Genomic DNA, 222,907 nt, shown 5'->3' on the forward strand with positions numbered 1-222,907 from the left:
TCAACCATCTGAGGGGCCTGTGGTCTGTCTGAACCCGGAAGTGAGTGCCAAACAGGTAGGGCCACAGCTTCTTCAGTGCCCAGACCACAGCAAAAGCTTCCCTTTCTATGGCACTCCACTTCTGTTCCCTCCGGAGTAGTCTCATGCTAAGGAAGACTACAGGCTGGTCTAGGCCCTCTTCGTTCAGTTGTGAGAGCACTGCTCCCACACCATGCTCTGAAGCGTCAGTCTGGACGACAATTTCCTTGGAGAAGTCGGGTGCCTTGAGCACGGGCGCCGTGCACATGGCAGCCTTCAGGGCATCAATAGCCTTCTGGCAGGACTCAGTCCAGATCACCTTCTTGGGCAGCTTCCTGGAAGTCAGCTCTGTTAAGGGGGCAACAATGGTGCCATGCCTCTTAACAAACCTCCTGTAGTACCCGGTTGAGACCTAAAAAGGCTCTCACCTCTGTCTGGGTCTTGGGGGCTCCCAAGCAAGAATGGTGTCAATCTTGGGTTGTAGGGGCGCCACAGAACCCTGCCCAATCTGGCACTTACTGGCCTTGATCGTGAGGCCTGCCCTCTGCAGCACCCTCAACACTTCCCCGAGGTGCTGCAAGTGTTCTTCCCAGCTGGAACTGAACTCTGCGATGTCATTCAGGTAGGCGGCACTGAAATCCTATAGTCGAGCCAACACCTGGTTGACCAACCCCTGAAAGGTGACAGGGGCATTCTTCAACCCAAAGGGCATCACCCAGAACTGGTAATGTCCTTCTGGGGTTGAGAATGCTGACCTCTCCTTGGTCCCATCACTTAAGGCAATCTACCAGTACCCAGATGTTAAATCAAACCTGCTGCGGAACTTGGCAGCTCCCAACCGATCAGTGAGCTCATCAGCTCTGGGGATGGGGTGCATGTCTGTCCTTGTGACGGCATTGAGCCCACGGTAGTCCACAGAAAACTGCAGTTCTGGAGTGGCACCGGGTACAGCAGCCTTTGGGACCAAGAACACTGGGTTGGCCCAAGGACTGTTGGAGGGCTCGATCACCCCCAACACCAACATCTTAGAGACCGCCTCTTTGATGCTGGGCCTGACCCGGTCAGTCAACCTGTAAATCTTGTGCTTCACAGAAGGGCTGTCACCGGTGTCCACGTCATGGGTACACCAGTGAGTAACACCTGGGGTTAGAGAAAACAGTGGGGCAAACTGTCCCAACAACTGGTGACAGTCACTCTGCTGCTCTGGGGTCAGTGTAGGGGAGAGCATCACCACTTCCACTGACCCATTGTGCTCCTTGGTAGACAGGAGGTCTGGGAGAGGTTCAGTCTCCTCTTCCACCCCATCATCTGTCGCCAAAAGCATGCTCACTTCGGACCTCTCAAAGTGGGGCTTGAGGCGGTTCACGTGTAGGACCCTCAAAGGGTTCCTTGGAGCCAGCAAATCCACCAGGTAGGTGACATCACTTTTGCGCTCCACCATCTCAAACGGCCCAGTCCACTTGTCTTTCAACGCCCAAGGTTCCACTGGGGCCATGACCCACACTTTTTGACCAGGTTATAATTCGACCAGAGTGGCATTCTGGTCACATCACCTCTTCATTTCTTCCTGGGCTGCGTCTAGGTTTGCCTGAGCGAGTTTCCTGAAGCGGGCAGTTTGGTTCCTGAAGGCCAGCATGTAACTAAACACATCCTGGGGAGTCTTCCTGGGAGCTGCCTCCCAGCTTTCCTTCACCAGACTCAGAGGTCCTCTCGCAGGATGACCATACAGAAGCTCAAAGGGACTGAATCCAAGAGACTTCTGTGGTACCTCCCTGCACGCAAAGAGAAGGCATGGCAAGAGGACGTCCCACTTACACCTCATGGGTTCTGTTAGACCCTTAATCATACCCTTTAAGGTCTGGTTGAATCTTCCCACCAGACCGTTACCTTGTGGGTGGTAAGGAGTGGTGAACTTGTAGGTTACACCACACTCCCTCTACAGGGATGTCATATACTTGGATATGAAATTGGTGCCTCTGTCAGAAACTATCTCTCTGGGGAACCCCACGCTAGAAAAGATCCCCATTAATGCCCGGGCCACCACTGGCGCCGTCGTTGTCCTGAGAGGGATTGCCTCTGGGTGGCATGGTCCACCAAGACCAGTGTAGTGTAGTTCCTATATCCCCGATAGGCTCTGCGCATTGGAATAACATACACTATAGATTTGACATAGGACTATGGAGTATGTCTCTATCGAGTATATTAAACTTAATTACTTGTGTGTGCCAGCTAACTCAGAGGTCACTAGAAACTTCTTGAATATACAAGAAGGGATTAGTCTCTGACAACCGCATAAACATGACAACTTGGTTTCCTTTTAGAATTGGAACAGTCTCAGAATTGTGGAAACAATAAATAACAGTTTCACTCAGTCAATCGTGCATGCTTCGTTTCTACAGAGTTGCACAGAAATAGAGAGACGGGCGTTTCAATAAAAGGGTTTATTGAACAGTCTTATTTCTCATGCAAGAGATATGAATTGCTACAATCATAAGAAAGACTGCGAAGTACAATATGTACGAGGTTAGCAGTAAGATAAAATAATACTGCAATAGCATGGTTTGTAGCTACGACATATATTAATCAAAATACATACATAAATAACATAAGCTAAAATGTTATACTCATCTGATGCTTCTAAATTGTTCTACCCCAGTGTACCTATTTTTCTACCCCAGTGTACCTAACCTAAGTGCAGTACGAGGTTTGAAGTAGATGCCATTTCTAAAGTATAGCTAGCTATATTTTAGTTTAGCCAAGAGTTGCCAAACGTTTCTCTAAGTTCTAGTCAGCTCCATACCTTAGAATGAGAGAGGTTGGAATCTCTTTTCTGGACTCGATAGTCTAACCCCCCGCAAGGGAAATCAGAGAGCACTGGAGCTGGATTCTCTGCAAGGAGGATGGCAGCGTCAGGTCAGTGCATCAGGCTGGAACTCGATCTCCTTTCGAACTTGCCGTGGCGAACCGCGTGGTCTGGGTTGGATCGAATCCTCCGGGAACCGCAATTTGCTAGGGCAAGTGCTGGTATATTTATTCCTTGAAGGTGTCTAGGAATGCCAGTATTGACAAAAAAGTCGGGCAGAGGAACATCATGAATGAACCCCTAAGGAATTGATGTCCATGCATACTTAATGAGTGCTTGGAGAAATCAATATTCAAGCTGAGGGAAATTCCTAAAGGCTTAAGGGTCTGGTTTTCCAAGAATTTGTAGTGACGTGGATGGACGGATGTAGGTGGCCATGCCTATATTTGGTTTGTACGGACAATGTCTAAATAAGGGCCGGATTACTATGTCCAAATAAGGGCAATGTGAATTGTACCTATATAAGGGAATAAATCGGGAAACCTATATACGGAATCTAAATCTGCACACAACACCCACTCCAGTTTCGTATGAACGACGTTACTAAATCCTAAACGTTCTAAACATATCTTAAAACAGAGTATCACATGGGTTTGCTAAAATAAGCTAAAACATATCTAGAACACATGTTCTAAAAATACATTACAAAACCATTGCTATGCATAAAGTGTTGTACATATTAAAGGCAATGTTCCATTCTAAGCATAGGATCACACTGGAATGCTAAATAAATGAACCAAAATATATACATGTGATGAAATGGCTCGTAAATATAGAAGAAAAAGGGGCCGAAACCATTTCATATCAGGTTATACAAGTCAAAGTGTTATTCATGACAAGGTGACATACTGTCCCTGGAAGTGTTATCAAAGAATTCTGTTCTCTATGAATAGTTCTATTATAAGCAGATTACTGTGCCAAAAAATGAAAAATAAAATTTTGGGACAGGGAAGAGAGAGAAAAATAATATAATCATAGAAAAATTTCCAAAGTCACTATTACGTTTGAAAAAGAATGAAGGACACTGTGTGCTTGAATCAAAAGTCAGTGTGTGGGGATGAAGAAAACATAACATTTTCTAATCCTGTAGACAACAAGTAGTCTACCGTTGTGGGTGAGAGTTGGAATACCTCGTGTAGAAGATCAACAGCACATAGATGCGAACTATCGCCTTCAGCATGGGGAACATCAGCAATGTCCAGATTGGATGTTACCTGTGTGGCTGGTGTTTCCTCTCGTACCTCAGAAGTAGAATGTTGCGTCTGTGAGATCTCAATGAATGCCGCCATCAGGATTGGTAGCCGCTGGGGACAACACATAGCATGGGCCGTTATCTGGTCCAGCAGATTATCGATATCCATAGGCATGACTGATGGGAGGGTCAGGCAAATGTTCAGCACGCATTCTTCACTGCATAGCAGGCAGCGTAGAACAGGTAAGATGAAATCTTGCCAGATTGGTCTGAATGACAGAAACCAAGTGGTGTTTAATTCTCGCAGACGAGGTAAACCCAGAATTTGGACGATGCGCTCATGACACTTCATCTCCAATAGAGTTCTTTCCATGGTCAACTGGGTGTCGCTGGTGATTTGGCTTGCCATATCGTAGCAGTAGGAGCAAAAAATCGTATGCCTGCATCGAGTGCTAAAAGGAGCAGTAGTCCGCCAAACACAGAGTGCACGAAGTTTGGAAAAATTCTGAGGACTGCTTGAAAAGGTGCTAACAGTCCTGCACACACATTCTTAAATACATGTACAATACAGCTCGTATCAGACATGTTTAAGATACAACCTAACATTTCTGAGAAATGCACAGGGCAGTTTGTATACAAAAGGGTATGTATCTCCGCAGAAGTCCTTGCAACTTGGAGATCATAGGTTTCTTTCGCAGAGGTCAAAGGCACAATTTTTTGTAAAAGAATGGCTTTCATTCTGCTTAGAGTATCAATTCGTATAGCAGAGATATTCAGTGAAGGCCATAAAGGCGACTCCCTGACTATGTCTATTTGGGGAAAAAAGATTTGCATACAGCAAGTGACCCTGGATGTAACCGTTACTAGATATGGGATACCTGGCAGCATGCCACAGCGGCTGTGATCATTCAACATAATGTAACTCCCATTTGAAAGTTGACCTAAGATTGGATTAATCACTGCTGCCGGTGGAACCGTCACAGGCCCCGTGTAAGTTAATACCCTGACAAAGGAGAGAACCGCTTAGTGCGTGTTCACAGTTTTCACCGCTAAGAAACACTTCACGTCCTCCACTCCAACATCTATGTGTGTAAGGTAAATCCCAGGATGTCTTGATGTATTCTTTACCCAACCTTTAATATTTGCCTGCTGGTATATTTTTCAGGCAATACTGAAAATGGAAAGTGGTAACAGGCAGATTAATCTTACCATGTATGATCCACTCAGTAGCTGTTTTTCTGCCACTTCTAATGCTCTGCCACTTTTAATGCTCAGCACCGTATAGTCTGCTCCCCTTTGTGCCAGTTTGATCTGTCTATCAGTGAGATTGAATTCTGCAAACAGTGATGTAGTATTGATTAAACGCCAAGGCACATAGCCAGAACGCAGGTTTTGAAGCGGCCCGCCTAATAGCATGATAGAACGTAGCTGTGACTGACCATGATGCAACATGACCAAGTCTTGTTCCATGATGTCTACTACAGAGGATAAAATGCTGTCCAAGGAATATATCCTGGACGACAGAGTCGTTAACCCATTGTCTACTACAGAGAGAGCTTTCTCTAAATTAATACGATCAATTTCTCGTATTTGTTCTGCAGTCTCTGCTTGGGTGACCTTCCATGCTTCATTATAAGCAGCGTAGATACCGACATATATGAAACCCGATCCTACAAGCTGGTCGAGACGCCTTCTCCCGGGCTATTTGGGATTTTCACATGCATAGCAGAAGGTGGTGCCGGAACCGGGCCGATTTTGGTAGCTCTTCCATCGCACTCGTGTGCACGATTGGAGATTAACCCTTAAAGGCCCAGGAGTGGCATATAATAATTTTTGGAGGCCCTGAGTCCGACTAGGCAGCAGGGTCCACACCCTCCATTAGTCCTATTGGCCAGGAGCTTATTTGGTACCCTTTTTTGGCCCCCTCTGCTCCAGCTTTGCTCCCACCTGACGCCCCTGGTCTTTTGAACTGGCTGTGCTGTACAATTAAGCTTCCCTCTGGGGACCTGAAATCTCTTTTTTCTAAAGAGCTGATATGTCGGACTGTGAAGTCTATGAAGAGGAGGTGCTCGCGTTTGATGACCCTGATGAGGCAGGGTATTACTATGATGAGCCTATGGAGGAGATTATTGATAAAAAGCTGGACGCTAAACTGGACAAGGTCCTATCCACTGCCCTCTTACCTATAAACCAACGTTTAGAGCAACTGGTTACAGGTAAACCTACCCCCTCTGGTAGCCCCACTCCTGCCCCCCTCCCAACTCCAGAACCAGCCGGACGGCCCTGGCCTCACATCAAATGTATACCTCTCTCTGTAAGTCCAAAGAACAGGACACGGATGATACCCTGATACCCCCCTTGCCCCCCCAGCACTATTCCTGACACCACCACTGACGCCAGCACAGACACTGACTCCTCTCAGGACTACAAGCCTCGTAAGCGCGCCAAGAAGCGCAAACACGCTTCCTAGCCCACCCATCCCTCCTCCTTTTCCTTTGACCCTTCTGACATAGTCCACCCCCCCTCTGCAGACTGGATTCCGCCCCCGGCTGTGGCAGAGTACATGTAAACTCACCTTAGGAAAAGTTTTGAGAAGGATGGTAGGGCCCAATTGAAATTGGAATGTCCCCGTCCAGACCTGGTGCATAAAGCGGCGGTTACCCCCGACATAGATTCCTCAATGACCACTTTTTTGAAAAAATACAAAAAAGATCCCAAGAAAGGTATAGACCGTGCCCTTCGGGCATGCCAGGACAAGGTATTGGATATCACAGGTCTTCTTGCAAAGATCCTTGAATTGGCATTGCAGGCTCAAGAAACGGGTGCAGCCATTCACCCAGAGGTCCTAGCACGGTGGACCCAGAGAACTATTTGCCTCCTTGGTAATGCCAACTGCGCCCTCGCTTCTGAGCGACGTAAATCCGTCCTGTTGTGCATTGATCCACAGCTTGTAGAGTTGGCGACGGCTGAGCCGGGTCCGTTAGCTGAAGGGCAGCTGTTTGGCGAACGATTCGTCAAGGACATTGCCAAGTTTGTGAGTACTTTTGCCTCTCTGGATAAATCCCAATCTTCTCTTAAGAAGGTGTTCCATCAGGTCTCTGGTAGGGCCGGGCGTGGCAGAGGATGCTCGACCGGCCGCTACGTCAATCCCAGTCCTCAACGAGGTTTCGCCCCTCGACACAGAGGGTACACACAAGAGCCTGATCAGGCAGGCTTCTACCCATCGAGATCCCATGGATTCCGGGGACTCTTTAACAGAGGTGTCAACAGAGGCTACAAAAATGTCGATGCCCAGTCATCTGGAAAGTCCCCAATTGTTGCCAATGATTCCCCTCGGGGGCAGATTGTTTCATTTTCTAGTGAATTGGACACGTCTGACCTCAGATGCGTAGGTTCTTCACACAGTTCAGGGCTATCAGATAGAACTCTTAGACTTCCCGTGTCAGATGACCCCTCCTCGCCCTCTCCTTTTTTCCCTACGAGAGCAAGCTTTTATAGATGCCGAGCTGAAAGAGCTTTTGATCAAGCAAGCCATTGCCGTAGGACCCTTCTTTCCCGGAGGTTTCTGCAGCAACATTTTCCTGGTACAAAAGAAGGGAAGAGGTCAGAGATTGGTGTTAAATCTTAGATAGTTTAACCCCTGTGTAGTATGCAGGCATTTCAAGATGGAAGGGATCCATCTGTTGAGAGCTCTTCTGTTGGAACAGGATTGGATGGTCAGATTAGACCTGAAAGACGCCTACCTCATGGTTCCCATCTGCCCTTCCCATCAGAAATTCCTTCAATTCTCCTGGAAAGGGCAGTGGTACCATTATCGCTCACTTCCCTTCAGCCTGTCCTCAGCACCTTGGGTGTTCACCAAACTGCTGAAACCAGTGGCAACGCGCTTGCGAGAGATGGGAGTAAGGTTGATAGTCTATCTAGACGATATGTTGATACTGGCCCAGGATCAGGACCTTCTCCTCCTCCACTTGGAGTGGACAATGTCCTTGCTGCAAGAAATAGGTTTTGTGATAAATCTGAAAAAGTCAATGATTATCCCGAATCAGCAGATAGAATTCTAGGGGTTTCAAATAAATTCGATCTCAGCTCAGCCTCTTCTGCCCATGACAAAGATCAGGTCTATCAAGAGAGAGATAACTTCAACTCTATCCAAATAGATGATCTCGTTGAGAGCACTGGCGAGGATTGTGGGCCTTCTGGCGTCATCTATCCAAGCCATCTTTCCAGGCCCCCTCTATTACAGGGCCCTGCAACGACTAAAGATCTATTATCTGCAAAAAAGGTTTTCTTACGATCATCTGATTCCACTGACACCAGACGCTCGAGAAGAGCTTCAGTGGAGGTTGGAACACATGACGGCGTGGAACGGAAGAGCTCTTTTTGGCACCTCTCCGGATGTCATAATAGAGTCCGATGCCAGCGGATGGGGTTGGGGCGCTTGATGTGGGGACTTTGCCACCGGCGGACGTTGGTCTGCCAATAAGTTAAAGTTGCACATCAACTGCCTAGAGTTACTGGCGGGCTCATTCGCCATAAAGTCGATTTCCCCAATGAAAAGCGATTGCTGTATCCTCCTTCGGATGGACAATGTGTCGGCGGTGAGATACATCAACCGACTTGGCGGGACAAAATCCCGAATGTTAGCCAACATTGTGAAAGAATTTTGGCATTTTTGCCTGGATCACAAGATCAGTGTGGTGGCGGAGTATTTGCCAGGCAAACTCAACCAGGTAGCGGATTGGAACTCCAGGTTCCTGAGAGACTACAGCGATTGGAGGCTTCACCCCTCCTTGTTTGCAGAGATCATGGTAATGCGAGGCCCGTGTCTGAAAGACCTATTTGCATCTTGCCTCAACACCCAACTGCCCATCTTCTTCAGTTGGAGACTGGACCCGATGCCGAGAGGAACGGATGCGTTCCTTCAACATTGCGGACCGCAGAGGAATTATGCCTTTCCACCATTTGCTCTGATCCCAAGAGTGGCGGAGCACTTTCGCCGACAGGTAGCGTCAGTAGTGTTGATTACACCCTTGTGGAAGACTCAGTCTTGGTTTCCGACACTATTGGAGTTATCGGTGAATTTACTGTTTCAGCTCCTCATCCGCTGGTCTTGCAGAACCAGCTGTCCCTCATGGTCTGGACGCTCTCAGGCGACACGAGCGAATTGAGGGCCTTTCAACGGCGACTGCCAAGTTTATGCACCAAGCTTGGACTCCATCCACCCGCAAGCGGTATTCAGCTTCATGGAAACAATGGATTGGTTGGTGCCTTCAACGGCAGGTGGATCCCGTGGGATCAGACATTAAGGAAGTATTAAATTTTTTGTCAGAATGTGCGGAATCTGGTCTGTCCTACAGGTCTGTGAATAATTTTAGGTCTGCCCTTTTAGCTAGACATAAATCATATTGACGGTAAGCCAGTGGGGATGCACCGTCTAGTGTGTAAGTTACTCAAAGGCATTAGAGTGGCTAGACCGCCACTACCTCACTATACCACGTTGTGGGATGTTTCTAAGGTGTTATCGTTGTTGGAATCTTGGCCTGATAATAAGGAATTATCTTTAAAACAATTATCGGCCAAGCTCACAATGCTCTTGTGTCTGATCTCCTGTCGCAGGGTTTCAGATGTGCATGCACTAGATCTGGCTGGAAGAATTTTTTCCCCACAGGGTGTCTCTTTCCTCATCTCGAGATGTATAAAGACAATGTCATGTTCGGTTGAGTATCCGGCTTTTACACACAATGCTAAATTATGTTTTACAATGTTTAAAGACTTATGAAGAGCGTACTATAGCCCATAAAACTGACCCATTGGGTCAATTATTGTTAGCGATACAGAAACCATTCCGACCTGTTTCCACAGCCACGTTAGCACGCTGGGTAAGATGGGTTATGGCTGAATCTGGCATTGATGTTTCGGTGTATGGTGCTCATTCAGCCAGAGGTGCTATGGCCTCTAAAGCTTATATTTTGGGATCTAGATTGGAAGACATCCTTAAGGCAGTGGATTGGTCTTCAGATTCTATGTTTAAAATGTTTTATTACAAACCTATTTCGCATGTTTCTTCAGTTGCTGTTGGTGAGCTTTGAACCAGCATAATCTGAAGCCTCCGGTCCTGCTGTAGAATACAAAATTTTCCAGCTATCACGACAAGAATTTTTGATTCTATTAAGGACACGGAGGCGAGGATTATCCCACCCGATGGGACATGTATGATGTAAATTGTCATAATGCATGACATATAATTGAACATGTTTGCCCTCCCTGTCATGTTGAACCTTTTATGGGTTCCAAATGTTTATGGCTGTTTCTGTTTTCAGGAACCAATCCTAAACAAGCTTAATATCCTGTGCTTTCCGGACATGTTGTCAGATGATGTCTTCTGTTTCCAGGATCCTGGATCGTGTTCTCCGTTGAGAACGAACCCTGGTGTTACTACTCTTCGTTGAGAGTCTGGACTGTTATTTGGTTTTCGGACATTTAAAGACTGGTTTGCAAAGAAAGAGGAAGCCAAGATGGTGCCTCACTATTTTGTAGAATGTAATGTGTGATTATTGGTTGTTACTGGAGGCGTGGTTCAAAGCCTCATGGGAAATTACGTTTTTTACTAATGTTACTGTTTTTTCATTGGCTGCTGTGAGTCAGTAAAGAAATTGACACAGCATAATCCTCGCCTCCGTGTCCTCAATAGAATCAAAAATTCTTGTCTCGATAGCTGGAAAATGTTGTACTCTCCACTAGATGTCGCAGTCTGGCAAAAGATGTGTCAAAGGATCCTTGGTGGTGGAAAGCGAGACATACTGATTCCTTATTAATCTTTAGTTGGTCAGGGAAAGGCCAAAAGCTGGATCTGTGATGCCGTATCTCTAGAAAGAGTACTGTTTTCAAGTCCTGATGATGATCCGCTCATCCTTCAAATGGATCGAAACGCCGTCGACACCCTAAAACACCTTATACGCAAAAAACCTTTAGTTCATTCCGCTGTAAAGGTGTTTTGTAGTGATTTGTTCTTGTAACACTGTATATCCTCCTTGTGTAACAAACCGGAAAAGCTTTGCCGGAGCCCCCTGTTGTTCGTTTTTTCCCTTGTTTATGTACTCTACTGGCGAAGTAGTACACAGGATTGTGTCCCATTTTATGTATTGTTTTGTATGATTATATCCTAAACCTACAAGTAAATATCAGACCTCTGTCCGGCTGGACAAGTCCACTAAATATGGATACGATTGAGTCTAAATTAATTCCTTTGGTTTCCATTTCACTTTCTGGGGACCACTGTTGTTGAAAACAATTGTCTCCCAAGGTCCCTGGTCGACTTCTCTTGGGTTCCCTTGTTGTTGCAGAATATATCTAGAAAGAGTACAGCACTGCACGGCCTGACCTCCACATACTTCTAATTTTGTTTTGCAATCTATAAAAGTGCAGAATTTCAGGAGGAAGGCAGCCTTTGTAAATTGGTCACTATATTCAGTTTTACTGCAGCGGTGGTATATCTGATGGACCATTGTTGTTAGGCTTCCTTGCCCAAGCAAATGTGGTTTTCATGTCAAGTCGAGGATCTGTAAGCCAAATTTCACTGGTCCATCCTTGTTGTTGCAGACAGGTCGATTCCTCTACCCTGCTTCTATAGCAGTGCTGTCTGAAAAAAGAGTGATAGTTGGATGACAATTTCATCCCGGAAATCCCAACTTCCAGGAGAATCGTCCATCAAATGTAAATAGTGGTTGGGAGCATTCAACACTTATTATCTCACCATACCCACGTCACAGAAAGTGCGTTTCCATGTATTTACGGTACCCTTTCCACTATTCAGACCCCAGCCTCGCAGGTTCCTGGAGCTAGCCTTGTTACTGTAAAAGTTAATGCCGTTCTTGAAGTCAGGGACCCGAATCCTTTGTCCACTTTCATTGCATTTGCCCTGCATTGATCGAATATAGAAAATATTATTCAAAATGTATGTTTTGATCATTACTCAATATGTACTATTGAGACAGCACATTTTAACTCTTTCTAAAAAGTACTGTAGTAGGCTTGTGGTATTTTAACTAGGTTATTTAATATTTTGACATCATACTGCAATGGGCAAGTTAAATTATTATATCTTTGTTATAGTTAATGAATTCAATGTTATACTTAACGTTGCATTGTCAGTCTGAAATGCATTTTGCTTGTCAATGATTGTTTTCATATACATTACTATCAATCAGTCAGGATTTTTAAATTGTGGCTAATCACCCAATAGGGTATCCAGTTGCTGCAGGGCCCAGAGGCTTATTCGAACAGCCAGGTCTTGAGGGCTCTTTGCAATTCCGGAAGTGAGGAATGGTCTGGTCTGGAGTTGCATGGTGAGGCTGTTCCAGGTCTTTGCTGCGATGTGGGAGAAGGCATGTCCTCCACTTCTGCTTTGGTGCAGGGAGTAAATGTAAATGTTGGTAGAGGTTGAGAGAAGTCTTGAAGGATACCATGTTGGAGGGGTCTTTGTTGGTGCACCATCTCCTCTCCAGCTGTTTGTTGTCTCGTTTTGCTGTTCTGAATTCTTGGGTATACCTGCTACACTTATTGGTGGATTTTCGCAGGATGTTGCTCTTGATGGGGACGATGCTGTTGGCAAAATAGGTGGTGCAGGCATGGATAATACCTGTTGCTCCTCCTGGCTTGTTGGTGCGGTCTTGGTGAGTAGTTTTACATTTGTGAGGGATCGCTGTGGCAATGTCTGCGGCTGATGTGGGGTTAAGCCAGGTCTCGTGAGGAAGACCATGTTGGGTGCAAGGATGGCGATGAGGTCCAATAATTCGGTGAAATGCTTGTATAGTGAGCATATATTGGGAAGGGCGCATGCAAGTGGGTGTTTTTTGTTCAGGTGGTGTCTGTGATGTTTTCAGGGTGGAGCTGGTCAGTGGGATGGTGCGCGTGCTGTGCCAGGTGAAGTGGCATGGAGTGCAGGTGAAAGGTCCTAATGTGGCGTGTGGGTCGGTAAAAAACAATGTTTTAAATGATTATTAGGTATGTACTATACAGCAACAACAATTAGGACTGTGCTTGCATTGCGGTGTTTTTAATTTGTGATCGTATATTTCGAATTCTTGTAGTAATAGATCATTTAAATGAAATTATATAAAACTGCCATTGTTAATGTACTTATCAACTCTACTTGCTGTATATTTTAATGTTGCAATGTCCATTTTATTTTGTACACATTGTGATACATTTGATCGAATATGCAATACATTAATGAACCTGAAGTTATTTAGGTTCTCTTAACAGCCGTATGTTTAAACCAGAGAGAAAAATATCGTTATGGAGCATTCAGAGTATGGGGGGGACAGAATATCTGGGTATATCAGGCCATATACAACCAATCAGGTTGTGCAAAATTAATTAGGAAGCTGTAACCAGGTGTACAATCTGTTCTGGTAGTGAAATGAAATACCACTGTTTCGGGTGAACACAGGCAAAATAATATATCAATATTTATGTTGGATCTCTGCTATTACTCTCTGCCACATGGTAGTTAGGAATTTTCATCGAACGTCTCATTAGAAACCAAATATTTGTAGTTTTGCAAACTAAAAAAAGATACAAGAAAGGCTTCTGGCTTACAAAAATCTCCACTCATTAGATAAAGTTACTGTCACCAGTAACATACACAAGGTTACATAAATCAACAAAGGTCATGAATAAGACTAATGACACATCGATATGTGGCTACACCCTTTACATTATTCTTTTTAAATGACGAAAGAGACAAAATGAAATTTGTTCAAACACAAAATACAGGAGACTTGTGTTAAATGTGGTTCTAAATTGCTTTGGGCTACATAAGCAATGTCCTGAACTGAAATGGGAATGCAGAAAGTGTGGAGTCCTAGGCCATTCTGCCCGAGTACGTAAAAAATATACGATTAAAGAAGAAGTGAATGCAGTGACTGAAGGCGCAGGGTTACTCAAACGTGGACAATATGGTTCTTCCTGCTCACATGCACAAGGATAAGATAACTTAGTGCACCTTACACACAGTGTACCGTGCTGTCCATGTAGCCATTGATGATTTAGTCATTCATGGCATTATTCTTCCAATATTGATAGACTTGGAATCAAGAATAAATGTCATCTGTCAAAAAAAACTGCTTCATGGTTTGAGGCTTTGGAGAGCTAGAACCATCAGATAGGAGTCTATACGGAAATGACCCGACATAGGACAAGCGGAAAATGATCTATGATGTCATGCTAACGTTGTGAAGATGTCCTTTGTAAACTCAGGTGCTTTAACTGCATTACACATGTAAATAAGGGTACTATATCAATTCAACACAAATTGAGGTGTCCAACTGATTATCAGGAAGGAGCAAGTTTTGTAAAGTATGTGCAAACAATCTGATCACGACATTAGTGATCTATATGGTTACTCCCAATAGTTGTGGTACATACACAGAACAATGAAATGCATGTATGCATTGACTTGAGGAATGTAGATGAAACAATGCAAATAGACCTACCACCTTTGTTAAGAACACATGAGAAGGTACGTATGCTAGGCTGAACAAGCTCTCCTTCTGAACTAAATTTAATGCCAGAATATCTTGGCCAAATAGGCAAAAAACCTAACCACATTTGTCACACCAGATGGTGTTTTCTAGTTCATAAGCATGTTGTTTAGTCTAGCGTTTACAGCAGCAGGCAGCCAACAAAGTACTTAACACATTCAAAGATTTGGGTGGTGTCCTGGCGTTTAGTGAGAAGGCAAACAAGCTAGAACTTGACATGAGCCTTGGCGTTATATTCACTGTACATGAGTAAAGATGCTGCATGCTAAGGAAGGAACAATGTGGGTACAACAAATCTGATATTGAATACTTGGGGTATGTTGTATCAGGTGATGTTATAAGATCAAGGCCAGGTCTTTTAAAGGAAACTGAAGAGTTACATACACCAGGAAGGGAACAATTATTGTCCTTCATGGGGATTTGAAACATTTTCCCAGTTTAGCAAATGGGTTACTTCAAAAGCAGAGCCAATGAACATACTTTATAAGAAGGTACAACATTTGAATAAGATAAAGATAAGAATATGTTTACAAACCATTAAAAAGAATGTGATCAGAGCCTCATTGTTGCATTGATATATCCCAGGTATACTGCCTTTGCAGGAGTTTGGATATTTTTCAGAAAAAATGTGGCAAAGATTAGGAATTGATTTTCTTGGTCCGACCAGGAGCTACCTGTTCAAAGCAAATTTGCTGTTAAATTGGTTGATCACTGTTCCAAATAGGTTGAGAAGTGCTTTGTGTAAAGTTCTGATAACTTAAACTGCTGGATTATGTATTAATGGATATTGTTTCATGAGGTTACCCAAAGGACTTAGTACAAAAACGTTTGAAGCATCCTGGAATGAAATACAAAAGGTTAAGGGTCACATCTATCAAGAGTTTTTGCATTCACAAACAGGCCGATTCTCAGCAACGTGCTTTTGACATGTATCAAACCCTATTTTGTGATTTGGTAACCTGTTACCGAATCACAAAATGGGTTTGTGACTCTGTATTTGGAAGGGGCATGTTTAGGGCATCCCTTCCAAATACCGAATCGCAACGGTATGTATGAATGTTTTGTGACTGTGAATGAGGTTGCAAAACATTAGCATTTTACCACCTACTTCAAGTAGGTGGTAACCAATTTGCAAATGGGAAGGGGTTCCCAAGGGACCCCTTCCCCTTCGGGAATGGCAGCGGAAACGTTTTTTCAGAGCAGGCAGTGGTCCCACAGACCACTACCTGCTCTTAAAAAAGGAAAAAACTTTTCATTCTTTTTTTAAATGCAACCCGTTTTTCTTTAAGGACAACAGCTACATTTCATAAAAAAATTGCTTTACTTAAAAGCAATCATGGACATGGTGGTCTGCTGACCCTAGCAGGCACCATCCCCGTGATATTAGCGATTCCTAGGGGGCCACAAATTGGGACCTACCTCATTTAATATTGATGAAGTAGGTCATTTACGACCCCCTAGGAATCGCAGAGAGTGTTCAACACACTTTCATAATGCCATTTTGCTACTTCCTTATTGCGAATAGCAAGGGTTGGCAAATATGCAATTGCAAAAGTTACCCGATACATCTGGCCCTTAGTCTGTATGACACCCAGGGGAATATTAAAGCAGAAAGGACTATCAAATTAGGTTGGTTGGCGATATCGTTAGGTGTGCAGTAGCCAGTGGTGTCCTTTTGCAGGATGCCATGTGAGATACTGCTGTACAAGAACAATTCTCACAACTTCAGAGATGCAACACCATTCAGAGCGCAGAGCGGAAGCCAGTCCCCTTTAAGTGCTTGATGGTTTAGTAGATAGAAGATAGAGAATATGAATGACTCCAAGAGATGGTAAATAAAGGACAAGCTACATCAGGCAGCTCACTCCAGGAATCTGTTTGACCTCATGATCACATGTTCTAATTCTGACGGGTTCACTCAGCTTTTCACTCTTTTGAAGTTGATAAAAGGAGTACCACTGAGTTTATTAACAGTCAACATCTCTTATGCAGTACAAAGATGCCCAAAAGGGGTATTTGTGCTTTATGAATACAAAAGTATATTACAAATACACATTATGTAAAGTCTTCTCAGGCGGTTGCTTAATGAGATATGGTGGTTGAAATGTGTGCAGGTGTGTACCATATGGAAGGGAAATGTATTAAGTTTGCATTATCAGGTGGGATAAAAAAAAAAAGAAATGTCTGAAGTAAGGTCAAAAGCTGTTTGTGAAAGATGCAAGAAGTAATGTTATTCAACTGTAAATAAGGCAGCGGTGGATGAGTGATTAAAGCCACACAGGTCAATGGTGAGGAGGAATGCGACAGTCACGAGAGACACAGTAAGGGTGTGTTGGAGTAGTCAGCTGAAAAGAGGCATACTGGTACTTTTGTATCAATCACTTCTGCTAAATAAAATGATTTTGTGTTCTTTGGAGAACAAGCTGTTTATAGTTATAACGTGTGAACTTCCCTGAGGCCCCTGCTCCAGCATTATTGATATTCTGGGTCCTTTATGTTCTTGTTGTATGTCCCTGTGTTTGAGTGTAGTTTGTGTCCATCCATTAAAACAGCATTGGCATAGCCAATTGGTCTCGCTTTTGGGACCTTCTAAGTATTTAGTTATGCAGCACAATATCTTTGGTGCAACCACATCAACTGTTGCATGGCTAAACACTTTTAAGGTCCCAAAGGCGAGACCTATTGGCTATGCCAATGCTTGGTGTGGTTGTGTGTGTGGTTGTGTGTGAGTGTATGTGTGGTTGTGTGTGTGGTTGTGTGTGGGTGTGGTTGTGTGTGGGGGTGTGGTTGTGTGTGGGGGTGTGGTTGCATGTGTGTGGTTGGGTGTGGTGGTGTGTGTGTGGTTATGTACATGGTTGTGGTTGTGTGTGTGGTTGTATGTGGGGTTGTGTGTGTGGTTGTGAGTGGGTGCAGTTGTGGGTGCGGGTGTGGTTGTGTGTGGATGTGTGGTTGGGTGTGGTTGTGTGTGTGGTTATGCGTGTGGTGTTGTGTGTGTGTGGTGTTGTGTGTGTGTGGTTGTGTGTGTGGTTGTGTGTGTGTGGTTGGTTGTGTGTGTGGTTGTGTGTCTGCGGTTTGGTGTGGTTGTGTGTATGGTTGCGTTTGTGTGTGGCTGTGTGTGTGCTTGTGTGTGAGATTGTGTGTGTGCTTGAGTGTGTGGTTGTGTGGTTAGGTGGTTTTGTGTGTGGTTGTGGGTGTGATTGTGTGTGTGTGTGGTTCTGTGTGTGTGGCTGTGTGTGGTTGTGTGTGGCTGTGGTTGTGTGTGTGGTTGTGTGTGTGTGTGGTTGTGGTTGTGTGTGGGTGTGGTTGGGTATGGTTGTGGTTGGGTGTGTGGTGGTTGTGTGTGTGTGGTTGTGTGCATTTGGGTTTGTGATTGTGTGTGTGTGGTTGTGTGTGTGTGTGGTTGTGTGTGTTTGTGGGTGTGGTTGTGTGTGTTTGTGGCTGTGTGTGGTTGTGTGTGTGTGGTGGGTGTGGTTGCATGTGTGGTTGGGTGTGTGTGTGTGGTTGTGTGTGTGGTTGTGGGTGTGTGGTTGTGTGTGGTTGTGGGTGTGTGGTTGTGTGTGTGTGGTTGTGTGTGTGTGGTTGTGTATGTGTGGTTATGGGTGTGGTTGGTTGTGTGGTTGTGGGAGTGGTTGGGTGTAGGTGTGGTTGGGTGTGGGTGTGGTTGTGTGTGTGGTTGTGTGTGTGTGGTTGTGTGTGTGTGGTTGTGGGTGTGGTTGGGTGTGGTTGGGCGTGTGGTTGTTTGTGTGGTTGTGTGTATGGTTGTGTGGGGTTGTGTGTGTTTGTGGTTGTGTTTGTAGGTGTGGTTGTAGGTGTGGTTGTGTGTGGTTGTGTGTGTGGTTGTGTGTGTGGTTGTGTGTGTGGTTGTTTGTGTGGTTGTTTGTGTGGTTGTGTGTTTGGGTGTGGTTGGGTGTGTGATTGTGTGTGTGTGGTTGTGTGTGGGGTTGTGGGTGTGGTTGAGCATGTGGTTGTGTGTGGGGTGTGTGGTTGTGTGTGTGGTTGTGTATATGTGTGGTTGTATGTGTGTGTGTGTGTGGTTGTGTGTGTGGTTGTGGGTGTGTGTGGTTGTGGGTGTGGTTGTGTGTGTGTGGTTGTGTGTGTGTGTTTGTGGGTGTGGTTGTGGGTGTGGTTGTGGTTGGGTGTGGTTGTGTGTGTGGGTGTGGTTGTGTAGTTGTGCATGTGGTTGTGTGTGTGGCTGTGTGTGTGTGGTTGTGTGTAGTTGTGTGAGTGTGGTTGTGTTTGGTTGTGTGTGCGGTTGTGTGTCGTGTGTGTGGTTGTGTGTATGGTTGTGTGTGTGGTTGTGTGTGGTTGTTTGTGTGGTTGTTTGTGTGGTTGTTTGTGTGCGGGTGTGTGTGGTTGTGTGTGTTTGTGAGTGGTTGTGTGTGTGGTTGTGTGTGGTTGTGTGTGGGGTTGTGTGTGGTTGTGTGTGTGTGGTTGTGTGTGGTAGTGGGTGTGGTTGTGTGTGGGTGTGGTTGTGGTTGTATGTGTGGTTGTGTGTGTGTGTTTGTGTGTGTGTTTGTGTGTGTGGTTGTGGGTGTGGTTGTGGGTGTGGTTGGGTGTGGTTGTGTGTGTGGGTGTGGTTGTATAGTTGTGCATGTGGTTGTGTGTGTGGCTGTGTGTGTGTGGTTGTGTGTAGTTGTGTGAGTGTGGTTGTGTTTGGTTGTGTGTGCGGTTGTGTGTTGTGTGTGTGGTTGTGTGTATGGTTGTGTGTGTGGTTGTGTGTGGTTGTTTGTGTGGTTGTTTGTGTGTGGGTGTGTGTGGTTGTGTGTGTTTGTGAGTGGTTGTGTGTGTGGTTGTGTGTGGTTGTGTGTGGTTGTGTGTGTGTGGTTGTGTGTGGTAGTGTGTGTGGTTGTGTGTGGGTGTGGTTGTGGTTGTATGTGTGGTTGTGCGTGTGGTTGTGTGTGTGGTTGTGTGTGTGTGACAGTAATACTAAAAGCATCTCAAAATAAAAGAACACAAACATCGAGTTTGTGGAAAGAGAAAGCACGTTGTAAGACAAACAGGCGCAGCAAAGCATTAACACAACAACAAAACAAACAAGATCACTTAGCGAAGAGTGAGTGCTGATAATGGATACACACAGCCCATCATCTTAAGAGTTTGATTGCAGCCAATGTGCACCCAAACCTGCCTCCTCCTTGTGAGTTGTACCCCATATTTCATGAGTTGTAACTGCTGCACCCACCATAGTGCTTCGAGATCTAAAGCGCTACATAGGTCTAATCGATTAACCAGTCGCCAACATGCTGTGCTTTTAAAGAGAAAGTGCCAAAAGCTTCCAACTTCCTCATCATGTCCTCATGAAAGCGCCAACGAAAGGACTCCCTGAATGGTGCAACGGACATGAAGCTGCCGCTGCGATCAGAAATAAACACTGTGAACGTTGTCCAGTTTCACAGTAACATTTCCTTAATGTTCTTTAAGTCACAAAACAGTAATACTAAAAGCATCTCAAAATAAAGGAACACAAACATCGAGTTTGTGGAAAGGGAAATCACATTGTAAGTCAAACGGGCGCAGCAAAGCATTAACACAACAACATGTTCTTTGATGTTTCATGTTCTTTGAACGAGAACAGCAAAGGGGCGCCGCGAAAGTGATCACAGGCGAAAGTGAAATTGATCACGGGCGCTTAATGAGCATGACGAGGTTTGTCAGCCTCTCCTCCTAAGCGCGCGCCCGCGCACATGCACTGTAGCTCTAGACTGGCCATGGTAGCATTTTTTTGAGGCCTCACAAAAATTCTCTCCAGACCAGCGCATGCGCTGGGTCAGGCGAGACCTAAAAAGAGACAGTACGTCCTGATGGGAAGGGTTCCATTACTCTATTGTTATTTTAAAGTGCAAATGTTTGTCTTTGAAATGTATTGAGAGTTGGAATCAAACAGTGAAGGAATGCACCTTCTAGCTGGTTCATGTGTGGCTCATACAGAGTTTTTTTGTGTTACTAATTTCAGGGGCACTTATTAGTGTTTCTGGTAATGCAGAAAAAATAATTTATGTCAGAGCAGTTTTCCATCAAGCGAAGAGACAGCCATGCTGATGCTGCAGTGCAGACAACAGTTAGAACACTTCTAAGCTGCATGCCTTTTTCTTTGTAGACTTCAGACTGCCTCTTTGGCACCCCATAGGCAAACCGGAGTCTAAACAAGACAAAACGTGAATATTGGCGTTAATGTATAGTGTGGACATGTGTGTGTGAAAAATTCATCCACCTTGTCTGGCGATACCACCTCCAGCAGCAAGACTTAGCACCTAGAATTATTTAATCAGCTCTGCTTCATTATTGTTTGACAGTCGAGATACATTAATATTACACTGGGTGAATATAAGGCTTTTTGCAATCAATGTCTACAATAAAATAAATGTATAACGGTTCTAATGTGTGGCTAGTGGGTGAGGGGTCGGCGGTTCTATATAAACTGCACCACTAAAGAAAATATGAAGATAAATGACTTGTTAGGGCTGCAACCCAGCCTTTTCCAAATTGTGGGTGGTGACCCGAGACGATTTATGGCAGGTCTGAAAGTCCAAGCAATAAACAAAGACGCCTTTAAATTCTGTATTTATCTGGTCACATTTGCTGCCACAGAGGTTAAATGTCAGGCAGTGTCTTCTGACAAATTACTGCTTATGTTTTTTAACATGGGGATTGGTGTTTACAAACTCCTCTCACTTTGCAGTCAGAGAAGGAAAAGTGACTTTTAGTGAAAATCTTGCTCAGTATGGGAAATGTGAAAGGAAAGGGTGTAGGATGACATTTTTGTAGCACACAACAAAATGGTAATACCTGTAAATTAACTGCACACATTCAGCAGTTAGGAAAGCAAAAATGAAGCAAATTTTTGGTAATTCTGAACTGTGATAGAGAAAAAAGATTTTAAAAGGATCAAAACAAATCAAGACAATTTAATTGGTGATGCACAAATGATAAACATTCACTGCACCCCGATTTACACACAGTGTCATGTGTGCAATATAATTTTATCAGTAAAATGGTATGTCTGCAAATTTAGTTAGTTACATTAAAATATTACCCACCTCATGTCTATCAAAACAAGATGGATGGCAAAAGTTTGGCATTGAAAAAATTGGGTTGTGGTTATAAAACGTTTGGGAAGCACTGCTGTACTCATGTTCATGTCTTGATTATGCTGCTGAACATAATACTGGAATTCTACTGAAAGGTATTGCTCCTGATCCCAGGGTTAGTAATCTGACTACCATATTGGACTTGGGTTTGGTGGGAATGGATAAGGAAGTTTGTATTTAGACCAAGAATCAGACAGAAAGGAGGTGGCCGCTAGCTGAGCGCACCGCTTGCTACCGAAAGTACTCCCGTCCCGATTTCTGGATGTAGGCGACGTTTGAGATCCGCGGTGTTTTCTTTTTGCTTCTTCTTTTGTCCGGCTGCAGTTTTTTTGCCTTTTCTTTTCCTTTCCGAAATTCTCTCCCACTGTGTGGTGTAGTGGGATGTGCGTTGCTCCGCTCTGGGATTTCCCGCGCTGGTCTGCCGCAGTCCTGGAGCTGAGGAGGAGCCGCAGAGCAGCGGCTCGCGGGCTCCTCCGGGTTGACACAGGAAGAGGCAGCACAGTGCGCCTTTCGACAGCGTTGCAGGAGAATTCCCTGAAATCAGGGGCGTAACAAACGCCCCCGCGGTGCGGGGGGGCCCCCAGTCTTCGGTAGGTGAAGGGGGCCCCCTCAGCTCTTCGGTAAAGAGCTGGGAGAGAAATGCTTGCTCTAGAAAGCAGGTGCAGTCTGCAGCCTGCTCAGAGCTCCTCGCGCTGACCCAGGGCAGGACTGAAGAGAAACAAAGTAACAAGTTACATTGTTTCTCTTCAGTCAGAGCCCGGCCGGAAAAGGGATAGGGCCCTGCACTCTTCAGAAACTCCGGGGCTTTCAGGGAGAGAGGTTAGACTTGTAAAGAGCAGGACAGATAACATTCTGCAGCGTTGTCGGTAAGTCTAGCAGTTTTAATTGTGAGTTTTCATTGTGAGCTCCTTCAAAAAACATGCTATGTTGTGGGTTGATAACAAATGCCTGATATGTTTTAAAATGCAGCATTTATATTTCTACAGATAGGTTATCTGGGACTTTAATTAGTCCCAGCTGTAAATATCCTCCTGTCGCTGACCTTTTCTTTGTCTCACACCACTAACAAGTGCAGGATATGTTACCTCCTGCCAAGCCCGGTTCTAGAAGGTGGGGTGGGCCGGGTGGGCCAGGCCCACCCAAACATGAGCCTGGCCCACCCAAACATGAGCCATGGCCCTCCCAGTGAATCTGCCACCGATGTACAACTACAATAAAAACTGTGCAGATAACTGGTGATTTACGATCCTGCTGCAGAGTAACCATTTGTCTGTTGGTAGTTTTTAAGTGCTGATAAACTGAATTTTATGGGAATAGCTCAGTGGGTTACTACCTCTGTCACAGATATCCTTGTGTTACTTGCAGTTCAGAAGTTACTATCCTAACATAGGACAGTGACCTATGAACTGTCTTTAAAGAGCTGCATACAAACTTCGCTTTTTTGTATTGTGATATAGTTAGAACTTCTCCATTCCTTCATTATTCTAATGTTGCCAAAAAGAGTTTGTTTGGGCAGTTATACATTTTAATCAGTAAAGCTGACCCCCAACCACTGGAGTACTCTTTAAATCCTGAGTTTGTGCTTCTCCAGTCCAAACCCCCGTAAAATATATTGCCCACCAGTATGGATGACGTGATTTCTACACCTTGTAATCCTCATTGGCTTATGTGACATTCCCCATAGACTGATTTATTGTCTCTGTATAATGCGTGCTGTTATGTAAAGTACTGTGACACCCTACACTCATATGAGTAGCGCTGTACAACAAATGGAATGGATATGAGAGAGGGGCAATGGAGAGATGAGGGGCACAAGTGGAGGGTGGCAGTGAGGGAATCCGAGGAAGAGATCATGGGGTGGGGAGCTACGGAGAGATGAGGGGCGCTGGTGGAGGGTGGCAGTGAGGGGAGTCAGAGGAGGAGGTCAACGGGGTGGGTGGAACTACAGAGAGATGAGGGGCACTAGTGGAGAGTGGCAGTGAGGGAAGCCGAGGAGGAGGTCCTGGAGTGGGGGTGGAGCTGCGGAAAGATGAGGGGCACTAGTGGAGGGTGGCATTGAGGGAAAACGAGGAAGAGGTAATGGGGTGGGGAGCTACAGTGAGATGAGGAGCACTGGTGGAGGGTGGCAGTGAGGGAGTCAGAGGAGGTGGTCACGGGGTGGGGGGGAACAGCAGAGAGATGAGGGGCACTAGTGGAGGGTGGCAGTGAGGGAATCCGAGGAGGAGGTCACAGGGTGGAGGGGAACTACAGAGAGATGAGGGGTACTGGTGGAGGGCGGCAGTGAAGAAATCTGAGGAGGAGGTCATGGGGTGGGGGGAACTACAGAGAGATGAGGGGCGCTGGTGGAGGGAGCAGTGAGGGAATCTGAGGAGGAGGTCATGGGGTGGGGGGGCTATGTAGAAATGAGGGGCACTAGTGGAGGTTGGCAGTGAGGGAAGCGGAGGAGGAGGTCATGAGGTGGGGGAACTACAGAGAGCTGAGGGGCACTAGTGGGGGGTGGCAGTGAGGGAATCCAAAGAGGTCATGGGTGGGGGGATCTACGGAGAGATGAGGGGTGCTGGTGGAGGGTGGCAGTGAAGGAATCTGAGGAGGAGGTTATGGGGGTGGGGGGAATTATGGAGAAATGAGGGGCACTGGTGGAGGGTGGCAGTAAGGGAATCTGAGAAGGAGGTCAGGAGTGGGGGGGAACTACAGAGAGATGAGGGGCACTGGTGGAGGGTGGCAGTGAGGTAATCCGAGGAGGAGGTCATGGGGCTCGGGGGGAATTACAGAGAGATGAGGGGCGCTGGTTGAGGGAGCAGTGAGGGAATCTGAGGAGGAGGTCATGGGGTGGGGGGGCTACAGAGAAATGAGAGGCACTAGTGAAGGATGGCAGTGAGGGAAGCCAAGGAGGAGGTCATGGAGTGGGGGAACTATAGAGAGATGAGGGGCACTAGTGGAGGGTGGCAGTGAAGGAATCTGATGAGGGGGTCATGGGGGGGGGACTAGAGAGAGATGAGGGGCACTGGTGGAGGGTGGCAGGGAATCCGAGGAGGAGGTCATGGAGTGGGGGGAAATACGAAGCTATGAGGGGCGCTGGTGGAGGGTGGCAGTGAGGGAATCTGAGGAGGAGGTCATGGGGTGTGGGGGAGCTACAGAAAGATGGGGGACACTGGTGGAGGGTGGTAGTTAGGGAGTCTGAGGAGGAGGCCATGAGGGGGAGTGGCTATGGCGAGATGAAGGGTACTTTTGGAGGGTGGTAGTTAAGCTATCTACAGAGAAAGAGGTCAAAAAAGAGGTCAAAAAGACGTTTGCACCAGCAATAAAGCCGGCCCTGTCATGGCCTTTCTGTTTTCATTTATTTAATTAACAGTCAGGTGATTAGGACAACTGTGGAGCATACTTTAACATGCATGCTAATTATTTTTACTGCTATATTCAATGTTTCAAGTTTGAAGGTGATTTTACTATTGTTTTTTACTGGGAATAGTGAAAGTGGAACTGAATGGTGGCTGATATGGGGCTAGGGCCCAAGGTCAGGTGTGAGATAAGGTGTGATGGAGAAGGGTGGTAGAAAAGTGGATAATCAAGCCTGCAGAGTCAGAGGTCAGGTGGAGGTAGTAATGAAGAGGGTTTCTTCCTGAAGGCTCGCACAGAGGGAGCCCGAGTAGAGTCACTTGCTAGATACTCCCACCTTAGAAACTTCCTCTTCCCATCAAAGGGACATTGCATGGAAGAAAAGCACTTTTTGAGAGTGATAACATTTAGAAAGAGACTTTGAAAAGAGTGTGTTTTACTGTGCCTTGTAAGAGTAAGGAGAGATAAAGGAGGGCCCAGAAGCAGGCCTGGCTAGATATATAAGCGATAAATTGGGCCAGCAGTGGCCCACCCGAATGTACCCTTGGCCCACCCAAATAAAAATTCCTGGAGCCGGGCCTGCCTCCTGCCCCCAATTTTACCATTCCCCGTCCCACCCTTCGTGTTAGTTGGCACTAGCTTGGTTTTATTTTACCTTTGCCAATGCTTGATTACTTGCTTCACAAGCATTGGCTGCCGCTGCATGGCTCCCACGTGCTGGCCTCACACTTCGGAACTGAGGAGACCCGTCCCCTGTTGCTGTAGACGCCTCGGTGCTGTTGCTCCACCCTGGTGTAGGCTGCCAGCTCCTCACCCTGCTCCTAAACCTCTTACTCATCAGCTCACAGCCTCACATCTACCGGGGCACATGAGCTGAGCTACCGGGAGACATTTGTGTTGGTCTTGGCGCTGTTCTGTGGTATTGCTTGCTGTGCTGGAAGGAGAGAGGGCTCCTTCCTGTCCACCTCTAAACAGGTGCCGGGGACTACAGAGAAAGGTGGCCGGGATTGACAATCCTTGTTGCATGTGACAATAAATGACCTAGTATTACATTCTCTCTATAATGGTGAGTTCAAATCAGAACATGCCAAATGTGGCCCTCGGGGTAAACGCACTGCTACTGGGCACCAGAGACACACAAAAATCACTATTCGGCTCCCGGGCATCGGCTAAGCTTTATCCAAACACTTCTGAAGTGCTGCTCACGTGGTATTAAGAAGTCTTTTCTTGCACTTTTTCGTTGAACAGCACGTCACAGAGACCGGACTGTGTGCAACCCATTAATAAAACAAATTGCACCTCTGCCAGTGGCATAGTGTTAACTTTTGTTGAAATAGTGCCAAGAAACACGCTTATGCTGTTTGTGAGCGCTATAAAACACATAAATTGTACCTATTTCAGCTGCTCGCAAGTTACCAACTGAAGCGTGTTACAATAGCGCTTAATGGAAGGTCCTTGCTCTTCATCTGATGTGTACATAAAATGAAAAGCATGTCATGCTTTGTTAGCACTGGAGTCGTAGAAGAATATGGAAGGATTTGCTGTCTTCGTCTTTCTTTTCTCATCTTGGTCTCTTTCAATCTTACTTTCATTAATCTTGCACTTAAGTTACTAACTTTTCCTACTGCTTATTTTTGTTTCTACTCATATGTTGCATACTTCCTCTTACTGTGCTACGTAACCTCTTAATTTTACCTTTCTCTTACACCTCATATTTGTTCCCACTCTTACGTTTTATTATTCCAACATACTCTTGCTTCCACTTACAATTTATTACGCCTATTTCCTCCTCTTACTCCTATTACGTCTTCTAACTGCTATTCTTACTTTTGCTACCGTATTTACCAATGCCCTTATTACCATTAACGTAGTCCTACCTACTCCTACTTGCACTCTTACTCCTGCATACTCCTACTTGAACCTACCTTCCACTACTTTTACATCTAAATACTTCAGCTCTTCTGCTTAGCCCTTCTTATGCCTATTCTTACTCATACTTGGGAGAGGAGTTGGCCTAACGGCTAGGGCGGTCGACCTCGAATCTGGGGAACTGGGTTCGAGTTTCAACAATGACGCTGAACACCCTGTGATTCTGGGCAAATCACTTAATCTACCTGTGCCTAACAAATATGAATGTGTCCTCATGTAACGCAACTGGTGCTCATGTAAAGCGCTATGATACCCGATACGGGTCAAGTTCGAGCTATATAAAACTCCATAAAATAAATAAAAATAAAAAAAATGAACAGGATCTGCTCGGTCGCATTGGAAGGTAAACAAGCATTTGCAATGCAATTGGTCTCGCATTTGTGAGAGTTAGAACTATTGACATTGTAAAGGACAGTGTATTTTACCTATGTGTTTTCTGCTTGGAGTGGAGTGAATGTGTGTGGTGTCAAGTGGACATATGGGGTTTGGATTGGAATTGTTAGCTGTGGAATTGTATTGTGTGGATTGGATCTGTGTAGCGAAATAATGTAATTATGTGGATAGTAATTGTGTGGTATTGAGTGTACTGGAATTATGTGGAGTGGGATTGTGTGTCATGGAGTGGGATTGTGTGTCTTGGAATGAGATTATCTGGAATGGTATTTTGCGTTGTGGAGTAGTATGTAGTGGAGTTTACTTACGTGGTGTGCTGTTAAATATTATAGCATGATGTGGAATTTTGTGGTGTAGATTGGATGTATGTGGTGTGTTATGTAATTCTGTTGTTGGTTTGAATTATGTAGTTTGTTGTTGAATTATGTGGTGTGGAATGGAAATGTGTAGAGTTGAAATGTGTGACGTGGAAGTGTTCGCTGCTGGGTGAAAATTATGTTGAGTGGTATTAGGAGGCATGGTGTGAAGTGTAGTTATGTGGAATGTTGCTACGTGACAGACTGGATTTATGTGGAGTGTATTTATGCAATATGGATGAGAGCATAATTATGTGGAGGTTAATTATGTGGTGCTGAGTGGTATTATGTGGAGTAATTATGTGTGATGAATTGTGTGGGGATGAATTGTGGAATTGTGACGTGTGGAATTATGTGGCATGGTGTGGTGTATAATTGTGCGGAGTGGCATTATGTAGCATTTTGCAGAGTTGTATTTTGTGGAGGGTAATTCTGTGTTTTAGAGTTGCGTGTAAATATGTTGTGTGACGTATAATTATATAGGTTGAAGTGGAATTATGTGTACTTGAATTGTGTAGTGTGGAGTGTAATTATGTGGTTTGGAGTGCTATTAAGTTGTGTGTAATGTTATTATGTGATGTGGAATTATGAGGTATGGAGTGAAGTAGAAATATATGTTTTTTCATATTTAGGATTGTAATTATGTGGTATGGAATGTAGGGTTAAATTATTTATAGTTGAATAGTGTGGCATGGAATTATGAGAGGTTCAAATGTGCTGAGTTTGGTAGAATTAGGTAGCGTGGATTTGAGCAAGCTGTGCACGCTAAGGCTTTTATGTCATGGGGTATAAAGTTGACGATTGTCTATTTTTCTTTGTAAAAATAATTTGGGCTGTTTCTTTACCTTCCGGTACATTTCTGAACAATTTGTTAAGCTAAATTGTGATGTTTCTTTTTGTGCGTATGCAGGAAAGAACGAGTGTATGTGGAATGTTGCTACGTGGTATAGACTAGATTTATGTGGAGTGTATTTATGCACTATGGATGAGAGCATAATTATGTGGAGGTTAATTATGTGGTGCTGAGTGGTATTATGTGGAGTAATTATGTGTGATGAATTGTGTGGGGATGAATTGTGGAATTGTGAGACGTGTGGAATTATGTGGCATGGTGTGGTGTATAATTGTGTGGAGTGGAATTATGTAGCATGTTGCAGAGTTGTATTTTGTGGAGGGTAATTCTGGGTTTTAAAGTTGAGTGTAAATATGTTGTTTGACGTATAATTATATAGGTTGAAGTGGAATTATGTATACTTAAATTTTGTTGTGTGGAGTGTAATTATGTGGTTTGGAGTGCTATTAAGTTGTGTGGAATGTTATTATGTGATGTGGACTTATGTGGTATGGAGTGAAGTAGAAATATATGTTTTTTCATTTTTAGGATTGTAATTATGTGGTATGGAATGTAGGGTTAAATTATTTATAGTTGAATTGTGTGGCATGGAATTATGAGATGTTCAAATGTGCTGAGTTTGGTAGAATTAGGTAGCGTGGATTTGAGCAAGCTGTGCACGCTAAGGCTTTTATGTCATGGTGTATAAAGTTGACGATTGTCTATTTTTCTTTGTAAAAATTATTTGGGCTGTTTCTTTACCTTCCGGTACATTTCTGAACAATTTGTTTAGCTAAATTGTAATGTTGCTTTGTGTGCGCATGCAGGGAAGAACGAGTGTATGCAAAAAATCATCCTATGTCTCAGTATTAACTTCCACACCTCTAAACAATAATCCCAATCCTAGAATGAGTTATCCGTTTGCTTTACAACAGTTAGTAAAACAAGGAAGTGCTTTGCGAGTCTGTAAGTAGCAAAGGAAGTTCAAGGAAGGGATAAAAAAAATATCTTCAGATAATAATAGGGGTGACAGGATGGTGCGATAGCAGAATATTGATTTGGGTGGATCTGGCGAGGACTGCGGGCAGCAAGTGCTTGATACGCTATTTGCATAAGAAAATACTATATTTTTTTTCGTTATCCTCCATTAGTTATTAGTAAGGAAGGGGGAAGAGAAGCGTTCACCGACAGCATTCGGTTAGTCTTAGGGACACAAAGAATGCTGTGGTCTGTGGTAGATGGCGCCCAGAAGGCATACGTATATGTATCAGGAGCTGCCAAAGAAAGGAAGTGGAAATGCGCTTTAGACGTTGCTGGTATTGATGGCTACTGTGCGGTTGCAGACTTCGCTGGGCTGACAGTTGGTGGGGAAATGCTACGTTGTCATTGTAGGTTTAATTCATGAATCGCTCATTCTCTCTGGTGTTTGTCCTTGGGGTACTTGTTGACTGGTGCTACATATGGGATTTGGTTTGCCTTTGACAGCAGGTATGGTTTAGTGGGGTACATAGTGTACATTAATGTTGGCGTGAGGAAACAAAAATCTGACCCTTTGTACATTTGATATTATTGTGTGCATCATGCAGAGGATGAAAAGTAGCAGGAACGGCTTTGATGCCGTATAGGCTAGCAGGAAGAAATGTTTTGAGGTGGTCAGTTGCAGAGATTTTTCAACATTTTTAAAACTTCCATAGTGGCATTGGGGAGGCCAGCAGCTGAAAGGCTCTGTCTTTACTGGTAGGCAGTGGTTAGATGGTGACCGGTCATCAGTCTTTCTGTGGGTGATGGACAGGGGAGCAGTAGGCGGCGGTCACAGGTTTGCAGTGACATCCGAGGGGTGGTTTTAAAGGTGGGCAGAAAAGCATAATTGCGGGTTTCATAGGGGTGAGGGTAGAGTGTAATGGATGAGTTAGTAGCAGGCACGACGGCAGTGATCTGAGTTTGGAGGTGGTTAACTGAGCGGGCTTCGCTTGAAGGTGGCTCATCAAGTAGGAGGATGTCTTTGGTGGGCCGGCTGGAGGCAGTGTTATGTAACTTTGCTGGAGGGCGCAGCAGCATTTACTGATGTATGTAAATCGCTCGATGAGAGGGCGGATGTGACCAATAGAGGAACCAGAATCCTTTTTTTATGGCTGGGGTGAGCCCCTGCAGTATGGCGGGTCGCTGGCCTGAGGGCTCTTGACTGGCGAGGAGAATGGGGGGCCCCCTCCATGTACTTTGCAGGGGGGCCCCCTCAAGTTTCGTTACGCCACTGCCTGAAATGGCTGTGGGCGCTTCCAAAAGACAAAGGATTCCAACTCCTGCCGCAAACAGCTTTGTCGCTGCTGAAACAGAAGCCTCAGCAACAACAAAATCAGGTGCTGGAAGGGCAGGAAGGGGGGACGGCAGGCACGATAAGTGCTATTTTGGCAGCGGAGGGGGGCAGACTTGAAATTACACCTGCACGACCTCAGTTATTGCCACAAAAAACGGCTGACTGTCCAGAACAAGAGATACGGAGAGGGGGAGAAAATTCCACAAACTCCAATAGTGCAGGAACTGATACGGCCTCTATGGCACCCCAAATAACAGGAGGAAAAAAGGGGCAGAAGAGAGGCAGCAGGGTAACAAAAGCAAAACAGGCCAATAAAACAACAAAGTTTAGCCTAGAAGAGAGTCAGAGAGTAAGTAAAAATCAAAATCAGGGGGAGGAGAAAAAGATTGGTGAATCTACTGAGTTGACTGCCACTAGCTCTTCTACCTTTCAATATCGTGAGGTGAAAGATAGAAGAATCAAGCTAGATAGAGCTAAAAGGCATTCCTTGGATTCCAAAATCAAGGCTAAAATCACGCCATCGCTACGGTCCTATTTTAAAGTTCAGCCTTTGGTGTTGAACGCAGCTGAACAGGGGGCGAATTTAAGAAAGTGTGCTAAGCAGCAAACACATACTCAAGACACTCAAGACAGAATGGAAGCACTAGACAGCTCTCACCTTATGTCGCAGGCTTCCCCCAAAAAAGTTCTGACAGGTTCGGAGTCTAAACTCCGGCAAGAAGTAGATCAAGTCAGAACAGGAGTTGACAAAGAGCAAATTGAAGCTGAAGCCTCTGAGGAGCAAGTAAATGCAGGACCCTCAGTGTCATCTATGGAGGCTCTCTTCTCTATCTGTAGATATCAAGAACGGGTTTTCTGTCTTCGAAGCAAATCAAGGAGAGATTCGGCAATTCTGTGAATCACTAGAGAAAAAGGTCGATCTCTTAAATTCCAGAACTGTAGTTTTAGAAAGCTCGGTGGAGGAAATAAGAGAGGACCTGGGAGCTGCCAAATCAGAAATTGCTCAACTCAAGAAGGATGAGGTATCGTTACGAGACAGACTCGAGTTATTAGAGAACAACTCACGAAGAAACAACCTCCGTCTCCTAAATGTTCCAGAAGGTAGAGAAGGAGATGATATTAAGTCCTTTATAGTGACCCTTATAAAGGAGTCAATACAGATAGAAGAAACAGAGGAAGATTTAAAAAGAGACATACAGAGGATCCATAGAGATCCTTTCAGGAAACACCCAAATCGTCCTCATAAACTTTCTGACATTCTCTTTAAAGGAAAAAATCTTAAATTACGCCCTGGAGCAAAGATCACTAAAATCCAGGGATTTTCCCTACGAAATTTGCTCTGATTTGTCTCGGGCCACGTTGGATAGACAATGGGAGCTGGGGAGCAGAATGGACAAATTTAAAAAGCTGGGTGCAACCGTACATCTAAAGTTTCCTACACTCCTGAAGATCATGTATAACAATAAGATGTATAGTTTAAAGTCAGTTCAGGAGGCAGATGAACTTTTGGAATGCTTAGGCAAAACCGCGAAATACTTCAGTAGTGAGTTTAATATTACAATAATATTTTTCTTCTTCACTTTAGATTGATTAATAGCTACAGTTATAGTCAAGCCCAAGACCCCAATCTTAAGCTTAATCTTAAAAAAAAAAAAAAAAAAAAAAAAAAAGGAAGGGGGAAGGAACGGAGAAGAAGAGAGAAGAATAGATAAGTAGGAAAATAGAAGGGATAAGGGAAAGAAACAAAAAACCCAAAACATTTAAAAGAAAACTGGAGAAAGCGTTCCTTAAATGGGGTTATTCGTATATTGTCAACATCACATACATGAAGCATCACGTGTATAGAGGGACTCTATGGGTACCCCGGTAGCAGAATCTGGACTATCAGTCCAGGTAAAATGAGGGTAGGGTTCTCCAGGGAGGGAAACAGGGGAGGGGTTCCCGTAGGGCTTGTGAAGGAGCACGGGGTGGGGAGCATGAGCGGGGGGGGGGAGGGGGGAGGGAAAGAAAAAAATAATCCTCATTTGTCATATGGTCTGATGATCTATATTTATCATGCAGGATAGATTGGTTGTTTTTATCTTGGGAGCAGAGTGGTAGGATATGTATCATCTTAAAACCCCTAGCCTTTAAACCATCATGAAGAACATACATTTTTTATCCTGGAATGTAAACGGCTTGAGAGTAAAGTCAGGAAGGGCAAAAATCATACAATACTTGAAAGATTCCTCGGCTGAGATTATTATTCTGCAGGAGACTCATCTTCCGAAGGAAGAATTGCTGGAAATCTTCAGGAAAGCTAAATGGATTGAACATCTCATTTGTTCAAATCAGAGTACTAATATTAGAGGCGTAGCCATTTTAATAAAGAATCAAGCTAAGGTTAGAGTGTTCAAATCCCTGACAGAGCCAGGTGGCAGGTGGGTTATTGTCAGACTATCTATCCAAGGCTTTCTGACGACAGTAGCTGGCTATTATGGCCCGAACCAGGATGATCCTTCTGTGTTAACAACTATTTTCTCACATCTTTAAGAATTTCCAGAGCCTATTATCATGGCGGGTGATTTTAATATTGTTTTAAATCCTTTATTGGATAAATCTCCAAATAGTAGAGCGAATACAACATCAAAATCCCGGGCATATTTACAAACAATGATGGTGCAGATGGGATTATGCGATGTGTGGAGGGAGAGATCGGGCTCTCAGCTAGGTGTTTCTTTTTATAACAATAAGTATCATCATAAGTCCAGAATAGACTACATACTGGTTGGCCATGACCTGAGGGGTAAAATCAAGGATCTAGGCTACCTGACACCACATTTGTCCGATCATGCTGCTGTATACATGGGTTTGGTTCTAGAAGGGAGAGAATGCCCAAGGATATGGACTTTTGATCGCTCCTTATTGCTAGATGAGCCTGAAGTAGAGTATTTATCTCAAGAAATAGAGTTTTTCTTGAACACAAATGTGGGTTCAGCTGATATCTCTGTAGTCTGGGATGCCTGGAAGGCGTTTTTACGAGGCATAGTTATGAGCAGGGTTAGCTACAAAAATAGGAAGTATAGAGAAGAGGTGACGCAAATAGAGTCTGAGATGAAGGCAGTGGAGATGATCTTAAACAATGAAACTGACTCTGAACCTTCAAGAACATTTAGCGAATCTTTCAAGCTTGAAAGATCAGTTAGATAATAAAATTCAGTCAAGGCTTACCAAAAAATGGGAGGCTAGTAAGCTTGCTCATTTTGAATATGGTGAGGGGCCAGTAAATTACTAGCGTAGAAAGTTAAAGCCGATAGAGCGCGTAATATAATAAAGCGGATAGAAAATGAAGATTGTAGTGTTTCGGTCTTCGCGGATGAAGAGATTGGGGACGCCTTTTTTCAGGACCTTTATAATGAGGATAATATAGTTGACACTATTAGCGCTAATGAGTGGTTAATGGGAAGTGAGCTTGTCTCCTTAAGCCTCCTACAACGAGAGAACTTAGACCGAGACATAACACAGTTGGAGGTTAGTAAGGCGATTTCTGCATGTAAGAGAGGGAAGGCCACAGGTCCTGATGGGTTGCCCGCAGAATTATATAGATCTTTAGGAGAGGCAATTATTCCAATCATGACAATGCTTTTTAATAAAATCCTCGCAGAAGGTGCCAGGCTTCCCATTTCATGGGGAGACGCCACCATTTCACTGATTCTGAAGCCAGGAAAAAATCCAGTGAGATGTGGATCTTACAGACCCATTTCACTTTTAAACACAGACTATAAAGTCTTCACAAGGATTTTAGCAGATAGGCTGGAAACAGTGGCTGGTGGATATCCTGACCAGAAGGCTTTTGTGAAAGGTTGGAATCTTTCAAGTCTTACATATGACCTCATAGGCGCCACTGATATGGCTTCAACCTTCTCGCTACCTCTGGCAGCCATAACACTCGACGCCACTAAGGCATTTGATAGAGTAAACTGGGTCTATCTTGCCGCAGTATTGAATAGGTTCGGGTTTGGAGCAAAGTTCAGTCGGGCCACTCAGCTCATTTGTGATCCCCTTGGCTAGACTCTTAGTCAACGGTAAATTGACAAACCCTTTTAAAATTACTAGGGGAACTAGGCAGGGCGGTCCCCTTTCCCCGCTTCTTTTTGATTTATATATTGAACCCTTTGCTCAACGTCTGAGATAGTGTAGGCATTCCACCTTTTAGATTCGGAGAACGGGAAAGGAAGATAGCTCTCTATTCGGACGATGTTATAATTCTTTCGCCCAACCTGGAGACGTCTTTTCCCCCGATCATTAAGCTGGCACAAACTTTTGGACAGCTTTCTGGTTATGAGGTCAATGCGACCAAGACAGACATCATGGCTTGGAACCTCCCAGATGGTCAGCTCCCGATTAAGCGTGAAATAAGATATTTGGGGGTCAGGATTGTTCAAAACATTGACAAGATAGCAGAGACCAACTTAGTTAAGGTATCTAAAGAATGCCAGCGGCTTATGAAGTCATGGGCTCATCTTCCATTGTCTATCTTAGGTAGGATAAATTTAATTAAGATGGTTATACTTGCCAAAATAACTTTTATTTTTGACACCATTCCCCTGCATTTCGATAAAAGAGAGATCGATAAACTCCAGCAAGCAATAAATTCATTTGCATGGGCCTACAAGGCTACAAGGATAGCTTGGAGAAAGCTTAGGCGTAGGAGGGAGAAGGGAGGCCTAACATTACCAGATCTACAGTATTATGCCTGGGCTTTCCAGATGTCACATTCAAGAATGCTATTAAAAACACCAGACCACCCAGGGATAGGGGTCATGTTCTCCGCTATGTTAAAAGGAGGGGACCTTTCTCAGGAGGGATTTCTGTTCAAATTTGGGGATCAAAAATTCTTCAAGAAGATCAGGTTGAAAGTCCTATTGGGGATGGCTCGTATTTGGACTAGAATTAAACAATGTACAGGCCTAAATTACTTTTCGAGTATGGCCCCTCTTTGGGACTCTACAGGGGCTCCGGTTTGCCTGAAAGGTAAATTGGCTATACCATTAAAGAACGCGGGAATGAAAATGTGGAAGGACCTGTCCTTTGATGGTTCTCTTAAACCATGGCTATTACTACATAACACATTAGAAGGAGGCCTGTCTAGTTTGAAATATCTCCAGCTTCAGAGTTGGTCTCAGGGTCTTAAAAAGCCAATAGGCATCGGAAATACTTTAGAAGAACAGTTAGTCTCTAGGACACCAGGAAGGAAGGAAGTTTCTTTTTTTTTTTATTGGGCTATAGAAAGCACTATTGATGGAGATTTCAAACTATCCGAAGAACAATGGGGAATCCATATGCCAAATATACAACTGGAAGATCTGTGGCAAACTTCCTTCAATATCCTGTATAAGACTGTGAAACCAGCCTGGCTCAAAAGGAATCATTATTTTACTACCCATAGAGCTTATTTATACCCAGCACGACTATCAAAAATAGCTAAGGATCCTGAGGTCAGTTGCAAGAAATGTGGATTGGTGAATGCTTCAGACATCCACATGTTCAAGGACTGCCCAGTGATAAATGAATTTTGGGGGAAAGTGGGTGCTATTATAACAGACATTCTAGGATTCCCTGTTCAAATCTCTCTCCCTTTGGTTATTTTTGGTATAGACAGCGAAATAACAGGGCCCCTCTAGGGGTTTTCTATTCTATGCAATATTGTAGGGCAGGGAAATTTGTTGGAAATGGGTAGAGGTCATGCCCCCCACCCACGTAGAACGGTTGTCTTCTTTATACAAAACCTCAAAGATTGATTTGGCTAGACTACAAAGTAGCCAAAAAAAGGTAATATGGGAATGTTAGGTAAAGTGGTCTTAGACACACTAAGTGTTTTTTCCCTCCTTTCTATAACAATCTTATGAATCCTATGATTAAGCCTCATGGATGCTCTTTGACTGTGTTGGAAAAGAGTGAGACCATCCCCCTTTTTCTAAAGGGGATACAGTGACCTCAGGTGGGATTGTTGGTAGCCGGTAGGTGCCTTCCCCGATTCGATTTTGAAGCCTACGTCTCCCTAAACCGAGAAACGGCTGTAGACATCCTACTCTTGCGTCAACTGAGGTCTGAGGCAAATGAGAGAAAGAAAGAAAAAAAAAAAAGGAAGTTTGTATTGAGCAAACACTGAGCAGCCATGGGGATACCTCCGTGGGTGAGCTGGTTACTTCTACAAACAACAAGCAGCCTTAACGGCACAGGTCAAATGTCCAACAGGGCTGGTACACTGTTTCCTTCTGTCGAAGGCTACGAACGAGTTTTGAAGTAATAACACCTTCTTAAACAGTAAGTGAGCCACGGATATGAAAGGCCACACCAATGACCTTACATTTCATTTGAATGGGGAGTTCCAAGTTGAGGCATCTAAAGTAAGCTAGTCTCAGGTTTGATCACATAGCTATTCTATTGAATTTAAAATGTTTAAACAAGACCACTGTCTGGTTTTTGAAGACTTTTCTCAAGGGAAGCCTTGCTTGCTACATTTTGAGGACAATATCCGACTAATGTAAAATCTTGTAAGTGCCACAGTATGCCTGGATTGATTTATTGCTTGTACTTGTGGCTTCTAATGTGGAGCTCCAGAAGGCAGAATAACTGTGGCGTTGTCACAAATTTTTCTTTCTCCAATATCATCTTTTTATATCTTCCTCTCTCTCTCTCTCTCATCTGCTTATTTTAGTGTCCATGTTTTCTTTGACACTCAAGGGATTTCTGCATAACCTCTGCACTTAATAGGCTCCTCTCACTAATTCTTAATGTGACATTATTCATCACTTCCAATGTCCTGTGCCTTGCAATTTCCCAGACCGTTCTTGGGTCCCTCTTAGGTTTTCTAATTACGCTTTCTAGCACCCGTGGAGAATCATCTCCTATTGTACTACACCCCAATGATTTCAAATGCATCTTGACTGTGGTGCCACTTTTAAGGCTTTCAGCTCTTCCAAACCCCTACCTGACCTCTGGCAGCAGACCTCTGTAAAACAACCTGGGCAGAACGTTATTTAGAGTGGTACCACAACTTGAATTCAGCTCACTCCAATGTGGGAGTCCCTTTCCCCTCAGTGTAGAGGTTACAAGAGAGGAGTTGTCATCATCAAGGGTCAGTGTTCATCTGTGAACTTGGAGGACCAATTAGGTTAAGGGATGGAAAATGACCCTTGATGAATGAGTGAGTGAGTGAAGGGTCAGCTTGCCTCTAAACACCTTATGAGGCATTGAGCGCCTAAGGTTTAGAGCTTATGAATTGGCCAATGGTCCCTGTTGGACTGTAACTTTGGCATGCATAAATGTAGATGGTGTCCACCACATTGTACTTAATAAGGAAGGGGAAATACTCTGAGAAGAAATAGGAGATCTGACATTTTGGTCCTGAGTAAAGCCACACGTGAAAGGGGGCTGAAAAAAGAAGACCGACTTTTGATGCAAAGGATCATCATTTTTTACTACGCACATCACCAATGTATTTCAATCTTGCCCGGGCACTCTGCACCATACTAAATTGGGAGCACAAGACAATTTTAATCAGATTTCTTTAGAGCCCACCATCAACAACCATAGATAAGCACCCTTGATTAGAAGGTTGAGCCACCCAGACACAGTAGGTGCCTGGGTGAGGACCCGATGATGAAGCATGCCACTGGAGACTTCTAGTGGGTAGAGTCCTTTTTCTAATTAAAAAGACTCCGGTCGCCTCTTTCTTGAAAAAGCCAACTGTGGTGGATTTGGAATATGCCAATTATAGACGTGTTTCAGGGGTAGAACGGTCAGATAAGCATGTTCATTTCCCACCATGGGCTCAAGCAGCTTTTGGACCCACAAGGACAACCGCATCACTGAAAGTGTTAATTCTGGATGATGTTAGAATTGTGTCTTTGCCGCCTCAATCGCTTGCTTGCCTTAACCACAACCTACCATTTAATCCTTAAAAATCTTTCAAATGTGTGCCTCCTTGGTATATCTTAAATGTTCTGCTCCTGTCTTGCAGGGCTGCGAAGGCTGTACCTGTTGTAGTAAGAAGTTAATAACAGTGGCTTCCACAATGGTCTTTTATTCTTCATCCAATACATTCACTGCATGTTCCACATTAAGGCAAAAACAAATCCTCAATCAGCATTGCGTGTTGTAGTTTGGCTAAAGGTGTTAAAAGGCCACAGATTGTTTATTGTGATCCAAAAAGATCATTAGGATAACATTTACTAAGTTGGAACAGAATGGACAAAGCAAGGCTTTTGGTAAATATTTCTAGCCACTTGTATATGATAATACATATTTAAGTAACAGACACCACGTTCTTGTGTGTAAACATGTATGAGTTGGACTGTGAAAATCATGAGCATGCAATTGCATTGAAATATTGTAATATCTGATGAAGACAACTATCCGGGAGCTGGGTTTAGTGCAATCAAAATACCCAGAGCCACTGACGTCATATGCTTTTTTTCTGAAGGCATCCTTAGTTGGGAAAAATCAAAAATGAAAAAATGATGGGGAGAAAGTATAAACATACGACATAATTATTCTGTTAAAAGATGTACCAGTTCTGATGTGAGCTTCAAAAATTCCTCTTTAGCTAGCAGATACTTTTGGATAATGGTGACTGCAGATGCTTCGGATATATTGTTGAAATCGTCCCAATTTTTAATGGGCAAGTGGCCCGCCAACTCGCACAGTGCAACATTAAAAGCAGTTTCTTCTTTGGCCCCAAATCCTGACGTCCGAGGCCAGATGATGATCCGGGTTCCAACCTCGGACACGGGATTAACTGGATTTCCCGGTTCACCCCCCCGGGTAAGAAAGAGATTGTGTGCAATGTTTTGTTCCACCAGATAGTTTGTGACCTTATGGATATTATGTGCCAGCTCCTCCAAGTCTTTTCCATCTGTGTAAAAGAGGAATCCTGGAGCAGGGAAATTTGAGAGTATGTGAAAGCCCTTTCCAGGACACAATGGTTCAGTACAAGCAGTTTCAATGAAGAGTTTGTGGTTCAAATAAAACCCGTGCAAGTGCAGGTGGTTGACAGAGGCAAATCCTCCAAGGCTATTAAATCCAACCCGGAAGCCTTGATGGGCACTGAGGAAAATGGATTCTATACCAAACTGTATGAGATCTGCTGTTAAGATCTGGGGCAGACAAAGGGTTGGTTCAGGGATGAACAAAACATGTCCGAACTCCAAGGGGCTCACATTGATTACTGCCAGGATGCAAACTGGCTTGTCTTTGTTCGTAGCCACACAGTTCTTTTCGGTGATATTGGAGCTGCTCTGCAAAGAAGTGATGCTTTTTGTTGGATATCTTATATCCAATTTAGATTTCTGGATTTGAAATTCTGCATTTAAACCTGGTTTCTTGTGGACAAACTGTTTTCTTATCTGAAACAAAATTTCTTCTGGTTTGATTTTATTAAAGTTAAATTGTTGTGGGTCAAAGCGTTGTTGGACACTTTGAATGTCCTGAGGTTTCCTCCTCTCCAGTCCTCTCTCGATGTTGAGCTGGGCAACAAACTGGAACTCACCAGGGACGATCCGGGTCTTTAAGTTGCCCAAGTTATAGCGAAACAAACCAAGCTTCATCTTCTCTACCCACCCGGATTGTAGGGCGATGTCAAACCTAGACAAATGTGTTTTCTCATTTTCAATGCACTTGCTTCCTTCCCAAAGAGGTCCTGTAAGAATTAAGTCTTCATCACAATACAAAAATTCTTCCATTTTAGATTTGTTCAGAATTTATTCCCATTTTCATTTTGGATTAAAAACAAATATACTGAATCAGGAGACGGCAGGTCTGAAGGACTCCCAGGTCCTTTTTAATGTTAATTGGTAATGACACTGTAGAAAATAACTTGAATCTTGGCTTGTACCTTCACCCACCGTCGGCACTGCTGACCTAGAATACAGCAAACACAGACAATTAAATTATTTAGAATCCTCATCCTGCAAGGCTTGCTAGTTGTTTTTTATAAAACATTCACAGGTCAATCATGCATTATTCAAGGCTATTCTAGTGCCAGTGCTCACACAAATGGCAATGACCTCATACCATGGAATGATATAAGGTGATATAAGGTGAAAAGGGTGTTCTATTTCTAAGACTAGAATATTTATATATGTTAATAACACGCATGTTAAAATGAAACTATAGTAAAGGTGAGCCAAGCATTACTTGCACACATATGTAATAATAAAGTATGAGAAGGGCACCTACTCAGGATGATGGGAGTATGTGAGTGTAGGAGAAGGGGTGTTGTGAGATTTATAAACTGCTATACTACGGTTTTAATCCATGACCAGCTTTTAATATAGAGTTTAATATCAGCTGTATGTCAATTTCGGCGCTCTCACAGTTTTGGCTGTTATGGGAAGTGACTCGCCCTGGATTACATTGTGATTAGGGGAGCATTATAAGTTGGGTCACCTAGTTCTACATTTAACAATTTACTTCCTAGAATACCATTCAACAGCAGTGCTCAGAATGCAATGTAGATTATATTCCAAATTAAAGCAATGTGCACACCATAAATGCAATCCTTTCATCCAGGTTTAAAAAAAATCCCTTTTGCATTAAATGTAACTTACCCTGGGGATAAAACAAATTGCAACTTTTATGTGCATATTTTGCAGATCAGGTCTAATGGTCATTTTTTCTGCCAATCCAGGATTTGGATTTTTTTTTTTAATGTCTGTATCCCAAAGATGTGATAGTTCAGAAAGCTACAGAGACAGTAAATCAAATCACTTGTCCCACTTAGTGCCAAGCAGTGAGGAGACAAATTATGGCAGGCCCGACAAGCCTGAAACCAGTCTTACCTGCACGGTAAGGCAGGAAGCTTCTGGAGTGCCTGAAAGAGCCCTGTAAGTGGGCACTCGCATCAGTTACAGCTAGGTTCAGGTGAATCGGTCACACTCAGCCCAGGCAATTACACTCTGCAGGTGCAGAGTCTCTCACTTGGGGTCGTAATCCTGTCTTGGGTCCCTCGCCTGGTTGATTGTACACAGATGATCCCATGGTATCCTCACTTTTCTGGCAGGAGTCAGTAGATCTGGTCATAGTATACTTAATGGTCCTGGTGACCCGTATGGCATACGGAGACACCTAAACTCACAGCACATGGGTGCCTGCATTCACGATCGCCACTTCCTGCATGTGGGGTCCCAACCCAGTACCACACAAGGCTACGGCCCATAATGCGTGACAGTCTTCTTTCATGTCATGTGCTCACATTTAGGCCGGGGCAGGAACACCACCATTTTACGCGCTCTCGTTAAAACTTGACATCTTTTCTTCAACGTTGACATTTGACACACTTTTGCTTTTGTGGTTGCATGGATACTGTTCCAAGAAAGAACTTTGCTTACATTTGTACACCTCCGAGGCAAATAATCAGAAGCCTTGAACCTTCTGTATGAAAGCTAAAGTTCACTGTGCAAATGATGTTATTATTGTGCGCTTGGGCACAGCTTTGCCACGGTAGAATCAATATTGGCAGCCTTAACTGGGACTTCTGCAAAGCAACAAGGGTGATGTTTATTATATAAACAACATCACTCCCTTGTTTAGTTAAAGAAGCATTTCACTGGTACTGCAAGGTCGACCCATTCTGGAATTCTGGCCCAGCTGAGTCCTGTTTACCTCCTGAGAGGGATGAAGCCCAGCTCTCCACAAAGACATGCTTCCTGACGACACTTACCCACAGGTAATGGGGACTTGGATCACCCTACAGGGATTCTGGTAGATTCACCCACTCTAGGTACATTAGGATAGGTTGCGCTAGGTAGGAGCCAAATAGAACAGTATTTATATGCTTGCATATATTCTCTGTAAACAGCACAATGGTTGAATCATTAATTCGCTTCACCGTTCTTGTATTGTGGATCACACTATTATATTTCCTTCTATTAACCATAGCAGCACACATATTTTACGCAAGAATCATAATGCTTCAATAAATATTGAAATGCCACAATGTGTATTTCTTGAGTATCTCTTTGGGTATACATGAGTTGCCAAACAAAAAGTTCTATATCTGTTACCACGATTTTCTTGGGGAGTCAGGATTGTCAAGTTCTGAGGTTGCATATTCCACCTCTTACCTTTCCTAGTATGGGGTAGAGCAGGTGCACTGTGAGCTAGCAGGACTAAGGCCAGCATATCCTGATCGTGCACATAGAATCAGTCTAGAACAGTTTTGATGTCTATGTTACAATGTATGAATGGTGGCTGGGAATGTGGATGCACACAACTTACTCTGTATGAGAAGTGGATGCACAATTCAGTCCGTACAACAAAAGTCCAAATCTCATTTGGTGCTCCGGAGGAGGAAGAGCCAACTAATCTTCCTCTACCGGGTGAAATCTGAACTGAATTATAATATTCTCCGAGCATACAAAAAATGTAGGCGTCATGGTATCAACATTCCAATATTCGGTTCCGCCCTTATACTTGGACTTTCCACTGGTTTCGTTTGTATGCTGTAGGCATAACAGCAGACTTCATCTGGACTAAAATAAAATATAAAACCATTATAGAGATGAAACTCTGGCTTGTTATAGTCCTGCCACCAGGGTTGGAGACCCCAAAGGCACCGGACGTGATTGAGGTACGAGCCTCATGTGCATGGCCAAGAGTTGGCCTAATAGTTATAGCAGGAAAAATTAAAGTAGCGTTTTGAGTGCCACAGGTTAGGTGGGATCTTACAAAGGTAATCTGAGAGTGTGAAAAGCGAAGGGTGAACGAAATCTATAGTATAAGCAGTAGAATCATCATTGTAGAGCAATCATCTCAGCGGATGTTTCAGGTACATGCTTGGTTAGTTGCCCCAAGCCACCACCTGATAGAATATCGGCGGGTAGTAGGTCACCAAGACATATATGTGTAATGCTTCATCTAATAGTGCGTGTGAGCAAAGTGTGTACCATGTACACCTTGCAATGATTAGGAGCAAGAATATATTTGATTAATACCTTAAGCAAATAACATACAGAGCACTTATATGTAAGAAACTGGCTCTATTTATACTACATCAAAATTAGGTATAGTGTGTATAGAGTCTAAGTGTCTCCTGAGGTAGGCAGAGGTTAAAGTTAGATAGAACCTTACTCTCTTTTTGTGGTAAAGTGGTCAAGCAGTAAGACAGTATCAGAGGACAGTGTTAAGCATTTGATGTACACACTCAGTCAGCAAATGAATTCACACACTCAATAACTGAACTCTAGGCCAATTGTATTTGTATAAAAATATATACTGTTGTTTATTTTTAGAACCAAGCATGCCTGGCACAGGTAAGCATTAAATACTTTTGAGTAATAAGTTACTGGATATAGGACAGTTTGAAAATGCAATAGAAAGTGTACTTTGTTTGATTTACAGGGGAGCAGCAGTATGCAACACTTAGCAAATACAGTACATTGAAATGAATTGGCTTTTCTAGTAAATTGCAGGTAAGTTACTTTTCACGTTACTTTTCTAACTCAGTGCTGGATACCTAGATTCAGCTCTGGGACATTTCCTGCAAACAGGCGAGTAAACACGTTTTGGTTATGTGTGCGATTTTAAAGAATATTTTGAGATTCCAAAAGTCAACACAGAAACTTTTTGGAGAAAAAGTGTCAATGTTAACGGTTCACAGGTAAGTAATCGACTGTGGTAGTTAAGATTCTGGGGTTAGACTCAGGGGTCCTCCAGGGTCAGTGATGTACTGTTGTTGCACACTAAGCGGCACTAGGGCGGCCGGGTGCAGAGTGTTGAGGCCCAATTTTATCAAATGGCGGATAGGGGGCCTCCGGTTGGTGGCTGCTGGGTTGTGGGAGCCAAGCTCCTAGGGTTAAGGTCAGGGTAAATGGGGAAACAAAGTAGCACAAAAGGTGCACTCTCAGCGGCACTGGGGCGGCTGGGTGCAGAGTGCTGCTTCGACGTCGGGGCCCTGTTTCTCATGGAGAACCTCCGGTTTGCAAAAGCACTGCATGCAGGAATATGAAGGCCTTCTGAGTGCGACCACCACATGGAGAGGAATGTTGAGAAGTTAAGGGTTGGTTAGGCACCGTCAGTTTGAGTACACAAGGCTGTGGGGCAACGGGTGCAGGGGTGCCTTTTGGGGTCGGATCTTCTTACCAACTCCTGACCGCGGTTAGGGGGGCCTTCTGGATTTAGGATGCAGGCGTCGACTGGAGGCTTGAGGCAGGTCAGGGGTCGCCGGATCTCGGATCAGGATCGCCAGGGTAACTACGTCGTGATGTTTTTCCACTCGAGATGAGGCCGGGTTCAGCGGGTGCAGAGTGGGCTGGATTAGCGATCTCTGGCTGGTGCCAGAAGCTGCAGTTTGAACAAGTCCGGTGTTCACGGGAGATTCAGTATTTGAAGTGAAGGCAGGCAGGTCCTCCGGGGTTTTTGAGGTTGCTGGCTGCAGGACACACCGGGATTTCGCAGGAGCAGGTTCGAGGGGAGACAGGCCTGTAGGGCTGGGGCCAAGTCAGTGGGCGTTGTCCTCTTGTTAGCTCTGCACAGCTATTTGGTTCTTCTTTTCTTGTCGTTTCTGGATCTGAGGAAGCAAGGTTCAGGGTACCCCCTAAATACTACATTTATGGGTGTCAACGGTAGGTAAAGGGCAGGAACCAATGGGTCCCTTCCCTGGGGTGGGTACACCCCCTATTCTGACACTCTCCAGTGGGAGGGGGGCAGGAGCCTGTCCCTGATTGGCTGGGTCCCCCCATCCTCAAGATGGCAGGGACTCGAGGATGTGCTTCTCCTCGCCTCCCCCTACCTGAGGGTTGGAGTTGGCAGAGGTGAGCACACCTCTCTTCCTCACTTGTTTTTCCAGCCGGTTCTCCGACACAAAGTGGGGGGTAGAACCAGTGGGGACCAGTTGCTGAAAGCAGCAAATGGTCTGGAGAGGCTCAGAAAGGCGGCATGCAATTGAAGCTTCTCCTTCGTGGACCCTGCTCATCCTGGCGGAGGAGGCTTGGCATCTCGTCCTAGGATGTTCATTGTTTCAGGCCCCAGAGAGCAGCAGCTCTCGACCCAGGGGTCCAGAAACATGTCTCGTGGTGGCAGCCTAGGCAGCCACTCAGTCAGGTCACTAGAAGTTGGTCGAGTTTCAGGGGGCATGTCCAAGATGTCCTCTGTTGTGCATTTTACATTAAATCCCACACTGGCATCAATGTGGGTTTAATGTGCTGAGACGTTTGGTACCAATGGTGTTGTGGAGTTCGTAATGACAAACCCCCAGCACCATATACTCTTAATGGCAGCACTGCACTTACAGTGCCCAGGAATGGACTTGGGCATTGTAGGGGTACAGGGCTCATACACCTGTACCCTCACCACTGGCATAGAGCACCCGGCTAGAGAGGTGACTGATGTATGCCAGGGCAGTGGTTTGTGGGCATGGCACACAGGGATGTGTGCCATGTCGACTCTTCACTTTGTTCTGCACCAAGACACGCAGCCTGCAAAGGCAGTGTGTGAGTGTCAGGGTACAGGGCCTCTGAGGGTGGCACAATAAGTGCTGCAGCCCTTAGAGGCCTTCTCTGGAGGGCTTTGTAGGCATGAGTGAAGAGCTTGACGAGGCACCTTTTCTGGACAGGCAGCCAGTGGAGATCTCTGAGGTGAGGGGTGAGGCTAGTCCTTCTGGGGAGGTCGAGGAAGAGTCATGCCACCGAGTTCTGGCTTGTCTGGAGGCGGTTCAGGAGTTTTTTGGTAGTTCTGTCATAGACTGCATTACCGTAGTCGAGTCAGCTGGTGATGAGGACCTGAGTGATTGTCTTCCTCGAAGAGACGGGGGATCCATGGGAAAATCTTGCGGAGCATGCAGAGGGTGAGTTAGAAGGAGGAGGAGGAGACAGCATTAATCTGTTGTTTCATGGTCAGGTGGGAGTCCAGGATAGGATGATTCAGAGGTTGTGTGCTTGGCTGGGGGGGTAGGGGCAGAGTGTGGCGGGCCGCCATGTGTCGTCTCATGCGGGGGACTTCTTTCCGAAGATGATGGCCCCTGTCTTATCCGATTTGAGATAGAGGCAGTTGGTCTTCATCCAGGTGGCAATGTTTGTCATGGTGTGTTTGAAGCTGGCCTTTGTGGAGCCGGCGTCTTCTGTGAGGGATAGGATGAACTGGATGTCGTTGGCGTAGGAGATGATGTTGAGTCCGTGGGTGCGGGCGATGTTTGCCAGATGAGTAATGTATGTGTTGAAGAGGGTGGGGCTGAGGGAGGATCCTTCTGGTATGCTGCAGAGGAGGTCTTTGGGTTCAGAGGAGAAGGGTGGTAAGTAGATCCTCTGGGTTTGAACGTAGAGAAAGGAAGAGATCCCGTTGAGTGCGTAGCCCTGGATGCCGATGTGGTGGAGTCTAGTGATAAAAGTGTGGTGGGAGATGGTGTCGAAGGCTGCTAACAGGTCGAGAAGGATGAGGGCTGCTGTTCTGCCTTGGTCGAGAAGGCGTCTGATTTCATCAGTTGTTGCGATCAGGGTGGTCTCAGTGCTGTGGTTTGGTTGGAAGCTGGATTGGGAAGGGTCGAACAGGTTGTTGGTCACGAGGTAGTCCATGACTTTGGCGGGGAAGGTAAGGAGAAAGAGCAAGCAGTAGTTTTTGAGTTTGCTGGGGTTGGCAGAGGGTTTCTTCAGGAAGGGCTTGAACTCTTAGAACTGCCAGATGTTTGATACAGTGGGTGTGGAGATGGAAGTGTTGAGGAACTCGGTGATGGGCATGCAATGACTTCTCTTCCTAGTTTGTAGTTGTGGTGCGGGCAGGGGTTGGTGGGGGAGCCAGCGTGTATGGAGTTCATGATTGAGATGGTGTCGCCCGTGGTGAGAGGATTCCAGCCGGTGGTTCTTGGGTGGTGGGAGGGGCAGGCAGGGTGTGCAAGTGGTTGAGGTTGTTGGATTGGGGGTCAGAGTTGCAGTAGATATTAGCGATTTTGCAGAGAAATTAATCTGCCAGGTCGTCGCAGAGGGCTTGGGAGGGGCAGATCGTGTTCTCAGTGGAGGAGGGGCAGGAGAATTGTCTGACTATGCTGAACAGTTCCTTGGTGCGGTTGGCGCTTTCCTTGATGCGGGTGTTGAGGGTATCTTTCTCGATCTCTCTGAGATGGTAATTGTGGAGGGCGGATCAAGAGGAGTACAGGTTGGTGGAAGTCTTGTTGGAACACCAATGTCTCTCTAGTTTGTTGCAGTGTCGCTTGAGAGTCAGCAGCTTCGGGGTGAACCAGCTGGCCGGTTTGAGGAGTCTATTGTTGATGGTGTTCTTCAGGGGGGCAATGGTGTTGGTAGCCGAGGAGATCCAGTTGGAGAAGTTCTGGAAGTCATGTCCGAAGGAATCCGAGGGGGCAGGATTTGTTACTTTTAGGGCGGTGGTTCAGAGGGGTTCTGTGGCCTTGCCCCAATTCCAACGAGGGTTGGTCAGCTGTATCGTAGGAGGATCTCGTGGACTGTCGATAGTGAAGTGGATGATGTGGTCTGTCCAGCTCAATTTAGTGGTGTGGGAGAATTTAGCTGTGTCGAATGTGGAGAAGATGTGGTCAAGGATGTGACTGACCGTGCTTGGGGATGAGGATCAGTTGAGAAAGGCCAATGATATTCTCATTTTCGAGGAGTGTGGTGGAGTTGTAATCATTGGGGTCTTCTAGAAGGAAGTTCAAGTCGCCCAGGAAGAAATAGTGGTCAATTGCCAGGGGTCTAGGAAGTCCAGGATGGAGTTGCAAAAGCTGGGGTGGGGCCGGGAGGTCTGTAGGCAAGGATTCCTCTGTTGGTGGTGTTGACGTCGTGTTTGATCTGGAAGTTGAGGTGTTCCATGATGTGTGTCGTCGGCAGTGCAGTTGAGGGAGTCCTTGTGGATGATGAGGGCGATGCCTCTGCCGGGTCTGTCACGGTGGTCGTGGTGGATCATTAAGTATCCGGGGGGAGCTGTGGTGGCGATGTCCGGTGCTGAGGCAGGGGTGAGCCAGATTTCGGTTATGAACATGACATCGGGGCGAGGGAGGTTATGGTCCCAGATTTCCGTGGCATGCTTGCAGAGTGATCTGATGTTGATCAGAGTGCACTGGAGTGGAGGCATGTGGCTAGGTGTCTGCTGGGTGGTGGTCATGGGGATACTCGCATCGCAGGAGAAGCAGCAGTGGCGGCAGATGAAGGGTCCTTTAGTGGAGCGGGTTGAGGCGATTTGGCAGTTTGGGTACGGGAGGATTGTGTACGAGGTTGCGGATTTCATCGGAGGAGTATCGGCGGGCTGTAGAGGCAGGCTTTAGATTCATGGGTCCTGGTGCTGTGCGTGGTCTAGGCACAGACGGGCACGGACAGGCTTGCTTTTGGTAAGCCAATGGGTGTTCATGCTGCGACCTGTATTAAAAAGCCCTGGGAGGTGGGCAGGTCAGTCAGGGTGGCGGGAGGGCAGGCGGGAGCGAGGAACCAAAAAGAGCCAGTTGGCCACAGAGAGGGGGTGCGGCTGACCGGAGTGGGGGAATAAGTTTAAAACTGGGTAAAAAAGAAACTGGTGAGGAAGGGAAAAGAGGAAAAAGAATACAGAAGATCAGGGCAAATCAGGATACAGCGGAGGAAAAGATGCCTTGGCCAGCGAGGGACAAAGGCAGCAGGAGGCTGACACGAGGCTCAAACCTCTGTGCAGTGAGGTAGTAGGACCGTTGGCAGTTCCTCTGTACCACTGCAGCGGAGAGGGAGTGGCGACCTCTACCAAGGAGGTAAAGGTCAGATGAATTTTCTACTGCAGCTTAGCATACTGAAACTGCTCCTCCAAAAATTAAAGTTACCACATGCACCTGAGCAGAGGATCAATGCCTTAATAAACCTGGTTTGTTTTTTGATCAAAATGATTTGAGCCTTCTCCTGACAAATTAGGAAGTGATGATAATAAAAATAACAGAACTAAAATCGATTTTGTGTGGGTGTTCTAAATAAACATCAGTAAATCTGATGCAAGCCATGACTCCGTTTAGAAATAAATTGGTGAAAAGCATTAAGTCAGACACTCTGGACTTCCCTTGTTCCAAGATTACTTCCCATCAGGGGAACCTCCCATACAATCTGTCTACCCCCAAGAGTGCCACTAAATCCTATAAAGGCCAGTGCAGGAGTCACTCCTTGCCCATGCAGGCTACCTGTTTTAGCCGTGTTCTTTTTCTTTTCACTTAGCTGGCATATTCATGGCTCAGATGATGAGGGACAGAGTTCACTCATGTGGCCATAAAAGGACCCTGCAAGAGATCTACATGAAATTTCCTAATTTCCAACATTACTAGAGCACACATGCTGCTTCATTTTCTTCAGTTCCTGCATTTTTCCAAGGGCATCAATCTCCATCTTTCCCTACTCCTGGAAATCCTCCCTCAACCTGAATTGATAAGAGCCATTGTGATATCACACCTGAGCTAACAGATATCATCTATACTAGTCTCCATCAGAAAAGTATTGGCAAGTTACAAAAGGTAAATAGCCAGACAGCCAAAATGTCCCTAGTCCACCATAAATGTGAATTCTTCAAATGAAACCTGAAGCACTTCGGGCCTACCAGTAGAAGTTATGATTAAATTTAATGTTATCTCCACCATCCACAAAAGTTACTGCGCAAGGACTGAGAATAACCACAGAATCTGGGACCACTTTACACCCCAGCCTGAAACCTCAGCTGAGCATCCACCTGTCTAATCAAGCCACAATCATTCAAGACGATGAAACACTGAGGGAGATTCCTGGAAGTAGAAGCACAAGACTGTGGAACACCTGCAGGCCTTCCTTGAGATCCGAACCCAACTACAGCTCATTGTGGAAACACTTGGAAACAGAATTATTGATCAGCAGTGCTCAATTCTAGCTAGGCTGATGTAATCTTTAATGTACAGCACTAATAAATTGCAGGACTGTTGTGTCTAACACTATATCAAAAACAAGTTATCCATACAAGGCTAAAGTCAAATGAAACCGCATGGTTTGTGAAAGGGTAAGTTCTGTGAGAGAAATCTTACTTAATACCTTGTTAAACTGGTCCTACTGAACAAGTGACAGTGGGGATTTCAAGGCGTTTGCACAATTGTTAATGGATTTATGTTGACTTTCATTTCAGAATCAGAAGAGAGACTAATCAGAAACTAAAGAACTGTACATCAACTCATAAAAGTAATGAATAACACAATGCCAAAGGCACATCAAACCCTTCTAATTTATTGGGTTGGTCTGTGAAAGAGGCAATAGAATGGTTGAACTCCAAAGTCTGTAAAAATGAATTCAGGGCATGTAGGTGCTAATACGAGCTTCCTGCATATCGATATATGCCTGGAGTACATTTTAGGTCTGACTCAGCTTTAGTTGTGTAGCCAGCCTCATGTATAAACAAATCCTAGATAAAATAATATATAAACAAAGCACAGAAATCCCTCTGTACACGTCTGAACCCCAAGCTCTGAATTGTGGTGTCTCTAATACTGATTGTAGATATTGAATAAAAGGAGAAAATCAATCACCCTATGGCCTAACTGTCGACCCAAGAAGAGAAATGTTATATGCATGCAGAAGACACACAGTTGATCTTTGGGTTAAAAAAAAATACCAATCTAATACTTCTTTCCTAGCTCAGAGTCTGCTTTGTATTTGCCGATAGATGTCACAGAACTACCTGAAATTAAATCCAGTGAATACTAAGCTGTTGATTTTCTCCGAGGGCATGGGGTCCTGGATTCTCTGACCTGGCATTCAATATTCAATTGCCCTCCTTGTGCAACCACAGCCTATTATTTGGGAATCTGTATTGGTCCAACATATCTTTGACCCTCATGCTTCCAAGAACTCAAGCATCTAGTTTTTAAATTGGAAAACTACATGAAATATCCTGCCATTCATATATAATAGATTTAATGTTTCTCTGATCAATGCTTCCATTAAATCTCGCCTCCATTATTGCAATGTGACTCTTACCAGCCCCTGACAAATCTCTCAAACAATGAGCTGCCTATTTGATTTGCAAGGTTCTAAAACACCAAAATATTTCACCTTTCCTAAAACAATTACATAGGCTTCGGTGTGTTACAGAATTGCTTTCAAGTTCGTAGTCCTCGAGCTGTTGTTCAACACTTCCCAGATTTTATTGCATGTAAATTCTGTCAGCACATGGCCCCTTGCAATTGAAACTCAAATGATCAGTTTCTTCTCATGGTCCCTGTAATGACGCCGATGTAGCAGTGCCAGGACCAAACGGGTCAGGCACTAGGACCGGCCTGAGTGGGGACCAGGGCGGGCGGAAAGGGAGGAGCAGAGGGCTAGGGACGGCAGTTAGCCGTTAGCCCTGGATGAAGAGAGAGGCTAATAAAGGAGCCGACTAGCAAGATCCTGTGTCCGTGTCTTTTGTATCCCCGGGGATACTACAACTGGCGACGAAGGTTTTCGAGCTTCCACGTGTGCGTGAAGCGATCGACGAGACACGCCAGCTCGCCTCACGTGTGAGGCTGGGAGCGCGACGACAGAAGTGCCCACCGGGAGTCCACCCCAGCGGCAACAAATCAGGAGTTTGCCCCGCGTGTGGAGGCTGGAGCGGAAAGCCCAAGGAGCCAACCGGGAGCCCACCCCGGTGGCGACTGGCCCGGAGCTGCTCGCCCTGCGTGTGGGGCTGGAGCGCGATACCTGAAGAGCCTACCGGGAGCCCACCCTGGCGGCAATGGTGAATAGTGCCCAAAACAGAAGAAAACAACCTCACCTGGCGTGGTAGCGGTGCCCAAAAGCAGAGCCCCGGTGAGTGAAATCGAGTGAAATCAAGCGCTAATGAGCGCGGTGTCCCCGGTGTTTGAAAAGTAAAAATCTCGCTGTACACGAGATTCTCGCGGCGGCCATTTTGAGATCAGGCGCGAGATTTGCCCGATCCCCTATCAGGAACCATCAGCGGCCATCTTTAAGTCAGGCAGCTGAGCCAAACAGCAAACAAGCATTGATAAATGACACGGAAGTAACAAACAAGCATCGGTAAATGCAATAGAAGCACCAAACAAACACTGGCAAATGCTATAGAAGCAACAAACAAACATTGGTAAATGCAACAGAAGTAACAAATAAGCATTGGCGAAGGCAACAGAAGTAACAAACAAGCACTGAGTGTAACGGAGAGCATACAAAGTCTGTAAAAGCAATCAGCAATAACAGTCGAACGATGCCTGACCCAGCTCCCACAAGCATATTCGGAGCCTCATTCCTGCGCCGCCCCTCGTTCTTGAATCTGGTGGGGGCATGGGTCCGCGATGGCAAGAATGGATAGAAGATTTCGAGAACTTCATGAAAGCGTCCAAGGTGACGGACCTTAAAGAACAACTGTTCGCTCTCAAGAACCTGATTGGCAAGGAAGTTGGACGAATCATAAAGGAACTGCCTGCTGAATCCTCTGGTGCCTATGACAAAGTACGCGAAGCACTGGATCGTAAGTTCCTACACAAAAGGAACGTTGACTACGAGCGGTACACATTCAATCTGGCCGCACAAGAGAAAGGTGAGCAAATGGGGGTATTCGTCACATGTCTGAGACGACTGGCGAGATACTGCGAGTTTGACAAGTTTTCAACCGAAGACGCTCTTCGGCTGAGAGTCATAGAAGGCTGCCTCTCGGAACCACTGAGACGCAAATTGCTCAAGAGAAGCTACTCGCTGGACGAAATTGAAGAGATGACGAGAGTAGATGAACAAGCCTATGAACACCCAAAGAAAATAGAAGCCGGGAAGGACGAGAGAAGGGAACAAGCATTCAGAATGCAGTCTTGGCAAATGCATGGAAGATCCCCACCACAGGTGCGATCCAAGAAACACCACCACCAGTCAAACAAAGGACACAAAGGCAGAACCCACACCAGGGAACGATCAGACAGACAACTCAAATGCTACAGATGCGGTTACGACTTCCCACATGCCGACGCATGCCCGGCACTAGGACAACAATGCCGAAAGTGTGGTAGAGACAACCATTTTGAAAGCATGTGCGGGGCGATACCCAAAGGTGATCAACAGGGAAGACACCGGCAACATCAGCACTCAAGCCGTCGTCACCATGTCAGAGCAGTCCAGGATAGACGAGAATCATCCACTGGGTCGTCACAATCCAGCTGCCACTCTTGCAGGACATATCAATCTCGACGGTCGTCATCAAGAGAATCCCGATCCACATCACCCATCCCTCAAGACCGAAAGGAATATGTTTATTGTGTAGCCGACCTCTGATCGGCTGAAAGAGTACCCGCGATTGGACATCAGAATTGGTACTCCCCCCACAAAGTTTGTGCTAGACAGTGGGGCCTCACTAAACTACTTGCCCGTAACAGAATACCAACGAATGAAGTCACCTCCCAAGCTGGATAACGCACATGTACGAGTATACACGTGGATGTCCAAAAAGCCACTAACGTGTCTTGGGAAATTTGCAACGGAACTGTCGTACCAAGATCGCAAAATATCAGCCTACATCCATGTCATCGAGGGCCTGAGGCAGACTGCCTCCTGAGCCTGGCCACTGCAGAACGACTGAAACTAGTTGATATCTTATACCGAGTGGCTGACAAACCAGCTATCATCCAAAAATTCCCCAAGCTCTTTCAAGGCCTGGGAAAAATGAAAGACTGCCAAATAAGACTACACATAAACGAACAAGTCACACCGGTAGCACAGCATCACCGGAAAATTCCGTTTCACCTGCAAGAAGCCATGGAGAAGGAGCTACAAGATCTACTGGAAGCGGACATCATAGAAAGAACAGAGGGACCAACGCCATGGGTCTCCCCGGTGGTGGTAGTCCCGAAGAAAGGGGAAATCAACAGAGTACGCCTATGTGTGGATATGAGAGCGCCCAAAATGGCGATAGAGAGAGAGAGAGACACCCAGGCCCTCACATCAGTGACATGATCACGTCACTTAACGGAGCCAAGACATTTTCAAAACTAGACCTCAACAAAGGATACCACCAGCTAGATTTGCATGAAAGGTCAAGATATATCACGACATTCTCGACACACCTCGGACTATTCAGGTATAGAAGACTGAGTTTCGGAGTGTCATAAGCAGCGGAAATATTCCAAGAGGCAATCAGGAGAACAATACATCACATTCCACATGTCCTAAACTACAGCGATGACATCCTCGTATATGGCGCAACGACTCAAGAACACGACAAAGCGCTAGATCAGGTCTGTCATGCACTCATGGAAGCTAACCTCACACTCAACAGAGACAAGTGTGAATTTCACAAACCGACGCTGAAGTTTTTCGGCCACATATTCTCTGGAAGTGGCATGAAACCAGCCCAGAAAAGGTAGCAGCGCTAAACGACACGCTGATACCAGAGGATGTGGGAGATGTACGAACGTTCCTAGGCATGGCCAGCTACTGCTCCAGGTACATACCTGACTACGCCACGTTAAGTTACCCGCTGAGGATGCTCACCAAGCAAGGACAACCTTTCCAATGGTCCACCCAATGTGAAGGGGCGTTCAGAGAGATCAAAAGAACGGTAGAGTCAGCCAAAAATTTGGCTTACTTCAATCCAAAAAAGAAAACAGAGATAACAGTGAACGCCAGCCCCGTAGGACTAGGAGCCATCCTAGCACAATATGAGAGAGAAGAAGATCAGCGACACAGTGGCGTATGCCAGCAGAAGCCTAACAGACACGGAGAGAGCGTATACACAGCCAGAAAAAGAAAGCCTGGCCGTCGTCTGGGCCTGTGAACATTGGGAAACACTTTACACTAGTGACTGACCATCAAGCCTTGACCACGATTTTTGGAAACCCGCGGGCAAAAATGCCACCAAGAATAGAGCGATGGGGCCTCCGACTCCAGGAATACACCTACACCATCATTCACAAGCCAGGAAAAGCTGCAAACCCCGCAGACTACATGTCCCAGCACCCCATCAGATCCAGCGAATCAGAACAATCAATTGCGGATGAATACATCCACTTCGTAGTAGACTAAGCGAGACCTCCGGCCGTTCCACTGGAAGCCATTTGTGAAGCGACGCAAACAGATGCCACCCTGCAAGAGGTGAAACGTCGGATTCAAACGAACAGCTGGAGACACACGCAAAACAATGAACAAAACGACCAAGAAATGGCGGCATTCAAACATGTCCACGACGAACTGTCAATAGCAACAAATGGTCTCGTGTTAAGAGACACCAGAATAGTGATACCACGACAACTCAGACAAGGGGTCATCAATTTAGCGCATGAAGGGCACCGGGGAATAGTAGCCACAAAAAGAGCACTCCGTGAGAGAGTCTGGTTTCCGACACTAGACATGATGGTAGAGACAACTCTGAACGATTGCCCGCAATGTCAACTGGTGAGCCGTTCGGATCCTCCCTCACCGCTACAAATGTCTCCACTACCGCAGGGTGTCTGGCAACACATTGCCATTGATTTCTTTGGGCCAATAAAATCCGGCCAATATGTCCTGGTCGTCATGGACGAGTACTCCAGATTCCCCATCGGGCAACTGTGCTCTTCCACGAAAGCATTGAGTACCATACCCATACTGGAGGAGGTCTTTGCCGCATGGGGCATTCCCCTAGTGGTGAAGTCAGATAACGGGCCTCCATTCAACAGCCACGACTTTGCTGCTTTTGCTCAACACCTCAACTTCAAGCACCGCAAGATTACACCATTGTGGCCGCAGGCCAACGGAATGGTTGAACGCTTCATGTCCACAATAAAGAAAGCCATTCAGCAAGCAGAACTCACCGTAAAGAGCTTTCACATGGCACTCAACGAGGTACTGCGAGCATACCGAAACACGCCTCATTCCACCACAGGCAAATGTCCGGCCACTCTCATGCTGGGACGGCCAGTGCGCACCAGGCTACCGATGATGACGATGGCAGCGGATGAACGATATCCCGATTCTGACCATGAGGAGATGGCAGCCAGAGACAAGATAAAGAAAGAAAAGATGAAGGACTATGCGGATGAACGGCGACGTGCCACGCCCCCTCAAATACAAGAAGGAGACTGGGTGCTGGCACGACAAGAGCAATCCCGGAAGACAGACAGCAAGTATCATGAGGTTCCGCTGAAAGTGATACAACAAAAAGGAACCATGATCACTGCAGAGACCGACGGAAGAAGACTCACCAGGAACGTGACGTATTTTAAGAAGTGCGGACCCAACATTAAGGAACTGCTGACTGAACTGAAAATAGAGAAGAGAGAATCAAAAACACTGCCGCACCACAGTCAGGCATTGATGGAAATAGCCGACGAGAACGAGCGTGACACCCCTGAACCCCAAGCACGCCCCAGACGGGTCATCACAAAACCGTCTCGTCTTATTGAGGAACTTTGAAGAGACAGCTGCTGTGTTGGTCATATTATGTTTTTTTATTTACAGAGGGGGGAGATGTAATGACGCCGCTGTAGCAGTGTCAGGACCAAACGGGTCAGGCACTAGGACCGGCCTCAGTGGGGACCAGGGCGGACGGAAAGGGAGGAGCAGGGGGCTTGGGACGGCAGTTAGCCGTTAGCCCTGGATGAAGAGAGAGGCTAATAAAGGAGCTGACTAGCAAGATCCTGTGTCCGTGTCTTTTGTATCCCCCGGGGATACTACAGTCCCTAGATGTAGAACTGTCCCCTTCAGCAAGTGTGTCTTCTCCAGAGCCGCTGCTAAGAATAACAATTCTCTACTCTTTTCCATTCATTAAAATCTTCACTTATTATTTTCCGGAAGTACTTGAAAACTTTCTTATACCTAAATTTGCTTCTGCAACTGTCACTACCGTTAGGTTACTATAGCACCAAGAAACTTCACTGTACGTGCGCTGTGTAAGTAAACCTAACATAGCATAACACCAGTCAGCCCTCTTCATCAGTTGGTCTGTACAGCTCTCATTCACATGTTTCTGTGGCTCACCACAACATTCAGCGAAGGGGAATGGGTCAGCCCACTTCAGCCACTGGCTCTCTTAAACTATGACGGACATCATTTCACAGGAGAACGTCTTAAAAAGAAGAGTGTTTCAGTGACAGGTCTGCTGGACCAACACATTTTCCTTTGCCAATACCTTTTATTTTCCATTCATTATCTCGTTTAAATCCTTGTGTGTTTGAAATTGGTATTCAGGTTGCAGTACTTCAAACCCAATAGTCCTTTTGTGTGCCCAAATAAGAATTACAGTTCCCCTGTCTGCTCGGAAATAGTGGTACTGTTCAATTAAAATAATATACGGTAGTTACTTTCATTTTAATATATGTATTGCATTCATCTTCTTTTTTCCCTCCAGTGCATGTCCCACCCAGCTCAAAGGAATGCGGCAATCCAGAAATCAGTATGGGGGATTGCTCTCCTCCTCATGTCTTCACCAGGCAGGCGTGGGCCTCCTAAAATGGAAGCCAGGGTGCCCCATGTAATGTACCATGGCTGGTACACTTAGTGTACATTCACAGAACACTTACTGTCCAGCACTCCAAGCATTGTACCCTTACATGTACACATGCATTCAGCACACACACTCAGGCTCACTGTTTAGCTCTGAAGCTTTTCTAGATTTAACCAGGGTGTGCTGTTTACAACCACACACACTGCCAGCACACACACTCGTATGAGCTGCACAACACTTCACCCTTCATGTACTGTACTTCACACAAGCACTCCTACTCCCAAGCTCTAGTTCTCATTGCGCACACACTGCACAGCACTATATCTCTTGTGTCATCTTTCCCTCAGAGTCATACATACACAAAGCACATGCACTAATCTCACATTTACTACAAAGTACTGCTCTATCCCTGTATGGTACCCTTACCAGGCACACACAAATCCAGCGCAAAGTCACTACTACTGTGCTGTGTAGCATGCCACATCTACCTGATGCAGGCCAAAGCTGAGTTAAGCACACAGCAGTGGAACTTTTAAAAGGCGAGTGAGTCTGAAGGCCTCACTCCAGTGACCCAGGGTAAAAAATTCCTGTTCACTACCACTGATCACTACGCGGCATGCGGTCACCACCACGCTTGTGCTGCTTACCTCCTGGTGCAGGCGGTAGGCTTCCACCACTATGAGGGTAGCGTTTTGGGCACCCATGCGGATTCAACAAGACTGCAATCCGTGAGACAGGCCTATGTCATGGGGCAAACGCATGATCAGTGTTCGCCTATGAAAGAGGTTCCCAAGCTGTGCGCCGCGGCAGCCCAGTGCACTGTCAAACGTAGCTAGGGGTGCTGCTAACAGATGCGCCCCAAGCACTCAATTTTGGGAACCACTACGTGATCGGATGCCAGTGTACTGGTATTTGTTGCATATTTGTCAGTTGTGTGGGTTAAGGTTCTACGTGCCAAATAGTCTTACAGTTTTTCTCCTCAGTTGCACTTCCACTAATTGCTGTAATGTCGGAGACGGTTTGTTTCAGTGTTACCGCCCTCACGTAACACGTTTTATCGTGCGTGTCTCTGCTGCGAGCCAGTTCTGTGTACCAGTGCTGACGCCAGTGTTATGGTATTTGCACGTGATAGTGTTGTCCATAGTAGGTTAGCATCGGCCAGTCATTCCTCGGGTGTAACATCAGTTTTGAGATCATTTGAGTAGCTGCATAGAAGCTTCACAGAAAGTTTCATTAAAAAGAGGCTTCACTTTATTAAGAGCCTGCCTCTCTCTAATTACTGATGCACTGTATGCCTACATGGGCCCGGCCCTTGAGCAATGAGATTTGGTTTAGGACTTGAAATTAAATCTGTGTGGCACCGCTCTGAAGTGTTAGCTTTAGATAGTTTAACTTCTTTAAATATTATTCTGCTCCAGTTTGAAAGATGGCATGCTAGAACTAGCTTGACATCAAAGGCACTTTTAGCTGTATAAACTAACAGCAAAAAACTCGATTTTATTGACTATGAGCCGTTACAGCATGAGCAAAAGGGCAAAGCAAATCACCCCCCCAGCGCATAGACTCAGTTTCTAAGCGCTATATGTATAGTATAGACAGCAACACGCTGTGTGACGGCTTGAGGCAAAACGCAAGCTGGAGAGCATAGCCATGAATTTGTTTTCATTACTTTTACTGACCTGAAAATGCGATTTCTCATGATCGTTGGCACAATCAACTCCCTTGAAGGTGGGCAGGTCAGTCAGGGTGGCGGGAGGGCAGGCGGGAGCGAGGAACCAAAAAGAGCCAGTTGGCCACAGAGAGGGGGTGCGGCTGACCGGAGTGGGGGAATAAGTTTAAAACTGGGTAAAAAAGAAACTGGTGAGGAAGGGAAAAGAGGAAAAAGAATACAGAAGATCAGGGCAAATCAGGATACAGCGGAGGAAAAGATGCCTTGGCCAGCGAGGGACAAAGGCAGCAGGAGGCTGACACGAGGCTCAAACCTCTGTGCAGTGAGGTAGTAGGACCGTTGGCAGTTCCTCTGTACCACTGCAGCGGAGAGGGAGTGGCGACCTCTACCAAGGAGGTAAAGGTCAGATGAATTTTCTACTGCAGCTTAGCATACTGAAACTGCTCCTCCAAAAATTAAAGTTACCACATGCACCTGAGCAGAGGATCAATGCCTTAATAAACCTGGTTTGTTTTTTGATCAAAATGATTTGAGCCTTCTCCTGACAAATTAGGAAGTGATGATAATAAAAATAACAGAACTAAAATCGATTTTGTGTGGGTGTTCTAAATAAACATCAGTAAATCTGATGCAAGCCATGACTCCGTTTAGAAATAAATTGGTGAAAAGCATTAAGTCAGACACTCTGGACTTCCCTTGTTCCAAGATTACTTCCCATCAGGGGAACCTCCCATACAATCTGTCTACCCCCAAGAGTGCCACTAAATCCTATAAAGGCCAGTGCAGGAGTCACTCCTTGCCCATGCAGGCTACCTGTTTTAGCCGTGTTCTTTTTCTTTTCACTTAGCTGGCATATTCATGGCTCAGATGATGAGGGACAGAGTTCACTCATGTGGCCATAAAAGGACCCTGCAAGAGATCTACATGAAATTTCCTAATTTCCAACATTACTAGAGCACACATGCTGCTTCATTTTCTTCAGTTCCTGCATTTTTCCAAGGGCATCAATCTCCATCTTTCCCTACTCCTGGAAATCCTCCCTCAACCTGAATTGATAAGAGCCATTGTGATATCACACCTGAGCTAACAGATATCATCTATACTAGTCTCCATCAGAAAAGTATTGGCAAGTTACAAAAGGTAAATAGCCAGACAGCCAAAATGTCCCTAGTCCACCATAAATGTGAATTCTTCAAATGAAACCTGAAGCACTTCGGGCCTACCAGTAGAAGTTATGATTAAATTTAATGTTATCTCCACCATCCACAAAAGTTACTGCGCAAGGACTGAGAATAACCACAGAATCTGGGACCACTTTACACCCCAGCCTGAAACCTCAGCTGAGCATCCACCTGTCTAATCAAGCCACAATCATTCAAGACGATGAAACACTGAGGGAGATTCCTGGAAGTAGAAGCACAAGACTGTGGAACACCTGCAGGCCTTCCTTGAGATCCGAACCCAACTACAGCTCATTGTGGAAACACTTGGAAACAGAATTATTGATCAGCAGTGCTCAATTCTAGCTAGGCTGATGTAATCTTTAATGTACAGCACTAATAAATTGCAGGACTGTTGTGTCTAACACTATATCAAAAACAAGTTATCCATACAAGGCTAAAGTCAAATGAAACCGCATGGTTTGTGAAAGGGTAAGTTCTGTGAGAGAAATCTTACTTAATACCTTGTTAAACTGGTCCTACTGAACAAGTGACAGTGGGGATTTCAAGGCGTTTGCACAATTGTTAATGGATTTATGTTGACTTTCATTTCAGAATCAGAAGAGAGACTAATCAGAAACTAAAGAACTGTACATCAACTCATAAAAGTAATGAATAACACAATGCCAAAGGCACATCAAACCCTTCTAATTTATTGGGTTGGTCTGTGAAAGAGGCAATAGAATGGTTGAACTCCAAAGTCTGTAAAAATGAATTCAGGGCATGTAGGTGCTAATACGAGCTTCCTGCATATCGATATATGCCTGGAGTACATTTTAGGTCTGACTCAGCTTTAGTTGTGTAGCCAGCCTCATGTATAAACAAATCCTAGATAAAATAATATATAAACAAAGCACAGAAATCCCTCTGTACACGTCTGAACCCCAAGCTCTGAATTGTGGTGTCTCTAATACTGATTGTAGATATTGAATAAAAGGAGAAAATCAATCACCCTATGGCCTAACTGTCGACCCAAGAAGAGAAATGTTATATGCATGCAGAAGACACACAGTTGATCTTTGGGTTAAAAAAAATACCAATCTAATACTTCTTTCCTAGCTCAGAGTCTGCTTTGTATTTGCCGATAGATGTCACAGAACTACCTGAAATTAAATCCAGTGAATACTAAGCTGTTGATTTTCTCCGAGGGCATGGGGTCCTGGATTCTCTGACCTGGCATTCAATATTCAATTGCCCTCCTTGTGCAACCACAGCCTATTATTTGGGAATCTGTATTGGTCCAACATATCTTTGACCCTCATGCTTCCAAGAACTCAAGCATCTAGTTTTTAAATTGGAAAACTACATGAAATATCCTGCCATTCATATATAATAGATTTAATGTTTCTCTGATCAATGCTTCCATTAAATCTCGCCTCCATTTTTGCAATGTGACTCTTACCAGCCCCTGACAAATCTCTCAAACAATGAGCTGCCTATTTGATTTGCAAGGTTCTAAAACACCAAAATATTTCACCTTTCCTAAAACAATTACATAGGCTTCGGTGTGTTACAGAATTGCTTTCAAGTTCGTAGTCCTCGAGCTGTTGTTCAACACTTCCCAGATTTTATTGCATGTAAATTCTGTCAGCACATGGCCCCTTGCAATTGAAACTCAAATGATCAGTTTCTTCTCATGGTCCCTGTAATGACGCCGATGTAGCAGTGCCAGGACCAAACGGGTCAGGCACTAGGACCGGCCTGAGTGGGGACCAGGGCGGGCGGAAAGGGAGGAGCAGAGGGCTAGGGACGGCAGTTAGCCGTTAGCCCTGGATGAAGAGAGAGGCTAATAAAGGAGCCGACTAGCAAGATCCTGTGTCCGTGTCTTTTGTATCCCCGGGGATACTACAACTGGCGACGAAGGTTTTCGAGCTTCCACGTGTGCGTGAAGCGATCGACGAGACACGCCAGCTCGCCTCACGTGTGAGGCTGGGAGCGCGACGACAGAAGTGCCCACCGGGAGTCCACCCCAGCGGCAACAAATCAGGAGTTTGCCCCGCGTGTGGAGGCTGGAGCGGAAAGCCCAAGGAGCCAACCGGGAGCCCACCCCGGTGGCGACTGGCCCGGAGCTGCTCGCCCTGCGTGTGGGGCTGGAGCGCGATACCTGAAGAGCCTACCGGGAGCCCACCCTGGCGGCAATGGTGAATAGTGCCCAAAACAGAAGAAAACAACCTCACCTGGCGTGGTAGCGGTGCCCAAAAGCAGAGCCCCGGTGAGTGAAATCGAGTGAAATCAAGCGCTAATGAGCGCGGTGTCCCCGGTGTTTGAAAAGTAAAAATCTCGCTGTACACGAGATTCTCGCGGCGGCCATTTTGAGATCAGGCGCGAGATTTGCCCGATCCCCTATCAGGAACCATCAGCGGCCATCTTTAAGTCAGGCAGCTGAGCCAAACAGCAAACAAGCATTGATAAATGACACGGAAGTAACAAACAAGCATCGGTAAATGCAATAGAAGCACCAAACAAACACTGGCAAATGCAATAGAAGCAACAAACAAACATTGGTAAATGCAACAGAAGTAACAAATAAGCATTGGCGAAGGCAACAGAAGTAACAAACAAACATTGGTAAATGCAACAGAAGCAACGAACAAGCATTGGCGAAGGCAACAGAAGTAAGAAACAAGCACTGAGTGTAACGGAGAGCATACAAAGTCTGTAAAAGCAATCAGCAATAACAGTCGAACGATGCCTGACCCAGCTCCCACAAGCATATTCGGAGCCTCATTCCTGCGCCGCCCCTCGTTCTTGAATCTGGTGGGGGCATGGGTCCGCGATGGCAAGAATGGATAGAAGATTTCGAGAACTTCATGAAAGCGTCCAAGGTGACGGACCTTAAAGAACAACTGTTCGCTCTCAAGAACCTGATTGGCAAGGAAGTTGGACGAATCATAAAGGAACTGCCTGCTGAATCCTCTGGTGCCTATGACAAAGTACGCGAAGCACTGGATCGTAAGTTCCTACACAAAAGGAACGTTGACTACGAGCGGTACACATTCAATCTGGCCGCACAAGAGAAAGGTGAGCAAATGGGGGTATTCGTCACATGTCTGAGACGACTGGCGAGATACTGCGAGTTTGACAAGTTTTCAACCGAAGACGCTCTTCGGCTGAGAGTCATAGAAGGCTGCCTCTCGGAACCACTGAGACGCAAATTGCTCAAGAGAAGCTACTCGCTGGACGAAATTGAAGGGATGACGAGAGTAGATGAACAAGCCTATGAACACCCAAAGAAAATAGAAGCCGGGAAGGACGAGAGAAGGGAAAAAGCATTCAGAATGCAGTCTTGGCAAATGCATGGAAGATCCCCACCACAGGTGCGATCCAAGAAACACCACCACCAGTCAAACAAAGGACACAAAGGCAGAACCCACACCAGGGAACGATCAGACAGACAACTCAAATGCTACAGATGCGGTTACGACTTCCCACATGCCGACGCATGCCCGGCACTAGGACAACAATGCCGAAAGTGTGGTAGAGACAACCATTTTGAAAGCATGTGCGGGGCGATACCCAAAGGTGATCAACAGGGAAGACACCGGCAACATCAGCACTCAAGCCGTCGTCACCATGTCAGAGCAGTCCAGGATAGACGAGAATCATCCACTGGGTCGTCACAATCCAGCTGCCACTCTTGCAGGACATATCAATCTCGACGGTCGTCATCAAGAGAATCCCGATCCACATCACCCATCCCTCAAGACCGAAAGGAATATGTTTATTGTGTAGCCGACCTCTGATCGGCTGAAAGAGTACCCGCGATTGGACATCAGAATTGGTACTCCCCCCACAAAGTTTGTGCTAGACAGTGGGGCCTCACTAAACTACTTGCCCGTAACAGAATACCAACGAATGAAGTCACCTCCCAAGCTGGATAACGCACATGTACGAGTATACACGTGGATGTCCAAAAAGCCACTAACGTGTCTTGGGAAATTTGCAACGGAACTGTCGTACCAAGATCGCAAAATATCAGCCTACATCCATGTCATCGAGGGCCTGAGGCAGACTGCCTCCTGAGCCTGGCCACTGCAGAACGACTGAAACTAGTTGATATCTTATACCGAGTGGCTGACAAACCAGCTATCATCCAAAAATTCCCCAAGCTCTTTCAAGGCCTGGGAAAAATGAAAGACTGCCAAATAAGACTACACATAAACGAACAAGTCACACCGGTAGCACAGCATCACCGGAAAATTCCGTTTCACCTGCAAGAAGCCATGGAGAAGGAGCTACAAGATCTACTGGAAGCGGACATCATAGAAAGAACAGAGGGACCAACGCCATGGGTCTCCCCGGTGGTGGTAGTCCCGAAGAAAGGGGAAATCAACAGAGTACGCCTATGTGTGGATATGAGAGCGCCCAAAATGGCGATAGAGAGAGAGAGAGACACCCAGGCCCTCACATCAGTGACATGATCACGTCACTTAACGGAGCCAAGACATTTTCAAAACTAGACCTCAACAAAGGATACCACCAGCTAGATTTGCATGAAAGGTCAAGATATATCACGACATTCTCGACACACCTCGGACTATTCAGGTATAGAAGACTGAGTTTCGGAGTGTCATAAGCAGCGGAAATATTCCAAGAGGCAATCAGGAGAACAATACATCACATTCCACATGTCCTAAACTACAGCGATGACATCCTCGTATATGGCGCAACGACTCAAGAACACGACAAAGCGCTAGATCAGGTCTGTCATGCACTCATGGAAGCTAACCTCACACTCAACAGAGACAAGTGTGAATTTCACAAACCGACGCTGAAGTTTTTCGGCCACATATTCTCTGGAAGTGGCATGAAACCAGCCCAGAAAAGGTAGCAGCGCTAAACGACACGCTGATACCAGAGGATGTGGGAGATGTACGAACGTTCCTAGGCATGGCCAGCTACTGCTCCAGGTACATACCTGACTACGCCACGTTAAGTTACCCGCTGAGGATGCTCACCAAGCAAGGACAACCTTTCCAATGGTCCACCCAATGTGAAGGGGCGTTCAGAGAGATCAAAAGAACGGTAGAGTCAGCCAAAAATTTGGCTTACTTCAATCCAAAAAAGAAAACAGAGATAACAGTGAACGCCAGCCCCGTAGGACTAGGAGCCATCCTAGCACAATATGAGAGAGAAGAAGATCAGCGACACAGTGGCGTATGCCAGCAGAAGCCTAACAGACACGGAGAGAGCGTATACACAGCCAGAAAAAGAAAGCCTGGCCGTCGTCTGGGCCTGTGAACATTGGGAAACACTTTACACTAGTGACTGACCATCAAGCCTTGACCACGATTTTTGGAAACCCGCGGGCAAAAATGCCACCAAGAATAGAGCGATGGGGCCTCCGACTCCAGGAATACACCTACACCATCATTCACAAGCCAGGAAAAGCTGCAAACCCCGCAGACTACATGTCCCAGCACCCCATCAGATCCAGCGAATCAGAACAATCAATTGCGGATGAATACATCCACTTCGTAGTAGACTAAGCGAGACCTCCGGCCGTTCCACTGGAAGCCATTTGTGAAGCGACGCAAACAGATGCCACCCTGCAAGAGGTGAAACGTCGGATTCAAACGAACAGCTGGAGACACACGCAAAACAATGAACAAAACGACCAAGAAATGGCGGCATTCAAACATGTCCACGACGAACTGTCAATAGCAACAAATGGTCTCGTGTTAAGAGACACCAGAATAGTGATACCACGACAACTCAGACAAGGGGTCATCAATTTAGCGCATGAAGGGCACCGGGGCATAGTAGCCACAAAAAGAGCACTCCGTGAGAGAGTCTGGTTTCCGACACTAGACATGATGGTAGAGACAACTCTGAACGATTGCCCGCAATGTCAACTGGTGAGCCGTTCGGATCCTCCCTCACCGCTACAAATGTCTCCACTACCGCAGGGTGTCTGGCAACACATTGCCATTGATTTCTTTGGGCCAATAAAATCCGGCCAATATGTCCTGGTCGTCATGGACGAGTACTCCAGATTCCCCATCGGGCAACTGTGCTCTTCCACGAAAGCATTGAGTACCATACCCATACTGGAGGAGGTCTTTGCCGCATGGGGCATTCCCCTAGTGGTGAAGTCAGATAACGGGCCTCCATTCAACAGCCACGACTTTGCTGCTTTTGCTCAACACCTCAACTTCAAGCACCGCAAGATTACACCATTGTGGCCGCAGGCCAACGGAATGGTTGAACGCTTCATGTCCACAATAAAGAAAGCCATTCAGCAAGCAGAACTCACCGTAAAGAGCTTTCACATGGCACTCAACGAGGTACTGCGAGCATACCGAAACACGCCTCATTCCACCACAGGCAAATGTCCGGCCACTCTCATGCTGGGACGGCCAGTGCGCACCAGGCTACCGATGATGACGATGGCAGCGGATGAACGATATCCCGATTCTGACCATGAGGAGATGGCAGCCAGAGACAAGATAAAGAAAGAAAAGATGAAGGACTATGCGGATGAACGGCGACGTGCCACGCCCCCTCAAATACAAGAAGGAGACTGGGTGCTGGCACGACAAGAGCAATCCCGGAAGACAGACAGCAAGTATCATGAGGTTCCGCTGAAAGTGATACAACAAAAAGGAACCATGATCACTGCAGAGACCGACGGAAGAAGACTCACCAGGAACGTGACGTATTTTAAGAAGTGCGGACCCAACATTAAGGAACTGCTGACTGAACTGAAAATAGAGAAGAGAGAATCAAAAACACTGCCGCACCACAGTCAGGCATTGATGGAAATAGCCGACGAGAACGAGCGTGACACCCCTGAACCCCAAGCACGCCCCAGACGGGTCATCACAAAACCGTCTCGTCTTATTGAGGAACTTTGAAGAGACAGCTGCTGTGTTGGTCATATTATGTTTTTTTATTTACAGAGGGGGGAGATGTAATGACGCCGCTGTAGCAGTGTCAGGACCAAACGGGTCAGGCACTAGGACCGGCCTCAGTGGGGACCAGGGCGGACGGAAAGGGAGGAGCAGGGGGCTTGGGACGGCAGTTAGCCGTTAGCCCTGGATGAAGAGAGAGGCTAATAAAGGAGCTGACTAGCAAGATCCTGTGTCCGTGTCTTTTGTATCCCCCGGGGATACTACAGTCCCTAGATGTAGAACTGTCCCCTTCAGCAAGTGTGTCTTCTCCAGAGCCGCTGCTAAGAATAACAATTCTCTACTCTTTTCCATTCATTAAAATCTTCCGGAAAATAATAAGTGAAGTACTTGAAAACTTTCTTATACCTAAATTTGCTTCTGCAACTGTCACTACCGTTAGGTTACTATAGCACCAAGAAACTTCACTGTACGTGCGCTGTGTAAGTAAACCTAACATAGCATAACACCAGTCAGCCCTCTTCATCAGTTGGTCTGTACAGCTCTCATTCACATGTTTCTGTGGCTCACCACAACATTCAGCGAAGGGGAATGGGTCAGCCCACTTCAGCCACTGGCTCTCTTAAACTATGACGGACATCATTTCACAGGAGAACGTCTTAAAAAGAAGAGTGTTTCAGTGACAGGTCTGCTGGACCAACACATTTTCCTTTGCCAATACCTTTTATTTTCCATTCATTATCTCGTTTAAATCCTTGTGTGTTTGAAATTGGTATTCAGGTTGCAGTACTTCAAACCCAATAGTCCTTTTGTGTGCCCAAATAAGAATTACAGTTCCCCTGTCTGCTCGGAAATAGTGGTACTGTTCAATTAAAATAATATACGGTAGTTACTTTCATTTTAATATATGTATTGCATTCATCTTCTTTTTTCCCTCCAGTGCATGTCCCACCCAGCTCAAAGGAATGCGGCAATCCAGAAATCAGTATGGGGGATTGCTCTCCTCCTCATGTCTTCACCAGGCAGGCGTGGGCCTCCTAAAATGGAAGCCAGGGTGCCCCATGTAATGTACCATGGCTGGTACACTTAGTGTACATTCACAGAACACTTACTGTCCAGCACTCCAAGCATTGTACCCTTACATGTACACATGCATTCAGCACACACACTCAGGCTCACTGTTTAGCTCTGAAGCTTTTCTAGATTTAACCAGGGTGTGCTGTTTACAACCACACACACTGCCAGCACACACACTCGTATGAGCTGCACAACACTTCACCCTTCATGTACTGTACTTCACACAAGCACTCCTACTCCCAAGCTCTAGTTCTCATTGCGCACACACTGCACAGCACTATATCTCTTGTGTCATCTTTCCCTCAGAGTCATACATACACAAAGCACATGCACTAATCTCACATTTACTACAAAGTACTGCTCTATCCCTGTATGGTACCCTTACCAGGCACACACAAATCCAGCGCAAAGTCACTACTACTGTGCTGTGTAGCATGCCACATCTACCTGATGCAGGCCAAAGCTGAGTTAAGCACACAGCAGTGGAACTTTTAAAAGGCGAGTGAGTCTGAAGGCCTCACTCCAGTGACCCAGGGTAAAAAATTCCTGTTCACTACCACTGATCACTACGCGGCATGCGGTCACCACCACGCTTGTGCTGCTTACCTCCTGGTGCAGGCGGTAGGCTTCCACCACTATGAGGGTAGCGTTTTGGGCACCCATGCGGATTCAACAAGACTGCAATCCGTGAGACAGGCCTATGTCATGGGGCAAACGCATGATCAGTGTTCGCCTATGAAAGAGGTTCCCAAGCTGTGCGCCGCGGCAGCCCAGTGCACTGTCAAACGTAGCTAGGGGTGCTGCTAACAGATGCGCCCCAAGCACTCAATTTTGGGAACCACTACGTGATCGGATGCCAGTGTACTGGTATTTGTTGCATATTTGTCAGTTGTGTGGGTTAAGGTTCTACGTGCCAAATAGTCTTACAGTTTTTCTCCTCAGTTGCACTTCCACTAATTGCTGTAATGTCGGAGACGGTTTGTTTCAGTGTTACCGCCCTCACGTAACACGTTTTATCGTGCGTGTCTCTGCTGCGAGCCAGTTCTGTGTACCAGTGCTGACGCCAGTGTTATGGTATTTGCACGTGATAGTGTTGTCCATAGTAGGTTAGCATCGGCCAGTCATTCCTCGGGTGTAACATCAGTTTTGAGATCATTTGAGTAGCTGCATAGAAGCTTCACAGAAAGTTTCATTAAAAAGAGGCTTCACTTTATTAAGAGCCTGCCTCTCTCTAATTACTGATGCACTGTATGCCTACATGGGCCCGGCCCTTGAGCAATGAGATTTGGTTTAGGACTTGAAATTAAATCTGTGTGGCACCGCTCTGAAGTGTTAGCTTTAGATAGTTTAACTTCTTTAAATATTATTCTGCTCCAGTTTGAAAGATGGCATGCTAGAACTAGCTTGACATCAAAGGCACTTTTAGCTGTATAAACTAACAGCAAAAAACTCGATTTTATTGACTATGAGCCGTTACAGCATGAGCAAAAGGGCAAAGCAAATCACCCCCCCAGCGCATAGACTCAGTTTCTAAGCGCTATATGTATAGTATAGACAGCAACACGCTGTGTGACGGCTTGAGGCAAAACGCAAGCTGGAGAGCATAGCCATGAATTTGTTTTCATTACTTTTACTGACCTGAAAATGCGATTTCTCATGATCGTTGGCACAATCAACTCCCTTGAATATCCGGGATATATTTTCTTTTATTTATTTAACCAACGTGGCTGCGGAGACATGAGGTATGGGGGAAAGTAGTCATCACAAGAGCAGGCAGCAGCCAGGGAGGGGGAAAGAGCGAGACAGCAATAAAGGATTCTCAAGAGCATGGCATTTGAACACAGATAAGGCTTGATGGGGGCGTGGAGGAGGAGGAGCAACATGCAAGGCGCATTTCTGTAAATAAAGAGACCACCACGCAGGTGAGCGTTAGTCTTCTCCCCCGTGTCTTCTGGACCACTCCATAGCACTTTTGTGGAAACAACATGTGTATGCTTTCATAAAGAATTTTATTTTATGAAAGCATGCCAGCTGCAGACCAAGTAGCTGTTAAAAGATAAGATTAGAAAAAGGCAAGCGATTTGACACCCTGCAGATATCAGGAGCTAACTTCAAAAGCGGGAATGAGTCCAAGGCATCACTTCTCGCAGGGCCGGCTTTAACACTGGCGGCGCCCTGTGCGACAATGTTTGTTGCCCCCCCCAACCCCGTGTTCACTTCTGCCACACATTCCCTTACCACCGCCCTTTAACAGTGCCCCTCAAGTCTCCAGAACCACTGTCTCTCGGATTCATTTAGTTTTAGTTTTACAGCACCACTCATACCAGCTAAGGTGTCAGAGACCTTACATCACACACACATTGTTCAGAGACAATCATAGGTATGTAAATCAGTGTACAGGAAATGTTACATCGGACAGGACTACAAGGTGTAGTGTAGGTGTGACAGGTCATCGACAGTGGTAGGCAATAAAGAGTCCTTATTTTGGAAAAGCACAAATTCGGAATTTAAAATGTGACATCATTGCTAGGGGTTCTCTTTAATAAGAATAGTTTTCTACCCAAATGAACCCTTTTGGCAAGATTAGGATGATGAAAGACTGGGCAAAAGATATATAGCTGAACATATACCCTGCAGTTTACATGCAGCTCTTTGATGACAGTTAATAGCTCAATTTTCTATATTAGGATTTTGACTTAAAAACGACAAGTAACAAAAGGAGCTCTCTTACAGAAGCAGTAACCCACTGACCTATATACATTACGTGCACTTTGTTATCTGCATGGTACACGTTCTTAGCAGCAGGCATTTGAACCCTCTGCACTACCTTTGCATGAGTCAAAACTTCCACTAAACAAATCTCAGGTCTTTTTCCACAAAGACGATTAATCACCAGAGTTATCTTGACATTTTTATTGATGCCTGAAATTGCTGGAGGACAGGAACGCGGCAGCAGGTGATAATATACTTGCAAAAATGACGCCCCCACCCCAAGTGAGCGCCTGGTGCGGTGGCACCAAGTGCACCGCCTAGAGCCGGCCCAGACTTCACGAGTTTATGGTGAGAGGTGACGAGGCTGTGCCATTACCATCTGCTTCCCCAAGCTAGGCTGCGACCCTAAGAAGCCCGTGCTGTTCATCTGGCACAAGAAATAAGAAGGTAAACGAAAATAGGAATTGCAGAACTTAGACCAAATACAAGAATGCTGACTGAATTAATAAGCTTGTATACAAGTATACTATGCAGTTCCTAAACGAATCAGAAAAGGCAGTAGATAGGGAGGGGTCTAAGCAAGCAGGTAGGGGAATCTGATTGCTCAGAAGCAGGAGCTGTCACACACTCACGTGGATATCATGCTTCATTATTGGGCAACTCCTTGTTGGGCTGGCGCTGCCAGGTGACTTTTTGAGATTGCGTGTTGTCAAATAGCACTACTATAACCCTTAGGGCAAGACTAACATATCGGAGGCTCATCTCCTCCTATCACACCTTGTCTCCAGCAATTTCGATCTGTATTAGAATACACAGATTACATTTTTTTTCTAGGCGTCATATACCAGTCATACTTTCACTTGTGTTGCGTTTCATATTTTTGAGGAAAAGCCTGCTGCAGTCTTTGCAGTGTTCCTGTGTGATTAATCAATCTAGCACATTTTTGCCCATCTTGGTGGAGGCTGAGTCCCAGAGAGAACCCCTTATTGTGGAAAATGTGTAATATTTTATTTGGCATAAGCAGCAGCCATTTTGGCTGAGGTGTTTCTTTCCTTTCCTTTGTAATTCTCCCGTCCTCTGCTGCTCGGCTTTTCCTGCCTGTGCTATCTATTTTAGTTGACTTCCTGACTCAGCTAAAAGCAATGTATATGCTGAGAGTTTGTAGCTGCCAGTACATCTGTTGACTGTCAATCATTTGTTGCTGCCATAAGCATTTCTGCTCACCCTCCCACTTTGCTGACCATGTAGTTTTTATCTGCCCTCGTTTGTTGATAACTATTTCCAAAGCTTGCTCTTCCTATTTCTGTTCACGTGCTTAAACTGCAGAAAAACTGTATAAAAGCTCTGTGTTCTGTGACTTCAGTGTACTACCTCCTCCAGCACTTGAGAGTGCTGTGTGGACGTGGTCCCACTCATGAGTGATTAATAAACTTGTTATTTATTCCTACTTCAGTGCTAATCTCTACTTTGTTGTTTTTTGAACCAGTGGACAAAAGGGTGACCCTGCACCAGTGTACCCCTAAAAAGGTACATTTCCCCATTATATATTAGTAATTAGGCCTATAAGGATTTGGTATACGGTGAACAGTTTTTGAAAGGGACCTAAATCCCTTAACGCAGCCTCTTTATTGGTTTGTGAAAGTCCCCATTGGTGCAACTGTAAGCTCTGCAGCCTATTAGGTTCATCGACTTGGAAATCTCTTTTATATGTTTCAAAGGTTTTAATTTTCCCCAGATACAAAAAGGTCTCTCAGAATTTTGCAATCCTTCTCTTTTCATTTGGTGGGCTCTTCTTTTATCCACAGAATTTTGTGACAAGTTCCGAAAAAGTTGGATTGTGTTTTCGCCAAATATGATAGTATCGATTTGTCTTGCGTCCTGTAGCATTCCTTTTGCTTTGAGGAGGACAGTTACACCAAAAAAATCTCTTGGTTGGGACCCTGGAGTGGTCTGGTGTGCACCCCCGGACCCTCTGATCTCTTACAACGTGTATCAGATCGTCATTATTTTCTTGGAGAAAAAACAGCACCACAGCCAGGTTCCCACTGAGGCTTTCTTTACATTCCAGATACTTATATTGTCATGTCTCAATTGATCTTCAAGGTCAACGCGCCTATCTTCCCTTAATTCATAAGACACAGTGGTAAATGTAGCACTGGCATCCTTCACTGTACCATTCGTTATTGATATAGCTTCTTCACTGGCACTCTATGATCACTTGAATGGCTAGCTATGTTGCTCATCATTGATGTCATCTCTGCTTTTACTAATTGCATTTGGTCTGTGAATGTTTTGCTTAGTTTATCTTTCCAGTCTGACAGACATGACAGCAGATCTTACTTGGTAAGCAGTAGGATTTAGTCTTTTTCAGCAAACATCTTAGTGTATTAATGCTCAGCTATTTCTTCTGTTGATTTCCCTTTGAGCTTTTTTTCACCCCATCATTTCCCCAGCGAGTCCACACACCATGTTATGTTCTTTCTATCCCACTTTTGTTTATGGGTATTTTGCAAAATAGGTACGAGGATAAATGATCGTCTAACTCGGGAGTAAATAGTACAATGCCCAGCAACTTCCATGGTAGGAGAGCTATTTCAATTCCTCTGCAGTGAGGTCTGTAATAGTGGCTGTATGGCTGCAGTTGAAAGTTCTGAAAAGCAGATTTTGCTACATATGTAGAGTTCTTGCACAAACAGTAAATGGCTAATTTAGGAGGGTTTAACAAAGCAAAATGGCAGCAGAAGGTCCAAAGAAACAATAGTACTGAGTCCATCAATGTCAGGTGCGAAGGTTGAGAGAGAAAAGGGGTTCACTTAAGGGATGGCCCCTTAAAATAAGAAGGGTAAAAACTGACAAGATGTTACCCTTCTGGATCTACAGCTTTCTTAGAGATCCAGAAAGCCCCGACATCAAACTCCAGACAACTGAGAACATGTCAACCATAGTGGCCACATTAATATTGAGGTCTACGAAATTGGAGGGGCACAACAAGTAGCAGCACTGAGAATTTCCAAATTCTTACGCCTTATGATGGATTCAAAAGTATGGAAGTAATAGGCTCTGGGACAGCACTTGCTGTATACCTAAAGAAATAATCAACATGGAATAGATAACAGCAAGATCAATGCAGCTCCTCTGTCCCATGCGTAAAGGTCACTTCAACAACAGAGGAGTCCACAGGAGGACGCACAATAGAAAACAAAGAACAAATGTATCCCATGCACTGATCTTTTTTTACTCTGGAAAAGATAAACTTAATGTATATGCTTAAATTATAAATAAGATATTTGTAACAATGCATACCAATCAACAGTGCATAAAAAATGATACTTAACATAGATCGTCTCACATTTACAACTAAACATAGTTCTAGAAATGATCTCCAGTTCTTTAAAAAAAAGAAAAAAGGAAAAAAATGCTTTCAACACAAAGGTCCTTTAATACATTTTTATAGCAGACTCCAGTTGATAAATGCGTTGAAGTTGATTCTCCCATTTATCAATGCTTGACAGCATGAAGCAAAGTAGTTCAGGAGAAATATGTAATCTGGCAAACTATAGCATTATACACAAAAGATACATTCTCTTCAGGTATAAAGTCATAATTTCGAAGCATGATACATCCTATAGTTAAAATAAATAATGCTGCGTGAATCTAGAGTTGATTAAGTGATTTTGGCCACCATTCTTTCAGTTTTGTACATTCACCTAACGTACAAATCTTCAGGAACTTCATATCTGCACCGAGGATAATCCTGCACTACTTTTTGAATAGCTTCACCAGTAAGTAATACAGCATATTTATAATTTTAAATTGTTCCATCCGAAAATTGAGGGTAGTCTTTTTTTTTTCAATCCTTCACATGAAAATATTCAAAAAGCTGGATTATATTCTATTTGAATATCAGAAAATGCTGTAAATTTTTACATGTTGCATCCTTACACATGTTTGGAAAAGTTGAACAGCCCCTGTGAAGACTAAAGTAACTAATTGAAGGGACGTTAAACAATTAAGCCCATTTTCCCAAATATGTTTAATTGCACATGCATCCTTGACATAAAAACAACTAGGACAGGGACTAAGGCTCATTTGCAACATTGTAAAAACGTGATTATGGGTGGGCGGGAGGGATTGGTATTTAAGTATCTCATTCTTTGTACCATTTTGCCCCAATAATAAAATTCAAATCAGGGACTTTTCAATACCAGTAATTTCAAGAAACATTGTTGCAGGGATTCTGTCCAAGAACAGAACTATGTTTAGGATTATGGGACCTTACTGCATAGGGACTGAGTCATGCTACCACCTTAGTACCCATGAGCCAAGGACCGACGCTAAACTGTCTCACTTGCCCTCCTACTCACTCACAGAGAAACAAGTGAATAGACACCCTAGAACACAACACTCCAGAATCTCTCAGGACTCGCAGTTGCAAGACACACCCTTTCGCTCGCACTCTTGTACCTTTCCACAATAAGATCTGACAGACACAAATCAGTTTAAAATATTTATTTTAACTAAAGGTGCTCTAACATGCAGTATACGTGCAGCAAAAAGCAGGAAAATGCATAATACAAATACAGTCAGCATAGCAGCTAGTTCATAAATCATGAAGGGAGATTTCATCTTGAAAAGGCAATAGAGCCTAACCTCCCTCCCATTGCTAAGAAGCTGGGTTTTGTCTGCAGACCCCATACCTTAGACTTTAGATGGTAGTTCTACATCATAGGTGCTGTCTCGCTCTTCTCCCTGGAAAGGTCCCTCTCCAAGTGTGTATTCCCTATGCATGTATCCCTATAATACCAAAGTACGCTTTCCAAACAACGGCTGCATTGGTATGAATTGTCTAGGTGCTACGGCCTGACCAGAAGAAAATAACAAGGGGCATGGTTTATCCACCTTGCTCAAAATGTTCAGACTAAATCCCAGGAACTGGCAGAGAATGCACACATCAAGCAGTTCTCATGTGAAAAGTACGAACAAAGTCTTTGCAAAAATAAAGCCATTTAGTAACGTGTGCAAAGCCACATACTGTCTGCAGAGCTCATGGTAACTTAGAGAAGACAACAATGCCCCCATGGGCCATGTGACACCCTCCCCTTGGTCAGGTCGGTAGCTATGATGCAAACAGAACTCAGAGGTAAGCAGAGCCAAAGCGCGTTGGTTAAAGGCCAAATAGATGTAAATGTTCTGAGCCGGAGGAATGGTGCAGAAAACGATTCTGCACATGTATAGAAAAAGAAAGGCCTTCGTGATGTTTCCCAGCTCTCATTTACAGTGGCTATCCAGAATTAAAAATATCACGGGAAAGGTGATATGCCATTAGTTCCAACAGGCCGTCAGAACCTTCCATTGTAAAAAGGTATGCTATCTAATTAAGTAAGTCGAACGAGCAGACATGCTCCTCATATTCAGAAGCAGCCTGGAGCATTTCAGGGCAACCTGCGTGAAATTCATGAAACTCTGATCCATGAGGCGCTGTGCACGAGCACAGGTACTCAAGCCTGCTGACACTCCAAACGTAGGATCATACACAAAGTGCCTACCCATGGAACAGTCCTGGTCATGGGCCATCAAAGGACCCATCAACAGTTCATAATCCAGGACAGTGTGTGATGTATTGGAGAGGCAGACATCCAGGGCCTATTGAAATGGGCACCAGAGGCAGTAGAACACAGGTTGGGCGCCATGTTGCAGGAATTCTGCCCAAGAACAGAACTATGCGTAGGATTATGGGACCTTAGTGCATAGGTACCAAGGTGGTAGGATGACTCAGTCCCTATGCACTACGGTCCCATAATCCTACGCATAGTTCTGTTCTTGGGCTGAATCACTGCAACAACGTACTGCTTTTCTTGCTCTGCGATATCCCCAGATAAATGTACCATTTGCAAAGTCAAGTCCATGAAAGAACGTATTGGGAATCAGCAAGGGGGATTAATAGAATAAATAAAGACATTTAGAGAGAACATCCATTGTAAAAATATTGCAACACAAAACCAGGGTTATGGGAAGTTGACTACTAAATTGGATGATGGGAAGTGGTTAAATTGTATTAATAACTATGCTATATGTTGCAGTGATTTCAATAAAAATAGCATAAGCTGATGCCTTCAAAATAATAATGCGGAGAATCACAGTGTCAGTATTAGCATTTTTCATTGAAGAATGTAAATAGGGTTAAGAATGTAGATAGGGTTCTAAATATAAATCAACAGTGGAGAGAGTTGACATTCCACACCTTTAATGCCATCAGGGTCCTATAGCCTTAGCACCTTCTTATCCTACTTTAGCAGTGGCAGTGTCCTAGGGTTGGCTCTATGCATACTTGTAGTAGTTTGTCTGTTGGGTAACCACCCAGCCATGTGTAACAGCTGGATGAACAAGAGGGAAGAGACAATCGCACTCGTGGGTACTAACCAGTGGTAGTCCTTGTCAGTACTTTGAAGGGTGCAAGTGGGTACAAGGAGAAATGTCTCCACCTAGCACACCATTAAGAATTCTTAAATGTAGATTCCTTTGTAATTAATAAAGTTTTGTCAAAGATAGTGAATTCAATCTTCATTTATTATCGTAGAATTTCATCAATAAGTATAGTGTTATCCAATCACACTATTAGGGTAAATATTCATCAGCTATCCGTAATAACACAACCCAATGCATTTTGGGACCGGCCTTTCTCAGGGGGAACTCTTGAATCAGCTATTAGTGTTTCGAATACTGTTAATGAAAGAACTGATTTTACTCACAGTACTAGCACAGAGAAAATTACGTTTCTTGACGTTGAAATCTCAGTACAAAATCGCCTGGCCACAATTATTTTTGTAAAACTCACTTAAAGGAATAACCTATTGCACTTTAACAGTTTTCATCAAATGGCTTTAAAAAGACATTTATCTTATTCTGAACTGTTAAGGTTAAAACTCCTTGCCAGTGGATTGACCGACTTGTTTGGAGGGGTCAGAGCGCGCAGCGCTGTCTGCTGTGTTTCGCCGCTTGTGAGGCGTTTTTAAACAATTGCCCGTTTTGTATTTATTTTAGGTTTCTTTTTTTTTCCTTGTTCTTATTCTGTGGCCTCTCACCTGCACAATAATTGTGAGTTCACCGCGCTTTTGCGGGTCCTTTCCCTGTTACTCGCGACTTTGGCGGCCATATTAGGGGAGTGTAGGATGGCTGGAGGCGCCATCCGATTGGACGGTGTAGCGTCACAAGGACGCTTGACCTCTCTTAAGGAGGTCATGCAGACGCGCAGCGGACACGCGCAGCGGGGACGCCGGATCACCGCCGGAGTCACGCCAGAGTCCAGCCCGTCTGTGCCCGTCCGGGCCCAGCCGGGCTTAGGGCCAGGTTCCCTGGCAAAAGTGTCGGAAACAAGGATTTCATATTCCCGCGAGGACATCCTCTCATTACGCCCCTCGAATGACATATTATGTAAGTATATTCATAAAGGTTTAAAACCGTTTCCGGGCTGTAGAATATGTCAGTTGACTCAGTCAGCAAATGACTGGAATGCCCTGTCTATGGCTCTGTTGAATTGTAGATCCCTCCCTCGCCATTCTTTAGAAATTAATCTCCCTATACAAGACCTTAATCTAGATATTCTGTTTTTGACGGAAACCTGGATCACATCTTGTGCAGGGGTGGATATAGTTCGATATAGTTCGAGCCCTCCCCCCAGGCTTTCTAATATACCATCTGGATAGACCTGTGGGGCGAGGGGGCGGCATTGCTATTATCTACAGAGATACTTTCGTGTGTAGGGCTCAGCTCGGAGGGGTGCTAGACTGTGAGAGCTGTCAGTTTTCCCTACGGATCTCACCTACGCTGTCTGGGAAATTTTGTTAGTTCACTTGTGGAGGCAGTCATGCCTTTGGCCGCCTCCACGGCCAACTTCTTAGCGTTAGGAGATTTTAATCTCCATTTTAATGATTCGGCAGATCTAATAGCGGCAGACTTGATGAGTGATCTTAAAGCTTATGAGCTGAGTTTAACTAATACGGGAGCCACGCATATTGTTGGACCCCATTTTTTCGAACATGCCCCATCTCAAATCTATGCCCCCTCTTCCTCTTCCATGGTCAGATCACTTCCTGGTGCTTTTCTCCTGGCAAGTGGAGCGAATAGCGATCTCTCTCCCAAAGGTTCATACTTTGGAGAGAGCCTGGTCTAGGCTTTCGGTGGACAGCTGGACCACTATTCTTGAAGATATGTGTCCTTCTCCAGTTGCGGACCCGGCATGTGCAGACGCGAATATCAACGAGTGGCTGACCAACTCTCTCGATATTATCATTCCTAAAAAGAGAATGTCTATAAGGGAGAAGAGGTCGGTTTCCGCCCCATGGTATACTCCTGATTTGAGATCTCTCAGGAGGGGTTGCAAGAAGTTGGAGAGGGCATGGAGAAAGGAAGGGGTAGAGGCTAGGCGTGAGGAGTATCGCGCGGCAATCAGGGCGTATAAATCTGCTCTTCGCCATGCTAAGGCCCAATTCTTTGAGGAGAGAATAAAAAGCTCCGCGAATTCCTCTAGAGAAACTTTTAGAGTGGTAAAGGAACTTCTCAAAGTCCCCGAGCCTCTAGTTACCCATGACAGCCCAGGTGAGAAATGTAAGGAGCTAGCAAACTATTTTAATATGAAAATAGTTAATATTCTCAGCGACTTACCACAGGCTGTCCAGAGAATGGATACAGGTAATCAGTCTCGAGGAGCTTCTGTTCATTTGGATACTCTTGGGCCAGTTTTAGTCGATGAGGTCCGGAAGGAACTGGCCTCGTTGAAAAGTGGTTCCCCTAGGGACCCGGTCCCTATGAGGTTTCTGAAACAGGTAGCAACTACTGTTGCGGCACCGGTTACGGACCTCATTAATGCATCTTTTGCTCAGGGCTCGTTTCCACCGAGCTGGAAGAGAGCAGTGGTGAAGGCTCTTTTGAAAAAAACAAATTTAGATCCATCGGATTTGTCAAATTTCAGGCCTATTTCCCTGCTTCCTTGTCTCGGTAAGATCGCTGAAAGGCTGGTTAATCGGCAGCTGTCACACTTCCTGGAGTCCAATGGCTTGCTGCGAGGCTCCAAACCGGATTCCGGCCAGGTCAGGGCACTGACACCGCTCTTATGGCAGTCGTTGAGGAGGCTAGGAGCATTTTGGATTCAGGAGGGTCAGTGGCAGTGATCCTCCTGGACCTTAGTGCGGCGTTCGACACGGTGAACCATCAAGTGTTGATCCAACGGCTGGCAGATATAGGGGTTGCAGGTGTGGCTTTGAGATGGCTTAGGTCATTTCTTTGTGATCGGACGTATCAGGTTTGGGAAGGTAGTGAACGGTCGGTGTCTATCCCCCTCCAGTGTGGGGTGCCACAGGGCTCTTCCCTGAGCCCCACATTGTTTAATATATATATATGGCCCCCCTGGAGGATGTGGTGGCCCCATTTGGTATTAAAATCGTCAGCTATGCGGACGATACGCAGCTGGTGGTCGCCCTATCCCAACTTGTGGACAACCCCGACTCGCTTCACTCCTGCATGTCCAAAGTTCATACCTGGATGTGCGAATCAGCGTTAAAGCTGAACGGTTCCAAGACCGAACTGATAGGACACAAAACTCCTGCTCTTCCTCTGACTAGCTGGCCCAAGTGTTTGGGAGCTTTGCCGAGCCCTAAAGAGGAGATCAAAAGCCTGGGGATCTGGCTTAAACAAGATCTTTCTTTCAGGACCCAGGCAAAAAAAACGGCAGGAGTATGTTTTGGTCTTCTTCGTTCAGTTCGGAAAGTTCTCCCCCTGCTACCTTGGACGTCTAGGAAGCTACTTATTCAGGGGCTTATTGTATCTAGATTAGATTACAGTAACATTCTTCTCCTAGGTGCCCCTGAAGCTACGGTGAATAAACTTCAATAAGTTCAAAATGCCGCCGCCAGGCTGCTTATGAACACACCAAGGAGGCAGTCAGCCAGACCTGCACTGGCTTCCGGTGCGGGAAAGGGTCAAATTCAAGGCTCTTTGCACTGCACACAAGATTCTTCAGGGGAAGGGGCCTCCTATCCTACGGAATTTAGTTGTGCCTTACAAAGCCACTAGGGCCTTGCGATCTGACCAAAAACATCTTCTTCGTGTTCCCAGGGTCAAAAGGGGGCGGGCGGGTGGGCGAAGATATTCGGTCAACATAGCTATTTTGTGGAATAGACTCCCCCTGAGTTTGCGCTCAGAGATGTGCATCTTACGTTTCCGCAAATATCTCAAAACTTATCTTTTCCCTGCCTGATGCTGCTGAACTGTCTACTTCTTACGGTTGTCACCCTGGTCAAAGCACTGGGATGCCCGAGGGTAACTATGCGCTATATAAATCTTTTATTCATTCATTCAAAATGAATTTCTTCAAGTGAGCGTTACTACAAAAGCAGCCAAGCAAACCTTGTTACAAGGTTCAGACAAAGACGATACCCTAATAAAGTCATACAAACTGCCATAGATAGAGCTCAATAGAAGGACAGGGCTCAACTTTTGAAAGTGGATAAACCTTAAGGATAAAAACAAAAGTACTTTGTTTGTATCTGAATACTCCACCAGGAGCCATAAAGTAAGAATTATCATCCTAAAACATTGGCCAGTGTTACAAACAGAAGCAGAATTTAAAGGTATCTTTAACCATCAACCACTTTTTGCAAACCAAAGTAAAAAAAACTTGAAGGAACTATTATTATCTAAATCAGATGATAGCACTAGTCAAACTCATTAAGAAACCATACCTTGTCTTAATTGTGCTAATTGCAATAGTATCATAACGCGTACTACAATTATTCGTCCTACTCAAGGAACCCCAATAAAACTGCAAACTACAGCAATGTGTGACTCCAAGAAAGTTGTCTACCTATTGAAATGTCCATGCGGACTGGCATATGTGGGGAAGACTGTACGGATAATGAAAGTGAGGTTGACCGAACACAAAAGTAATATTCGCACTAGGAACCTCAAATCATCCATCTCAATATACTTCAATACCCACAATCACAACATAAGTCAGTTAAGGCTCCTTATCCTAGAAATTTTACCCATAAAAGAAGGTAGAAACAATCAAAAATACCTTCTCCAGAGAGATTTATTGGATCAAACAACTTTACTCAGTCAATCCAAAAGGACTTAACGAACGTTTGGACTTTATTTGTTATTTTTAAATCTGCAAACGTGCGTATCATTATTCCGCTGGAACCCCTTAAAAAGTGGTTTATTGTCATGATTTCTTATTTCTACTGTTTCTTTTTTTCCTTCATTGTACTATTCACAGATAATTATTTCACTTTATGTCTTTAGTACATTTTTCACCCATGAACCTATCACTATTGTTTTTATACACAGAGTAGTTTTAACCTGTGGTTACACTACCGTTCAATATGGCACTTATACTCAGTCTTGGATTCTTTCTATTTCTAATGCTTAGACTTTATACAGCCGCAGGGAACTTGGTGTCTTTCATGGCGCGTACCTTTCTGATGACATCTTTCAGATGAAAACGTTCCCAATCTCTTAGGGCAGTATGTGAGCTCTGACACTTTTTTAATCCTTTACTATTATGTTACACTAACCATGGGTTATTCTTGGGTAGTTCTTGGATTGCGAGCACAGTTACCTTTAGGCATCTTTTTATATCTTCGCTTTACTAATACTACCGGTAATTGTCGCTTTGACACTACGATCATTTTGAGGCTTGTGTATTTATTCTTTGTCGGTTGAATATGGGACGCTTTATTTATTCTATTTTTTACATTTATCATTTTAAATTGCATGTTTCATGGTCACATTCTGTAATTGAGGTCAGTTTTTTCTAACCTAATTTGTTGACGTTTATAGGAGGAATGTGTCTTTCTGGACCTACTTAGGCTGGCAGACACGGATCATATTCACAGAGTGATTACATCTTTTCTTTCACTTTTTCGCCGTTTTTCACCTTCTTAGCACCTAGATTCATTTGAATTTCCCCTGATGAAGGGCTGGTCCTGAAATGCATTGGGTTGCGTCATTAAATTCTACGATAATAAATGAAGATTGGATTCATTATCGTTGAGAAAATTGCATTTATTACAAAGGGATCTACATTTAAGAATTGTTAATGGTGTACTAGGTAGGGACGTTTCTCCTTGCAAGGGAGACACAATTTTCTTCTTACAGCTGGATGACCCAGTATTAGTGCAACAGGTTGGTCACCATAAGTCATCCAATTCTAAAGCCATCTACATCACAGACGACTTGGCTCAGTATCCTGCATGAACAAACATACCCCTCAGCTTAAAGCTGAGAACCTGGAATACCTATCAGGGAATAGAATTGGAGGGAGTCTGTAGATATACAAAATAGTGCAGACAGTACCACCCTTTTATGATTGCACTTTGCTCATTATCGATAGAAGCAGGCTGCCCCACCTCGCTAGTTTCCCATGAACGTCCTGGAGATCATTATTATTATTGGAATGAAATGCTTCCTCAGTTTGTGTTAAAGTAATTTCCAGGTAACAGAGTTTGTTTAAAGGCCATCTGAGTGGATCCACCACATCTACCACTGCAAAGTCACCAATGAGGATAAGCCCAATTAACCTTAAAGCCTACTAAGGCAAGAATTAACTGTCTTAATGCAGGATTGCAGTTAAAAAAACTTTGAACAAGAGTATTGTGCCGTAAAGTTTGTCAGGTCAATAGATAAAGTGAAGAATTCCCTGGTACGGTTACTTTCCATATTAATTAATATAGGCTATCCACTTGTTCAAAGTTTAGAGTTGCACTCCAGTATAATGTGCAAACCCGTTTACTGGCTGCTACTGTCCCGGTCTCTAGCACCGTAAATAACACAGTAAGGAGGTGTGGGACCAAAATGTCAGGAAATTCTCAAACGAACTCCACTTTTAAAACCATCACCACCTGAAGCCCTCTCTTTTGCCTTTTTTTTCACTTTATTTTAGTTTAGTTTATTATTATTATAGTGTTTGGTCTTTTTTTTTTTAACATTACACTATATAAAAAAATTAAAAAACATTTCTAAAACCTCTTGTGCATTTATTTTACAAAATTTTAAAAATAGGTATAAATATAAGGGAACATTTGTAATGTCGTCTCTTTAAAATTCATAATATACTTCACATATCTCTCATACGACTAAACATTGACAAAAAGGTTTCTTTACTGCCAGAGTAAGATGCAAAAGACTCCTTTTTATCTAGAATGGGATTAATATTTCCCAAGATCGTTGTTCATGATTAATTTCAGTATGGTCCTTGAGTCCAGATTTTTCTTCTTGATAGTGTACCATCCTTAATCATTTATTTTGGGATTGCTAAACTCTTGGTCCATTTGTAATCCAACTGAACTTCATATGTATACTTTTTGTGTTATTAGTCCTTTATTTGGGCTATTTCTTTTCAATTGACTTCTAAAAATGTTACCCCTCTGCAGACAAGTGGGAGTGAATTTCCTCCCAGCCAAGTTGTTACCGCTTGCCTGCAGGTACGGATTTTCAATATGGTAAAAATTGTTTTCAACAGTTTTTTCCATTCTCATTCAAACTTTGGGCACACACAGAAAATGTGCGCTAAAGACTCGTTCTTATATTTGCACAGCTGACATTCTTGGTTTTGAAACTGATATTTCCAATTGGGAGCAAGATCTTTGATCTCCCACATGCCGAAGCAAAATTGCATGAACTCTTTTATTTTCAGTGAGAAATGAGCTGTGAGGTATTCCTGTGGCTGCTCTTTTTTTGTAGGAATTGATCACTGTCCAGGCGTGGCGTCTTCGTGAGAGGATATTCTTGTCAGTTGTATGGGACAAAATTTAAACTGTGGCTTTAATTGCCTGATAAAAGCCTGCTTTTCCTATAGTCGCCGCCCAAACTTTGCGCACGCCCAATTCCTCAATTGCCTGCATTAGGTAAGATCCCCAGGATCCTTTTTTAGGTCTCGCCTAGCTCAGCGTGCATGCGCAGCCGTAGGAGAAGGACTCTTGGAATCACTTCAGACTTCCAAGAGACTTCTCCGTGTGGGTCTGCCTCATCCCACACATCCCATTGGCCTTTGCGTGTGGCTTTCAATAATGAAAACACGCAAATCAAGGAGGAGCCTAGCGCGCATCTAAGATGGTCGCGTGAGCACAGGGCTCCCCGGACCCTTTCTGCTCCTCGGACTATATCCTGAGATTATCCTGATTTGGTTTATGGAATCTGGGAGATGAAGACCAGCTGATCATATATCTCTTTTTAAAACTCTAATTGGACCTGGGAATCCTGAGTTGTCGTCGTCGGAACTTTTGGGACCCACCCGGCGGAGGTGGCCGGGGTGAAGGTGACCCGTGGGGCCGGGCTGCAATTGAACAACAGCGGCCTCAGCGCGGTGCCAGTTGCCGAGTCAGCGCTTTCGGTTTCGATTTTGGCCTTCAGGAGATCGGCTGGCGTGCGTGCTCAAGGTGGCGAGGTGCCTCCTGGGCCTCTGCCCGAGGCTTGCTTCCATCTGCTATTGGTGGGCCTGACGCCTCCGACCCCCACATCGGCAGTTTGTGGTCCTTTGGCTGGCGCCCGCACACCTTTTGATCGGAGGTCCCATTGAGAGACTGCGCTCGCATGGCGGGCAAAGGGGGTCCGGAGGGGCGCAAGACCAAGGCTTCTCTGCGCGGGGGAGCGGTCCAGAGCAACAACATGGACCGCTACACCCAGGGCAGGGGGCCCCCTGGCGCTACTGGCCTCTCCCCGGATGCTGCGGGGGGAGGCACGACCGTCTCTGCGGAACTTTCCCTGCAGGACATTATGGGCGCCATCGAGGGCATCAGGGAAACCATCGCGACGCAATATGAGGCCCTGGCCCGTAAGATCGACACTGTCGCAATCGATGTCACCCTGATTCGGGCCGACCTCTCCAAAACCAACGAGAAGGTCCAGGCCCTTGATACACGGACCTCCACCCTGGGTGCGGAGGTGTCGGATCTGCGGGCCGCGCTTGGGGACATTAGAGTGGTCAACGACCATAAGGCCCGGCGGCTTGAGGACTTCGAGGGACGGGCCCGACGCAACAACATCCGCATCATTGGTGTACCGGAGTCCTCAGACGGCCGCCCGGTGGACCTCGTGGTCGAGGAACTTATCCTGCAACAGCTGTCCCCGGCTGGCCTAAGTAAATTCTTCGCCGTGGAGCGGGCCCATCGAGTTCCGGGCGGCCGGCCGCGGCCGGGGGCCCCCCCGAGGCCTATCGTGGCTAAACTGTTCCACTACAGGGACCGCGACGCTATTCTGCAGGCTTCACGGACCCGTGGCCCGGTCCGCTACGAGAACTCGACCATCAATTTTTATCCGGACTTCACGCAACTGGTCCAGAAACAGCGGATGGGATTCCAAGGGGTGAAGCGCCGTCTCCGCGAGCGGGGCCTGAAGTATTCGATGATCTACCCGGCGAAACTCCGAGTGGAGCATGGAGAGCGGACAGCCTTTTTTGACTCTCCTGTGGCCGCAAGTGACTGGCTGGACTCGCTGCCGGACGGGGGTGGCCGGCCCGGGCCCTCTGGGGGCACCGCAGGTGACGGGTCCCCTTAGACTGACATTTGGTCCTTGCTTTTGCGGTTTTGCACTGTGCAGTTGGGTCTTACTTCTTTTGCATACTGTGTCTTACCAGGACCCGTGAGGGGCGCGGGCGGGTTCGGGTCCCTTTCCTCCTCCGGGGTCTTTTTGTAGAATGGGGTTAGGGGGGGCGACAGGCACACTGCAAGTTGGGGGGGGTCATTGGCCCGCAGGGGTGCAGGGTGGGGGGAGTTGGACTTGGGGTGGGGTTGGGGGGGAAGGGGGGTTGTTTTGTTGTGTGTTTTTTGTTTACAGGGCGAGGTATTGATTTTTGTCCATATTTGGGAACCGTGCTGCGGGCTGGGGGCCTCTTGATCTATTGGAGGGGATGGGGGGAGACGGGTTGAGGCTTATGTCGTGGAACGTCAATGGGTTGGGGGATCGTATTAAGCGGGGTGTTGTACTGCAATATTTGCGTCGTGTGACTCCTGATGTGGTGTTTCTCCAGGAGACGCACTTGGTCGGCAATGTCTGCCATGCGATGAACAGGGGGGGATACCGCCTCGTAGCTCATTCTGGTTTCACAACGGGCTCCAGGGGGGTGGGCATTCTCCTGCGAACCTCCCTTCCGGTGGAGATCACGAGGATAGTCTCGGATGACAGAGGGCGCTATGTGTGTTTGATTGGGAGGTGGGAGGGGCAGCCCCTTACCCTGGTTTCAGTCTACGTTCCCCCGGGTCTCCAGAACTCCACCTTTACTGACTTGGGTCGAATGCTGCTTGACCTTCCGGACGGCCTCCTGCTCATGGGCGGGGACTTTAACTCTGTGGTTTCGGGTGAACTGGATCGTCACCCACCGAGGACCCTCCCCGCTGCCCAGTCATGGCTGGGTGGGATGTTGGAGACCTTCGGCTTGGTGGATAGTTGGAGACTAATGCATCCGACCCAGTGTCAGTTTACCTTTCATTCGGGGGCGCATGGGAGTCTCTCTAGGCTGGACTACTTCCTTATGCCCGCGGCGCAGACTGGTCGGATTCGAGAGGTCAGACACTTGGCGCGTGGTATCTCCGACCATTCTCCGCTGTGGCTTCTCTTTGACACCGGGTCGCGGTCTGCAGGGCGGGTAGCTCCTATTAACCCTTGGTACCTGCGGGACCCTGCGACTCGTGACAGCCTGGTTAGGGCCATGGACCAATACTTCATTGAAAACGAGGGGTCGGTGTCGTCTGCGTTGTCCCTTTGGGAAGCCTTTAAAACTGTGATACGCGGACACGCCCTCGCCCAGATAGTGGTGGCCAAGAAGGTTAGGAGCGAGGCGGTGGTGAAGCTGGAGACTGACATCTCGGGGTTGGAGTCGGCCCTGGAGGCGAATGTTACTCCGGACGGGCTACATGCCCTTAGCCTGAAACAGTTCGAATATAGGTCCATGGTCACTGACGCGGCCAAAACTATGTATAGGGAGCAGCAGGGCCGATTGTATGACGCGGGGGACAAGGCGGGAAAGTTGATCGCGTGGCTGGACAAAAAGGAGAGAGTGAATCGTGTGGTCCCCGAGTTGCGTGCTGCTGACGGTGTGTGTGTGACTGAGCCGGATGAGATTGTGGAATGTTTCGCTGACCACCTCCGGGCGGTGTACTCCCCGGTGACTGACAGGGATGAGGAGGACTCTCGCCTCCTACTGAGAGATATTGCTCTGCCCGGCCTGTCCGTTGAGGACCGGGAGCGGCTGGACGCTCCCTTGTCGTCGGATGAAATAGCGACCGCGATCCGTTCCCTTCGCTCGGGCAAGGCTATGGGTCCTAACGGTCTGCCCATTGAACTATACAAATTGCGTCCTGATAAGCTTGCGCCCTTCCTCAGCCGCATGTTCCGCGACTCTCTCGCGGCGGGTTCCCTTCCGGCCGACCAGCGCTTGGCCACTATAGTCGTTATCCCCAAGGAGGGCAAGCCGCGAGACCGCTGTACTTCTTACCGGCCCATTTCACTGCTCAATGCGGAGCCCAAAATCCTGGCGAAAGTCCTGGCCAATCGATTGTTGAGTGTCGTGTGCGACCTTATTCATCCGGACCAATGCGGCTTTATCCCGCACCGCAACACCGCTCTTAACTTGCGGCGTCTTCACGGTGCCCTTGCCAGGGCGGAGTTCCTCTCCGAACCGGCCGTGCTGGTTTCTTTGGATGCCACGATGGCCTTTGATACTATTGAGTGGCCCTTCCTCTGGGCCGTCTTGGATAAATTCGGCTTTGGAGAGGGATTTATTGGCTGGGTGAGGCTCCTTTACACGGGACCCATGGCTCAAGTGGTGGTGAATGGGCGGGTCTCTCGGCCCTTTGCCCTCGGCAGGGGCACGAGGCAGGGGTGCCCGTTGTCCCCGTTGCTTTTTGCTCTCGCCCTGGAGCCACTCGCTGCCTGGCTCCGTTGGGAGCCCTCGCTTAGAGGGATCCGGTGGGGCCCGGGCTTCGAAGATCGGGTCTCGCTGTATGCGGACGATATTCTCCTGTATCTCACCTCACCGCGGCAGTCACTCAACGTCCTTTTTGACGTTCTGACCTCCTTTGGGAACAATTCGGGTCTCACGATCAATTGGTCTAAATCCTGCGTTTATCCCATCTCTGGTGGTCCTCCTCTCCTGCCGCCTCGGCTCCCGATTCAGATATCTCTGAGCGGCTTTAAGTACCTGGGGATATACGTTTCGCTGGACCCGGTGGCTCGCTATGAGCAGAATCTCCTGCGTCCACTTCGGCGGCTGCGGGAGGACACGGCCCGGTGGTGCAGGCTCCCCCTGTCCCCGCTGGGTCGGGCCGCGCTGTTTAAAATGATGTCCCTTCCCAGGTTCCTCTATGCACTCCAGAACTCCTTCGATGTTATCCCAGTGGCCTACTTTCGGGAGGTGGAGAGCCTGCAGAGGAGACTGGTGTGGGACGGGCGGGCGCGTATTGCTCTTGCCAAGCTCACTCTCCCCTGGTATGACGGGGGCATCGCGCTTCCTGACATTCGCAGGTACTATTGGGCCTCGCAGCTATCTGCCATTAACCACGCCACGTATGCGCCCGGCTTGAATCCGGCGTATGAGATGGACAAGTTCCTGCTTCCCGGCGGGAACTACCACAGGGCACTTTATTCCCGCCTGGCTGGCCGGACCCTTACGGGTCCTACTAAGATTGCGGTGCGGACCTGGAGGGCTGCCACTGCGGCCATGGGCTGGAGTGAGCGATTAACATGTGCTACTCCCTTGTTTGCTTCCGACCGCCTGGGAAGCTTGTGGACCACGAAGGGGTTTGACCAGTGGGACACGATTGGTATCAGCAAAGTGGGAGACCTGTGGCACAAGGGCGCGGTAAAGACTTTCGCGGTGCTCCAGGCCGAATACGAGCTGACCGACAGGGAGTTCTTCCGCTACGCCCAGGTTCGGCACGCCCTGCTCTCGGTCTTCGGGGAGGGGACCAAGATCCCTGTTTCATCGCCCCTCGAGGACCGCATACTTGATGGACATGTCCCTGATAGTACTATTTCTTTAATTTATAAAAAATTAATCAATCACCGGGCGGACCTTCTTGTTCGCCTTCGGGAGGCTTGGACTGGGGACGGGGTGGAATTGGACGACGAAGATTGGCAGTCTGCACTGTCGTCCCCCAAGGAGGTTGCCATTCCGGCTCGTCTTCGGTTGGTACAGCTCAAGATTCTCCACCGGGTGTATGTGACGGGTCCGCGCTTGGTCTCGATGGGATTTTCCGGCGACGGGCTCTGTAAGCGAGGCTGTGGGCTCAGCGCCACCTTTCTTCATATCCTTTGGGAGTGCCGCGAGGTGGCGGACTACTGGCGCCGGGTCCACACGGTTATGGGACAGGTCACCGGGGTTGTGCTGCTGCCGGAGGTGCGTCGCTGTGTCCTGAATGTGTGGGAGCCCAATGACTACAGCGCGGCTCAGACTCGGTGGGCGGCCCTAGGGAACATGATTGCCAAGAGGGACATAGCGCAACTTTGGGGCGCTCAACGGCCGCCCACCGTGTCAGTATGGAAGGAGAATATGGACTGGTGTATGTTTAGGGAGAAGACTGTGTATGTGGCCCGTGGCAAGCCGGGGGCATGGGGTAGAATTTGGGGGCAATGGAACGCGTATCGCGGAGGCATCTGTACGCCCCCCCTGGTAGATACTGATATCGCCATGTCCCCCTGACCCTTGATGGCTCCTGGCGCCTTTTGGAACAACTACATATGGACGTTCATCTTCCTTGACCCCCTCCCCCCCCCCCCCCTCCGTCCCCGGCCTCCCGGTACTCCTTTCTTTAGCGGTTTGCTCAATTGTCCTGACTGGAGTTTCCCGGGGGGAGCCTGACCCGCACTGGTTTCCCTCATAACTCGCCTTATGTTGTGTATTGTTTGTCTTTTTGTTTTTGTGATTGTTGGACTTACGCTTCCTGTTCCTCGAGAACTATCTGGAGCCACTGCAGGGCAGTGCCCTGGGAACTGATTGTAGCTTTGATATGTGTAGATTTCCTTCTGTACCTAGCGGCCGGCCCGAGTGGTTGTAGGCCCGTACTTGTAACCGAATTATTGCTTAATAAAACTTTTTCAAAAAAAAAAAAAAAAAAAAAAAAAAAGAAAACACGCAAATGGCCAAAGACGGGTTCATGTCCTGCCTTCCTCCTAACTTTTACTCCCATTGCCTAAGGGTCTCGGGAGCGAGCAGCGACGCGCAGGGTGCCATCTGTTCTGGATCAGGTTTCCAATTAGGTTTCACGGTGGGCACAATGGCAGCTGCATTCCTTACGCGGGCTTGTTTGCGGCTTATATCCCCACAACGCCCATGGTCCACACCATAACATCCTTTTCTCTCCATCTCCCTAATGCAGGGGGGGGGCTGCATAGATAATCATTACCTCCAGTTACTTCTTAACCATATACACACACATGTACGGCATCACGGCTACCTCTAAGTAGACAAGATTCCCTACAGAATTACATTACGGATAGTAGGTAGGCAAAGGACTGACAGCTCAGTTTCTTTTTTATTAGCTTAAAACCATAAGTTAGCGATTGGGCTTTTGCCAATCATTGCTGCAGAATGCTCTGTGTACTTCATTTGATGTTCGATATTGAATCCTTGTTCGACAGGGAAGGCGGGTGGCAGGTCTCTCCCTGAAGTGCTTCTGCAAGGTCGGCAAGATATAAATTAAACATGCTTGGGGCTAACACACACCCCTGCTTTAATCCGTTCCTTGTCTCTATTTTGTTTGTCGCTCGTCTGCCATTTCCAATTTTGACCTGCGCCCAGATTCCTGTATATAACTCAATGATAGCACTCAGCAAACTGCTATTAATGCCCCATCTTGCCAATTTTCGCCATAAGAGCCCGCGAGGCACTCGGTCGAATGCAGACTTAAGGTCTACAAAACAGGCAAAGAGCCGGGTCTTCTTGTTTTTTGCCTTTTCCGCTAAAAATGTTAATGATGTTAGATTTGTTGATGTTCCCATCCCGGTCCTAAAACCTGTTTGGAACCATGGTATAAGCTTTTTGTCTTCTATCCATGATTTGAGGTGCTCCAGTAAACAAGAGGCGTAGAAATTCGCTTCTACGTCAATTAAGGCTATAAGCCTATAATTTGTTGGTGATGATGGATTTCCACTTTCAAAAAACGTTTAAAAGATGTTACCTTTCCATGAGTCCGGGATTCGATTTATCCTGTACAGCTCATTAAATAGAGGAAACAAATAGTGAACCCAATATGACACATCTCCTTTAAATAGCGCGTTTGGGATTCCATTCGGTCCTGCGGCACCTTCTGGCTTTATTTTCTTTATGATTCTTATCAATTGATCTATATCTGGTATTAACTATGTATTTGCGTTGTGATTTATATTATTCGCTTTTTCCTTTTCGTGAACCGTGTGGTCTGTCTGGGATTTTTGGGATAAACCTTCTCGCATTGTTGAATCTACATCTGTGCTGCCTTTGTTAACTTTAGGTTCGGGATCAGCATACATTCCTTGAACGTGGGCTTCCCTCTTTTGCTTATCCTTTCAATGCTAAATACAAAATGTCCTAAAGGAAGTGAGGGGAGAGGAGAAGAGGGTACTTGCAACTGTGGATGGATTTTACCCTGCCACAGTATCTGACAAGAAATTGTAGCGGTCTCCTTCCGAGAGACCTCATTATTCTAAGCCCGGTGGACAGATTCCACAAATCCACAGTTTGCAGGTCTCCAAAGTAATGAACATTGCTGGCAAAGCTTTATCTACCCTTGCAATGTGCCCGACAGTTCAGTTTTAGATTACAGTAGCTTGGGGACACCAATATTCCCATCAATTGAGAATTTCAATGCACTTCTCTTCGCTGACGATACTCTACTAATATCGAGGACCCTACAAGGCCTCCACAGCTACTAAATGATTTTATACTCTTTTTTGTATTCAGCAGGGCCTGGAATTAAACAAGGCTAAAACAAAATATATTATGATATTTTGTATAGGAATTGCAAAGCCACCAAATAGACATATGTATGTAGGGAATAGTACTCTAGAACAAGTTTCTGTCTTTGACTACCTGGGCATTCGTGTAACAAAAAACCTATGTTAGACACCCCATATTGAGAAAGCACAGTTGTCATTAATCCATCAGACCACTCACATAAGTAAGATTCACAAAAGCACGGTGTCCAGGAAAGAGGCCCCAGCGTTAGAAATTTACAATATCAAATCCTTAGGGGGCGTTTGATATGGGGCTAAACTATGGGAGAGGGAACATGGATTGTCTTACCACCCTAGAAAACCATTTCATAAGATCGCTTTTTAATTTACCAACTAGCACGCCCTTGTCCCCAATTTTTCTGGACCTGGCCCAAAGACAACTGGCCCACAAATTGGATTATGAGCATCTAATGTTATGGCATAGTCTGTGGTCAATTGAGGAGCTTGCCCCTTACCGAGTTGCGATGGTGGGCCTTTTGAAACAGCCCCAGGTAATCTCCATCGCATGGTTTAGAACTCAGAGATCCGTTGAGGAAACTAGGGATGGAGGTTTATTGGTATAACCCGGAGAAGCTGTGCTTAATACTAAAGAGTAGGGTGAAAACTGTCTACTGGGAATCAATCTCGGCGAAAGAGGTAATAAAACCGGTGGGCACTCTGACCCAGGAATTTATTAACTTTAAACCTGTTCCGTTGTTTGAGAAAACTATTGATGAAATTGTTCCCCCCCCTGCACGTAAATTATTTCTACAATTTAGATACAAGACCCTACCGACGAAATAGTTTTGCAGTAAGTAGAGTATTAATGTTCCCTTTGATGACAATTGTCCAGCTTGTAAAGAAAGTCCTGAATCCTAAGTCCATCTGCTATTCTTTTGTACCCATTACAAGTCCTTGAGGGGCAAGTGGATAATTGCTATCTCGATGCATTAAGAATTTCATTACAAGATCGGAGGCTACCATTATGCATATACTTTTAATTGCTGCCCCAACATGCATAATGGTAGCCTCCGGTCTTGCAATGAAATGACGATTCTCCAATTAATATGCAGAGACAATCTTGATTTCATTAAAGTCAACATACATAGCCTATGCATTCCCCCCTTTCTCCTTAATCCAGAGAGTCCTGTGGAAAGTGAGAGGAGAGACCAGCAGTATCATCCTTGTGACTCCCTTCTGGAAATTCCAGGTGTGGTTCCCGGGAGTGATGGAACTAGCTATAGATATCCCTCGTCCAGTTCCAGCATCCCTGGGCCTGCTTCAGGACCCAGAGGGAGAGGAACACCCTTTGGTTTTAGAGGGGAAAATGAACCTTCTTGTCGGGAGGATTTCAAGGGATCGAATAGATATTCAGACCTTTCATCAGAAGCTAAGAACTTATTGGATGAATCCTGGGCTCCAGGAAAAGATATAAGGGTGTGTGTAAAAAATGGTTCAGTTGGTGTCAAGTGAGGAGGTTGGATCCCGTGGAGGTCCCTGTTCAACAGATAGCAAATTATTTCGCGACCCTTTTTAACTCTGGTCCCTCTTATAGGACCATTAACTTTTATAGATCCGCAATTTCATCGAGACATGCTTTAATGAATAATCTAGCAATAGGTAGTAACTCTCTTATCAAACGAGTAATGAAGGGCATTATACTTGAAAGACCCCCCAAAGCACGTTATGATTCCTTGTGGGAGGTTAGTTTGATTTTTAAAGAGGAGAATAACTTCCTTGCTGTGAGCAGCTAACCAAAGAGGAAGATAGCCATGTGTATTGGATAATGTTAGCCTCAGTTTGTCTTTAATGAAATCAAGATTCTCTCTGCATAATAATTGGAGTTCGTCATTCTATCCACAGATACTCGTAGAGTAATAGTGTCTGGTTTGGACAAATATTGGCAAGCTTTATGGATCAAACACTCAAAATATATTGTATGATATCTTTTTAATGTATTTTTATCTGTTTATATGGAAGATTTGTTTCCTTTTAATTATTTTTATCTTTTATCTATCTTAATGTGTTTTTTCTATGTACCTTTTAAGATAGTTTGTGATCGAAATAAAGTTATGATGATGATAAATTTCAATGACACCCACCAGTCTGAAATCTTATCATACTTTTTGTCTTTTCATTGTTACAGAAGTCACAGGATTCTCATCACTAGGATGGCAGCCTCTCAGCTACATGGAAACTTAATGGACTTCAACCGATTTCCAAAACTTTCTCAGTTACAAGGGTTTATAAGCAGGCTGGGCTGATGTTTCAGCAAAGCAAGCATGCATTGTTAACATCCTGTGTGACCTGAAGGGCATGAGTTCAACCTTTAGCAAAGTTAATTCAACCTGTTATCCTTTCAATTGCACCAGATAGAGGACTATCAATTTGGTAATAGAAACACGTTATTTACAGTGGTCAGAAGAAATGAGGACAGAGATAAAGCATTATTTTAACAAATAATTATTAATAAGTGTAGCTATTTCCAAAAATAAATAATTGTTATGCAAAGTGATGAGAAAAGAATTTTAAGGCAACATATCTGACTAGGCTATACATTGCACAACTAGCAGAGTCAATAATTGCTAAAAATGATCACCTACATGAAACCAGACGAAGATATGATGAAAAGAGGAAGTATAATTAGGTACCAGTGGAACAAATCAATTCACTAAATGGTTAGTCCACCTCCTTACAAGCCTAAGTGGAAGCAGTGCTTAAAAGAAGCTATCAATCAGGAACTTATAGAGTGTGGAAAATCACCTGCAAGGGTCTCAAGGCACTGGAGTGGCCAACTGCTTCATGGTGATTTATTCATTTGAAGAGCAAGGTCTCGAGCCCTTTACTGAATTCCTGGAGCGATGGGGCGGTCCTTACGTACAAGGGAAGTTTGTTCCAAACTTCGGCAGCCGGGTGTGAGAAGGAGCATCTTCTGCTGTTGCTTTGGCGCATCCGGGCGGGGAGGGGTGTCTGCGAGGAATTGGGAGGTGGATCGTAGGTGTCTGATCTGTTGGTGGAAGATCATGCATTTGTTTATATATGCTGGTCCTTCGTGGTGCAGGGCTGTGTACGCATGGGCCAACATCTTGAATTGCCATCTCTTCTGGATCGGATGCCAGTGTAGCTTCTTGAGGTGTGGCGTGGGTCCATTTGGGGAAGTCAAGGATGAGTCTTGTTGCCAAATTTTGTATTGTCTGAAGTCTCTTCAGGAGGTGTGTGCTGATTCCTACGTAGAGTGTGTTCCAATAGTCCAGCCTGCTAGTGACCAGGGCCTGCGTGACAGCCCTTCTGGCGTTGGCTGAGAGCCACCTGAAGATCTTGACGAGCATGAGTAGGGTGTGGAAGCAGGTGGATGAGACTGCATGTACATGTTTCTTCATAGATTGATTGCTGTCCAAGAAGATGCCGAGGTTACGGGCGTGGTCTGTCGGGCGGGGAAGGGCTGAGTTTAGTAGTCCACCATGTGTCATTCCATGGCGAGGTGTTGTTCCCAAAGATGAGTCTTGTCTGTGTTGAGCTCGAGTCAGTTATCCTTCATCCAGTCGGCGACGTTCATAATACAGCTGTGGCAGTTGGCTCTGGTAGTGGAGGGGTCTTCTGACAGCGAGAGGATGAGCTGGGTGCCGTCGGCGTAGGAGATGTTGTTGAGTCCTTGTGATCTAACGGTGTTGGTCAGTGGGGTAATGTATGTGTTGAAGAGGGTGGGGTTGAGGGATGATCCTTCGGGGATACCGCAGATAATCTTCTTGGGTTCCAAGATGTTTGTTGGTTCAGTCCAATTGTGTTATCTTGTCGCCTTTGGGGTGGCGATGGGGATATCCTGGGTGGATGCGGAGTTCAGCCAGGTCTCTGTGAGGAAGATGATGTCTGGGGTGAGGGAAGAAATTGTGTCCCAGATCTCCGTGGCTCGTTTACCGAGGGATTGTGTGTTGAGTAGAATGAACTGGAGTTGTACTGTGGCATCTCGGTCGGCCTGGTGGACGCAGTCGTTTTTGCAGGGTTTCCAGCGTTGTTTGTTTTAGTGTTGCAGGTGAAGCAGCAGTGCTGGCAGGAGAATGGTCCTCGGTTGTGTGTTGACATGTGCAGCAGCAGTTGTTGTCGTCGTTGCGCCCCTGGATCCTGGGCTCAGAAGTCTGCTGCGGTGTACCTGTGCGGGGTGGAAGAACCAGTGTTCTAGGTGCTGGTGTGGTCCAGGCATGGACAGGCGCAGTTGGGCTTGCCTTTGGCGCACCTGCTGCTAAGTCACGCTGTGAGCACCTTTAAACAGTCCTGGGAGTCAGGAGGGATGCTGGGAGGCGGTGGGCAGGGCTGGCAGGAGGGAGAAAAAAACTGCAGGAATCGGGCAGGGGAGTGGAACGGCAGAAAAACAACAAAGGAATCAGGAAGTAAAACAGTCCAAATGACACAGCAGATGCAATATAACCAGAAAACAAATCAAATAACAAAATAGACGCAATGTTCACCAGAAAACCAAACCAGGGAAACTATCTCAGGCAAAACTCAGAAGCAGCTAGGGGGACACTGGGACTTTCTCAATGGAGTCGCGCTGCGACCACCATTAAGTAAGTTCTGGTAGGTGGAAGGGTTGCTGAGAGGCAGGGGGGGGGGGGTCAGTGGGAGGGAGAAAAAACTGAAGGAATTGGATGGTGGGAACGGCAGAAAACATCAACGGAATTAGGAAGTAAAACAGTCAAAATGACAAAAAGGATGCAATGTAAACCAGAAAACAAGGGATCAGACTATAAAAATAATAAAATGACAATACAGATGCAATGTAAGCCAGAAAACAAAACCAGGGATACAATCTCAGGCAACACTCAGAAGCAGCAAGAGGGAGCAGACACGGGGGCTTTACTGTATACCGATTTATCACATATACCAGTGGTTCCCAAACTGTGCGCCGTGGCTCCCTGGGGAGCCGTAAAGCCTAGCCTGGGGAGCCGCACCCCAAGCACTTTAATGCATTTAATGTTGAAGGGTCTGTTGTCTTCAGTTAAACTAATTAGACTTAAACACATGATGTTGATGATTTGTAAGATACATGCCTAAAGCTGTAAACGTAGTGCTTAATTGATGGCATTTCGAGGGAGATGACCTCCATATTTCACTGGATCCCCACGTTCCAACACTCCCAAAGTAAGAGGCAGATGCCTGACCTATTTTGTTACTCATTAATAGTTTTTTTTTTTTCCAAATGCATTTTACACCTATGCAAGTTATCAGGAAAGTACAGTTTCCTGTCTATTAAACACACTAAGTATTATTAGATATTGACATTTGTACTTGAATCATAGGTACTTCCAGTGCACATTTCTTTCAGTATACACACATTTCCAGACAGGCCTGCTCTCTCCTTGAGCACAGGGAAGTAAAACACCATATACAGCATAATGCCAACATTTGGAAGCAAGAAAGAGGGACGTTTAAAAAAAAAAACTGAGGAATTAATTTTACTTGCATTGATTTGGTGACAATTTTAGGGAGGAGACAGCAAAAATAAAGCTGTATGTGTTTTAAAAAACCATGAGTCACCCTGCTGGGACAGGTGTGTTGGCTCGTATGACATGGGTAGAAATGGAAGTGCATGCAAATATTCTTCAAGCGCAAAAACACTTTTGCAACGGGGCCTACATTCATAAGGGTGCTATCTAGCACTGTAAGTGGGATAAAAAAGTTTGAGAGGGTACAATAAAAAAAAAAGTCATTAGAGGCGCCACCTTAGTAATCCAAAACACCCTGCGTATATGACTATAATACCTTCATCAGCTTCATTCTAATTATTTTCAGGGAGAAAAATGCAAGTACTCTCGAGGCCGGACTTACATCCACACCACCCTCCAAAAAAAGTAACAGTGGGGAGCCACGGGCAATAGCCAATGGGTCAAGGGAGCCGCGGGTCGAAAATGTTTGGGAACCACTGACATATACTATTGAATGTCTGGGAGTGGAGAGAGTATATTCTGCCCCAAAAAAATGAAGAAATTATAAAATTTTGACTTGGGAAATTCATTAAAGGTAAGCTAACTGCTATTATGCGGTTTCAACCCTTTTCGCTGATTGTAAGGGAAGCCACAGATAACAGACTTGATGCTCATACATTATACCTTCACCATGAGTGGTCTCACTCACAATTAACACAGTGGGTGTCATCTCACACATTCTTATCGCCTAACCTCAAGAGATCATTCGTTTATGGTTTATATCAGTATTGTCGATGGAACTCACACCATTTCTTCCATTTCTTGGTGAAGTTCTGTGATCAACCCTTATTTTGACATATCTCCCTCCCCGCTGCCACACACCAAATGTCAATCCATGTTTCGACACCATTCACCTGACACTGAGAGCCTGCGATTCCCTCTCCAGTTAGCTATGCTGTGTCTAGCTGCCACTAACCATGAGTTGCAGAGCATCTTCTCATGTTTGTACATACGCCAAGTGGCATTGTTTTGGTTCTTATGCCAGTCTCCACATCTAATCCTAGACAGGTATCCACCCTCGCGCAAAATACCTTCGTGCACAAGCATTCCCACCATATATGCATAAAGTCACCTTTATGCCTGCATCCACTATGTATAAATCTGATCAAATCAGAGCTATAGACCTTCAATTGTGTATGAGTGTAGAATATTTGGTGTAATAATTTGGGCTGTACTAGATAGAATCTAGGCACCAATATCACCTCCTCCCCATTCAGTCATCCATGTTCCCCAAGTTACCCATCATTTTACCCTCAACTGTCCCATGCCTCTGGTGCTCACTTGGTCATTGTGTTATAAACTAACAGTATTGTTTTTGATGGCACCTAGTTTCTAACGTTTGATCATTCTTGGAATCACACTGAAATGGGAGAAGGGAAGAACACAGCACATGTTTTTTATCTCATAGTACAGTGGTTCCCAAACATTTTCGACCCGCGGCTCCCTTGACCCATTGGCTATTGCCCGTGGCTCCCCACTGTTACTTTTTTTGGAGGGTGGTGTGGATGTAAGTCCGGCCTCGAGAGTACTTGCATTTTTCTCCCTGAAAATAATTAGAATGAAGCTGATGAAGGTATTATAGTCATATACGCAGGGTGTTTTGGATTACTAAGGTGGCGCCTCTAATGACTTTTTTTTTTATTGTACCCTCTCAAACTTTTTTATCCCACTTACAGTGCTAGATAGCACCCTTATGAATGTAGGCCCCGTTGCAAAAGTGTTTTTGCGCTTGAAGAATATTTGCATGCACTTCCATTTCTACCCATGTCATACGAGCCAACACACCTGTCCCAGCAGGGTGACTCATGGTTTTTTAAAACACATACAGCTTTATTTTTGCTGTCTCCTCCCTAAAATTGTCACCAAATCAATGCAAGTAAAATTAATTCCTCAGTTTTTTTTTTTAAACGTCCCTCTTTCTTGCTTCCAAATGTTGGCATTATGCTGTATATGGTGTTTTACTTCCCTGTGCTCAAGGAGAGAGCAGGCCTGTCTGGAAATGTGTGTATACTGAAAGAAATGTGCACTGGAAGTACCTATGATTCAAGTACAAATGTCAATATCTAATAATACTTAGTGTGTTTAATAGACAGGAAACTGTACTTTCCTGATAACTTGCATAGGTGTAAAATGCATTTGGAAAAAAAAAAAACTATTAATGAGTAACAAAATAGGTCAGGCATCTGCCTCTTACTTTGGGAGTGTTGGAACATGGGGATCCAGTGAAATATGGAGGTCATCTCCCTCGAAATGCCATCAATTAAGCACTACGTTTACAGCTTTAGGCATGTATCTTACAAATCATCAACATCATGTGTTTAAGTCTAATTAGTTTAACTGAAGACAACAGACCCTTCAACATTAAATGCATTAAAGTGCTTGGGGTGCGGCTCCCCAGGCTAGGCTTTACGGCTCCCCAGGGAGCCACGGCGCACAGTTTGGGAACCACTGTCATAGCAGATGATAATTATAGCAGATGATAATTATTAGAAACTGGTTTGAAAGTTCTTCATTTGAAGTGGTATACTGGCGGCGAGGATTCTACAAGTTAAGGTTATAGAAGTTACTGTCATCCCAGTTAAGGAAAACGGGAGGATAGGCATTCAATTCATTCTGATAGGACAGCACAACTAAATATAACTGGTACTTTCCCATGGGTATACCGGAGGACCAAAATAATAATAATAAATATATATCTCCCTCTGCCTCGTGTGCTGCTCTAGTACTGCTGCACATCTGGAGAAAGCACAAGGAACTACAGGCCAAATGTCAAGACTTGTAGTGATATGGGTTGCTGTGGACTGCAAGCCTTAGGTATTCCTTTGGTTATTTGGGTCAGCCCTCTTCATTCATTGGTCTGTTCAGCTGTTACTCACATTTTTCGTTTCCTCTCCACAGCATTCAGCATTAGGCAAAGGGTCTGCCCACTTCAACCCACTGCCTGTTTTCTATTGAGAAGGATAGCATTTTGCCCAGGGACCAGTGCACATCCCCGTAAAACATATACACTTCAGAGCCAGGTTTGGTGGGCTTCTTTCCTTCTTTTTTGCTCCTCTTGTGTGTTTAAACAATACCTTTAGAATACAATAATTCATAGCTAATAGTTCCTTTTTCTTGTGCCAATAAGAATCTAATTTTCCTATGTGCATTAAAACTGAAAGGGTTTCAATACCAATTATAAGTACGTCTACTATGAATCACATGTATTGCTCTATCAAACAAATAGGCAATGTTTTTATTTTATTTAAATTCAAGTATATGGCTACCACATTGCGGTAGCAGCAGGTTTTCTTTTTTCTTTCTTTTTATGCTTGTGGCATATTCTTTCTATAAAAATATTTTATTAAGATACAGCCTATAGCTCTACCAGTGCTTGTTCGTCACCAGGAAATAAACGTGAGTAAATCCTTTTGTCACATGTATGATGTTTCCTAAGGGGATAATATTCTCCAGTAAAAAGACTTGCTCGGTCTTGTGCATGCGGGTCTTAATGTTGCTTTATGCTAGAACTGCATTCACTGAGTTCTTGAAGTGCCCAATCAACGTTACCACATGTTGCTGCTCAAAATAAACTTTTCAGTTTTGAAAACCCCCATACATATAAAAAATAGCACACTGCCAATTTCCTATCACACAGATTTACAATATGACCCAGAAATGTGTATAGCACAGGAGACATGGACATTTTGGAGGGAAGATTATTTAAAAATACCCTGCTCTCTGGCACAAGATTGCGGTCTGATTGCTTCGTGAACAGATGTTTAGACGTTTATGTCTTAGCAACAGACAGTTTTAGAAGTCTTTTGGCAGACCTATTGTTTCCAATACATATCTATTTAAAGCAGGTTAGGATCAGTCATGTATTTATGATTGGATGGCTTTATTGTCCATCTCTGGTGTATGTTCTTGATTCAATGGTTTTCCTCCATATTCTTCTGTTTGTTTTGCCTGTAAGTATTTCGGTCTCACCATCCAACTGGGTGAGTTGTATTCTTCCACTGCTGCCTTTAGAGGACTCTTTTCTGTAGGTATCAGCACTTTGTGGGAGTGCATGTGTTTGCTTGCTCTCTTCCCATATTCATTTCTTTTTTATTGGGTAATTTTTGTTTTTTTAAAGATGACCCGCAAGCTGAAATGTGCTACTAGGCTCAACACACTTCATTTTTAATTCCCTGCTCTCCATACAGCTTTTTCAAATTGTTTTTTTTTCGCCAAAGACCCTAGGTCCACTTATGAAGTTAGACCAGTCCTGTTTTTTTTTTTTAATACTCTAAGACTTGTAGTCTTATTTAACAGAGTATAAAAGCCAGGACTACAAGTCCCATAGCTCTAGGAAAAAAACAAGACTGTCTTAACTTGTCACACATGGACCTGCAAAACTATGCAGCTGCACAGTGCTACCGGGCCACTTGGTTCCTTTTTGCCATTGGTGAGCACTTTGTTTTCCTTTTACTTTTATATATTGCTCTAACCAGTGGTTGAAATGCATTAACAAAAGTATGGAGACTGTGATGCTGCGCACAATGAGGGCGAGGTGAATGAGCATGTGGGCATGGTCAAGTGCGTGGTTAAAAGAACAAAATATTCTGCAAATTTTTTCGGTTTTTACCTTCAGGTAATTATATACAAACTAATGCACAGTTTATATGAAAATTAAATGCAAGTTATGTTAATCAGTGGGAAATGCACGATCGTACTTTATGAAACCACAATTAATGCACTGCAGAGATTTGTGACTAGAGATCCACAGAACTGAATCCTGGTTGGCGCAGCGAAGAATAAATGACTTGTGTATTTTTAGCACCACGAAGTCCCAGGCTGTGACAGAAAGTACTGTGAATATGTAAGTCATTATTTTAAAATTGCATTACATGCAGTATAAGACAGGATGCTACAAAATGCGCAAAAAGGTTTAAGATAAAAAAAAGGGATTCCAAAATAAGGATTTTAGTAATACCCAGACTGTACGTAGTGCACTTTTCTTTCTAACTGTCCTTTAAAAGCACACATGTCATGGCTCAGCTGGTAACTTCTTTGCAATACCACTCAAAAAGAATACATCTGTGTCATTAGGAAGTTTCAAGCAATTCCACCAATTAAAGCCTATACCGGCTACCAAGAACCATTTACATTTGCATATTAACTAGTTGCGCACATTTACATTTCTTTCAGGCAAGCAGGCACACTGGCAAGGAGGCTTATTCAGCTGTCTGCCCCTCCCTCAGTTTCACAGCACAGGAGACGCCCTGCCTTATGCTTCAGTTGAAACATTTCAGTTGTCGGAATTAACTGTCCTGGGACGGTTGCCTTTTTACAAAGCAGTAGGGGAACTGTTTTACTTAAATGTAAAAAGTATGGGCACATCGTGGCCCTGTAATCCTGCCCACTTCGACCAATGGTTCTAACATGGTTAAGTGTCATGATAGAATGGGCAATTGTCACAACACACGCAACCTTGGTCATCTTGGTATGGATTTTCATTATATCCCAACAGATCTCTCCACTGCTCCCGCCCTCCTAACATGCCACCTCAGGACTATACACAAAACCTCAGATTGGACAACCCAATGCAGTAACCAGCTGAGCAGACTATATCATATAAAGTACCATAAAGAGACCTGCAGAGCAGTTAAAAGCTACCAGCATACTGAAAACCATAAACTGTGGGCCTGTCTCTCACACTTCATCATCCAACACACTGCTCCGTAATATGGTAACCGCACCACATGGAAACAATTCTCATACAGGATCAAAACAAAGACAACATTCTTCCAACTGCACACCCTCCATGATGTAGAGTGCACCCATGTAGGCAAGCGCTTCAGCGCCCCAGAGGAAATAAGTGCTATATAATACAATAGAAAACCCAATGCAAGAATGCAACCCCAGTGGTCACTACCCATCCTTGGTGTAGTGAGCCACCCGGTCGCTGTGTGGGGACCAGTGCCCTGGATGTAGATGCTCACGTCACCCTCTGGCCAGAGGTTATAAATAAAAGGATTGCAGACCTCATGGGGTCTCCCACCCATACCAGTGACACCGTATGATTACTGGCAACTTGCCAGGCCTGGTACTCATGTACAGACAGTCGTGGGCCCTGGCACACTCTGTACAATTTACCATCGGGGCCCTTGCACGCTCAGTACAATTCAAATTTGATAAACATAAAAATATTCAAATACAAGGAGTGATTAGTGAAGTTACTTTCTCCTGAGTCCAATTATTAAGGAGTGCGACTGCACTTTCTAGACTCTTCCCACCTATATCCCTCCTTGGCTCACCCCAAACTCCTTTTACTACTATGATCTCCCAAATACCTTTCTAGAGACTCTTCCCTCCTCCATCACTGCTTTTGCCCATCCCAAACCTCATCCTACTACTACGATCTCTCAAATAACACTTTCTAGACTCATCCCTCTTCTGTCCCTCCCAGGGCTTTAAGTGGGTCGGGTCTCACTGGTGCTGAGCACCAGCAGTTTTTTTAAAGGGGGCCTCGAAACAGGTCTCTATCGGGCTCTGTTTTGTGCACTGGCACAGGCGGTCCATTTTTTCCCGGACTGCAGTGAAAGCAGGCACATCGATGTGCGCATGCTCGTACTGCTCATTTCTCACTAGTGGAGAAGTTATGGCATGATGTCATGCCAGGTGAGCATTGAAGGGAAAGGGAAATCCTTTAAGGAGTCATTTTCTCTCTGGATTTCCCTTCTCTATTTGAAACTCAGGAGCAGCATCATCGTCATGGTGTCACCAGGGCTTTAAGTTGACTTTTTCATTAATATATACAAGCCATAGTTGCTGCTTATTTATCTTATGCAAATAACAACTATTGACAAAGACAATAGTTGTGACTTGTTGTAGGTATTATGTTACTTGTTGTATCATATATCTGGATGCAATAACAGGAACAGCAAAATACAAGTTGGAAGGCACACTATGCTAAGCACAGCTTGTTAGCTTATGTGTTTTTAAGCCACGCCCTTAATTACTTTGGCCACACACCTTTGCGAGACCCCCCTCCCTCCAATTTTTTCATCCCACTTAAAGCCCTGGTCCCTCCATTATCCTAAGTAATCCAACTAACAGGCTTGCAAGAGCACAGTTCAAATAAACTCATATTCCCCTATGTCCCTACAGATAATACCAGTTCAGAGCATCTTCTCATGTTTGTACATACGCCAAGTGGCATTGAGGGTGGATACCTGTCTAGGAGCACAGAAAGAAAGTCTGGCAGATACGATCTAAGAAAATCGAGGCAGAATGGCTGAAAATATTCACCCTCCTTACAGAAAGGGGACATATTCAACTTTAGAAATACATCAGCCAACACAATAACACCGGTCAGACAAAAGGGAACAGAGTGGCAGCCGCTGAGTGGGTCAAACATGCAAAGCAGTTATACTCTAACCACCAGAACACATCATATACCAACCCACAACAACCTTCCCCAGTAACATGCCAGGCCGTTAAAACACCTAACATTACAGAGGCCGAGGTAACCAACTTAATTTAAAAAAATGAAGACAGATGGTGCCCCAGGACCCAACGCGGTCCCCGCATCAGTGTTTAAAGCCTCACATGAATACTGGGCAGGACAGCTCACACCACTCTTCAAGTACGCTCATGCCACTTCAACTATCCCATCGTCGTGGAAAGGTTCCACTCTTTTCCCCATTTATAAAAAAGAGGACAGCATGAAACCAGAAAATGACCGCCTTATTACTCTACATTTTAGTACTGGGTCACCTGTCACACCAAGTTACCCAGCCAACACAATTACCACTCTTCTGCTGTTTCGTGGACTACAGTGCAGCATTTGACCGGGTTGATCGAGGGAAACTGTGGGAAAACTAGACTCCTGGGGAATCCCACAACAGTTACTAAAGGCAATAATCGCACTACATCAGGGGACCTGGGTCCGCATAAAGACCAGCCAATCTACTGTAACAGCGAAGGTGCCAACCAATAATGGCCTGAAACAAGGGTGTGTCCTCGCCCCCCTTCTCTTTAATCTTTACACAGCAGTCCTGGGAAAAGCCCTAGAATGCGCAAGTTTATTAACACCAAGGCTGGGGAAAGTGCGGCTCCAAATTCTTCTGTACGCCGATGATACTGTAATAATGGATCACACGCCGACTGGTCTACAGAAAGCTCTCAGTGCCCTCCACAGGTATAATCAAAAGAACAACCTCATTGCAAACCAGGAGAAGACCAAGATACTCATCTTTGGGAAGTACTAGCGAAAGAAAACAGCTCAATGGCGCCTAGGCGATCAGCAAATTAAAACATGCACGAGTTATAACTACCTGGGCATCAGCCTATCGGAAGGGGCAAAACCAGCAGCCCACTTAAAATACCCAAGAAGCAAGGGGGCCGGCATCATTTACAGTTTGAGACGCTTAAACCAGCGACTTAACAGTCCGACTGCAGAACCCATCCTGAAAGTTCTAAGAGCAAAACTTGTTCCCTCTCTTAACTATGGTCATCTAGTATTTCCCGGCGCATTCAACAAGCTCCTTATGAAACTCCAAATCTCTGCTTACAAGAAGGTTCTAGCTCTCCCTCGACAGGCCAGGAGAGCCAAAGTAAGACTGGAGCTGGGACTCGCCCGCCCGGATATCATTTGCTCAGGGGACATAATAAAATACTATATTAGTACTTTGGTTGCCTCAGCACCCTCACTGAAAGCTCAAATCAAAACAATTTTTGAAGAGGGTGGCTCCCCATTGCAGATACAATTGGCAGCAGCTACAGGTCTACTTGAAATAGAAATCCAAAATCTGAACAACCAGTTTATCCCGGCCATAGCCTGGAAAAAGACAGTGAACGCACAGGTCAGGAGAATATCATTTGAAAGGGACCTGGAAAGTTTACACTACCAACCCAATCTTTCTACACTGGACGCCTCTAATTTCCTTGGAAAATCTCAGCCATACTTTGAGCAAGCTTTGACAGTCCTGGCCTGGAAAAGAATCACCTACATGAGACTTCTCGTACTGCCCATCGTGGACTTCAATCCATCCTGGGCCCGGCAAGACAACTCAATCACTTGTCGTCTATGTAGCTACCATTGTGAATCTTGGATTCATATGCTGTGTTGCTGCCCAAAGTTGGCAAGAGAGCGGCACTGCTTGGTACTCCCAATTTGCAAGTCTCACTGCTTTAGACAATGCAGAGAAGTCTCAGACCTGTGCTTCTTCGCCAACACAGCACAAATGGTGGCCTGACTAGGGAAATTCATAAATGCAATCCGTGCTGCACTGACACAAACCACTAAAGTCACAAGCTGTAACCAGTTGGCCACCAAGCCAGAGTGACTATGATTAAACAGTCCTCAAAGCAAAATATCAGTACTGTGTATACAACATATTCAGAGTCATGCCTCGGATTCCATTCATCACAAATCCCAGGCACATAAGGGAACAAAAAACGATCAAGACTAGAGGACTAAACAAGCAAGTTAGACAAGCTAATCCAGGTACCTGGCACCGAAACGAGTAAAATTATGTTGTTTTAAATGTTTAGTCACCATAAAATGAACATTCATTTTATTGGGAATAGGGCCCATCTAAAAGATGCGTAAACTGGGTTCCCAGACGCAGGAGCCACCCCTACGCACCAGCACTTTAGATTCAGTACGGACAATCGCTTTTACGATTTTATAGCTTTTAGAAAACTCAGTTAGCCCTCTAACTTTTCCTTCTCTATACATGGAAAATGTAGTATATTGTAATGATTTTAATTAATTGAACAATGAAGAAGTACAGTACATATTCCCCTATACTAATCCACCACTAGGCAGGGCTGTCCCTTATCCCCCTTACTTTTCGTGCTTGCCCTGGAACCCTTAGCCATTAAGTTACTGCGGAGCAGATGAGCATCCGGCTGGGTAACTCCATGCAAGTATTATCCGCATATGCAGATGATATAATCCTTTATGCCAATGACCTGACCCATGCCCTAGCGCCGAAACCGGAGATTTTTTCACACTTTGCACAAATATCAGGTCTCACTATAAACAAGTCAAAATCTCAAGCCTTTTTCTTCTGCCCTGGTAAACGTCCAAATGTGATCCAGTTTGGGTGGCTCTCCCTCTCGGTGGCACATCACACCTTCAAGTACCTAGGCATCCAAATTTATAGAAGCTCGCAAGACCTGATAGATGGTACCCTAAACAAAGTCATAAGGGCACTTAGATCACAGACCATATTCTGGACCTCATTGCTGCGATCTGTGATGGGACGAGTGGCGTTCTCCCGCGGCTGCTATACTTCTTTACAAACTTGCCGGTAGTAATCCCCACTCCTGTACTTAAATCATTAGACACATTACTATCGGATTTGATATGGGGAAATGGCCGTCGCAGAGTGGGGCTGTCCAAATTACAACTAGACACGGACAAGGGTGGTCTGGGTGCACCCGATCTCCGTGCATACTTCTAAGCGAGCCAATTTCAATGGCTGTCGTACTGGCTTGCAGGCCGCAACCTGCACGAAATAGGATACACGACCCGAGATATTGAAAAAGGTATTCTACATATGTTACTGCTACCACGGTCTACAATACCTCCAGGTGCCCCAACACTCCTACGTATTGCGCTTACCTATTGGAAGAAGACCCTACACTACACACGCAGATGCCCCCCATATGCAGATAACACACCATTATTGGGTATCCCCACACCTACCGGCCTAATCACTAAAAAGAGAATCCTTGCTTGGTCAGAGGGAGGGGTCACCACAGTGGGAGCGCTGTACGACAACGGTATCTTAATGGACCACAAAAATGTCACCAGGTGAAATGGGGTACCAGGAAATCTATACCCAACATACGCTGCAATTCTCCATTATATAAAAAAAACACTGGGCCCCACTTAGGGTGGAACCCTCAACACACGAATTGGTGCGAGCAATGTATCAGATGGGGGAAGGACGCCACCTTGCGAAATGGTTGTATAGAGTCATTAGGGCACTTACAGGGATTCTCCTAACAGACACACACACTAAGTGGGCCACGGACCTTGAGAAAGACCTAACTGATAAAGAATGGAATATGTTAGTGGAATGCCCAAAAAAGTATGCCACAATGCCAAATTCAAATTAATTAAATATATGATATTGCATAGGGCATACCTCACCCCACACAGACTACAGCGAATGTTTCCGAATACACACCAGTGCCCCAGATGTAAGACGGCTGAAGCCGATATGCTGCGCATGCTATGGCTATGCCCTGTACTCACAGAATTCTGGAAAACAGTAATCTCAAACATTAACGTGGCGACCGGTTTATCAGGGCCAGACACAGCTGGCAGCTGCCTGTTGGGTATGACTCGGCGTTCAAAAACATGCATGTAAAGTGCAAATTTGCTTTACCGATCTAGCACTACTCGTAGCCAAACGTTCCATAACAATGAGATCGAAATGGGCAAAACAATTTACGCATGGCACAGGGAGGTGGTGAGGTAGTGCGGAAAGTGCTGCTATCCGGCGACAAGAGGCCTGAGGATTAGGTAAAACATTAATCTTGATTGACTGGGACCTAGTAATGGAATCATTTAAGGCGCTCAAGCCTGCACCTGTCCCTGCAGCACAGGAAGTGTAGACTTGGTTAATAGGCCAGGCCCACCAGCACAAAGCAAACTCAAGCATAGTTCTGCTGAACAAAGTTACCAAACAAATACATACTGTCTTTAGGTGTGTTGGGGACGGGTAGGAGTCGTAACCTATTGACATTATGTGATGGGGTAGGGCCAGCAGAGTTGGGTAGCTGGGTGGGAGGAGTGGGATAAATAACGTTATTCTTTTTCCTCCTACTTTTTCCTTCTTTACGGTTTATACAGCCATATTGGCAATTGGAAATCCAACTACAATTCCAGTCGAGTTGGCTGCTACTGGTACAATATGCTATAAGATAAGTTATGTTTAGCGACACAGACTGTAAACCCTACGCATCCTATAATTGTACCTATACAAGGCGGGCAACTAGAGCCAAATTTCGGGGGAGGCTGAAAAAGATTTCGGGGGGAGGGCTAAGAAGGGGTGAAAACACAACAAAAGACTCATTAACGAGTGAATGGTCTTTTAAAGACCTGTGAAGTTCTCGGGTCCGGCTGCAATTAGACGGACGCCAGCCCGCGAGCGAGGCTGTCTCAGCCGGCTGACACACATGACGGGAGGGGGCTGAAGCCCGGTGCGCCCTATGGGTGTTGCGCGCCTGACCTACACTGCATTAACATGTAAAAACAGCAAATATATGTGCCTATCTTTATAAACGATGTAAAAAAAATTACAACCCCAATAAAGTATGTTTACATTTTTTTTAAAACGAACCCACCGCTATTTGTTTTTTGCGTTCGGAGTAGTGCGCAAATCGCCAAAAAGCGCTACGACGACTTGTCAGGGGCACTATATAAATTACAATTAATAAATAAAAACTCAGTTTCAAGAACCAAAACGTAAACGTCGCTCGTTGTTCCCAAAGCATTTGAATGACCTGGTTCGGAAACACAATAGTTCCTACGGCTTCTTGTGCTTGAGGCAGACTGAAAACATCAAGTATTAAAAGTCTGTATTGAAGTAAAATGTGGAGAGTAAGTCTAGACAGGATTATCGAAGAGATTACGCACCAGCAGTACAGTCCCTGATCACAAGAGTCTTCTTGGTATTGAGATGAATCAGGATAGCCACAGCAAGGAACAGGTAAACTCAAGCCATTCAACAAAGTCGGGGAACCCATTCATTTGTCATTGACCAAAAGCTAATTCTTTCAAAGACACCGGCACAGCATTGCAACAAGTGACAACCGGCATGCGGTCCCCTAGCGAATCAAACAACACTTTACAGTGTGAGACACCCACTAGCCAATTATTTGCAAGGAAACATTTGGCCAATCCCAAAGCAAGAGTTCTCCCGCGTCCAATCCAAGGTTATCACGCGTTCCAACCACTGCAACGTTGTTCCTTCTCGGTTTATAGAAGGGTGAAGTCTCACCGGTGTGTACCTTTTGGCATCGGTGACGTCATACGCGGAAGTTCGAGTTTGTCTAGTTTAGTTGTTAGGTGAGTCGGTGACGTTGTCTCGACTCAAGCGGAAGTTTTGGGCTAAAGTTTAAGAGGAGGCTGTCTGCTTTTGAGAAAATGGGAGGCTCGGCTAGTCTGCTGTCCAAGGAGTTACTCTCAGAGTACCAGGTACAGTATTTGGAAAAAACTGAAGTAAAGTTTAACCTATTATCGCATGAAAGTGATACTCTTTCACACCACGTTTTTTCGTATGTAGGTCATTTTGTTTACATGACTTATCGCCACTGTTTTGAAGTTTATTTGTAACTTTTTGCATGCCACTTGTTACCACCGCTTCTCTGATGATTATTTTATTCACGCAAAAATGAAACGCCGAATTGATGTACCCAAAATACGAACTTGCGACCTTTGGCTGCTCTTAGTTTGCCATGCCATGGACTTTAGATATTACGCTATGTTATTTGCCATATCTGCTTTTCAAATGTATATCATAAATGCTTAACGTGACTGCTGATGAGCCCTGCATCTCACCCCGAAGTCACGTTTGAATGCCAGCAAGACAGCACAGGGAGTTTCAGGCCTGGGCTGCTAGATGACGCAGCCCTTGATATACTTCAGCTGCCACAGGAACACAAGTGCAGTGTGTACTAGCCAGGTCTTCGGCAAATGCTTTGCAGGAGAATGAACCAGTATCTTGAAGGGCTGTTACCTTAATTACAACCAGCAACATAATGTCTGGTTACTTATCAGTAAATCTCGTAATCCTAAATTCCTAGTCCTCCTCACCGTCATTACTTTTGAGGTGAACTTCACCTCAACCAGGAGAAAAAAAACAAGAAGTGGTGGGGTAAACTCCACCCACCGTAGGGTAGTTAAAACCCCCCTTTTACCCACATCCCTTCTCGCTCATACCAAGCCACATGAACACCAGCTGTCAGGGTGGTCATGGTGGGTTGTAAGGACTGTGAAATAGCATTAAAAACATCGTGGCCTTGATTGAATCCACAAAAAGTGACAAAGAAATGTTCAGACGTTCTATAACTCACACCTTATGGAGATACATTTCCACTGCTCTCTTGAGATCTAACAAATGAAAAAAAGCTCTTCCTCCCTAGAAAAGGGAAAGAACACAGGAAGCAAAACCAGTGCATCTTGGATGCCACCTTTGGTAGGAAAGTTTAACAAAACAGTGGTCTGGGTGAGGTCAGTAAGATCCTCAGGTAGCAAGGCTACAAGTTATTTAGTTTGAAGTTAATTCAATTGGAGTCATTGATATGCTGAAGGCAGGGTGGATTCAGTTCAGAAATGTATGTAAGGACACAGAATATTAAAGGAAGGCATCACATTTTATTTAACATCATAAAATGAAGTAGCTTCCGTTTCTTTCATTTTTGCAGAGAGAGAATACAGTGCTCACACATAAATAAGTGACAGTGCGTGAAGTGAGGTGTTTAGTGACAGTAAAAACTTTACATCGCATTGAAAAACAGATCAAAGGAACCCAAGTAATTTTTACAGTTTAAGGGAACTTTGATATTGTGCTCGACGGCGTTTCGATTTTAGTAAATCAAGATCATCAACAGGACATTATGAAGTGTGAGCACGTAGAGTTGCGTGAGTACTGAATAGATCACAGAGCACGGTCTGAGGAATCAGGCTTGCTTGGGCCGGGGGGCTTGATCGGGTATCGAAGGCCTGAGCGGAGGCGGAGACTCGTGTGTTAAGTCGAGAGTCCCGGTAGTTTTGGAATAAGTTGTATCCAGAGGGAGTCAATCCCGGAGTGAACGCGGTGGCAGTAGTCCGGAGCGCCTGATTCCTCGGACCGTGCTCTGTGATCTATTCAGTACTCACGCAATTCTATGTGCTCGCACTTCATAATGTCCTGATGATGATCTTGATTTACTAAGATCGAAACGCCGTCGACCACAATGTCAAAGTTCCCTTAAACTGTAAAAATTAATTGAGTTCCTTTGATCTGTTTTTCAATGCGATGTAAAGTTTTTACTGTCACTAAACACCTCACTTCACGCACTGTCACTTATTTATGTGTGAGCACTGTATTCTCTCTCTGCAAAAATGAAAGAAACGGAAGCTACTTCATTTTATGATGTTAAATAAAATGTGATACCTTCCTTTAATACTCTGTGTCCTTACATACATTTCTGAACTGGATCCACCCTGGCTTCAGCATATCAATGACTCCAATTTAATTAACTTCAAACTAAATAACTTATAGCCTTGCTACCTGAGGATCTTACTGACCTCACCCAGACCACTGTTTTGTTAAACTATACTACTACCCCAGGTCACAAACATGTGGGGTCCCCTTGTTTTTGAAACACACCTTTGGTAGGAAAGCCAGATTATAATTCAGCAATAGTCCATCTTCCAAAATCTTCAAAAAAGGAGGTTTGCATAACAATGCAGTTAGCTCCCCAATCCTCCTAGTCGAGGTAATAACACTAGCAATGCCACTTTAAATGATAAATATCTTTAGTCAACAGAAAAAAGAAGTTCACAAGGTACACCCTGTAGTGCTTTCAAAGACAAATCCCAAGGAGGGACTAAAGATCTAGACATATATCTTGAGATGGCAAATCTCTTTAACAATCTGATAACCTAATCAAAGTCATTATTGGGACCAAGGCTCCATAAGGGCCCATATCGCAGCCCCCGAGCTTCTTAGCATAGTCACCTCCAACTTTTTTTGAAATCCATCTATTTGAATTTGTAAAACAGAGGAGACTTCACATTTTACAGCTAAAAGAGATTTAGAAGCGCATGCTACTTCAGAACCTTTTTAAAGCTGGGAGTAGGACTTTAGTGTAGAAGGGCGTCTAGAGACCTGAATAATTTCCGCTAACTGCATAGGTACCCTTCTTCTCTGAAGCCCAATGCTCTGCTCGATCTCCAGACAGGAAGAGCCAGTCTCTGAAGAGGTAGACACCCTGCTGATTTGAGATGGAAGGGAGACAACAGAATTCTCCAGGGAGGATTCTTCAAAAGCAGAAACCAAAAGCGTCTTGGCCAGCGACGAACTACTACTATAATATTCACATTCTCTGTATGGGCCTTTGAGAGAAGGCAATGTAGGAGAGAAATAGATGGGAATGCATTTAGTAGACGAGGAGGCCAATGTGAAGATAGAGTATCTATCACAAACAATTCATAAACGGAGAGGCAACAAGACAATGAGAGACAATAATTTCTTAAGCCTTCAGTGTTGAAGCTGTATCCTTCTTACCTAAGGTAACTAAGTAGAATTAACATGGCCCTGATGAAGCCCTGCTGAGGGTGAAACACGCTTGCTGCACATTTTTAATCCACATACTAAAGAAGGATACAGCTTCAACACTGAAGGCTCAAGAAATTATTTTCCCTAGTTGCTATCGTTGTCTCTCTGTTTATGAATTGTTTGTTATATTGTATGGTCTATGAGCAGCGGACCATAAAGGTAGGCAACATTTACTTTTATTCAATTTTACAATTGTGTGACTACATAGGCAGTGCGACCTCAAATCCCTTGGCTTCTTGATGTAATTTAAGTTTAGAGTACCTATCGCCCATGCTTCTGGATCCTGATATTGAGAGAACCTCTGAAGTTGAGTGTTGTCTCTGGATGCAAACAGATCCAGAAATGACCCCCCCCTCCCCCAGCTTCTTAGATTTATGGAGAAAATACCAGACGAGAGAGAGACAGGGTTTGAGACGAGGAGAAGACCCTGCTAAGATTTTCTGCTACCGTATTGACCCTCCCACCCCGATGTGAATTGCCTTCAGGGAAAGCAAATGTTTCACTGCCCAGATCCCAATTTTCAAGGAAATCCGATTGAGAGAACCAGTCTTTGCCCCCCGCCTGTTCACTTACAATACTGCTGTTGTGTTATGTGTTCTGATCGACATATACTGATTTAGAATGCCCCCATGAAATGTAAAAGAGCCTAAGGAAATTACAGATAACATCTTCCATCTTCTGAAGACTATCTCCCTTGTGCCTTCTTGGTATGCAGTATGCTCCCCCAGCCTAAGGGGCTGGAATCCATTCTTATGGCAATCTCTAGTGAAGAATGAAGAGAAAACCCTCTGCTCAAAGAATCCACCTTCAGTCACCATTGAAGCTGACCCCGATCATATCTATAACTGGAATACTCTGCTCCCAGTCCATGGAAGACAGCCTCCAGCTTTTCTCTAGGTGAGTAAGCAGAGGTCTCATTATCAGTCTTGCCCATGGGACTAAGAACACACAAGAAGCCTTGTGACTCTGAATTTTCGGCCATAATATTGCCATTGCCTTTGTCTGAGATAATACAGAAGATAGAGTTGCCCTCAGTTTCACTGCTCTCTCCTGTGGTAGAAAGACCATGCCCAAATCCGTCCTGAAATGGGCTCAAATCTAACCTATATATCTCCTAGCTGTTTTTGAAGGTCATGTCTCTGTAGGTGTTCCTCATTACCAACCAGCCCTTCAATTCCACTACCTCTGACAGGGCATACAGAAGCCAGTCGTCCAGTTAAGGGTAAACACTCCAGCCCTGAAGATGAAGAATCACTACCAAAGGTGTCAGCATTTTTGTAAACACCCTTGGAGCAAACTTAATGCCAGAGGACATCATTTGAAACTGAAAGTGGTTCATCTGTACGCAAAATATCTGAGGTATTTTTGATGGATCCTCACTATCTGAATATTTAAAAACGCATCACTTAGATACATAGTTATCATGAAGGACTTATCTGAAATTAAAGGAATAATCGTCTGAACTGGTTCCATCTTGAAAGGAATTTGCAGCCTACCCCCCAAAGGCCTCCCTACTTCCATGCATAGCACAATAGGCCCTCGACTCACCTCTCCAGACAGAACCGCAGCCACCCGGAGACTGACCTCAAAGTCTCTCACCAGGATCCCCGACTATTACATTCCAAGCCCTGACTCCTTTCCCCTTTTGCCACTAGTGCACACGTCACTAACAGACCTGGAAGCTGTGAACCTCCGAACAGCCAGCCTAGCTCAGAGCATACATTACGCGACCTTTGAATTGAGGAACCTCATACTCTACTGAACACTCACTCGCTAAACTCAAACATAGTCATCATGCAGCACCCTGCCCGCATACTAAGCCTCCCACTCCACCACTGTCGCTGGCCTATAGACTATTCCGCACTCGCAATCAACTTAACTATCAGAAGATGAAACCCTAACTCTTCTTCAATCCTATGAGGAAACTCCTGCCGCCCTGAATCCTCCTACTAAGGAAGGCGAACACAAGATTGATACAATCTCAATCAACACGAACAGATTCACCAGCTACATCAACAGGGGGGTACTCAGCAGCAACCTATAACGAATACCCTTATACACCCCTACCCACGACTTAACCCTGGGGAACTCGGCATCTCTGCTCTCGGGTCTCCTCCTTAACTGCAGATCAGCAGTGAAGCATGCCTCCGACATTGCTGATCTCCTCTTGAGTCAAGAAATTGACGTGGTAATCCCTAAGGAATCCTGGCTCAATGAAGCTTTCTCCCCCTGCATGGATCTTCTGGTCCCTCCAAACTACATTATTATTAGACTTGACAGACAAATTAAAAGAGGGGAAGGCATCACTTGCATCCATCGCGACGACCTCTCCATTACCCAGTCCAGCTCCCACCCTCTAGACCAAAGTTCTTCAATCCGTGGGGCGCGCCCCTCCTGCCCCCCGGGGGGCGCAACACCATCTCAGGGGGGGTGCGCGCACTCCAGCTAAGAATTTACACTTGTTGGACCTTTACTGTCCCGAGGCCTGGCAAGTCTTCACCCATTTCAAATGGGAATTCTTTATTGGCGAGCTTCGGTATTAGAGGGTTGGAGGTGGGAGGGAGGGGAAATAGATGAGGCACAACTTGCGCTTTTGTCCTGTAAAGAGCTAACAGTTAACCTACCCAGGAGGGGGTTAATTAGTAGAGCTGAAATACTTGGGCTGCAGTGGGAGGCAGTGTCTCCTCTGCTAAAACCGAAAGCAAATCCTTTGCGTTCGATTTCATATCAGAGGAGACTTCTTGCATCCCACTGCAGCCGTATCAATCAAAGCATTTATAGAGCACGCTACTCACCCGTGCGGGTCTCAAGGCGCTGGAGGGGGGGGGGTGCCGCTACTGTGCGAAGAGCCAGGTCTTGAGGTGTTTCCTGAAGGTGAGATGGTCCTGTGTCAGTCGTAGGTGTGTGGGGAGGGAGTTCCATGTCTTGGCTGCCAGGTAGGAGAACGATCTTCCTCCGGCGGTGGTTCTGCGGATCCGTGAGATGGTGGCGAGGGCGAGGCTGGCGGAGCGGAGCTGGCGGGTTGGAGCGTAGAATGAGATGCGGTTGTTGAGGTATTCGGAGCCCATGTCGTGGAGCGCTTTGTGTGTGTGGGTGAGGAGCCTGAACATGATCCTCTTGCTGACGGGGAGCCAGTGCAGGTTTCCCAGGTGGGCGGAAATGTGGCTGTGGCGAGGGATGTTGAGGATGAGTCGTGCGGAGGTGTTCTGTATGCGTTGTAGTCGTTTTTGAAGTTTGGCAGTGGTTCCTGCGTAGAGGGCGTTTCCGTAGTCCAGTCGGCTGGTGACGAGGGCCTGGGTGACAGTCTTCCTGGTTTCGGTGGGGATCCACTTGAAAATTTTTCGGAGCATGCGCAGGGTGTTGAAGCAGGAGGACGAGACGGCGTTGACTTGCTTGGTCATCGTGAGGGAGGAGTCCAGGATGAATCCCAGGTTGCGGGCGTGGTCCGCTGGTGTCGGCGCGGGGCCCAGTGCTGAGGGCCACTAGGAGTCGTCCCAGGCGGTCGGGGATTGTCCAAGGATGAGGACCTCTGTCTTGTCTGAGTTCAGCTTCAGGCGGCTGAGCTTCATCCATTCTGCGACGTCTTTCATTCCTTCTTGGAGGTTGGTTTTGGCGGCGGCTGGGTCTTTGGTGAAGGATAGTATCAGCTCGGTATCGTCGGCGTAGGAGATGATGTTGATGTTGTGTTTGCGTGCGATGGTGGCGAGGGGGCTCATGTAGATATTGAAGAGGGTTGGGCTGAGCGAGGAGCCTTGGGGTACGCCGCAGATGATCTCGGAGGCCTCTGAGCGGAAGGGAGGGAGGCGGACTCTCTGTGTTCTGTCGGAGAGAAACGAGGTGATCCAGTCCAGGGCTTTTCCTTGGATCCCAGTGTTGAAAAGGCGAGTTATTAGGGTGCGGTGGCATACGGTGTCGAAGGCTGCCGAGAGGTCCAGGAGGATGAGGGCGGTTGTTTCTCCGTTGTCCATCAGAGTTCTGATTTCGTCGGTGGCTGCGATGAGGGCGGTCTCGGTGCTGTGGTTGGCTCGAAATCTGGACTGGGATGGGTCGAGCGAGTTGTTTGCCTCGAGGAAAGCAGTCAGCTGTTTGTTGACGGTCTTCTCGATGACTTTGGCCGGGAAGGGCAGGAGAGAGATGGGGCGGAAGTTCTTGAGGTCTTTGGGTTCTGCTGTAGGTTTCTTTAGCAGGGCATTGATTTCTGCGTGCTTCCAGCTCTCCGGGAAGGTGGCTGACGCGAAGGAGCTGGCTATGATGTTCCGGAGATGGGGTGCGATGATTGTGTCAGCTTTGTTGAAGATATGGTGGGGGCATGGGTCCGAGGGGGAGCCGGAGTGGATGGAGTTCATGATGTTGGTGGTGTCTTAAGTGCTGATGGGGGTCCAGGAGCTGAGGATGGTGGTGGGGGTCGCTGGTTCGGTGGTTGGAGGCGGAGTTTGAGGTCCGAAGCTGTCGTGTATATCTGCGATTTTTCGGTGGAAGAACGTGGCGAGGGAGTTGCAGAGTTCTTGTGATGGTGTGATGTCGTTGTTGTTGGGGTTGGAGAGCTCCTTGACGATGTTGAAGAGTTCCTTGCTGTTATGGGTGTTGTTGTCAAGTCGCTCTTTGAATGATGTTCTTTTGGTGGTGCGGATCAGTTGGTGGTGTTTGCGGGAGGCGTTCTTGAGGGCTTTCATGTTTTCTGTAGTTTGGTCGCGGCGCCAGGTTTTTTCGAGGGATCGGCAGGTTTTCTTTGATTCTTTGAGGGCGTCTGTGAACCATGAAGTTTTCCTGTTGCTGGTCATGCCTGGGGGGTTCTTGAGTGGTGCGAGGTCGTCGGCGCAGTTGGTGATCCACTGTGCGAGGTTGTGGGCTGCGTCGTTGGTGTCCGTGGTGTTGGCTGGCGGGTTCTGGCTCAGTGATGAGAGGAGCTGGTCTGTGGATATTTTGCTCCAGCATCTGCGGGGGATCTGTTGCGTGCGGTGGTGGGATGTGTTCTTATTGAAGGTGAAGTGGATGAATCTGTGGTCGGTCCTGTGTAGTCCGGTGGAGTGGTTGAAGGTGACGTGGTTGCTGGCGTAGAAAATGGGGTCGAGCGTATGGCCAGCGGTGTGGGTGTTCACCAGCTGCTTGAGTCCGAGGTTGTCGAGCAGGGTGGTGGTGTCGTTGTTGCTGTTTTTCTCCAGGTGGAAGTTCAGGTCCCATAGGAGGATGTATTCTGGTGAGGCTAGGGCGTGTGGGCTGATGAAGTCGGCGATGGTTTCGCTGAATTGTGTGCGCGGGCCCGGGGGCCTGTAGATGTGTGTTCCTCTAAGGGTGGTCTTGGGGTCGGTGTGAATCTGGAAGTGTAGGTGCTCGGCGGCAGAGAGTGTGTCATCGGTGTTGGTCGTGACGCTGATGGTGTTACTGTTGGCGATGGCGATTCCTCCTCCGGTTTTGTTGATGCGGTCTTTCCGGGTGATCTTGTAGCCGTCCGGGATGGCTATGGCGACGTCGGGGGGCCGAGGAGGCGTTCATCCAGGTTTCCGTGAGGAAGGCGACGTCTGGTGCTGTCGTGTCGAGGAGGTCCCAGAGTTCGACGGCGTGTTTGTGGATGGAGCGGGTGTTGAGGAGGATGCACTTGAGGTGGTTGTTGTTGTTGTTGCGAGGTCCGGTGGGTGGTTTGCAGGTTCGGAGGCAGGTGTGCTTGCAGGCTTGACAGGTGAAGGGTCCGTGGGTTCGCCTCGGGGTGGCTCTGTAGCAGGCGGGTGTTCGTCCGGTGTTGAGTGCGTTGAGGGCGGCTGAGTCGTATCTCAGCCGGGGTTCTTGTCTCTGGCGGGGGCCAGGGGTTCTGGCGCTGGGCACGGTCCAGGCGCGGACGGGCGCAGACAGGCTTGCCTTAGGCGTGCCAGCGGCGCGCCCGCTGCGCGCGGCCTGCATATGAGGGGGAGAGGGAGGGAGGAGCAGCTGGGAGGTGGGAGCGGGGCAGCCAATGGGTGTCAAGGGGGCGGGGACGCAGGGACGCAGCGGCGGGAAAGAAACTGCCGGGGACACGGAGGCAACGGGGACAGAAGGAGAATGGGGTACAATGGGGAAAAAACGAGCGATGGGGTACAGAAGGCAAAGAGGGTGGCATAGGCAACGGGGACAGAGAGAAAAAATGGGGTACAATGCAGCGAAAAACGGGCACAGGGGTACAAAAGGCAACAGGTGGCACAGGCAGATAGAAAACAATGAGACAACAACGAGGAGATAGTACTTAGCGGCTGGCACGAGCGGCAGAGGCAGCGAGATGCAGGGCATACAGGGGGCTGTGTGGCGGTGTATGACTGTCTGTTCCTTTCTTTCTTTCAGTTTTAGGAGAGGAGACATCCTGTCTCCCACTGCAGCTAAAGCATTTCAGCTCTACAAACCCGTCCTGGGAGGGTTAGCTCTAAGCAGAAAGGAGACCAAGTTTCTTTTAAATTTACACAGGCAGGTGCCACAATGCCCACAGGGCTTCAAGATACCAACAGAAAAATGCCAGCCAGCCATGTGTTTTTTAAACAGCTTGCAAATTGCTGGTCTTGACACTAAATATGCTTATAAATAAATAAGTATATATACATTTGAAATGTGACTTTTCTGCCTTTGTTCGATTTTATTATCAGTCATGGACAATTCAGGCAGCTATAGAACACAATTAAATGTGCTACTATTTATATTTGCTGTTCAAAATATGCACAGACAAGTGCTGACAATACAGCTTTAGGTGACTGTTTGTTTATTTTTTTGTACTGCATGGGACATCAAAATAATAAGCTGGCAACCCTAATCATAAAACTGAAAGTTTGTTGCAAGATCAGCACATTTATTTCCTCCACCCTGATCCCTGGTAATGCCATAATAGCAATAGTTCAATATATCTGAAACCCTACGCTGCCGTCAATAACCTGCTGAGTTACTTCCAAGTGTCTGGGAATGCACCATGCATTCAGACAACTCAGTCCTCATTCTCGCCCTTCACTTTCATGCTCACCCTGTACTCACAGCGATCACAATACTCTCACACTGATCACCATGCACTCACACTGATCACTCCTCACCTTGAACTCAGTAATCACTCTGCACTCACAATGCACTTGTGCTGTTCACCCTGTACCTCACCCTGAAGTCACACAAGCACACTACTCACCCTGCACTCATGCAACACTTCACTCACATGTCCCCCTTAATGCTCAATGTGCAAACTCGCTCAAATAAGACCATCAATAACCATACATTCATTTGTCCCACTCTGCACTTACATCCACACCCAAATTCATATGGTCACCTCACTCACCCTGCACTCGCTCCTCTTACCCTACTCTCACACTGTTGCATGGCTCACCCAGCACTCACATGGGTACTCATGCCACCCACACAGCGCAGAGGTTTAATGTGCCTGCTACAAATAACGTGTACCATCCAGATCAAAGAACTGAGTGTGGGTAAACTATGAGTAGCGCTATAAAAAAAATGAAATGTTTGCCAGAAAGGTGCTATAGCGAGATGGGGTGCATTGTTGGTGAGCGGTAGTGAGGAAATTCATGGAGGAGGAAATGAGGGAGGAGCGCCAAAACAGACCGTTGCACTGTGTGCGACCAGTGCTAGGGCCAGTCCTGGATGGGAGTGTAAGCCCCCCACCCCCCGAAGATCGGGTCTAGTTCCGCCCCTGTACACAAGTATGGGCTTGTCATGCCCCATCAAGGTTTTTGTCCTAAATTACAAAAGGACAAATTTACATGCACTGCAATCCAGCCTTTCAGGGGGTTCCTTGATCGAGGCAGCTCTGTTGTTGCCCTGATGGCCTGGAATAATTCCTAAACCGATTCTTGTAAATACTGTTTTGTTTAATTTCTTTTTAATGTGATTGATGTGAGAGAGTCTATTACTATTTGCAGAGAAATGTTTTTGTTTCATGCAGCAACCATAAAAACGTTTATTTTAGATCAAAACAGGTCCTCACATATGAGAAATTGGAGGATAACCCAGATATTATTCATTGTAAAATTAGTGGGCTGCTGCTTTGTTACAACAGTGAAAACACGCATTACTATCTCTGAATATTAGATGTAAACACTTTTAGAATTTCGACCATAGCGCCTGTGCACCGTTTGTAGCCTGGCTAAAGAGGGTATGGCAGAGCTGAAAGTGACTCATTTAATCTCAAAGCTGTTCTGAACAGGGGCCCCCAAAATAGTACTGGCCCAGGGCACCCAAACTCCTTAACATGTCCCTGCCACCACAGTCTGTCAGACGATATTGCTCTGAAGTAAAATAGGCAACATCATTAATTTATTATCAGTTCTATTTTTTTTAAACATAAGCCCGACGTGTACTAAACCCCCACTGCTTCAGGTAAGCAACTTATCGTACCACTAAGGAATTCTCCATTAGGTGTTCTTTCAGCACCCTCTCTGTGGACTTTCACCTTTCTCTTCAGATCTATAACTGGTTGGTGGGCAATTATCCCATTATAATATTGTCTAAAACATTTGTTAATGGTTTCTAGAGAAGAATTGTTTCTCGTGTACCAACTCTGAGCTAGGGAGTGCTCGAAAAATCTGATAACACGGTCTCCCTTACAGTCACTGTTTTGGCTGAAAATGTCTGCAGAGTATTCAGCTTTGAGAGAAACTGCTATCAAAACTCTCTTCCCTTTCAGCTCGTCCTATTTATGTGAGATTGGGTTCTCAGCACTTGCAGTATTAAAGACTAAGTACCGTTCAAGACTGGATATGGATCACAACCTGTGGATGGCAGTAGCAAAAATCCATCCAGAGATTGACAGTCTATGTGGATAAAAACCGGCACACCCGTCACATTTATGTTGGTGGTGTTATTCGCAATCTGGCTTCCGTCCCGGCTATAGCACGGAAGCAGCTTTGATTGAGATGGCTGATGCTATACGCTGGGCGGAGGATGGAGGTTCTAAGGCGGTGTTGGTGCTGCTAGATCTATCTGCAGCATTCAACACCGTCTCCCATCCATTTTCTTCTGAATCGGCTTGGAGATATTGGCATCCAGGGTGTTGTGTTGAAGTGGATATCATCTTATTTATCTGATCGCAAACAGCAAGTTCGGACGCATCCTTTCACCTCTCCTATTAAACCTCTTAAGTGGGGTGTGCCCCAGGGCTCTGCCCTGAGCCCGCTCCTTTTTAATGTTTATTTGACCCCCTTGGTGGAATTGATTGCAAATACTGGGATCAAAATTATATCCTATGTGGATGATACCCAGCTTTTGTTCACCTTTCGGGATGCTCACACCGCTACTTTCGATTCGTTAAAAGATTGTTTGAAAAATATTGTGATCTGGATGGATCAGAATTTTTTAAAACTTAATGCTGACAAGACTGAGATCTTGTTTTTTAATCAACCCTGTCCCCTCTCTTCGAGCCTGTGGTGGCCGGATGAATTGGGCTCTGCTCCCCTTCCCAAGGATTCAATTAAGAACCTAGGAGTTAGATGGGACAAACATATGTCCTTGTCCACACAGGTTCAAACGGTGTCGGCCGCTTGTTTTGGCAAAATCAAAATCATAAAATTTGTTATCAATTATCTCCCCAATGCTACTCGTAAAACGGTGGTTCATGCACTGATAACTTCCCATTTGGATTACGCCAATGGGCTGTACCTGGGTCTTTCACTTGGCCTGATACGTAGACTGCAGACAGTTCAAAATGAGGCAGCTCGGCTGATTTGCGGGGCTCCTCTATGCCATCACATCACCCCATACTTGCGATAACTTAATTGGCTACCCATTGTCAAACCTATCGAATTCAAGGCTTTGACCTTAGCCTACCGAGCCAGTAAAGGTAAAGGCCCATTATATTTACAAAAAAGAGACTTCATCCCTACCATCAAGCCAGATCTCTCCAATCAAATAATAAGCATCTGCTTGTCATTCCTCGTTTTGTAAAATCTAGAATGGGAGGCAAATCCTTTGAGGTGGGGGCTACTTAATACTGGAATAATTTACCGCTTGAGCTTCGCCTGATTCAATCTGAATTGGAGTTCTGCAGGTCCTTAAAAACTTTGTTGTTTAGTCGCTCCGTCTAGTTCTCCGCCTTCTTGACTTGCCCTTGTCTACCTCAGCGCCGGGACAACCCTTTTGGGGTAGCTGCGCGCTTAACAAAATTCATATTATTATTATTATTATTATTAATCTGTCCTGTATAAAACAAAGCATCCTAGTAAAAAGAATTTGCGCACATTTTGTCTTGGGAAAATTGTGTTTTGAACTGTGTAATAAGCCTCTGTCATTCCTCCACACCCATTTACAAACCTGCAGTTTACTAAACACTCATTGTGTTGAACATTATTTGCCGGATATGGCCCATGATATGCGCGTGGCAGTCGATTATGTAGTGTACCAGATTCCAGAAATTTGTCAGGTGGTGGGGGGCCCAACATACAAAAGTTAGAAGACCTCTGCTCTAGACTCTTGCGAATACCTCGCACTCTCCCTAAGTGACAACTCAAACCACTTATGCAAACTGCACACCTTCTACCACCCACCAGGTAAAAATGACCCATTCATTGACCACCCCATGGAAATCATTGTAGCAAATGCCTCCCCTCATTCCAATGATTTATTCCTAGGAGACTTCAACCTTCACTGGAATGACCACAATGATGCTCAGGTCAACATCTTTAAAGATTTCCTGGATGGCCAATCATTTACTCAAGCCTGCACGCTACCCACACACTCAAAGAGTCACGCTGGACTGGATCATCTCAAATAACACGGGGGTCAGGCTAACTTCAGTTATCACACCACGCAAACAAGACCTTCCCGTTTGTTAGTTCATACAGCAATTCGCCACTATATTGTTAAGAGGTGAATAAAGATTCAACATTGATGCCATTCAATAGATGGGAAGCCCTCACGTCCGCTAATTTCTGGATTTGTGAGAAGCCTTGTGCATCAACCAGAGAGGGAGGTGTAATTTACTGCTATATAGAGCATATGAGTAATATTTGAATTTATGAGAGAGTTTACGGTTTACACCATATATTGAGGTTTAATCCATGCCCTATGTGCTCGGAATCTTGTAACATAGGAGCCCTGACAAAGTTCCCTCTGGCAAAGAATCGGGAACAAAACGCGTTGGCTGTGTGTCAGTTTTAAAAGATCTGTTGAATAAAAGGACTTAACTGTGGAATAACGATTCACGCTGCCTTATTGACTCCAGAACGAGTGCACCTTCCATCTTTCTTTTCGAATTTGGCTTTCATTTGACACCCCTGGACGGCGGGTGTGGGAAGAGACTGCACCACCTTATGAATTAATAGTACACATGGACTGGATGTGCTTGGCCTTGGTCTGCCGTTTGTTCTTTCATTAATAACTTCAGTTGCTCCCTGTGACTGGTCAGACCACCATGCTATCTCCTTCCAAATACTGTCTGCAACTAAGAAAAGATCAGTACAACCAGTGAAACCGAAACTATGGATCCAGAACACTAAAAACCTAGACGCCGAGAAGCTGGCAGCACGATGCGAGATGGAACTCTTCCGTTCCCCCCCCCCCCGCCACCAATCTTTCAACGGTCCGTGAACTTACTGACCACTACAACTCAACAATGTCAGATATAATTGACTCACTAGCCCCGTTGAAACTAAAAAGAGTGCAGACCAAAGTCAAAAATCCTGGTTCAACGGGGCCCTGAATGCCGAAAGGAGAAATCACCCCTCCTCCTCCCAACTAAAGCTTCTTAGAAAGACCAGAAATGCATACAATAAGAGCATTCGTAATTCAAAAAAATAATTTTTCAGAGTAGAACTTGAAAATGCTAAGAACAGACCCCGCAAGCTCTTCCAACTGGTAAAACAACAATTGAACAAACTGGCTAAAACTTCTAAAGAAACAACCGAACCCTTAATTAGCTCTGAGTTTACCTCATTCTTCACAACTAAAATCAACTCCCTGGGCAACGAGCTATTTTCCGCCGCCATTGTACGCCCGCAGTGACACTCCCAACTGGCGCTACACACTCCCCACCGGCGTTACCCAAAAACCAAGCCCACTGGTTCAACTTCAATCTTTATGACGAACATAGCATATCAAAAATCCTATCATCCATTAAACCGAACAACCACTTCAATGACCCGCTCCCATCCAACAGCTTATCTGTAGCTAACCATGTCATCATACCTATTTGGACTGCAATAATCAATGCTTCCCTAATGCAAGGGTCTATACCAGACTCGTTAAAAACTGGACAAGTCATCCCCATTCTAAAAAAACCCACGCTAAACCCTGCAGAACCAGACTATTTCAGACCAATATCCAACATTCCTCTACTCGCAAAACTTCTTGAGAAATGCGCGCAACAACAACTTAACCTTCACATCGTCTTCTTCAACTTGCTAGATGAATGCCAATCTGGTTTCAGACCTGCCCACAGCACGGAAACCACTTTTCTCCACATAGTAGATGATGCCCTTCAAGACCAAGGCAAAACTTGTCTCTTAATTCTGTTGGATCTTTCATCGGCGTTCTACACAGTCAACCATGAAAAACTTCTAGAACGTCTGGAATCCAGGATGGGTTTAGGGGGAACCGTTCTCTAGTGGTTCAATCCTTCTTATAGAACCGCTCCCAGAGGTTCTTAGTTAATCATAATCTATCCTCCCCTTTCCCGATTACGATTGGTGTCCCCCAAGGGTCAACTCTCTTCCCAACTCTCTTTAACCTCTATCTCGAACCATTAGCTGAAATTCATCGTATTGCCAACATCTCCTTTCATATGTACGCAGACGACACTCAGATCTACATCAAAATCTCTTCTCTTGAGGAGGTCAAAATAATGTATGATGCTCTGAAACAGACGGTTCACTGGCTTGCCAACAACCAGCTTAAACTTAATGCGCAAAAAAACGAATTCTTGTTAATCTCCCTCCCACAAAGCTCTCCTGACATACTTGAATGGACCAACTCGATCACCGCGCTGAACTGCACCCCGACGGTAGTGGACTCAGCCTAATCACTAGGAATCTCACTGGACAAAAACCTAAACAAGCAAGCCCACAAACACTCTGGCCAAAAATGTCAGGTTTCACCTCAGCTATCTGAGAAATCTCATACTGTTCCCAGACCCTTTGGACCTAAAAATGGCAGTCCAGGCCTTAGTTATCACTAGGATCGAATATGGATGCTCAACCTTATCTGGCCTACCAAAGATCTCAACAGCTCCACTAAAAGCCTGTCTCAACGCAGCTGCAAGACTCCTAACCGGCTCAAGGAAATTCGATCACATTACGCCGCACCTAAAAGCGCTGAATTGGCTGCTGTACGAAGCCAGAATCCAACTCAAACTGGCCTGTATCACTCATAAAGCTGTACACTCTACCTCTCCTGCGTACCTTGCTCAGAAAATCGTGATCTTCGGAGGTGGCAGGCACTCTCAGTGTGCCAGGGATATTGTTTTGAAACCACCCCTCTTCCGGAAGAAGAAAACACACAACAGAGCCTTCTCTGGAGCTGCCCTCAGAATCTGGAACTCGCTGCCACCTTACATCAGAAGAATACCTGCCCTATCAAGTTTCAAAAAGGAAGTGAAGACCTTCCTAGTGGGCAAATTCCTACCCTAATCCCTCTCAATGCTTCTGCAGCTTCAGCAGTTAAGCGACATGCTTTATCTCATACTGGAACTCGCCGGGATTGTCGACTCTCATGTCTACATGTTCCTTTTTGTATCTATCTTGTTTTGCTAATTCTTGTAATTATGTACTATTGCTGTAAAGCGCTCTGATACCCTCACGGGTCATGTTCGCGCTATACAAAACACCAAATAAATAATAAATAAATTCTCCTTATCCTCTTGTTGACTCCTCTTAAATCTATAATCAGTCTGAATTCACCGGAGGGTTTGGGAACCAGGAAGATCCTTGAATACACTCCCTTGCCCCATTCTGCCTGTGGAACTGATATCACTGCTTCCTTCTGTACCATACTGAGAACTGTTGCCTCCAGAGCCAATGTGCTCAGCATGTCTGTAGGATCTGTTCCTGAGACACTCGCGAACGCTGACTTCTATAAGGAGATACTGACCTCTTTCTGATCTCCCTTATTTCAGGAACCCTTTCCCGTCTGTCTTCTGTAGAAAGAAAACTGCTGTTGTCACTGCTATTCAGACTTTCTAGAATGCTGTCAAATAGAGGATTTAAAAAAGGAAGATCTGATAAGAACTCTACTTGTTTCTCCGAGGCACTTCCAGAAGTTCTGAACACTCCTTGTTGTCTTGTACTGCTTTAAAAAGGCTGTTAATATCAGAAATTATAGACTGCAAAGTGTAACACCCATATATACCAGCCCTCAACGGTAGATTAACTCCTGCATAGTATTTCTTCAAGGCCAAATCACTCTTTTCAGTTTGGTCCTTAAGAATACTCTCCTCAGCCATAGACTTTCTGCCACCCAAGCCGGGGACCAAGGAATCCACTGTTACAGACTCGGGCATGGACTTCTCCACGTCTTCTAACGAATAAACAGTGGACATAAAACGAGTGACGTTGATCCGGATCCTTTCAGTCCCTCTTTACTACGTCCGGAACGTGTTGATGAATTGGAAGACTCAACGACTTGAGTTGCTGAAATTGCCTTAAAACAGGTTACAGGTAGCTCTTCCAAAGGAAATCCCATATTCTGTACTATCATGGTCAAAATTACAGACAGCAACTCCTTATCAATGTATTTACCATTCAGGTCAGAAGGCATCAAATCAACATCTTCTTTCTCTGCCCCAGAGCTTGAAATGGAGGAATTCTGGTCCTCCTTTTTGGGTTTTACTCTCATTGTCACCCTAATGATATCAATCTGCTTCATATGTTCTATGGTCCTAGCACATGTACTAATTCTTAGACTATTGCAATAAATGTTTTTAAACATACATTGTGTCATTATTAGTTCAGATGCTTGAGTGTGACATTCCAAGTATGAAAGGTGTGCTTCCTGAATACTGATACGTCCCTGGTGTTACTTTTCGTTTACCAGAATGCTCATCTTTCCCTGTGAAACAGGGCTGGGTACGGGTCTGTGGCAAAGCAGTTCCGCCTTTCTCCTACATAGTGCTTCGAACTCAGTGCTTTTACCACTGGGCTGGTGGGTCTAAACCTGTAGACGCAGGGTATATCCAAAAGATACGTAACAACCTCCCCTACTATTATAACGTCTGGATATCAAATTGATGCAATGGTCATATCAAGGTGATCCCATTATACCAATAAATAGGTAGTTAAGTGCTTTTTACAGGGTTACATATATAATAAAAAACAAATTTCTCCTTATTATCATCCAACAGGATATTTGATTTATTCCTAAAACATAATGATGGTTCAGATTTGTCTATAAAATACTAGTTTAGCTGAGTATTAGCACTATAATCAATATCCTCTTCAGATGGCCTTGGGTTGGACTACACAAAATAATTACACGTATTAAAATGCTGCAGATTCAGAACTCTTGCAAATGCAATATACTTGATTGGAATAAACCATATGCATCAGATTTGAGCAAAGTGATGACCCAGTTCAGCAATGTTAATTTTTGATGGATGTCTTACAGTCTTGAGTCATCTAACATTACAGTTTCTGCTGTATTTGGTATTTGCCTCTGAACTATTGTAGATTTTTATTAATTTGATGCCTTACTAAGCCTTAATCTACCATTTTCAGGGGCTGCTTAACTGTTACAATAAACCTGTCGAAAAGTTACTGTTCTTACTTGATGAGTGGAATATTAACTATAAAACATAATTCTCAGTGTTTCCTATTAATTTAATTTTCCTTTTACCTTTTAGGAACTGACCTTTCTAACTAAGCAAGAGATCCTGCTGTAAGTTGTTTTCATTTGTTTGATATTATACACTTCTGGTCATCATTTGCAAAAAGACTATATGTCGGTCATGCAGTGCAGAGTAACAGAAAAGACTATGCATTTCAGTAATTCAATGCATGCCCCCTATATGGGCCTCTTTTTATTTCCCCCCCTTCAGACTGACTTTCTGCTTCTGTAATGGTGTTTGACCGTACCGTAACTTTTTTTAAACACACACAGGATCCCAATGGTGGAGTCAAACGGTCATTGATTTAATCAAATATGAATGCTTTGCCATTGTCAATATAGATTCTTCCCAAATGGATCTCAGCCAAGCCCCAGACTGGAAATCTTTTACCACCAACTGTAGTTCTTAGGCACCTAGAGGAGTCAGCCACAACTTTGCCATCCGGAGCATAATGTGTGTGTTTGCAGCTGTTCCTGTTTTTCCGTGCCTCATTGATGCTGGCCCAAAACTCTTCTTGGTGTACCACTGATTACATTCCTGAGAATTTCGACAGTCACTAAGTCAAATATCGCCTCCTAAAATTTCCAGATGTAACAGATGCCTTGAGAAAATGGCCTTTCCTTATCCCTATGAAATGTGCATGTGGTCTCTTGTCTGCAAACATGATTCCATGGCCAGCAACTTTTTAGGTCTCGCCTAGCTATTGCGTTTACACAATCGCTATGCGATACTCTAGTAAGAGGGGCATTTCAAAGTGCTCCCAAAAGTGGATTGCATGGCGAGCACGCGCACAATCGCTTGCATCGTGCCGCCATGCAATCCGTTTGGGGAAGCGCTTCAGCCCACTGGCGCCCTCGGCATCATACTTCAAAGGGTCCGCTTCCCCGCCAAGTGCGTGTGCCATGCTCCGCCGCGTCTCGCCGTGACAAATTTGCTTTCACTTTGGTGCGGCGGGCGCTCGCTCGCGTCCGGAGCACTTTAGAAGCTTGTCTTGTTTTCTTCGTAATACGTATTTGTTCTCTACCTGGCTCCCCTCCTTTTCTTAGGCCTCGCTGTCCCTGTATTTCTCGCGCCCCCTCCCTTCCAGATCTCTGTGTCGCTGTGTCTCCTTCCCTGTCAGGCCTCTTCTTTCCTCCCGGTGTCTGACATTTGAGGGTCGCTAATGAGCGCCTCCGCCGTCCGTCTCTCACTGATCCCTCGGAGGCTGGCGGGGGTATGGGATCCTTTCCATGCAAATAATTAATTTAGCTACGTGTTGCATAAGAGCCTAAAAGGCTTTCTGCTGCTACCGTGCTGCTCGGCGGCCATTAATATTATATCGGGGCCGGTGCTGTTGCTGTAGTGCAGTTTCATTAAAAATGAGATCTGTAGCTTTAAACATGCAGCTTTCCATGCAGAATTATGCCAAGTAATTCTTGGTCTGCAAACTCGTAATTGCGTACAGAGATTCCCGTCGGTACCGGAAATTCAGAACGCCTGGAACGGCTGCATATAGTTCCTCAATACTTTGTCCATTTCTACTAGTTGTGTTTCATCAGCTTTTAAGAGTAGCGTTCGGGCCACTTCTCCCCCCCCTTATCTAGTCTCCTTCTAGGCCACTTTTTCCATTTTGCTTGGACATTTGATCCTCGTCTTTTAGGCTGCCTCTTTCTCTTCTTAATAATTATACTATAATATAATACTTGGATTTGTATAATTCCGCTAATAACCCGTGAGGGTCAGTAGGCGCTGTCCGTAGGCAGGGGGAAGTGATTTGCCTAGAATCACAGGATGTTGAGCACACGACGAGACTTAAACCTGGATCTCTCAGTGCCCAAGTCGGCTGCACTGGCCGTTAAGCCACACCCTCCCCCTTCTGAACGTAGCATTTGGACCACTTCTTTGTCATTGACTCGACTCTGGAACACGTCCAGGGCCGGACTGGTAATTTAAAACAGCCCTGTCAAAAAGTATAAACTTAGACCCCATGTGCACCAAGTGAGTAACCCCCAGCACATTGCTCAGTAGGATTTTATGTAGGATAATTTTGGAAAAGTGAAACCAAAAGGTGCATGTTAACTGCTCAATTTTTCAATTATATTTGCCACTTTTACTGACTGCTCCGAAAGGGATTCAAATAAAGATTCCAGTACATTAGTGTTTACCACAGTACCGCGAAGCGCTATTTCTACACAGCTTCTAATCATGCATGCCATGTGCCTGGTGAGAAAAAGGACCTATTTGTTGGTACAGTTATGAGAGGTTTTCTTTTAATGCTTCCATTCAAAAGTCTTTGAAGCTCATCTAACAAGCATTGAAAATGCAACAGGTCTTGCATTTACGCGAGGAAGCTATTGGCATTGTAAATGACAATGCCTTTTATTTTATGTTTTAAAAACCAAAACATAAATAAAAGGCATTGTCATTTACAATGCCAATAGCTCAAACTCCCGTAAATGCAAGACCTATTGCATTGCAAATGCTTGTTTATTATTGATGCAGGCCATCCGGGAACAGGAAGGCAAGCTATTTGTGGCGAAGTCCAACAGGGACATGCAGAAGCAGTTCCAGTCAGGTTGAGTCTCTTGAAGGGTACGATCCCCTTAATAATGATCTCAGAAAAAAACACAGTGTCATATAAAGGAGAAATTATTTTCTTCCTTGAAGAAACTATCCTGCTCCTGTAACCACTCAGAAGCTTAACCAAGGCTACTGCCCTGGTGCTGAAGATCAAGCCAATAACCCCGTATCCAATTCCTCCTGTTTGGTTAGCGCCTCCTTTGATGCATAGTCGAATGCTGTCTTCAGAGCCTTCATCAGCTGTGACTTCAAAGTCAGCAGGAGAGATTTTTTTGCCAAGCGGAAGGTTCGGGCATGTTTTGACGTCTGGTCCTTGGTGGAACTTCTTTCTAAGCGCAAACCTTTGCACGGATTGAATAACATGTTGGGTCAGATCCTAATAGCTGATGAAGTCATTTGCCGTACAGGTAACTTTACCTTGGAGGCTGATAACCTCCTTACGCCCCATAACACTGGTGTTGGCTTATATCTTGATTTACAGAGTGAGTTGGCCTGAATGCTCCTACAGAAGGGGATATTTCTCACCTCTCTGCCTTTCTTTCAGAATAAGTGTCTTCGCTCTCTATGGTGGTGTGAAAATCACTAGAAGCTTTGGAATAAGCTGCCATTGAGTGGGCACAAAAACTAACATTTTAACAAAGTTTGCAGCCCCCCTCTACAATTGCTGAGCCTGCAATTCCCTTCAATGAGGCACTTCTTGCTGATTGAGAGATCTCTTCTAGGGTTCAGCCTCCACTGACAAATAGCTAGACTACAAAAACCTGCTTCATGTGTCCCAAAGTTCTTACCGTGCCACTCTTCACAAGAAATTTTAGTCGACCAAGCCTCATCTGCAAAATTGAATCCAAATGATTTTCTAGTGTCCTAGCCAGACCAAGAGCCTAAGAGGCACTGCTCCTTGCCGTGAAGGTCTTCCATCCTTCTGTCTCGGATTCTATCCTACAGTACCATAATCAATTCCAGTATAAACAGACTGGATGGTGTGGGGTTTTGGGAGATGATTCGATGTGACAATGGGTTCAGCAAAGGCAGATTTTTACTGTTAGCAGTGCGCTTTGCAGGCTCCTTCAAAATGAGAACAGTTGCCTCTTCCTGGAGGACCACGGAAAGAGGCTACACCCTGAGAATGAACATGATGTCACAGTCCGCTTTCTATATCCATTCACAGCCGTTTTTGGTTTTAAACTCTTATCTTGCGGTCGGCTGTTATGCACGCATTTGGCAGAAACTAGACTCCGTGGCATTGACCCAGATCATCGGTAAGCTTTTTCGCCGTACCTTCACACTGATCTTTACTTCTCTCAGCATGTTCGCACTTCGTGCGTTTACCGTACGATGTTTTTTGATTTTTCAGAATACATCGGATCCTCACCTCTTCGAGGTAAGATCGTTTTATTTCATTTTTTCCACCATTATTCATCCCCACAACTTATGTGAACGCTGTACCAACGTCTTACCCATTCCATTTCCATTTGCATCGTTCAGTTTACTCTTAGTGTCTTTTCATCTTACACACACAGGTAAGCTTATTGCTTTTAAACCCTCTACGTTGGTTCTCAACATTTATTCCGCTGATTGTGATCCAGTACATTATACCTCTTATTTACGTCTTTTTCAGAACGTCACGCACAGGAACTTTAATTTCTGACTATCCAGGTATGCATCGCTACATACATTACATATCTTCAGAGCCACCCATGTAGTTAACACCGACAGGAATATTCATTCATTCATTTATTTTTTTGCAGATTGGCCCCTGAAGAAGGAACCTTTGCGTTCCGAAATGCATTGGGCATGTGAATTATAAATGCAATTATGTGATTTACATAAATTCCATTTTGATATACAAGTATGTTGGTCAAATTGATGTATGTTTTTTTGTATGATTCAATTTGGCAAACTTTATTTGGTTGTTAAAAAATGACAACATAAGTATCATTGTAAAGTAAATGTTATATAATTTACTTGGAAACAATGTTTGAGTAGTATAATTTGGATTAAAACGTGGTGTTAGTTTTAACACTAGGTGAACAGTGCGCAGTTCACACGAGTTCATAATAAAATTTATAACCACACATGTTCTCCAGATTGGGGCATCCATATATGGATTTCTTCCAAACAGTGTTGATCAAGCATATACACAAGACCAGCACCCACTATATGTTATGCTATGTAAATATGATGTTTCTGACCAGATCATTAATTACGACACAAGTTAGAACACTATTCAGTTAGCCACGTTTGCTTCTGGTTTTTCCAAGTTCATGAAACTGGCTTCAGTGTGTGGAAATTTCTTTATTTGCATTAAAACCGATTCACATCAAGGTAGCCAACGCGTTTCGTCTCGTTTTGCGAGACTTCTTCAGGGCTTTGTCCTTAGCGGAGAAATGTTTCTCAGAGCAAATACTTGTTTTGAATCGTTAAAGAAAATCCTTGATTGCTAGAATTGAAAATTTATGTTTGAATACAGACTAGTACAGAGTCAGGATTATTTTTGAGTTTTCTAGCCCATGTTGGCATTTGAACCGTGACAATAGTGTTCAGTGCATGTACACCAACTCCGGGTTTGCAATATGCTCAATTTTGTTTCATTCACTTCTCCCTTAATTGTTTTCTTGGGCGCACCTCGAGTTAATTTGGTTTTTGGCCTGTCATGATCTTGGATTCTGATTTCTAGCCCCCTTGTGGACTCAGTTCAATGCAACAGTATGAGTTAGAAATTCAGTTGGACAGTGACCTGTACACAACCCACTGAGTAATACTGTGGTAGTTGTGTATTCTGATAATGGATATTTTATTTCTAGATTAGTTCAGGGGTACAGTGGAACTCCAAACCCTCTTTCATAAGTAAATAACACACCCAAAATAGCACTGAGAAATCGGATGAACTTTAAAATGTTTATTTTAAAAGCCCAAGTCTAGTGCATAATGTATAAAGAGTAACCACAATGAACGATAAAATAGATGCAGCAATGCATGACACAGCCAGCGGAAAAAATATGGTTAGCAAGTTCCTAGCAACCTAACACCCTATTGCTACTCCTAAGCACTATACTAAAATTTAACAGAAGCAAAATTAGCTTGATTGCACAGTATTCCAACTCTTGGCAAAAAAATTGCTGTTTACTTATTCTTGATTGCAGAGCTTGCCCTGGAATTATAAGCAGTGACAGGCTGAAGGCCACTTCTCTGCACTGTTCCCGGAGCAGCCCCGACTGAGGCTGGTTGTCGCTTCAAACTGCACCTCAACAGTTCAGTCTCAAAGTCTCTAGAAACAGTCCGATACCTGGGTTTTTATATTTGATTGCTGATTTTATCTCACTTTTATAGTTTTGGAGACATTAAAGTCTCAATAAGGCAAAACGTATATGGTGATAAAAGCGTCATCTCAATTTACATATAGATAATTTTAACCCTGGGCATAGTTCGCGTAGTAGCGCTATGCGAACTGCGTAGGGCACTGTGCAAAATGCTGTTCGCACTGATTGCACAGTGCGGACAAGCATCCGGCACTGTGCAATCAGTGCAAACCGCATCTTGCACAGTGCAAGCAGTCGTTTTCTGCCGCTCGAGTAGTTTTCTACTCGAGCGGCAGCTTTCTCAACGCTGACTGGTAATTTCCCATCGCGAGCGGTCGCAAGCATACGCGACCACTCGCAATGAGAAACCTGACCTCCCCGCGTTGAGAATCTCGCTGGGAGGTTTATTTTCCACGCTCGCGATCGGCAACTTGATGTTGCTGATCGCGAACGAGGAAAAAGTTTTGCCGGGATGTCCTTTTGCTCGCTCGCAGTCGCCAACTTGACGTTGAGGACCGCGAGCAAGCAAAAAATGACCGCTGCGCTACGTGTGTTTGCACTGTGCTACATGCAATTCGCATAGTGCGAAGTAGCGCAAACTTTGCAAACTACGTGAGCGTAGCGTAGTACTTCGCCCAGGGTTAGATAATTTGCCCCATAACTTAAACAATCGAAACACATCCACTTTTACTGTAGGTATATATTTTTTTATGACAGCGACCATAATGAAAACAATAAAAAATATGCCTGCCTGTTACTAACACTTTTGCTTCTATCTAAATTTTCACACTTTCTATATGAAAAATAAAAGAATCTGCAAGCAAGCACTTAAGTCAAAAAGGTGTCAATGGGAATTGTCACAGTTTTGATTACAGGCCTTTTGTATTTATTTCCACTGATCTTGCTTTTGTTGAGATTCCTGTGGCAAGCACAGGAAGTTGACGCACAGTCGATATTGATCGAACCAGACTGGTTGAGGAGGACATGGTATGCCGATCTTATGGGACTTGATGTTCAGCAATTTCTTGCTGCCAAAGGCTATTTGAAAGATCTATCTGCATTTATTGTCCACCTTGACAAGCCTTTAATGTTTAAGTATCCACTAGCAGCGCAAAGTTGCCACTCCATTTATTGTTCTTCCACGGGATCTGGATCTCATGACTTTTCTAATTGAGTCTCCATATGAGCTGATGTACAGTTACTCCATTGACCTTATGACTTTGAAAAATATCTTCTTGGGGGCAATCACTTCAATCCATAGGATTGGTGAAATTTAGGCCCTTTCAGTCCTGCCACCATTCATGGTATGCTATCCAGATATATTGGTTCTTTCCACTTTACTAACTATTCTTCTAAAAGTTGTATCTGCTTTCCACATGAACCAGTCCATTACCCTTCCATTTTTCTCTCCTCCTCCTTATCCTATAAAAGGCAACTGCATATAACTAGGCTTCAGGTGTATGGTACCCTATTACATCCAGTGCACACAGCAGGACATAGTGAATGATCAGCTCTTGATAGGCTTTGCTGGAACCTGAAAAGGCAAGGCAGAGACCAAATGCACCATTTAGCTTTGAGCCAAACTCCGTATAGAGGTCTTCTATGTCTTTGTAAAGAAAGACCTCCCGGAGGATTTTCACGTTCAATCCACTTGGGCATTGGCTGTTTCCATAGAGCTGACCAAGCACTGATGGATACTTAACCAGTGCTGTGTTGCATAATCCCCTTGGTTAAACTGGCACTACTCGATCCCTCCTCCTGTAAAGTATTGCTTGGGGACTCGTTCATAAAGCAAAGAGCCTGGGGGAAGAAATATCCATTAAACGAAATTAATACCTACCTATGGTAACAATAGTTCTGGTGGATAGATATTCTTCCTGCAGATACCTTACCAACCCCGCTCCCTTGTGATTGAAATCCCAAGATATGTGAATTTATATATGATGTTGTATTCTCGCAGTAAATTATGCTTTCTTGGTTCCTCTCCACTCCCATTGACGGGGCATGGAAAAAGTACCAGAATTGGTGGTGGAACCCTAGTGGATACCTAAAACACTCTGATGTTATCAATCATATCCGATGGCAGTGGCGGCTGGTGCATCTAGAAAGTGGTAAGGTGCAAATAAAGTCCTTGCCCATGACTGAGCTCCCCATCCAAAAAACTTGCAAAAAACCCAACAACAAACAGCAGAATCATCTCACACATTGACCTAAAAATCCAGCTAGTGGGTGAGCCATTGCAGGCCTGAGCTAGATACTCGATTTATCCAGAGGTCCTCTTTGACCCTCAAGCCCAAATAAACCGAGCACCTATGTGGCCCTTGCCTGCCAACCTCACTCCAACCCCAAGAATGAAACCCAACGCATAACCCCATGATGCAAAGCAAGCGCAAGAGACACCCATCCAAAGGCTGAACCACACAATGTGGAAGCCAAAAATTTGGGACCAAACCGTGTGGTCCTAGGGAAAAAAAACGTGTGATCCTAGAGAAACACTCCACCTTAGTGAGCCTCCCCCTCTTCCATCTCCAGACATGAGCACTCCTAAAACCCGAGCCCATGATAAGCACCACAGCAAAATCTCTGTGTTTGATCCGATAGACTATAATGCTGCTTCATGTATAATGAGAATCTAGGCCAACCAGGGTGCGTACCACAACAGGCATCATCTCCCATCAGCTCAGCAATGGCACCATCATCAGGGTGGGGGGTGTAGTGATGGGTCATGTCTCTATTTCAGGTCCAAAAACCACAATAGGCTATATGGCCCAGTGGGCACAGCTGACCCCCATTCAACATGGGGAAGCAGCCCTGAATGGAAGCAAATCTCCCTTCATCAAAAACGCAAATCTGTGTCTCCCGTCTGACGCTTCGATCCCATCCTCCAAGAATCAAGGACAAAGAACCAAACCTTCATTCAGAAAAGACCTGCATCCAGTGACAAAACTGCACAGTGTGAAAATTGAAAATCTGGGTAAATCTTGGCTTCTCTGTGCCACTAAACCATGTGATGCGAGGCCAACACTCCATTTCACTGGCTAACCCCCCTCCCATTCACTATTATACATTTGAACACCTTCAAACAAATTACCTCATGGCATGTGCTGTGGAATAACCAATCCTCTGTTTGATGCAACAGATCACAAACTTGCTCCATGCATAATAAGCATCCGGCCGCATGTAGGGTAGAGCAATGCAGGAGAAAAGCCAGCAGCGCTAAGTACAAGACAGTACTGATGACCGTGAAAGTCAAGAGCTCGAAGTGAAAAGAAACCGTGATGAAAGGAAAGGTGAATGCAGCAGGAAGCTTGCGTTGAAAAACTCTCACCCCTAATATATACCCTTCAATACTGTGACACAATCTGACTTGCCAACGGGAAATGTGTCTGCGTGCCAAAGAAATGTACCCAAATGCTTTCCCCGAAGACTCCTTATTGTAACTGCAATTCCATTTGGATCCATTTAGTGTCCACTATCTCTGAGAAGGCACGATAGTGCTCCAGGATGAGCAGCACATAACTGGCTGTATTGCCTCCTACAACCTGAGGCCCATGAGATAAGAAAAGAGACCCACCAAGTGTAGCCTCCGCTGGCAGGAATGTTGCACTCTGAAAGCAATTCGTCATGCCCAAAACATTGTGATTAACTGGCCCCTGAGCTAGTCTCACCTGTTCAGAGGTTCCCGCCAACTGTACTCTCTTCTCCCTCACCTTATGGCTAGTGTGCAGCTTAATGGGCTGTCCACAACTTCTGCCAGCAGCCGCCGGCAACTGCACCATTCCTCAGACTCCAGGATCATTATTTAACCGCATGGCAAACATTTCAAAGGCCCAGTACGGCTCTCCATGTTCGCCCGTCGGTCACCCACCTCCACTGTCCACCACTCTTTCCCACTGAGAAATGCCAAACAACCTCACGCACAAAAACACGCACACATACACCCACACACTTGGGCACGCTTGCAAAGGGACACCCCCATACATCGAGGTGGAAACTTAACTGGCACACACTGTGCTACATTCCAAAAACCTACCATGATTCTCAACCAAACTTCAACATCCAACAAACGTTGGCACAGCGACCTTATGCCCAATCAGAAGTGCAAATAAGACAGGAGGCTGTCCCGTTCTGGAATCTTTCTGGGACCTGATCGCCAAACCTGGCGATAGGAAACTGTACTTCCAATTAAGAGCCGGTTCCTTACTACTTAGGTCCCTCACAAGCAGATGGTCCAGTGTTGGTGCGGAATTATGTCCTGCTTGCGGCTTGCAAGCCGAATCAATTGCCCACTTTTTGTTTGTTTGTCCTTTATATGCTACCCCAAGAAGAATTTGGTTGTCTCCAATGTGCAAAACCCTAGGTACAAGGAGTAGTACTGTTGCGTTAAGAATTTTACGCACAAGCACTTTACCGATCATCTCTATTGCTCTAGCTAAGTATTTGGGCTGGGCATGGTTTTTAAGAAACTATGATCCTAAGTACTCTCCGGTAGTACCCCCATGAAGTTATGTTAAGTTGGATTGTGGGTCTTTTATCATTGCTGTTTCCCATTTTTAATTTTGTATATGTTGTTTTTTCAACATTTTAGTTCACTCTCTAGTCTTATGATCTGTTTAATGTCTTTTTAACAAACTTTTTAAGTATTCATTGATGGATTTCAAGCATTTTACATGGTTTGGAACAGTTGTTTTTCCTTGTTTTCTTTGTGTCTTTTATGATATTTTATAATCGAATAAAGACGATGATGATGATGATGATGACAGGAGGCTGTCTTTTTTCTTATATCATGGCTTCTGATGGAGGTAAAATGGTGCATGACGGACCGGCCCTAAGTAAACATTATCTGACATGCTGCACTTCCTCATGCTAGTGCAGCATGTCAGATATGCATTGCGCCTGTGTTAGGACAGGCTGTACCGGTCCCCGCCTGGCACATGCGCAATACAGCTGGTGGAGCCCTCTTCTGGCAAGGTGATATTTCAGCTGCTTTACGTACAAACCAGCGATCAGCGAGAACGCTTGTTTTCATTTAAAAGCTGCAATATTAAAGCAATGAGATGAATAGTGAGGCGTGATAGCTTAGTGGGTCGCTCCCCCTTGTGCCCCCTATGGGCAGCCGCTGCTGTCCGATGGAGGGAGTTGTTACTGAAACCTAATGGTGCCTCCTGGCTGTGCTGGAGAGGTATTGCTGAAGACGAAACTGCCACTTGGGGATATTTATACGATAAGGAATCTACACGAAGATTTGGTGACCACCAGACATATTTTCCAGAAGGTAAGTAACCTTTGTTTTGCTTTGATGCGATGGTTGTTAGAGATCTTTGTATTGGTATGGATTTATTATAGGTAACTGCTATTAAACTGCTCATGGTTTAGTGGTGACTGTGAAACTTGCCCCATGTTGATATAGTGTTTATGAATGGTCACCCATCCGATGTTACTGTCTGTTTTTGCTGGTGGAAAAACTCAAACCATTTGAAAGAATCCTCAGAGCTATATAAATTCTTAAACGTGTCCCTGTTGCCATCCATTGTGTTTGCTTCATATATTGGCCAGGGCTAATTATATTTAAAAAAATGCAAATTTATCAGCTTGCCAAGCTAATTTAATGCCAAACCAAGATTATGGAGAGATTATTACAAAGAACGCTGTAGGAGGAGTGCAGTGTAGTTCTCCCAAAAATGTAAATGTTACTAATTGCTGCAAAAACGTTGAAGTCACACATCATTGTTTTACCTGCAATCTTTTGTATGTGAGACCGAATATCAGCAATGTAGTAAAAACTCCAGCTTTCATTTATTCATATTTTTTCACAATTTATCCTTTTAGGCATGTCATTAGCCAAGACTTTTTTGATTTTAGTAACATTGTATATAGCATTTACTTATAGGGCCATTCTGTAAGTCCTCCCCACCCTTCCACTAGTCTGTTGTTGTGCCACTTTTATTTTTCTTCTGGTCACTATGGAATAAAGCCAGAGGCAATGAGTGCTCCCGCTTTGGAATGGAATGAGTGATGCAAAGGATGACCTCTGATGTCCACCGTATAGCTCACTTTGTGGCCACAATGTCTTCACCTGATTAACACTAGCTGGCTTTGGTTGTAAAGGAAGGAACTGATCCATAAGGTTGCACTGGATGTCACTTTAGAGGCTAAAACTTTTGAAGTAGGACATTTTCTTCCATGCAAATAGGTTGCTTTGAGGTGAAATATCGGGTGACAACACTTGCCTTCCCCCATGGGTAATGTCGATGTATACGCTGATGTTCTTCAACAGTTCCTCAAGCCTTATTGTAGATGTTGTAGGATGTGGCTTTGATGCACACATTCTCACAGACCTTCTTGGAAATGGTTTGTGCTTTTTTCTGTGGCATTTTATTGTTGTATAAGATATGTTTCTTATTTTCAGGTGATGAAGCAGGTCCTCTAAGCTAATTTCTTCCAGACAGGAATGATAGTTGCATGTGTAAACCATGTGAGCGTCTTCATTGATTGTTACTGTTCTTAGGAGTGTTTTCGGGAATGGGCATGTAAGACTTTCTCCAGGGGCAGTAGTTTCCCACACTGTATAAATGTTTTTGGAGGTAGTGTTATTTCTTAGGAGATCCATTTCATTTAAAAGCATTTGTCTTGACATGAGTGCCTTCCCGCAGTAAACCAGAGAGCAGCTGACTGTGTCTGTGGTGTCCTGTTGAATGAAACCTGACTCGTGCATGAGAGAGGGGTGTTGGAATAACAAAAAAAGAAGCAGAATATGTAAGACTAACTATCTTATCAAGCCCTCTGACCTCGAAAATCACTGGGGTATTACTAGTTTAAGGTATTATGCACCCCAGTGGTGTACCCATCAGTGCTCTGCAGTTACAGAATTAACAGGTGAGTTGTTGGAATCCTTTTCTGTGACACAGAGTAGTATTCCCTTACTGATAAATTACTACGGGATGAATAAGTGATAGAGCGAATGAAGAGATTGAATGATCCCACATAGTCAGGAAGTGTGCCTTTGACAGGTTGAGACATATTACAGCCTCAGGTTTCCTTCACAAAGGAAGATTCAGCCCTTTAAGATACGAGGCTTGCAGCTATTAAGAATACTACCCTGTAGAAAGATACTGACCCGCCTACATAATTATTGATTCCCTGGTATAATTTAGTAGGAGTTTAGTAAAAGCTTCCTTAGTCTGCAGCATGCTTACTTCTAAAATGTAAGTATTTAAATTACCATATTATTGACTGAATTTAGCTCAGTCAGCATGGCTAAATGAAATATGCTAATTTTGTATGACATGTTGTTAGTACTAGATAAGTGTAAATGCAAGCATTCTCTGAATACTGAAAAGGTGCAGATTGTGTCCTTAAAACGTAATTAACAAACCCAAATAATTTAAATGAAGGTAGGAATTGCGTACACCTTAATTCAGTGTTTTCCAAACTCTGGGTCAAAACCCACTGATGACTCATGAGTCTATTTTTGGTGGGTCATGAAAGTCCAAGCAATTAATAAAGATGTCTTTAAATTCTTTATTCATCTTTGTCGCATTTGCTGCACTTCAAAGACAGGACAAATATCAGGTTATGTCTTCTGACACCTTCCTGCTTATTTTTAGGCCAGCATCAGCGCGCATGCGCTGTCTGCAAGGCCTGCTGTAATCACTCATGCTGCCATAAGACTTTGGTTCACTCCTGCGTCGCTTCTATTTCCTGGCTTCTTATTGGTTGGTGCGCCCCATACATCACTTCCGTTTTTAGGCGAGGAGCACCTTCCAACTACAGTTTCCTTACACTGTAGGTCTTTATGTATTTTATTGGGGACTACTTATTTATTAACATGGCGCCCGTTTCACTGAGCAGCCGCGTAATACCTTTAATATGTGCGGGTGCCGATTACTTACTTACTAACATGGCACCCGCTTCACTTAACAGCCACGTAATACACACACGATTATTAACATGGCACCCGCTTCGCATAGCAGCCACACAATACCTTTAATGTGCACACAGCACGGCACCCGGTTTCATTAATATTTCTCTTGTTCCACCTTAAAAAAATATTTCAAAAGCAACAGCGGCGCTGCCGATCACCTTCCTACCGCTGCATGCCTTCCGCTGCTGGCGATCACACTGTGTATGTTTTAAAAGGTAAGTGGGGTAGGAGGGAGCCCCGCAGGACCAAGCTTCCATACCTACAGTCACGCAATACTATTAATGTGCACGGGTGCGGTGCTTTATTTCAGCATGCCACCCTGTTTCATTAATATTGCTCTTGTTCCACCTTAAAAAGGCAGCAGTGGCCTCTGCGCAGGGAGAAGAGGGGCCCAGAACCAGAGCCGGGCAAAGGGCTGGCGCAGGGAGCCAGTGAAGACCGTTCCCTGCAGAAGGCACCCCCTTAGAGACCCAGAGGAGGAAGGAGAGTGCACCCAGTGGCTGGGGGCGCCACCAGGAGCAAGAGGACGCGAAAATGGAGAAGATCGGACCCCTGGGGGCTGAGATATGCCCCCCAGAAGGTACACGACCTTTGACCTTTGACGACGAAGCACGTGGGGCTCCGCCGCCGGTCTGGCAACTGCCCCTGGGGTGGGTCAGGTCCCGGGGGCTGCCCCCCAAGGAAGAAAAGTCGGGGTGCGCCGTCGCACACCCCGTGAAGGTACCCCCGCGGGGTGCCAGGAGCCCACCCTGACCCCCACCGATACGGAGCGAGGGGGAGCGCCGCCACGCCCACCCGAAGATGTTCGGGGGGCCGAGACCCCATCCCCGGGCCCCGAGTGTGGAGGAGGTGGGGGGAAGTGCTGTTGCACTCCCCCCCCCCCCCCCCCCCCCCCCGAAGAACCGCTCCGTCGGGAAGGCTGCGTGTCTGCCCGCTGGAGCGGGTAGACGAGAAGAGTCGTGCCGGCTCCCGCGGCAGCACGCAAGGGTGCTGGCCGTGCGGGGAGCCGGCGGGGGCAGCCGGGGGTGGGCTCCCCGGGCTGCCCTCCCTCAAGGAGGCATGCGGGGGTCCCGGGTGAGACCGGGACCCCGAGCAGGAAGAATGGAGGCGCTAGGGGCCAGGGTGGGACCGGGCCCCAGAAAAGAGAAGGAGCGGCCGGGGGTGGGCTCCCCGAGTCGCCTCGCAGCACCTGGGGGTCCGGGTGGGACCGGGCCCCCCACCAAAGGGAGAAGAAGCGGTGAAGCCGCCAGCATCGCCAGCGCGGCTCTCCCCGGCACAGCGGTAGAGCCGCTCATCTAGTATTCACAGGAGGGAGCTCTAAACGCTCCATAATGCCTTGCAAGGCATGGGGAGAACATAGTTTTTGGCGCCTGGTGGCCCCCCAGAGGAGGGGGTCACCCTCATGAGTGGAAGACAGTGCATGGGGGCTGCAGGAGAACCGCAGCCTCCCCCAGCCTAACGGAGAACCGTCCCTCCATAAGTTTCATGGGGCACCTGAAAGAATAACCCCTCAAGGGCTCAGCCAGCGTCTATCACCTTCTGGGCTGGAACTTATGTTCTGCAGCTGAGGGTGTCCTACGAAGTGCATCACGGAGGAAAGGGCTGAGTTGGGGATGTCTGGAGAAGGGCATCCACTGGAGGTGAAGTGGTGTAACTGCACCGAAATGCATTTACTAATAGTTATTTCTTTCAGAGGGACTGAAGTTCATTTGTTTAACGTGATGTGCTGGTGTAAGGTGATGTTATAAGCCAAGTGGGGTTAGGTTGTCAGACAGTCCTGCTAGGGTGTCTGGCTGTATATGCGTAATCCTGTGATTTCATCTGTGATGCCTTTAGAGGCTGTAATTGCAATGCATGCAAATGATCAACAAAGGTGATGAGTACTGTCATTCTAAAGTGTGCGTAAACATGGATTCTTGCTGCTGCGCTTAGGTGAAGACCCCAGACTGCTAGCCCTTAAGATATAGAGGTGCATACTTTATGGTCAGTAGGAGATGCTCAGTCAGGGTCCTGTGTCACCAAGGCAGGTTTACTCCTTTTTAATGCTTGTTGAGGTAATGGGGTGGGTCGCCACTGGGATGGTGCCAGTGCGCAGGGCCCTCGCTCCAGGTTATGTTCAACTAACTGCATTGGGGGCAAGTTGATGTGCATACATGGGAGTGGTGGTACTAGAGCCCCCCCCCCCCCTGCAGGAGGGGTGGAGATGTTATGCAATGTCACAAAGTAATTCCAACAGCTTATGTATATTTGTAAATTGGTGCATAGTATTGAGTGGTGTGCGTGTTTAATAAATGTACTCTTACTTTTATAAAGCAAAGTACAGACTGGACAATCAATTATTGAGTGTTATTTTTGTGCACCTGCAAATGGCGATTACTAGCCCACACCACCTCCCTTGAGTAAGCCTCAGACTGCACTGCAACGCTACCCTCTGAGAGTCAGGCGCTACAATTGGGTGTTTGGTTCCCAGTGAAGGACAAATGTAGTCATGTTATTTGTGGAGGCCTCACAGATGCTGCCTCGTTTTCCAACAAGGTGAAAACTTTGTTTTTGTTGGAAAATATTTCACACAAAAAATAGGAAAAACTCACTCTGTATAATTCCCGGTACCCCCATCCACACACACACACAGCATATTTTGTGAACTTTTTTCCCTCCATTAGAAAGAACATTTTCATTGTGTTTTCTTATGATTTTTTGACATTCATGGAAATTAACCAGTGTAGTTTCGTCCACTCCTAGGAACATTTAATAGATTTTGTTCTATTATATGAGAAAAAATGCATCGTAAGTCTTTGTTTAGCATGTTCTAGTTTGCAAAATATTTTTTTGCTGCTTTTGTGTATGATTGTCATTAACCCGGATTGTTTACAGCATACATCTGATTGCCACTTTACAATCGAGCAAATACTTAGGACAGTAAATATAAGAAGTCATAAATATTTTCTATCTAGGCTTCCAACTGCTGCTACCCTCCTTGTATAGCCCGATCAGTGAGAACAGTGGTAATGTGTTGCATGAAGGCACTGTACTAATGTGCCTAATATTCTGAGCTTCGTATGGGAGAACAATAACTTTTTTTAGTTACATGAATTGCAATCCTCAAAGATCAAGGATTACAGTACAAAGTATACACGTAGTTCAAAAGTATATATGTGCCTCTTTACGTACACTTCACTCAAGAATGAGAATCCCTGTTTAACACTGTCCAGTTGAATTTTACTTAAATCCTCCAAACGTAGGAAATAAAATGCTCCCACTTCTAAGCCTTCTGTGCAGCCCTGCTTATTCATGACATTGTTTCATAAGAATAAGACATGAAAATGGAACACAGGAAAGATTTTGATTTCCATTCTTACAAACTTTGTTACCTAACACACTAGAAAACATGTTAATATCAACTTCGTGATTGTAGTTGGTTGTAGCCATTGAAAATGTGTAGAACGGATCATTTTGTTCTTTTGTGCTGTGAAACTATATGTTGAAATTCACATATAAACACATTCTGTGGGTAGTGTACAGCAATAAATTATCTATGTACATTTTACAGATAGTTCTTCAAACAAAATATTATATGAGTCCAAATGATACATGCGTTCTTCCATGCACAATGCTACCATCATAATGTTGTATTGTGACTTCCAGTGGTGTTTCTATGATTAATTGTCACCTCTTCCTGGTCATGGTACCCATATAGCTGATGTGTGCACATATATTACTTTTCCTTTTATTATGTTTTATTTAACAACTTTACCCAACTTTTAACACCTGCATTAAGGAGGCAGTAAACTGCATTTGAACTGACTGTTAAAACATATTTCCCAGACCACGTGGTGGAGAGAGCAGTGACTTTGCTAGACTAATGCTGCCTATCCATACTGATGTCACATTTAGATCAGTCTCTCACAATCTTGCTCGCTCTCACTCTCTTCTTCAACATCTTTCCCTCTACCATGGCAGAATCTGTCACCCTGATAAGACAGGGTACTCCCCGTGCAGAGGTGTGGGGAATAAAACCTGTTGTTAATTTTAGAAATGGTGTAACACAGATTCACTTGGTAAAGGGGAAACATTGGTAAATTCAGACATTATGCTTACCATCACCACTACGCCCCGACTACAATTATTTTTTCCTTTTCGTAATAGAGATGCATGCCCCACCGGGCATCAAAGCTCTGTGTAATAAGGGCTAATCCTAACAGGTCGCTACCCTGCTGCCGAAATAAACGCATTCACCAGGCAGCATATTGCATAGTGTTTCATGAGGGAGTGTAGTGCGCAACACTGGAAGAAGCTAACCACTAATATATAATTGTGTGTTTTACATTTGCATGACTATGATGACCGAATATAAAAATACGATGCTGAAGAAATTGGTCAGTCGTTAGTGCAAGAGGTTCTCGTATAAGGCATCCTTCATGTGCTGCATATAGGGCCACCAGCTATTTGGGCCTCCAGGGAGTAACCACGACTAGGGGGCAGGAATGTATTTTTCTGTTTCTTTGGAACTGAAGTCATCTCTAGCAGAAACGCTGTACATAGACGAGGTTATTGATCAGACCGAGGCCACCGGGCTAGTGTGCTCGAAGTAAGCTGCAAATATAATTTGCTAGTATTCTGCTTATTGCTGCATTTTTTTTTCTTTTTTTAAAGTACCGCATGACAAACTGTGTCATACAAATTTGCACTCTTTTATACTGAGTCTGGGATAACTAATTGGCGACAGCTTAGTTGTAGTATATACCGTGTCTCATGATGTATAGATGCAGTCCACCTGCCAGGAAAAAAGGAAGTAAAAACCATTTGTGTTTTTTGTTCAGGACGTAGACCGCATTAAGCAGAAACAATTTAATAGAGGCATATTCCAGATAGCAAATGTTCTCAGTATCCTATGAAACGTTTTCAACGCTTTGCGGCAACCTGACATGAGACTATCAATACCTGCTACTCCCCAGCTCTGTGCTGTATTGATACCAAACTGTGCTGAGGTGTCGAGGGGTGCGGGTGGCGATAAACTCTGCCAAACAGCATGATACTGCTCATTCAACAACATGGGATGCTCTACATGACCCAGTTTCCACAGGCAGTGTTGCAGTGTTAAGTGATCTATAATACAAAAAGTCAGATATTTGTTTACCTTAACTGTCTGCTCCCAGACACCGTTCTGCAGAAATAACTTTGAGACAGACTACAAGTTAATGTGCTACTTTCTGATCTCTGGACACTCTAAGAAACAGGCAAGAGGCCTAGGGTGGTTTCTTCTGGTAGTGTAGTTATGGTGCAGTTGTCAGTCACCTTATGAAAAGGTACCAATTCAGCCTTAGCCTTGAGTCCTCATAACGGTCACCTGCCCAGTTGGCTTTACGTAGGCTCCTGTGTGGCACTATTGAAAGGGGGGTAGGCTCTCATGTGTGAATGAAGTGTCACAGGAGTCTTCACTTAGTGCACAGCCTCAAATTATAACTACCAATATATAAAGACCTTACCCAGTTCAATGCATTGGTTAGATGCGATCACATCATCTTCAAGTGCTGAATTTTATCAAAAATAAATTGCTGTTTTTATCATTTACAGATAGATTGATAAATTATCACTAATACCACAGTTTTTTTAATTGTGTGTTACTAACTTTGTGTGTCTTCCTTTGGTTACTTGCTGTATGCTTAGTCTTGGGTATGTCATTTTCTCCCTTATCTAGAAACTAAATTTGTCTCATTCTTTCTTTCTCTTTCAGGCTGATCTTGAAAAACACGTTTTGGCCTTTACTTCATGCTTCTCTTTCACTTCATTAGTTCCATAACGGTCTTCCTTATAATCTCTAGTTCCATATTATATGATCCAGTATGAATCGATCCATGTACTTGCGGTATCTCAAGCACCGCCTCCACTACACTGTATTATCCCTTGAATGCTACCCTTTTTTTGCTCCGATATGTATTTTGCATATTTGTTTGAAATAATATTTCCATATTTTCACAGTATTTTGTTAGTATGGCATACTTTTTGATGGCATGTCATCTCCTATTTACGTTTGGCTGTCCTTCACTTTTACTTCTTAACTTCACCTATGTCTCGTTCCAACTTGCCTTCTGACTTCCTGTCCATCCAAGAGGTATCTTTATTCCATTTACTCTTTGCCACGGGCATACATCTAATCCACACAAAATACCCATAAGCGACCGTAAGGTGTTGTTTCACATACGCAAGGTTCTTTACAAATCTTGAGATTCCCTCAGGTATAACGCTTCTAGAATACAGCTCACAGCCTTCAGAAACTCTTCCTCCAGGGCCTGCTGCATGAGCTCTACTACTCTGGTGTATTCAAATATTTCACTCACTTTCATACACAATCAAACATAATCCTGACACATGGGTTTCGGGTTACCTCGCCTCTCTCTTTCCCCTAATTAACTAATTCCTAATCATGTAACCCTCCTTCCAAAAGCAATCTGAGGTAAAAAGATGATAGTTTGACTTTAAGTCTTCTTTTTTCAACCATCTTCAGCTAATAACATAGTCACCGACTATCTTGGTTGCCGCCACTCCCATCTCACCTCCTCCTTTTAGACAACCATGTTGCTTTCTATCGCACTGTAATCTTTTATTGTTCCTACCAAATTTGGACCCTGGATGTAGCCGTTTAGGGCTGGCCTTCAGCACCGTGTGCAGACGTTTCTAGCAGTTAGAGGAGCGATGCTGCAGATGGAAGGTGGCAGTTGTGAAGCAGACGCAGATGTGAGGACCAGGTAGAGGGCAGCCATAATATGGTAGAATTTTGTCATCGCAGTGGCCCCGTGTGACAAATAGTTTGTGTACTCCTGGTAGTCTCCCCCCAACATAGCTAAGTTGTACTCCCACACAATATAACATCTTTCTTCCCCAACAAAGTAGCTCCTCGCAATACAATAGCCTTAACCACAGATTGTGTGAGATATGCTTCATCTGTTCTTGATGGGGTAAAAGCAGCTGCATGATTGTTGCACCTTCTAACACCAAATTGCAGTCCTATTCGACAGCTAATTTTGAGGTATTTTTCCTCCCTGGGACTTTAGGCATCACAGTCACTGCTTGAGGAGTAAGACATGTATTTATTTATAGTTTTTATGCAGATGTTAATTTGTTGCTGTTAGTGGTGATTGGAGAAGGTAATTTGGCAGCAGCGATGTCTCCAAAACAAACTTGAGCAGAAAACTATTCTAAAATGAAACTCTAGTTTCATAGCAGCATGAGTAAACTGAATTATATTTCAAGAAAACAGCTTGAGCATTTGCAGGTAGGTTAGTGACATTATACATCCATCTATACTGCTACATACTTTTTTTAGGTGTTGGTTTACTGTTGAGTGCTGCATTTGTCTGAACAAAGGTTATGCACATAACTTTTTTTTAATTGAATTTAATTTACTGATTATTTTCTTTAAGTGCTTATAAAAGATTTGCTGAACTCATGCCCAAAGACCAAAGGAATGCAGATGTTCTCTCTGTGAGGCTTACGCAGGAAAAGATCCTCACTTTACCAGAACTTAAGGTGAGCATATCATCTTTTTGTATTTTTTGTTTTCCTGTCATGTCTGCATTTATTGAGTTACTTGTAAATAGTGTTGCATGCCATGTAGGTGGTGCGACTGTGCCATACACATGTAGATTGGCTAAGATGGTATTTGATGGTATGCATTAGTATGTAGATCTGTTTATAGTAAGTATAGTAACTACTTCTCTGAAGTTATGATAGCTGGCCAAGTGCAGAGCCCACAATAGTACTGTATTTTCATTTGATCACGCTTTGGTCTGGAGCACAAAACTGTTAAGTGTAAAAATGTGGAATACCTGACAGAGCTCGGCCACAGAAATCCATGAAAATAGAATTCCTAAGGGGGAGCAAGTCTTTAGTGCTATGTAAAATATGGAGACTAAATGGCACCTTGATTCTTAGGGGACAGACACAGACTAGATGATATTGGTTTTCTTCATGACCTGTTTAGTTTTCTGATTGCTTTAAGTTATAATTTCTCCGGCTGCTTTATATTGGCTGTAAGGCAGCATGCTGGGTCTGCCTTACACACCTGAGTGGAATATGAGTGCAGAAGATTGTTGCTCACTTGGAAAGCTGACCATTTACTTAATAAGTTTAGGAAATGAGAAGCTGAAGTAGGTTGGCCATGGGAATTTGAAGATGGTTAACCGGTATGGCAATGTGAGAGGAGGGACAGAGAGTTACTTGGATCCAAGTGGGATGAAGCTTGAGAGTAGAGTTGGGGTTACTGATACTTTGTAAATTAAAGAATATTGGGTTGCCAGTGACAAGTGGGGCAGGTGATCTAGCCACCAGAATAGGCAGTGCTCTTGTTGTGCGAGTTTACTTTGTGCTCTGGTCAAACATTTTGTGTGTTGATTTCGTAACAGGAATGCAGGTGCCATGTGTAGCACCCTATGATTGATTAGAAGTGTTTCGGCTGGAAGATAGTACAGTTAGAGACTATCAGACATGTGTAATGTTTCTTGCAAATATCCTGGCTGCATACTTTTTTCTTTCCTTGAAGTTGTATGTTTTTAATGCCTGGGAAAGTATATTATAGCTATCCAATTTGTAGATTTCTAGAATGAGATAGGCAGTTTCGAAGCAGCAGAGTGAGAGTACGGGTCTGCTTTTTCTGATTATTTTGAGGGAGCATGTTCACGCTAGAGGTTTGTTCCAGTCAAAACTGAGCACTGTGTTACCATGTGTTTTGCAATCCCGCAAAGGCGAAAGAGTTCTATCGAAGCTACTTCTGTGATGCTTCATTTCACTTGTGAGCAGAACATGTCAAATCTTGGGTAGTTTGAAAGTATAAAATTCAACGAAGAGAATACAGGATTAGCTGTATCAGTTGAAGAGGCAAAATGTACCATTTCCAACTCGATTGAGAAGATAAATAAAAAGTGAACAAGCTTAATTTCTGAGCCTACACATGCAATATTTTTCTGCTTACAGGCAAACCCGTTCCGTGACCGCATTTGCCATGTATTTTCAACGTCGGAAAACCGTGACGGCAGCATGTCCTTCGAAGATTTTCTTGACATGTTGAGTGCTTTCAGTGATTCTGCTATTCCTGATATTAAGTCCCACTATGCATTTCAGATTTTTGGTGAGTGCATGTTTTTCTAAATTGGTACTTTATTGACATTTAATCCATATTGCAACATTAGAAAATCAAGCTTGTCATGGTTATTGATATGTCTCTCATATGACTGGAAAATGTTTCAAGTCCAATTCTAAGGACTTTTTTTCTTTTCAAGACTTTGATGGTGATGGAACCCTGGACAAAATGGATTTAGAAAAACTGGTGAACCGCTTGACAGGAGACGCCAACGATACCAAACTAAGTGAATCTGAAATGATCCAGCTAATTCAAAATGTAAGGTCTTTGAAGGAGCATGTTTTTCACAGTTGGTAGGGTCCATTCTATCCATGATTGTGTGTCTTTAGCACATAAGTCATCCATGCCACGAGTATGCTATTTTTTAGACCTAAGAACCTTTAGACAGGGTATGTTTGCGGGTCATTTTTGTTAAACTTTCCAGTCATTCTTTTTTTCTGATCTGATATGCTCCATTAAGCTATAGCACTCTCTGTTCCTGGGGTTGGGTGTAAATCAGAGGCTGAATCCACAGATCTTAAACAAGGTTCTGAGAGGGTTCTTGCTTCTAACATTTTCCTGAACCTATGCATATAGAGTTGGGACAAGCTGATAAATGTTTGTTCTGATGGATACATATTCCAGCATATAATTCACCTTCTAAATATCCCCAAGTGCCAATTTGTAAACTTTTTTCCCAAGCAATAGCTCTCCAACATCACCAGGTGGTGCCGCTTGGCTCAAGCTGCGATTCCAGTCCCACAGAATTTGAGGACGTTGGAGCATATACAGTGCCAATCAATGTACTAAAATGTCATTTGCTGTTTCTTCGCATCTCATTAATGCTGGTCAGGAGCTCTTCTCAGTGTTTCACAACAAAATCCTTAGATTTTCAATAGTAGCTAGGTCAAATGTCTCCCCAAGGGTTTCTGGATGTTTATCTTATTGCAGATGACACAAGAAAAGTTGATGTTTGCAAGTGATGTCTGTGTTCTGAATGTAACATCTTTGGTTCCTGTCCTTTTGTGGAACCGAAGGGCATTGGAGAGCAGGAGGCCAAAATATTTCTGGTCGCGGCCTGCAGGGAGAACCTGATGCATTCTTATTTCTCTACAGATAGGGAACAATCTCCCAAAAGATCTTACCTCAAGAAACACAAATTGCTTTTATAAGGAGAAATCCTTTTCTTTCTCCGGGACTGTTCAGAGTCTACGCTCTATTCCCCGATCCTAGACCCTTTATTGACTTCTGTACTAATTCTGAAATTGGAGAATATGAAGCCAGTTTTTCCCACTCCATCGGCCGATTCTGCACAAGTTGAATCCTACCCATAATATCTTCAGAACAGCTCAGTAGTCCTTTCGAACACTCCCCAAGTGTGAACCCATTTCTGCAGATTTGCAATTCAGGTGGATCTGACTTTAGTGCCTCCCGCTCCTGCTTCTATAGAGGCTCTGGCCTTGGCGCTGTATCAGAATAGATTTAAGTCACCCTTAACGCCCAAAACCATGCCTTCAGCATCTTCTTCCTCTGAGCTGTACTGGAGGCCACCTACCTCATTGAAAATGGTGGAGATTCTCAGTATTGCTGAGGAGAAGGTGCATGCTAATTTTGTTGATGTACCTTATGCAAACATGGTCTTAGCACATAGGTGTACACGCATGAAGGAATTATGTCTCCAGCTTCAGTATCCTCGCCACTTCCACCTCGAACAGCTTAGCCCTTCGCATGGTCATCACCACATGTCTTCTAGACCTCTGTGTCCATTCCCTGTGGAAGCTGATAAACTGATTGTGTTGGGACAGGAATATCCTCTACATGATAAACAGGTGTGTACCACTACCCTGAAGGCCCGACTGCATATGAAACTGGTATCCAGACTTTTTGTTTAGTCCAGCAACCACACACATCTATCATGTGTGCAGAAGCCTCACCCTTTCCATTGTAACATAAGGGTCTAGAACCTGTTCTCTGACCTTGAGGGACACACAAGTATGATCTTGTAGCTGGTTATGGATCATTACTTGTTATAGGTGACACAAGGAGTAGTCCTATAAAAAGGAGTTTCAGGTGAAAGATGGTGTGCAAGCTGCACTCATATCAGGTGTATTTACTATAGTTCAGGGGGCCTGAGAGGGCTCCTTGGCACTCAGCCTGATAGCGGTGGACATTTGCTAAAGAGATCCAGATACCCTCATGCACAACCCTACAACTGCCTCAGGGTGTGTGTTGGAAGCAGGTATCAGTGAGAGGAAAGTTTCTGCAATGAGTGATACATGTGCTTGCAGGACTATGGTTGAGAAGAAGTATCTCAAACCCAAGGAGGTTCTCCATTATGCCAATGACACAGGGTTGGTAGTCAGTGGAGACGACATGGAGTACTTGATGGCTAGAGTTGTTGAAATCCTTGGCATGGTGACCATGGTCGATGCAGGGGTGAGAGAGAGACAGGGTGCTGTATAACTCTTGAGCAATTATTTGATTTCCCCTGGTTTAGTACTAGGGCCAGAAGCCTGCATGGTTTGTACTAGGTCAAGAGCACAGGCTGCATGTTAGTTTCATGAAGAGACTGGGACCATCCTAGATGTGCAGGAACCAGTGAGCAGATCATAGGCAGATTCTGTGAAGGTACAGGCTGTGCCCCCTATTGACCATGCACTACAGGGAAAGGAGGTTTAGGCACACAAACTGGACCAGGTTTTGGAGTCTGGCTCCCTGCCAGATGTTGTTAGCTGCTGGAATACCTACCCATGAGGAGTCCACCAGATACAAGTTCAGTGCTCTACATTTGTGAGACTTTGGAAGGAAAATCAAGAACAGGCTTGAAGGATGTGGTTGTAATACATTATGTTGGCTGGGAGAATGAACTGCTGTATAGTGAGATTGTGCACCCTAAATCAGGTGGTAGAAAAAGGCTAGTGATTCCCCTAGTACATAGAGATTTCCTGTTGTTTTTGGTCCATGAAGTGCCTTTAGCGGATCACTTGAGCATAAAAAAGAGCTAGGATAGATTAGACCAGTGATACGCCGGGATACAGAGCGGGTCAGTAGCCCTTGTTGTAATTGCGAGTGAGTGCTAAGAAGGGAGGTAAGACCACAACACTGTTAGTACCACTGCCAGTAGTAGGTGTCTCATTCTTGCTGGTCAACATTGACATCCAGTGGGGGGCGTGGCTAGCGGCCGACGGAAATGGTCGCTCTCTAAGGCGGCTCCGTAGCCCTTGCCGATCTATCCGTCCATTTCTCCGCTTCTTGGCTGGAAGACTTCCCAATTACATCAGAAAACCTCCCCCCGATCCTGCACGAAGGCACCGCTCGGAAAAGTGCTCAGCCTGCGTTTGAGCCAGTAACAGCGGCCGACGTGGGACGCCCCGAATGAGCCAAAATGGCGTCTGGACGATAGGGGGAGAAACAGCCCAGACCGAGACCCCGGGGCCGGGACAGTGCTGCACCTGGCTGTGAGATCGACGCCACCCGGGGCTTCATTACCCCCTGGGGGCCACCGGAGGGGGGCGGAGGTGAGGCGGCGGCCGGACACGGCTGCGGACAGTGACGGAGGGCAGGCGTGCCGGCCAGCTGCGGGGGACTGAAGTCGGACAGGAGGGCCGGCCAAATCGAGATCCCCCGGCTTTGCGGCCTATCTGCGAGGCCATAGAGGTACCAAGGCCCGCTGCATCTTCCGGGGGTCATCGAGCGACTTAGGTGAGAGGGCGCTGATCAGGGGCTGGAGGGGGCGAAGCAGTGATTGAGATACCCACACCACCCAGTGTGTGCTGGGAGCGGACCTAACGGCTGGCATTAAATCAAGGCTCCGGATGTGCAACCTACCTCTGGAGGCGCTGCAAAACGACCGCTCCTTCCAGCGCTGTACCCCATGAAAGACCGGCGGGTACACCTCTTCACCACAGTGAATATTGCTGACACCAGCTCCACATTCTCCTCATGAGTCCCTACACGCGGCGCTCGCTACAGTGGAGCTGGGTGTGAGCCGGACGGCCACAGACACCCGCAGCCCATACTGAGAGGTCTGTTTATAACGATACGGGGGACCCCCAACCTCCACTCACAGACGCGGAGGTGGGTGCTGCCGAGTGAGCCGCCCCGCCAGCTTTGGGCCTCCTCTAATCCCTATGTAGACTACCGCTGAAGCAGCAGTAACACAGCTTGAAGCTCAGCTGGCTCCCAGGGGGTCCAGGTGGTGGCGGAGGGGTTTTCCCCTCCCCCGGGAAGACTGCGGTGCTGAACTGTGGCTCCCTGCAGAGAGGGCCCATACATCGTGGACATCGGCTTGATACCGAAACGGATTCCATTGCGGACTGGGGACGCCCCGATCTACCTTGCCCAGCAGAGCCACCTGGAACACCGACAGGCCGGCGGAGGGTGGTCCATTCCTCTGCGGCTGCAAATACAGGTGTGTTTCTCCGAATAGTTGCACTTCTTTGTCTCCTATACACTAATTATGGCCACCAACAAAGGACTCAAATCCCAAACCCCAAAACAACTGGCAAAGTTTGCCTGGACCAAGCAGGGGGACGACACTGATGTGACGACAGGAGACGATCCCAAAACCTCACAACCTCTCCCCCCGCTAAAACTCTCACCCTGGAAAACATCATGGAGGCCACAGCAGGTGTTCGGACATCTCTGGCAACATTTATCGACTCCGTGAACATTGAGGTAACCCTCCTGCGACTGACCTAAAGAAAATGGACTCCAGGGTCAAGGAAGTTGAGACCACTACGACGGCCCTCGTGTCCGACACATCTACCCTCCAGCAACAAGTTGCTCAGCTCCAGGATCAGCACAGAAGGATGGAAGAGCTCCTAGATGATTATGAAGGGAGGGCGAGACGAAATAACATCCGTATCCTTGGGGTGCCTGAACGAATGGAGGGGCCGGCTGTGGAGTTCTTCATGGAAGACCTGGTGCTCAACAAACTCCAACCTAAACGTCTCTCCGGTTACTTTTCCATTAAACGACCCCATAGGGTTCCTGGGGGGGAGTCCGAAACCCGGGGCTCCTCCGACGCCCATAATTGCAAGAGTCTTCTGGTTTCGAGATAGGGATGTCATCTTACAAACAGCACGGGCCGGCCCTCCGTTGAAAATCGACAACACCAATGTGACATTTTTTGTGGATTCCGCTGTCAAAGTTCTGGCGCAAAGACGTAGTTTCACAGCGGTTAAAAAAGCCCTCCGAGACAAATACATTAAATACTCCATGGTATTCCCGGCCAAACTTCGGATAGAATCTGACGGTAAGACCTGGTTTTTCCTGTCTCCGGAGGAGGCCTGGGACTGGCTGAAAGGATGGCGTTGAATAGGGAACCGTCGGATGGCTACAGCAATAGAGGTCCCAACAATAGCCAACGAGCCTCGACCGCTGCAAAAGAACTGCTTCCAGACGGAAACTCAAATGGGGTACATTGACTCAATCCACCAGACCTTGTTGCTTGTACCTACATCTCTTAGTCAGGTATGTCCTTTCCGGTTCCAAGACTTGCAATTTGCTTGCGACGATTCTCTGGGTGAATGTCGACACTATACTGGAGGTGGGACTGACAATACCTAGCTTATTCCTCACGTTTCCAAAATGACACTAAGTATACATGAGGATTGGACTAGAATGAACTGCGTTTAAGTATACTATGAAAATATTACGTTGATAAGGCGAGGGGTGGAGGTGGTTAGCCAGGCACCTACCAAATGGAGGGGTGGGCGACAGGCACTCTGCCTTGTTGGGGAGTGGATAGTTCTGATTCCACTGGCAGTGGGGCAGGGAGGGCGGTTCGGAGGGGGGGGGGGAAGGGGTAGTTGGGGTTTTTGTTGTTATAGATTTCTTTGCATAGAGCATTCAAGTCTGCCTGATTTCGCCAGTCAAGAAGGCTAGACTACTGCTATAATTTATTTACTTTTGTGGGTGGGACGGTGGAAGTTCCGCCAACACTGCAGTTATATACCATCCTTTGGACTGGGGTTCGCAACATGTGCCACAAACAGTGACACTACATCCCCTTTTGCTCTTCCTCATTACCAGTTATGGCAGACTCAGAAGACATGAAGCTATCAATACTGACGTGGAACGTTAACGGTCTGGGAAGTAAAATAAAGAGGGGGGGTGGTCCTGCAGTATCTTAAAAGACAATCACCAGATCTGATATTGTTGCAGGAAACTCACCTGGTGGGAAACAGTTGTAAGGCCCTCCAGAGATGGGGATACAGACTTGTGGCCCAAGCAGGGTTTACGTCTGGGTCTCTGCGTACAGGTATCCTTATTCGTAAAAACCTAACCCTTACACCTATCAGAACCTGGGCCGACCCACAGGGTAGATTTGCTGTACTGGAGGCGACCTGGGAGGGTAAACCAATGAATGTGATATCAGCCTACCTGCCACCTGCACTGGGTAAGACAGCATTACAAGACCTGGGAAAGATTCTAATTGATCTCCCCCCTGGCACTCTTGTACTGGGATGAGACTTTAATATAACAATGGACGACCCGCTTGACAGACACACTCCAAGGTCGTCTCCCAGACGTAGTACATACATGGCGGACTTCACCCAAGCAATGGGACTTGCAGACATTTGGCGCACGCTGAATCCCGATATATAGTTCATTTCACACATTATTCGAATTCAAATAGAAGTATCTCCCGCATTGACTATTTCCTTGCAGACATAGGTCATTTCCAACATCCCCAAGGGCTCCCTAGAGGTATCTCCGACCATTCTCCCCTCAGGGTTGAGCTTACTTTTTGCCAGCACTACACCCGAGGCCCCATAATCATTAACCCATGGCTTCTTACAATCCCAGTTATCAAAGACGACCTTACCGAGCACACAGACCATTATTTCACCGAAAACATCGGCTCTGTTGATTCGGCAAACACTATATGGGAGGCATATAAGGCAGTAATTAAAGGACGGGCCCTAGCACTGAAAATCGGGTATATTCGACCCCAAAATGAACAGCTGACCCCAATGGAGAGTGACTTGCTCCTCTTGGAGACAGAACACAGCACCTCTCCCACTGAAGCCATGGCCCACAACCTCCGAAATAAGCAATTAGAATACCAGGCCCTAGCACGGGAAAAGACCCAAGCGAAACTCCTTCATACACGCCATAGAGTTTACGAGCTTGGGGAACGTGTCGGCAAAATGCTGGCGTGGCTGGAGCTGCAAGATCAGGCGGCTCGATAGGTCCCTGAACTTTTACTTGAGGGGGTAGGCGAGTAACGGACCCCCAGGAAGTGGCAGAAACATTTGCGGACCACCTGGAGGCAGTATATACCTCTAGAACCACATCCTCCTCCGAGGACTCTCGTCAGCTCTTGGAGGAAATGAACCTACCTACGCTCCCGGACGGTGACCGGGATGATGCTTTAGATGCAGAGATAACAGCAGAAGAAATCTGTAAAGCTATCTTTGCCATTAATTCCGGGAAGGCAATGGGACCTAACGGAATTCCGATTGAATTCCTCAAGGGGATGGCCCTTAAAGTGGCACCACACCTTAAAAACATGTATGAAGAAAGTCTGAAGCGGGGTATCCTCCACCTAGACCAAAGGTTGGCCTCTATAGCCGTCAACGCAAACCAGGTAAACCGGCAGTCAACTGTGGCTCATACAGGCCCATTTCTTTAATCAGTTCAGAAGCTAAAGTATTGGCTAAACTTCTCGCATATCGGCTAATCGGGGTCCTCCCATCACTGGTCCACGAAGACCAATCGGGGTTGGCCACATAAGGTTTTAAGTACCTGGGTATTTTTATCACATCTGACCCCAAATTGTTCTATGAACGCAATCACCTGGCCCCCCTAAAGCGGCTACAAGAAGATGTTAAGCACTGGAGGTCACTGCCCCTGTCCCTACTAGGAAGGGCAGTCTTATTTAAAATGCTTACGCTGCCCTAGATTTTTATATGTACTCCAAAACTTTCCATTCCCTATAGCCGACAGTTACTTTGCCACCATCGAAGGTAAACTCCGCACCTTGCTATGGGACTGGAAAGCACCTCGCATCGCACTCCAGGAGCTAACAAAGGGGTCAGAGGTTTTGCCCTTCTGTATCTACGCCTCACCTACTGTGCCTCACAGCTGGTGTCCATTAATCACTGGATTTATGGCTCCCCATCGAACCCATCTTTCCACCTCGAATTATACCAAACCGGTAGGGAAGGGTATTTAGGTGCTCTTTACGGCAAAGTCCGGAGAGACCGATACCTAGGGCCTATGTCCCAAACTGTGGCCATTTGGCACAAGGCCACTAAGCGCCTGGGATGGGCAGATAAATTCACAAAAGCCACACCGTTGTGGTCATCTCAGCGATTAGACTCACCTTACTTCCACACAGGGTTTGTTAAGTGGGATATCATAGGCATAACCAGCGTGGGGGACTTGGTCAGCAAGGGGAAACTTCTCACATAAAGAATTACACTCTTGCACCAGGAGAGGTCTTTCGATACTTACAGATCAGACATGCTCTACTCGCCAAGATTCCAAACCTAACCCCCTTGCCAGACTCTTCTCACCCCCCCCTCCATCCCCCCCCCCCCCCCACCCTTCCAGAGGACCGCTTGCTCACAGGAGACAAAAGCTGTCTCCTGTACTTACCGTAAACTCTGCAATAATTTACCCAACTCCTTCCAAAACCGCTGGCAAACAGACATAGGGCCAATAGAGGACGAAGATTGGCAAACAGCATTAATGTCTCCCAGGGAAGCAGCGATTAAACCACCGCTTCCGCCTAATACAACAAAAAATACTCCATAGGTCCTATCTCTCCGTGGTACTCCTGGCCAAAATAGGTAGCCCTGCAGATGCGTTGTGCCTTAGGGGGTGTGGCCAAGACAGTACTTCTTATCATGCCCTGTGGGACTGCCCAAATATACGCCCTCTGTGGGACAGGGCAACCAAGAAAATGAGCGACATTCTAGGTAAACACTTTCAATTGTCGCCGCGACTGGGGATTCTAAATATCTGAGAGGCCACTGACCTCACAGACATTGAACAGCAATGGGTAGCACTGGGATACTTGCTGGTTAAGCCGGCTATAGCGATACTCTGGGGATCCAACAAACGACCATTGACGGTTGGGTGGGTGGCAGAGATGGATAGATGTATGATTGCGGAGAAGGAGGTCTATAAACGACGGGGCTGCCCTAAGAAGTGGGACAAAAAATGGGGAGGATGGAATGCTTTTAGGGGGGTGTAATCTGCACTTCTCCAACAGAAGATTTGGCGATGAGGAGAAATCAGGACAGTGACCTTCCAATTCCTTAAATATCTGTGGTATGCGAACACTGCTGTATTCTACTGCACGACAATTGAACTGAAATTTGATACTGTAATAATGACTGTGCTTTAACTTTAATAAAAATTGTTATATAACAAAAAAACATTGACATCAACTACTCATTTGACTGCCGCTCTGCATCAGGCAACAAGTACATCTTATTTGTGGAGGATTAGGTCTCCTGGTATCCAGAGGCAGTACCACAAAGGATCACAACTGCTAGGTGGTGAAGCCAGAGCACCCTTCGAGATCATTTTAAAGGTTGAATTTCCTAATACTGTGATTTCTGACCTGGGATCAAACTTTATCTATTCTTACATGAAAGAGGTATGCGAGCAAACTGGTGTGACCTACCAGCAAACCAACGGGTTGGTGGAAAGGTTTAACAAGACATTTTAGAGCATGATAGGCACTCTCGCAGAGAACCTTAGATGGAAGTGGGATTTTCTCCATCAAAGACTTTTCACAGAAACTAGATTCCGTCCCTGTAGACTTCTGATTTGGCATTCAGTGCATGGCCCACTTACCTTAGTTAGAGACCATTAGGAAGAAACTGCAAAGTCGCCCCACAAAATGTGGCAGGCTGTGTGATGGTCTGTCTACTACATACCCTCCACCCCCACAAGACCACAACTCCCAGCACCCTTCGCTAGTGGGAGTAGTTCTACTGTCATTTGCGGCCCATCACTGCCCATCTGGGCTCTTTCGCCGCAGCCTTCATGTAAGTCACCTTCATTGTCGCCACGCTCTTCCTTTGCATCGCTCACGCCAAGCATCTGCCCTTCAGCCTCCCTGGCACCTCTGCTTTCCTTGGCTTTTTTCCCTCCTGCAGCGCGCCCCTGGCAGCTTGTCTGGCTATGCATGCCCTTCTGTAAGGCTTGGGGCTTGCCCAATTCCCGGGCAGGCCCAGCCTGCCTCTGCCCCCTGTCCCACCTCCTGCCCGCAGCTCCACCGGCACACCCCCATTACCCCATGGTTAAGAGGTCCCCTGTGATTTGCCTCCTGCTCCCCCTGCCTCCTTTTTTTTGTACCTTGCCTGTGGAGGCCAATGCCACGGCCTCCTTCTGCCTCCAGCTCCCAGTCTCCCCTACGGCATGGAGAGCGCAGCACGACCATGCAGTGTACGCGTGCAGAGGGCATGCCGCGCCAGCGCCAGGACTCCAACCGGTGCCAGGACCCCAACCCCCACGGACTGCCACCACTTCACCTTCCATAAACTTCGAGCTTTGAATTGCGTATGCCAGGACAACGCCAACTGTACACATGCCTCCCCTAGGACCACCAACAATCCTTTCTCCTGCCGGTACTTCTGCTTTACCTGCGTCACCGAGGATACCACCCACACCTCTCCAATCAGCCGCACCGCACCCACCCACCAACAAGGCAGACACCAACACCTCCGGAAAGATCAAATGCCTGCTTATCAACGCACGCTCACTCGGAAAACACGCCACAGAAATCTGGGACACCATCACGACCCAAGCCCCGGACGCAGTTTTCATCACAGAAACTTGGCTTCGTACATCGCCACAACCACCCCCGAAGGATACAAGATCGTGCAACGGGAGCGATCCAACAGAAACGGCGTAGGCACTAAAATCTACAAAGAGAACCTCGAATGCTCGGACGACTCCACCCCCTTCATGGAGCACCTCCACTTCCTACTCCGAACGAATAGCAAAACCACCATCAGAGGCACCCTCGCCGACAGACCTCCGGGACCCTGGCCTGCCTTCTAAAACTCAATCCCTGACTTCATTGTCCTTTCGCCATTGACTCGAATCTGTACATATTCCTAGGAGACCTCAACTTATTCATTGAGAATACAGACCACGCCAAAGCATGGCTATCCTCGGACAAAAGCAGCTTGTCACCGATCCCACCCACGCTGTAGGACACATGCTCGACCCCATCTTCTCATCTAGCAACAAAGTAACATACACCCACACCGATTTAGCTCACCTGGACTGATCACCACTGCGTCCATTTCGTCACCTCAGAACTCCCCTGCCCCACCCCCCCTGCCACCCCCAAACACCCTTGCCTCCACTGCCAGTGAAACACGGCTCAACTGGTCAAAGATAACAGAACAACGATGGACCAACTCCCTCAACTCCTGCCTACCCACCACCTCTGAAGACACCGAACAAGCGGCAGAAAACTTTGCAAACTGGATCAAGGCATACACTGAAAGTCACTACAAACTATCTGGTTCACAGCAGAACTGAAAACCCAGAAACGCGACTGTAGACAGAAGGAAGGAAGATGGCGCGCCGATAAGACCCTCGATGACCGAAAACAATTCAAAGATGACTTCAACTGTTACCACTACCTCCTGAAAAATTCCAGAAGACCGCCTTAGTCACCCGCATCAATGACCGCTCCAATACCAGCAGTGAACTGTTAAACATAGTCAAGGACTTCAATAACCCATTGGCTACCGAAAACACCATCACACCCTCACAAGCCCTGTGCGAAACCCTCTCTGAATTTTTCCACAACAAAATCAACACAATCTACCAAGACTCTGCACATCAACCCCACCAAACCCCCCACCGATGACATCAACCTCCTCATGCCATCTGACACCCACCCACATCAGCTCAACTCACGGAACATCTTCACCAAGAAGGAAGCTGCATCCATCATGAGATCCATCGACTCCGGAGCTCCAACAGACACGTGCCCCCACCACACTTTCACCCTCCACAATCGACCCATCAGTAAAGATCTTACCAAGGTCCTCAACTTCTCGATCAATACAGCCCACTTTCCTCAGAAATAGAAACATGCAGACATGAAGATGTTGCTGAAGAAACCATCCGCAGACCTAGGAGTACTCAAAAACTACCGACTCATCTCCCTGTTCCCCTTCCCAACCAAGGTAATCAAGAAAGCTATCAAAATCCAGCTAACCAGACATCTGGAGAGCCACGACCATTTGGACCCCTCCCAAACCTGCTTCAGAGCAATTCACAGCACAGAGATAGCTCTAATCGCAGCCACGGTCCACATCACAGTAGTACTAGACCACGGAGAAGCAACAGCCCTCATCCACCTCGACCACTCAGCAGCCTTGCACACGGTATCCTGCACCGCATTGATCAACAGACTCTTCCAGATCGAAATGCAAGGAGCAGCCCTCAAGTGGATTGCTTCCTACCTCACAGAAAGGATGCAGAAGATCATCCCTCCCTACTCCTCGCTCCCTAAGAACATCACCCGCGGTGTACCTCAAGGCTCATCCCTCAGCACAACCCTCTTCAACGTATACCTGACATCCCTAACCAACATCACCAGGAGTCACAGACTCAACATCATCTTCTACGCTGACAACACCCACCTCTTCCTCTCCCTGACAAATGACCCAATGACCAAGTTCCAAAGATGCATGAAGGATGTGGCCATCTGGATGAACAACTGTCTCAAACTCAACACGGACAAGGCAGAAGTTCTCCTCTTCAGGAAAGGCAAGGATACCCTATGTAACAAAGAATAGTGGCCACCTGAGCTGGAACCTACCACCAAATCCACCGAAAAAGCCTGCAACCTCTGCATCATCCTAAACAGCCAGCTATCCATGAAGAAGAAGCAGGTCAGTGCCGTCTCCCCCGCTTGCTTCCTCACCCACCAAATGTTCAGGAAGGTCTTCAGATGAATCCCGCCCAACACCAGGCAGACTGTCAAGCAAGCTCTCGTCACTAGCAGACTCGACTACGGTAACTCCCTCTACTTAGAAATCACCACCCAACTCTTGAGGAAACTCCAGATCATACAGAACTCAGCATCCAGACTCCTCCTCGGCCTGACTTGTATCACCCCTCATCTCAGGAAACTCCAATGGCTACCAGTCAAGAAGAGATGCCAGTTCAAGCTGCTCACCCTCGCTTACAAGGCACTACACAACGAAGGACCGGTATACTTAAACAAATAAGTGAATTTCCACCAACCTACCAGGGAACTCTGTTCCAGATCCCTCTTCTAGTAGGTACCCATCGTATCCCCCGGACGAATAGCGGAGACCGCTCCTTCTCCCACCTGCCAGATAAGACCCGGAACACCCTCCACCTGCACTCCAGAGCAGCACCGTCTGCCAACAGTTCAGGAAGGACCTCAAGATCGGGATGTTCCAACAATAGGAAGAGGCAGCGTGATCCCAAAGCAGGTCCCCACAGCGCCTCAAGACCCTCACCGGTGAAGCAGCCGTGCTATACAAATCCTAATTGATTTATTGATTGATTGATGGCCTCAGGAATTTAATGATCCTGTACATGAGATGGGGAAGAAAAGTGTGGTATGAACAGAAAGCACGCTGAGTATTTAGAGGTCAGGTGTTTGGGGCTGAAGCCCATTTGCCATAAAGCTTTGGTAGAGAAGTGTTGTCTGTCACACTAGGTATTGCAGAACGTTTCTGAGGTGAACTACTTGTTGGACACAGGTGAGGAGGTCTGTGTGGCATATCTTGACAACATTGCCATCTTAAGCAATTTGAGGGAGGATCCCCGGATGCACCTAGAACAGATGTTTAATTTAATTTAATAACGATTTCTAAAGCGCCTGGTGACCCAAGGGCATCCCCGCGCTATAAGAATTGTGATCCTGTTGAGGGGGAGGGAGAGAGGAGAGACACTTATTGAGGGACTCTATTTCGGGAATAGGTGTGTCTTTAATTTTTTGCGGAATACCAGGTAGTTGGGTTCAAGTCTGAGGGAGCGAGGAAGAGCGTTCCATCCAGCAGCTGCTTGAACGGAGAATCGTCGTCCTCCTGTGCGAGTCCTTTTGAATCTAGGAGTGTTGGCCAGGTTCTCATTCTGGGATCGTAGGGATCTGGGTGCTGTGTAGGGGGTGATCATGTTGCTAAGGATCGCCGGGCCAGATCCGTTGATCAGCTTATGTGTCGTGCACATGGCTTTGAATTGCACCCTTTGGCGCACAGGGAGCCAGTGCAGATCTTTGAGGGCTGGCTTGGCGGACATTCTGGAGGGGAGGTTGGTGAGCAGGCGTGCTGCAGCGTTCTGTGTCCGCTGGAGTTTCGTCAGGGTGGCCTCAGGGGCTCCCAGGTAGACCAAATTGCTGTAGTCTAGGCGAGACAATACCAGTCCCTGGATAAGCAGTTTCCTGGAAGTAGGTGGCAGTAAGGGGAGAATCTTGCGGGTCGTGCGCATGAGCCCGAAGCAGGTGCCCGAAGTTTTAGCTGCTTGTGTCTTCATAGAAAGCTCTGGTTCGAGCCACACACCGAGTGTCTTAATTTCACGCTTCGGGGGGGGGGGGAATTTCCCCGAACACGTCGGGCCAGAGTGCTGGAGGGATGGTCGTCCATTGTTTCCCCAGGAGCATCACCTCCGTCTTTGACCCATTAAGTTTTAATGATGAGTTATTCATCCAATTGTGGATTTCTATGAGACAATTGGTCAGGTTTTCTGGGTGGTCGATCAGTTGGGATAAGGAGACGACCAGCTGAGTGTCGTCAGCATAGCTTACCATTTTTATGTCAAAAGGTGTCACTACGTCCTCAAGGGGGGCCATATATGCATTAAAAAGCGTCGGGCTCAGGGAAGAGCCCTGAGGGACACCGCTTGTAAGTGGAAGGGTGGACGAGTGGTGATTGTCGTCCCACACTTGGAACGTGCGTCCTGTGAGGAAGGATTCAATCCAACTGAGTGCCGTCCCGGTAAGTCCTGCATCCGCCAGTCGATGTAAAAGGACACGGTGGTTGACTGTGTCGAAGGCTGCGCTCAGATCCAGGAGGATCACTGCCACTGACCCTCCTGAATCCAGTATGCGCCTTGCCTCCTCGATGACGGCAAGAAGGGCGGTGTCTGTGACATGACCCGGGCGGAATCCAGTCTGGGATTGCCTAAGTACGTTGTTGGTCTCAAAGAACTGAGATAATTGTCCGTTGACCAATTTCTCTGCTACCTTGCTGATACCAGGGAGGAGTGATATAGGTCGGTAATTTGACATGTCTGCTGGGTCGAGCTGGGTTTTTTTTTTAAGTGCCTTTACCACAGCACTCTTCCAGCTGTCCGGGACAGATCCCTGGGCAAGCGAGCTGTTGATAAGTTCCGTGACCGTGGGCACGATGACTGAGGCTACGGTTTTGAGGAACCTGATAGGTGCTGGGTCCAGAGGTGATCCGCTTTTCATTTTCGTCAAGGTTCGTTCTACCTCTAAGCAAGTTACTGGCCGGAATGTCGGCAGTGTGGGGCGTAGATTGCTTTCGGCCTGGTCGAGGGATAAGCGGCTATCCATATGACTAGGGGGGCCGGGGGGTGGGAGGGAGGCCAGGATACGGGTGATTTTGTCGTTGAAGTAAGTAGCTAGTTCATTACTTCGGTCGACTCTAGGGGTGATGGAGGAGGGAGTGTTGGGTACTTTGAGCAGCTCCTTTACAATTAGGAAGGATTCCCTGGCTGAGTTGGATGATTCTTGTATCCGCTTGTCGTAATGTGAAGCTTTGGCGAGTCTGATGGCCTCTTTGTAGAGCCTGACTGTGTTCTGGTAAGCTTCTTTGTTGGCGTGCTGCCAGTTTCTCCTCCAAAGCCGTTCGGCTTTTTTGCAGTTGGTCAAGATGCAGGTAACTAAGCTGGCTATTCAAGCCACCTAGTGCCAGGTATGGCAGCCTTCTGTAGTCTACCATGGGCATAAGGTCAATAATGGGATGCCTTGCATGTTGGAAGCCAAGATCCAGTCTAGTGGAAGGTTCCCACCATCCGGACATCCTGGATATTACAGAACATTTTTGCCAACTGTAAGACCATAGTAGTGCCTGTGTCATAAGGCCTTCATGGACCTGAAGGCAGCAGTATGCAATGCACGTGTGCTGAAGGCACCTCGGCATTGTACAGACCGACACTTCACATAAGCAAGTTGGAGTAGTATTGGCTTAACTGCATGACAAAGTTAGAGAGTTCCAGTGGCTTGTATCAGTCACACACTGCTTACTAGTGAACAGAACCGGGTTGCCATTGAAAAGGAATGCTTTCCAATAGCTTGGGTCCTGAGGAGGGCCTTGCTTTAATGGTTGCCAACAGACAGCTCACAAACCACTCAAGTCTATACCCGGCACGTCTCGGGGTGTAATTTGATGGAAAAGGCAAGATTTTTTCAGACCTACAGTCCCTTTAGAAAGCTCTCAAAGACTGGGACAAAGTTGGCAAGCGGGGGAAGGTTCAGAACGAAAGCACCCGCGCAGATGATGCGACTGGCAGTCTAGATGACAATGATTGATGAGGAGATGGAAAAGCTGATCCCGTCCATATTTCTCCTTGTCCTAAGCTCCTATCGTTATTGTATTATGAGGAGTACTCCGATGTTATTTGCTAAGAGTTTTGCTGTTCCATTGGGCTGTTTAATAAGTGGATTCCTTCATAAGGTACTGTATGGTGGGATGTTATTTCTTCGTTGCGTGGACTGCTGAGTATGGGTTGGCCTGATTGGTGGTCTGGTAATGGGAAGCCATACGATTCAAGAACTGTTTGTCTCCTGATAGTTGCTATACTCTTGCAACGGAAGCTCTATAATTGCTAATTGGTGGCGAGGCGGGGTGGTGGACTAGCGTGGTATTGCTGGGTAACATCCGCCCCAATGTGTTACACACTGTTTCCCTTAACATTTCCGGGGGGTTTGTAGTTGTATAAGCAAGGTATTTTTTCAGGTATATATTGTTTTTTTGTGCTTGGGAGGGTTGATGTCCTCCTTTGCTTTGTTGGGGTGAGCAAGGCGTGGGAGTAGGGAGGGGTCGGGGTTTTTCTGTTACATATTTTTAGACACATCACATGCGTTATTGTGTCCATGTTGAGCGGGGTCACATACGAGGTATCACAGGGTAGCAACATCAATTGCACACATTTCTGGCATGGCAGGACATCATGCAGTGCACGGTCATATTAAGCGGTTGAACCTCATGACATGGAATGTCAGGGGCCTCAATGATCATAGGAAAATGCGCAAAATCTTAGCTTACTTGAAGCGGAAGGAGGTCGACATTACCTTGCTTCAGGAGACACATCTGCGCCCTGGATGTGCGTGGCTCACGGGTAGTAGATCAATAGGCCAATTCCACGCTGCGGGTTTCACTTCACACTCCAGGGGTGTGTTGACATGGGTTAATCCCAAATCTGGGCTCCAACTTGAACACTGTGAGACTGACCAAGCTGGTAGATGGAATATGCTACTTACCAGTATGCATCTGTTCATGGCATGTAGAGCTCCAGATCTACACACTTGTGCATAGATCGCCATCTGGTGTTGGGCCTGGATGTTTGCAGTTGTTTTTCCTCTTGGAAAGTCTTTGGAAGTCACAAGGTCGGTGACTCCTCCTTTGGATCGTATTGCGCATGGGCTTCGGCTCCATCCTCAGATTGTTTTTCGCCAACAGGGAAAGATTGAGCATAGTAATAACAGGAAAGATGCCCATGTGTGTTGTATCTAAATAAGATAAACTGGAACAGATAAAGGTAGCCGGGGAGGCGGGTGGGCGTGTGTAGATCCGCAGCTCTACATGCCAAGAACAGATGCATACTGGTAAGTAGCATATTCCGTTCGAGGCATATGAGCTGCAGATTACACACTTGTGCATAGATTATATAGCAGTACCCAACCTTCGCGGTGACCACCCGTATCTGTTGCAGTGGTTTGAAATAATGTTTTGAGTACAGCCTGGCCCACACTAGCCTGTTGCTGAGTTTGCACATCTACACAATAGTGTTTAGTGAAAGTGTGCGGTGTTGACCATGTAGCTGCTCTGCAGATATAATCTAATGGGATGTTCCCTAAAAATGCCATTGAAGCCCCTATTTTACGTGTAGAGTGGTCTTTAGGGGGAATGGATAGCGTTAATTTTGCTTTGTGGTAGCAAATCTGAATGCATTTGACAATCCACCTAGCTATTCCCGACTTGGAGATGGGGTTGCCCTTGTGTGGTGGAGAGAAAGAGACAAACAGCTGTTTGGTCTTACGGAAAGGTTGTGTTCTCTGTATGCAGTAGAGTAAGGCTCTTTTGACATCTAGTGTGTGAAGAGCTCTCTCTGCAACGGTTTGTTGTTGCGAGAAGAATACTGGTAGTTCTACCGCTTGGTTTAGGTGAAAGGGAGAAATGACTTTAGGGAGGAATTTTGGGTTGGTACGGAGAACAACCTTGTTATGGTGCATTTGGAGAAAAGGTTCTTGAATGGTAATTGCTTGTATCTCACTGACCCTTCTGAGGGAAGTGATGGACACAAGAAAAGCGGTTTTCCATGTTAGGAATTGAAGTTCACATTTGTGCAGAGGTTCGAAGGGAGGCCCCATTAGTCTGGTGAGAACGATGTTTAGGTTCCACACAGGTGAGGGTGGCAGTCTGGGGGGGAATTATTCTTTTAAGGCCTTCCATGAAGGCTTTAATGGCAGGTACTCTAAAAAGTGATAGATGTTGCCTGTTTTGCAGATAAGCTGCTATGGCTGTGAGGTGCAGTCTAATAGACGTATAGGCTAGATTGCATCTTTGTAGGTGTAGTAAATAGCCTATGATTTGTTGAATGGACATATCTAGGGGATTGATGGTATTGTTGTGGCAATAGACAACAAAACGTTTCCACTTGGCGGCGTAGCACGCTCTAGTGGTTGGTCGCCTAGCTTCTTTGATGACGTTCATACAGTCAGGGGGAAGATTGAGGTAACCAAATTCTAGGATTTCAGGAGCCAGATCGCTAGGTTGAGCTGAGCTGGGTCCGGGTGCCTGATCTCTTCATGGTTCTGGGTTAAGAGGTGTGGAGAGAGGTGTAACTTTTGGTGCGGTACTACAGATAGTTCCAGCAGTGTGGTGTACCACGGTTGTCTGGCCCAAGTTGGAGCTACTAGGATGAGAGTGAGGGAGTGTTGTTGTAGTTTGCGCACCACTAATGGAAGGAGTGGGAGAGGCGGAAAAGCGTACGCAAATCTGCCTGACCAGTTTATCCATATCTCATTGCCTTTGGACAACGGGTGTGGATATCTGGCGGCGAAGCTTGGGCATTTGATGTTTTTGTGGGTGGCGAAGAGGTCTATCTGTGGATGCCTCCACATTTGAAAGTACGGGTGAAGAACTTGTGGATGTAGTTCCCACTCGTGGATCTGTTGTGTCTGTCTGAGAGATCGGCCATAGTGTTTTGGACTCCTGGGACATGTTGGGCCAGGAGAAAGATTTTCTTGGGTATGGCCCATCTCCATATGCTCTGTGCTAGGTGAGAGAGCTGTGGAGAGTGTGTGCCGCCTTGTTTTTGTATATAGTACATGGCTGTCATATTGTCTGTGCGGACTAGGACTGCCTTGCCTGAAATCTGTGTTTGAAAAGATTTTAGGGCTAAAAATATGGCTAGTAACTCCAGATGGTTGATGTGGAGTAACTTTTGTTGAGGTGTCCATCTGCCCTGCATGGTTTGATGTAATAGGTGAGCTCCCCAGCCGGAGAGCGATGCGTCCTTTGTCAGTACTATCTGAGGAACCGGGTCCAATGTTTTTGGTGGTCCACCGCTGCAGAGAGCGATGGGTACGACCGTCTACCAACACCAGATCTGTTAATTGACCCTGGGCCTGGTTCCATTGGCGCGCTAAGCACTCTTGGAGAGGACGCATCGGGAGTCTTGCGTGAGGTACTATGAATATGCAAGAGGCCATCATCCCGATAAGTTGCATAAACACTCGAGCTGGAAGGGAGTGTTGTGCCGTAAATTTTGCGCGTAGAGCCTGAATGCTTGTGATCCTGGCCAGACTGGGGTAGGCTAGCGCTTTTGAGGTGTCTATGGTGGCACTGAGGTATTGTTTTATGTGGGACGGTTGCAGATGGGACTTTGCGTGGTTTACCGTGAAGCCCAGTTGGTGAAGTAGCTGGATAGTGGCATGCGTGTGCTGTACACACTGGTTGTATGAACTGGCTTTTATTAGCTAGTCGTCTAGGTATGGGAAGACATGGATGTGTTGTCTCCTGAGGTGTGCTGCCACGACTGCTAGGCACTTGGTGAATACTCGTGGTGCTGTTGTGACTCCAAATGGGAGCACTTTGAATTGGTAGTGTTGGTTGTCCACTACAAATCTGAGGAACTTCCTGTGAGCGTTGTGTATGGGAATGTGGAAATAAGTGTCTTTTAGGTCTAAAGTGGTCAGGAAGTCATTTTGGGAGAGCAGGGGGAAGTACCTGCTGAAGTGTTACCATGTGAAAATGGTCTGAGTGTATGTATGTGTTTAGGGGCCGGAGGTCTAGGATGGGCCGTAGAGTCTCGTCCCTTTTTGGTATGAGAAAATATAGGGAGTAAACCCCCAGATTTCGTTGGTTGGTAGGAACGTGTTCTATCGCCCCTTTTTGTAGGAGGGAGATTACCTCCTGCTTCAGTAATGTTAGATGTTCCTGTGACATTGGGCGTTGTCTGGGTGGAATGTTTGGGGGGGTAGATATTAGTTCTAGGCAGTAGCCTGACCAAATTATTTGTTACCTATTTGTCTGAGGTGATGGTAGCCCAGACATGAAGGGCATTTTTGAGTCTGCCCCGACCGGAGTGGGGTGGTCTGGGGGGAGTGGAGGAAAGTCATTGGGTAGGTGTGGAGGCAGAGCGGGCGGTGTTTGTCTTGCCTCTGCATTTATTATTGTTGTCCCTGTAGCCGCCTCTTTGGTAACCCCTTGTGAATGTGGATTGGGTAGGAGCTTTATATGAAGTGGAAGCGGTATCAGAGGAGTAGCCTCTGGATGTGCTCCGAAAGGAGGAACGGCGAAAGGAACGCCTGGGAGGGTGTGATTGTATGGCTCCCATAGATCTGGCCGTGTCCGTGTCTTTTTTCATTTTTTCTAGGGCCTCATCCACTTTTGGGCCGAACAGATGTTCCTGGTCAAAGGGATGATTCAGGATGGAAGCTTGTACTTCTGGTTTAAATCCTGAGCCAGGCATGGCGACGGAGGAGGACGCTAGTATTGATGGCCCTGGAGGCGGTGTCTGCTGCATCTAGGGCACAACGGATGGAGGTATTAGTGATGGTTTTGCCCTCCTGAATTCACTTGTTTGCCCTATTTTTGTATTTGTCAGGGAGGTATTGCATTATGGCTTCTAGTTCGTCATAATGGGCCCTATCATATCGTGCTAGTAGCGCTTGTGTATCGGCGATACGCCATATGTTGGCAGCTTCTGATGCAGTGCGCTTGCCGGATGCGTCCAAGAGTTTGGACTCTTTGTCAGGTGGTGGTGCTTCGCCTGACGCCTGGGAGTTGGCCCTCTTTCGTGCTGTGGACACTACCAGGGAATCTAGTGGTGCTGGCCCTCTGATGTAGGAGGGATCTGTAGGGGTGGCTTTATATTTCTTCTCGATGCACGGGTTAATGACCCTGGCTCTGACTGGGTCTTTAAAGACCTCTGGCGCATGTTTTATAACCCCTTTGAGCATGGGCAGTATGGAGGTGGCCCTATGCGTGGTGTCGAAAGTATCGAGGAGGAAATCCTCCTCCACTGGGCCGGTATGGAGATCTACCCCGTGACAGTGTGCAGCCCTTTGGAGTAAATGGTTGAACCCCAATGAGTCTTCTGGTGGGGATGGTCTCGAAGGATTGATATCATTATGTGGGACGTTAGGGATGTCGGTGATGTTAGTCGTCCCATGGGTCTGGGGAGCCTGTGGGAGTAGGGTCCCCTGAGGGTAAGTCATGGGGCACGTCCCCTATGTCCTCATATGTGTCGTCATGATCATCATCATCCGGAGGGAGTGTTGGGGAATGATGATGATGAGGAGGGGGTGGAGGAGAAGATGAAGGGGGGAAGGTGGAGGGGATGGAAGAGGTGGGGAAGGTATTCTGAAAGGTGAGGTAGCAGAGTCCTTCCTTTTTGGAGGTGAAGCAGGGGCAGGTTTTTCCAGCTGTCTTATTGATGCTGAGCATCAAATGTCTGGTTTTGGGATCCTTGGTTAATGTCTTTTGCAAGGGATCCGGTGTAAAGAGTTCTTCTGAAGGTGGTTTATCCGTCGGCGCCGAAGGCATCGGGCCGTTGGTTTTCTGGCTTTAGTGTCCTGTTTGGAAGTATGCAGCTTGGAAAGGGCTTTTTGTTTGGTCGGTGCCGAGATGGGTTTCGGCTTCGAGATCTCGGTGCCGGTGGCCTTGTGTGCTTTTGCCGGTTCCGGGGATGGGGTCGGTACCGAGGAGCTGGAACTGGGTTTCGGCACCGAGTGCTTCGGTATGGAGCTCGGTGCCAAAGAGGAGGCCATTTTCTTTTTCGGTGTCGGTGCGGAGGAATGTTTGTCGGCACCGACGGTGGGCTGGCTCGAGCCCGAGCCTCCTGAAGGCTTAATCGGCTTCTTTACCGGTCCCGAAGGTGCGGTGTGAGAAGCAGTGTCTTTGGTCTTACCTAGGCCCAGTGGCGAAGGCGTGACCGAAGCCTTTTTCGGTGCCGGCGAGGGTGCGGAGGGGGGCAAATTGGTACTCACGACCCTCTGTGCCGGAGTGATGTCCTCCACATCTGAATCGTCGGCTTCGAAGGCGCTGACGAGGCCCTCGGTGTGGTGTTCTTCTGGAGCGTCGACGCCCTCTCCGAAGATGTCATCTGGAATCGCCGTCGACGATTGTGCCATGGTTCTTCTTGCCCTTCAGTCTCGAATAGTTTTCTTGGACTGGAAGGACTTGCACGCCGGACAGTCTCAAGCCTCGTGTTCAGGGGAGAGGCAGAGATTACATACTTTGGAGATCGGTGTGGGGGAATTTGGACCCACATCGAGGGCACTTCTTGAAGGGAGTCCTTTCCATTAGCCAGGACCGGAGCTTGGGTAGGTCCGAAGGCCGGCGTCGACGACTGGAATCGAAGGTCTTGATCGATGAGAGCTGCGCCGAGTGTGGCGATCGTGATCGAAACAATACCGCAAATTGAGGTGAGGATTGCGCGTCGATTGAACTGGAAATCTGTTCGGAACCGGAGCGCGAAGATCACATCCGAGCCAGATGGCGGAAAAAAACAATCTGAGGATGGAGCCGAAGCCCATGCGCAATACGATCCAAAGGAGGAGTCACCGACCTCGTGACTTCCAAAGACTTTCCAAGAGAAAAAACAACTGCAAACATCCGAGGCCAACACCAGATGGCGATCTATGCACAAGTGTGTAATCTGCAGCTCATATGCCTCGAACATGTCATATCCAGGTGTTATGGCAAGTAGCTGAATGTTCTCATTGTTAATTCTTATGGCCCCAATTATGATGACCCACAGTTTTATCAGTCCATATTTGCACTTCTCAGGGACCGCAACCCATTGCCGGTGTTTTGGGGAGGTGATTTTAATTGTGTTTTAGATCCAGCGGTTGATCGCTCGAAAGCCCCCTCCGCCCCCCCCCCCCTCCCCCCCCCGGCCTCTATCTGCTTCTGCAAAGGCCATTACTGACATTGCCTTACAACTGCAACTAGTGGATGTGTGGAGAGCTAGATCTTGCGAGAGGGGCAGGTTCACACATTATTCGGCGAACCATGACATTCACACACGCATAGACTATTGGCTCATAGTGATCAATGTGGCCTCGAGAGGTCCTCCCCCCTTTTTGTCGAGATTCCCGCCATACTCTCTACTCGACGCAGTTTTTAAATCCGAGCTGACTGATGCTATCAAGGAATTTTTCAATATTAATGTCTGTTCAGTAGATTCCTTTGCCACGGTCTGGGAGTCGTTTAAAGTCTTTATACGGGGTGTTGCTATCAGCAAACACGCGGGGGTTCTTCATTCTATTAGAGGCAGGCTTGCTCGATTTAGAATCCCAAATGGCTAAACTTGAGGCTGAGATAGTTGTTAGTAACGATCCTCAGATACAGGAGCTGCTAAAAACTACGCTTGAAGAGTACCATAAGGAGGCCGATAGCGAAGTCAAGCATATGGGCAAATATGCTACAGCTAGAGTCTATGGAGATGCTGTCAGGCCGGGCTCGATGCTGGAGGCACTGGCCTGCCGTAGATCAGAGACTGGGGGCATTGCTGAGCTGGTTGACGAGGAGGGCTCTGTCCTGACAGAGCAGATAGATATTAACAATCAGTTCTGTAGATACTATCGAGAGCTATACAGCTCTAAGGTTGCTCCTAGTGACGATAGTATATTGGATTATCTTGAATACATCAAGCTCCCGTGGTTGATAGACTGGCACAGTGAATTCCTAATGCGCCCTGTGGAGGTTATGGAGATAAGACTGGCACTCAACTCTATGCGGGAGGGCAGGTTGACAGTGCCTTTTTATAAAGCTTTTAGTGATATCTTGATTCCCCACCTGAGTACCCTGTTTCACGAGATGGGAGTAGATGGGGTCATGCCCCCTTCTATGTGTGAGGCCCTGATAATTAAGTTATTGAAACCTGATAAAGACCCCCAAAAATGCTCCTCTTATCAGCCGCTCTTGTTACTTAATGTGGACACGAAAATATTTGCTAAAATACTGGCTGATCGTCTATTTCCATTATTGCCCCTGTTGGTCGGCCCTGAGCAGGCCGGATTCATACCAGGCCGCGCGCTGTCATACAATCTTAGGACCGTATTTGTGCCCTTCAGCATGTTCGACCAGAGGTAAAGGTAGCTGCGGTCTTCTTAGACGCAGAAAAGGCCTTTGATTCAATTGAATGGAAGTTTATGCTTGCTGTTTTGAGATGCATGGGAGTCAGAGAGGTCTTTTTGCAATTGGTATCTGTGCTTTCTAACTCGCCAGTTGCACGGGTGTGCACCCGGAGACACAGTCTCCACTCCGGTCCACATATCGCGGGGCACTCGACAGGGATGTCCCTTATCCCCTCTATTGTAAGCGGTGGCCGCTGAGCCCTTGCTGCAGGCGCTGCAGGAGTATCACGGACACAGAGGGCTTCGCTTCCCCAAATACAACTTAATTGTCTCGGCCTACGCGGATGACATGCTATTGTACATCCGCGACCCAGATGTACACCTTACCCCGGTAATTCGAGAAGTGCTGCGCTTTGGGGGTCTCTCGGGCCTTGAGATTAATTGGGACAAATCCATAATTTTTCCGTTAAAACCGGCTACAGTGCCGACTCCTCTTGACTTCCCTCTCCAGTGGACATCCGATCCGGTTCGCTATTTGGGAATCCAAGTCCATTCAGACGCGGACCAAATTATTAAGGCAAATTATGGCAGGGCTATTTCCAAGATAGGCGATGATTTAGACAGATGGATTCGGCTCCCGTTTTCTCTGGTGGGAAGAGTCGACCTAATGAAGATGGTGGTGCTCCCCCGGTTCCTTTTTCTATTTGTCAATAAACCCATAGTTGTGCCCCAGCATATGTTCAGAGAGCTGCGCACTTCAATGATTAAGCTAGCTTGGCCGGGCAAGCCTCCACGTGTGGCATTAGAAATTCTCACTTTACCTTCTACTGCGGGAGGATTGGGCACAGCATATTTGGATCTTTATTATAGGGTGGCGCAGGCTTCGCATGCCCATTGCTGGATCCACGGCCTGCATGATTTACCACACCTCCAGATTAAAAAGGTTGCTGCTAGCCCAGACCCTTTGCCACGCTTCTTGACTAATCTGCCTATCAGACGCTGTGGAGTACTGGATTCGGTACACTCCATAGTTCAATCTTGGCACGTGCTGCTTAGGATGCAGGCTGGGGCTCAATTATACTCGCCTCCTTTGAGGGTGGAGTGGTGTCGGTGGTTCACTCTTAGCTCTGAGCGGGGGGCTCTTAGCTCATTGCACAGCCTTAGTATACACGATATGGGAGATCTGTTTAGAAATGGTAGGGTGGGCTACTGGGAGGAGATGATAGCTGGTGTAACAAGTCCCTCTGCACTAACGCACTTTTATTTCTTTAGGGCTCTCCACGCTCTGTGCGTGGTACTGGGCGATGAGCTCCTAGAGCCTCCAGACCTCCCGGCCCTATCCATACTATTGAGCTCAAAGTCACCTGTTAAGCTAGTATCTCACCTATATGCCTCGTCACAACTTACTAGGACCACGTCATACACTAAGGCGCAGCTGGCATGGCAAACTGACATCGGGGTTCCGCTCACAGATGATATTTGGTATTGTTGCTGTGAGGCCACTCGTAAGGTTTCCCTGAATGGCCGCCACAGGTTGCCCCAATTTAAATTCTTACAGAGGGTTCATTACACTCCACAACGACTGTCGATATTGGCTACATGACACTGACTGCTGTGATAGATGTGACATGCCAGGGGCCGTTTTATTTTCCTGTAGCCTGGCAGTTCCCCCCCAGTGGAGGTATTCTGGAGAAACATTTTTCAGGCACTAAATGATATTGCTGGATTGTCTCTTGTCCCTGATCCCCTACTGGCGTTACTGGGTTACACAAAACCTCTCCGGAAAACTGTTCGTAAATTGGTCGCCATTGGGCTGCTCCTGGCGAAACGTAGACTTGCAATGCGTTGGATGCGTGGCCCTGTACCAACAGTTGCAGAGTGGGAAAAAGATATGATGTATTGTAATACCCAATAGGTTGTTTATAACTAATTGCTTCCCCCCCTGCAGTCGGCCGAAACATTTTTGAGGTTTATTTGCACAATACCAGATGTCACGTCACGATACCAGTGAGGATCAAGACTGAAGACAAAATGTCCTGGACATATACTGGGTGGGTGGGAGGAAGAGTGTGCTGGTGGGTTCAGTGATTGGGCCGCTCCTTCTGTTGATAATGCTCACCAAATTGAGGTACTGCTAAATGCCGATAATGCCGCCCATCTATGTGGATTTGACTTTCTGTACATTTATCTATCACTGCCTGGCAGGATGTAATGTCGCTGCATATTAGGTCAGTCCTGTTTGGCCGGTGCTACTTTAGCTACCAATGTGTACAACCAAATGTGATACTTGCTTGTGTGATCTGTAATATTTTACTTCTCTTTTACTGTATTTGTTTTTTTGACTCAAAACTCAATAAAAAAAAAACATTAAAACAAAAAAAGTGTATTCCTGTATGACAAAACAACTATGAAACTATGCTCCTGGAACATCAATGGGCTGAACAGTAAGGTAGTTGATGCTGAATTCCTCGCATACTTAAAAACCTTGGACATTGTCCTTTTGCAGGAAACCTGGTCAGAGGATCAATATCAACTACAGGGGTACATTTGCTTCCATGTTCCGGCACTGAGAAAATCGAAATATCGTCACCTGTCTGGGGGCCTAACCACCTACATCGCCATAACAAAATTTTATATAGCACAAGAAATTCAATCTCCACTGCCATCAGTAAACTAAGTCAAGATCTACCTAAACCTCAATGGCCATAAAGACGAGGTGCTAGTGGTCAACACATATATAAATCTGAGACGGAAAAAACAAGAGTCAAAACAATTAACCGATTACCTGCTCACTATCTTTAGCTCTCCGAATACCACCAACCTCATCCTCTCCAGGGATTTAAACCAGCAAATCCTAGGCACATCGTCAAACGACGACATACAGGCTCAGTCCTTCTGCTGGAATATACCAACCCAAAATAAAGGCAATTATGGCAGACCAACCAAGCTAGGGAAAGAGCTGCTAGAAGATCTGGAGCACATCAATCTAAGGGTTTTAAACAGAAGATTTACTGATGACTCCCCTCCGGCCGCTACATTCTACTCGGAAACTGCAAACTTCATCATAGATTACACTTTAGTCTCCCTTTCACTCTTCCAATACGTTTCAGGATTTCACTTAGGAGACCAAGGGGACAGTGATCACGGGCCCAGGAAGTCTCAATCCAAGCATTCCCGCACAAACTGACGCTTAATCCAGTGGGCAGGCATGCATGCCACACATTAAACTTAAAAAGAATCAAGTCCTCTCTTGTAAATACCGGGGAGGTGCTCCAGGCTGCAAAACACTGCTACGTGATCATACAAATTTCAGTGCCACCCCGATCAGTTCATGGGTATCCTTCACAGTTACACTTGCAAGTTCCTTTTCGACCCTAGCTAGATATACCCCTTCAAGTGATCCAACAGTTGTGGGGAGGGCTATGAGAGCACAGTGAACTGAACTAAAATTGCTCAAAAAATCGGTTAATAAAACTCTGAGTGCTGATGCTTTACCCTGGGTATGTGGGCCTAAACCATCAACTCCGCCAAAGGAAAGCCCAATCCAAAAAACTCAAGTGGGATATCAAAAGGTCCAACAAAATTGCATTCTGGGCAAAACTCTACCATGACTCCCAAGCGACCAACAGCACGCGTTTCTAGGCCACCTTCAACAAAATTTTACAGCCGGCACAGGGAGGCCTTATATCGTATATCACAGAGAACTCCTGGACAACTTTTCTAGAATCCCACTTCAATCAGCAAACATCTAGTCAACAAGCAATTCTGGATAACCAACTGATCCACCAAATACAACCTGAAAGGAACCCAGAGGAAGAGACCGTCAGACAGTCCGGACTTCTACCCGCTTCATGGAAGGGATCCATAATTTCTCCAATTTTCAAGGCCGGCGACAAAACTTCACCCAAAAAATATTGTCTGATTGCACTATTAGACATAGAGACAAAATATTTCGCCTGCACCTTACTCACAGAGCTCCAGGACTGGGCTAAAGAGAAGGAAATAATTTCCCTCCCCAAACTGGGTTTGGAAAAGATATACAGGAACATCAACCAACATACTAACTATGTCACTGCTTATTGACCAGGTGAAATCATCCAACCAGGGGATCCACTTTTGTTCTATCGACTTCAAGGCAGCCTTTGACAGTGTCGACCGAGCAAGACTGTGGAGAAAGTTGGCCTCCTGGGGAATACCGTCCTCTCTTTTGAATCTTTTAATACACCTCCATTCCAATACATGGATACAGGTAAAACTAGGCTCCCATCTTTCAAGGCGTATACCAACCAACAAAGGGCTCAAACAGGGATGTGTGCTTGCGCCCTAACGCTGTTTAACCTGTATACAGTGGATATGACATCAGTCCTCTGCACCTGCAATGCGCATGCCCCACGGCTTGGAGGCACAGCTATCTCCAGTATCTTGTATGCCGATGATGTTGTCCTAATAAGCCACACTAAAATCTGCTTGCAACCCTTGCTTAGTAAAATGCACGAGTATGCCAACGAAAACCACTTAGAAGTGAACATCAATAAAACAAAAACTTTGACAATAAACGGCAAACGACGGACCCACTCTTGGTACTTTGAAAAAACTCCAATCGCGAACACCCCTGCTTACAAATACCTAGGCGTAACCATCAATGAGGGCGGTCAGTTCGCCAACCAACTTGAGTCCATCAGGAGGAAGGGGATGACAATAGCAATAACACTAAGGCAGTTAAAAGCAAAGCTTACAGGACCTATCTTCTCATCTCTCCTCCGGGTCGCCCAAGCCAAAATCCTACCCTGCATCACCATGGCAGTGAGGCACTGAGAGGCAGGGACCCAAAACTGGTGGACACCACCATGGCCAAGGCCTATAGAGTTATATTTAGCCTTCCAACCTATGCCTCACCTGCACAGATACGTTTGGAGTTTGGTCTAACTAAACAACTCTTGGCAAGGCACGGTTCATACATAATGTGCTGGCACAAAATTAAGAACTCTCCACGGAACATGTTGAACCACCAGCTCTGCCAAGAATTCTCTAACATACCCAACTCGCCGGCCAGAACATACTTGGAGGTTTCACTTGGTACTACCGGACTCGACCTATGGGAAACTATAACTCCCCACTCACTCTTTAAGCAAGCAGTAAAAAAAAGTAATCAAAACATTCTCCCTTGTGGAAGACAAAGCGGCCTCTGTCCATCCAGGAGACACACCTGGATGACTGAGCAGTTACAAATCACTTGGACCACAGTCATACTTAATCTGGGGTGCTCCAGGAAGACTAAACAACAATTCTTAAAATACAGGCTTGGAATCCTGCCAGCCATCCCCCACCTTCCACCTTGGCAGAGGGAGAAATGGGGAAACACATGCAGATTATGTGGGAATGCCACTGAAGACATGGAACATGTAATCTGCTTTTACCGAACTAAAGGAGGTAAGGACAGCATTGCTCAAAGCCCACTTTAATGAACGAGGTATTCAACCCGGAGACAGGCTGTGGTTGCATGATTTGACCCCAAGGACCAGCAGCTAAACGGGAAGCTAGTGAAATTCCTGTCACTAGTAGAATCAAAGCAAGAGAGTGCAGCTCTTCGCGTCAACCCAAGAACCACATAAGGTAGTTTTAAACCACATAATCGGGAACTTACAGCACAGACCTTTGAACCCCTTCATAAGAAGCTGAACAAAGGCACCTTTTCATCAGAGACTTTTAAGCTTTTAGAATTGCACTTTGCTTGTCTTATTACGTCCAAAGTCTTTTTTTACGTGTATTTTTGTAATGGTTTTTATTAATCAAAATCAATACATTTGTTACTAATAGTATTCCTGTAGCTGGAGGCTGGGAGACCCAGACACTTGCGTGAGGGAGAATGGAGACAGGGCTACCCTTAGAAACCTAGTGAGGTCCTCGTTAGCAAAGATGCAGCTGACTAGTTCTTCCTGAGCATTGCCATTTGGAGACTGGTATTACGGCAGTTTCTTTTGTTCAAGGTGAGGAGTTTCTAGGCTGGGCCAGCCATTTGTCTGTCCCTGATTACAGCTTCAAGAAGCTTAGAAGCCAGCATCATTGCTACCTGTTGTGTGATTGCTCACCTTGCACAAAGGTTGTGTTTGAGAAACAACCAGAAAGAGAAACGACCCAAACCAGTTCCTAAGCCTTAGACAGTGGATTCACATTCCCTGTCTGGAAAATAAGTATAAAAGTGAGACCCCAGCTATCTGCTTTATTTCAGTTCCAAATTCTTTTTGACCAAGGAAGATGGCTTGAGAGTATTTGGACTGCTTTGGGACCAGGGCTGGTTTCGCATCACTTCCAGTCTCCCAAAGGTGAAGGGGCATCTCCTGAAATCTGCACTTCTTGTTGTAGGAACTGAGGTTCCGCCTTATGCCTAGAAGCCTGCCTGCTGAAAGAGTGAAGGAGAGCACATGGCCCTGCAAGATGAGACTATCCAGGAGTAGAAGCCAAATGCTACAAATGCAAGGAACACCCGGAAAAAGCTGACTGCCAATGAGAGTGAAGCGTGTTGTGGTCTCCCTGAATAATCTTCCTTGTGGACTGTGCCAAGATATTGGAGTAAGAAGCAACATTGAGCCGCTGCCCAATGTTGGAACTCCCACAAGAAACTCCGCCATCAGCGTGGATGCATTAGCCCTGATAAAGCGTAGAGGCTTCTACTGCAGTGACTAACCTTCCATCTGCATCTTGCCTGGGAGGCAGAAGCAAACAAAGACCAACCCCTCTTTGCAGGGCTGCTGTGCTGATTCCCGCCTAGCAATCTGCACTCTTGGTGAGACTGCCATCTCAGCCCCACACCACTGAAACTGCTGTTGCAGGAACTAATGCACGGAGCATGCTGCCAGCATCATCGGAGCAGCAGCCTTACCAAGTTAAAAAAGTGGGGCCTGTCTGTGACCTGACTGAGTGCGCAGGAAAATCTTCTGTATGACTTTTTGTCTGTATGAACTCTTTGTGGCAAAAGCCATTTGTTTGAACTGATCTACGCATTAACCAGATATGTAACCCATAGTGAATTGTACCTGTGCTTGATTAATGCCTATGCTCATTTCTGCTAAGTTAGAAGGAACACAAGCAGGTGAGGGAGTTAGGGCAGAACACATGTATGCCAATCCCTTAGTAAGTGACTATGCATTACCATCTGTGTATGGAGAGGGGCAAAGAAAGGGTTCCCATACTGCCTTAAACATTCCCACTTGATCATTGAGATTGTAAATCAGGCACTAACATTCCGCCACCCTGTCCAGCTCTGCCAAACACTCCAAAGGGTTAGGGAGAGAGGGCTGCCTCTTGTGCAGTACGAGGACTGTTGGCAGCCATCGATGGTTATGCTTGGTGGATATCACACTGAGTGCAATGTAGGAGGGCCAAGTTTATCGAGGGGTGGATGTTCAGTCCCTAAACATTCAGGGTCGACCACATATCAGCTCAGTATGGTTAAAGTGCTGGCCATTGCCAGAGAATATGCTGTAAGTGACAGCTGCCAACTATGCATATCCAGCATAAGGCATTCGGCAAGAGGCTGGCTCTGAATTTTTTTTGGAGAGTCCAGTTCCACTATGAAGCAGTCTAAAGTAGTGGAATTTCAGTTTGGCTTCTCACAGGTCGGTGTTCTGCGTATGGAGTAGATTGAGCCAGTCATCTTCAGTGTAGTCCCTAGCCAGCAAGAGCTGCCACTTTTGTCACGTCTGTTCTCTGGCTGGCATGGAGATCATATGGTCTATGAATATGCTATATAGGCCAGATACCACCCCCGTATAGGTCCCCCTGGTCAGGTCCTGCCCAGTCTCTAGATATTATTGAATGGGGGAGCAGCGTTTTTCAGTCCAGGACCATTGTTTGGACAAGTGAAGGCAATATTTCGACTGGAGCGAATGAAATGTTTTAAAGCTGGTTCTGGTGGTCAGTTGGTCAGCCTTCAAGATCCCCTCTGACTTTTTTTAAACTTGAGGTTTTAAACAATTGTTATTCTGTGTACTATATGATTGGTGATTTCAAAATTACCTAATGTCCCGCCCGCACCCTGGTCCGTCGCAGCAAGTGCCGATTGAACGGAGGGTAAACACAAGCCTTTTTCACGTTTTCCTCACTTCCTGTCACCTCGGCTTCTGGCTGGTGAGCGGCTAGTGCTCACGCTGCACAGCCCATTTAAATCGATGCCGGAGAGGACGCGCAGCGGGCGCGCCAAAGGCAAGCCCGTCTGCGCCCATCCACGCCTGGCCCATGCCTAGGGCCAGAACCCCTGCTCCAGGAGCCGGTAAAATATATCGCATATTATACACGAGTGAGGAGCTACATAAGCTTGCGGCCAATCACCGTTGTCAACGTCTGGATCTGCAGAAAGACAAGCAGTGTGAGCAATGTAAACTGCCATTCAGTTTTCTGAGAATAAATAAGTTAGAATCTCAGGGCATCCCCACTAGTAATAAGGAAGTTATGGTCTTCAAGGCAGTGTTAATCAACACACGATCATTAGTAAAACATAATACAGAGATAGCAGAATTGCTAGAGGCACACAAACTCGATTTGGCTTTTATCACAGATACATGGGCAGATGGCGCATCTGATCCGGATATTGCCCTAGCATTACCGGCAGGCTATTCCGCCATTAGAGCTGACAGAACATGGAAGCGGGGGCAGGGAGGGGGGGGGGGGCTTGCGATTTTATGTAGAGAAGAGCTGCAAGCCCGTAGCTCTGTCGTGGGAAGCTCCCATGATTGTGAACTATTATTGTTTCAGATTGCACTCACAAAGAACTACACATTAAGTGGCCTTTTGCTGTATAGACCTCCAAGGTCAAGAACCCCTCTGCTACAGATTCTCAGCCCTATTTTAGAATCAAGTCTGCAAGGATCAGACTTTACGATTCTAGGGGATTTTAACTATCATCTAGAGAAATCAGCAGACAATTACACCGCCGCACTGGTTGATGCTATGGCCAGGCTCTCCCTGAACCAGATCGTCAAACAGGACACCGCTAGACGGGATTTTTTCCTCCAACCCTAACCTTAAAATCACTGAACTAATACCCGTCTGACCATAAAGCTATTTTATTTTCTGTAACTGTGAATCCAGGGCAGCCAGCTCTCTCTGATAATCAGAAGCCAGTCACCTACCAGTAATGGGCCAAAATTAACCCACCACGTTACAGGATATACTTCTTAGGACTAAACCCGAACCAGCGGCGGACAGTAACTTGGCCGTTGAGAGGGTATCCTCCTGGATTAAGACAGCGGTAATAACGGTAGCACCAATTAAAAGCTTTATCCCCAAAAGAAAAAAGCCTTCAGAACCCTGGTTCACAGAAAAACTCAGGGTTCAAAAACAAGTATGCAGAAGGGGCAGAAAGAAAATGGAGAACCAACTGCGACAAAAATTTGAAAAGTGATTATGCCCGAACTCTGACTGATTATACAAAATTGGTTATAGGGGTAAAAAGCAACTACTTCAGTAGAAAGATCAATGAGGCTAAGAATTCCAGCAGGGAGCTTTTTGCGACAGTTAAAAAACTTGCAAATCTCCCCGTTGGGAATCAGTTGGAAAGTAGCATTGAACTTTGCAATACATTAGGACAGTTTTTCGTGGACAAAGTCACTGGGGTGTACGAACTATTTAAGACCAACCATAACACCAAGACCTTACCGAAGTATCCTAATCCAGATTTGGGTACATCAAACCCTAAAGCTGGTTTCTGCTTCACGCCCCCTTCAGTAGAACAGATCAGCCAGGCAGCAAAGATCATCAGGTCCGGAGACCCAACTGACCCATGTTTGCCTAAAATAATGCATATGTTCCCAGAACTACTTAGTGAACAGTTATACTTTGTGTTCACAGAGATAATCCAGTCAGGACTCTTCCCGGATGCCTGGAAAACAGCATCAGTTATTCCACTTCTAAAGAAATCGAATCTGGACCCTAAGGAATCTAGAAGCTATCGCTCAATTTCCAGAATACCTTTCCCAGCTAAGGTGTTGGAAAAGCTGCTTCACAAACAACTAACCTTTCATAGCATCTAGAAATCTTCTGGATCAATCACAGTATGGCTTTAGGGAGCAGCATGGAACTGAGACAGCTCTGGTCATGGCAGCTGAGGGCCTTAGGAGTACTCTGGACACGGGAGGGAAGGCCGCACTGAAACTATTGGATTTATCAGCGGCATTTGACACTGTGAACCATGAGCTACTCCTAACTCGTCTAGAAGAATTGGGGGTCCAAGATTCTGCATCCTTTCTAAGGGGCAGAACATGTTCAGTGCTTCTGGGAGAATATGCATCCAATTCCTTCAGGTCACTGTGTGGAGTGCTCCAGGGCTTTTCCTTTAGCCTCACTCTTTTCAACATTTACGTTGCTTCCCTGGCCTCGATTATCAGGCAGTGTGGGTTCTTGGCGGTTTCGTACACCGATGACACCCAAATAGTGGTGTCAGTAACTAGCAACGTAGACGAAACGAACGACCGCTTCAGGGACGGCATGAGGCAAGTGAATCAATGGATGAAGCTTAACTGTTTAAAGCTAAATGGCGATAAAACAGAGGTTCTGCTTCTGGGCTCCAACGCGGATTTCTGGTCCCCCCAAATGGTGGCCGGACAGTCTGGGTGACTGCCCAATCCCAGTATGCAAAGTCAAAAATCTGGGAGTCCTATTCGATGAGAAATTGACCTTTAACGCCCAGATTAATAATCTGTCCTCAACCATTTGATATATATTAAAAAATTATCAGAAGAATGTCCTTTTATTCCCCATGAATCACGCAAAACAGTGGTCACAGCGCTGGCCCTGTCCAGACTGGACTACGGCAATGCTTTATATGCAGGGATTCAGGCCCATTACCCAACAAAACTGCAATATCTCCAAAACGCATCAGCAAGGCTAGTGCTGGACATTCCCAGATCCGAATCAGTCTTCCACAGACTAAGGGCCCTCCACTGGTTAACAGTGGACAAAAGGATAGAGTTTAAGTCTGTGTCAAGGCACTTCATGGCTTAGGACCGCAGTTCTTGAACACACCTCAAATGGTATGTCCCAGCAAGAAGTCTAAGCTCTACTCACGCAAAACTTCTTCAAATTACCCAAGTTCAAGCAGGCTAGGTGGGGAGGAAGAAGCTTCCTGTGGAGAGCAGCCAAGTTATGGAACCTTCTACACATCTCAATAAAAAGTAGCTCGTCTCTTCTGGCATTTAGAAAGGCAGTAAAAACCTGGCTGTATCCCTGCTAAGCCAGTACCGCACCTCTGCAATAACCTGAAGCGCATCAAACCGTACACTAATCAAATCAAATCAAATCATGAGGACCCAGAAACAGTGTGGCCGCTGATGCTTATCTCTTGATTTTGCCATGTGGTGTAGATGTGTATCCACGGGTTGTTTGTCAAAAGGTTGTGCGACAACTGCCATATGACCAACATGGCTCTGATCACTGGGTTGTCAGTCTGTGGAGTGCAGACCTTATATTTATAGAAAACGTCTGGAGACCTATTGCATTTCAGGATTCGGGCTCATTAGTGAACCTTGTGGCAACGATCTTTGGTCCTGGACAGCCAACAAGTGAACTACAAGAAATGATGGGCCCTGTAATAGGAGGCCATGTGCAGCTGTCGTAGCTTCCCAGATTTAGTGTGAGCATAGTTTGTGAATTTTCATCCGGGGTTGTGTACCTGGCCAGATGAAAGATTTGTTGATTGAATAGATTTACGACAGCGGGGCTGTGGAAATCAATACTGGGAGCATCCCCAACACATAGTAGAATTGGGGGGCAATTACGATTTTCATGGCCTGCACATAACACCAGAGAGAGTTGGATGGCAGACCAGTTTGCTAATTTAGTGCGGGCCTTCACGAGCAGGGGGAGAACAATATATTCCACCATGTGTAAAAAGCACTTGTATAGCAAAAACCCAAGATACTTCAATCCTTTAGGCATCCAGCAAAAGTTAAACCCTTCGACTCGTTCACTTGTGGAGACCTAGGTCATTGCCATCACCTTGCTCTTATCCCAATTAACCTTGTATCCGTGGGCACTAGAAGAATTTATCCAAGAGTCCGAGGAGGGCTGGGAGAGAATCCCCCAGTTGTGTCCGTCATGAGGATGTAATTGGTGTAGAAGAGCGCTTTTTTTTTAACCATATTATCTCTAAGTGCGATGCCATGTATCAGGCGCAAGTACCTGATCGCCAGGGGTTCCAGAACTAGCAATTATAGCAGCGGGGAGCGAGAGCTACTGTGTTGTGTCCCATGTCTAGTCGGGAATCTACGCAAAAGAAAGCCATTGCAGTCAAGGTGGGCTTCTGGCATTTAATAGAGCCAACCAACTTTGATGGTAAATTGCTACCCTAGGTTGAACTGTTGGAGGGCTTCAAACAGATACGACCACTCCACGTGGTTGAAGGCCTTCTCTGCATCTAAGACGATCACCAAAGTCTCCTGGTCTGAGTTTGCAGAGGCCCACAATAGGTGTGCAAGTGTTCTTAGGTGGTTTTTGGAGGAGTATCCTGGCACAAATCCAACCTGGGATTGATGGATAAGAGAGAGGATGACCTTGCCTAGCCTGGTCACCAATATTTTGGTCAGAAATTTGACATCCACATTGATCAGGGATAATGATCTATAACTCCTGCAGTCCAGTAGGTCTTTGCTGTCTTACAACAGGATGGTTATAATGGCTTCATTGGAAATCGTGCCCTGGAATTGGAAGTCTCTGCGTACTTGAAGGCCTCCTGCAGCATTGGAGCTATCTTATTGTATCGACTGCATTTGAGAAGACAGAATAGATGACCAGCTCGTTGTGAGCTTCGCCAGAGCCAAGAATACTAAGGTGTTAATCAAATCACGCAGTATTTTAAGTTTGGTTATCCTCTGATTACAGGTGTGCAGTGCCTTAGCCAAGAGAGACTCTATGGAGGGGTCCAGTAGCTGACATTTGTTGGGCAGCCTAGTGATAATCTTTGTTACATTTGTAAAACATTACTACCGCACAGCCTAAGCACACAGTGACATATATTTTGCCAGGAACTGACATCCACGTGCCAGAGGGCGCTTTATATATTCCGATTTCATCAATGGGAGGCCTGCTACTGCTCGAAGAGCCAGGTCTTGAGGTGTCTTCTGAAGGTGAGGAGGTCTTGGGTCCACCATAGGTGATAGGTGTGTGGGGAGGGAGTTCCAAGTCTTGGCAGCGAGGAAGGAGAAAGATCTGCCGCCGGAGGTCGTGCGGTGGATGCCGTGGACTGCGGCGAGGTTGGCGGAGCGGAGCTGGCGGGTGGGGGTGTAGAAGCTGAGTCGGTCGTTGAGGTAGGCTGGTCCGGTGGTGTGGAGGGCTTTGTGTGCGTGGGTGAGGAGCTTGAAAGTGATCCTCTTTTCGATGGGGAGCCAGTGAATATCCCTCAGGTGGGGGTGATGTGGTTGCGGCGGGGGATGTTGAGGATCAGTCGGGCGGAGGCGTTTTGAATGTGTTGTAGTCGTTGTAGGTGTTTGGCCGGGATGCCTGCGTAGAGTGCGTTGCCATAGTCTAGCCTGCTGCTGACGAGGGCCTGGGTCACAGTCCTTCTTGTTTCAGTGGGTATACACTTGTAGATCCTGCGGAGCATTCGGAGGGTGTTGTAGCAAGCGGAGGAGACGGCGTTGACCTGCTTCTCCATGGTGAGGGAGGAGTCGAGGATGATTCCCAGGTTGCGAGCGTGGTCGGTGGGAGTAGGTGCTGTTCCTAGCGCGGTCGTCCACCAGGAGTCGTCCCAGGCTGAGGGTGTGGGTCCGAGGATGAGGACCTCTGTCTTGTCCGAGTTCAGCTTCAGTCGGCTGTTACTCATCCATTCGGCGACGGCTTTCAATCCCTCATGGAGGTTTGTTTTGTCGGTGGTCGGGTCCTTGGTGAGGGAGAGGATCAGCTGGGTGTCATCAGCGTAGGAGATGATGTTGAGGTGGTGTCGGCGGACGACCTGTGCGAGGGGGCCATGTAGACGTTGAACAACGTTGGGCTGAGGAATGATCCCTGGGGTACACTGCAGATGATGTCGGTGGCCTTGGAGCGGAAGGGGGGGGAGGCGTACGCTCTGTGTTCTGCCGGAGAGGAAGGAACTGATCCAGTCCAGGGCTTTTCCCTGGATTCCGGCTTCTTGGAGGCGTTCCTTTAGTGTGCGGTGGCAGACTGTGTCGAATGCGGCTGATAGGTCCAGGAGGATGAGGGCCGATGTTTCTCCGTTGTCTAGTTGAGTCCTGATGTCGTCTGTGGCTGCGATGAGGGCTGTCTCGGTACTGTGGTTTCTTCGGAATCTGGACTGGGACGGGTCTAGGATGCTGTTGTCTTCGAGGTAGTGGGTCAGCTGTGCGTTGATGACTTTCTCGATGACCTTTGCCGAGAATGGGAGCAGTGAGATGGGCCGGAAGTTCTTGAGGTCCTTGGGATCGGCTTTGGGTTTCTTCAGGAGGGCGTTGATTTGGGCGTGTTTCCAGCTTTCCGGGAAGGTGGCAGTCTCCAGGGAGATGTTGATGATCTACCGCAGTTGGGGGGCGATGGCAGTGTCGACTTTGTTGAAGATGTGGTGTGGGCAGGGGTCTGACGGTGATCCGGAGTGGATGGAGTTCATGATCTTGCGTGTCTCGTCATCGTTGACGTTGGTCCAGGAGGTTAGGAGGTTGCCATGGGTGGTGTTTGCTGGGGCGGTGGGGTCCCGTGTGGTGGGGGCGGTCGTGTTGTCGAAGCTGGCGTGGATGTCGGCGACTTTCTGGTGGAAGAAGGCGGCCAGTGAGTCGCACAGTTCTTGGGAGGGTGGGATGTCAGTGGTGTTGGCGCTGGGGTTGGAGAGTTCCTTCACGATGCTGAAGAGCTCTTTGCTGTCTTGTGCGTTGTTTTCCAGGCGGCTCTTGAGGGATGATCTTTTGGCCAGTCTGATGAGGTGGTGATGTTTGCGGGAGGCGTCCTTGTGGGCTGCGTGGCTATCTGTTGTTTGTTCGTGTAGCCATTTCTTCTCCAGTTTTCGTCCCGTCCGTTTGGAGGTCTGGAGCTCTTCGGTGAACCAGGTGGCTTTCTTTCTGGTGTGGCTGTTGGGTGGTTTCTTGAGTGGGGCGAGGGTGTTGGCGCAGTTGTTGATCATCACATCTTGCCGGCAGGAGTCACGGCTGTGACTGCTTGGCGCCACCCTCCAACACTAAGGAGCTATTGCTGGGGGTGAAATGTTTCTGGTGCAGTCTTGCGTCTGGAGAATTATCATAATTTGAAGAATCTGCAGTAAGATTGTGTATCCACCACCTTGCTACCACGCTCAGCAACTTTTCACTGTTTTTTGTTGTTGTTGTTAAAAGCCTGCAAACAGTCAGCCGTTTACGGAAAGGCCTGGATCGCTCTTTCTCATCCAGATATTTATCACCATACTATATTTGCACAGAATTAATAAGTTTTCTTTGTCTGCTATACAGTCAATAAATGCAACACAATAACATTAAAAGACTAATTTGTGCAGTCTTCTTCTCTTATTCCTCTTGCACTGCTGCCGAAGGTCAGCATTAAAGGACTATATGGACATTAATTCACCTCAGCAGTGGTGCATTTACTACTATTCTTAGAGTTTTAGGTAGATTCTGAATGTTTGGGTTAATAAAAAAAAAATGTATACACCATTGAAGAAAATGATGAGCTCCACTGAAATAAGTAGAATATACAGCCACAAGCAAATGGATTTAGAAAGTGGAGGTCCCAGAAGTCGCGTTGGTAAATAAAATGTGTACAAAAGACTGCACATTTTGCTCTGTGCTATTGGGAGACATATATATACACCACAACAGTAAATCCTTTCTAAACGGGTACTTTCCAATGAAAAAGGAGTAGACTTTACTACAGAAATGCTAATTATGGATTACATGTACGTGTTTTTTAGAATATCTTTCTGTGGTTATAACTTTCCATGTGCATTTGCTTCTGAACAGATTCTGGAGGAGTCCGATATTGATAAGGATGGAACCATAAACCTCTCAGAGTTTCAGCATGTAATCTCAAGATCACCAGATTTTGTCAGGTAGTGTTTTTTCTATGTAGAAATAATTGCATTGCTGTATAATTTATTTTAATTAGAGATTTCAGTAATCTGAGCTCTTCTGTTAATGCAATTTGTGACAAATGTTGTTACAATTTCTATTAACCATCTCCACTTTAATGTGACCACTCCAGAATCACACATGCTCTCTTTCTTTCTGAACTGGAACCCATCTTGAAGTGAGATGACTTTTTTTTTGTTAACTGTAAACGACCTGATTATGAGTTTGGTGGTATGGGAGCAGAGCGGCACGCCACCGCCTCACTCCCACACCACCGAACTTAACCGCCCACCGAATTATAAGTTGGAATCTGGGTGGGCGATCCTGCGGCGACTGGCCAGGACGCTGCCTTTCGAAGCCTCATAGCAGAGCCTTAAAAAGGCAGTGCCGTGGGACCGCCACAGCACATTCCAGCAAAGCATGGACTTTGCGTGTAGGAACTGGGGGTGCACACAGAGGGGCACACCATTTGCCCCCTGCATGCACCCCCATGCACCGAAGCACCAAGCGGTCCTGTAGGGCTAGTTTTCTCATTGCCATCCTTTTCATGGCAGCTCACTGGGGCTAAACTTACTCTAAAACGCGCTCCAAGTAACATAAGAGCTAAAGCCATTTTTGCTAGGTGGATAGTGTCTTGTGTTTACCAAATTTAAGACGTTTTAGCTCCTTTGCGGTTACATGCTTATTCCATGACGCAAAGCCAACATGCATTGCTTTTCGACAGCATGTCCATATCAGAAACATTTTAGAGCATCACATTGGCTTCTTTGAAAGATGTGCCTTGAGTCCCAAAATTTTGCCCCGTGTAATTGCTTGAAGCCTAGCTCGACCTTGCCTGTTTTTTGCCTTTCTTGTGTTGTAAGCGTGATGCCATTTTGCCAAACCAGTTGGGCAGTAGCGAGAGTAGAACAACAGAATAAAGATAAAATTCCTTCATGGTGATTCCGGGACTTAGTCTTTCCTCTTCCTCTTTCACAATACCCTCTCAGTCATCACCTCCACAAGTGTATGCTATGGTAGAACTTACAATGTACAGGCAGGAGAAACGTGCTGGAAATAGGTGTGGTGGCATATACATTGGGGGTAGAGCTTCTGCACGGAGGAAGACTGGAGCACGGAAGTCTCACATTCTTTTAAAGTGACAGTGTTCTCTTAGTACAGCTTTGTACAGTTTGCTTGCCTGCCCATGCAAGAGAGGGAAATCACGGGCGAAGAACAAAAGTATCAGCATGATGCTCATTTCATTCTGTAGGGTCCATGTTGACAATCTCTGGTCATGGTGTATCGGGTAGTCTTATGCTCACATTCAGTTAAAGACTGACTTTGTGGGTGTGAGTTTTCAGCAGCGTTGGCGTGTTATTTATTATCTATAGGCCCTTTCTTTGGGTGTGGTGCCAATGTGAAATTTCTGAACCTATGCAGCCAAACTCAGACTGTCTTATTTTTGGTCCTCCACACGATATTTAGCAGTGAACGGCGCTTCTAAATATTGTACAAGTGACTGTTTACAGTCCTTATTATGATGATGTTGGATGGTTGATGTCATTCAGAAAAAAGCGGTTTAATGCAAGACCTATAACATCTAAATGTGGTCCCTTTAATGCTCTTCATTATTCTTTTTTTAGTTCCTTCAAGATTGTGCTGTAATGGCCCAGCCAGCTACTTCTCAGAGAAGCCATCTGAAGCAGCTTACGAACAGCTTGTCGGCACTTCAATAAAATAATTCCATGGATCCACCTCCTAGAATTAAAAATTCTTCCTCCACTAGGAAGAAGCTTCAAAGTGCTGTGTGCTCTGGACTGGCATCTGCTGTTAGAAGCAGCTTAATAAGTACAATAATTCGTTCAAAGCTGTGAAACTGTACAAGACTTTCTTGGCTATCAGTCTGTACCAGACCAGTCTGCGGTTGAAAAAATGCATCCTATGTGCTGCAGTGTAGCTACTGAACCAAAACGTGCCTTGCATCCATTTGAAATGTATGCTTCTTCTTCACAGGCATGCTAAGAATACTTATTTTAACTAAACTGTTTTAAAATCAAAGTGATAGAAAGGGGAAATTGAGCAATTGTGTTGTGTCCTGCTATGCAGATGCCTCCTATGTAGCATTTGGGGTGCCCCCAGCTCTCCTTACCACTCATTACCCCTTCCCGTTCATACACATTGGATAGTAGCTATTCTGGGGTCTCAGTCACCCGTCGACCGTAAACAGGCAGCAGGATTGTAAAGGTCTGACTAAGCAAAATTGTGGCCGACCTACTCGTAGCCACTTTCCGGACGGCTTGGCTTGCCTGAAAATGCTCAGGACTGTGACCCTCTCAACGCACAAACCTCTATCCCTCTCCATTTCCATTTGTGTTAACGCGTATGGTCAGCAGTGGCTTCTTTGTGCCGCATTATTCAGTCACATTTCATAGAAGCATCATACCGGAGATAACCAGAAGCTACTTTCTCACCTCATTCATGTCAGTTTCTTTATCCAGCACTCACTGCAGCAATAAAATGCGTTGTTAGTGGAAATCTTCGGTCTGTGAAAGGGAGAAGCATCATGTACTGAGAGGAGTACTGTATCGGAGAGGATTGAATCATTTCTATTTTTTTAATCTTTTTCTGTAGACTGCATTTGCCTTTCTATGGAACACGTATGTGAAAATAATTGAACTATGATTTAACAGTTAACCTGTACTTAAAACTGTGTTTTGTTTATCATCAGAGCATTAAAAGTGCTCGATGTGCAGAAGTGTTTAATCGGATTCCAGTTTTAGATCTTGACCATTTATTGATCATGGTTTAGAGGAACATCACTTCCCCAGTAATGTAATATCTGGCCCCTTGCCCTTTTTTGGCGTTCTACCTTCATATCCTATTTCCAACAGGCTTTCCAAATCTTTAGAGCGTCTGCTGCACATTAAACCTTAAGTGCCTTATATTTGAATTGAATAAATATTGGTACGTCTGAAAAGTGCTCTACTGCTTGAAATATTGGAAGATAATAGAAAATACTGTGGGAAAGTTCCTTTTTAGAGTATAAAGCAAGTAAGCCATATAAGGAAACTAAAATCTAAGCTGTACTGCAATAATGATTCAGAGGCTGGCGGAGTAAAACGTGCTGTGTGCACCTGCCACCTATTGTATGTTATGATATAAAACTATATTTTAAATTTAAGACAAAGAAAGGGGGCATGTTTGTTTACTTTTGATTGTGTATGGTGGAATAATCACAGTTTATGATATGAAACGGAGTACTCGAACTTGATACATAATCAAGATGTAGCTAGGCATTTCAGAATTTGTTGACCTGAAGTTGGACTGCTTGCGGCTTCATGAGTCCAGAACTATTTGCCTTGCAATATGTGGATTACATACAATTGGACACAATTTATCTAAATGTTAAAAAAAAAATATTTTCCAGATGGTTTTTCTTTGTCCTAACATGTTTGCATTTTCAGATTAATCCAGCACAGTTCAACTGTAAATTTTGATAGTGTTGCTTCCAAATAAACATTGAATTCTAATCAATTTGCACTAATCATTTTTACTTTGTACATGTTGTTGTTGTGAAAAATGCTCAAATAATCCCAGAATTTGGTAACAAGTCTAAAATCAAATTTGGAATATAATGAAATGACGTGAAACAATCTTTAACACTGCTTAGAAATGTGATTGGTTGGTGTTGTGTTAGGAGTTATGGTAGAATATGGTGATGTCAAGTGGAATATTGTGTGTAGGTTCTGGGAAGGTATATAAGCAAGATGCTTAGAATGTTGAAGGGGTCCTTTCTACTTCAGGAACTACCTTCAGCAGCATAAGCCGTGTATGGGTGAGTTTCCTTATGATTGTGCATTACCATTAATCTTCCATCGGCACCTGACTCGTTCCTTTGACACTATAGTTGTCTTGTGTATTTGCGTTTAAACTCTGAACCGCAAGTTTAATGGCATCTGTTGTTGGAGATGGTGAGGTGGTGCTATTGGATTGATTAACTCTGATTTCATGGGGAGCATGATGGTGAACTTTAGGTATTATAAATTATTGGTGTGAGTTTTACATTCAGTCAGCATATCAAAATGTGCCTGTTCTGTTCGCTTAGGTGATACATTGTTAAAGGATTAAGCAGCAAATTGATGGTCCAATCCCTCGGCTTTGCCTTTGGAGTCAATGGTAATGTGCTGATGTCTTATGAATGTAGGCTGTACAGGTACAATGCTTAAAACTGGACCAGTGAGCAAGTTACTTCCCATGCACACTTGACTCTCCAAGGCTGGCAAGGGAGAGCGGTTAAGGCTTACTGCAGGAGGTAATAAAGGGTGGGCAACTTAGAGAGTGCTTGCACATGTTATTATACTCCTACTTAATGTCCAAACAGAACATTTATTTTAAAAATGGATTGGTGATTTATGTACATGTAGAGAGACGAAACTAGTAACACCACCAAACAGAGCCACGAGCACAGTCTAGGTTTAAGATATACTATGGGACTATAAAAAAAATTAAGTGCTTATGTAGTACACCTCTATTATTAAAATTAAATGGAGTTATTAACTAATCTCTGAACACTCCGGTCACAGATCATTTACTGTGTGGTGCATTTGCAATTTTCACAATGGGCAAAGATGTCAGATATAATGTCATAATGCATTACGCATGCTTTAATATGTTTGCCCTAGTTATTTAATGTTCAAGAGGGTAAGGCTAGACAACAGAGGGTTTGAACGCTGCTTTTTCGGACTCTCCAAAAACATTCCTCAAGAACAATTTTTTTTTTCTTTTTTTTTTTTACGGAGTTTTATATAGCACGAACTTGACCCATATCGGGTATCGGAGCGCTTTACAGTGCACCAGTTGCGTTACAGGAGGACACATTCATTTATGTTAGGCACGGGGAGATTAAGTGATTTGCCCAGAATCACAGGATGTTCAGTGTCGTTGCCGGGACTCCAACCCAGTTCCCCAGATTCGAGGTCGACCGCCCTAGCCGTTAGGCCAACTCCTCTCCCCAATGTTGCACACAATTGGTCCTGTATAGTCAAATGGTATTTTCACAGTGCAAGGCATATTTACCAAAGTCCAGTCTAGCTAATTGGGCTGCCAGTAATAGTCTGGGTGCAGGGGCTCTTCGCATTGTTTAGAGGGAGCCAATTACTTCATCAACTTATCTCCAAAGCAATAATTGAGGCAGTGGTTTACTAGTGCCTGAAAGAGCCCAGCACTCACTAGTTAATTTCCTGAGGGCACGAAACATTGGGAGCCTTCTTTTAATACTGACCTATTTTTGCCTGGATTTTTGATTGCTGTATCACCCATTGAACCAACCAGATGAGCAGTTGGCACTGAGATGTAAGGTGTGGGTCTAACTGCAACATAAAACCATGGTTGGCCTACAATGTCTGCATTACTCTGGCTAGAAAAGGATAGATGCAGTTGGAGGTGCTTAAGGACGGTCAGAGACCTATACAGGATTATCCTACTGCCAGGCCTAGAATGCTATGTAAAGGTAATGTTCCCCTAGATAAAGTTGATGTCCTAGGGGTGGTTCAGACCATCTGAACATTTGTAAGTAAACGTTGCCTTTCTCTTTGACCCTCTAATCAGGGACGTGCTCCTCTCCAAATAAACACTTCAGCATCTTCTTCCTGGCACGGGGGAGGTGGGGGTTCACTCTCTTGAGTCTGATTCTTTTCCAACTTTGTTCCTAGGCTTTGGAAGGTGTGATTTGGGGCTGGCACCAAATGGTGAAGCTATGAGTATTGGACTGGGAGAAACTAAAGTCTCTCTTCTGGATCTTTTGGTTGCTAGTCAATGCTTACCACAAAAGGGGTGGATCTCCGATTCTGTTGAAGCGAAGATGTTCTTATTGTAGGATATGGATCATTTTCCACTTAATCACCCTCACTCATCAGAAATCTACTAGGTTTCTGGGACAGAGGAACAGCAACAACAGCATGCAGGTTGTCTTTTCCACAAAATAGATGAACCATTCTAAAGGGGAACCACCAGTTTGTGCTCAACATAGCACCAGTCATGTTACACATTGTCTGTTATGGGTGAGTTAATGCAGTCCCCTCCACACCCTACCTCATGCCCAGGTAGACATTTCTGTGTCACTGATCCATTTGAGAGTTGCCACCTTGGAACCTGAGAGCAACAGCGAGCTTGACTGATGCAGTTTTGAATTTCACCAAAAAGGTGTTTTGTTTTATCGTTGGCCTTACTTTGGTTATCTTTATTGAAAGGATAGGCCCGTTTGCGATGTGTGCACTTGTTATATAATAATTGATATGTCCCTTAATGGCGGGAACAGCCTTTAATGTTTTTATGCTGCATATAAGCGGCTGTTTGATTCATCACAAGTATGCAGGGCCTCTTGCTACTTGGTGTTCTCTCTGGGGATAATGCATCCCGGAGTGTTTAAGCGAGGGGGTGCATATACATCTTTTTTAAGGAATGATAGATACTTTATATGTGAATGCGCCGCCATGCCCCAGCGCTGCTCAATGACAACTAATATGGTTTTGCATTAGTTAGTAATGATTGCAGGAGACCAGTAATTCCCTGGGCTCTGCATATTCATTAGATATATTGTACGTTTGTTATCCCGGCATAAATGCCTCTCCTTTGGATTTTGCTTCATTTCCTCCCTCTATTTCTGCAGGCATCTGTAGCTTGGCTATCAGACCGGGGCATTATTATGTGGCCCTTTAATCTATGACACTAGACATGCGTTACACCACTGCAATATAATACGCTGTATCTACCTGTTATGTGGTTTCTTGATACAAGAAGCCTTGGACGCTTTTTAAGCACTTACATGTGAACTTTTACGATCAATAGGTACGTGCCCTCTGCAATGCCAAATTTATTTCTTTACCACCTGGGTGTTAAATGGATACATGAACCCTGTATACCGATTGAATACGGCTTCTCTATCACATATTCTACTATCGGTGGGAATGTATAACTGGTGATGTCTTGTGCTGCTTCCGGGCCTGTTAGTGTGTATTGCTGTGTTCTTGCTTTGGTCTCCTCTTTTGCATCTATTTATGTGAAAAATAATTTTGTTATATATTTGTTGTCTACTGATTGGTAGATCTCTTGCAGTATAGTTTTAAACTTTTCTTCTATATGTCACTTTCTATGTGCTGATATGTTCATTCATTAAATGATTAACACCACCGTATGTTATCGTCTTGTTTCCCCATGCCATTACTGTTATTTATTATTTACTGTCTTGTGCTCATTTTCCTGTGCCTTCTCTTACGTTCTAGAAAACAGCTTTCAATGTTGTGATGTTTGTAGTTTTTAACTGCATGTTATATGATTGGACACTATGCACAGTTTGTGTTAGATAGTTTGTTCTGTTTATGTTTAGGTGTGTCCAGTTTGTGTATATTTGTTTTTTTATGTATTATCCGCAGCCCTGATAAAGTTCAATCAACTGATCTGAACAAAACGCATTGGTTGGATGATGCTTTGTTTGTACCACCTAAATAAATGCTGATGACTGAATTGAACACTTAGCTGTACTCCTTATCTAGACAGTAGTAAATGTAGGTATTGTCTAAGGTGCACCACTCTATTGATTTTATTGTTCTGCATCTGCAGTTGCACCTAACGATGGCAGGTGCAGGGGTGTTTGTGCACTAACCTTTGTTATATAAAAAGAAGGAAAGGAAGAGCGAGGTGCGGCACTTATAGCCCGTTATTGGTAGCATTTCTCTGGTTATAAACCTTCAAAATCCTGACTAAACATAAACTTCAAAAATGGATGGCTGACCTGGCAGCTGAAAACCTGAAGCTCTTTCCATTGTCCATTTGCCTGCAAGTCTTATATTTCTCTGTAGACCATTAGGCTACATTGTTTCATAATGATGATGGACTTAAACAAAAGTTAACTTCCTTTAGTCATTCTGATCTCAGAGCAACTGATTACTGGGGCGAAAGCCCCTCATAGAATACCTACATATGCTACCCTGTTTATTTATGTGTCCTTACATTTTGATGTCAGTCGAGTTGCACCTCCAGTGCTTCTGAAGCACTCAGTGCTGGATTGGAGTACACCAAAAACTTCCCCACACAGAATGGAAGGTGACTACTGTCACTTAAACAGGCTATAGCCAAACTGACAATTGTTGGCTAAATAATATGGCTGCAGCACATGCTTCTCTATCTATACTCCTGGGAAAGGTATCTTAAGCCCCTCTTGGTACTCCATAGTCTCCCATAATTTGTATCCTTAACAACCTGAGGAGAGTGTTTGTGGAGTAGGTGCACTTATATTTGGTGTTCTGAAGGACCACGTGCGATACAAATTGTGTTGTCTGTGAGGACACATTGCAAGCAACACAAGCTTTTGGTCCTTTACAACAATGATGAAGAAAAGACCATTCTGACTTTACTGTCCCTTCAAGCAGCCTGGATCCCTTGCCTGGTTTCCCGACTGCAATCTACTTTCAGGGACCTCCTCCCAAAATAGTTCACGGACTGAAGCCAATTTTGCTGCTTGGGCAGCCCTCCCATTTTCTGTCTGGAAAATGTTTGACCACTTGGAATGTCTGGCTTGTTCCTACACCTTTGCACATCATTTTACCCATGGATTGTCTTTCCTCTTTGGTTGTGCTATGATCTGCCAGCAAGGGAGGGACCTTCCTTGGGATGTTTGGCCATGTGCACCAATACACAGCCCTATGCCAAGTTGCTGCTTTCTCCTCCTGTCCGGTGTCGAAATACCCTGTGCAGAGATTGGTTATAAATGTTACCTTTGAAGGTGGCACATCTTTTCTCCTGCAGTGATTTCTTAACACTCCTTGCGCGAACGTACTACCCCTCCAGAGCCAGTTTCTTGTACTCCGTTTGCATATTGGTATGACGCTCTACAGCAACATCCTTAAAAAGTGTCTGACCATCATGTGGTAGATATCTAGGTTAGAACTAATCCTGAGATAACTAAAAATACCTTCTGCCATGCCCTGCCTGTAAGACGGCTGTTCGCTGCCCTGCATGTTTAGGAGCCATCCACTTTGGCTCAAGACGAAGTGATATTAGTACACACTTTGAGTCTTTTACAGAGGGCAGCTCCACTCCCTCGATCTCAAACGTACTTCAGTCAATAGTCATTCAATTCCTTTCCCTCGCTCATGTACCAAGGAAAGATGTCTTCCTTAGGAATATAAGAACAAATTATGGAGTTTAGATGCATTACTGATAGTTAATTATTAAAGGGATGAGTTGAGTGTTGTGAGTCAGTGGACTATTAGTAGGAGCACCATGCTTTTTTTCTTTGACTTTGTGCTCTTGTGGTTGCTGCACTGGGTTTGGTTTAACAGAACTTAAGAGCCCACTAGAATAGATAATCTCAATAGGATTAAGTGAAGTTCTCCACTACCTGAAGAAAACATTTTCAACTAAGAGACCGAACACATTTTCAAAGATATCCACAGGTTAGGTTACTTTAGTTCTGTGTCATGACTCACAAAACTGTTACACAGCAGTATCTGTATATGATCCCCAGACATTTAAGCAGAGAAGCTGTTCTGATCTTCTAATTCCCTTCTGCATCTCTGCTTAGTGTTTTGTAAAGCTGCACAGATCTACATTGCAAAGGCTTCCTCTCGCCAACTCCCTTTCAGCAGCGAGTTTGAGAAAGTTTCCTTTCTCCAAGCTTTTTATCAGTAGTGAGTTGGAGAAACTTTCCTTGCAGAGCTAAACCCACCCTGCCGTCATAACACCCCAGCCTCCTAGGCAACAGTTGTATCTCTTTTTAAGAAAACAATTTAGACATTCTTGTTTCTCCTTTTTATCCTCATCACTTACACAGTCATATATGAGACTTGCAGAACAATTGAGAGGGATTCACAGTGTCATAACGAACTACACAGAGTTTCCTTGTGAGGCTCAGCCGCTTCAGCCACGTAGACACAAAATAATGAGAGGGACACAGACCAACTGCACCTCTGGAGACTAGAATAAGATTCCTCACAAGGGGGAACAATGCATATTCATGAACTGTAGCTTGGAGTGGATGTGAGGAAGGTTAACATTATATTGACCAACGGCTTGTGACCACAGCAATGTTCTTCCTTGTGAGCCAGAGGCCTACAAAATCCCACACATGGCCCATATGAACTCTCAAATGCTGAGTTGATGGCGTAATTGAAAAACTTCAGCTTTCTGTAGGAACTGATGCATATGGAGGTGAATCCACCACTTGAAATGATCCACTGTATTGATAGTATGGTTGCAGAAATCCCCCAAACTCCCAGGAGATTATCCTCTGGATTTATCACTTCCTACCGAAATCAGAGTTTTCTCCATCACAACCCTCTTGCACTTCTCCATTACTACACAACTTTAACCAGGGCCTCTGTCTCAAGTACCCCAAGTGCCCACATGAGGCTCCATGGGGTGTTGTCTTCGACAAGATCAATCTTTTTTTTATGTCAATTAGATTCTAGTTCTCCTAAACCAAGTAGTTTCCAGCCCACCACAATGCAAATTGATACTAATTGATCTAACAAGGGTGAGAATGTAATGGTACACGGACATGCTACAGATGTCCTTTTCGATCTACATCTGATCATGATATAGTGAAACCAAGGAAGCATGCCACACAGTGCTTGGATTCACTTAACCTGGGAACATGACTTGTAAGATCCTTGCGCTCAGACGCATTTACCCACCACAGACGTTTATGGAAGTTTAAGTACAAAGCGGGGCCGCACCCTCAAAGACCACATATGGCAAGTAGTATAAGCAATTAGGACTTTTAGAGACCCAAGAGGTGTATAATCTTTGAACTGAGGGGGAAATTTACTAACCTAACACAGCTCAGCAACCAAGGTGGAAAGAGAAAAACAGCTCCATATCTACGGAGATATGGAGTGGTTTTTCTCTGCCCCTGCCCTGGTGTGCTTTAGGTTATCATGTGCCAAAACACACACTGTAAGGGTGTTTGTGTGTGTGATGTCCAGCATAAGCTAATACTACACTATGACAAAGTTTAACACTTTTCCGACTCTGGGACATATTCTCAACGTGTGATAATTATCACAAAATTAGCTTAACACAACTTTGCATATCGCAGTCTATCGCGAGAAAATAACGCAGTGTTAACGTGGTATTCCCAACACGGCGGTAACATGCGATAGTCTCACGATACAGCATCAAATAAATGCATTAAAATCAACGCAACGCCACAAAACGCGGAACACAAATAGTAGCGATGAGGCCAATCGCGATACAAAAATCAGCGAAAACCAGCGACAGACCTGCAATTCCCACACGGCATGCGGGAAAAACCACTATAAAAGTCGAAAAAACCATACAAAAAAAAGCCAAAGAACCGCGGAGCACAATGAAGGTAGTCGGCGCAAGTGCAGAGGACAACCAGAACCCCACAAGCCCCCCGGAGGACCAGACTGGGACCTCGGGGTCAGGGAAGAGCAAGGACAAGAAGAGTAGGAAGAAGCGGTTCAGTCCGCAGAAAAACAGGATCCTGATAACGGAGGTGGTAGAACACCATCAACTACTGTTCGTCACCTCCACTGTGTCATTGGCAACAAAAAATGGACTATGGCAGTCCATCGTGGACAAGGTGAATGCAGTCGGAGTGCTGAAGAGGACAATGGAAGAGGTCAAGAGGCGCTGGAATGATGTGAAGTGCAAAACCAAACAAACTTGCCAACAACCGGAAGGCAGCAATGCAGACTGTCCAGCGTCACAGGAGGACCTGGACAAGATGGAGGAAATGGTGTCCACAGTCATCAGTGGAGAGACGGTGGCAGGGGTTGGGGGACCGGACACTGCTCAACATCACCGGACACAACAGCACCAGGGTGAGTCATGACCAGGGACTGGGGGGACGGGGGGAGATGGGCACAATGGCACACATGCACAATTAAGGATAGCACATATGCGGACAAACCATGCCCCAGACCCCAACTCCCACCAAGAGACCAATGTACCCAAGTATGCAACATCTCAGCACTGTATAAGCACATAAGTCAGAGGCACACTCCATGAAAGGGATAAGGGGCAGCAAAATCAGGCGGAAAGAGCGGCTGCCACAACTGCACACCAGCGAGAGAGAGCTGGGTTCCTCAACACCGTAAAGACCCTCCTCATGGCATTGCTGCCACAAGGCCTGGCGCTGATGCATGCTGCTGCTACCACTCGATCCACATCTCCGCCCCCTGAAGTGTCAGAGCCGCACAGTGCAGCAGACATTCCACATCCGGCTCCTGAGGTGTCACTACCACACAGTGCTGGAGACAGCACACCACCACCCACATGTGAGGCACATGAAACAGCAGAGGGCGAACATGCGGAAGAATCTGCCTTCGTGGTCAGGACGCAGTAGCATTCATCTCCGTCATATGGCCTGTTTCTGCTTGGTTCTGCCCTCGCCATCATCACCTTCCACTGTCCCCCGATACACTCTGCGACACTCACCTTGGACTTTGCCATGGACAGCCATATTCTGTTTGGTTACCAATTACACAGCAATCAGACTGCGAAATGAGCTCTTCCCCTTCCGTTGCACTTGTCATTCCCTGAAGGACTTTGGCTGGCCCTCCAAGGGCCAACAATGCAAAGTGGGGTTTGCATGGCCCTTTACTGCTCCAGCGACAACACTCCACTGAATGTGCATTAAACATTCTTCTTCACACAGATGTGTCATGTCTCTGATCTTTCAAGTGTTGAAGTATGGATGAATGTAGGGTCGGTGATTCCCCCTTACGTCCATGTCGCTCATGTAGTGGGACTTGGGTCACAGGGTGATACATTGCCGATTACGGTCTGGGTGGCGCTGGCACTACGACAGGGACACATGCATTAGTTACTTCTTTGTCCAGCCCAGGATGGAACCACGCCCAGAGCCCCGGGGTCGTTGTTCACACCCTTATGCTGGACTGGTATACGCCAGGCCAACCCACTCCGCTTAACCTCACAGGGGAGGACGGCAACGCTACATGTCCCAGGTCTTCCCTGTGGTGGTCTGCCGATCAGAGGTCTAGTTGTCAGCATGCCACAGCCACTCCCTCATGGCTGGATTACACCCACACCACACCCATCCAGCACACGCGTCACAAGACATGTGACCCTGCCAATAAAAAGGGCCGGGCGCACGTGCTGGACGCCATTTACACTCTGGGTGTATCCGTGTGGTTATTATTTATGCATGAGGGCCTAGGGCCCTGCCACTTCACATTCCCCAGTGCCGGAGGTGACATGATGGCATCCGCACCACGGGACACAATCATAAAGGGTCCATGTTTTGCGGGGCACAGACTTGGTGGCACCGAATACACTGCGGCCGGCACAAGCACACCGCCACGGAACGGTGACTTTCGGTGCACTGAGGTAGGGGCACCTTAAGTGCTGAGCGGGTGTGCAGCCTGCGATTATGTCCCGTCGTGGCGGTCCGGACTGGTGAGGAGTTATGTGAGCCCTGCTGGACAGCAGTGTAGGCCTGAGCCAGCGGGAAGTGCTGGCCTAGCGGCACGTGGCGTTGCCTCGCGGTTCACAGAGTTAGTGGCACCTAAAGGGCTGAGCGGGTGTGCAGCCTGCGATGATGCCGTGTACACTGATATGATCTCTGCCATAGCAAAATCAAGACCTGGTGGCCCGTAGAGCGGGGCTGCATGATGTGGAGGGTGCCATGTTCACGGACCCCGGGCTTGGGGCTTGCCCCAGCACGTGGTGGGCCCTCTTTGAGATATGCCGGTGGTTGAAGGTGAGCATTGAGGCCTGGGTGCGCAGGGGCGGGCAGTCACTGCTGGGCGGCGGGAGGGGCTGGTGTGCAGCAGCCTGGATGCGCAGGGGCGGGCAAGCGATGATGGCGTGTGCAATTGTATGGACTCTGCCATTCATGAATCTGGTCTCTGTTTCAGATAAGGGACCTGGTGAACTGCAGTGTATACCGGCACGTGGTTGGAGACACACCAGTGGCAGCAGGTGAGCAGTGATGCCTGGGTCTGCAGTATCAGCACTCTCTCTCACTCTCCTTCTCTTCTTTTCACTCTCTCTCTCTCTCTCCCTCTCTTTCTCTCTCTCTCTCTCTCTCTCTCTCTCCCCCTATCTTTCCCTCTTTCTCTCTCCCTATCTTTCCCTCTTTCTCTCTCTCTCGTCCTCTCTCTCTCCCTCTCTCTCTCCCTCCCTCTCTCTCTCTCTCTCTCCCTGTCTTTCTTTCTCTCGTGCTTTTTCGCTCACTCTCTCTGTTCTTTGATGAGCGCAGGACACACATTCTTATCTAGTATTTTGTCTTGCAGGCTGTGACCTACAGATTGTCCTGAGAAGACCCGCCATGACTCTTCATAATAGTTGTTTTGAGTGTTCTAGAATATAATGTTCTGTTTGGTGATTCACATATGAATGAGTGATTCTCCTTTTTCTGAACATACATGCATGTTGATTGTTGTCATTGTGCGACGTCAGGCGAATTGTTTTGTGCATGATTTTGTGGCGTTGAGGTAACATATCTTTGTCCAAGGGGTGGGGGCGTTGGTGGGGGAGGGGGATCCTGGGGGTGGTGGCGGTGGGTGTTGTTGCCCTATTGGGGCTCTGGGCTGCATGTTCAGTTGCTCCAGGGCATCTGTAGTTCTTCATGTGGGGCTCTGGGCTGCGCTCCCTTGTCTGGTGCCGGTTGTCGTCCAACTTTACACCAGGTAAGAGCAGGTGTTCAAATTCTGCAGCCAACGCGCCTTACCGCATGTTTTTTGCGGCTGCTATCGCAGGTAAACTGGTGATACCAGGTTGTGAATGGGGCGATACATTTATTGCCACTTTGGCTGCTATAAAGTGCCGTTAACATGGCGATAAATCCTTGAGAATATGCCCCTCTGTTTGGGTGCTGTACAGTGCAACACAAATATTTAAAGTTACTTGAGATTTTATTTGCTTTTGGAAGTAAATCGCTACACAACACTATGCAAACCTGGGGCAAATTGTTAGTACATTTCTCCCTTAGTGCCTCACAAGATACTGCCATACGTGTTGGGTAGCTTCATTAGACTATCAACAATGTGACCTTTAAATGCATTTTGTGGCTTTCACCAGGTACAACAGTAGGCATTATAAAGATCAATTGTTTTGCGCCACATGCCAACAATCTGTTAAGGAAGTTATGGGAAATCAGCAATGCTTGATATGTAAAAGAATAAGTGCCAGAACCCAATGTTATCCTTAGAAGCTCAGGGTGCTGAATACCAAGGCTCCGCAGTCATAATTCCACTTCATGGTGCTTTAATCCACCACCAGGCACTCCTTGCTCCACCATCTCACTTTTATAGGTTCTATTTCATCACCTCTTTGTCACTGTTGCACAAGTTACTTACCTTCGGTAACGCCTTATCTGGTAGAGACTCCATCTAGCCGCAGATTCCTTAACTTAGAATTATTTGCAGGTGTCAGACTAGTTCCAGAATTTTTTTTGTGAGCAGTTCCCATGCGCACTGGTAGGGCGAGTCGTTCAGCACTGGAAGTGACGTTCACTTTGGCTATATGGCACCACCCCAGCATGCTGACATCCGTATCTTTTCATGACCTTCCATGCCAGGAGCGCAGAGCCACAAAGAACATTGACCACTGGTGTGATGAAGACTGGGGCCCTGAAGGAGAACAGCCTTAACCGTATCAGTGGCGGAAAGGATGGGTGGGTTGGTAAGGAATCTGGGGCTAGATGGTCTCTACCAAATAAGGCGTTACCGGAGGTAAGTAACTTGTTAATCTGATAGAGACATCTAACCACAGATTCCTTACCTTAGAAAAGATACCCAAACAATACCTCTCCAGAGGTGGGTCTATAAAACAATTTCACAGTAAAGAGTCCTGCAGGACAGAACAGACAACGTTCCCATCCCTACAGGCCTCACTGTCCAGGCAGTAGTGCTTGTTGAACCTGTGCAGGTAAGCCCACGTTGCTGCCTGGCAGATGTCCAGCAGCCTTAGCTCTGGTGGAATGAGCATGCCAACCTTCTTGGGTTGCTTTTTGGCCAGTGCACAGCAGATTTTGATGCAGAGCACAATCCATTGGGAGATGGTCCGTTTCTGCACAGCCCTCCCTTTCTTGGCTCCAACATACCCCATGAAGAGTTGGTCGTCCACCCAGAACTCTTTCATGTGGTCACTGTAGAACAACAAAGCACTTTTTGGGTCCAGTCGCTTCTCTTTTCTTCCTTAGAGGGATGGGATGATGCATAAAAGGTAAGCAGGGTGATGGACTGGCCTACATGAAATGTAATGACAACTTTCTGCAGAAAGGAAGCTCTGGTGCAGAGAACCAGCTTGTCTGGAAAGATGCTTAGGTATGGAGGTTTGGATGATAAAGCCTGAAGCTCAATGACCCTTCGGGCAGACATTATCTCTACTAGGAAGGCCATCTTGATGGTAAGGAGCACGAGAGGACAGTTATGGAGCGGATCAAAGAGGTACACATATCATAAATGTAAGCACAAAATTGAGGTACCACTGAGGCATGATAATGGGTGAAGGTGGAAACATACGGTGGGGACCTATCAAAAACCTATTTACAAAAGGGGTCTGGAATAAGGATTGCAGATCTGGCAACCACCGAAAGGCTGAGATGACAGACAGATAACCCTTCAACACACCCAATGCAGAGCCTTGCTGCGCCAGGGTATGGATAGACAGAAGAACTTGGGAAAGGGGTGCAGATTGGATCAGGGGGTCAACCTGTTTGGCTGTGCACCATGCCACAAACTTGTTCCAACAGCCGACGTATACCGTCTTGGTAGAGGGACCCCAGGATGGCAAGATAATATTGCAGACTTCGGGTGGAAAGTCAAAAGCTATCAACTGTTACCGCTCAATTTTCCATGCATGAATGAAGCATTCACATGTTCAGGTGGAGAACTCTCACCTGCTGCTGTGAAAGAAGATCCTCCCGAAAAAGCAGACTGATCAGAGGACCAATGGCTATGCTCAACAGTTTGGATTACCAAACTCTTCGAGGCCAATCCAGAGCCTCAAGGAGGGCTTGGGCCCGGTCGTTCTGGGCAGGAGTGGAATTAATGGAAAGGCATACAGGAGGCCTGAGCTCCACTTGAGATGAAAAGCAAGAGCTGCTTTGGAAACTACAGTGCACAAAACCGCTGACACATTGCGTCCTGGGCGGTGGCAAACAGATCTAACCAAGGCTTTCCCCACTCTGAAAGAGAAAACCATTCGAGATGTTAGGCATCTTCTGCTGAGTTTGTCCGCCCTGATGTTCAGAGCCCATCAGGTGTTTAACCATCAGTGATATGCCCCAATGTCTCAGCCATGTCCAGAGACAAACAGCCTCTTGACAAAGGATCCAAGACCCCACCCGCCCTGTTTATTGCAGTACCACATGGCAGTGGGGTTGGCTGAAGACCTGCACTAGCCTTCTCTTGATGGAGGGTAGAAAGACTTTCAGTGCCAGTAGGATCACCCGGAATTCCAGGTTGATGTGGAGTCCAGATTCTTCCAGAGACCAGAGTCCTCTAATCTCCACCTCTCCTAGATGGCCACTCCTACCCAGGAGTGACCCATCTCTTACTGCTGTCAGAAGGGGGAGAGCGGTCTGCGGCTGACCCACTCGCTGTTTGTTAACCACTGCAGAACTTTTGCAGTTCCCTTGGTGATCTAGACCATGTCGGAGAGATTTCCCTGATGCTGCACTACCTGGAACTTCGGGCATGTGTCACAAGCAGGATTCAGAACGTCATGAGACCCAGCAGCCTTAGAGATAGTCCCACCGAAACCTTGGATAGAGGCTGAAACATCGATATCATAACCTGAATATCCTGGACTCGCTGTTCGGGAGGATAAGCGCAAAACTGCTCCATGTCCAGAACAGCTCAGATGAAAGGGAACATCTGAGAGGGTGTGACTTTGGAACGTTGATAGTGAACCCCAGCAAGTGCAATAGGTCTGCCGTAGTCTGGAGATTGGTTAGGACTGCCTGCTATCAACAGCCTGTCATTGGGATAAGGGAAGCCTGGCACCCCTGATCTCTGCAGATGAGCTGCAACCACCACCATCACCATCACTTTGGTGAACACATGAGGAGCGCTGGTTAGGTCAAAAGTGTTTGTGGCCCACCATGAACTTCAGGTAGTGCCTGTCGGCAGGCAGGACGGGAATGTCGAAGTATGCGTCCGGCAAATCCAGTGGTAACATCCAGTCTCCCAGGTTGAGGGCAGACAGAACTTGAGCGAGCGTTAGCATTTTGAATTTCTCCTTTTTCAGGAAGAAATTGAGCGGGTGCAGGTCTAGTATAGGACGAAAGGCTTCGTCCTTCTTGGGCATCATGAAGAAGCAGGCCTAACAATCACGAGCACCTTTTGATGTCAGCACCCTCTCTATGGCTCCTTTTGCCAAGAGAGCCTTCGCGTCCTGGTGGAGTAAGGCGAGATGGTCCTCAGTCAGCCTGTTGTGAGTGGGTGGCATTGGTGGAGGAGTAGTCAGGAAGGGGCAGGAGTAGCCCCTTCAGACTGTCTGGAGACCTGAGCTCTCTTATGTTATTCACCTCCAGTAATGCAGGTGATGGTATATCCTGTCGCCCACTGGTTGCCCTTGCTGTTCGGATGGCAAACTAAAGGGGCTCGAGACTGCAGCTGCCGGATGGGCGGTGGACTGAGCTGACATCTGGCTGTCTGATCCATGGGGTCTGTGGGCATCGTGTCCTCAGCCACGCCGAGGCTAGGAAGCTTGCATCCATGGTGAATGAGCGGGTAAGAATGTGGCTGGTAGCCTCTACCGTAGCCATGAAAGCTGGACTGGGGTTGTCTAGGGGCCCAAGGACCTGGCCGTAGTCCTGCTGTCCTTGAAGTGTTCCAGCGCTGAGTCTGCCTTGTCTCCTAACAGACAGGTGCCATTAAAGGGCATGTCCGTAAGTGAAACTTGAACATCCCCTGACAAGCCAGTTGCTCTGAGTCGGCTGTGATGCCACAAGGCTACTGACAAAGAAACCACTCTGCTCAGTGAGTTAGCCGCTTCCAGCCCCCATCTAATTGTGCACGTAGCTGCATGTCTCACATCTGCTATGGCTTGGGAGAGTATGGCCTGGGCCTCCTCCAGGACCATGGGCAGCACCTGCGCAACCAGATCCCACAGTGCATGGGAGTAATGGCCCAAAAGGTGCAGTGTTCACTGACCATAGTGCCAGGCTGGTGGAAGAAAACATGTTCTTGCCCAAAGTATCCTGTGTCTTGGATTCCCTATCCGGTGGGGAGGTAGGGAATGCACCAGGTTTTATATAGAAGGTGGAGGCTTAGAGCACCAAGGTCTTCGGTGTAGGGTGTTGCATGAGGAAATTGGGGTCTCCTCAGTCTGGACGATATAGTGGCAATCGCCCTGTTTACAGGAGCCCCTGTGCAGAGTTTGGACCAAGTCCCAAGCAGGACGTCCGTAAGGGCTTCATTAAAAGGGAGAAGTGGTTCTGAGTTAGTCACTCCCGGTTGAAGCACCTCTGTCAAGACGTTAGTCTTGACTGTCACAGAGGGCAGGCTAAGATCCAGGACCTCAGCCACTCTTACCACCATAGCAAAAGAGGCTCCCTGCTCCGTAGCCATGGTAGGAGGAGAGTCCTCACACCAGTCTATCTTGGGGTCTAGAGGCTGGTATTCCTCATGGCCCAGTGGACCCTCTCAATCCTCCCCAAAATCTAACCCATAGGAATAGGGATCAGGCTCCCATCTGGAAGGCAAATCACCAGTCGGTGCTGGAGTCAGGTGATGCCCCTCCAGCTCCCAGTTGGAGTCAGGGATGGGGACGGCACTGTGAGTGTCGATATTGGGACCATTGTTGGCAAAGGTCGAGATGGTATGACCAGCGCTGATTAGGATTTATCCGTGGATCCAAGTTGCCTGGCTGGTGCTGGGGATAAATCCACCAGCAGGGAACTAGTAGGGGCACCTCCCGAACCTGTGGGGCCCAACAGCACACCAGCAGGGGTGGGCTACCCAAATAAAAGGTGCATGGCCTCATAAAATTTGAGAACTTGGGCAGGGGGTGCTCTGGCTCTTGGAAACTCGGGGAGGCACGGATCCGAACCAGGTGCAGGTTCAATCGCAGAGCCAGGCCTTGAATGAAAATGCTCCCTTATCTCATTGGAAGACTTTGACACATGTGGTGAAGTCGATAACCTCTTCGATTTCTTACATTTCTTCTTTTTGTGGTACTTACCCAAACACCTGGACAACTTCCACTGAAAAGAAGATCGATGACTCCGCAACCGATCCTGGGACCTTCTTTTTGATCGGGATCAAGACCAGCCAGGAGCTTGAGGGACCCCTCCCGAAAGGCCTTTGGGTCAATGGCACGGCAGTCTATTTAGGTCTTTACGTCGTAGTCGCGCTCAAGGCACCAAAGCCAAACAAGATGCGGGTCCGTCGCTTGCATCTATCTGTGACCGGCAACGCAGGGCTTGAAGCCAGCCACCATAGTGGACATCCTTGCCACACCAGGAGAAAGAGCTCGACAACATTGTCAAACATTTATTAAAGGTCGGTCAAAAATGACTGGGGGTAGCTCTCTGCAAACCCAACAAGAAGATGGACGGAGTGCTGAAACTTTTCAAATACTCACCCCCAGTCAAGAGATCTGGGTTAAATCCATCGTTCTTTTGCTAACCATGCCACCCCGGTTTGGACCCAGCCATATGCAAATCAGTCTTGACCCTGCCGTAATGGAACAGTCCAGGCCCAAACTGCCAGGCCAGGTGCTCTTTGGACCGGAAACAAGCATCCTAGGACCGGTTTCGGGGCATCACCCCACATCAGTCAGGCTATCTTGAATCCAGTGGCACATCGCGCAGCGGACCCACATATGGGCATACCCTTGGCCTCTGAGGATGAACATAGCAAACACAACCAGATGATGGACTGAGTGCTGAAACTTTTTAAACACTCAGCCCCAGTCAAGAGATTTGGGTTAAATCCATTGCTCTTTTTCTCACTATGCCCTCTGCCTGAGAAAGAAAAGAACTGACGTCCGCTCACTGTGAAGATGCCTATAGAGGCACTGCACAAGTCACTTCCTGCGTGAACGAAGCAACGTGGAGCCGAACGATGCCACCTACCAGTGCACAGAGGTACTGCTCATAAACAATTTCCAGGTCCAATCTAATGCCTGGGGATAAATCTAAGGTAAGGAATCTGCGGCTAGAAGTCTCTATTAGATTTTCCATCTATCCTTCCCCCTTCTTGCTTTTGGTCAAAGTCTGTTTTGGGAACATAAGCGAGTCCCACCTGCAACCACTGGCTCAAAGTAAGCACTGGAGGTCAGTTTGGTAATTTCTCAGCTCATGGGAAAACCACTTAAAGTGATGCACTCGGCAGATATAAACTGTATTTAAAATTGTGGAAAAGACTTTTGCTACTTTCAGTAAGATTAACAAGAAGAGTAAGTGACGTTCTTATTTTGTGGTTGATGATTCATTCACACACACAGTAGTTTTGTCTATGCATCCTCATCATGTTTTCATGGGAACCATAGATTGTGTTAACAGAGGTTCTGTAGCTACTCAGAAAGAGCACTGAATCATGTCAATGTATATAGAGCTCCCAGATACCATAGAGTGTATGTGGATCTTCCAACTGACTGTGGCAATTAGTTGAACTAACGAGGGTCTGGCCATAGTACAACAGGAAGTCATCTGGTGGTTGGTGGGCTCTGCACAGCTTTCCTTTTTAAAGGATATTCACCAATTGCTAGGAAGAATAATAGTACATTCTACCAGAGCTTAAGAGTTTACAGCGGCATTCATAGTGAATATGCCACTGATGGAAATCGGTTAGGTAGCGACATGGAAGTCTGGTCACATTATTGCTCTAAAGTTAGTGCAAGGGTAAAGATTCAACACGGGCAGACAATTCTAAATGATTGATTCATTCAAATTTCTTTGCCTTCTTCTGGTACAGACAGATTTGTATTCTATACAATGAACATTTTTAATAGATCAGAAAAAAAACTGACGTAAGATGATAAAAGCAATCGCAGCCAGCATGACTCGCGGGGGGAGGGGGGGGGGGGTTTATCGCCTGCCCAGTATGATCCCCCGTCGCCTCTCCTTCTCTCTCTGCTCCGAGTCCCAGGAAGCAGGCAACCTCCCTCCCCTAAACCAATCACAATGCTGCAATGGCAGCGTTGTGATTGGCTGGTACGCCGACGGCACAGGTGTCTATGGGGAGACCATTTTTTCCATGTAGGCTACATGCAGCCTACATGGAAAAACCAGAGAGTGCGTATGACTGGTTTCGTCGGCCCTGGGGCCGACCAAACAGTCAGCATCCACAACAGTGGGCAAGCCACTCCTCCGCTGCCCTGGAGCAGGACGGCCCCCCAACCAAACCCTTATTCTGCTTTCTCGTGGTGCGAGAAGCAGAAACATAAAATTATATTTATAATACTATTTTATGTTTCTGCTTCTCGCACTGCGAGAAAGCAGTGGGGTGACGCTCCTCTGTCCACATGGAGGAGCCGCACGTGAGCTACTTAACTGTAGGTGTCGTCGTTCAGCTTCAGTATGTTTTTATAGTTGCATGCTCCTCGAAGTTTAGTTCCATAGCTGCACTTACACAACTCTATGTACACTTGATGAGGGATGAAGCACATTAGCAGATTGTTAGTATGTTAACAGCATATGAGGGAGCTCAGTTGGAAGAGCGATGCATTGCAGTATCACTTATGTGGGAAGTGTTTTGGAGTTGTGCACAATCGACCCATGGTGGTGCTCTTGTCCTATTTACTGTTGTTACATCTGGGTTTGTAACAACAGAAAGACGTGAAAGATGGAACATATGCATTTTACGTTAATTCAGCAGTTCTCCATGGAGTTCACACAGTGGCATTAAGTGTACAAAGGGCACACGTAGTCATTGTAGATTCTTTGTACAATCCACTATGTTCAAGCAGTTGAGCAACCTGCACTTATGATCTATATATATATATATATATATATATGCCCCCGGGTAATTAAAGCCTTAGTACATTTTCTTAAGAGATTATCCAGGAACAAAACAGGAGCCACCCGCTTCAGTACACAGGTTGCAGCAACCAAAGCAAAGAAAGCTTTGATGGGTCCATCCATTGGGGGACAGTAGACTGACACATGGTCATGCAATGGCGTCAAGCAGTCTTGATGAGTGAGGAGTAAGCCACAGGCTTGCACTGCAGCAGCGAAGTCACAGATGTGCTTTTTTTAGACTCCCCAGGAGCTCACTGACTACAGGCAGCCAGAGTAAATGTTATATAGGATCCATCCATGAGTAACAGGCGCGCGACGAATGGGCATGCACTGTTTACATTCAGTTACTGTAAAGGGTCTTGAGTGTCTGTCATCGAGTGATGACAGAGGCACAGGAGAAATGTGGCTATAATAAATTCTCTAGAACATTGGGAAATGTAACTGAAATGGTTTACAAGGTGACTCTGTGGAGAGCAATCTCTAAGGGATTGAACTGTCTCCTCTGCATAGAAACAAATCTTGATATAGGGCTTTTAGAACGTGTTCTATGTAATCATGTGTAATTATTGCCTTACTAAGTATTTACAGGTTGACCTTGGGATACAGTCATGCATATAATGTTTTTAGTTTGCAGGAACATATGCTTCCTTTTGTACAAGTAAACAAGGTCCAATTTTAAAATGCTTAAACTTCTTCTAATTTAGGAGGCTTTATTGGATCTAACTGACAAGTAGTTATTTCCAAAGAGTTTGGTAGTACTTGTAAGTAGCCCTTGACAACATAGCAGTGCGTTAAATATAAATGCAAGCATGACGCCTTAAGCTATTTATGAACACACAAAGCTCTTGACAGAAGGTATCAGTTGTTCCGGGACAGGTGTACAATTATCTGCTAGCACTCTAAAAAGAGACAGCACAATAGCCAATACTGCGGTGACATCACCCATTGTGGTCTACATCTTGCATCGATTCTGTCCCATGAGTAGGAACCTGCATGAAGGAAAGAAAGCCTGATCTCTAGTTCTTATGTTAATTACATTTATATTGCGCGCAGATACTCGAAAGTGTCCCGGCGCGTCACCAAGGGGGGGGGCCATAGTCGGGTATTATGCAAAAAGATGTGTTTTCAGGTTCTTCTTGAAAATTAGCGGGTCCTGAGTAATCCGCAGGTGGAGAGGAAGGGCATTCCAAGCCACCACCGCCTTTCAGGCAAAAGAGCTGCCTCCCAGCCTCTTACATTTAAAGCGTGGAACCTGAGCAAAATGCTGAAACGTGGAGCGCAACTGTCGCGTGGGGGCATAGAAAGAAAGCTGTTTTTGTAGGTAAGTGGGGCCAGGACTAAAACTTTGAATTTGACCTGCACGTCCACCGGAAGCCAGTGCAAAAAGCATAGGTGACTACTCGCGCTCTTTCTGGAAGGAATCTCGAGAAGAGGTTTAGCTGCCGCATTTTGGACCACCTGTAGCTTTTTTAACAGATAGCCCGGTATGCCTACCAGAAGAGCATTGGCGTAGTCACATCGAGACAAAATGAGGGCACAGATGACCGTTTCCTTTGCTGCCCTGGGCAGGAGAGGAAGAAATTTCCTTAAGGTTTTCAAAAGGCCAAAACATGTCCCAGCAAGTTTCTTGATATGAATGGAGAAAGATAAGTTCTCCTCAAACCACACCCCCAGGTTCTTGGTGGGCTTGCCTGTAGAGGTGGGTAGGGGGAACTCCGGCGGCCAGAGAGTTTCCCTAAAATTGGGAGGGAATTTACCAAATAGGAGGATCTCCAAATTGAATTGCGCACCAGCTAACCATTTAAAAATGGACAAACAGTGTTGAACCGAGGAGACCGAGTCCCCATTCTTATCCCAGGTGAAATGAAGCTGAGTGTCATCAGCATAGGCCATAACCTTAGCCCCAAGGCCCTCTGCCAGGTACACAAGGGGTGTAACATAAATGTTAAAGAGAAGGGGGCTAAGGGAGGACCCCTGAGGAACACCGGTGGTCACAGGCTGGGGAGTGGAGGAGGAGGGCGGAAGCCAAATCTGTTGGACCTGTCCTTCAGGAAGGACCTAAGCCAACCCCAGGCGGCACCCGAAACCCCAATCTCGGCCAGACGAGAGAGGAGGAGAGCATGTGGGACCGTATCAAACGCCGCTGACAGGTCAAGCAAAATCAATGCAGCCCTCCCGCCAGCGTCCAGACACTCCCGTATTGCCTACGAGGCCTCCACCAGGGCCGATTCGGTGCTGTGAAATGCCCTAAACCCTGACTGGGGGCTGGGTGCAGCAAGACCTCCCTCTCCACAAACTCAGTGACCTGTTTATTCACCACCTTCTCGCACACTTTGGCCAAGCCAGGCAGGAGAGAGATAGGACGGTAATTCACTGGGATCAGTGGATCGAGTGACGGCTTTTTTAAGAGTGGCAAAATCTTGGCCTCCTTCCAAGCCTCTGGAACGCAAGCTTCCTGGAGGGACAGATTGATAATCCATTTACTTCGGGATTGATGGTCTCTGCAACTGCTGCCAACAGTCTGGCCGGACACAGATCAGAAGGTGAGCCCAACTTCAGTCCCTTAAGAATTTTAAGGGAATCCAAGAGGTCCACAGACCTAAAAAGCTTTCAAAGAGAGAGCAGGGTCCGTGGCTGAAGACCCTAGAGCAGCCCCAATGTCATTGTCACAGGGGGGAAAAAGCTGCCTGAACGGAAAGAATTTAGTCTCTGAAGAAACTGGAAAGATTTTCACAACAGGCGACTAGATGGGGATGCCCTGGATTGGGCAGTAGGTGACATAAAACTTTGCACAATTGCAAAAATTATTTTAGCATTGTTTTTGGCAGAGTCGATGCGAACTGAATAGAATTGCCTTTTGGCCTGCGCTATAGCCTCATAGTAGGTTCTTGGTTTAAGTCTAAGATTTTGCTTGGCATCGGGGCAGTAGTCACTGCGACACCATACACATTCAAGGATCTGGCAATCATGTTTAAGCGTTTTGAGGGCAGGGGCAATATAGGGTTTAGATGGAGACTCCCTAGACAACCGCCGACCAGGGGGCGAGGCAAGTGAATCAACTGCATTAGCAACCCAGCTAGTAAATCCAGCAAGTCGGCCCTCAAAGTCTCCCCCGGAGATCTGGCATGGAAACTTACAATGCCTGGTTAAGCTCAGGGGGATTGATTTTACCAAAAGCGGGTTTACAGTAGGATCGAGGTGAAGGCTCCACCTTAGTGACTTCCCACGAAAAATACGTGAGAAAATGATCCGACCAAGGGACCGGGCGTGGTTCCTCTGTCACAATGGGAAAGTTTGAACAAATCGGGTCCAGTATATGGCCCGCCTGGTGAGTGGGAAGGCTGATCTACTGGGAGAGTTGGGCCAGGTGCAAAGTATCCAACAGGTCAAATAAATCCATGTTGGCAACTGATCGAGGTGAATATTCAGATCACCTAAAACAATGTAATGGGAGAAACGCAGTGCACGCGGGATCACAGCATCACCCCAAGCTTGGAGAAAGGGGCCAGCAGGAACAGGGGGCCTATAAATCAGGGACCCTCCTAGAGTGAAGTGAGCTGAAGTCCAGGGCCTTACAACCCCCCCCCCTTCCTCCAAGAGGTGTGTCATCTCCCCTACGAAGGTCCCACTTATTTTTATAAATAACCCCACCCCCCTTCCCTCTGGGTGATCGGCTCTGGAGATCTTATAGTTCTCGAACAGAGCTAGAGTGACAGTGGGATCAGACGTAGTGTCAAGCCAGGTCTCCGTAATAAACAGGAGGTCTACCGGCCTGTCAACAAGTAGTTCGAAGACATCTACATGATGCTTTCTAAGTGAGCGAACATTAATTAAGGCAGCTAAAATAGGTTGGGCCCTCAAAGACCTGCACAAAGAGGGACTGTGTTGTGCAGAAATTACTGTCCCTAAGCCCAGCTTAAAACTGCAAATCGGACAAATGATGTTAATACATCCCGCCACATCCCAATTACCTTGATGGGGACAAGGTCGAGGGTAGAAGGCCAGCAAAGAATCCTTGGCATAGCACCGTCTACCCTCTGCCCCTGGCGTCCGGCTGATAGCATGGCTGGCGCAGACGGGCTTGCCTTAGGCACGCCTTTGGCACGCCAGCGGCGCACCCGCTGCGCGTGTTCGTGCAGCGCTCATCTAAGTAGCCCCCGGCCGCCACGAAGCTAGAGAGCGCGCTGACTCAAGATGGCGGCTCAGTGGCAAGCCTGCAGGACCCGGAAGTAGGGCAAACAAACAGCAATCAGATTCAATAGCAGCAATGGCATTAAAACAAAGGTAAGTGCAAGTTAAAATTGTGTTGAGGTATTCCCTTTACAAAAAAAATAATACTGAAGTATTCCCCCCTTTAAATGATTTTTAAAATAAGTTAAGAGTTATTGTTTTCTGTGGGTGTTTGTGAATGCTGTTTTGTGATTGTTGCACATTTATTAATATGTTTATCTGGTTAACTCTTGTGAGACTATGTATTCCCAAAGATGTAGTGATATAAAATACATATGGGTTGAAGAAAAGACATTTCACAATTAAGGGATAGATATGCATTTTTAAAAAATCAAGTCCCGTGAGCCCACACTCTTATTATTTCCTTTTTTCCTTGCTTTGACTGCTGCTACTAAAAAGCTAGCGATATTAAAAGTTTCCCAAGGGCTATTCAACATCTGCAGATAGATTAGGGCTGGCCTGACCTGCAGGAAGCCTTTGTCCTTTAAGATTGGAAAAATAAAACGCTTGCGAATATGCAAATAGTGGTCGCAAAACAGGACAAAGTGCAAGATATCTTGCCTCAAAAAACTGTTGCAAGAACAAGGTCCCAAAACCCTCTATCTTACTCCAGCACAAAGGTTCAGCCAATAGAGAATGTAAAAAATTAAACCTCCGCCTCGTTCAGAGAAAACTGTGTTGAGGCTTAGTGACTATGTCCAGGTAGGGCTCCATAGAATAAAAGGTTTTTAAAATCTG

The 222,907-nt window shown here is 45.9% G+C and overlaps 2 protein-coding genes across 7 annotated transcripts; one reads left to right on the top strand and one right to left on the bottom strand.

The window, feature by feature from the left end:
• Window positions 1-38,923: 38,923 nt before the first annotated feature.
• Window positions 38,924-112,022, bottom strand: GDPGP1 (GDP-D-glucose phosphorylase 1). The gene is made up of 2 exons (XM_085644395.1): window positions 111,808-112,022; window positions 38,924-40,771 (listed from the first exon to the last, which is right to left on the bottom strand). The coding sequence occupies exon 2, from the start codon at window positions 40,591-40,593 to the stop codon at window positions 39,403-39,405; it is 1,191 nt and encodes a 396-aa protein (XP_085500521.1). The 5' UTR covers window positions 40,594-40,771; window positions 111,808-112,022; the 3' UTR covers window positions 38,924-39,402.
• Window positions 112,023-112,098: 76 nt separating this feature from the next.
• Window positions 112,099-198,506, top strand: CIB1 (calcium and integrin binding 1). Of its 6 annotated transcripts, XM_085644398.1 has the most exons (11): window positions 112,291-112,368; window positions 131,277-131,311; window positions 135,175-135,201; window positions 135,439-135,476; window positions 135,569-135,669; window positions 150,778-151,789; window positions 152,465-152,570; window positions 154,014-154,167; window positions 154,319-154,437; window positions 194,887-194,975; window positions 196,620-198,506. In XM_085644398.1, the coding sequence occupies exons 6-11, from the start codon at window positions 151,737-151,739 to the stop codon at window positions 196,639-196,641; spliced, it is 543 nt and encodes a 180-aa protein (XP_085500524.1). In that variant the 5' UTR covers window positions 112,291-112,368; window positions 131,277-131,311; window positions 135,175-135,201; window positions 135,439-135,476; window positions 135,569-135,669; window positions 150,778-151,736; the 3' UTR covers window positions 196,642-198,506. The 6 variants fall into 6 exon arrangements, with proteins under 6 accessions (XP_085500522.1, XP_085500523.1, XP_085500527.1 ...); XM_085644399.1 differs by lacking the exon at window positions 135,569-135,669; XM_085644402.1 differs by lacking the exons at window positions 135,569-135,669; window positions 150,778-151,789 and having other exon boundaries at window positions 112,294-112,368.
• The last annotated feature ends 24,401 nt before the right edge of the window (window positions 198,507-222,907 follow it).

The sequence above is a fragment of the Triturus cristatus genome, chromosome 3_1, assembly GCF_964204655.1.
Source record: "Triturus cristatus chromosome 3_1, aTriCri1.1, whole genome shotgun sequence".
In the NCBI taxonomy this organism is placed as follows: Eukaryota; Metazoa; Chordata; class Amphibia; order Caudata; family Salamandridae; genus Triturus; species Triturus cristatus.

Coding starts and splice junctions, on each gene's coding strand:
- GDPGP1 (XM_085644395.1), bottom strand. CDS start 40,593: ATGGAAGAATTTTTGTATTGTGATGAAGACTTAATTCTTACAGGACCT.
- CIB1 (XM_085644396.1), top strand. CDS start 112,318: ATGGGAGGCTCGGCTAGTCTGCTGTCCAAGGAGTTACTCTCAGAGTAC. Junction 112,369..131,276: donor AGTTACTCTCAGAGTACCAG/GTACAGTATTTG, acceptor TTTACCTTTTAG/GAACTGACCTTTCTAACTAA. Junction 131,312..152,464: donor ACTAAGCAAGAGATCCTGCT/GTAAGTTGTTTT, acceptor ATTTTCTTTAAG/TGCTTATAAAAGATTTGCTG.